Source organism: Dioscorea cayenensis, chromosome 15 (assembly GCF_009730915.1).
Source record: "Dioscorea cayenensis subsp. rotundata cultivar TDr96_F1 chromosome 15, TDr96_F1_v2_PseudoChromosome.rev07_lg8_w22 25.fasta, whole genome shotgun sequence".
NCBI lineage: Eukaryota > Viridiplantae > Streptophyta > Magnoliopsida > Dioscoreales > Dioscoreaceae > Dioscorea > Dioscorea cayenensis.
In genome coordinates this window covers 23,062,774-23,336,936 of record NC_052485.1, presented here as the reverse complement: position 1 = coordinate 23,336,936, position 274,163 = coordinate 23,062,774, and the positions used below count along the sequence as shown (strand labels likewise).

The 274,163-nt window shown below is 34.6% G+C and overlaps 45 protein-coding genes, 2 long non-coding RNA genes and 2 pseudogenes across 62 annotated transcripts; 32 read left to right on the top strand and 17 right to left on the bottom strand.

Annotated features, from left to right (window-relative positions):
* Positions 1 to 220: 220 nt before the first annotated feature.
* LOC120277026 lies at positions 221 to 2,689 on the bottom strand. 2 transcript variants are annotated; one of them, XM_039283771.1, is made up of 4 exons: positions 2,409 to 2,689; positions 2,278 to 2,327; positions 570 to 651; positions 221 to 438 (listed from the first exon to the last, which is right to left on the bottom strand). In XM_039283771.1, the coding sequence occupies exons 1-4, from the start codon at positions 2,644 to 2,646 to the stop codon at positions 392 to 394; spliced, it is 417 nt and encodes a 138-aa protein (XP_039139705.1). In that variant the 5' UTR covers positions 2,647 to 2,689; the 3' UTR covers positions 221 to 391. The 2 variants fall into 2 exon arrangements, with proteins under 2 accessions (XP_039139705.1, XP_039139704.1); XM_039283770.1 differs by having other exon boundaries at positions 2,278 to 2,689.
* Positions 2,690 to 2,985: 296 nt separating this feature from the next.
* LOC120277246 (nuclear pore complex protein NUP133) lies at positions 2,986 to 10,361 on the top strand. The gene is made up of 8 exons (XM_039284004.1): positions 2,986 to 3,309; positions 3,894 to 4,018; positions 4,105 to 5,901; positions 6,468 to 7,189; positions 7,497 to 7,655; positions 7,846 to 8,191; positions 8,792 to 8,859; positions 9,520 to 10,361. Exons 1-8 carry the CDS (start codon positions 3,119 to 3,121, stop codon positions 10,063 to 10,065), a joined length of 3,954 nt encoding a protein of 1,317 aa, XP_039139938.1. The 5' UTR covers positions 2,986 to 3,118; the 3' UTR covers positions 10,066 to 10,361.
* An 816-nt stretch (positions 10,362 to 11,177) lies between these two features.
* On the top strand, positions 11,178 to 12,379 carry LOC120277249. Its single transcript, XM_039284006.1, has one exon. The coding sequence runs from the start codon at positions 11,956 to 11,958 to the stop codon at positions 12,343 to 12,345; it is 390 nt and encodes a 129-aa protein (XP_039139940.1). The 5' UTR covers positions 11,178 to 11,955; the 3' UTR covers positions 12,346 to 12,379.
* Positions 12,380 to 12,446: 67 nt separating this feature from the next.
* On the bottom strand, positions 12,447 to 22,509 carry LOC120277247 (DUF21 domain-containing protein At1g55930, chloroplastic-like). The gene is made up of 14 exons (XM_039284005.1): positions 21,819 to 22,509; positions 21,029 to 21,126; positions 20,811 to 20,904; positions 20,080 to 20,162; positions 19,870 to 19,968; positions 19,535 to 19,616; positions 18,822 to 18,961; positions 18,663 to 18,741; positions 18,461 to 18,524; positions 16,928 to 17,019; positions 16,104 to 16,169; positions 13,944 to 14,060; positions 13,268 to 13,447; positions 12,447 to 12,784 (listed from the first exon to the last, which is right to left on the bottom strand). The coding sequence occupies exons 1-14, from the start codon at positions 22,410 to 22,412 to the stop codon at positions 12,482 to 12,484; spliced, it is 2,091 nt and encodes a 696-aa protein (XP_039139939.1). The 5' UTR covers positions 22,413 to 22,509; the 3' UTR covers positions 12,447 to 12,481.
* A 482-nt stretch (positions 22,510 to 22,991) lies between these two features.
* Positions 22,992 to 27,550, top strand: LOC120277131 (OBERON-like protein). The gene is made up of 3 exons (XM_039283889.1): positions 22,992 to 23,198; positions 23,998 to 25,185; positions 26,666 to 27,550. The coding sequence occupies exons 2-3, from the start codon at positions 24,033 to 24,035 to the stop codon at positions 27,334 to 27,336; spliced, it is 1,824 nt and encodes a 607-aa protein (XP_039139823.1). The 5' UTR covers positions 22,992 to 23,198; positions 23,998 to 24,032; the 3' UTR covers positions 27,337 to 27,550.
* An 845-nt stretch (positions 27,551 to 28,395) lies between these two features.
* On the top strand, positions 28,396 to 29,060 carry LOC120276960 (major pollen allergen Ole e 10-like). The gene is made up of 3 exons (XM_039283704.1): positions 28,396 to 28,584; positions 28,699 to 28,947; positions 29,035 to 29,060. Exons 1-3 carry the CDS (start codon positions 28,515 to 28,517, stop codon positions 29,058 to 29,060), a joined length of 345 nt encoding a protein of 114 aa, XP_039139638.1. The 5' UTR covers positions 28,396 to 28,514.
* A 1,471-nt stretch (positions 29,061 to 30,531) lies between these two features.
* Positions 30,532 to 31,683, top strand: LOC120277839 (major pollen allergen Ole e 10-like). The gene is made up of 3 exons (XM_039284674.1): positions 30,532 to 31,149; positions 31,265 to 31,513; positions 31,604 to 31,683. Exons 1-3 carry the CDS (start codon positions 31,074 to 31,076, stop codon positions 31,681 to 31,683), a joined length of 405 nt encoding a protein of 134 aa, XP_039140608.1. The 5' UTR covers positions 30,532 to 31,073.
* A 3,350-nt stretch (positions 31,684 to 35,033) lies between these two features.
* Positions 35,034 to 44,926, bottom strand: LOC120278225. 2 transcript variants are annotated; one of them, XR_005541573.1, is made up of 6 exons: positions 44,732 to 44,926; positions 43,857 to 44,638; positions 39,266 to 39,397; positions 35,952 to 36,297; positions 35,312 to 35,869; positions 35,034 to 35,226 (listed from the first exon to the last, which is right to left on the bottom strand). XR_005541573.1 is itself a non-coding variant. In XM_039285169.1 (5 exons), the coding sequence occupies exons 2-4, from the start codon at positions 43,898 to 43,900 to the stop codon at positions 35,558 to 35,560; spliced, it is 702 nt and encodes a 233-aa protein (XP_039141103.1). In that variant the 5' UTR covers positions 43,901 to 44,638; positions 44,732 to 44,924; the 3' UTR covers positions 35,034 to 35,226; positions 35,312 to 35,557. The 2 variants fall into 2 exon arrangements, 1 of the variants encoding a protein (XP_039141103.1); XM_039285169.1 differs by lacking the exon at positions 39,266 to 39,397 and having other exon boundaries at positions 44,732 to 44,924.
* A 10,542-nt stretch (positions 44,927 to 55,468) lies between these two features.
* On the bottom strand, positions 55,469 to 58,505 carry LOC120277500. The gene is made up of 4 exons (XR_005541515.1): positions 58,174 to 58,505; positions 57,352 to 57,558; positions 56,421 to 56,697; positions 55,469 to 56,093 (listed from the first exon to the last, which is right to left on the bottom strand). It is a non-coding gene; the product is annotated as an uncharacterized LOC120277500 (long non-coding RNA).
* A 2,160-nt stretch (positions 58,506 to 60,665) lies between these two features.
* On the top strand, positions 60,666 to 61,427 carry LOC120277838 (PLASMODESMATA CALLOSE-BINDING PROTEIN 5-like). Its single transcript, XM_039284673.1, has 4 exons — positions 60,666 to 60,741; positions 60,845 to 61,093; positions 61,178 to 61,253; positions 61,355 to 61,427. Exons 1-4 carry the CDS (start codon positions 60,666 to 60,668, stop codon positions 61,425 to 61,427), a joined length of 474 nt encoding a protein of 157 aa, XP_039140607.1.
* Positions 61,428 to 62,324: 897 nt separating this feature from the next.
* On the bottom strand, positions 62,325 to 63,186 carry LOC120277498 (transmembrane protein 256 homolog). Its single transcript, XM_039284363.1, has 4 exons — positions 63,079 to 63,186; positions 62,899 to 62,969; positions 62,697 to 62,821; positions 62,325 to 62,577 (listed from the first exon to the last, which is right to left on the bottom strand). The coding sequence occupies exons 1-4, from the start codon at positions 63,116 to 63,118 to the stop codon at positions 62,478 to 62,480; spliced, it is 336 nt and encodes a 111-aa protein (XP_039140297.1). The 5' UTR covers positions 63,119 to 63,186; the 3' UTR covers positions 62,325 to 62,477.
* Positions 63,187 to 65,169: 1,983 nt separating this feature from the next.
* Positions 65,170 to 66,342, top strand: LOC120277497 (CASP-like protein 2B1). The gene is made up of 3 exons (XM_039284362.1): positions 65,170 to 65,506; positions 65,593 to 65,725; positions 65,855 to 66,342. The coding sequence occupies exons 1-3, from the start codon at positions 65,283 to 65,285 to the stop codon at positions 66,101 to 66,103; spliced, it is 606 nt and encodes a 201-aa protein (XP_039140296.1). The 5' UTR covers positions 65,170 to 65,282; the 3' UTR covers positions 66,104 to 66,342.
* Positions 66,343 to 67,389: 1,047 nt separating this feature from the next.
* Positions 67,390 to 69,608, top strand: LOC120277499 (stress-associated endoplasmic reticulum protein 2-like). Its single transcript, XM_039284364.1, has 3 exons — positions 67,390 to 67,507; positions 68,636 to 68,792; positions 69,325 to 69,608. The coding sequence occupies exons 1-3, from the start codon at positions 67,505 to 67,507 to the stop codon at positions 69,369 to 69,371; spliced, it is 207 nt and encodes a 68-aa protein (XP_039140298.1). The 5' UTR covers positions 67,390 to 67,504; the 3' UTR covers positions 69,372 to 69,608.
* A 569-nt stretch (positions 69,609 to 70,177) lies between these two features.
* On the top strand, positions 70,178 to 76,640 carry LOC120277496 (probable methionine--tRNA ligase). 2 transcript variants are annotated; one of them, XM_039284361.1, is made up of 17 exons: positions 70,178 to 70,304; positions 70,391 to 70,535; positions 70,888 to 71,041; positions 71,229 to 71,363; positions 71,451 to 71,681; positions 71,843 to 71,986; positions 72,329 to 72,419; positions 73,469 to 73,575; positions 73,677 to 73,791; positions 74,435 to 74,553; positions 74,668 to 74,733; positions 74,825 to 74,953; positions 75,063 to 75,203; positions 75,303 to 75,414; positions 75,567 to 75,799; positions 75,903 to 76,004; positions 76,354 to 76,640. In XM_039284361.1, exons 1-17 carry the CDS (start codon positions 70,184 to 70,186, stop codon positions 76,582 to 76,584), a joined length of 2,376 nt encoding a protein of 791 aa, XP_039140295.1. In that variant the 5' UTR covers positions 70,178 to 70,183; the 3' UTR covers positions 76,585 to 76,640. The 2 variants fall into 2 exon arrangements, with proteins under 2 accessions (XP_039140295.1, XP_039140294.1); XM_039284360.1 differs by having other exon boundaries at positions 71,208 to 71,363.
* Positions 76,641 to 77,709: 1,069 nt separating this feature from the next.
* On the top strand, positions 77,710 to 79,557 carry LOC120276976 (premnaspirodiene oxygenase-like). The gene is made up of 2 exons (XM_039283714.1): positions 77,710 to 78,648; positions 78,769 to 79,557. Exons 1-2 carry the CDS (start codon positions 77,755 to 77,757, stop codon positions 79,393 to 79,395), a joined length of 1,521 nt encoding a protein of 506 aa, XP_039139648.1. The 5' UTR covers positions 77,710 to 77,754; the 3' UTR covers positions 79,396 to 79,557.
* Positions 79,558 to 82,959: 3,402 nt separating this feature from the next.
* LOC120278103 (premnaspirodiene oxygenase-like) lies at positions 82,960 to 84,901 on the top strand. The gene is made up of 2 exons (XM_039285013.1): positions 82,960 to 83,936; positions 84,033 to 84,901. The coding sequence occupies exons 1-2, from the start codon at positions 83,019 to 83,021 to the stop codon at positions 84,654 to 84,656; spliced, it is 1,542 nt and encodes a 513-aa protein (XP_039140947.1). The 5' UTR covers positions 82,960 to 83,018; the 3' UTR covers positions 84,657 to 84,901.
* Positions 84,902 to 87,161: 2,260 nt separating this feature from the next.
* On the top strand, positions 87,162 to 88,917 carry LOC120277426 (premnaspirodiene oxygenase-like). Its single transcript, XM_039284273.1, is given in 4 exon segments — positions 87,162 to 87,623; positions 87,625 to 88,146; positions 88,274 to 88,487; positions 88,490 to 88,917. Coding segments are annotated over 4 exon segments (1,548 nt in total). The 5' UTR covers positions 87,162 to 87,218; the 3' UTR covers positions 88,897 to 88,917.
* A 1,844-nt stretch (positions 88,918 to 90,761) lies between these two features.
* LOC120277427 (transcriptional regulator STERILE APETALA) lies at positions 90,762 to 95,201 on the top strand. The gene is made up of 2 exons (XM_039284274.1): positions 90,762 to 91,040; positions 93,737 to 95,201. The coding sequence occupies exons 1-2, from the start codon at positions 90,813 to 90,815 to the stop codon at positions 94,865 to 94,867; spliced, it is 1,359 nt and encodes a 452-aa protein (XP_039140208.1). The 5' UTR covers positions 90,762 to 90,812; the 3' UTR covers positions 94,868 to 95,201.
* A 780-nt stretch (positions 95,202 to 95,981) lies between these two features.
* Positions 95,982 to 100,882, top strand: LOC120277424. 3 transcript variants are annotated; one of them, XM_039284272.1, is made up of 6 exons: positions 95,982 to 96,606; positions 97,244 to 97,335; positions 97,412 to 97,534; positions 97,609 to 98,406; positions 98,597 to 98,855; positions 100,047 to 100,175. In XM_039284272.1, the coding sequence occupies exons 1-5, from the start codon at positions 96,336 to 96,338 to the stop codon at positions 98,843 to 98,845; spliced, it is 1,533 nt and encodes a 510-aa protein (XP_039140206.1). In that variant the 5' UTR covers positions 95,982 to 96,335; the 3' UTR covers positions 98,846 to 98,855; positions 100,047 to 100,175. The 3 variants fall into 3 exon arrangements, with proteins under 3 accessions (XP_039140206.1, XP_039140205.1, XP_039140204.1); XM_039284271.1 differs by having other exon boundaries at positions 95,985 to 96,606; positions 97,418 to 97,534; positions 98,597 to 98,819; positions 100,047 to 100,882; XM_039284270.1 differs by having other exon boundaries at positions 95,986 to 96,606; positions 98,597 to 98,819; positions 100,047 to 100,882.
* A 110-nt stretch (positions 100,883 to 100,992) lies between these two features.
* Positions 100,993 to 107,672, bottom strand: LOC120277428 (mitochondrial import inner membrane translocase subunit TIM50). Its single transcript, XM_039284275.1, has 10 exons — positions 107,316 to 107,672; positions 106,683 to 106,774; positions 106,335 to 106,371; positions 103,133 to 103,194; positions 102,937 to 103,050; positions 102,271 to 102,375; positions 102,093 to 102,191; positions 101,762 to 101,918; positions 101,569 to 101,671; positions 100,993 to 101,265 (listed from the first exon to the last, which is right to left on the bottom strand). Exons 1-10 carry the CDS (start codon positions 107,605 to 107,607, stop codon positions 101,220 to 101,222), a joined length of 1,107 nt encoding a protein of 368 aa, XP_039140209.1. The 5' UTR covers positions 107,608 to 107,672; the 3' UTR covers positions 100,993 to 101,219.
* Positions 107,673 to 109,089: 1,417 nt separating this feature from the next.
* Positions 109,090 to 111,285, top strand: LOC120276766. Of its 3 annotated transcripts, none has more exons than XM_039283459.1 (4): positions 109,090 to 109,298; positions 110,367 to 110,464; positions 110,606 to 110,797; positions 111,146 to 111,285. In XM_039283459.1, exons 1-4 carry the CDS (start codon positions 109,247 to 109,249, stop codon positions 111,257 to 111,259), a joined length of 456 nt encoding a protein of 151 aa, XP_039139393.1. In that variant the 5' UTR covers positions 109,090 to 109,246; the 3' UTR covers positions 111,260 to 111,285. The 3 variants fall into 3 exon arrangements, with proteins under 3 accessions (XP_039139393.1, XP_039139392.1, XP_039139394.1); XM_039283458.1 differs by having other exon boundaries at positions 109,093 to 109,298; positions 110,594 to 110,797; XM_039283460.1 differs by lacking the exon at positions 111,146 to 111,285 and having other exon boundaries at positions 109,096 to 109,298; positions 110,594 to 111,066.
* Positions 111,102 to 121,238, bottom strand: LOC120277836 (MAP7 domain-containing protein 2-like). The gene is made up of 5 exons (XM_039284672.1): positions 120,629 to 121,238; positions 120,216 to 120,272; positions 111,679 to 111,862; positions 111,518 to 111,587; positions 111,102 to 111,421 (listed from the first exon to the last, which is right to left on the bottom strand). The coding sequence occupies exons 1-5, from the start codon at positions 120,821 to 120,823 to the stop codon at positions 111,277 to 111,279; spliced, it is 651 nt and encodes a 216-aa protein (XP_039140606.1). The 5' UTR covers positions 120,824 to 121,238; the 3' UTR covers positions 111,102 to 111,276.
* LOC120276765 (protein PYRICULARIA ORYZAE RESISTANCE 21-like) lies at positions 113,669 to 115,495 on the top strand. Its single transcript, XM_039283457.1, has 3 exons — positions 113,669 to 113,965; positions 114,377 to 114,458; positions 114,598 to 115,495. Exons 1-3 carry the CDS (start codon positions 113,954 to 113,956, stop codon positions 115,233 to 115,235), a joined length of 732 nt encoding a protein of 243 aa, XP_039139391.1. The 5' UTR covers positions 113,669 to 113,953; the 3' UTR covers positions 115,236 to 115,495.
* Positions 121,239 to 129,605: 8,367 nt separating the features above from the next.
* LOC120276764 (protein PYRICULARIA ORYZAE RESISTANCE 21-like) lies at positions 129,606 to 131,313 on the top strand. Its single transcript, XM_039283456.1, has 3 exons — positions 129,606 to 129,740; positions 130,051 to 130,132; positions 130,268 to 131,313. The coding sequence occupies exons 1-3, from the start codon at positions 129,720 to 129,722 to the stop codon at positions 131,026 to 131,028; spliced, it is 864 nt and encodes a 287-aa protein (XP_039139390.1). The 5' UTR covers positions 129,606 to 129,719; the 3' UTR covers positions 131,029 to 131,313.
* Positions 131,314 to 136,311: 4,998 nt separating this feature from the next.
* Positions 136,312 to 137,484, top strand: LOC120276944 (small cysteine and glycine repeat-containing protein 2-like). Its single transcript, XM_039283685.1, has 2 exons — positions 136,312 to 136,415; positions 136,766 to 137,484. Exons 1-2 carry the CDS (start codon positions 136,341 to 136,343, stop codon positions 137,120 to 137,122), a joined length of 432 nt encoding a protein of 143 aa, XP_039139619.1. The 5' UTR covers positions 136,312 to 136,340; the 3' UTR covers positions 137,123 to 137,484.
* Positions 137,485 to 145,014: 7,530 nt separating this feature from the next.
* LOC120277987 (protein PYRICULARIA ORYZAE RESISTANCE 21-like) lies at positions 145,015 to 146,070 on the top strand. Its single transcript, XM_039284863.1, has 3 exons — positions 145,015 to 145,055; positions 145,180 to 145,261; positions 145,375 to 146,070. The coding sequence occupies exons 1-3, from the start codon at positions 145,035 to 145,037 to the stop codon at positions 145,947 to 145,949; spliced, it is 678 nt and encodes a 225-aa protein (XP_039140797.1). The 5' UTR covers positions 145,015 to 145,034; the 3' UTR covers positions 145,950 to 146,070.
* A 5,612-nt stretch (positions 146,071 to 151,682) lies between these two features.
* Positions 151,683 to 154,457, bottom strand: LOC120277025 (microtubule-associated protein 70-1-like). Of its 3 annotated transcripts, XM_039283767.1 has the most exons (11): positions 154,175 to 154,457; positions 153,973 to 154,058; positions 153,797 to 153,862; positions 153,550 to 153,720; positions 153,291 to 153,461; positions 153,052 to 153,207; positions 152,861 to 152,980; positions 152,703 to 152,774; positions 152,202 to 152,615; positions 152,018 to 152,127; positions 151,683 to 151,912 (listed from the first exon to the last, which is right to left on the bottom strand). In XM_039283767.1, the coding sequence occupies exons 1-11, from the start codon at positions 154,236 to 154,238 to the stop codon at positions 151,843 to 151,845; spliced, it is 1,500 nt and encodes a 499-aa protein (XP_039139701.1). In that variant the 5' UTR covers positions 154,239 to 154,457; the 3' UTR covers positions 151,683 to 151,842. The 3 variants fall into 3 exon arrangements, with proteins under 3 accessions (XP_039139701.1, XP_039139702.1, XP_039139703.1); XM_039283768.1 differs by lacking the exon at positions 153,797 to 153,862; XM_039283769.1 differs by lacking the exons at positions 153,797 to 153,862; positions 153,973 to 154,058 and having other exon boundaries at positions 151,684 to 151,912; positions 154,175 to 154,233.
* A 4,655-nt stretch (positions 154,458 to 159,112) lies between these two features.
* LOC120277406 lies at positions 159,113 to 159,819 on the top strand. The gene has a single exon (XM_039284242.1). The coding sequence runs from the start codon at positions 159,305 to 159,307 to the stop codon at positions 159,647 to 159,649; it is 345 nt and encodes a 114-aa protein (XP_039140176.1). The 5' UTR covers positions 159,113 to 159,304; the 3' UTR covers positions 159,650 to 159,819.
* Positions 159,820 to 159,888: 69 nt separating this feature from the next.
* LOC120277407 lies at positions 159,889 to 164,194 on the top strand (annotated as a pseudogene).
* A 2,549-nt stretch (positions 164,195 to 166,743) lies between these two features.
* LOC120277408 (meiotic recombination protein SPO11-1-like) lies at positions 166,744 to 170,822 on the top strand. The gene is made up of 15 exons (XM_039284243.1): positions 166,744 to 166,789; positions 166,877 to 166,976; positions 167,496 to 167,569; positions 167,726 to 167,827; positions 168,032 to 168,105; positions 168,567 to 168,583; positions 169,352 to 169,421; positions 169,489 to 169,525; positions 169,606 to 169,653; positions 169,752 to 169,810; positions 169,886 to 169,915; positions 170,007 to 170,114; positions 170,316 to 170,436; positions 170,526 to 170,589; positions 170,662 to 170,822. Exons 2-15 carry the CDS (start codon positions 166,891 to 166,893, stop codon positions 170,783 to 170,785), a joined length of 1,014 nt encoding a protein of 337 aa, XP_039140177.1. The 5' UTR covers positions 166,744 to 166,789; positions 166,877 to 166,890; the 3' UTR covers positions 170,786 to 170,822.
* Positions 170,823 to 170,975: 153 nt separating this feature from the next.
* LOC120276794 (two pore potassium channel a-like) lies at positions 170,976 to 173,333 on the bottom strand. Its single transcript, XM_039283497.1, has 3 exons — positions 173,228 to 173,333; positions 171,400 to 172,356; positions 170,976 to 171,305 (listed from the first exon to the last, which is right to left on the bottom strand). The coding sequence occupies exons 2-3, from the start codon at positions 172,299 to 172,301 to the stop codon at positions 171,152 to 171,154; spliced, it is 1,056 nt and encodes a 351-aa protein (XP_039139431.1). The 5' UTR covers positions 172,302 to 172,356; positions 173,228 to 173,333; the 3' UTR covers positions 170,976 to 171,151.
* Positions 173,334 to 176,764: 3,431 nt separating this feature from the next.
* On the bottom strand, positions 176,765 to 177,226 carry LOC120276980. Its single transcript, XM_039283719.1, has one exon. The coding sequence runs from the start codon at positions 177,199 to 177,201 to the stop codon at positions 176,893 to 176,895; it is 309 nt and encodes a 102-aa protein (XP_039139653.1). The 5' UTR covers positions 177,202 to 177,226; the 3' UTR covers positions 176,765 to 176,892.
* Positions 177,227 to 179,995: 2,769 nt separating this feature from the next.
* LOC120277060 (glutamic acid-rich protein-like) lies at positions 179,996 to 187,439 on the top strand. Its single transcript, XM_039283808.1, has 12 exons — positions 179,996 to 180,123; positions 180,755 to 182,154; positions 182,260 to 182,293; positions 183,268 to 183,344; positions 184,443 to 184,502; positions 184,624 to 184,734; positions 184,850 to 184,927; positions 185,070 to 185,156; positions 185,653 to 186,127; positions 186,295 to 186,410; positions 186,835 to 186,865; positions 186,950 to 187,439. The coding sequence occupies exons 2-12, from the start codon at positions 180,781 to 180,783 to the stop codon at positions 187,126 to 187,128; spliced, it is 2,622 nt and encodes an 873-aa protein (XP_039139742.1). The 5' UTR covers positions 179,996 to 180,123; positions 180,755 to 180,780; the 3' UTR covers positions 187,129 to 187,439.
* Positions 187,440 to 188,087: 648 nt separating this feature from the next.
* LOC120277298 (nuclear transcription factor Y subunit B-3-like) lies at positions 188,088 to 189,557 on the top strand. Its single transcript, XM_039284085.1, has one exon. The coding sequence runs from the start codon at positions 188,645 to 188,647 to the stop codon at positions 189,323 to 189,325; it is 681 nt and encodes a 226-aa protein (XP_039140019.1). The 5' UTR covers positions 188,088 to 188,644; the 3' UTR covers positions 189,326 to 189,557.
* Positions 189,558 to 189,942: 385 nt separating this feature from the next.
* LOC120277297 (isoaspartyl peptidase/L-asparaginase 1) lies at positions 189,943 to 193,420 on the bottom strand. 2 transcript variants are annotated; one of them, XM_039284083.1, is made up of 5 exons: positions 193,136 to 193,420; positions 192,183 to 192,416; positions 191,129 to 191,215; positions 190,525 to 190,657; positions 189,943 to 190,452 (listed from the first exon to the last, which is right to left on the bottom strand). In XM_039284083.1, exons 1-5 carry the CDS (start codon positions 193,343 to 193,345, stop codon positions 190,175 to 190,177), a joined length of 942 nt encoding a protein of 313 aa, XP_039140017.1. In that variant the 5' UTR covers positions 193,346 to 193,420; the 3' UTR covers positions 189,943 to 190,174. The 2 variants fall into 2 exon arrangements, with proteins under 2 accessions (XP_039140017.1, XP_039140016.1); XM_039284082.1 differs by having other exon boundaries at positions 190,048 to 190,657; positions 193,136 to 193,419.
* A 2,798-nt stretch (positions 193,421 to 196,218) lies between these two features.
* Positions 196,219 to 198,513, top strand: LOC120277898 (senescence-specific cysteine protease SAG39-like). The gene is made up of 2 exons (XM_039284757.1): positions 196,219 to 196,667; positions 197,713 to 198,513. The coding sequence occupies exons 1-2, from the start codon at positions 196,235 to 196,237 to the stop codon at positions 198,303 to 198,305; spliced, it is 1,026 nt and encodes a 341-aa protein (XP_039140691.1). The 5' UTR covers positions 196,219 to 196,234; the 3' UTR covers positions 198,306 to 198,513.
* A 589-nt stretch (positions 198,514 to 199,102) lies between these two features.
* Positions 199,103 to 202,686, top strand: LOC120277361 (annotated as a pseudogene).
* A 787-nt stretch (positions 202,687 to 203,473) lies between these two features.
* On the top strand, positions 203,474 to 206,410 carry LOC120277360 (ACT domain-containing protein ACR4-like). 3 transcript variants are annotated; one of them, XM_039284172.1, is made up of 8 exons: positions 203,474 to 203,627; positions 204,156 to 204,222; positions 204,336 to 204,381; positions 204,508 to 204,622; positions 204,739 to 204,818; positions 204,903 to 205,496; positions 205,580 to 205,684; positions 205,935 to 206,410. In XM_039284172.1, exons 2-8 carry the CDS (start codon positions 204,158 to 204,160, stop codon positions 206,277 to 206,279), a joined length of 1,350 nt encoding a protein of 449 aa, XP_039140106.1. In that variant the 5' UTR covers positions 203,474 to 203,627; positions 204,156 to 204,157; the 3' UTR covers positions 206,280 to 206,410. The 3 variants fall into 3 exon arrangements, with proteins under 3 accessions (XP_039140106.1, XP_039140103.1, XP_039140105.1); XM_039284169.1 differs by having other exon boundaries at positions 205,869 to 206,410; XM_039284171.1 differs by having other exon boundaries at positions 204,150 to 204,222; positions 205,869 to 206,410.
* Positions 206,411 to 207,249: 839 nt separating this feature from the next.
* On the top strand, positions 207,250 to 211,999 carry LOC120277520. Its single transcript, XM_039284381.1, has 5 exons — positions 207,250 to 207,448; positions 207,742 to 209,884; positions 210,483 to 210,596; positions 210,753 to 210,902; positions 211,581 to 211,999. Exons 2-5 carry the CDS (start codon positions 207,884 to 207,886, stop codon positions 211,722 to 211,724), a joined length of 2,409 nt encoding a protein of 802 aa, XP_039140315.1. The 5' UTR covers positions 207,250 to 207,448; positions 207,742 to 207,883; the 3' UTR covers positions 211,725 to 211,999.
* A 93-nt stretch (positions 212,000 to 212,092) lies between these two features.
* On the bottom strand, positions 212,093 to 218,466 carry LOC120277519 (nucleolar protein 14). Its single transcript, XM_039284380.1, has 14 exons — positions 218,091 to 218,466; positions 217,666 to 217,800; positions 217,335 to 217,500; positions 216,714 to 216,796; positions 216,530 to 216,589; positions 215,651 to 215,857; positions 215,144 to 215,272; positions 214,364 to 214,996; positions 213,974 to 214,166; positions 213,675 to 213,868; positions 213,324 to 213,428; positions 213,060 to 213,199; positions 212,697 to 212,975; positions 212,093 to 212,561 (listed from the first exon to the last, which is right to left on the bottom strand). The coding sequence occupies exons 1-14, from the start codon at positions 218,313 to 218,315 to the stop codon at positions 212,297 to 212,299; spliced, it is 2,814 nt and encodes a 937-aa protein (XP_039140314.1). The 5' UTR covers positions 218,316 to 218,466; the 3' UTR covers positions 212,093 to 212,296.
* Positions 218,467 to 220,832: 2,366 nt separating this feature from the next.
* On the bottom strand, positions 220,833 to 221,874 carry LOC120277364. Its single transcript, XM_039284177.1, has 3 exons — positions 221,500 to 221,874; positions 221,325 to 221,410; positions 220,833 to 221,154 (listed from the first exon to the last, which is right to left on the bottom strand). Exons 1-3 carry the CDS (start codon positions 221,795 to 221,797, stop codon positions 220,858 to 220,860), a joined length of 681 nt encoding a protein of 226 aa, XP_039140111.1. The 5' UTR covers positions 221,798 to 221,874; the 3' UTR covers positions 220,833 to 220,857.
* A 103-nt stretch (positions 221,875 to 221,977) lies between these two features.
* Positions 221,978 to 225,214, bottom strand: LOC120277366 (uncharacterized protein YwbO). 2 transcript variants are annotated; one of them, XM_039284178.1, is made up of 9 exons: positions 225,085 to 225,214; positions 224,570 to 224,727; positions 224,371 to 224,493; positions 224,233 to 224,276; positions 224,017 to 224,142; positions 223,608 to 223,692; positions 223,450 to 223,506; positions 222,828 to 223,355; positions 221,978 to 222,225 (listed from the first exon to the last, which is right to left on the bottom strand). In XM_039284178.1, the coding sequence occupies exons 2-8, from the start codon at positions 224,711 to 224,713 to the stop codon at positions 223,266 to 223,268; spliced, it is 669 nt and encodes a 222-aa protein (XP_039140112.1). In that variant the 5' UTR covers positions 224,714 to 224,727; positions 225,085 to 225,214; the 3' UTR covers positions 221,978 to 222,225; positions 222,828 to 223,265. The 2 variants fall into 2 exon arrangements, with proteins under 2 accessions (XP_039140112.1, XP_039140113.1); XM_039284179.1 differs by having other exon boundaries at positions 224,570 to 224,745; positions 225,085 to 225,198.
* Positions 225,215 to 225,339: 125 nt separating this feature from the next.
* LOC120277362 (ultraviolet-B receptor UVR8) lies at positions 225,340 to 228,965 on the top strand. Of its 3 annotated transcripts, none has more exons than XM_039284173.1 (9): positions 225,340 to 225,479; positions 225,667 to 225,919; positions 226,226 to 226,419; positions 226,520 to 226,567; positions 226,715 to 226,787; positions 227,044 to 227,215; positions 227,817 to 228,248; positions 228,334 to 228,525; positions 228,700 to 228,965. In XM_039284173.1, exons 2-9 carry the CDS (start codon positions 225,676 to 225,678, stop codon positions 228,767 to 228,769), a joined length of 1,425 nt encoding a protein of 474 aa, XP_039140107.1. In that variant the 5' UTR covers positions 225,340 to 225,479; positions 225,667 to 225,675; the 3' UTR covers positions 228,770 to 228,965. The 3 variants fall into 3 exon arrangements, with proteins under 3 accessions (XP_039140107.1, XP_039140109.1, XP_039140108.1); XM_039284175.1 differs by having other exon boundaries at positions 225,351 to 225,479; positions 225,657 to 225,919; XM_039284174.1 differs by having other exon boundaries at positions 225,351 to 225,479; positions 225,642 to 225,919.
* A 124-nt stretch (positions 228,966 to 229,089) lies between these two features.
* Positions 229,090 to 234,522, bottom strand: LOC120277363 (truncated transcription factor CAULIFLOWER A). The gene is made up of 9 exons (XM_039284176.1): positions 234,272 to 234,522; positions 230,400 to 230,478; positions 230,261 to 230,325; positions 230,078 to 230,177; positions 229,956 to 229,997; positions 229,799 to 229,840; positions 229,575 to 229,705; positions 229,403 to 229,494; positions 229,090 to 229,324 (listed from the first exon to the last, which is right to left on the bottom strand). Exons 1-8 carry the CDS (start codon positions 234,454 to 234,456, stop codon positions 229,407 to 229,409), a joined length of 732 nt encoding a protein of 243 aa, XP_039140110.1. The 5' UTR covers positions 234,457 to 234,522; the 3' UTR covers positions 229,090 to 229,324; positions 229,403 to 229,406.
* A 5,267-nt stretch (positions 234,523 to 239,789) lies between these two features.
* LOC120277134 (agamous-like MADS-box protein MADS2) lies at positions 239,790 to 258,142 on the bottom strand. Its single transcript, XM_039283892.1, has 8 exons — positions 257,888 to 258,142; positions 241,396 to 241,471; positions 241,084 to 241,148; positions 240,870 to 240,969; positions 240,705 to 240,746; positions 240,591 to 240,632; positions 240,305 to 240,459; positions 239,790 to 240,227 (listed from the first exon to the last, which is right to left on the bottom strand). Exons 1-8 carry the CDS (start codon positions 258,070 to 258,072, stop codon positions 240,143 to 240,145), a joined length of 750 nt encoding a protein of 249 aa, XP_039139826.1. The 5' UTR covers positions 258,073 to 258,142; the 3' UTR covers positions 239,790 to 240,142.
* Positions 248,674 to 251,965, top strand: LOC120277135. The gene is made up of 2 exons (XR_005541469.1): positions 248,674 to 251,605; positions 251,696 to 251,965. It is a non-coding gene; the product is annotated as an uncharacterized LOC120277135 (long non-coding RNA).
* A 2,727-nt stretch (positions 258,143 to 260,869) lies between the features above and the next one.
* On the top strand, positions 260,870 to 261,885 carry LOC120277054. Its single transcript, XM_039283801.1, has one exon. It carries the CDS (start codon positions 260,946 to 260,948, stop codon positions 261,771 to 261,773), a length of 828 nt encoding a protein of 275 aa, XP_039139735.1. The 5' UTR covers positions 260,870 to 260,945; the 3' UTR covers positions 261,774 to 261,885.
* A 1,662-nt stretch (positions 261,886 to 263,547) lies between these two features.
* Positions 263,548 to 267,556, top strand: LOC120277051 (probable tRNA (guanine(26)-N(2))-dimethyltransferase 1). The gene is made up of 12 exons (XM_039283799.1): positions 263,548 to 263,860; positions 264,393 to 264,677; positions 264,818 to 264,905; positions 265,001 to 265,122; positions 265,484 to 265,623; positions 265,695 to 265,767; positions 265,866 to 265,954; positions 266,095 to 266,200; positions 266,317 to 266,529; positions 266,697 to 266,891; positions 266,977 to 267,054; positions 267,149 to 267,556. Exons 1-12 carry the CDS (start codon positions 263,756 to 263,758, stop codon positions 267,422 to 267,424), a joined length of 1,770 nt encoding a protein of 589 aa, XP_039139733.1. The 5' UTR covers positions 263,548 to 263,755; the 3' UTR covers positions 267,425 to 267,556.
* A 2,433-nt stretch (positions 267,557 to 269,989) lies between these two features.
* LOC120277052 (cytochrome P450 85A1-like) lies at positions 269,990 to 273,004 on the bottom strand. Its single transcript, XM_039283800.1, has 9 exons — positions 272,737 to 273,004; positions 272,304 to 272,625; positions 271,792 to 272,190; positions 271,603 to 271,689; positions 271,388 to 271,466; positions 271,193 to 271,299; positions 270,973 to 271,097; positions 270,372 to 270,844; positions 269,990 to 270,264 (listed from the first exon to the last, which is right to left on the bottom strand). Exons 1-8 carry the CDS (start codon positions 272,937 to 272,939, stop codon positions 270,757 to 270,759), a joined length of 1,410 nt encoding a protein of 469 aa, XP_039139734.1. The 5' UTR covers positions 272,940 to 273,004; the 3' UTR covers positions 269,990 to 270,264; positions 270,372 to 270,756.
* Between the last annotated feature and the right edge of the window lie 1,159 nt (positions 273,005 to 274,163).

Below are 274,163 nucleotides of genomic sequence, written 5' to 3'. Positions count from 1 at the left end.
TACTTGCGCCGTACCCGCCTTATCTCCATCCATCCTCTATATATTGTTAACGCTTTTTTTTATCTCTTTCTTTTTTTTAATAATAAATAAATAAATAAATAAAATAATATATCCATTTGTATTTTTTTTTTATAAATAAAAAGTGGATAAACCATTGATATCCATTTCTTTATTGTTAAAAAAAAATTTTGAAATTATTTATTTGATAAACGAATATACCTCATCTAAAGCTTTCATATTGAATGAGAAATGTTTGCATCCTCCACTCCAGTGAAGAAACAAGAGCAAATTAGGAAACAACTCACAATGTAGTATACATCTACATAAAACACACCCATAACCAAAGGTATTATACAATTTTGAGAAACGGTATGCCACTCAGATGAAGATGTCAACCTGTAAAGAACCTTTTCCATGACTGCCATGGAAGAAAGCCACCTGCAAGTCAAGTAATCACAAGGGTGAACAGAATTCTCTGTGTGTGTGTGTGTGTGTGTGTGTGTCGTTTTTAATAATAAATATAACAATGCAGGGGAGGATTCTGGAACAAGTTGACGTCTGAAACATACCACATCCAGGACATTTGACATAGTAGTTCTCCCTCTGGACTAGCCCTGAGCCACCACAAAGTCCACATTTTCTCTGTGCCACCTATCACAGTGTGCCAACAATGCTCAAGGTATGTACAGGTGCTTAAACAGCTCATATGAAAGCAATAATGACAAATTAATGATATGAAATAGCACTAGCAATGCTTTTATACAGTTTTCTTATTACTTAAAACCAAGTTTTTCATAGACAAAAACTATTATTGAAAGTACAATATGGTGCCAAAAATAGTGCGGACTTCGACCATTATCTGCTCTTAATAAGGACTACAAAACAATATATTATGGTCAGCTAAGCAATAAATACATTGGGTTCATAAGTCCAGGGGTCCACGGACTTAATCAACACATTAGAGTCTACAAGAGAAAAGGATATAATGAGTTAAATGATAACATATTGGATTCCTGAAATCTGGTGCTTTTAAAAGTGATAAACAATAGCAGTTTATGAAAGAAGGCAATTAGGCTGAACAATTTTGATAAGATTATGTCATACTCTTCAACAGCTCCAGGAAGAGTCCTCCAAGATTTTTGATCTTTGTAAGAAAGTCATGTCAGTGATCTGCTAGAGTAAGTGAAAAGAGGCAAATGACGTTCTTATGAAGAGGAAAGAAAGCTAGAAATAGGTTCTCAATAGTTGTTGGATCAAACAAAGAATTTTGGAAGCAGATGATGCATTCAACTTTCTTCATTAAAAAATAAAGCAAAGGTTACAAATTCCAGCCAATGACAGAAGATTTTCTGTCTAAAATATAAAGCCAATGATAGGCCAAATACAAAATGATAAATTCATTTTCATGAAAATGAATAGCCTCCTGACTAGACTCAATGGGAATTGGAATTGGTCATATATATATATATATATATATATGTATGCATATATGTGGGCGCTAGCAAAATTAAATATTTACATAACTATTCATGAATAATGTTGTCATATAATCAGACCAGTCACCGTAATTTCTCATTCCACTACACTCACAAAGATGAACAAGGAGTTTAATAAAAAGCTTTAAATTGCAAGCAATTTACCATATTTGCTAAGAAAATCACTATTTCATTGTGCCATTGCAATTGTTTACCAAATGCTTGTAAAACAGAATTTCAATATGAAGCTATGCAAACGAGCATGAACATAAGATACAACAATGAAAAGCTCAGAGTTCACAGTATATGAGTGTTTTAGGCCATGCTCAGAAGGGAAGAAAAGTTCTAGTGTTCTGCAGAATTTTTCTTTCCCTTCACCGTATTCATAGGCTGTGAAAATGTGGCAAAATCTTTGAGCTTTCAGCAGTTCTCTGCTCCACTTTTTCTTTCTTTACCACTATTAACGCATTAATGCATTGTGGAAAATAGATAAAAAGGACTTCCCAGTTTGTTTCTCATGTTTTATTTTTTCCCTATATACTCATCCCCTGCAGTTTCCTTATCGATCAACGATTCAACAATATAGATTTTACATTTCGCTTTGCTTATTAAATGTCATCTAACTTTCCCTCAAATCAAATGCAGGCTAAATGCATCAATCTATAAAAAAAAATATAAAAAATATAAAAAAATTAAACAGAAAAACTATAGAGAAGCAACAATTGTTGATTAAAATCCCAGAAAAACAAAACTCAGAAATCAAATAAGAAGGTGAAATTTTTAAAGGTAAGTAACTACTCACAATCCGCTTGCTGAACTCGATCGCTGCAACCACGAAAGGCATTACCCCAGCTGAAGAATTTGAAAACTGAGGAGTAAGGAACGAAGAACAACCAAAACTCAATTGAAAAGGCAGAGAAAGGAGTGGAGTGCCTAAAGAGCCGATGGCTATCTGCCAGGTGATCTCCGGTGGAGCTACGAGATCGGCACCTCCATCAACAACACGGATTCTAGTTGTTGGTCGAACACGGGCACACCCATCACTGAGCCTGCTCCCCCTCCATCCCCTCCTATAGCAATCGGGGAATTCAGAGGAACAAGGGTTTGCCCTGATCTGCCATTTGGGAGAACGAGCCGACAGCGGCGAAGGCGAAGGCGAACAAGCTCCCATGCTTCTCTTATGTGCGGTTTTTGGCGCTCAACCGCAGCCTGAGGATAAAAATCGGCAAAAAATTGCCGCAAGGGAGGATAAATATATATATTTTTTAAATAATTAAACATTATTATTTTCATATCTACAGAAAATTTTAAATTTTGTTTCAGAAAAATATTATTGTTTTTTTAAAAAAAAATTATGAAAATAAAAATAGAAAAAAAAAAATTTTAATTAAAATTAACGAATTTTATTAATTAAAAACACTGGTTTTATATTTCTCATTTAAAATGCACAAGTTTTTTATTACTTCAATTTGACGGTGAGGATTTACTCAGATGGTTCCTCGGCTCTAATAAATCCCTTTCATCCTTGTTCTTCCAGTCCCGCGTATTTGAAATAATCTTCTTCTTCTTTTTCGTCTGGTTAGTGCTTGGAGCTCTAAAACCCTAGAAACCTTTTGAGTTCCAAATCCTTCAAAAACGTAGTTATGTTCTCTCCGGCGGTGAAGAGATCCCATCTCGTCTCACAAAAGGATCGGAATCCTGGCCGGAGCTCCCCCGGCTCCCCATCGACGCCGGTAGTTCAGAATGAGAGAATCGTCTCGAGCTCCGCTATCCCTAGTCGGCCAGCAACTGGCACTCCGGCTCCATGGACCTCTCGCTTGTCGGTTCTCGCGAGGTAACATGGCTTAGGATCTGTTCTGGAACTTGTATCAGCTCTGTAATGCTCACTGATATTTTGCTTCTTCTCTATATTTCGCAACTCTGAGCTCAAATCGTTTTTATGAACATGTTTTTCATAGCATTGGTTCTGATTTTTTATATTTATTTGCATCCCTCTCCAATTTTCAAATTCTTGTATGCTAAGGAATCGATGTTAATGATACTGTAGTGTTTTCTTTTTCTTCTACTGTAAATGCTTCCCGGCTTTAGAGGAGATTGTGAGAAGTTCATGCTTCGAAATAATCATGCTTCTTTAGTAAAACCTAAAGAGATAATAATGTAAAGGAATTGCAAATGATGGAATATTTATTTTACTTTATTTATTTTGCTTTTACCTTGTCTTTTGGTAAAACAAAGTCATGATTTACTTTTAGATATGCCTGGATCTTTAATATGTTTGTATGGCAAGTGAAGTGCTCTGCATTTTCAATGTATGGTTCTATATTGTAGCAGCAGGCCTGCTCCTGAACCTTTTAGGCTTTCATTTGTATATAACATCTTTGCGGGCTAATTTATTCATAATTTGAGTTACTTTAATAGGATTCCATCAGGGAATAAAACTCAGAAAAGCGCTGATACTGATCCAATCCAACCTGTGTTTGTCGGGGAGTTTCCCCAAGTTGTTCGGAATGCAGTAGCTGGTCTTCCACAGAGGAGTGTTGCAGGTAATCGGAACATGTATTGATCTGGGCTTTCAGAATTGGTTCCTGATGTTTTTTTTCTGTACCTAGTAACACGAATTCTTTGGCAGGTAAAACACTTCTTTCTGGTGGCATGGATAAGAGGACCTCCCTTTCCTGGGTAATTTGTGGGAATCAACTGTTTTTCTGGAGCTACTTGTCAGCTGCAGTGTCAAAAAAGTGTATCGTTCTTGAGATTCCCTCTTCTGTGCTGGGAAATGCGGATGCTAGCTCAAAGAATAGCCATTGGATGGTTTGTGTTGTTCCTTGGGGCATTGCACAACCAAAGAGCAATAAGGTTTTAGAGCAGTGCAACTCTGCTGGTGTTGTCATGTGTAACCAGAAGACTCGAGCTGTCATATACTGGCCTGATATCTACTCAGAAAATGGCAGAACACCAACTACTAGTTTTGCAACCATGCTTGAATCAAAATCCAGTGATTCACATGATGATCTCATTGGAATTGAATACTCTGTTGAATATGAACGGTTTACCTCATTAATTGTCTCTGAAGTATCAGGTGCTTCTTATGAATGCATTGGAATAGCTTGTCAGTCTAATGGTGACTTGTGGTGTTTTCGTTTTACTCCAACTTCTATTTGTTGTGAAAAAGTTTGTAGAAATATGGTTGATGGTTGCAGTAATCAATCTCAAATGAGCAAAGTGTATGCTAGGTCACTCCTTTGGCGTTTTGAGAGTGGTTCTTTGAAGGGATCTACTAGGGAGTTCTTTTTGCTGACTGATCGTGAGATTCAATGCTGGACGGTTACGCTTACATCGGATATAAATATTAACAGACTCTGGACTCATGAAATTGTGAACAATGATGGTGATTTAGGTATTAAGAAAGACCTAGCAGGACAAAAGCACATCTGGCTATTGGATATGCAGGTGGATGACCGAGGGAAAGAATTTACGATTTTGGTGGCTACACTTTGTAAGGATCGAGTAAGCAGCTCAAACTACACTCAGTATTCTCTTTTGACAATGCAATACAAACCAGGACTGGGTTCATCTGTGGAAAATGATGAGTTAGTCGGTGATAGAGTTCTAGAGAAAAAAGCTCCATTACAAATAGTAATTCCTAAAGCAAGAGTTGAAGATGATGACTTCTTGCTATTTATGAGGCTACGTGTTGGGGGAAAGCCATCTGGTTCTGCCATTATACTTTCTGGGGATGGAACTGCAACTGTGGCCAATTACTGGCGTGGTTCGACACGACTTTATCAATTTGACTTGCCATGGGATGCAGGTAAAGTGTTAGATGCCTCCATTTTCCCTTCCACGGAAGATACTGAGGAAGGGTCCTGGGTTGTGCTGACTGAAAAGGCAGGAGTGTGGGCAATACCTGAGAAGGCTGTTTTGCTTGGTGGGGTTGAACCACCTGAGCGAAGCTTGTCTCGTAAGGGAAGCTCAAATGAAGGGGTTTCTGAAGAGGAGAAAAGAAGCCAAGCATTTGGAGGCAATTTGGTTCCTAGAAGGGCTAGTTCTGAGGCATGGGGTGCTGGTGATAGACAACGGTCAGCATTAACGGGCATTGCCCAGCGAACTGCTCAAGATGAAGAGGCAGAAGCCCTACTAGGTCAGCTGTTTCACAAATTTCTTTTGTCTGGTGAAGTTGAAGGTTCATTTGAAAAACTTGAAAGGAAGGGGGCATTTGAAAAGGAAGGTGAAACTAATGTGTTTGCTCGCATGAGCAAGTCCATTGTTGACACACTGGCCAAGCACTGGACAACAACAAGAGGGGCAGAATTTGTGGCTTCAGCTGTCATCTCATCCTTACTTTTGGACAAGCAGCAGAAGCATCAAAAGTATCTTCAGTTTCTTGCTTTGTCCAAGTGCCACGAGGAACTCTCTTCAAAACAAAGTGAGGATAATATTCTCCCTTTCTATCTTCTAGTATTCATACATAATATACGTCCATTTTCATATCTACAAGGCCTTGATTGCATGTTGCACCCCCTACCCGGTATTGCTTACTGTTTAAATATTCGAATAAAACAATTATTGAATAAAAGCTAAAGAAATAATTAGCGTCTAGTGCAGTTACTCAGTGTGACCAAGTCTATATTTGAAGGGCATTTTCTGAAGAGTTCTCGCTTAACTATTCTGCTTTAAGGTGTTTATATCTACACTTTAATTATATTGTGTGTGTTTAAGCTATTTCATTTGGAGGTGCCATGGTTTAATGATGCAATGGAAGAATTGTAATGTAAGAGTATAGTAGGAGGTGAGAATATCCCTATAGAGAGGAATGGTTTTTATTTGCATGCCTATACTTGATCCTAGTCTCTAAAGCAATGTTATTATTATTATTATTATTTTCAGAGTTGGCAAAATTCTTTTCCTTCACATGAAGATTTAATTTTTACTTTTGTCCATGAATGTATGGTGGAACCTATTTTAAATACGAAATATGATTTTGGCTCTCAGGAAATTGTTTGCTTACTGTCATGGAACATGGTGAAAAGCTGGCTGCTGTCATCCAGCTCAGGGAATTACAAAATTTGCTTAGCCAAGACCGATCAAATGAGTCTGGCTCACCAGCATTGCATGCACGAAATCAAGCAGTTGGATCTCTTTGGAACCTTATTCAATTAGTTGGTGAGAAGGCTCGCAGAAATACCGTTCTTCTAATGGATCGAGAAAATGCTGAAGTATTTTATAGTAAAGTATCAGATGTGGAAGAACTCTTCTCTTGCTTATCACATCACCTTCAGTATGTAGTTGGCAGTGATCAATCTTTTCTAGTTCAGATTCAGCGAGCTTATGAAGTATCAAATGCCATCACAACTTTGATTCAGGCTGCCATGCATTACAGAGATGAGCATCAGACCTGGTACCCTTCTCCTGAGGGTCTAACCCCTTGGAATTGTCATCCAGTGGTACGATCAGGCCTGTGGAGCTTAGCTTCATATATAATGCAACTTTTAAAAGAAGCAGCTGTCATTGATATGTCATCCAAATTAGGGTTATGTTCTCAGTTACAAGGGCTAGCAGATATTTTATTGGATTCCTATACTGGTGCAATCACAGCCAAAATTGAACGTGCTGAAGAACACAGAGGTTTAATTGAGGAATACTGTAGGAGAAGGGATGAAATTCTTGCTACCCTTTATGAACAAACCAAAAGAATTGTGGATGCAAGATATCAGGTCAACTTTTTTGTTGCTTTCTTGGTTTTTCATTTTTGCTTCACTTTTTGTCATTATAGGGCATTCTTTCTTTTAACCATTCTCATGCACCTGCTTCTTACCTATTGGATTTGCAATATCATTGGTTAATTACGATGAGCTTAACGGAGGTAATTAAATGAGTTGGCAATGTATCATGCCACATCTATGACTGTTATTTACTCATTGCATGCACCTAGAAATTGAAAACTAGCTAAACTCCTAAAAGTGAAGGACACAATTTCGTTTATGACACATATTTTGATGGTAAATTGTTGTTGCCTTTCAGGACACAAGTAAGGGTGTTGAAGATGCTGTGCTAAAAGAAGCTATATACAGGGAGGTTTCCTCACCTCTGCTGTCCATTGCTAAGCGTCATGAAGGCTACCAGACGCTATGGCTCATTTGCTATGATCTAAATGATACTGGGCTTCTTCGATCTCTTATGGTGAGAATATCTGCGCAATTACTTGAGAATTTCTTTTTCAGTGAAAGTTCTTTTACGAGTAAATGTCGAGTTTTATGCATGTGATGGCATTATTGACAGTAGTTCACATTTTTTATAAAATGTCTTATGAAGCCTTCTTTCCATTTGTGTTGGTCTTAGCCTTGATTTTCGTATTTGATGCATGATGCAGCATGATAGCATTGGGCCCAAAGGAGGATTCTGCAATTTCGTGTTTAAGCAGCTGATTCAAAGGTGCCAGCATGCTAAATTGTTGAGGCTTGGGGAAGAATTCCAGGAAGAACTCGCTAGTTTTCTGAAGGAACACAAAGATCTATTGTGGCTTCACGAAATATTCTTGAACCAGTTCTCCTCTGCTTCAGAAACTCTTCACATTGTTGCTCTTTCTCCAGATGATGGCTCTATGTTACTGAGTGGAGATGAATCGGGGCCTTCTGGCCCAGCACAGGGCAAAAGGGCTGTTTCTTTGGAAGACAGAAGGCGTCTACTTAATCTCTCAAAAATATCTGCAGTGGCAGGTTAGCAATGCTTAAATAGCTTTCCCATTTCTTGTTACTTGAATATAACAAATTATCACATCTGGTTTACCCTAAATGCCATATTCTACTGTCTTCTTGATTTTGTCACATCCAAAAGCTAGGGGTTTTTTCATGTTTCCTTGCCTCCTTCAGGATTTGCTTTATTGTCAAAAATAATCAATGATAAGATAAACCAATATTATTAAAAGTTGAATGCAGAGGGGAGGGACCAATGAACTGGCTAAATTCTGTTTTACAATTAACCCTCAATGACTAATGCCTTATCATTAATAGAAATTAAAACTCTATCCTGGATGTTAATTTTATGCTATATCAATGTCCTACCACCCTATATCAGCTGTGAAGTATGGCAGGCTTAATGAACTACACTGCAATGTTTGTTGTTAACTGCACATATAAAGCAATGTTGTTTAAGTTGCATAATGAGCGTTCCACTCTTAACTGAGGTATCTACAACAGGGATAGTGAATCAGTTACTTCAACTGCTAGTGAGATGCTCACCTTATTCAGTCATGAAATAGTTTGATTTGTGTTTGGCTTCAGTGTTAGCAGCTAATATACATTTTAATTACTGAATAGGAAAAGCTCCCGGGTTTGAGTTGTCATTGAAGCGTATAGATGCTGATTTGCAGATTCTAAAGCTGCAGGTGACGGTTTATACACCCTTAATTCAATTTCTTTTCATATTTGAGATTCCTCTGTGAATTTTACTTGAAATTCTATTCTAGTTGGCTCATGCTTAGATTCTAAAAAAACTGCAGGTGGTTTGTTTATTATTTTATTATTATTTTTAAAGTTTTGTCTGGGTAGCGGATAAGGAAAATCTACACAATTTGTTGAAAATATGAAAAATCTTTTAAGAACATGCTCATTTGCTGAAATAGCATTTTCCTTGAATTTTTAAAACGTTAAACTCTGTGAAAGGATAAGCTCACCTAGTGCATTATCATCATCATTGCTCACAAGAATGCCATCCTATTTACATAAAGTTATCTATATGCATTAGTTATTTGCAGATGTAATTCTCTTTGTAATGTGTGGCAGAAATAATTTGTGTTCTTGAGTATACATAAATAAATAAGGCATATGCCCTTGCTGTTTGTTGTTGTCATTGATTATGTGCTATATGAGATTTCTTGTTCTTAAACTGCATTAAGCGTGGTTAGATCTGATTTTGAATGATGTGTCATGTGTCATTTGCAATAATACCCTTGAATGTCTGCTCTACTCTAGCAAAATGCTATAATTGATTAAATTTGCTAAAACATGGTTTGTCATCATTTTATAAAATTTCTTCTGTGAGACAGGAAGAGATAATCAAGAACTTAAAAAACAGCGAAGAACACCAAGATGTAAACAGGCCACTTCCTGCCGGAGAACTTGTTGAGTTGTGCTTGAGAGGAAAAACAAAGGAGCTCGCTTTGCTAGCCTTTGGAGTTTTTGCATGGGCAAGCTCTTCCTTCCGGAGCTCCAACAGAGCCCTTCTTGAGGAATGCTGGAGAAATGCTGCTGACCAAGATGATTGGGTAGCTCTCTGCCAAGCATCAACATCAGAAGGCTGGAGTGATGAAGTAACCCTCGAGTATCTCAGAGAAACGATACTCTTCAAGGTTGCACACCTCTGTTACGGACCTGAAGCTGTGACCTACGATGTGGGTTTCGATGAAGTGTTGCCTCTTCAAAAGGACGATGTGGAATTTCCGACCTTGAAGGATCCCGTGTCTTCAGTGGAAGGAATTCTTATGCAGCACAAGGATTTCCCTGATGCTGGTAAACTAATGTTGACTGCTGTCATGATGGGTAAGGCGGGAACCATCGCCATAGCTGAGGAAGACACTGCTATGGATTCCTAATGACACAGGGTTTCTAGTTGTTGTTACATATCACTGATTCAAAATCCAACAGTGTGCATACATGCTTGTCATTTTGTGCTCCGTGAGTATCCCCCAGGTCTCCTTTTTAATTTTGAGATATAAAAATTAGCATGCGGATGTTTGGCCCGTTTTTATGTCATTTGAAAGGATTATTGTTGGGTGGAAATCCTCTGCGGAATCATACAAGAGACGCTGCAATATACAAGTGGTACACATCTTTTTTTCTTTTTTAATTTTTTTTTTTTTTTAAATTTTAAAACAAAGCGTTATAGACATTTACTCAAGCAGCAGCAGCCAGTTGTTGTGGAAATAGAAAATATATTAATAGCAAATTAATATTTTGAATGCATGAGCAACTAGACTTTTTAACGAATTTCTGGCTCCTGTCGTAATTGTAAATTTCACTCTCACCTCAAAGGAAACCATTGAAAATGCAATTTGCGTCTCTTTAGTGAATGACATATCTGCTAAAATTTAGAGCTACTTAGCGATGGCTTGTTGATTGAACTTTAAATATAATTCGATCAATTATGACGTTGAAATCAAGTGTTATTTAATTTAATTTAATTTTTTTTTTTTTTTGAATTGACTTAATTTTTTATGAATCTTTGGTACTCTTAAGAGCTATGAGAAATCAGTATTATTGAGAAATTTCTTGTTATTGAAATGGCTCCTAAGAATACGAGTCTAAGAATCCGCAGGGTAAGAGGTAGGTGACCAGCGCTTTTAAGAGATCTCTTTTATCTTTCACGGAATATAACTCTTTCATACCCGTAATAAAATAAGCTTCCCATTCATGTCTACAGATAGAAATTATAGATTGGTCAATGGAAGGGCGAGGTGGATGGAGATAATAGGACAAGGGATTTGTTGGGCAGGTCAGAGCGGAGGCATGGCTATACTTTGAACTTTGAAGCCAACAACAGTGTCTTAAAGCTATCAAACCGGCATGCTATCCTCCCCAGAATCCCCTCCACGAGCCCCAAGACAAAACAGGATAGAGAATGAGAGAATTAACAAGAGAGAAGGAAGCGTGCAAGACAGCCTCCAAGGCATCACTGGACCCAAGGATCATTCCCTACCCTTTCCTCCATATCAATACTGTGAGAAAAAAGAACCATATCATATTCCTGTATACCTTCACGTCTCTACTAGAGCCCCCCAAAAGAGTGTCAAACAAGAATATAATAAAAAAAGGAATGAAGCATAATAATGGGAACAAGTGCCGTGTGATCATAAGAAGCCAAGACAAAGCTGCGAGATTTTGGAATCGTCTCATTTTTGGTGGCCATGAAAGGTGATGTTCCAACCATCTAATTCCAAATCAAATCAAAGGCCAGCATCTCAAGGCTCGTGAGAACACAAGTAAAACACCAAGAAACAGAAAACATCTCCTTCAAGGCAACCTGCTAAAAGGCAATTGAGGCCAAAGCATGTTATTCTCTCCTGTCAGGCACTTACAAACACTAACGTCCAAGATGTTTTGGACGATGTCTCCAGCCCTTATTCCCCTCCAAAGTCTCTTTGCCCCATGCTCGCATCCACCAACCCAACTGCTTGTGCACCCACAACAGCCTTACTCCCTTGGACTTTCCACAATTCCTCTTGATTCCTACTCTCCTTTTACATCATCCGGAATCAATCAATTGGCACAACAACACATCAGTTAAAATGCAACAAGACATCACCTCTCTCTCTCTCTCTCTCTATATATATATATATATATATATATATTGCTAGATATATAATACCATATATATATATGCGTACTCATACGCAGTCACCCAGACATAAGCACTCCCACACAACACACGTAACAGACTCACATCTCCAACGGCCAAACCCAATTTGTCTCAAAGTTTCATCTTCATGAGGAGGCAAAGCAATGACCCCACAGTCCTGCACTCCTCCATTGCTCTCTTGCAAGAGAGATTCAGAAAACTGCAGAAAGTTAAGGAGATGAGGGAAGAGAGAGAGCTCCTGAGAGTATTCACTGATGCCGAAGCCGAAGCCACCATCCTCGACAACGCTCATTACGAGAGCAAAACATGGTTCATCCACCCTGAGCTCATACGTCCTACCAGATCTCTCCAACCATATCCTTCCACCACCCAGCTTAAGCGCCACAGTGACAGCATGGAGTTGCAGATATTTGATACCTCCCTTTCAATTGCCTTGCAGTCTGATCCGCTGATCAAGCACTCCTCCTCAGCAAGCTGTTTTAATGACACCGAAGTTGATACTACTCTTCACCTGTAAACAAGACTTGATATATGTTTGTTCCCAACCTGCTTTTCCCTTTTAGAACTTGGAGCTTTGTTAGTGCTCTTACTCTTTATTGGATTTTCCTGTAATGTCAGTAAGAAGAAAGGAGAGCATGGATGGTGCACTGTGATTAATGTTTATAGTTACCAACATGATCATCTTCTTTATCATCATCAGGTGAATAGTAGTTGGTATCGTCGAATCTTTTCTGAATTTGCACTTCACGTAAATAGATACTGTCTAGATCCTCCGGGGATGTGATCTCATCCCCATTTCTTTCATTATTCTCGTCGTCCTTGTCCAGCTTCTTCTTCCTTTTCACAACTTTGGTAGAGAACAAACGGCTGATACCTTTGGCCTCCAGTTCCACAGGCTCATTTTCAATTGGCTTAAATCGGACTTTACCCACTTTTCTCTCATTCGCTTCCAGAACCTGCAAAATTAATACAATAGAGGTGATCAGTTTAAAATAAAAATCAATGCAACAGGGCCAACCAAAGAATTGCATACAGTACCAAGAGTACACATTACAATGATCTCAGAATGGATCTCACGAAAATTGGTAAACAAAAATATCAGGCCACTTAACTTGTAACAAAATAAGGAATTTTTTTTTTTTTCCAACTTAAAAATTAGCCTATTTGATTTTAAATAAATGATTTGCTCCACAAAGAATAAATGTAGAGTCTTGATGAAGTCCACAAGCAGAACACAAGCTTACATACAAATATACAAGTGAATCATGCAAATATCTATTGTATTCATTCAACTCTTATTGACATGACCCTTCATAAACTGCATCTATGCAAATTCTGATCCTTACTATACTGAAGAACCAACAAGAAAGCCCTAATAAGACTAAAGGCAAAGAGTATCACAATTATAAAGCAAGCACATCATCTTGATGCAGAGGTACCTCAATCTCAAAAGTTTGATGTGTTTCCTTGTCATCTAGGTGATCAGATTCTGTGCGAGAGTATTCACCATTATCTTCCTGATCATCTTTCTCTAAAACCACCACCAGCTTTGCACCTTCTTCTGGTATATACCCAAATGACTGGCAAATGAAACCTGATACTGTCTCATACTGGTGACCCTAGAACAAACAATGGAAGAATTTCAGAGGAAAAGATCAACTATACCACCAACAATTTCTTGTAGAACATGGGCAAGAACTGTACTCCGAAATCACCAATAGTTGCAGTTTTATTGTTCAGTCCCTTATAAACACAGGCAAAAAAGTGAAGTGCTTGCTAAAAGGATGCACAAAGAAACCAACTTCTTCAAACAGCGTAGATTATGGGAAGAAACACAAAATCTACATGAGAAAGAATTTCGCAGCCAAATTTTGTAATGCAAATCAATACCAAGGGTAAAACTATAAGTCTACATAGCTGGCAAGGAAATAGCCAAAACATTTTTAATAATATGGCAGAGGAATGTGAGATCAGACCTAAATTCTCAGACTTGCTTAGTATCAAATTGGAACCAAAAACAAAATGATTCCAATTGAGATAAGGGCAAATGATCTAATTCAGGAGTTATAAGAATTGGTTTAATCAAATCCACTAGTAGGCTAAAATAATTCTCACCTCTGGTATTTTGACATTCAATTCTTCAGAAAGTTGGTCAATTGATGTATTAGCATCAACATCAAAGGTTCCATCCTCTTGCAGCACAATATATCCAGTTTTCTTCTGAATCTCCTCCTACAAAAAGCATATCTCCACAAATGAGTAGCTAAACACAGAAAACACTAGAAGGTATCTGCTGCTGGAGGCATCACTTCAGGAGTGTGGGATAAGTGTGAAGATTTACTAATATATTAGGAGTAGATAAAGCAAACTCTAAAACTAGCATAAAAATTGAGAGATAAACGAAAGACCATTTTATGATGCAGAAGCGAATGCTCTTGGTATGGATCTACCAGTTTGCCCACCATTTTATGATGGTATCACTCAAACTGAGAGATACACAGAAAACACTAGAAGAGATAGTCGGAAGACCGCTTTGACGATGCGGTCAAGCCCCTGTCATTACCCGCATCATATTTTTCGTTCCAAACAAGATGCGATCATCGCCCGCCCACCTGAGGCTCAGGAGAAGGTCATTTCCGTCACGACACCATGATCGCCAGACATGATCGACTGACGAGCGCTGATAACGCTCAGTGAGCAACTTGAGACCGGAGAGCATCGATGCCCGATAGTCGAAACAGTGCAGCATCGCGATCGCCCAACCATCATGGTTACGACTGGTCGAGATAAAAGCAGTTGCTCCGCATGCAGTTGTCCCAGCTTTGTTCTCACCGGCTCAGCTCGCACACGGTGCAGCATATCATCGCACACAAACGGAGCTTTTGCTAGCAGAGCTGCACACAGCTGTCAGTTACATTGCCACCACTACGATAGCCCTTTTATGGCATGCTTGCAGTGATTGAGTCAAGAGCACGCTGATGTGCGAACAGCCCAGCATAGCGAGCTAGGCCTCGCATCATTCAGCCCAACCGTCGATATTCTTGATCTATCGCATGCCGCAATTAGATCTCTTGCAAGCTCAAATTGCAGCATACGATGTAGTCAAGAATGTCTTGACCGGTTGAAGCTGAATGAGCACGGACGCAAAAAACATTTCGGTATATGTGGACTGTTCATATCCGCACATAGAGCTAACATTGGTCTCTTGACTCCAATCCACCTCTAGAGATGTACCATAAAAAGATATCATGTGGTAAGTAATTAGTAACCTGACTTAGCTGTGATAATTGTGCAAGCTTTTCTGCTCTAGCTAGAAACTCCGTTTGTGTTGCAGTATTATATGTAACACCATATGCCCGGAAACAGAATTCGGTTAGAAAAGGAACAAAACAAACAACTTGCCATGCAGAATTGGCTAACTTTTTATCTCCGGCCAATCTAGCCATGATAGTTAGGCAATCACTTGGTGTCTCAACTCTTCTTACATGTTTCTGACTATCGAACCAACCTTCTTTGAATGCTTCCATTCTCAAAGTTGCCCACTTTATTGATGCGTTACTATCAACTGTCTCGTATTGTTTCTTGGTCAATGCATATACAATAACGATCATAGGTATCGTAACCTTGAAATGATAACTTCCTTTTCCTATAGCCCTCAGTGGGCAAACTGGTAGATCCATACTGTTTGGAACAAGAAAGTATAGATTCTTGGGTAATGAACTAAGGGCATTCGCTTCTGCATCACTAAAACGGTCTTCCATTTATCTCTTCTAGTGTTTTCTATGTACGAAAATTGAGTGATACCATTGGTGCACAAGCTGAGGAAAGTTCAGAAAGCCAAAATGATATTGTGGTACCAGTTCCGGCTCAGAGATAGGAGCAAGCGAGGACAGATCAACCAGAGGCTACTAATGAACAGGCACCAGCTGAAGGGCAGGCACAAAGTAAATTGGTATCTAGATTCATTTAGACATGTAGATGATGAATTTATCCCACATCATGAAGATGGGAGATTGAAGAAGCCAGAAAGGTTGGCACCCCTACCTGATAGCCTAAAGGAATCAACAGATCCCAGTAAACCGATACCTGATGCATTACTGACTAGTAACTTTGTTGAGTTATGGGACTATATTTCCAACATCTTCAAAACACAAGAATTTCAAGTAGGATAAAAATGATTATGAAGCAGGAGATGTATCAGCTATTCCACACCAACATTTTATATATGTTACAGTTTCAGCTGTAACATGAACCAGCTTGTATACAGCACCTCACCTTGGAATCATTCTCATCAAATATTTCACCAACAATTTCTTCTACAACGTCCTCCAAAGTTACAATCTGTTACATCACATTTTTACACTAGTAAGTAAGCCAGAAGTTTGAAAGATCATGATAAAAACAAAAACCATAGGTATAGGTAAGAAAATGAGTAAAATGTCATTATCACACCAAACATGATAAATTCTCTTTACAATGATGATATTCATAAAGATGTTATGATATTGACCCATGCCACCCTAATACCTGGAGTAGAATGATAATCCTATTTCAATAAGATTAAAAGGTCAGCACTAATAGGGAACAAACCAAGTTGGTTCAAAATGTTGCAATAACATGCGACTGCCAAGTGGAATCCATGCGTCCATTCCACATATTATCCCTCAGAAAAGCCCCATCTATTTCTGAAATCAAATAACCAATATGATGAAAAACTACAGGCCAGATATTGCTGAACTAGGGAGAATTTTCTTGCTATTTTGACAATATCAATGGCACATCATGCAAATCAGGGTAACAAAGAGCACAGACAGAACGCAAATCGAATCAATCACACAGGACAAGAAACATGTTCAACTCAAAATGTGTGAAAGAACAGATAACCATCTAAGCATACTAACTAATCAAATGAACAGAAGAATTATGACAAAAATTTCAGGCATAGGTCCCACAGGTGGGGCTGCTTGGTGATTAACCGTAGCATATCAGCAGACACAAAGACCATATAATTGAAACAGAAGTTAATGCAAAGGCAGCAGTTTTCAGCAGCCTGAAATGGTCGCAAATAAAATAAGGAGAATATTATCATGTATACGTACACCAACAGTTCCACCATACTCATTTAGAACCACTGCCATGTGAACCTTCCTAATTCGAAACTCCCTGAGCAAATTCCACACAGACATTGAATCTGCAATTATCTCCAAGGGAATTTACATTTACTTACTGATAACCAAGCAAACCAAAGAAATATATGCTTTCAGAAAATTGCAAGCGATAAATTGACCGTGAATAATCGATTGAAATAGACACACAAGCAAGCTGAACAATTGATAATCATATAGCATGGAAAATAACTACTTCATAAGCAAGGTTATAATTTGTCCCCTTTCTTATTGCTTTGAAGGTTATACAGATAGATAGAAGGATATCAAAAGAAGAGGAAAATTTTTTCAACTTGTAATTTTAGGAGAGTGTGCTCACACACAAACACTCAAAAATAAATAAATAAAAATAAAAATAAAAAAATGTTGAGGTAAGGGAGAAAATCCATCTACAAATTGTAAAATGAGACCTACCAGTAGGAGTCACCCTCCTTTTCCTTTATGATTAGGTTAATTGCAACCCAGAGTCAATCTTGGTTAAGGCAGGCAACCGAGACGTGAAATTGTGCACAGGATTAAAAATATGGAGTTGAGCATTTAAAAATATGAGTTTAAATTGGGCAAAGTTCATGTTGTGCAATTTCAATAGCAGAAAATAGATGTGAGAGCTTGCACAACATTGATGACCAAAAGGTTTTGTTCTGTACCATGAAGTCGACAGTAAACAAACTAAAAAATTGATGGCTCTCCAAGAAAGGTAGAAAATGAATGGAACAAAAAACAAAGGGCTGTTCTCTGGAAAGTCCATGAAATAGGAATGATATGAATGAAATGACGAACATAATAGCAAGTTTAAGGGCAATTAACTCACAATAGTAAGGAAGGATATAAAATGTGGGGGAGATAAATAAAACACTGTAGAATGAGAGCAATACCTGAAGACAAATAAGTGGGAGATTGATGTTATAAAAAAGAAAAGTATATATATAGAGAGAGAGAGAGAGAAAGAAAAATAAAACACTGTAGAATGAGAGCAATACCTGAAGACAAATAAGTGGGAGATTGATGTTATAAAAAAGAAAAGTATATATATATAGAGAGAGAGAGAGAAAGAAAAATAAAACATTGTAGAATGAGAGCAATACCTGAAGACAAATAAATCGGAAATTGATTTTATCAAAAAGGAAAGCAAATATATATATATATATATATATATATATATATGTCAAAAGGCTCAAAAAAGGTCAGGAGAAAAAGATTATCTCCAAGGTTCATGAAACTAAGCAGGTCAAAGATGGCGCAGAAAGCTGTGAAAAGGATTTTATAAATTTTGGGGTATTATATCAGACAATAAATGATTGGTGAAGAAGTTTCATGTAGTCTGCTCCAAAACCACCTCATAACAGTTGTTTGTTGAGTTATGGATTCTATTATTTTACAACGCAAGTTGTAAAATATAAATTCAGACAGTAACCAAAGAAATATTAAGGTTTAATCCTAAATAGTCTCTAAAATAAGCTAAAATACCTGGCACAAAGTAGGTAGGCATGTGTGCAATGTCTCTTACTGTTGATTCTTTTAGCTTCTCAACCTTCAAAAGCAAAAATAGAGTACTCAATCACAATAGTGGAAAGAAATATCTGCAGAAACATTCTCCTGATGATGCAGACAAACCAGATAAATAGGGATATAAATAAATAAATAAGTTTGGTTTTAAGCTGAACCACACCTTTTCAACATATTCTAGCATGTCCATTGCATATGCAATTCCAACAATATTGTCAATCCGTTCTTCAAATACAGGCACCCTGACATCGCAAGCATAAACTTATCAGGGAAGCATTAATATGCAAGAAATTCAGTGAAATAATTTAGTAGTTCACCAAACCTTGAGTATTGATGAGTCTCCCATAACTTTTGGAAATCAATAAGTTTTGCACTGCCATCTATTGCAACTACATCAACAAGGGGTGTCATCACTTCTCTGACATGAGTGTCCTTTATCTCTAGCACGTTTTCAATCATGTCCTGAAAAAGGTTAGAAGAATCAGCAGTAATATTTATCACGTAACCACCAAAAAAATAATCAGGATTACTCCTTCCAATCATCCCATACAAATGAAAATGCTCATATAGAAAAAATAATACATGGGCACCAAACCTTTCAATGACAGACTTAAACAAGTGTACCAGCATGACCACGCTAAAAGATATACCCAAAATTCTTAAATTGAAATTGACCGCTCATCATTTTATTCAGTAAAAAAAATCCTCAACTTTTTCCCCAAAAGAACAGGATGACTCTTCCACATCCCAACCTATCCTGAAGCATACCTCTTGAATAAGAGAGAAACCACACACCTCAAAAAAAATTAAGAAAATTGTATGTAACCATATCTCTAAGTTTCTTCAATCCTGCAAAAAGTTTCGGTAGTTGTAATATGGTCCCAATGACACACACAAAACTGTTATCGTGGAGTTACAGTGTCAACAGAAAGCAAGAATTTGCTCACAGTCAATGTGCAAGTACAGAGTCATTTAAGCTACAATATGTGAACACAACAAATAAAAAAGGTAAATTTTGTATTTAGTGGAAATAACCTGTTCCTCCTCTTCTATTGCACCACTCATCTCAGCACCTCGCAGCATCAACTTCAGTTCATCTTCTGTGACATATGGCTCACTACATTGGCACACAAGGACAAAAAGCATTTTTTATGACAAAAAAAATTGCTTGGAGAAAGGGAAGCAATAAACCCTCATCTAGTAGCAAATATTTGAATACAACTCTTGCTATATTTACTTTCATAAAGAGTTCTATATATGCAAAGTTACATTCAAATAATATTGAAGCAAATCACAAGAACTATTAGAATAAAAATCTTTTGGTGATTACAGCCACATATACTCATTTGAAAAACATGAACAATATTTACCTTCTACCTTTCAGACCTAGCACTTTCAGCATACCCATCGATAAAAAAGTAACAACTCTTCCAACTGGATACAGCACTAAGGAAAGCCATGCAACCGGCCTGACCAAGTCACATAAGATATACAACATTCACAAAACAGATTTTAGGAATTTTTTCACACGTCATCAATGTTGTCAATAAACCATCTAAGGAATGGGGCCATGTTCTTACCTAACAACAAACCTGGCAACATCTGTAGCATTGTGAACAGCCACACTTTTAGGAGTTATTTCTGTGAGTAACAAGATAGCAACCTATAATTGCAAAGATACAGAAACAAATTAGTGCCTCTTCTTATTTCTTCAAAGAGGCATTTAATGGAAGCAAAAAAACAGGTGGCACATTCCCCCTTATGAGCCTTGTTGCTAATTTTCTTAGCTATCCTATAATGCTCTCATTTTACATATGTCATCCACCAATAAAGTTTCAAAGCTGCACTAGCTCAGCTCTTCCACACAGTTTATGCATAATTCTTTATCAGTCTTTTTTTTTTTAACGGAAATAAAGTTCAGCCTGAAGAAACACTTAAGCACAAAATTATGCATTATAAAAGTATAAAAGTTAACCAAAACTTTTGTTGCATTAAATTTATGACCCTATAAGGAAGCTAATCACATGCTTACAGTCAACAGCCTGCTTAGCAGAGAATCCTTGGAGTGATAACTCCATGATTATTATCCTTTAGTCATTCTTACACCATGTTCACATAAACAAACGCATGGGACAAAGACACAAAAAATTAAAAAGTAAAACTTTTGTGCCAATATAGAATTTCAAGAGTCAAAAACAGATATACTACAAGTGAAAGCAGGGCATCACAAAACTTTCCTCCCTATAACGAAAAGTCAAAGATTGCATAGGCACTGGAGCAAATTAGTCAAAGATACTCTGTTGGAACATACAGTCATAACTCCAGTTGCAGCACTAACTCCAGCTTCACCAAAAATTGCAGTTGCGGCCTCTGTCACAAGTGCTGTTGCACCAATATTGACCACACTGCGTACAACTCCCAAATGGACATAATGAGCAAGGTGCAAGCAAGTATAATCATTTGATCAAAACAACTCATCAAAAGAAGGATAATATGCATCTGAAGAAAATATATAAATAAAAGAAATACGTTGTGCCAATCAGAATGGTTGTCAAAAATCGAGTGACATCACTACGAAGCATTCTAAAGACACCATTTTCAGGCTCCTTTTCTGCCAATTCACGGACCTGGTAAAAACAAGGTTGATAAAGGCCATAAGTTGAACAGCATACAGGTAATCCACTTTGGCAAGCACATGATAGTACAATAAAGCCATAAGAAGAGAATTGCCAAAAAGATGAAAATTCCAACACAAGCATTGAAATTACAATGATCCAACAGCTTGCGTAGCTTTAGCAGAAAATTCTACAAGCCAATCAATCAATATTAGACATACAATAAAATTAATCAGATTTCACTCCATGGAAAAGCTATTAATAAAGCACGAAAACTATCATAGTTATCTTCCAGAGCTTAGTTCTAATAATAATAGGTAGTCATCAATGAAGCATGGGTTGAAATTTGACAGGGTTCCAACTTCCAACAATAAGAGAAGAACATTTCAGTAATAGTAAATTAATTGTTATCAAGATTCCCCTCCTCTGCACATAGAACTCCTAGTTTAATACATTGGGGCTGTTAGTAGCACCTTGATGATCCATGAAATATACTTCTAAGTTCTAGCGGAGCATTGTCCAATGATACTATAATATTAACAACAACGAAAAGACAGTGCAGCAAACTTATCCAGGTAAAGGTAAAAAAAATGGATAAATTTCTTCCAAAACAATGCATATATAAGGCTAACAGCGAAACAACCAAATTGAAAAGTTTTAAACATCAGACTGTTATGAAGTAGAAACAAAGAAATTGACAGTACCTTCCAGGGCCACAATGTTGTGATCGAAGTCTCTGCCATTGAGAAGAACGCGGACAGGCCAAGCAGCGCCGCCAAAATCAAACCTTGGTCTCTGAAAACATGAAGTAATTGTACAACTTTCGGCCAGGCCCCAGAAAATGTAGTGCTCCCGGATCCAAACACTCTCAAACCAACGTCCGCGACGCTCTCAGCCGCGAGAACCCTTTGACATCTCGCCACCAGTAGCACGCATGCAATCCCAACAAGAACAAAACCAAGTCCTATCCTCACAGAAACATTAAGAACTCCAATCATCCGCTCCACAGCACTCTCCCTATCACCAGTGAACTCCGAAGAGGCTCGAACTCGCAGTGCGCCATTGGCGCACGGATGGGCAGCGCACTTGTTCGTTAGATACGGCAAAGGCTGTGGTACACTGGGGAAACAATAGATAATCCTTCTTCTTTGATGGAATTCTCTGAAAATGGAAGCGCTGGTGCAGCTGGTGAATCTGGGAACAGAGCATAGCCCCGCCGGAGGTTGTAGAGATAGGACTGTGGGGATTAACGTCCGCATCGGAGGTCGGGAAGACGAAATCGGGATGGAGAGATGCATGAAAATAGAGTTTGGGTGAGAAACCCTAGGATTCGCAAGGAGCCATTCTCGCGGCGTCTCTGAAGCCAGGCAAAAGATAGCGCCAGTCCCTTCCCGGCTGCTGCAATGTTGTTGTTGTTGCGTTATATTTTTTTATTTTTTTATTTTTATTTTTTTCATTTTTTTCAATTTTTTCCATTTTTAAATTTACTCATATATATATATATATATGATATATTCATCACCTATACCCTGGAATATATTATTATTATTATTATTATTATTATGTACGAATCTTACCATGATTATTTCTACACATACAAATCTGTATTTATATTATATCTACACAAGAGTAAACGGCACACGACCAAAGAATTTTTTGACTGAATTAATTTTTATTTATTAAAAAAATTAATTATATGTTAGCTTCAAATTTCAAATGGCATGGTTACATGTAACATCGATTTTTAACTGAAATTATTATCAAAAAAAAAAAAAGGAAAGAAATGGGAAAGCGCGTGCCACCGGCCCTTGCCGGTCATCCAATCGACTACCTAGGAGGACTGAATTAATTAATTATTAATTTACAAAAAGAAAAGGAGAACCCGGAGAGAGAGAGAGAGAGATGACTCGGCATTCATCTTCTTCCCCATTTGGATTCAAAGGATGAGAGATTCAAACCCTAGCCCTTGAATTTTTCGCAGCCCTCCCCCATTTCCATCAATATTGCTCCTTAGAGATCGGTTCGGCTCTTTTGAGAGGCCTGCTGCGAGCTTCGGGCATAATCCCTTCCGGGTTGACCTCCTTGTAAGAGATCTTGTTCTTTGTTTCTCTGTTTTCTACTCCTTGCGCTTTCTAGGGTTGTCTAACTTTCTCATGCTCCGTGAGTTCTTTGATGGTTGTATTTTCACCCTCGATTTCTTGTGAGTTGATTCTTGTGTTTGTCGCCGTTTTCGTCGGTCAACTCCTTTGATTAATTTTGAGATTTAAGCATCAGGTGCAGCATAAAGTTGAGATTTTGGAGAATCTTGAATTTAGTTGAGTTGTTGTCTTTGATTTCCTTGTTGCTTGAAGCGTGCTGATGTTTGTGCTGTTACTCACCGGTTTTTGTTCTTCTCTTCGTTGTCAGTCTAATTTTGGGCTTGGGTTTTCATTTGTTAATTCGTGGGTAATTTCCTTGGTAGATCTGATTCTATTAGCTGAAGATTTTATTTAAAGTTTGAATCTTTTGGAGATTTTTATCAGCCTGTGCTGGGTTATGATGACACAACTGGGGTTTCCTGATTGTAACGTGTAAGTGGTGGATCTATTGACACCTGATTTTTGGTTCATTGTCTTGGTATTTTAGGATTATAAATTGAATAAGGTCAGGGTCTTGGGCTGACTTCTTGCTCTGTTTATTACTTTCAATTGTTCTTTAGTTGAAGTGTGCCAATTGTGTTGACGGTCTTTGTATTGTCTACATGCTTTGTATTGTCCATATTCTCTGTATTGTTAATTTGCCAATCACGTCAATATTAGTCATGACAGTACTTATTTGCTTCAAAGTCCCAGTAGAATTCTCTTCAGAAATCGCAATCAGATAATCCTTTGTTGATGGTGGCAGGTAAAGGGGTTTGAAGTCGGAGACGCCTATCTCAAATGGGCACCTCTTCTGGGGCAAACTTCCATCAGAATCCCTCTTCAAAAATGCTGCCCCCACGCCAGCACAATAGGCCTGCAGGACTACATACCTCCCTATCCCTGGCCTCATCAGATGCTGGAGGTTCACCTGATGTCCAGGAACCTGCTTCTAATTCAGATCATAATCATGATTCTCCCTCTGAAAGTGCCAGCTCACAGGAGACCTGGCCCATTGAGCATAATCAACCTGATGCCATTGTTACTAAGAGTTTAGAGAAGGAAAAGGAAGGAGAAAATGGATTTCCTGAACCTCAGGTCATTCGTAGGGTTTCCAATGCTGACAAGTTATCACTTCGTGAAGTTGCTCGTGAAAGAGTCGAGATTGTTTCTGATAAAATGATGGTTCTTCCCGATGAGCTCCTTGAAGAGCTTAAAACTGAACTAAGGGTGATCCTTGAAGGCACTGGAGGATCTCAGCACAGGGAGGAGTTCTTGCATTTGCAGAAGCTTGTGCAAGGGAGAGGTGATTTGACTGCTAAATCTCTTGTCAGGGCACACCGAGTGCAATTGGAAATTCTTGTTGCTATAAACACAGGAATCCAAGCTTTTCTACACCCAAATATTAGTTTGCCCCAGAATAAGCTCATTGAGGTTTTCTTTTACAAGAGATGTAGGAACATAGCTTGTCAGAGTGCACTTCCTGCTGATGACTGCAGCTGTGAGATATGCACTAATCGAAATGGTTTCTGCAATCTTTGCATGTGTGTAATTTGCAACAAATTCGATTTTGAGGTCAATACATGCCGCTGGATTGGTTGTGATCTGTGTTCCCACTGGACTCACACTGATTGTGCAATACGTGGTGGTCAGATAGGGATGGGATCTTCTTCCAAGAGTGTGGTAGGATCCCCTGAGATGCTTTTCAGATGCCAAGCATGCAATAGGACATCTGAGTTGTTGGGATGGGTTAAAGATGTGTTTCAACACTGTGCTCCTTCATGGGATAGAGAAGCTTTGATGAGAGAACTTGATATAGTCAGTAGGATTTTTCGTGGGAGTGAGGACCCTAGAGGAAGGAAATTGTTTTGGAAGTGTGAAGATCTTGTGGAAAAGATGAAAACTGGAGCTAATGATTCCACAGCTTGCCGAATGTTGCTCATGTTTTTTCAAGGTATGACAACATGCATACGATAAATATGCCCTTTTTATGGCCTATTGCATTGGAAACTGTTGACTTTATTAGCAACCATTTGAAGTGCTTTTAATAGTAGCATATATGTATTGCCATGTGTTATTTTAATGCTGCAAATATACTGTCCATTGCACACATTAAGCTGAACACTATGCTATGAATTTTGTTGACATCCTAAGTGAGCAACCTGTCCATTCATTCAGTCATTGTGTACTGCTTTGCTGGCATATTTTATCCTCATGCTCATTCGAGGTGGTCATTTACATCTTTATTTCGTATATTAATCTGTGATATTATATCTATTGATGCCAAAGTAGTATAATTTATTGTTAATTACTTAGCAGCTAGGCTTTGTCTGCAGTTTGTGCTAAAGGTCTCATGTTCAGTTCGACTACAATGGTATCAGTTTCAATTTTGTGCTGTTTTTCCCTGTTTCAACTCCATATGTGGAAAATTATTATGCTTTTACCCACAGTTTGTTTTTAGAATTAAGTTTGATCTTTCAATGGTTGATATAGATGAACTTCATTTCTTTGTTCAGTTCGATAACTTCAATCAGTGCCGGTTGGAGACATTATACTCACCTCTTTTATCTTATATAAATGAGATGAATAATGGAACTTGAATTGGTCAAAGAATTTTGCAACAACAAAAGCTGCAAATTGTTATTTATTCCCCCATCTACCTGACTAACCTGCTACTATTTGTGGAAGGAATTTGTCAGATGATACTTATATGGGCATGTGTCTGTTATATGGTGATAGTAGAATGATTATATCCGGGCATGTGTGCTGCACGCTTCAGTTATTCAAAAATCTGAATCAATAGACAATAGAAGTATGCTAACATTCTGATCTTGTAACAACTCTTGTTTCCTTGTATGTAATTTGATCAATGCTCTCATTTTATGGATATGCATATAAACATACCTTCCATGCTTTCCTGTCTGAATTTTTTTATTTTCCTTTGCTTTTATTCAGTTATTGCGTATGTGTTCACTGTTCATTAATGACATCCATGGTTATAACTGCTGTGTATGGTCTATGTCTGTATCTCTACTTGTTAGCAAAACCATTGATTGCACATTTCCTGTCATTTTATGTTTGCGTTCTATTTTTGTGAGGATGAGGATAATATATTATTACTGTAGTTTCCATAGCACGTTGATTCTGTATGCATGTTTGGCTGGCAATTGGTCAGAGTTTTGACTGCATATAAACTACTTTTCCATTGGAGTGCCTGATCATTATTTAAGACAAATTTTTTACTCTTGTCACTAGTTGGATCTTTTTCTTGGATTAATCATTTGAACCTTTCATGCTTGTGTCTTTGATTTGATGTTTGCAAAATAAGTATCATGATCATCATTGGTATCTCATTATATGAACACTATCAAACCTCTTTGGTGAGCACACAATAACTATCTTGTTTTTAACCATGGCTTTGTCCTCTGTTTCAGAGCTTGAGATTGACCCGACAAAGAGTTCTGAGAGTGAGGAAGCAGGTAGGCTGATTGCTCCTCAGGAAGCTTGTAATAAAATTGCCGAAGTGGTCCAAGAAGCTGTCAGAAAGATGGAGATGGTTGCGGAGGAGAAAATGCGCATGTTTAAACGAGCTCGTCTAGCTCTTGAAACCTGTGACCGTGAGCTAGAGGACAAGACCAGAGAAGTTTCAGAGCTCAAAATGGAGAGGCAAAGGAAGAAACAGCAGGTTGAGGAGCTGGAGAGTATTGTCAGGCTCAAGCAGGCAGAAGCCGAAATGTTTCAGGTGAAGGCAAATGAGGCCCGGCAGGAGGCAGAGAGGCTTCAGAGTATTGCCCTCGCAAAGTCTGAGAAAGCCGAGCAGGATTATACTAGCCGATATCTGAAACGGCGTTTAGATGAAGCCGAAGCCGAGAAGCAGTACTTGTTTGAGAAGATGAAGCTTCAGGAGAGTCAGCGGGCACCACATGGAAACAGCAGTGTTGGTGCTGTTGGTGGTGGTGGTGGCAACAGTGCTGGGGGCAATGACCCTGCTCAGATGTTCATGCTGAGCAAAATCCAAGAGTTGGTGAAGAATGTGTATAGCCTTCCTCCAAAGTCTGAAGGCCAGCAGTCTACTGATCACCTCTCTCGCGGTCAAGTTCCTTGACGGAATAGAATTATTCTTACCAGTTTAACCATAATTATCCTGGTTGTTATTTCATGGATTGAGTTGAAGATTCTCATGCCATCCTCTGAACTAGTGTGTTATTGTAATATGTTCATATATGTTTAGTGCGTATGTATCTGGTGCTACTAGGAGATTCAGTGATTCACCACCTTGTACCAGTACTCTTCTTTCAATGAATTTTATTTACCGTTAAGTACAAAGTCGCATGGCATGTTGTAAGAGTTATGCACTTATGCTTTCAAGTTCCCGTACTGTATGTAGTAGTGCTGTATTTGGATTTATAATGAGAATTATCCAATTCTTTCGTGGCATGCTGTTGTTTCCTTAAGAAATGGTGGAAAAAGAATTCTCTTTTGCTTAATTCTGAAATGTTAGAAAAATAAATAAATAAAATGTTAATGAACCAATCAAAATTATATATATATATATATATACAATACGATTGCATCTGAATTTAGGAATAAGATCTCTGATTGGGATATCACCAATGAAATGTGAAGGATTAGGCCAGTCCCTGGTTTAAACAAAGAGATAACTCCCATTAATTGTATTTCATTCAATTGTGCCTGCTGGCACATTTAGTAAGGACTTGGTTAAAAATGAAACTGATTTACCCTTTCCAATTCAGTGATACTACTGTTCATTCATTGGCACGAACCTGACTGCCTCTGAATCTTCTTGGCATCTTTAGAGATTCATACATTCAATGAACATAAATCCAAATACTTAATGCCTTACAAAAACAGGAGATTGGTTCTCTATATAAAAGAAGGCAGCATTCCTCTGGGCTACGCCATCACCATCAGTAGTGTCAGTGAGTCCGAGTATCTAGTAAGAGAAGAGACCTAACTTCACAATTTTTCATTCTTTTCAAGTTCAGATATCATGGCCATGCTAGAGTGTGCAGTTCGCTAGTTTTGCATGATTGTGTACATGATGCAAATGCATATGAATGTTTTGTTCTACTTGCAAAACATGCATATATATATATATATATACATCATCATCATCATCTTCTTCTTCTTTCAGAGGGTCAATTTGTTCTGTTATTACCTTTGGATTAATTTTCTTAACAAGCAAATCATCAAACATTAACTCTACTCTCAATGTGATAGACTGCCTAATCAACTGGTCAAGGACAGGAAGAACTCAACAGAATGGCGTGCAGCACCATCATAGGTGTAATGGTCATGGCATTGAGCGTGTTCCATTCCGCAACTTTGGCAGGTAAGACAATATCATCATCATAATCATCTCCTCTTAAGAATGAGACCAGAAGGATAGCATGCATGCATGCATGCATGAAGAAATATTTAAAGCACAACTGGTATACTCTTGCAGATGGGGAATGGTGTGTGGCATCAGAGAACGCAACGGATGGACCTCTACAGGAAGCTTTGGACTGGGTGTGCTCACCGAAAGACGGGGATACAAACTGCCATGCCATTCAAGAAACCGGGCCCTGCTACCTCCCTAATACCGTGAGGGACCATGCTTCCTATGCCTTCAATTCCTACTGGCAGCTCCACAGAGGTGAAGACGGCTCTTGCAACTTCAATGGCCTTGCTAATGAAACTTCAACGGATCCAAGTACATAAGCATCTCTCTCTCTCTCTCAAGTCTCAATCTGTGTCAACTATAGCTACAAGCACAATTACCCTTCTTGCTGTGCTGCAGGCCATGGCAACTGCCATTTCTCATGAAATCCTTCACTACAGCAAGAGTTGCAAAACTGGAACAGGAGAAAAAAGAACAAACTAAACTATGCAGTATACCTTATGCTTGGCTGTTTACTTGCAGAGCCAATGTAACAACCTTGCAGCAATAAAACTGTTGGATTCTGGAATAAGATTGTTCTCCTTTAGAGCAGCATGTGTGCCGATTGTCTATGTTTCCTTCGCTGCAGTGCAATCATCATCTAGTATTGAGATTCCAATCATGTGAATTGACAAAATGATTTTCTTGCATAGCCAATCATACTGTTTGAGGCATTACCTTTGCAAACAAAACAACTTCTGAGGTCTTGTTTCATAGGAGTTATAGAAACCACATTAACTCTGTCAATGTCCTGTCCTAGTTCAACGAGAAGGCTGATAGATAGGGATTCCCATGTCAAAATTATACATATACATACTCTTGACTCTTGAGTCTGTCTTTTGGCCCTTACCTAAGCACAATTTAAATCCATTATATTGCACTGAATACTGAAAGCATATGATCAAACAAAAAATAAATAAATCTGATGTTCCATAAGGTACAACCAACTTCCTCTCCAATCTGCCAGAAGATTTGAGATTATTGAACTTCTAAAGCTAGTCCTTGTTTCTACAGACGCTACCTCTTGATTATAATATTTGCACTATATCCTTAATATGTCCAATTACTGTGAGTATCCAAGATGAAAATAATGATGAATTTGAAAGAAACTTTAATGGAAAAGAAACCATCAATATAAATTAAAAAAAAAAAAACAAATAAAAGCTCCAACTATGTCCACGCATGCATGAAGTTTCGTGGTACCCATCTGCTCCACCCATTCCACATGTTACCGTCACCGAATTAGGTTTCACTCATACAAAAAATGAAGCTTCGTTGAGCATGTCATATTCACCAAAGCAATTCAGATGGAACTGTTGGCCTGTCAGACCAAAAATGTGGCAATTATACGAGGTTGAGCTCATACTTCCACTGTAAGTGACTAATCTAATTGCTAATTTCTCACAGTAATGCGTTGCTAAATGCCAGTGTCTACAAATTAGGAACTGCGATGATATTAGAACAATCAAAACAGCAATGATTTTTAATGAAAAAACAACAGATTTATCCTCAGCATTGAAGAACACAATAGACACAAAGCTGAAGTCATTCAACAACTGACACAAAGAAGGAAGGTTAATGGGTGCCCAAAACCAACAAATAGTTCAGCATTTGGTAAAGTGTTTGATTTAGGATATGCAAAACTATTAACATTTACAACGAGCAACCATGTATGCCATAAAACAGAGTGCATAAGAAATACAGTTGTATATATATATATATATATATAATACCTTAGAGCTGATTGGATTATCAACAATGAAATGTGAAGCATTAGGCCAGTCCCTGGTTTAAGCAAAGAGATAACACCCATTAATTAATTGTATTTCATTCAATTGTGCCTGCTGGTAAATTAATAAAGGATTCGGTTAAAAATGAAACTGATTTACCCTTTCCAATTCGGTAATACTGTTCATTCATTGGCACGGACCTGGCTGCCTCTGAATCTTCTTGACATCTTTAGAGATTCATACATTCAATGAACATAAATCCAAATACTTAATGCCTTAACAAAAACAGGCGACTGGTTCTCTATATAAAAAAGGAAGCCTTCCTCTGGGCTACGCCATCACCATCAATAGCGTCACTGAGTCCGAGTATCTGGTTAGAGAAGAGACCTAACTTCACAATTTTTCATTCTTTTCAACTTCAGATATCATGGCCATGCTAGAGTGTGCAGTTAGCTAGTTTTGCATAATTGTGTACATGATGCAAATGCCTATGAATGTTTTGTTCTGCTTACAAAGCATGTATATGTATCATCATCTTTCATAGTGTCAATTTGTTCCATTATTACCTTTGGATTAATTTGCTTGACAAGCAAATCATCAAACATTAACTCTATTCTTAATGTGATTGACTGCCTATCACCAGGTCAAGGACGGGAAGAACTCAACAGAATGGGGTGCAGCACCATCATCGGAGTAATGGTCATGGCATTGCTCGTGCTCCAGCTCCATTCGACTACTTTGGCAGGTAAGACATCATCATCATCATCATCATCATCATCATCTCTGCTTAAGAATGAAAGCAGAAGAATAGCATGCATGCATGAACAAATATTTAAAGCACAACTGGTATACTCTTGCAGATGGAAAATGGTGTGTGGCATCAGCAAACGCAACGGATGGACCTCTACAAGAAGCTTTGGACTGGGCGTGCTCACCGAACGGCGGGGCTGCAAACTGCAGTGACATTCAAGAAACCGGGACCTGCTACATCCCTAATACCGTGAAAGACCATGCTTCCTATGCCTTCAATTCCTACTGGCAGCTCCACAGAGATGAAGACGATTCTTGCAACTTCAATGGCCTTGCTATTGAAACTTCAACGGATCCAAGTACATAAGCATCTCTCTCTTTCTCTCTCTCTCTCTCAATCTATCTCAATTATAGCTACAACCACAATTACCCTTCTTCCTGTATTGCAGGCCATGACAACTGCCATTTCTCAAGCACAGCAGGAGCTGCAAAACTGGAACAGGAGGAAAAAGAACAAACTGTGAAGTAAACCTTATGCTTGGCTGTTTATTTGCAGAGCCAATGTAACAACCTTGCAGCATTAAAACTTTTGGATTCTGGAATAAGATTATTCTCCTTTAGAGCAGCATGTGTGCCGATTGTCTATGCTCCCTGCACCGCAGTGCAATCATCACTAATATTGAGATTCCAATCATGTGAATTGACAAAATGATTTTCTTGCATAGCCAATCATGACTGTTTGAGGCATTTCCCTGAGCTAACAAAACAACTTCTGAGGTATTGTTTCATAGGAGTAATGAAAACCACATTAACTCTGTCCATGTCCTATCCTAGTTCAACGAGAAGGCTGATAAGGTGGGGATTCCCCGTGTCAAAATTATACATATAAATACTCTTGACTCTTGAGTCTGTCTTTTGCCCCTTTCCTAAGCACAATTTAAATCTATTATATCGCACTGAATACTGAAAGCACATGATCAAACAAAAAATGAAGCTTCGTTAAGCATGTCATATTCAAAGCAATTCAGATGGAACTGTTGGTCTGTCAGGCCAAATATGTGGCAATTATACGAGGTTCACTGTGAGTCACTTGTCTAATTGCTAATTTCTCACAGTAATGCCCTGCTAAATGCCAATGTCCACAAATTAGGAACTGCGATGATATTAGAACAATCAAAACAGCAATGATTTTTAATGAAAAAACAACAGATTTTTTTTTTTTGGGAAAGAGGAGCGGGGCGAACCCACTAAAGACCCAGGGACGTGCACAAGCCTCGGTGGAATAAATGGGGATGGGGCCGCGCTCACGTGGGCGCTGGAACCACCCATACACAACCATTATTCACAACTCCCAGAAATGTGCCCTCAGCCGAGAATCGAACTCTCACCACTCGGTGAGAGCTCTATCGGCGACCCGTGTACCAATAAACCCAAAGGTCGTTGGTAAAAAAACAACAGATTTATCCTCAGTATTGAATTTGAAGAACACAATACACACAAAGACAAAGTCATTCATCAAATGACACAAAGATGAAAGGTCAATGGAGATGCCAAAAACCAACAAATAGTTCAGCATTTAGTAAAATGTGTGATATAGGAAAGGCAAAAGTATTAACATTTACAACGAGCAACCATATTGGGCATAAAACAGAGTACATAAGTACAGTTGTGCTCACACGTCAAAACAGTAGGCTTGCCCAGGCGCCAATGAATGCAAAACCACCAAATGGTGCTAATGTAGAGTACCTCCGGTCCTCAAGAAATGCCACAGCGTAGCACCTGCAAGGAACAACACCAAGTTAGAGCATTTTCTTCATACCAATTCGAGCAGTTTCTGAACAACAATCACAACTATTTTTTTTAAAAAAAAATCTCTTTTTTTTTTTTTTAAAGAACACCTACGTGCCGGAAAATGCTAAAATCCCAGTGGTCAACAAGCCACCGAAGATGTTAGGGTGTTTGGTGATTGGAGCTGCCACCAACGCTGCGGTGTGAACCAAATGGTACAGGATCCATTGATTTTTTTTTTTGCAAAGGAGAGCAGAGAGCTAAAGAAGAAAAAAGAAAAAGGCAAAAACTAGAAACAGAGCTTTAGATGGGAGCACAGGTCATCCAGCCATCGGGGACGATCACGGCCCTGAAGAAAGAGAGAGATTTCAGGATTTGAGCGGCCGAAATTCGCCAGGGCATCCGCCAGAATATTTGAGTCGCGGTCGATGGTTTCCAAAGAAATGCTGGGGAAGTAGTAGCTCAAAAGATGTAGCATCTTCTTGAAGGTTGGCACGAGGCGCCAAGCAACCGATTTGTGAAAAGATTTGGTCATCAGAAAGACTCCAGGGCAGTCACAAAAGAGTCTGGAAGGAGTCCAATTATTCTCAATGCAAAGCTCCAGGGCAAGGTTAATGGCTTCAATTTGATGCTCAGAAGAAGTCCTCTCTCTCTCTCTCTCTCTCTCTCTCTCTATATATATATATATATATATATATATATATATGTGGGACCTTTTGAGGCTTTGCAAGGCTTCTAAGGCCTTGTTTTTTATTGACTTCGCAAAAAGTGTTTTTATTAAGAAGTACTTCGGGAAAAATTGGAGTAAATTAAACGTTTTTCATTAAACGTTTTTTTGTAATTATGAAATTATATATTTCCTAAATATTTATTTTTAATATTTTTTCCCACGAAATTAAAAGAATTTTTAGCTCTTGTGAAACAATTCTTTTTTTTTACTTATTTGGGCCAAATATAAATCAAGGGCGTTCACAGAGTTTTTAATTATACAATATACCCTCATCCAGGGAGAGTGAAATTTATGACCCCAACCATACCCAAATAATTGATGTATTAGTATCTTTAATATTTTCCATTTTATCTCATAATTAAATATTAACTATTTATAAAAAAAAATTACTCAACTTAATATTACCAATTGTCCATTCTCTTAAATATTTTTGTGAAAGTAATAAAAATAAGAATTTACATAATTATATGTATATATATACATAATTTAATGTTTTAAATACCAAGGAGGCAAACAGTAAATATTACATATTTAAAATTTAATTACATAAATAAGTAATTTAAAAAAAAAACGTTATTAAGCGGCAAAACTGTGAAAAACTCACCGTTTTGCATGCATGCACTTGAAAAACGTAAAAAAATTCAATTAGCCAATCTTCTTAGGGGGCGTTTGGTTGCAAGGAATGTAATGGAATGGAGTGGAAAGGTAATGAAAATGAGGAGGATTGGAAAAGGAATGGGAATAAAAACTTTGTTTGGTTGAAAGGATTGGAGAGGTAGTTTATTGGGAATGGGAAAAGTGAAAAGAAAAAAGTGTGATAAAATGACTTTTATGCCCTTTATACAAATGAATTAAAAAAATTATATTTTAAATAAATATTTAAGTATTTATGTAAATTAATTATCGTAAATAAATATTTAATTTTAATATGTCACAAAATTTCCAAATTTTTTGTTAATATCAGTAATTAGCGAGTAATTAATTATAATAAATAGATAATTACCAATTTAAATATATTTTTAAATAAACATATTGTGAACCATAATAATTATTTTTTTAGCCATTCATATTGATTAATGTACAAATTTGTTGTTAATATTATGATAAATAAATAATTAATAGATTTAAATAACTAATTACAATTTGGTTAATGTCCTAAAAAATATTTCCAAAAAGAAATTGGTTAATGAAAACCTCTCTAATTATAACAAACATCAAATTACAACAATCATCATTCAACATGCATTCAACATACAAACATTAAAATATTTATAACCATCCGATCAAATTACAACAAAATCATGCAACATTCATTCAACATACAAACATCTAAATATTCTTAATCATCCAATCAAATTACAACAAACATCATTCATTCAACATGCAAACATCAAAATATTTATAACCATCCGATCAAATTACATAAAACCAAAGAGATTACATACTAGGTGGGGTATAGCCCAACCTTGATAACAACACACGACAAAAACGCAACTTTTTGTTCTCGGGCAACCCAAAAAAAATTTTCATTTGATCATCATCATTAGGCAAAACCTATAAGCAACATAGCATCATTGTCATAAACCGTTTCAAACGAAAAGGAATTGAATAAGAAATGATTAGCGAGCTACAAAAGTACCTGTAGGATGAACATCGCCTCATCATCAGAAAGACCTTCAATTTCAAAAATTACTTGAGGCAGTAAATTTTTTCTTTGGTGAATTTCAGCAAGAACAGTTTCATGAGCCTTCTCACGAGCTTGAAGGGCCACTTCACGAGCTTGAAGGGTCACCTCACGAGCTTCATCACGTTGCACCTCACGTGCTGTGGCTTCAACTAGTGTCTTAAACCCTGGACCAAGAATTTCCACGAAATTTTGAAAATTTTAAGATATTTTATCCATTGATGGATCCACGGGAGATTTTCTTTTTTGACGTCCTCTTGAGGTGCTTGTCTCTGATCCTATAGGCGATGGGGCCGGATTAGGTTCCTCTGTAGCCATGTCAAAATCATTACTCGCCATTTCAAAGAAGCATGTGTCATCATCCAAAGTGATGTTCTCATGTGAATACTGCTCTGCATCATCCCCAATATCCCCTCTTGCACTTCCTTGAGCTCTATCTCTTGCGAAGACTGCAACCAAGTCATTAAAGAAAGGAAAAGCCTTGCCATACATACCACTTGCTTCCTTATGATTCTACATTACATTAGAAATAAGTTAATAATATAGTGTCAAATGTATAGTTCATGTTATAATCACCAATCCAAATTATGTGTACCTTAACATACTCATCATATGCACTTTTTTCACATTCAATAGTGCATCGCTCATAGTTCCAGTTGAAGCCACTTATTTGTAAAATATCGGCAATTGCAGTAGTCTTGCTTCTAAACAATTTTACCCGAGACTCGATGTTGGGAAATGCTTTCAAGGTGCTCGTTGGAATCTTTTCTTTAACCATTTTTTCCAATTGGTTAAGGTAACCATTTCTAAACCCATTCTCCGCCCGCCATAATGTATTTGTAGATAACTCAACTAACGCATCAATAAGGGCTTTGTCTTCTTCCACAGTCCAATAATGCTTGTTTTGTCCCCGACCCCTTGGTTGTGAATCTGACTCCATTCTATATAAAGAAAAAAAAATACATGCAATGGTCAATATTAAACAATAAATTGATTGTGGTAAATGTTAACAAGATAGCATGTCATGTAGACAACATTACACAAAATTTCTATTTCACCTGACAAGATCACACCAAAGACATCAACAATGAGACCACAAAATGATATTCACACCAAATACATTAACAATGAAAAAAAAAAACATACAAGTCATAAAACATAAGTAACATATATATTTGAGTTCACATGGACTCATTAAATATAAAATGATCCTCATTTTCGTTTCACCATCAAGTTGAATGCCAAGTGTTAAACATGTCAACGGCCATGTTATGCCTAAATTGTGTCCACGCGTCCGTTGGTTCAATGGCCGTAATATTTTCTATATCATCTTCTACATTTTCATCTAGGGTTAGATTGTCAACCTCATCTTCGGCAGGTCTTCTGCCATCTCTTGTCTAATAAAGTTATGGAGTAGACAACAAGCATTAATGATGCGTCGTTGGGTGGCGATGTTATAAAAACTTGGGCTTGATAAAATTTTCCAACGGCTCTTTAGAAGACCAAATCCTCTCGATCACATTTCTTGCACTAGCGTGTTTCATGTTGAAAAATTCTTGAGGTGTAAGGGGTTGATGGCCATTGGACCAAGAACTTAAGTGGTAGCGTTGTCCTCGAAAAGGTGCAAGAAAACCAGGGCTGTTTGCGTACCCGACATCCACTAAGTAGTAAAAACCTAGGAAATCGAGAAAATTTATTAGTAAAAGGTTTTTGACCAATTTATTTGTAGGATTTGAGAGCCAATTGAAAAAATAATTCTTTTATTTACCATCTGGAACCCTTAATCCATTAGGCTTGGTTACAGCATCTCTAAGGACCCGGCCATCATGAGCTGATCCTTCCCAACCAGACAAAACATATATAAATTGCATGTCTTGGCTGCAAACAGCGAGGACATTAGTAGTTATTTCAGATTTTCTTGATCTATATCTTGGACGATCAACTTTGGGTACATTTACACGTATATGTGTCCCATCTAATGCACCAAGGCAATTCTTCATTAAGTAAAAAAATAAATTATTAGTTACCGAATATCAATGAGTAGTACAAGACTTAGTTTATTACCTTAAACCACTTCCATCTAAAATCAGTTGAATTCTCTGGTACAGGTTCTGGTTTCTTCAAAAGAACAGAATGACAGAGAATGACTGACTTCAACACAGCATGGAAATGCCGACTAACTGTCTCGCCCGATCGAAGAAAATCAAATTTAATTACTCTATTCTTAACATGGTGAGCAAGAATATTTAGAAACATTGCGACCATTTCGTGGACGGCAATGTTTATCGTGCCTCGTAACCCACCAGTTGTAATTAATAATTGACACAAATTATGAAAACAATGTCGATTCATGCGTAGTTTGTCAATGCACTTAACATCATTTTCAAAAACTATACGGTGCAGGTACTCATGTTGCTTGCGGCGTCTAATAGATGTCGATGAAAACTCATGTTGAATCATTCTTTGTCTTTCATTACGTCGTTTTGCCAAACATGTAGTGATCATGAGTGTCATTACGTACATATAACATATGATCATAACGCAATATAGCCGAAGTTGTTTAAGCTTGGTCATGTTGTCAAAATCTAAAAGTTAACAATAACACATATATTAGTTCTCCACGTCTTAACTAAAAAAATAAAAATAACTTGAAAGAAAATCTAAAATTATTTATAAAAAAAAAAAAAACATGTAGAGAAAACATTAATATTGAAGTAACTTAAGACTATTGCATAATCAATATATAGAAGCACAACAAAAAAATAATTCATGTGGGAATATATATAATTATTATATTTAAAACTTGTAATATATATAAACAGAGGATGATGTTTGCTTAGTCATTAATAGAGAATGATTTGGTGGATCTCTTAAACTCAAATTGGTAGATGATCCTTGTCCTGTTGCCTTACTTTATTCCCAATAAACAGAGCATTTATTAAAAAAAAAAAAAACTAAAAACTAAAAATAAAATCATGCTAGAGTGGTTCCAACACAAAAGCCACAGAGATTGACATACCATAATAAATACAATAGCATGACATTTGTTTGCATTGTATGACTATGTCACTAAAGTTGTATAAATTGAACTCATAAATCATTCCCAGTAACTTGAAATAAAATTAATAATAATAGTTAACATTATCACAATTGATGGTCTTCAAGAACATGGTTGCTTATCATTTCTCTTTCACTAAAAAACCAAGCATTGTAATGTAGACCAAAACATCAGTTTATTGAATGCAATAGGCATGGTTATTGAAGTGGTACAATCTAAAAGTTTTTAAGTTTGAAAATTTATCAGCCAATCCAAGAGATGCATTCAACAAACATTCTTGTGAACAACAAATGGAAAAAGTGGATATTGCTATGCTTTATTTGTATTTTTTTGGGATTAATACAGAGTGAGTAATAGGATTAATACTGCTTAAGATAAACATAGAGTGAGTGTTAGGATTAATACGGGAAAAATTTGAGCATTTTTAAATTGAATAATTCGTAGAGTAATCAGACCAACAAAAAGATGCTAAATGATTACTTGCATCATTTTTCAAAAAAACCTTTATCCAAGACATAAGAGAAAAAAAAGAAAAAAAATAAAAGAAATCCTTCATCGAGAAAAAGTTGAAGATCTTTGTTATCTCCACAAATGGCTCACAATCGGAAAACCATAAAAAGATCCAATACATCAAAGTTTGCACGCCAACACAAAACCAAATTTTGTCCCAAGATCCGGATCAGATGATCAACATTAAAAAAACAAAAACAAAAAAACAACTCAAACAACAAGGTTAAAGATCGGACCAAAAACAATCAAAAAAAGCAGATCTATTGGATCAAAACATAGAAAAAAAGCCGACATCCATTCAAAGCAAAAGAAAGAATCCAGATCTTTAGAGAAAAACCAACCAGTATTTCGTTAAATAGTCGTCGGTCGTTTGCTGCTCACCGTTCACTCAACAGCCTCGATGATTGCGATTTTTCTCCACAACCGCCCCGTCGATCGTGATCTCTCTCCAGCTCCACAACCACTTGAATGATCTAGAGAGAAAGGAGAGAAATATTTGTTCAAGGGCACTATGGTCATTTTGCATGTCAGTAATGAAGAAACCCCCCATTTTTTAGGTCATTGTGAATACCCCATCATAACCCCTTCACTCCTTCCTCAATACTCTCCCACTCCCATTACTCCACATCCAAACAAAGCCTTACCCAATGTAAGGAGTCATTCCCATTCCACTCCTCCAAACCAAACACCCCCTTAAAGCACTCTTTCTTATGACAGTTGGAGTTGTACGTCCAGATCAATGCCACATGCATAGTTAGTACGTATCTAATTGCATATTAGTCCAATCAGAAATATATATAGTATGATACATCTGACGTGAAAGAGTATCAAGACAATGGAGAAGGACTGCAAGACGTACGGACGTGCATGCCGTAATACGTATACATTTTCAAGTGATGACAGATTCATGCATGACTCAGCAGAAGTTTGATCCTCATTGCATCTTTTCGCGCTTTGTTTGATGTTATCATCTTCACAGTTGTTGATTTGTTTGTGAGTCCCTCCATTCTCAATGTGTTTTAGATGTTCATTGAGTTGATGGGGGCCTAATTAACAAAGAATCGAATAATCTACACTGAGGTTTGTTTATAACATCAAAGAATCTACTACAGTCATAATCTAGTTCATGTTTAACTTTCATTTTCACAATATATATATATATATATATGTGTGTGTAGCTCTCAAAGCAAAACCAAAGATATTCATGATAACTTATAGTTCATGTGATATTGATTAATTTGTCTCATCATTTGTTTTACACTGTTCTCTTCTTCTGTTTGGTTTGCTGCAAGTAAGTCTTAAATTAATCTAGGGTTTTCACATGATAAAGATAAACATTAAAAACCAATCCCATTAATCTCCTGTACATATATTTAATTACGCACATATCCTCAACGAATATGAATAATATTATTCATCCTCAAATAATGTTTCAAATAATGTTCCGAATTGTATGTATTCAGAATATTACTTTGAAATACTATTTCAGGATAAACAGCATTACTCCACAAACATAGCAGACTTGCGTACATAAATCACACTAATTCACGTACACACATGAATGCATACCAGGCATCTCCTCATATTCTTTTTTCAATTTTTCAAAATGCCTATAATGAGTTTAGCTGCTTCAAGTAGCTAGGTACGAATGCAAAGTCAAGTAATACCTAAATGTTCAAGACCTCTATGCATTAACTCACCATAAATTTAACTACACTTATCCAAATCATATCATTATTACTTCTATGAAAACTATATTATTCATAGGTCAGTATCTAACAAAACATTAAACGACCGAAGAATCGGGTGCAAAACAGTTGCCATCCAATTACCTTATCTCTCTCTCTCTCTCTCTCTCTCTCTCTCTCTCTCTCTATATATATATATATATATATATATATATATAACCCATCATCTAGAGACGTCCCTAGATTTCAAATTTAGAGATATTCATAGTAGCCATCGGATGAAAATCTGACGGCTCTTATCATTATGAACAGTAAAAACCGCGTTCTACAGTGTTATACAGTGATCATAAACAGTAAAAAGGTATACAGTGTTTATATAATCAATCAACCATCGGATGATGATCCAACGGCTTAGATTTAAAACGTCCCTAGATTTCAAATCTAGGGACTTACTTAGATGATGTTTTTCCATATATATATATATATATATATATATATAAAAGGAATGAGGTTCCCAAAACGGCAAACCCCAACCCCATACTAAAGCCAAAACCAAAGATTAGTTCTTCAGGTGGAAATCGAGAAGCACGCTCTTCTTGGCCGTTCACGAATGGACCCGGCACAGGCACTAGAGGAAGAGCTCGTACATACTCTTCCACCAGTGGCTGATATTGATCTTGAAGGTGACAGTCATGGAAACACAACTCAAGCCCTTCATAGTCCGCCGGTTCTTGATGAAATAGTTCAAGCAATGCCGCAGGAGCTCGTACATACTCTTCCACCAGTGGCTGATATTGATCTTGAAGGTGACGGTCATGGAAACACAACTCAAGCTCTTCATAGTCCGCCGGTTCTTGATGAAATAGTTCAAGCAATACCGCAGGAGCTCGTACATGCTCTTCCACCAGTGACTGATATTGATCTTGAAGGTGACGGTCATGGAAACACAACTCAAGCCCTTCATAGTCCGCCGGTTCTTGATGAAATAGTTCAAGCAATGCCGCAGGAGCTCGTACATACTCTTCCACCAGTGGCTGATATTGATCTTGAAGGTGACGGTCATGGAAACACAACTCAAGCTCTTCGTAGTCCGCCGGTTCTTGATGAAATAGTTCAAGCAATGCTGCAGGAGCTCGTACATACTCTTCCACCAGTGGCTGATATTGATCTTGAAGGTGACGGTCATGGAAACACAACTCAAGCTCTTCATAGTCCGCCGGTTCTTGATGAAATAGTTCAAGCAATACCGCAGGAGCTCGTACATACTCTTCCACCAGTGGCTGATATTGATCTTGAAGGTGACGGTCATGGAAACACAACTCAAGCTCTTCATAGTCCGCCGGTTCTTGATGAAATAGTTCAAGCAATGCCGCAGGAGCTCGTACATGCTCTTCCACCAGTGACTGATATTGATTTTGAAGGTGACGGTCATGGAAACACAACTCAAGCCCTTCATAGTCCACCGGTTCTTGATGAAATAGTTCGAGCAATGCCGCAAGAAGCGCTTATTGGCTCGACCGAAAGAAAAATACTAGTTTACACAATGTTTGTATGCTGTTTCATAGTCTATCATATTAGGCTTTTTAAGTGGGATTGGCAAACTTTTATCGAACTTGGAGCTGAGATATTCAAAGAATTAAAATCTATTATTAAAGCTCAGCGGAAAGGAAAGCTTCTCGAGTTGCTGTTTGACAGGGTCTTCAGGGTGATCGCATGCATCTGCTACTATTGTTTTGTTTATCGGAGACAACAAAGAAATTAATGCAGGTTCATTTACTGTTTTCTTCCCTATTTTTGATTTAATTTTATCACAGTACTAATATTTAGTTTATTTCTCATGAATATTACATTTATTTTTGGACAAATTTTTCTCTAAAATCTTTTTTGTTTAAACTATAGTTTATTCGTCTTTTTTCTTGCCATACTGACAAGTCTCATATATTGATTGTGGTTTCTCTAGGGTGCATCTGTTTGATGGTGCTATGGTGGTCACTTCTTCATACTGAAGAGGTGAAGAGAAAAAAGCTAGTTGTGCCAAATATGACAAGCTACTAAGTATCTACAAGAGTGGTTCATTGTTGCCCATATCTGGGACTTACAGGCTCCCAAACCTTTGATGTCTTTCTACTTCACAATTCTGTGTCTATGCAATCAATTCTTGGTAAACAATTCATTTGAGAGATTAAATATGATATTCTAGCTAATTTCTTGTCAATAAATTTCTTGTCTAGATGATACAATCCAAGGTTATTTGCTGAATTTGCCACATGAATCCTTTGTTATCTGCAAGTTAATTAGATTCTTGTCAATAAATTTTTTGTCTAGATGATACAATCCATTGTTTGCTGAATTTGCCATGAATCCGTTGTTATCTAAAAGTCAATTAGATTCTTACCAATAAATTTCTTATCTACATGATACATCCAGGGTTATCAACTGATCAATTTGCCATGAATCCTTTGTTATCTGAAAGTTAATTAGATCCTTACCAATAAATTGCTTGTCTAGATGATACATCCATGGTTATCAACTGATCAATTTGCCATGAATCCTTTGTTATCTGAAAGTTTATTAGAGTCTATCAATAATAATTCATTAACAATCTTAAATGAAATTGAAGATTCAACACAGAATCTCAAACAACCGCTCATCAGGTAAAATCAAAGGTTGTGAGTCATGATTGGTCAATTGGCTGAGTCCGGATTGGTAAATTGTCAGCATTGCAGGATCCTGGTCTCGAAATGCAGCCCTTCATTTGGCGCATTATCTCCTCCCCATTTTGGGTTTTTCTCATAACAGTTCACAACATTAAGATCATTAACAGCAACAGAAATTACAAAATCAAACCCTTTTGCTTTGACTTTCTTATGGCAAACTGCAGAGCATAAAAGCATGCTGAGAAAAGCAAATCTTAGAGTATCTAATAAGAGAGTAGAGCATAAACGTACTAACTAATTAAGCACTATATCCTGCAAATTAAAATATATATATATCCAGAACAAAATCAATAAATGTTTATATATATTAATTAGGAACTCTAGCTCTCTAACAGTATTTATAAGAAAAATTAATATGCCATACACAACATCTAATATTTAAAACCACTAAAATCAAATCATACAGACTCATTTACAAACTTTCCAGGTTAATTATGAGAAGCTAATTAACTTGTAATCAAAGTCACTAACCCTGATGCTCATGGGAATTATCCAAATAGAATTAGAGCTACAAGAGAAGTACTAACCTTGCATTCAAAGTTAAACATCCCCTGGCAGAAATGTGGCTCATTTATGAACTGCAGAAAATGCAAAAGTAATCAGAAACTAATGGTTGAAACTCTCCATGAATATTAAATTGGCAGTTGAAGACTTATTAAACTAAAAACATACCTGAATCTTCCTAAACACTTATGATTCCTTTGCTCCATTTACAATTCAGATGAGAAAACTAATTAAGCTCATTTGATATCTGAGCCGGGTACAAAAATTTCAGTAATTTAATTGATTATTTAAGAAATTAAACAGTTTGTACATTACATTGTTACATAGATAAACTAATTACTCATGTGTATATCATCACTTGATATAAGACTCTTTCATTTACTATTCTCAAACTTTATGTAGATATGCATGACATATATAACTGAATTAATTCAATGGCATCTCATGACTCAAAGTAAAAAAAAAAAAAATGAATGCAGGTTTAAGTGGAGTGGCAACACTTGACAGAAGAGCAGCATCAAAACTCAAGCTTTCTTAGAACATGTTTTCTTAGATTTCTAATTTTCTCCTCATAGAAATTCCAACAAAATATATAAATATATATATATACACGCACAAAAATTTTTTTTTAATAGAAAAAAAAAAAGGTTTAGTTTTGGATCTCGTTGTTGTTCTTGTGTTGAATGCTCTCCTATGGATCTGGACATCGGCATCACGCCCGGCACTCTCGCACCGTCCCAGTAAATCACTCTGCCTCCTCCTGTCTTGCCGCCTCGATCCTCTCCATCTCATCCGGGCTATCCGGCTGCAAAACAACCCCAACTCTCCTCATCGTATCAATCCATAAATCCATCGTCTTCGTTCTAAATTTTGAAACTTTTGAAGTTATGTGGCTTACCTTGAGATCGGAGGAGAGAGGAGTGATTACACCACCATGGCAAAGCACGGCACGATGACAAGCTGCTCCGGCGGTGGACCTCACGTGGTCGCGTGCGTGTCAATATCAAGGTATAGGGATGAGAATATAATAGGCTGAACCCGTGTATTCCCTTGTTCCAGAACTAGAGAAGTGATGAATTCTAAATGTAAGCATTGTAAAATGAGGATAGGGACAGGGGATTGGAAATAGGAAAAAATAAAAAAAATTAGAGGAGAGATGAATTCTAAATGTAAGCATTGTAAAATGAGGATAGGGATAGGGATAGGGGATTGGAAATGGGAAAAAATAAAAAAAAATTATATATATATATATATATATATATATATATATTTTAATTGATGAAAAAAAAAAAAGGTGAGATTTTAAGTAAAATTATTTTTTGTACTATCTAATATCTTAATTAAATAATATTTTTTTAATTGTTTTTATATAAAACAAATAATTATTAAATAGTTTCAATTTTTATCTCTATAGTATTTGTAAAAAATATTTTTAATTAGATATTTAAATTTCAAAAAATATAATTAAGTCATTTGTACTTAAAATGAAATAAATAAATATTCACGTGAGAAAATTTCAGTAGAATTTTTTTTATTCCCACCCAGATAATTGGGTGAATATTTTTTTATACAATTCTTTTATTTGTAATACATCTCTGTAGAGGCTTATTTGATTTACTAGTTGTTTTATTTTATCATTTATTTAAAATCTACAAAATACACTTACACACACAATTATATCATAAAACTTTTTAAAAAATTCCAACCCTCAAATATTACTCTATTAGGGTCCGTTTGGATCACGGAATAGGAATGGTAATGGTAATGGTAATGGGAAAAGCAATGGTAATGAAAAAGGTGTTTGGTTGAAAAGAATAAATATTGGGAATGGGAAAAGTAGGATAGAGATTATATGTAAAATTACTTTTAATGCCCCCTAATATAAGTAATGATATGTTAATATATAAAATAATTACATATAAATAAATATCTAGTCTCGGTAATTATTATAATTAAATTTTTTATTAATTATTTTATTTAATTAAATCTAAAAGGGAAAAAAATGTCATTTTAATTTAGTTATTATAATATAATAAAAAAATTATTGTTAATTATTATTTTTTTAATTATTATAATATTTAAATGACTCATTTTATGTTAAATATAATTTACTTTAATTATTATAATTAGTTATTTAAATTAATGATTATTATTTAATTAAATCTTAACTATGAGTAAAATTGTCATTTCCTTATTAGTAATTTATTTAATTAAATATATACTAGGTAAAAATATCATTTCACTTTAATTACCATAATGAAATACTTTTATTGACTATTTAATTTAATTAAATCTTTATAGGGGCAAAAATGTCATTTCAATTTAATTATTATAATGTAATATGTATATTAAATAATTATTGTTAATTATTATTTATTTTAATTATTATAATTAGTTATATAAATTAATTATTACTATTTAACTAAATCTTAACTAGGGACAAAAATGTCAATTCACATTCAATAGTATATATTCCCCTCCATTACCTCCAATTTTGGAGGTAATAAAAAGCCTTCACTATATATAATGACATTACCTATAGTACTCATTACCAAGTTAATAGTAATATATCCAAACATGGTTATAAAATCACTATTTATAATTATTCCCATTCTAATAGTTTTCTAACCCCTAATCCAAACGCTCCTTAGTCCATTTCTACATCAGTATTTGTTGAACACTCGAATGACATAGAGCTCTATCCAGTTCCACTATAGGTGCCATGTCCTTACTCTTATAATTTGTTTTCAGTATATAATCAATCTTTCAAATATATGCTCATTTGCATTGTTCTTCCGTTCATTTAGCTCGTATTGTCTAATCCTCCTTTTACTTCTAGAAATTGGTGAAATTAGTAAATCACTTGTCATGACAGTTACACAAGATAATTATGTTTTGTGCTAATTATGTTTTGTGTTCTCTATCAAAAGAAAATACAAAATTATTAATTTTTTAAAATTAAAAAATCATTAAAATTATTATTTAAAAAAATCCAAAGTTCTGGTGGGGATTCCCTTGAACCATTCTGATAACATCTGCCACCTCCAATATGCTGATGATTTTCTTATCTTCACTACTGGAGGACAGGAAGATCTTCATATCATTAAACTTATCCTATATCTTTATGAGGGGTCCTCTGGCTTATCCATCAATTTTTCAAAAAGCTGCCTCTACTCCTCTAACTACGGCTATCAACCTCATCACTCCTCAGCTAGAATCCTAAACTGTACACGTAGCAGTCTCCCAATCACCTACTTAGGAGTACCTCTTTCTAGTCGTAGACCCAAACATATCGATTGGGCGAAACTCATTAACATGGTTCGCTCCAGGCTCACCTCTTGGAAAGCGAATTACCTTTCATTTGGTGGACGCTTAACACTCATTAATTCTGTCCTCTCAACTGTCCATGTTTACTGGATATCAGTTTTCAAGCTCCCCGCTTGGGTGATCAAAGATATTGATAAAATCCGGAGAAATTTCCTTTGGAAAGGCCCCAATCTGGGACCCAAAGGAGTCAGATTGATTGCTTGGAGTAGGATCACTAGACCGCGGGATATGGGAGGCTGGGGAATCCTTAACCTTCAGACCTTCAATAACGCTTTACTTGGAAAGTGGTGGTGGAAATTAACTTGCAATCCTAATAGCAGTTGGGCCAAAATCATCCACGCTAATTATTCCATAAGTGACACTGTTGGAGTGCTCTCTCATACCCCACCCAGAAACAAGTCCTTCTTTTGGGCAGGGGTGACTTCCACATTATCTCCCTTCTGTTCATGCATCACGAAATCCATAAGAAATGGCTCTAACACTTCACTTTGGTCTGATCGTTGGCATGCTGGACTTCGTCTTAAAGATTGCTGGCCCGATCTATTCAATGATTGCACTACTCCATGGATATCCATCAGACAATTCACTCAGTATCTAAACAACCCCGAACTCTTATTTCCTACTTCCACCCCCAACATGTTATCTGCTCTTCTTGAAATTATCCCTGATTGCTCCCAGACTCAAGATGATGTTCACACGTGGACCCTTGACAAAAGTGGCACGTTCACTGTTAAATCCTTTTATAAATTTCTCATTGATGGTGGAACACGCAGCTCACTTTATCCCCTTTTCAGGAAAAATCACTGCCCAAGCAAAATTACTCTCTTCTGTTGGCTTGCTGGGGAGGACAAAATCCTCACTCTCTCAAATCTCTTCAAGAAAGGTTACAATTTCCAAAATTCCACCGACACCTGTGTCCTTTGCCATAATGCATCTGAAAATCTTCAACATCTCTTCATCGACTGTGAATTTTCTAAACGCATCTGGGCACTCTTTTCACAAATTTTAGAAGCAAACTCTCTTCCACAGACAATTCCCTCACTGTGGACCATTTGGATACCATCCTTAGCCCCTCAGCACCGAATCCCCTGGGACCTCACGTCCTGTGCAATCATGTGGAATATCTGGCTTGAAAGAAATACTTGCATCTTTCAATTGACTGCATCTTCGCATCTCAATATTATTCATAAAACTGCTAACATGCTTTTTTCCTGGTTCTCAACAGCAGCCGACAGACATCAACAAAGCCTCAATGAAGCTTCACAATCAATCAAGCACTCACTCAACTTTTTTAGCGCTAGAGCCTCAAATCCTACTGGCGATCACGACCACGACACTGCTCCGGCATAGTTACTTCTACTACATCTCTATTGAGGCCTGAGATGCCAGACGGCGTCTTCCGCCTGATTAGACTTCCCTCTACTTTCTGCCTCTTTGCTTTCTCCTCTGTACTTTGTTCCCCTCACTTCTGGTGAGAGGATTTAGCACTTTGTACTTTTGTTCCCCTTTTAATAAATCAGTGGTTTATCCACTTTTATTCAAAAATAAATAAATAAATAAGTTCCACTTGCAAATTTTCTTCTAATCATATTTACAAGATGTATGGCCCATAGATGTACGTTTGAAAGATGATTCAATATTTATATTCAAATTAGAAGTTCAGCTATTTTCATACCTTGCATAATATATGTCATACATTTCATAAAGCAAATTACGATAATTATTTTTATAAGAAGAATGATAAGTCGCAAACAAAGAGTAAATAAAAGTGTTGTTAATTGTAAATCGCAGATCAAGAATCATAAATAAAACGGAAAAATGATCAATTTTTTCAAAATATTTTTTAAATTTTATTACTATAGGAGCCACAACGAGAGTAAAATTAGGATCATGCATGTATTTAAAAAATTTAATAATAAAATACAATTGATTAATAATCATAAAAATCAAAGTCAAATTTATCATGAATTGTTTCAAAATTATCAATTTTAATTTACGAATATTAAGTAAGAAGAAATCAGTAAATAAATAAAAATATATAGTGGATATGTGTCAAATTCTACAAACGCTCAAACTAACAAAATCTATCCAAACTTATCTAATTTCAATTTAAAAAATTACAATCAAAAACAAATTTAAGCTTGTCATAAGGTAAAGAAATCCTAGTCCTAGTCTTCTACTAGTCTACTAAGACTAGGATTTCAACTAATTAATAAATAGAGCATCTAATATTCCTTACCTCAACTCCAATAGAGTCCAAAAACAAAGAAGAGCGAGCTATTAATCAACAAAAAAATTGAAATAACTTGAGAAGCTAGCATGGATGTTCATAATAATAGTGAGTTGAAAGAATTTATAGAAGTCATGGGCATTGTGGTTGTCTTCATACTCGGTGTCATCATCTTGATTCTCTTCTCAATGGTTGCGCTAGGAATCTTTCTCCTTTTCCGTATGGTGATCATCACTGCCGTTTCCAAGTGGTTTTATGGCAGTGAAGAAGTAACAACAGTTGATGATGTAACTGCAAGCACAAGTAGCAGCAGCAGAAGGCAGCTGAATCTGTTGGAGACCATCACTCATCTTTTCTGGTTCGGTGTTATTTCTTGGACTAGCAATTCATTCATTTGGGCAATCATACCTGAAGAATTCCATCCAAATTTGAAGGCATACAAAAAGGGGGAGTATAGATGGTCTAGATAGACACCTTTTGTCTTCATACATCTGTTGAACAACCCTTCAAAAACTGCTGCTAATTTTGCTGAGACTTTCACTCGCCATGTACTTATCAATATAGGCTTTGACCACTTGTCATCATCTAATCCAAATTATAACTATCCAGGAAACTATGATTCCAGTGTATATTATTTTGAGAAGGCTCTGAGCAAGAGTAGTTTTGCTCGTAAACTTATTGGAAGATATAATTCCATTGATTGGGATAATGGTGGTGTTCCACGGCCACGAACACGGTTCACTGGCCTTGAAAAGAGGATAATGAGGTTTTGCTTTTCACCTGGAGACGATGAGTGGGTAAAGCCTTTTAACAACTGGCTCAAGTGGTATGTTAAGACTATCCATGAAAGGATCTTTCCATCTCAAGAGTATCAATTGTTTGAAGCCACCGTCACGTTCCTCTTAGTTTCTTTATTACATGACCTTCTAGCTCCTTTTCTCAGTTGGTTTGCTCTATTTGGCATCACTTCTGTGTAGGCTTATTACCATAATTTTTATTTGATTTTTCATCATGTATTTTATTAATTTTATTTTTTAATTAAATATGCGTATTTATTTATTTATGCTTAATATATTATGTTTAGATATAGTGATGACGATAATGATAATAACCAACGACGTTTTGATCTATTGGTATAATTAAGTCTTTTTCATAAAATGTTTATGTCATTTCTGAGGAGAAGTCTTCCAATATCAGTTAATGCAAAATGAGAGCGGTAGGTTCAAGTATTAACTCTTCACATGCACACCTTTATCAAAAAAATAAATAAAAATGATAATGATAATAACAATAGTGCATGAGTTTTTGAAATTGGAAAAAAAAATTTGTAAATTCTAACTATATATGAATGAAATTAAGAAATTAGGCCTTTTTGGATTGGTTTAAAAAAAAAATTCAGTTTAATAGAAGGATTTCTAAAAAAAAATACTTTTCAAAATAAGTGAAGTTTTTTTTTTCTGTATATTGTGTTTGGATATGTTAATGCAGAAGTACTTCTATATTTATGAAGTTGTTTAGGTGTGCATTCGTAGGAGGACTTTTTCAGTAACAAATATTAAAATGGGTATTTATTGAATTATTAATAATATCCAATAATTATATATTTATCACACGGGTGCGGGGGCAAGAGCGGACATGAGTGAATGCCTTAAGATCTTGGAGGCAGAGAAGACTAGATGGAGATGCAAAAAAACTTGGAGAGAAACCTTAAAAACCTATGTCATTTCTTTATTTCATAAAGGTAGTTAAATAATTGTAGAACCCTAAACTCCTTCTGAAAAAAAAAAACTATTTTTGCAAAAGCATCATATGATCAGCAGTGTTTTTGTTTTTGTTTTTTTAGTTTCTGGTTCTGCAGAGAAGATAATCCAAATAAGTCTTTTTTTTTACTCGAAGATGTTTAACTTATGAAAAATGCTTCCAGACTTCTCATTATATTCTAAACATTTAACGTTATATTCAAAACATCGAACATTTTTCTTCTTAGTTCTTCTCATCCAAATAATAATTTATTATCACCCATTAAATTTTTTTAACTAAACAAATTTTAAAAGTTTTTTTTTAAGGGAAATTAGGAAAGTTTAAATTTTGAGCAGAAGTTATGGATTTTAAATTACAAACAAGTTATTCCAAAAAAAAAAAATTTTAAATTATAAAGTTATTATTGACTTCTTAAGTGGGAAGCTAAATTTTCCAAAAAAAAATGTATTTGAATAGATTTTTAAATAAATTAAAACACAATTAATTTTAAACTTGCAAAAATGTTTCTCACTTTAAAAATAATAACCATAATAATATATTTTTATGAAATTAAATAGATGTTTAAAAAATAATTTCATATTTTTAAGAAGGCCAAAAATAGGCAATTTTAACGAATATTTTTTTTAAAAAAGAACGGCTAGCTTGACAAGCTTTTGGTTTTTTTTAAGTGATACTTGACACTAGTGCAATAGCTCTTGTCTATAGGGCTATTTTATTCGGAATTTTTTTTTAAAAAAAAAGAGACTATATTAGAGAAAGCTCTTAATTATTTTAAAAATTAATTAGAATGCATATAATTTTTAGATTTTTTTTTAAATGAATAAATCATAACTTTGCTAAAAAAAAATACCAGTAAGAGGAAGATACAAAGTTATACATGAAAAGGAAGAGACAAATAGATGAAAGCAAATAACAATCAATAATGGTGGGGAAAACATATAAATAACAAAAACAATTAAGCAAGAAGAAAGGAACTCGAGCCTTAGCTACTGCTCATGAGGGCGACAGTGACAGTCTTAACATAATTAGTCAATGCTTGAACTATTTGCCTATCAGCCAATAACACCTGCCCACAACCTAAGGAACTCAAGACTTCTCTTGATGGTACTAACTGCTTCAGTTTTTTAGCTTTAGGAATTGTAGAAATTTATAAAAGAAAGATATGGCTAACATTGAAGATGATCGAAATAGACAGGAATAATTTGAACTTAAAAATACTCTCGTTTCACTCCAGTTAGATATTCCAGATAATGACCTTGGTCAAGAGATCTTAAGTCTCCTTGAGCCAAGCCTAGATATTTATAAGTTTCCAAAAATATATAATCCAAAGATCACAAAAGGAGTTAGGAAGTCTCTTGAAATTGAATATGTGCCTAATGCGATTCCATATTTGCCTAGAGGATCAAATTAAAGGAAAGGAAGAGATTCTGAACATACTCTATTGCAGAGAAGCATAGCAAACAAGTAGCCGTCGGCATCCTGTTACATATCTTCTTAGCAAGGTTGCTCATTGTGGGGATCTTATTATCTCAGGCTAGCTAACCAAGTGAAGATATTGATTTTCATCAAAGGATGTTTATTTCCATGTCGTCTATGGGCCTATGCTCGTTGCTAGCCTCAAAAACCGGCACCTGGTACCATACCCCTGAAGAATATTGGTAGGGGATTTTAGAAATTATCCCCTCCCAAATGTAATACCAAATGCAGTTCCAAAGACTTTAAGGCTCATATATCGAATTTTAGCATGAGTAGTGTATCTTGAGAAGACGTATACCTCACTTAGATTTCCATTAACCCCTATGACTGATTGAATAAAAAAATATATATTTTTATAAAACTTGCAACTATAATACATAGGTAACCACAATCATTGATATTATATAAAAACTAAAAAACTAATATTAGTAAAGTGATTTAATATATAACTGAAAATAGCTAGTATGAAGATGGTCGATAAAACAAATATTCAATAAATAAAATCTGGAAAAATACATTGCTACCAACTCATCTTCTGTCTTGGGCTTTCTTGTTTGACTGGATTTCTTACCATAGATCTCTCCCTTTTTTGTTTAACCTTTGGCTAATAAGCAAAAATAAATATTAAAAATTAATAACAAATAATACTCCAACTAATAATTAATATTTATTCATAAATGAGAAAATACACATAGAACAAGGAAAGACTCCTTTATTCATAAATAATACTCCTTTGTTAAAAATATAATTTCTTTTGTACCATATATACTATTAAGGCAAGATTTTGCAAACCATTTTTAAACATCAAGTTTTACTAGGAAAATTAAAATAAAATAAATATGAACTCATAAAGCTTTTTAATTAAAAATTATGGACTTGGTTTTTACTCCGCAGTTTCTTTGCTCTTCCTTGGAGTCTCATCACCTGTGAAATGTGAGACTTCCATGGTTTTAACCCAATTGCAAAATATGATATGCAATTTGAGCTTTATTTGCAGTGTATGAAAAAATTATAATCTAATGTCGATGAAACCAACTCTAAATAGTCCAATAACTAATAACCTCTAACAAAACTAACTCAAATGGCTTGGACTGTTATATAATGAAGTCAAACTAACTTAAACTATGCTAAGCTTGCCTCAAGCAGTTTGAACTGGGTTGAACCAACAACTAATGGTTACGGTGTTATAGCAGAAGGTACAATAAAATTTAACCCGAATTTAAACTCATAAGCGAGCATTCCAATTCTCCTTTCAAGTTTTCAAAATGTAATGCCTACAATGAGTTTAGATACTTTAAGTAGGCACATATGCAAGCTCGAGTAATACCTGAATTTTCAAGACCCATAGGCACAAATTAATTGCACCACAAATTATCTGGCATTTATTTAAATCATATGGTTCTTGCTATATGAAAACTAGATTCATATATAGAGCCACTACATATTAAAAATTTTCAGAAACATTGAGATCGAGTAGTCCTTAATTTATTGCATCCATTCAAAACTCATCTAAATTTCTACATGTTTGCTTGCTGTTCAAACACACTTATTTAACCATGTATAAATATTTTTCTTATGTATATAATGCAATTTTGTGCATGGGAATGTAATTAGAAGAATGATGAACAATTTTCTTGTTTAGCACAGATCTAATTGAGCCTCAAGTCCAAATTATAGGCCAGTCAGAGTCATCAGTAGCTTATAAACCATGATTTTTTTTTATTATTTTTTTTTGGGTAATATACTAATATTTGAAAAAGTTAAATTTTATCCAGTACTATATAGTATATATACCCCCAACCCGAGAAACCTCTTTGATCATCACTCAGTTCTCAGCTGAAACCCAAGAAGCCTCACTAATCGAAACTCAAGAAGCTGTACAACGATGGTGTCTCCCACAGCGCCAGCACAAGAATCCCCACAAACAACGGTTGAATCCACTGCAACACTTGAAGCCCTGACGACAATGGTGGAGTGGAGTCCCCCACAGCGCCGGCACAAGAATCCCCACCATTACCAACGACGGTTGAGCCTCCACCAGGCCCAGGGCCTGTTCTTGGTGACATTGCAGTAGATGCAGCGGTGGGTGGTATTATTGGGAACGCGGTAGCTGAAGAGATAATTCATTGGCACCGCACCAAGAAAAATTATCGTGTTCGTCATCTTCGTAGCATGCCACGCTAAGCTTTTCAAGTGAGAGCGACGATCCTTGATCAAACTAATGGCTGAGTTTTTTTTTTTTTTGAGGGAAAGAGCTCTTAGAGCTATTTTATTAATAAAAAATAAACAGTCTACAAAACAGTCAGAAATACAGAGGAATACAAAACAAAAGAAAAACCAGAAAACAAGAAAGACAGAACAAACCAACCTGACTAAAAAGATACATAATAAGACTTAAAAAACAAAACCTGAAAATCTAAGAGATTTCATAAGCCAATTGGGGAGCTCTCTGCCATGGTGGAAGAGAGACACTAATGGCTGAGTTGTTTAAAGAGTTGAAAGAACTATGTAAAGCAGAGCGAAAAAAAGGAAATTGTTACCACTTCTTTTCGACCGGGTTGCTAGAGCGATAGCTGCTCGCATCCTATACTACTACTGGTTTTTTCAGAGGCGACAGAGCACTTGATTGAATACAGGTTTGGTTAATGGCTTCTTTCCGTTTTCAGATTAAATTTTTTTGTTTAGCATCTAAACAACATCTAACATTTCTCATAATGGCTGTGGCTTTCTCTAGGGAACAATCGGTGCTTGAAGGTGGTGACTTCTGATGATAGTGACAAGATGAATAACTACGAGGTATTTCTTAGATTGATTCATACATAGTTGACCATATCAGGAACATACAAATCTTGAATGTGTTTCTGCTTCAGAACCCTATGTACATATATGCAATCATTTTTGTTAAACCATACAATTGAGACAACAAATACAAACATTGGACAAAACATTTTACATTCTCAACCAATTCCTTATCAGACTGTGTATTCTCTTGTTCAGTAAAAACCATAGAGCATTCATCACTGCTGGTTGTGACTCTTTACAAGTTCTAGCAAGTTCAGGTGCAAGAAAACTGAAAGTTCCAACCACATTAATGATGTGAGGAGCAGAACCATGATCATATAATTTAGATAGGTCCAAAATCACTTAACTTCCCATTCATATCACTGTCAAGCAACACATTGCTGGCCTTAATGTCCCTATGAGTCACAACTTAGTCCCAGTCTTAGTGCAAATACTGGAGACCAGAGGCCACACCCTTGATTATGTGAAATCTCCTATCCCAATTAAGAGTTTGTTTGCCTTCACCGAATAGAAAACTATCAAGGCTCCTGTTTGGCGTGTACTCATAGACTAAGAGTAGTTCTTCATTGGCGTTAAGGAGAGTAATCAAGCCAGTGAGCTTAAGTCCTTATCCACTTTTTCCCTAAGGTGTCTAACCTCTTCCTTGTCCTTTTGCTTTTTGATCCTGCAACGAAGTCATGAATAAAGCCATCAGCTAATAACCCTAGAATTACAATATTGATGCATTTACTTTGAAGTTCTTACAGCAGATTACAAGCAGTAAATAATAAGGTGCAGTAGCAACCATTTTATCTTTCACTAACAAGAAGCTCATGAACTTAAATTCAGTGCAAGGTTTATAAGCCATCTAGATAGATAGGAATGCAAAATGAGGGTCATTAGTTTTATCACTTAAGAATAGGCTTCCTTGTCAGAAAAGCATTGAAGTAAATTATGGTAAACAATTTATCAATAGAGTAAGTTACTGAATTATCTAGGCAGTGAGTCTTACTGATTTGCAGGCCTGAACTACTTCTGCATCTAACCTATTACCCAGGAATGAGCATAATCCATCAAGTTTTTCAGGACTTCAATAGCGTAAGGCAGTGTCTCTAGTTTTGAAAGAAGCTTCCCAGCAACATTGGCCTTCTGATTATCTGATTTTTTTCCCCTTTACTTTCATGCCGTTCGCATCATTGTCATTCAACTCCATTTCTTCAAGTTCAGCTTCATCATTTGTGCCCAGATCATCATCATCATCCACAAGCATCCTTTTTCTTATGTTCTTCCTAAGAATTATGAGTAAAAATTAGACAGGGAATCCAATCATCACGAAGTTTAAGGGCATGTAAATAATGTACCATAGCTATGATTTATTTGACAAAGAAAAATATTGACATCACATCATTATCAATTTGAAAAGTGTTTTCAACAAAACCTCTAACAATTCAAGCCTTTTTTCCTTCTAGTGCTATTTCCTTAAGTTTTTGTCCGGTCAGACAGCCGAACACAAATATCATGCAGCATCTCTTAGACAAGTTTGTCATATGCATCAGGTTGTTACTGCAAGCAAAAATCAATGCATTGAAATGAAATTCACAGTATAGACATAAGATGATTTTAGCCTTTTGATTTTAAAAAACTCGAAAGAAGCTTTAGAGATAAAAATGGAAGAAGATCAACAAGGCACAGTATTAACTTCAAAGAAAGAAAAATGATATTAGCTTCCAAAGGCAGAACACCAGCTGCTAAAAGAAACATTTTGCAGCAGTGATGAAACTTGGAGATGGTTCAGTAAAGGTAGTGGACCACCAGACCTCAATAAGCAATTAAATTTTATCACCAAACATGCACAGAACTCAAAAGAAAAAGCATGCTTTCAATGCACTTACAGCTAAATTCTAAAAGTAAACTGTCTAATACATAGCAATCCCATTTTTTACCTTCTTAAACAATTCCTTATCCACTGTAGTTTTTTATTCTTTGCTAGTTTTCCCTGTGAGGTTCTTGTTTAATAGAGCCTTTAGAGCATTCATCTTACTCAGTTGGGTTAAGGAATGTAATGCTTCTGATTGAGCCAATGACCTGAAGTCCTCATCCAATTTTTCCATAAGGTGTCTATCCACTTCTTTGTCCTTTGCTTTTTGATCCTGCAACAAAGTCATGAATAAATCCATCAAGTAATCAACCCTAGAATGAAAAATATTGATGCTTTTACATTAACAAGAAGCTCATGAACTTGAATGCAAAATGAGCTTCATATTTACTCAAGGTTTATAAATCATATCAATCATGAGCTTCTTATTAAAGTCCTTTTTAATATTTACTCTTTTGAATAATCTCCATCATGACCTGTTTCTTGGTTTTATGGGTCTACATTCAAATAATTACAACATCAAACAACAATTTCACAGACAGAACTTTGAATGGTTGGTAATTGAATAAATGGATAAACAATGAAAATGATTGCTCAAAAACCAAAACATATATACATTCTCATTTCCATTCTGGGAGCTAGTTTCTAATCAGTCATTCATATCACGTGACAGTAAATGTTTTGAGGAGTCTGCAACATCTGTGAAATACATAACAAAATAATACAAGTTCGGAACTGGGTGAGTTATCACTAAGGTGAAGTTCTAATTACTGCCCACATAAAGATGTGCAATGCAAAAATCACCCAATAATTACACACGACACATTGAACAGGCATGGATTATTATCAAATTATAAATGGTAAAACATCCTGTAAAGTTGATTTATACCTGATAATCACTATCAACGATACTTTCCAATAAAATGGTCAACCTACTGTTTGGACTTGTGAATACTGGGCATTCACAACTGGATGCTCGTCATTGAGACATAACCACAAAAAATATTGGACAAGGGACATCAAATTTCAAAATGTCATGTTAGTCAAAAGCTTAGAGGAGTTCAAACAAAAAAGTTGAATCAAACTATATAATGTAAAGCTCGGCAATGGATCACAGGTAATCATAGAGATACTCACTGAAAAGCAGAACATTAGATTTCATACACCAAAATCCAAATAATTTCATGCTTTAGAGAAAACTTCTAGAGTTCAAATTGGTTGAGTGAGAATACAAACTTGAGAGCTATATGTACTCCTCAGCTTCATCCTCATCATCTAGAGAAATATTGTCCTCAAAATCTTCCTTCGCTGTTAACTGACGAAGTTCAATAAAAATGACAATCATTAGGAATCAAACAGTAATGCACGCAGCTAATAAGGAAAGATAAACTTGTAGAATGGCAAGGCTTTGAGATGATGAAAAAGTCCTGAAAGAACTGAATCTAAATAGGCACTTGATACGAAGGGAAAAGGAACCCACCTGCCCTTGGGGTTGCATGCGGAGGATAGCCTTGTCAAACTCTTGAAGTGTGTCATCCTTCTCTCCGATTCTCCTATCAATGAACTTCAACGACTTGCCACTCTATACTCCTTCAATAGTGACTTATTCCTCTATTTTCCAAATACAAGCACAGAAATAGCCAGAATTATCATAAGTTTTAACCTAATATAGATCTAAAAACCCAAAAAGCACCCTTTTTTTCAAGCTCAAACTTGATTAAAATCAAATTTCTAAATTTCTACACAAACACGAAGGTCTTCGTTCTCAATTACTTTAAAATCAAAACAAAAACCAATTAAAAATGAGAAAAATAAAATCCTTAATCTCCATCTCCAAACCAAAACTAAATCTTTAGAGAAAAAAACAAAAACAAAAAGTAGAAAAAAATCAACACGAAGATCAGACCAAAATGGAAAAAATAAGACACCTTGTCAATGGCTTGAGATCGAGGGCGCCCAACGCGGCGTTCCTCACCCTTACATGGCGGCAGCCGGAGGACCATTTACACCCCGCTTCTTTCCCTTCTTCTTGGAGGGGAGCTGAGGGATTGGCTTTGTCACCATCGAATGTTCTCTGAGTCAGAATCCGCAACCAAATCGGAGCCGGAGAAGAAATCACAGCCAGAAAACAACAATTTCAGGGTAGGAAAAGGAGGAGATGGGCCGCCGGCGAGAAGAGGAGGGGTTTGAGCTTTTATATCGACGCGGGAGAATAGGGTTTAGTAGGAGCAGAAACCGGGTCTAAAGAACTAACGGATCTGAATCCACACCCGATAATACAGAGGAAAATCAATTTTGTTAAAAAAAAAAATTTAAATTCATTCAAACTTCAAAATATGAAAATAACCATCTCCATAAAAAATAATAATATTAATAGTAACTCATTTTTTTAAAATTAAAAAATGGGGGTTCTCCCTCTGACCGTAATGGGTAAGGATTGTGACAAATCTACATCTATCAAAAATAATAATAATAGTTAAGTACTAAGATGTTATGCTTTCTAGTCCTGTACTGTATGTAGAAGCGCTGTATTTGGATTTATAATTAGAATTATCCAATCCTTTTGTGGCATGCTGTTGTTTCCTTAGGAAATGGTGGAGAAAGAATTCTGTTTCGGTTAATTCTGAAATGTTAGAAAAATAAATAAATAAAATGTTAATGAACTAATTAAAATTATATATATATACCTAGGAGCTGATTGGATTCTCACCAATGAAATGTGAAGGATTAGACGAGTCCCAGGTTTAAGCAAAGAGATAACTCCCATTAATTAATTGTATTTCATTCAATTGTGCCTGCTGGCACATTTAGTAAGGACTGGGTTAAAAATAAAACTGATTTATCCTTTCCAATTCAGTGATACTACCGTTCATTCATTGGCAGTTTGGCACAAACCTGGTTGCCTGAATCTTCTTGACATCTTTAGAGATTCATACATTCAACGAACATAATCCAAATACTTAATGCCTTTCAAAAACAGGAGACTAGTTCTCTATATAAAAAAGGCAACCTTGCTCTGGGCTACGCCATCACTATCAATAGCGTCAGTGAGTCCAAGTATCTAGTAAGAGAAGAGACCTAACTACACAATTTTTCATTCTTTTCAACTTCAGATATCATGGCCATGCTAGAGTGTGCAGTTAGCTAGTTTTGCATGATTGTGTACATGATGCAAATGCCTATAAATGTTTTGTTCTGCTTGCAAAGCATGTATATGTATCATCATCATTATCATCATCATCATCATATTTCATAGTGTCAATTTGTTCCGTTATTACCTTTGGATTAATTTGCTTGACAAGCAAATCATCAAACATTAACTCTACTCTTAATGTGATAGACTGCCTATCACCAGGTTAAGGACAGGAAGAACTCAACAGAATGGCGTGCAGCACCATCATCGGAGTAATGGTCATGGCATTGCTCGTGCTCCAGCTCCATTCGACTACTTTGGCAGGTAAGACATCATCATCATCATCATCTCCGCTTAAGAATGAAAGCAGAAGGATAGCATGCATGCATGAACAAATATTTAAAGCACAACTGGTATACTCTTGCAGATGAAAAATGGTGTGTGGCATCAGAGAACGCAATGGATGGACCTCCACAAGAAGCTTTGGACTGGGCGTGCTCACCGAATGACGGGGCTGCAAACTGTAGTGACATTCAAGAAACCGGGCCCTGCTACATCCCTAATAATATAAAAGCCCATGCTTCATATGCCTTCAATTCCTACTGGCAGCTCCACAGAGATGAAGACGACTCTTGCAACTTCAATGGCCTTGCTATTCAAACTTCAACGGATCCAAGTACATAAGCATCTCTCTCTTTCTCTCTCTCAATCTATCTCAATTATAACTGCAACCACAATTAGCCTTCTTCCTGTGCTGCAGGCCATGACAACTGCCATTTCTCAAGCACAGCAGGAGCTGCAAAACTGGAACAGGAGGAAAAAGAACAAACAATGTGGTAAAACTTATGCTTGGCTGTTTACTTGCAGAGCCACTGTAACAACCTTGCAGCATTAAAACTTTTGGATTCTGGAATAAGATTGTTCTCCTTTAAAGCAGCATGTGTGCTGATTGTCTATGCTCCCTTTGCCGCAGTGCAATCATCACTAATATTGAGATTCCAATCATGTGAATTGACAAAATGATTTTCTTGCATAGCCAATCATGACTGTTTGAGGCATTTCCCTGAGCTAACAAAACAACTTCTGAGGTATTGTTTCATAGGAGTAATAGAAACCACATTAACTCTGTCCATGTCCTATCCTAGTTCAACGAGAAGGTTGATAAGGTGGGGATTACCGTGTCAAAATTATACATATACATACTCTTGACTCTTGTGTCTGTCTTTTGCCCCTTTCCTAAGCACAATTTAAATCCATTATATCACACTGAATACTGAAAGCACATGATCAAACAAAAAAAAAATCTGACGTTCTATAAGGTACAACCAACTTCCTGTCCAATCTGCCAGAAGATTTGAGATTATTGGACTTCTAAAGCTAGTCTTGTTTCTACCGACGCTACCACTTGGTTATAATATTTGCACTATATCCTTAATATGTCCAATTACTGTGAGTGTCCTAGATGAAAATGATGATGAATTTGAGAGAAACTTAAATGGAAAAGAAACCAGCAATATAAATTTAAATTTGAAAAAAAAAAAACGCTCCAACTATGTCCACTCATGCATGAAGTTTCGCGGTACCCATCTGCTCCACCCATTCCACATGTTACCTTCACCGAATTAGATTTCACTCATACAAAAAATGAAGCTTCGTTGAGCATGTCATATTCAAAGCAATTCAGATGGAACTGTTGGCCTGTCAGACCAAAAATACGAGGTTGAGCTCATACTTCCACTGTGAGTCACTAGTCTAATTGCTAATTTCTCACAGTAATGCGTTGCTAAATGCCAGTGTCTACAAATTAGGAACTGATATTTGAACAATCAAAACAGCAATTATTTTTAATGAAAAAACAACAGATTTATCCTCAGCATTGAAGAATAAGTCATTCAACAACTGACAAAAAGAAGAAAGGCTAATGGGTGCCCAAAACCAACAAATAGTTCAGCATTTAGTAAAATGTGTGATATAGGAATTGCAAAAGTATTAACATTTACAACGAACAACCATATTGGGCATAAAACAGAGTGCATAAGAAGTACAGTTGTGCTCACACATTAGAACAGTAGGCTTGCCCAGGCGCCAATGAATGCAAAACCACCGAATGGTGCTAATGTAGAGTACTTCCGGTCCTCGAGATATGCCACAGTGTAGCACCTGCAAGGAACAACGCCAAGTTAGAGCTACCAATTCAAGCAGTTTCTGAACAACAATCACAACTATTTAAACAAAAAAAAACTCTTTTTTTTTTTTTTTTCTTTTTAAAGAACACGTACGTGCCCGAAAATGCTAAAATCCCAGTGGTCAACAAGCCACCGAAGATGTTAGGGTGTTTGGTGATTGGAGCTGCCACCAACGCTGCGGTGTGAACCAAATGGTACAAGGATGCAGTTTGCCACACCTTCCAATAGATTCACATTAGCACTGATGAAAATAAGGATCAAATCATAGAAAAAGAAGAAACTCTGGATTGCTTACCTCTTTGTAACTAGGGTTTTGTGGTCTGAATAAATGGGCACCAAAAGTCCCCAGACCAAGAGCAGCCATGCCTACAGTGAATCATCACAATCATGACAAACATGATAATTTTGGGAGAAATTATCCAAATTCGAATCATAAACAAAGTGATTAAAGAGTGGAGAGAGGAAGAGGGAGTACCAGAGATTGCAGCGACCTTGTGCCATACCATGGGATCCATTGATGCTCAGAAAAAGTCCTTTCTCTCTCTGGGACCTTGAGACTTCAATACTTTGGAAGTTTCCCAGAATGACGACCTTTTTGGTTCAATCTGAGCCGTCTATCAAGCAGCAACCTTTTTCTTTTTCTTTTTTTATTAATGAAACTTCATAATATCACTCATGGGTTTTTTTTAAGTAAATATCAAAAACGACTTTTTTTTTATGCATGTATATTCTGGCAAATAAAAATGGGGGTTTTTAAACTGAAATCTAAATTTTCTGAAAATAATATATATATATATTGACAAATAGACGACAAGCGCCCCCCATTTAAGGGTAAGTCAGGGACGTCTGGCGTGTGGGGAGGCAGAGCTCAACCCAGACCATCGCGTCCCTCACCTGCGAGGGGACATGGGATTCGATCTCGAGCTCCCTCAAAACGAGCAGCCCTACTGCAGGGACCCAGTCTCGATCGACCCTAGGCCGTTGGTATATATATATATATATATATATATATATATATATATATCTTACCAAATGGGATAAACCAAGTTCAATTAAAAAAATTACAAAAAAAAACTCATCAGTAACAAAAAGTTATAGAAAGCGATGAGTACTAGTAGTTTCTCACCTAGCTTTGTTTGGGAGATCTCAAGTTGTCAATTTGTCAAAAAGAGTTATAAAAAAACACCAAAAAAACTTAAAACCATTCAAAGTTCATAAAAGAGTCTATCAGCAGTTAAAGAAATACAAATAAAAATAATAAAAACAAAATCACTGTGTTTAAAGGAGAATCATTTTTTTTTCATAAAAAGTTCCAATTCATTCAAACTTAAAAAAATGAAAATAATAAACTATAACCATCCTCACTAAAACAAAATAGAATCTCATTTTTTTTTTTAAATTAAAATTGGAGCTCTCTCCGATGATAATGGGTAAGGATTGTGATTCATCTACATTTATTATAAATAAATAAACAATTCTTTAAGATTGAGTGTAGTTAGATATATGAATGAAATTGACTCAATTTCATTTGATATCCTTAAATATTCCCTCCCATTTTCCACCAACAACATGAAAAAGAAATGCTTCTTTGGAAAAATGTATCAATGTCCAGCATTTATTGGGAGTTATTATTCCACACAACACTACAACAGATGTTGTAGATGGAGCAGAAGTTGTTGAATGGGGACCTAAAATCCATATTACAAAATACAAACTAGTGTTACCACGTGGGAAGTGAAAACTGAAAAGAAAAGCTTGCAATGTTCCCAATGTCCGCCACACCCATGTCCTACTTGTTTGGGTTCAGCTTTCCATTGAAAGTGTGTCCTCAAAAGTAGTGCCTTATCATGCAATGCAACAAATTAAAGCTGGATAGAGTTATGGATCAATTCCACCTTTTTTGTGTTGGAAGTTGGAAGATGGAAGAAGTTTTCCATTATCAAAACATGCCACGGCACCAATCCTTATCCTCCCATTCATTTTTAACAGTGTCTTGTGTTTTCTTCTCACTGCACTACAGACTTGCAGATAAAAATCAAAGAGCTCCCACTTCTTGGGAAATTGCCCAAATGAACGTATGCTGTGCTAATATTAATTTCAAACAAGAAAAACAAACTGCATTTTGGTATTTTTAAAAAAAATTAATATATATAATAAGTTGTGTCTCTGACATCAAATACAGTACTGTTAATTATTAATTATACTCTTGTTCTCACACCTTTGGATAGTATGACTCACCTTTGTACCAATAAATTCACACCTCCTCCTCCTCATTTATTTGGAGAGCTTTAGTCAATCTACTTCTCTCTGTCCAAGACTTGAAGCAGAGGCTAATAAACAACCATGCATCTCAATTCACTGGGAGGAATGGCTCAGGAGCCATTTGGACAGAAGCTCTTAAATTCATTTTGAACTTGTGCAGACACCCTTCAATGCATTACCACTTTGAGCAGGGAAGTGGGTGACACCTCACCCCGTCCACAACTTCATTTAAATTCAATGGCATAACATTATAACATCATCTCTTGTGGTCAGAGAACCAATATACATTGGAAAGTGGGAGTAAAGAAAGAGACTGAACAGTGGAAAGACTGTGCCTCTTGCTTTTCACTAGCAATATATAATGCTGATCCATGATGAGTGAGTTCCAAACAATTGAGTTCTTTACCTTTGGACAAGATGAGCTTAGGAGTTGGAGTGAGTCCAGGAAATGTGGCTGTGCATCATGGTGTTGGAAGCTTAAAGTCAATGGATAGGAAGGTGAAGGTAGCTGAGGTGGCCCTCAGGTGTCTCATACTGGTACTAGGAGTGCTTGTGGCTTCTCTTGTTGCCACTGACACCCAAGTAAAGAAGATCTTCTCCATTGAAAAGAAGGCCAAGTTCACTGAAATGAAGGCATTAGTGTAAGTAATAAACAAGCTTTATGTATATATCATGTAACTCCTTAATCAAGATGTCATTACACACTCTCTTTATGGGATTTAATTAGGTTCCTAGTGATAGCCAATGGGATAGCAGCTGGCTACAGTTTGATCCAGGCTATTCGCTGTGTTGTGAGTGCAGTGAAAGGGAGTGTGCTCTTCAGTAAGCCATTAGCTTGGGTTATCTTCTCCTTTGATCAGGTTCATATATATATATATATATATATATATATATCAAATGAGGCTTTTACATGCAAGAGTGGATTTGAAGCAAGTGTAAATGGGGTGGTGTTTTGATCAAGTATATACTTGCTTTGGACTTGCATGCAGGTGCTGGCTTATGTATGCTTGGCTGCAGTGGCGGCGGCGGCACAATCGGCGGTGCTGGGGGAGTTTGGGCAAACAGAGCTGGAGTGGATGAGCATATGCAACATGTATGGCAAGTTCTGCAACCAAGTTGGAGAAGGTATTGTTGTTGCACTTGTGGTGAGTATCAGCATGGTCTCCATTTCTTGTCTCTCTGCCTTCAACTTGTTTCGTTTGTATGGGAAAAACAAAGGCACAGCTGGTGACATTTGATCAGTACTATGTTAAAGAATTGCCTCCATTAATTAAAGAGTTTGAATTGCCACGTACCAAACCATTAACAAGCCATGCTTCTCTCTTCTTGAGTGCCTGTGAATGTTGAGTGATGAGCTTTGTAAATGCTTGTGTGACTGTAATGAATGCAAGTTATGGCTTTGGATGTGTGTAATGTGTGTGTGCTCCGGCCCCTGTTTGTGCTCTGTAAAAGCAAGAAGAGATTTGCTTATGAGTAGCTTTTTGTATAAATTGTTTTTGAAGTGATTGTGGTTATTAAGATACACAATTTCTTGAATGTTGGTGTAGAGTTAATTTTCATATGATAATGTTTGGTTCTATCATCTCCTTATTTTAGTTTTTCCTTATGTCTTTCAATGATTGAGGAGAAATAATGTTTAAGAAAAGAATGCAAAACAACAACAACAATAATAATAAATTTTAAAAAGTTTTACTAATACATCCAATTTCCATGATTAGCCACTTTGTAGAGAAAAATAAATTAAAAAAAAAATACCTTTCCTTTTATATGTGAAATCCATGATTGTTCATACATATCTATAGACTATATATATATATATATATATATATATTACTAAAATAGATAAATGATAATTCATAAAAAGATTATGCTAAGTGAAACATAAGAGGAAAAACAATAGATCTACATACAGAGAGATAAGTAAAATTTTTTTTTAATAAAAAGATAAGTATAAAATTTGAGAAAAATTAAACAAATAAAAACAAACAATAAGCGGATTGATGATATTTGGTGGTCATGGTTGGTGGCGTGAGGGCAATCATAAATAATATTTGAATATTAATTTGGTTTTTAACTTAAAGACTATCATAGTGATCAATAAATTACATGGAAAAAAATTTACTTCTAGATTAAATTTAAAATTAAAATAATATGTATGTTTGACAAATGGGTCATCCATGATAAATTAATATATTAACCAGAGTAAAACTATCGCATGCATTTAAAGGTGAAAAATAAATGGACCAAACGTTATTTACTGTTATTTTGGGGTAAGGACCAAAATCAACATTTAGGTATGCTCAAGGACTATCTACGAACTTTCTTTTATTTTTCATATTTTTTTTCTATACTATATCTTTTAAAACAAGTCCATTTAAAAAGAGACATAGAAAATAACACACATTGGGACTCCTCCTAGCTGGAACCTCGTCATTGGACTTCTTTGTCTAGCTGGCACAAGTTTGACCAATAAAAAGTAGCATGTGACGTCGATAGGTTACATTAACAAGTTCATGCCAGAGGCGCGAAGAAATATATATATTAATTCACAGAACGCGAAGGAACGAGATCGCTTTGTTTTTCTCTACCAACCCTCGAGCTACGACGACCTCGCCGCGCTTCGCTCTCGGGCGTGAAAGATGGTGAGCGCTTTCTTCGCCTCTCGATCTCCATGTTTCCTGCATCAATGCTCTAATTTGCGCTTAATTTTCCCAATTTCTAGTTGGATTTCGTTAGATTGATGTTTTGATGTTGAATTCTATGTGATTCTAGTGTTTTATCTGATTTGGCGATGTGCTTTTCATGAGATCTGTTGCAATGGTACTTGATTGAAGGAAAAAAAGAGATGTGATTCATGGTTTCTCGATTATTTCGTTTTGTAATGATTTTGTTTTTGAAATTTCAATCTCTATATATTGTTTGGATGGGAATATTTATATATATATATATGTGTTTTGAATCAAATCATATGTCTGAATTAGGTATGTGCATGAGAATTCTTATTTGGGGGTCATGACATGGATCTATTATCTTGATTATAGTATTTTTTTTATATTGCATAAGAGATGAACACCATAGATATCTTCTGCCATGTGGTAGTATATGAAGATACTAATCAGATTTGGGGAAGATCCCAATTTAGTCACTTTCTTAAATAAAAAATGGGTTAATTTGTTGAGCCCCAATTTGAGACCATTCATGCTCTCAATGTAGATTTTACAAGGTGGGATCTTTGGGTTTTTTAGGATTCCCTTTAAGACTTCTTTGTCTGTTGTAAATTCACTTAGGAAATTGGATAACACTCCTTGTATTCAACTAATGAATTATCTGTATCTTATTACTTTGATAAAGTTTCTTACTTATAACGGTGAAATTTGTGAATTAACTAATGCTCTGACAGTGGCATTTTAATGAACTAATAATCTAAGTTTAGATGGCTAAATTCCTAGTTCCTAATTCTAGGATGAAATTCGCACAGTTATATGTCCATGTTATACATCAATTAGGCTACCAACCTACGTACATTATACTATCCGAGTCTTGGGTGCTTTGCTTTTATGTTTTTGATTGAAATCATTGGCTAGTAATTGTGACTTGCATGAATGTCAACAAATCATTATTTATGTGCTGGTGTTCAATTTTTAATCTGTGGATTGTTTTTTATTTTATTTATTTGAAACCACCATGATTTCTCAATCAAATTTTCTATTGGTCCTTGATGATGTCCTTTGAATTTGCTTCTTCATGTGATAAATTTACTCTGTGTGCAGACAACTTCAAGACGCCTTGCAGACCGGAAGGTGGCTAAGTTTCAGAAAAACATCACTAAGAGAGGATCAGTCCCTGAGACAGTAGTGAAGAAAGGGAATGATTACCCTGTTGGCCCAATACTTATCGGTTTCTTCATCTTTGTGGTCATCGGATCATGTATGTTCTCCCACTAATCTACTTAGCTGAATTATATATGCTGGTGAAAATTTCATTGTTTAGTTTAGGGGGTCATAACTGAACCCAGTTAAGTATATAATTCCTTGATACATGTTGCATAGCCATGCTTACACGCGTTACTCATCAGTATAGCAGATGCCAATATGCAAAGTTCTCAGATCAGTATGAGTGTATTACATCAATGGCTAACATACACTTTATCACCAACACCTTAGTATCAGTTATCTGTACATTCTCCTCAACTGCATAACATTTCACCAACACCTTGGGGTAAATTAATTATTTGTAGCCTTCATGAGCCACATGTTTTACTGGAGTATATATTTGGTTGGCCCTTCTCGCTGCCTAATAGGTTACATCATGCTTGGAAATGTACAATCTCTTGGTGTGGTGTTCATTTACTTGCCTTGATGACCAGTAACAATTCGTTTTTATCAACAACATTGTGAAAGTTATTTGGCTGAATAATAATATTAATTCATTATCATTTTTTTTTTCACTTGTTTTGCAGCTCTCTTTCAAATTATCAGGACGGCCATGAGTGGTGGGATGGCTTGAAGCACCATGGATGGACACTGCTTTGATGATCTAAAATTGACATTAAAAAAAAAATGTGAAATTACTGTGTAGAAGATCATTTGAGCTGTATGTTGTCATCTTTTTGATACTAAATAACTTTCTTTGAAAAAAAACCATAACCAAATGTGCCTTGAATCAGACCTAACAACCGGTCAGTTGTTGTTTCTTAACTTGAATTCTTTCTTTCTTTTAGTTTGTTTGCTTTGCAATCTCTTCTATCACTTGCCCAGTTCTGGAATAGTTTTTGGGTAACTTTCTGTCTAATTTGATATGGTCCTTGTCGCGAATTAACGAATCACAATTGTTGCCAAGTTGTTGGCCTGATGAGGATCAGGTCAGGTATTGTTCCATGTTTGTTGACATAGAAATATATGCGCTATAAAACTTGAATGGTATCAAGTAGATAATGTTACGGAACAAAAGCACAAGTTCCATTCCCTTATTCCACAGAATTTCAATCCAGGCTCTCATTAAGTAACACTGATTCCACAATGTCTGCTCTCAGGAATCCATCTTTATTTATTTATTTATTTATTTATTTTTATGTTATTTACAAAAAATACATTTTAAAGTTAAATAAACAACTAATTAATCAATAAATGTAATAAAATAAAATAAAATAAAAATGCAATTTTAAAAAAAATCTTGTGAAAAAAATCAAGCAATTGGCGGGAACCGTTCAGCTCCACTAGCATAGCTAAGCATATAGAATCGGAAAGCGTGCTCATCAAGCAAATCCTCTATAAAACCCTGGGACTGAGACACAATGCCTTCGATTTCTCTCGTTGGAGATGGCCGGAGCGCTAATGGAGGACGCGCCCAAGCTGCCAGTCCCTGGGCGGAGGAACATCCTCATCACCAGCGCTCTCCCCTACGTCAACAACGTCCCCCATCTCGGCAACATCATCGGATGTTAGTGTGCTTCACTTCACTTTCTCCGATCCTGGAGCCAGGTTTGATGTGATTGATCCCTGTGTTTTTCTTCGTTTTCTCTGCAGGTGTCCTCAGCGCGGACGTCTTCGCCCGCTTCTGCCGTCTCCGAGGTTACAATGTTATATACATATGTGGCACCGACGAGTATGGTACCGCCACAGAGACCAAGGCCCTCGAGGAGAAGTGCTCTCCTAAAGAGATTTGTGACAAGTTAAGTTGCATCATCTCCTGTTTCAATTCCTCCTCATACTTGTTTATTCTATTCATGTTTTTTAGTGCTTTTCCCCTTTTTTTTTTTTTGAGAATTTAGATTGCAATTTCGCCAGTATACTTTGGAGTTTATTGTTCCTTCTCCTTGTTATTTTATTGATACAAGAAGTGTAATCTGTTTGTTCCCTTTTTTTTTTCTTGGTAAAATTTCTATGAATTGACAACTTCTCTGCTTGTTGTATGCTATCTTTCTTAGTTTCATGAAAAAAGATTGGAATTTGTGATGGCAGCTATGAATAAAAATTTGCGTAGCTTTATTCAGCTGTTAATTTTATGTGTTTTCTATATGAAGATATCATTCAATACACAATGAGGTCTACAAATGGTTTCACATAAGTTTTGATATGTTTGGCCGCACATCCACTCCACAACATACTGAGATATGCCAGGCTATCTTTCAGAGACTATTGGTTAATGATTGCCTCTCTGAGAACACTATGCAACAGGTGCATTAATTCGTTCTCTTTTCTTGATGCAATAGTTTTGGCTTTCTTTTTGTTGTTTCTTCTGTGTCTGTTAAAACTCTGCCTTTTGTTTGAACTTGAATACATTTGGCTTTTGACTGTAAGGCGCCTTTTCTTTTCTTCTAAATCATATTTGATTGGTATTTAGCTATTCTGTGAGATATGCCAGCGCTTCTTAGCTGACCGGCTTGTGGAAGGCAAGTGCCCCACACTGGGCTGCAACTATGAGTCTGCTCGTGGTGATCAATGTGAAAAATGTGGAAAGCTGTTGAACCCCACAGAATTAGTAGATCCTAAGTGCAAGGTAGGTTTATTGAATACCTTCATTGGTTATTTTCATCATAAAACTAGTTAATCTACATCATTTTGTCATTCCTCTTTGTAATTGTAGGTGTGTGGCAGCACTCCACATTTTCGTGACACAAAGCATCTGTTCTTGGAGCTTTCTTTGCTGAGGGAGAGGCTAGAAGAATACATATGTACCATGTCTGATGCTGGATTTTGTAGTCAAAATGCAATTCAAGCTACGCGTGCGTGGCTCAAGGAAGGTTTGAAAGCTCGTTGTATAACGAGGGATCTTAAGTGGGGTGTTCCTGTGCCTCAAGAGAAGTTCAAGGACAAGGTAAAATACCTATTATTTGTTGATCATATAATTGCAATACTTATATCAACTTCTATTGCATTATGTTTGGCACTTTTAAGTGATCACTCAGTACAAAAATTCAAACTCTAGTTCCTCTTTCTCTTTGGAACAATAATCTTGATTAATGCAATTATCCTCAGGTCTTCTATGTGTGGTTTGATGCCCCCATTGGCTATATATCCATTACATCATGTTACACACCTCAATGGGAGAAATGGTGGAAAGATCCTGAAAACGTTGAGTTGTATCAGTTCATGGGCAAGGACAATGTACCATTCCACACAGTAAGAAGAATTGCCACTTATACAAAATCCTCTTTTTCACCTGAATATTGATTTCTAAAATGTTGAGCTGTATCGGTTCACTTTCTGTAAAAGTTTCCCATTTCTCTCAGTAATAAAAATCATCATGTCTTAATCTAGATTATTATTTTTATCATTTATTTTGTTGGGAAAATACCATATAGTTAGCTTGGAAGTTGAAATCCAAAACCCTTCCTGTTTTGGATGTAATTTTTTACTTTCATCCTGACCTGTATTAGTACAGCTTTGCACGAAGGCCTATTGACTAAATATGCCATCAGCTCCATTTGCATTAAACTTTGTTTGTTGGTAATTCATATCCAGGTTATGTTTCCGTCAACCCTTCTTGGAACTGGTGAAAAGTGGACGATGGTGAAGACAATAAGTGCTACAGAGTATCTGAACTATGAATCAGGTATAACTAGCCATTTCTGATAACAGCTTTAGCTTGCTCTAGTCAATGATTTTCTTTTCATGGTCTTCTGAATTTATACATGCTGTCCTTGAAGTGCCAGAGAAGCTCCTAAGGTTCATCAATTCTTAAAATGATCTTATTTTATACTTCTGTTGCAAATCAAGCACTGCTGTTTAGTGTCATTCCGATTGCTTTGTCACGAAAACCCCTATCCCAATCTTTTCTGGGAATTCTTCGTTAGACAAGCTGACCAGCAGCTAATGACAGAAGGAGCCACAATCCTCTTTCTGAACCTTGGATTCATCTTGTAGTGTGTACCATCATAACATTATGACAATAAATAACTGAGAATTGTCCAAACGCAGCTGAAGCATAATGCAAACCAGTCAGTGATATCTATTGCGCCAGTTCTGACTGGGAAAGGAGTACCTTCATATCTTCTCCAATATAATCAGGGTGACATGACTCTATTCCTCTAATATTAGAGGCATGCCTGTGAACCTACATCTGTTTATGTATATATATGTGTGTGCTTGCGCGCATGTATTTCTGTTTCTCAAGTTTTTCTTTCTCATCTATAAACTCAGTGTACCTTATTCCGTTGCAAAAAGTGCTCTAAGAACTATGTTAATATCTGTAGTTAATTCTTAATTTTATATGCTTTTTTTCATAAGATTTTATTTGTAATATTGTGTTGGTGTTGAATCCACTTTTCCTATGCTTCCTGATTAATCAGGCATTGTTTGTCTTCTTTTTGTGCCTCTTTGTTAATTCCGAAATTCTCTAGTTTCCTTTGTGGCCAATGTCTGCCTATGTTTCCTGTTCAGTCTGGCAATTGTCTATATCCTGCACATCTTTGTTCAGAAATCTCTAGTTTGCTTTGCAATCATTGTTAATCTATGGGAAGTATTTCTCGATTAAATTTGGCTCTGCTGATTGTCAGCCTGTAAACATTTCTTTTTGTATTTAGCTTAATTCTTCAGCTGTTCTATTTTGATTGTGAATGAATTTGTGAATGTTTTTTGAATACATCTGAGTTTGTTTTGCAGGGAAGTTTTCCAAAAGTAAAGGCATTGGAATATTTGGCAATGATGTGAAGGATACTAACATACCTGCTGAAGTATGGAGGTACTACTTGCTTACCAATAGACCTGAGGTAATACTTAATGAGCTATGACTTGCTGTAGCATCTTAGCCCATCTCTTGCTTTGTCTCAGCACATCAAGCTCAACTCTAATACGTTCTTCTGCCGGCTAGGTATCGGACACTTTGTTCACGTGGACAGACTTGCAGTCTAAACTAAACAATGAGTTGTTAAATAACTTGGGGAATTTTACCAATCGTGTGTTGACTTTCATTGCCAAACCAACAGGTTCGTTCTGCTTGTAATTGTATATACAATTTATTTTCTTCAATTTCTCGGAACAATATTGTAGAACATTGCTTGCCTTGGAAAAAAGCCTCTTGAAGGAGCTACATGTGTGTTTCATTTGACTGCTTTAATCTTTAATCTGATGAACGTTTCGGTGACTGCCTTCAACTAAGTAACTCCTTGTCTGCTGTTATATATTAATGATATTAATTTAAAACTTCTTTACCTCCCTGTGTGCTACTTTCAACATCTCTTCATGCATGCTTGAACTGGATATGACTGATGGTGACCTGCTAAAAAATTGTGCAGCTTCAGCAAACTAATCTCTATATACTCAAAGGGTTTGTATATTTTGCCAACATGCAGTTTTGATTTGGAAAATAACAATTTCTCTATTCTGTCTTCTTATAGTTCCTGCACGCACAGACAGACACAGACAAAATAGAGAAATTATGCAGTTTTGATTCATGCAGGCATCATGTGCAAAATTGGAGACACTAAGTAAGACGAGAAAAACACACACACGGACACAGTATACTAGATGGATATTTTAGTATTGGCGCTTCTTAAGAATTGCATAATGTTGTGGCTGCTGTTAAATCTTTCTATGCAACATTAAGTGGTTAGTCATCTTCTCTGTCAGGATTGGGATATAATTCCATCATTCCTGATGCATCAGATCCAGAATCACATTTGCTAACAAAACCTTTTGCTGTGAAAGTCAGTAAATTTGTCGAACAATATGTTGAGGCCATGGAAAAGGTATCAAATTCCATATTTAACCCGTGGTTTCTTCACTTTGACTAAGAAACCCTTTTCAGTTATGTGTTGCTTGTTTATTATGGAGAATGTTTCTCATGTCGTGTTAATCAACAGGTTAAACTAAAATTAGGCCTCAAAATTGCTATGAGCCTTTCTGATGAAGGAAATGCATACTTGCAAGTAAGATTTTTAGAAATTATTTGTATACATTCTCCCATTAGTGATTGTATATATTGTTGCATTACTGTTGTGATATTCTTGATATGCACAGGAAAGTGAATTCTGGAAGCTTTTCAAGACAGATTTAGTTTCATGCTCGATAGTGATGAGGACCTCAGTTGGAGTAGTTTATCTTCTAGCATCTATTATGGAACCTTTTATGCCATCTTTTTCTACTGAAGTAGGCCATTGACACGTTTATATTTTCTATTTCTTTCTCCATTGTGAGTTGTTAATTGACTCCCATTTTCACCTCTTGGTTACCTCAAGTGTTCTTTGTTGCCTGCAAGATTTTGAAGCAACTCAATTTAGAGCCTGGAAGTTATCTCTCTTTCAATGCTGTGGAAGGCAATGTTGACTGGGCAAGACCTTGGGATTTTTTACCTTCTGGTCACAGAATCGGGAAACCTGAGCCCCTGTTTAGGGAGCTGGTATGCCCACTTTTTTTTCTCAATTGTCTTCATACTTGTGTGTTATTTGCATTCTTAAAGCACTATTGTATTTATCTATTGCTTTTGGATTTCATGTAGAAAGATGAAGTTGTGGAATATCTGAGGGAGAAATTTGCCGGAAGGCAAGCTGCTAGAGGTGATACTGACGGCAATGACATCATTGATCAACTTAAAAGCACAAGAGTTTCAGGTAGATATATATTATCCATTTTCCTGCCACCTGGGCTATCGCTCAGTCATTAAATGAAGAATTAGAAACTAGAAGTTTAGCAAAAAATTGAGTTTCAGATTTCCGAAAGTTGCCAAATGAGCTACGTTTAGATATTGTTCATCATTGAGCAGGAAATGAAGAGAAACAGCAGGAGACTCCTGCACACAATAATGATACAAAACCAAAAGCCCATGATACTGATATGTTCATCTCCAGACTTGATTTTCGAGTGGGTATTATTAAGAAAGTATGGGAACATCCCAATGCAGATTCTCTTTATGTGGAAGAGATTGATGTGGGTGAAGAGTCTAGTAGGACAGCAGTCAGTGGTCTCGTTAACCACGTGCCTATGGAGCAAATGCAGGTATGGCTATCATCTTATTTTGGTGTGTTTTTTTTAACACGAGTCTAACAATATAGTTCATATTCCTTGTTTTCTCGCTCTGGTTGTTGTTATTGCATCCCAGGATCGAAAAGTATGTGTGCTCTGTAATTTGAAGCCAGTGAACAAGCGGGGTATAAAATCACATGCGATGGTTTTGGCTGCATTCAATTATGATCACAGCAAGGTAAGTCCTTCCACAAAATTCTCCTTCTTGTATGATGAATGATTAAAGTGGTTCAACCCATCGGAGAAGAGCTGAGTATTAATTAGTCCAATGGAGCCATTGTCTAACTAATATCTTGCAGCCCTTATTTAGTGTTTCATATTTAAAATATGTCTTCTTTGAGAATAATCCCTATTGATAACACAAGCAAGACTTATATTTTGCTCATATTACTTTCATTTCTTGCAAACTAAAGTGAAAAGGCCACTCTGTACGTAGATTACATCTTCCGCCTGTGGTGAACAACATTACCCTTTTAAATAAAAGTCATGCATTTGCAATGCTTATATATTTTGTGGAGTAAATTCAGGTGGAATTGGTGGATCCTCCGGCGTTGGCTGTAGTTGGGGAGCGAGTGACCTTCCCAGGGTTCTCTGGCAAACCAGACACTGTAATAAATCCAAAGAGCAAGCTCTGGGAGAAGGTGCAAACATATCTGCACACGAATTCAGACCTTGTCGCTTGTTACAATACTGTTCCTTTCACAACATCCGCTGGAGTTTGCAAGGTTTCCTCAATACTAAATGGTGATATCATGTAGAGTACGTACTTGAGTGAAACTCAATTAACACAAGTAATTAGCCTGCGTTGTTTTAATTGTCTATAGTACTGTTGCTATGTTTATGGTTTTCTATTTGACAGACTTGGCTGTCATTGATGTGTGCACGTAGATGTATATACTTTGTTTGTTGCTATTAAAATGATGTGTTTATCTTTTGGGAAGAAGTTAATTTATTTAGTATTTGGTAAGAAAAGGCCACAGTATCTGCTAGACATCTGGAGTATGAATTGGTAAAAATTAAATTGGTGAAGTGTATCTGGAATGGTTCTATTTTTGTTCCGCCTTTATCTCGGTAATGACTTTTCTATAACCGTTCTATTTGTTTGCCTTTTAAGAAAGATGTGATTTGTCTGTCCACTTTTATAATGTTTGTATATATATATATATTTGGAATGATTGGCTGCATTATATACTGCTGACTGACTGTTAGGATTAAAACGCAAAAAGGATAATAAGATTCCAAGATGAGTATATGGAAACCAATCAATAAAGCTAAAATTAGATAAGAACAAAGAAATATTGACACAATGATTAGCCTACGTTCATGAGCGGAAGCGAGCAGTAAAATTCCACTAAAACAAATAAAGAAGGATTACACAAATACACTCAAAAATAATCTGACAACTCCATACCCAAATACACCCAATTACACTCTTCTATACCAAGAGAACGGTATATGAAACTTTATGCCTTAACACTCAAAAGGAATGTATATGGTGGAAATTTTTTATTTATCCACCATATGCTTGCTCCTAAAGAAACAACCAACTATGTAGCTCTTTCTCAAAAACAACTGCTAAGATTTAGTCTTGATCATCACGTTTAATCTAAAGGCTAAAAATGGTACTTGGCAATCAAGAAAAATCAAAAATGTCAATATTGAATCTTTTGTTTCCAAGCCACCTAGAATATTCTCGGAATTCAAGGCACCAAATTAAGACAGACAAAACAAACATAGATGCTTGTTTGTATGTTGTTTGCAAACAGATATACAAGGAATCACGGAAGCTGAGCCGTCCACTGATTCCTGCATATGAGGTCAATACAGATGAGTTGAATACAGATATATATATATATATATATATATATAGCAGAAGGTAAGGCAATGCTTATAGTATAACATTCATAAACATAAAAACTAGTTGAAGAATGGAAGTGATGTTGTTCTATTTACTTCTCTTCAGCTTCTCACTCTTGTTCCTGATCTTATTCAATCTCAGGAGCAGGATTAATAAGAACAAGTACTACTCAGGAGGAGCTAGACTACCACCAGGGCCATGGCGACTGCCCATCGTCGGAAGCATGCACCACCTCATTGGTTCACTGCCACACCGGCGGCTGACTGAGCTGGCCAAAAGACATGGGCCGCTGATGTACCTCAAGCTCGGCGAGGTCTCCACCATCGTCGTTTCCTCCCGTGAGGTTGCCAGCGAGATGATGAAGACGCATGACCTCTGCTTCTCTGACAGACCCATTTCACCCTCCGTGGAGATACTCTCTTACAGTGGCAAAGATCTCGTCTTTTCTCGCTACGGTGAGTACTGGCGGCAACTCCGGAAGCTATCCGTGGTGGAGCTGTTGAGCCAGAAACGAGTTCAGTCTTTCAGGTCCATCAGAGAAGAAGAGGTGTACAAGCTAATACAATCCATTCACTCACATAGTTCTTCATCTTTGGTGAACATCTCAGAGAAGCTCTACTTGTTAACCAACGATGTGACGACGAGGGCAATGATTGGTAACCGGTGCAAGGACCAGAAGATATTTTTAAATACGTTGGACGAAGCGATAGAAGCCTCAGCCGGGTTTAATCTGGCTGATTTGTATCCATCTTTGAATTGGCTGACTAGCATCACTGGCATGACTCGCAGGCTGAAAAGAAATCAATGCAAGCTCCATGAGCTTTTTCTGAGCATCGTCCGTGATCACATGGAGAACAAGAAGGAGGATGAGGAGGAGGATTTACTTGATGTTCTTCTGAGGATCAGGGATGATGGCAGTCTTGATATACCAATCAGCATAGACGGCATTAAAGGAGTTATCTTTGTATGGTTTAATTTAGTTTTTTACTATAATTTTTAGCGTGTGTGTGTGCGTGTGTGTCGTTAATCTTGTTAATTATATATTGAGTTTAATTATTGACTGTACTTACTTGCTGTGCTGCAGAACTTGTTCGGAGCAGGGTCTGAAACATCATCGAACACCATGGAATGGACCATGTCAGAGCTGATGAAAAACCCGGAGGTGATGAACAAGGTGCAGGCTGAGGTGCGTGAGCATCTCAAAGGGAAAACTAAAGTGACAGAAGAGGACATAAGTGGTCTGCAGTACTTGAAACTAGTGATCAAAGAGACACTGAGAATGCATGCTCCAGTGCCGTTACTGATTCCCAGAGAATGCAGAGAGAACTGTGAGCTCATGGGTTACCAAGTGCCTGCCGGAACGAATGTGTTGGTGAACGCTTGGTCAATTGGTAGAAATCCAGAGTACTGGGATGAACCACTTGTGTTCAAGCCTGAGAGGTTTGAAGGTAGTTCTATTAGTTTCAATGGGTCTTGTTTTGAGTTCATACCTTTTGGTGCTGGGAGGAGGATGTGTCCTGGAATTTCCTTTGGGGTGGCCAACATGGAGTTGGCACTGGCATTGCTTCTCTATCACTTTGATTGGAAGCTTCCCAGTGGAGTTGAGCCTCAAGATTTGGATATGACTGAATGTTTTGGTATCACTGCCCGGAGGAAATCCCACCTCTTGCTGTGGGCCATTCCTCGTATTCCTTGTCCATCAACCAATTAAAGCTTCGTTTGGTTCACGGGGCATATGAAAGGGAATGGCTCGATTTGGTTCACGGCATTAAAAAAAAGGGAATGAGAATGACATGAGTAATAGAAAATTGGAATGAGGATAAAAAGCAAAATTAATATTTTATTAGAGGAAATGAAAATTGAATGAAAATTGAATGGAAAAAAAATATTTAAGTAAAATTATTTTTGTGCATGTAATAAAATGATTTTGAATAAAATGGTGAATTATGTTTGATGATAATTAAATTTATTTATTTAATAATACTTGTTACCTACCATTGTATCATGAAAGGTATATAAAAATATTATTATAATGTTGGTGAAGAAAAATACGGGTGTGATAACATGTATGAGTTTTTCTACTTTGATAATATGTAGTCTTTGTTTAAATATTTATGAAAAACATTTTGTATATATTTTCATTGAGGAAATTTTTTTGATATGATACCCAACTATAGTGAATTATCAGTTTGAGGTCGAAACTTTGATTTGTATCAAAATGGTGACCTATCTTTAATTATGTTTCACCGATTGGGTACCCGGATAATTCCGGTCGTATTTGAATGATGTGCCAGTTCGGAAATATGAGTCAGCATAAAAAAATAAGTGGTGCTTGCCACGTCAGCAACCCAGGTCACATTTTTCTCTCTCTCTCTCTCTCTCAAGCTCTTTAATTAGTCAACTATATGCGAGTCTTGGTCCAAATGCGCAAGCTTGGCGTAGTCAACCTGTTCAGCCACCACCATACCGAGTCTTGGTCCTCCGTCCGTCTTCAATCTCAGCAAGAACATCACTTTTAGAGTAGCTTTGGGTTGTAGTCCCATTCATGAAGAGCAAGACAAGTTTCTCTCTCTCTCTCTCTCTCTCTCTCTCTCTCACATAAGCTCTTTAATTAATAATGGTGACCAACACTCATTTACTTGAAACTGAATTTTTTTGACATTAAGAGCATGGGGGAGATGATGACGTTGGTGAAGAGGCTAGAGCCATGGAAGGCTATTCATAGGACGTCAAGAGATGTAAACCAAGTGAAGAAAATGTTAGAGATGATGTAGTTGGGTGGTGTTGGTGGAGGAGGAGCTCTCGGATGTCAGGGGATCAAAAGGGAAGGAGGAGAAGGTTTTGAGAAAGCTATAGAGAGAGAGAGAGAGAGAGAGAGAGATAACCTGGGTTGCTGATGTGGCAAGCACCATTTATTTTTTTATGCTGACTCATATTTTCGAACTGCCACATCATTCAAATATGACCGGAATTACCTGGGTACCTAATCGGTGAAACATAATTAAAGATAGGTCACCATTTTGATACAAATTAAAGTTTGGACCCCAAACTGATAATTCACCATAGTTGGGTACCTTATCAAAAAATTTACCCATTTTCATTGTTATGAAAGAGTTTGGATTAAGAGATTTCAGTCTTGATTTTTATTTTATTTACTCGAACAGGTACATGCTCTATTGTTTTAATGTTTTGATTTTCTTTAAGATTATAAATATTTATGGTTGTATATATTAGATATTCATAAAAAATAAAATAAAACTATGTTGTAGGAACTAGGAAGGTAAGAGTTGGTATTCCGTTCTTATCCCAAAAGTCCAACCTAAAGTTGGATGTTTGAATTCATGCCATGTACAGATTTCTCAAAAAAATCATAATATATATATATATATTATTTGACAATAATTGAAGGATCTGAAGCTGAAATGGTTATTATATATTTACATACCCTTATTAATATACAGCTCCTGATGCAATGGAAAAAGGATTAGAATTAGGATAAGGATTATTAATTATCTGGGAGAATAATTAAGGCTAAATAATGAAAGGGTAAATAACTAATTGATCATTATTGCCCTTATTAGTACATATCAATCAATAAATAATTTTAAATCGATATATTCAAATTATTCATTTAAGTTTCAAAATCTAAATTTTGAGGGAATAGCTACATAAACATGATGCAACGTTGATTCCTCCAGACAGCTCAGATAGATCTGTGACTCAAGATGGGTGTTTTTACCGACCCAATTATTATTATTATTATTTTTTCTTCTTAGTTTTTTTTAATTTTTTTTTTTTTTGGACTGAGTGCATCACCGCTGATGAGGCCTCACCTGTTTTATTTTTTTTTATTTTGGTGTTTATTTTTTTAATTAATTTCATCATGTACGTTTCTTTGTTAATAAAATAATAATTTATTTATTTTTATAATAATAATTATAATAATAATAATTTAAGAATTTGTTTGATTGATGCAACCGCTATCAGATTACTGCACATTGATGACATTATTTTGACAAGGTGCCACAAGAAGCAATGGGAAGTGACAAAGACAGTAAAATTAAAAAAAAAAAAAATATTCCCTTAAAATTTGAGAAAGAGACAAAAAAATCGAAGAGAAGTGACACTAGACCTATTGACTATTGAGTTTGATATTTGTGCTTGTCCTTGTATTTAAAAATAAATATAAAAATTGTGAAAAGAAGAGATGGCCATTATATCGTACACTAATTGCTTTTATAAATTATAAAATAAGGTTTAATTTATTATCACGTGATCCATTAATTTAAAAAACGCCCCATACATCATAGATGCTATATATGTCTAAACTCTTCGTTGTTAATGTTGTGTGGAATATAAATTCATTAGGCCGTAGGAGGTCAGTGAAACGAACAAGTTGATAATAATAAATTAACTATGCTTAAAAATACTAAAAAGAGTCACTATTTGGTTGGTTTTTGATAGTGATTTTTTGACCTAGTCTTAATTGAAAGCGTCATCAATTAAAAATTTATTATTAAAAAAATAAAACAATATGATGTATTAGTCTTTGAGATTCTGTAGTCAAATCCCACAGCAAGTTTGCTTTGCAGACATTAAGGCATAACCGGCTATAATATCTGTATTTGTATTTATTATCTCAACTGTAATTTTTTTCATCCGATACGTAAGTGCTTGTTATTTAATGTGTATATATATATATATATATATATATTTTTGCAAGAATTTATTATTTTTATTTTAACAAAAGGTATTTCTCCCATCCTCTGCTATAGTTTTTTTTTTTTGGGTAAAAACTACCGGAGTAACTAAATATTATTAAAAAATAAAAATAAGGTTCACAGTACCGATCCAAAAGAAAAACAAGAAACAGAACAAGAACACAAGAAACACCCAACAAAAGAGAAAGAAAAAAGACAAAAATTAAAATACAACAAGAAAGCAAAAACTTAAGAAAAGCCAGCTTGAATAATCAATAATCCTCTGCTATAGTTTGATTCTTCTCTTTCATATATATATATATATATAAAATGTGTCTCAGAGAACATAGTAGAAAAGTAAGCATTCAAGAGTCAAGACACGTGAACATATATAATTAATATAAAGAAAAGAAAAAATGAAATTGATTGGGTTGAAGCAAGAGCATCAAGAAGAAATTTTTTTTTAAAAAAAAAATCCAAGACATGCACCGTGGTGGGATTCCAACCATTCATGTCCTTATCTCAAAAACAAAATAGATAAGAAAAATTTAAATTATAAATACTCAAAAGCAGGCCATGGGTTAATATAAGTCTCTCCATCATCCCTCCCCATCACAGCTTGATTTCTTAAAAAATGGGACTTATTACCATAGATCTTTACTTCTACTCCTCCCTCTTCATCATCTCCATCATCCTGTTGATCAAACAAATCACCAAAAGTTCTCAAAAGAGTAGCACAATAACAAGTTGCAAACTGCCACCAGGACCATGGCAACTTCCCATTATAGGTAGCTTACACCACCTACTCAGTGTCAATGGTGGCTCTTTACCACACCACAAGCTCGCCCAGTTAGCAAAAGAACATGGACCACTGATGTACCTCAAACTCGGCCAATTCTCAACCATTGTTGTGTCCTCACGTGAGGTTGCCAAAGAGATATTTAAGACCCATGATGTTTGTGTTTCTGATAGGCCTTCAATTGCCTCCGCGGACGCTGTCACTTATGGTGCCAAAGAAGTCATCTTTGGACGCTACGGTGATAATTGGAGACAACTCAAGAAGATATGTGTGCTGGAGTTGTTGAGCCAGAAACGAGTCCAGTCATTCAAATCTATAAGAGAAAATGAAGTATTCAACCTCATGCTCACCGTTCAAAACCACTACTCATCCTCGTCGCCGGTGAACATCACTGAAGAACTTTATTCACTGGCAAACAACGTGATCACTAGGGCCGTGATTGGTGACCGGTGCAAGAACCAGAAGAGATTTTTGGAGGTGGTGGAGGAGGTGGTTGAGTTAGTAACTGGGTTTGATCTGGCTGACCTTTTCCCATCTTTAACATGGTTAACTTGGCTGGCTGGAAACACTCGCAAGATTAAAAAGAATCAACGAGAGTTGGACGAGTTTCTTGATGCCATCCTGCGAGACCATGAGGATGAGAGACACACAGAGACTGATAAGGATTTAGTAGATGTTCTTTTGAGAATCAAGGATGAAGATGGTGATCTTCACTCTCCCCTCACTAGAGAAGGCATCAAAGCTGTCATGTTTGTAAGTAATTAATTTCCAACTTATCTAGTTGCTCTACTTATATCATATATATATATATATATATATGTGTATGGATATTGATTGATGATAATTTAGGACATACTTGCGGCTGGGAGTGACACATCATGGAACGTGATGGAGTGGGTGATGTCGGAGCTGATGAAGAACCCGGAGGTGATGAAGAAGGTGCAGTTAGAGTTGAGGGAGGTGCTACAAGGGAAAACAAAGGTGAATGAAGAAGACTTAAGTGGTCTTAAATACTTGAAACTGGTCATCAAAGAGACTCTGAGAATGCACCCACCTTTGACACTGTTGCTTCCCAGAGAATGCAGAGAAGCGTTTGAGATTATGGGATACCATATTCCGGTAGGAACCAGGGTGTTAGTGAATGCATGGGCTCTTGCTAGAGATCCAGAGTACTGGGATGAGCCTCTTGTGTTCAAGCCTGAGAGGTTTGAAGGGAGCGGCATTAATTACAATGGGCATTGTTTTGAGTACATACCATTTGGGGCTGGGAGGAGGATGTGTCCTGGGATGGCGTTTGGGTTGGCTACCATAGAGTTTGCATTGGCTCAGTTGCTCTACCACTTTGATTGGAAGCTTCCCAATGGATTGCAGCCTCAGGACCTGGACATGTGCGAGTCCTTTGGAGTGACTGCTCGTAGGACGTCCAGTCTACTCTTGCAGCCCATTCCACGTATACCCTGTTCATCAATCTAATATGATATTGCCTGTATATATATACAGGCATACATACATACGTACATACATAGTACTTGAACTTGGTGTGCCAATAATCAATGCTTGGATAATTAATTAGTTTGCAATTGCATGATGTGTCCCTATATATACATATATAAATAAAAGTCTTGAGGAACTTGTAAGTTTTGGCTAACTCATGTATGTATATTTAGACTTGTTAAAAGAGTTCAGAAACAGGGCGAGTCTCAGAACAGAGGATTGAATAACCCTCAAGATTTTTCTGATATCTCTCAAGTGTAAAACCAGTGGCATGAAGATACTCCGACTAATTAATTACTCGAATCGTTTGGCAAACAAAACCATACTGTATTTTCTCATGCTTATTATTATATAACTAGGTGATCATGAATGCAAATATCATTGTCAAACTTGCATGTTTAAGACTGTTCTTCTCCCCTTTTTTTTTTTTTCCTGATAGCTGCTGCAATATTGTCAATACTGTGGCTGAATAATTTGGTTCGTATTGCATCACAGCTGTAAAAATTTAATTTTTGAATACATAATGTTGGAAATGTCTCCAATATTGAAAATTGTCTTGCTGCTATATTAGTTCAAAAGATTGACCCAGGCATGATGTTGGTATTGAATTTCAATATCAATCAAAGCAAGAAAGCAATTAAAATGTCAAATGGCACCCCACATCATCATCTCAATTATTCTATGACGCCTCCTAATTAAATTCTCAAAGATGAACCTTTTATTTATCGATTTGCCTGTTGTTGATCATAAGTAAACTTAAGTATATGAGTTTCCCTTGGAGGTCCTCTGATAACTCTGTTTCACGCCTAATGTTTGAGATGTAAATGAATATATACTTTTAAGTATACATATGACTAATTCTTATCACCTCAACTTTTTTCTCACAAGATTGCCTCTGCAAAGCTTGGAAGATGGTATTCCGGCCCGGAAAGCAAATATTAGACTTAAAAAAGTGTTATAGATTAGCTGCAATTGGTTTCCAAATAAGTATATTAGACTTAAAAAGAGATAGTTAAGAGACATGTGAAATATAAACTTGGGTGCAAAATACCAGCAAAGGTTAGTGTGCTGTTTTCTCTTCTTAAATATCCTTCCCTTTCTCACATAAAGTATGGATAAAATCAATAGATGAAAATATCCTTCCCTTTCTCACATAAAGTATGGATAAAATCAATAGATGAAAATATCCTTCCCTTTCTCACATAAAGTATGGATAAAATCAATAGATGAAAAAAGAGATTCCTAAGAAAGGGAAGGGTTTTTAAAAAAAAATAATAATAAAGTGGATAAACTAGAATCAGAGAAAGTTAAAAACAAAAGAAGAGAGGAGAAAAGTATTATTTTGGTGGGAAAATCAGACATTCATAAATATAATGATGATGGTGAATTATTTAAATAAACATATTTTATTGGTGTTGGTTTATATGCGTTACCGTTTATAAATGACTTTGTTATGCCAAAGTGTCAATAACCTAATAGCACTGACTCATTTTAAAAAATAGTAATGAGTGCAATTTAAATTCTGCTAGAAACAATAATAATGAAGAGTTTATCATTGTGGATCAGGTTTATAATCCAGAATTTATATAAGTGGTTAGATAAAATAAATGATCAATTCTCAATGTGTGCAAGTGTGTTTGAAATTTGTATATTATTAGTTGAATATCAACATCGAAAAAATATTTGGAGGATTTCAATGATACGTTACTCATAGTTGGGGTCTTTTGTATCCACATATTGATGGTGTGTATGAACTCGTCTAGTTGGTTTTAATCAAGAGCAATCCCTAAATATTATTAGTCATGTTGTTTTTTTTTTAAATATTAATGATATATATATATATATGAAAAGATAGATAAATCACGTCTATTAAATTTAATAAAACTATACAGTAGCATATATATATTTATATGACCAAACATATGTATGGTTATATACATACATATATGTACATACATATGTATATTTATATATACATATGTATAAATGTATGTATATATTAGTATATATACGAGTATATATATATATATGTATATATGCATATATATACATACATGTATATGAGTATATATTTGTAAACATATTATGTATAGATATATGTATATGTGTGTATATATATATATGTATATTTGTAGAGGTGTATATATATGTATAAATATATATGTAAATATCTATGTATGTTTATATATATAAGTATATATATAAGTATATATGTGTCTATGTATATATTTATGTATTTATATATGCATATATATATATATATATATCACCTAAAGATTTTTAATTTTTCAGATTTGGCCTTACACCCAATTTAAATAGATCCGTGGGAGTAATTTATTTCATCTTAATATTTAAAATCTTTCACAACAAATAAAAAAATTTTGAGTGTGGTATCTCAAGTTTGAAACAGACACTACCGAAAACATTTGTGGTTAAGCATCGTCATAGACCATGTTCAATATATATATTTGATAAAATCTTGAATCTTATCTTCATCATTAATCCTTCATCCCTGTCTACAAAACTTGCAAAAAAAAAAAAATGTTAACATATTTATACATGGAATTTGTATTCCAAGCTCTTTTTAGTCTGCTGATCCTCCTCATCCTCCTCTTCAAGCTGACAAGAAGTGGATTCAAAGCCAAAGAGCCAAAAAGCAGGCTTCCTCCAGGACCATGGGAACTCCCCATCATAGGAAGCCTTCACCACTTGATCATAGCCTCCTCATTATCATCACTCCCTCACCGTATTTTTAGAGACTTAGCCAAAAAGCATGGGCCATTCATGCACATGAAGCTCGGCCATGTCTCCACAGTCATAGTCTCTTCTCCTCAAGTGGCCGAGGAGTTCATGAAGGCACATGATCTCAACTTCTGTTCCAGGCCTAAGATAATTGCTACCAGGATCTTAGCTTATGGTCATCAGGACATGATCTTTGCTTCCTATATATGGTGAGTTCTGGAGACAACTCAGAAGGATTTGCATCTTGGAGCTGTTTAGTCCTAGGAAAGTCCAGTCATTTCAATCCATCAGGCAAGAAGAAGCTCTCAATCTCATCAGCACCATCAAAACAAGGATGTCCTCAGTGGTGAACCTCAGTGAGCTGTTGTTCTCTCTGGGCAATGACATAATAGCCAGAACTGTTATGGGAACAAAGTGCAAAGATCAAGCTGGTTTGTTGGATGCATTGGATGAAACTGTTGAAGCATCAGCAGCTATTAATCTGGCTGATTTTTATCCATCTTCACGCTTGCTGAACTTGTTCTGCTGGACCAGATTCAAGCTTGAATTTTGCTTGCGAAAAACTGATAGGATATTCCAAGGCATCCTACAAGAGCACAGAGAGAGAAGGATGGCTGGGAAACAGAGTAGGACAAGGGATGATTTTGTTGATGTTCTTTTGAGGATCCAAGAAGATGGCACTCTGCCTTTCACCCTCACAGATGAATGCAACAAATCTGTCATCTTTGTAAGTCCACAGTCACTTGAACACTAATATTGTAAGACTTGAATATGTATATGTATGTATGTATGTATGTATGTAGCTCAAGAGATGATTTTCATTTTTCACCATGTGTTGACATGAATTACAACAGGACATGTTTGCAGCTGGGAGCGAGACTTCAGCAAACACGCTTGAATGGGCAATGACAGAGCTGATGAGGAATCCATTGGTGATGAAGAAAGCTCAAGCAGGAGTCAGGGAGGTTCTCAGACAAAGGAAGGACATCACGGAGGAAGAAGAAGAAGGGATATTGACAGAGATGAAGTACTTGAAGATGGTCATCAAGGAGACATTAAGGATGCATCCCCCAGCCCATTACTGCTCCCAAGAGAGTGTCAGGAGACATGTGAAGTACTTGGGTACAAGATACCTGCAAAGGCAAGGGTGCTGGTGAACGTATGGGCCATGGGAAGGGACCCAAAGTACTGGGATGAAGCGGAGGAATTTAAACCAGAGAGGTTTGATGGTAATCCAGTTGATTTTAAGGGAGCTAACTTTGAGTTTCTTCCCTTTGGAGCTGGTAGGAGGATGTGCCCAGGCATCAATTTTGGGCTTGCAACTGTGGAACTAGTGTTGTCTCTTCTGCTGTATAATTTTGATTGGAAGCTGCCACCCGGGATTAAGCCCTGTAATCTTGACATGACTGAGACCTTAGGAATAACTTCCAAAAGGAGGACTGACTTGTTCCTGTTATGTGCTTTGCCTCACACATAATTATTATATATCTCCGCATGTTTTGAATTATTACTATGGTTTTAATGGTTGTAAGAATAAAATTTATAATAATGAAAACCATGAAATATTGACTTCTCTCACTCTTTAACAGAGGATTTCATGCACGTACTTCTTTGCAGCTTTTAAAAATTAAATTAAGCAGTAAAAATCAGTTTTCACATCATTTTAATTAATTACTCTGCTGTGACTCTACAAGTTACTGTGTCGTTGAAATTAAACCAACCAACACAAGGCGGTGAAATCCGAGCTTGTTGAAGCCAAACGCTAACTGGCAATTGGGAAGCATTAAGTGTTAAGTGTCTTTTGAGGAGTAAAATATACAGCGGTTAGTAACAACGTGTTTGAATTGAATTGGGATGAGCCAGTGGTTTATACAAGAGCTGGGGCCAGAATCCAGATCAATTGATGATGACGAACAAACAGTAGCATACTATTAACATGAGCTTATAAGAGCACATATGAAGTAAAAAACAAGAGGACTGTGTCAGCAATAGCATGCAACAGCAATGCATGCAGCTCTTCAGAACTGGTCACAAAACTGAACTGATAGCAACCACTCGGGTTCTAATTGTTCTGAATCCGTTCCCCTCTGTCCTCCCCTCTTAAATTCTCTCTCTCTCTTGAAGATGCTCTTTTGTACCTTCCTCTTCTTGACCTGGCAGCAAGCAACCAGATCCATATTGCCACTTTTCTAGCTCTTCAATGTTTACCGGGCTGTAAAACTGAAAGGTAGAGAGAGTTATATGGTTAATAAACAACAAAGAATGGGAAGAATTGGAAGAATGGGAACAAGAGAAGAAGAGGGAATTGAAAGGGGGGCCATATGCTGCCATGCAGGTAAAGTTTGATTTTTCTTGGAGTATCTGAAAGAAGTCTTTTTATCGTTTTTGTAAGTTGATGATCCATCAACATCGGATCGGTGGCCCCCCCCCCACACTGCTGTAAATCCCACGCTTTATGAAACACCAAGTCAGAGACTGGCCGCAATTGAACACCGGCGCCCATTTCTTGCACGGCCATGCATGCATGTCCAGACAAACCCCAACCCCTCATCCTCCGCTCACTGCTTCTGCAATTTGCCATGCGTTCATTCCATGCCATCACCCCACACCTCCACCTATTTTCAAAAGTAAGCCCATCCAATAAAATTAAGATGTAGTACAAATTAACCATTAATGGCTTAACTACTACCTCCCACACACACACACTCATCATATATATACCTATCTAAACAAATAAATTATACAAGTGAGACACAATAGCAATAACAATAATAATAATAATAATAATGGCAATCTTTTTCAATTTCTTTATGAATGTAGATATATTTATCTATATATGTATTGTATGATTTGATATGATATGATAAGAAAGGACGAGGATAGGCGAGCCTACGACGAAAAAGTACCAATTCTCTCTACTCCACATGAATAGCGGGATGGTTGAGCTCCGTTCTGGTCAGCGTTTCCTTCTGAACCACCAGCCTGGACACTGCACTGGAGAAGACCCTAACCTAACCACTAACCATCACCCTTCTCCTCTCTCTCTCTCTCTCTCTCTCTCACACACACACACACTCTCTATAATATATATATATATATATAGATTGTATTACAGATCGTGACACCATTCTTGGAATAATGGAAAGCTATGAAATTATTAATTAAAAATACCAAATAAAAGAAAGTTATTTATTAAGCCATTGCCCAAAAGTAGAGCATTGAAAAACAATATTATATTTTATAAATCTACATATACGTGTCTACATGTACAAGTGTGTGTGTGTATATATAACGCCCATTCCTCTACTTTTGCTTCTCTCTCTCTCTCTCTTTCTGTGTGTGTTCACTGTTCATTGTCTTTCTCTGGCGATCGAGAGAGAGAGAGAGGGAGTGATGTCGAACACCTCGTCGTCTTCTTCTGAAGGTGGAGGGGACGAAGGCAGCGGTCCTTCAAGTCCTGCTCCACGGCGCAACGGTGAGCCTTCATCATCTCGGCGCCGCTCAGCTGAAGCTGTGTGGCCGGAGCACTTCGTCGAAGCTGTGGCTATACGTGTCGCCTCCGACGCTGCTGCATCCGCTGGCCGGCTTGCGGCCGCTCCCGCTCTTGCTTCCTTCTTTCAGGTATATTCCCTCTCCGTTTCACTTCATGTTGCTTCATTTCTAATTTTCCCTTAATTTTTCAGCAAAATCATATGTGGATGAAACCCTAGCTGATGATAATTCATTTTTAGTAATTTTAGCGTTAAATTTTCTATTTTAACTCTCAAACACCAAGCTTTTTGGTGTTCATAGATAAGTATCTAGTTAGGGTTTCTTCTGCACAGAAGTTTCTTTATTCCTTTTTGCTGCTCATCATCTTGAACCAATTCAAAGACCAAAACTATAATAAACTATGAAAGTGTCTTCTCTTTCTCTCTCTCTCTCGTTCGTTCTCTGTAGATCCATCCATCAATCCATGTCTCCAAGTGATTCTTTCTCATCCATCCGTGGGTGATTCTACCTTTTTCTTTTTTGTTTCTTTGACCACCAACCTTTGCTCTTGTTCGTTCAGTCACCATCGCCACTTTTACGTTAGAACTAAAGAAACAAACAAAAAGGAAGCAGGAAAAGAGTGTTTGCATTATTCTCTTCTCCTTCTGCCTCTTTTGGGGTACCAACCCCAAGAAGACGTCTATATCTTATATCAAAGATTTGCCTTCTTTTGCACTTTGGTTCTTTCACTGCCTCTTCTCTTATCCATTCTAGCTTTTCACTATTCCATATATATATATAATTTTTTTTTCTATCATTAGTATTTATATTTCTATATATAAATAACACGAGGTGTTTTAGATGATATATATATATATAAAAATATATTAGGTATATATAGTATGATCAATGAGTGTGGTGTTAGTGGAGCATCTCGGAAATGCAAGTGTGGGAAAAGAAGCAACAAGACCAGCGCTTTTCGTTGCATGGGGTGGGGGTGAACAAACACTTGCGCTTCTCCCGACGACTTGGTTCGGCCCCCCTCCCCCCTTCCTCTCACCCTTTCCAAGTCTCGGTCTCTGTCGATCTGGTCTCTGGTTGGCTCGTCGCTGCTTTGAAAACTACCACCATTATGGTTTAACTTCATTGCCTAGGTTTTGTTTTCCACTTTACGTAGGACAAGACAAAATTAGCAGATTAATAATATATAAGTTAAAAAAAAGTTTCTATTTTCCACTAATCAAAATAATATTATACACACACATATATATATATATAGAAGTATACATATTTTATTTAACAATGAAACGATTGACAAGGACGTGTAGCTTGTACGTCCGTACACCACCCGGAGGGTTTTTTTTTAAAAAAATAATCTTTGTAAGACCACTGTTGTGTATTGTATTATCGAGATCTTATTGTCCTATCTTTGAAGAGATATCAATCAAATCAAACGTCGATGTTCTCTGCTTTGATGTGGCTTCTCCCCCTTATCCATGCAACAGCATACTTTCATGCTCTGTGTGTCCATTTGCTTTTTCATGTTCACGTGAGTGCTAATTTTGGCTTTGGGGGCCGGGTTAGTATATTGCAGAGCCCCCTATATACGTAGGTGTACGGAACACTTGGTAGATAGATGGGTCGTAGGTGGCGGCGAAAAGGATGTCCCGGGTACAGAGTGTTAAGTGCTGTGGTCGTCTCGTCTCCAAAAGGAGTGGCTCTTTTAATTAAAGTGCTTCAATTTTCCTTTTTCTTTTATAGTGAATTTATTATGGAGTTATTTGAACACACCAAGAGAAGTGATCACGTGCTTGGTTTCCGGATTCATGGCTTCACGTGGGTCGGCTCTATACCGGGCTACGCTGTTGCATGGGAAGACTGAAGAGAAATGAAGCTTTTTTCAATCTTTGCTTTTATTTTCATCCTTTTAGCTTTTACTAGGAGGGATTCATTGTTGTGGCACACAGTTAAAAAAGATGATTTGCCAGTGCTAGCTACAGCACCGTCCAATGGATTTGGTTTGTTGCTTGATGTTTACTCCCATTATTTATGGTCCATATTGGTGGCGGAATTATTATTTTTGTTTTGTCATATGCATCAATTAAGACAAACACAAAGGAGAACTGCGCATGGCTATATAGAAAATCTTGTCATATCTTTCCTGTCAAAGATTGAGAGGGGAACTAAAAACTTCTTTCCCCCTTCTTCTTAAAGTTAACACGTTAACACATGACAATAATAATATTCATCACTTTTATAATTAAAATAAAAGTTTGTATTTTAGTACTCCGTATTTAGTTTAGAACTTCTATACTCTTATTGATATAATTCATTATAGTTCTTCACTTGATTTTAAATGGCATTTATGAGCATCAATAATTGTAATAATGAGCGTTGACGGCTAATAACTATGGAAACCCTGTGCCCGGATCTTTTTCTCAGACCATATATATTAGACAAGGTGTGTTAATGTCTGACAACTCTTTACCATTCTTGTTTTTGCATGAATGTACATTGTTAACAAATTCTGGCTAGATCTATAAATTGCTCAGTCCTTATAATGTTAGTACGCTAGATTTAAGATGTTGTAGACACCTGAGATTTTTATCCGGTCGGTGCATGAATGATTGATTATACATATTTCATTATACAAATTGATAACATATAACGGCATGATATTTGTCTTATTATTATCCAACAACTGTCCAATTTGAAAAAAAAAAAATATATAGTATTTGTTAGATAGTAACAAATGAGAAGAAAAAAAAAACTGTGTAAATGTATGTACCGTTAGTTTCAGACCTGTGGATTGACCCAAATTTATCACATTTCGAATTGGATTGCAGGTATGTTCCACGTGGAGAGCAGTTTCCCGCTCGGAGCTACTATGGCGGGAAGTCAGTCATTTGGTCTTCAACCGCCACCGGCCACTCCGTCCATCCTGGCGTGAAGAGTTCGTGCGCCTCCACCGCACAGCTCGCAACTTCCGGCTCCGCCGCAACGCACACCACCACGTCCTTCCTCCATCCAGCGAGCACTGCACCCGCCTCGCGGTATCCGACGATCGTTTGGCCGCCGGCTTTCTGGATGGTTCTGTTGCCCTCTTTGATCTCCCGACATGCCAACTCCTAATCACGTATCCCCCTAACCTCACCCGTGAGCGTCTCGGCCGTTTCTCACAATCCATCTCCGGTGTAATCCTCCTCTTGGACCGCCTCGTTTTCGCTTCTCAAGATGGCGACGTCCATGTAGCCGACGCACTGGACCCACCTTCCTGGCCAGCCCGCCGCTCCCACGTCGGAAGTCTCATGGAGGACGGCACTCTCGTCGACTTCTCAGGGGACAATATACGGTGGGTGGGCCTTTACGCCGGCGTGCCCGGCCGATCGTTTCGTATCTGGAACAGTGAAAATGAGCATGTTTTGTTCGTTGGTGGGTCATTGACTGATCCTGACTCAGTCGCCGGCTGGCACCTGTTGACGGACTTGGCCGGTCCGAGCTTAGGCCGTGCTCGGGTCGGTCAACCAGGCACAGTAATGGTGGCTTGCACCGGCTCAAGACTGCAAGCAATTGATGATACTGGAGACGTGCTAAATGAGGTTGGGTTTGGACGTGAGGCAGTTGTTGACTGTGTGGATGCATGCGAAGGGAGTGTACTAGTGGTTGACGTGAGGGGTACCGCACGTGTGCGGCAGGCGCACACGTTGGAAGAGTTGTGTAGGTTCAACACAGTGCGGAGGCGTGATGCTTCCCTACCTGGCGCGGTTACTGGCTGCATGAACTGGGGTTACGTACTGTTGTGCTTTGGCGATGGTGTTATTAGAGTTTGGGATGCTGCCACCGGTGAGTTCTTGTATAGATTCCGTGAGAGGATTGGAGAGGCCGGCGTTGTCGTTGCCAGTTACCGGCATGTTGCGGCCTGGTCTCGTGGCACTGGGTTACACCTCTGGGATTTTGGAGATGATCTTTTTGATTGACTTGACTGGGTATGATCGAACCAAGTTCTTTATATATTTTTATCGCTCCAGTCTGCAGATCATATGACTCGGTATTGAACCACAAAGCATTAATTGGAGGTTGTTTTTTTTTTTGGTATGCTTCTTTGTTTGTTTATTTTTGGGTATTGGTAATGCTTTGTTAGAGTTCCCATGCAATTTGACCGATGGTGGCGGGAATGGTGGGTACAGATCTTATTATTAAGTCATTAGTAGTTTATTAATCCTGTTTAATTACTGAGAGAGCAAGAAGTCTTGGTCTGTGTTGTTTATTATCTATTGTTATGATTGGAGGAGATATTAGAGCATTGATCAAACTGAGGAAATTAATGTGGGGATGGACTGCGTCTATCTGTTCATTTATAAGATTAAATTTAAGCTTCAATCATGTAAAATATTCAAACGGGCGGCGGACATTTGACTTTAAACGATAGCTCAAGTTGCCAGACCTCAGGGTCAGTGACTTCTTTTCAGTTCAGTCATATAAAACTAAACCATGAATTCAATTCTTATCCAGAGTAACCAACTTGTGGCTGCTTGATCGTTAACAGTATTATATATATATATATATATATATGTCTAATACTGTTATATTAAAATATTCTGTAACTGTATTTTTCCGTAATCGATGTTACTTTCAATATAAGATTGCCTAATAGACTATCTTAGCTAAATTTTGATGAATATATTGGTTAGTTTTTAAATATGTATTTATATATATATATTGATAAAGTTTATATATAAATAATCAATGTTTATAACTGTGTTATATACACTTACACATTGGTAGGTAAGAAGCAACGATTGGACTAGTTTTTAAAAATGTGTGTGTATATATATACAACATCAAAAGCATATTAATTTATCTTCTTCCCACTAATTAATTATTAATTAATGACGGTTGGGAATTTTGTCTCAATAAACCTTACTACACGTTATTTATTTATTTATTTATTTTGTGATAAAGTTTCTACACATTGTTATTTCAAATAATAAGAAAATTTCAAAAAAAACCCCTCAAGATGATATGACTATGACTAATATAGGAGGAGTGCGCTTCCCACCCGTTTGATGTCCTCACTGGCACGTGTGCTCTTGGTGAGTGGCTCGTGCTTCTCTCTCTCTCTCTCTCTCTCTTCTTAGAAACCCCACAAAGTCTCTTGTGCTGAAGCTGCCGTTCGCTCTCTCTGAATGTGCGACCAGAGAAAGAGAGAGAGAGAGAGAGAGAGAGATGGATGGAGACCCCCTCGTCTATGCCCATCTGATCCTCCTTCTCTCTTCTAGGTTTTCTCAAACCCTAATCTCGCTCATTCTCATCTAGGTTTTTCGGCCTTTCTCCAAAACCCCTTCATCCTGTTTCTCCTTCTCTTCGGCACGATCTCAAGGCTTCCTTCCCGATGATGTCGGGATTTTGTTAGGGTTTTGGTTTAGGGTTTGGGTTTTGGGCACTATGATGCTGAAGGAGAAGGCCCATGACTTTGTGGAGTGGAGGGAGGAGTTCGTCTCTCGGGAACGTGGCAGCCGCGTTGTCCAGTACTATCTTGAGGATTCCTCCGGAGGGTCTCATCTCGCTGTCGTTGGCACCGAGAGGAGCCTCCGCCACATGTTCTATGCGATCGCGGAGGAGTTTTGTCATGAGTATGGTGCCGACTCTTGTCTTAGGTGGAGATCCAAGAGGGAGGTCGTTGATTGGCTTTCCTCGTTCATCTCTCCTCGCCAAGGTGACTCCTTGCTATTCTTTGCTGAACCTTTATCTGGCTCTTGTTTTTTCTTTGCTTTATATCTTGAATTTGTCTGATGGATTCTCTTATTGTTTGTTTGGTTTGGTCACTTGTCTGTTTGTTAGTTTGCCCTTTGACATACATAGCCACTACGGCTGCAATTCTTGGAAAGAACAACATGCCAGTGTTTTATTACACCAGGACAAGAAGCTAGATTTGGTTATGTTGGTGAATTTAATGTATGGAATTATAAATTCAAGTCTCAGATTGCATTGCAATTGTTCAACGCAAATGAAGTAGTGATTTTGCAGACTGATGCAGAGGCCTTGGTTATCTCCATTGCGATCAACCTAGACCGATTTTAGTAGTAGTTGGATTTTTTTTTTTTTTTCGAGAATTTACTTGTGAAACTGTGCTTAAACTCTTTACCATAATTGCTTTCTCCCTACACCACAAAGTATTTGAGCAAATTCTGATAAAAAATCTTGTGTTTTTTTTTTTTTACCAATTTTGTTTGTTCTTTTATGTTAGGTTGCAAAGGTGGTGGTTGGTATTGTGGGTTTTGATTTTTCTGTTTTACCTTCGCCTATATTTGATTGGGGATATGTACTGAGTTGCCTAAACATTGTCATGACAGGATCACAGAAAAATGATTCATTACCTAAAACAGGTGCTGATATTACCGCAGATAAAGTCACTAGTCCTGGAACCTGTCCGCGCAAACCATTAGTAAGCACTTCTAGGTAAAATCCTGATATTATAATTTAATATTTATTTTTGATCATTCCTTTACAATGTGTCTTAGGATCAGCCAGGAAGGAACCTGAGAAGTCACAAGTCAGACATCACATGGACTGGTGATTCCTGGACTTGTGGCAAGCTACTTCGACACTACAAAGCATTCTGTCGCAATGGAACTATGATAACTGTAAGCAGCTTGCTTTCCGTGCACATTCGTTAGTATTTTAAGTAATGCTAAAAGTTGGTTTCTTTAATTGGCAGACTCATTCTTTTGTTCTTGTCATGTCGGAGGGGGAGAGCCGCTATCTTGCTTATTTAGATGACATGTATGAAGATAAGAAAGGGCAGAAAAAGGTTAAAGTTAGATGGTTTCATCAGAATCAGGAATTTGCCTGTGCAATACCGCCACCAACTCCTCATCCCAGAGAAGTCTTCATAACCCCATATTTTCAGGTCATCAGTGCTGAATGTGTGGATGACCTCGCCACTGTTTTAACTCCTGATCACTTTGAGAAATGTTTGGCTGCTCTTCCTTATGATTCTTCATCCGGAATACATCTGTGCTTTCGGCAATACTCCAAAAACAAATTCAAGTCTTTTGATCTAAGCTCTTTGAGTGGGTATTATGATCAGGCAGTTCTATTATGCTTAAATATTTGTACGGTGTCTTGTGAGGATGAGGATGAGATTGGTCATAGGAACTCTATGAAAAATTGCAAGCCCAGGAAAATAAGGATTGTCAAAGGAAATAAACAGTTTTTTACTGGTCCCTTGGGTGTGAGAGTATCAAGCCGTGCAAGTCACATAGCATCATGCAAGTCCCCCTATCAGAATATGAGGTTTGGTTTACATGCTATGGGGTCTCTGTCAACTAGGTTTAGAAACCCCCTTCATTGCCTTAATCTGCCATATAAGGTTGACCAAAAGGTAGAGATGCTTTGCCAAGACAGTGGCATCAGAGGTTGTTGGTTTAGGTGTACAGTTTTACGGTTATCTGAGAAGCGGCTGAAGGTTCAATATGATGATGTGATGGATGAAGATGGATGTGGGAATTTGGAGGTACAATTCTCTACTTTTTCTTCATTATTGCTGGTGTATAGCAGATGCTGTAGATTGTTTAATATCAACTTTTTTGGCTACTTATATTGGGGTCATTTCTTCTTAGTCATGTTGGTTGCAATCTTCTATTTATGAAAAGTATGATTTTCTGTGTTGGTCAATATCTTTTCCTTCCATGATTTATGTGCAGGAATGGGTTCCTGCATTAAAAGCTGCAGCTCCTGATAAACTAGGAATGAGATGCTCAGGCAGACTTACAATTCGACCCTGTCAGCCATGTAACTCTTTGCCTGATGATCGTCCTTTGCAAATCGGAGCTCCTGTTGATGCGTGGTGGAATGATGGCTGGTGGGAAGGAGTAATAATTGGAGTAGAAAGCCCGCTAGATGATAGTATACAAGTTTATTTCCCAGGTTCATACCTTCTCTTTTCATTGTGATGTTGCTCTGGTTAGTCATCAAGTCATCTTCTCTTCTCCTTAGGCCTTTCTTTTCTTTTTTTAAATTTTTTTTAACGCCTTTTGCATGAGATGATATATATAATAGTCTGCTGGTGGCTTTTATTAAGTTCCCGAGTAAAGCATCATTGTAGTGTCCAGACAAAGCAATATATGACAGGACTGCTTAACATAATTTGTTTATGTTAAAAGTTCAAGTAACATGCTTGTTCCATTGTGCAATAGGGGATCATCATTTTGAGCAATTGAATGCTTAATAGCTTGTTGTTAGCACCCCGTAAACCATTCCATTATGCACAAGTGAATTTTTATTGAGTAAATGATTCGTGAATCACTTGTGAATAGTATATATTTTTACCCTGACAACTAGATATGTACGATATTGATCTAGTTGATTGCCACATTTAAAACATCTGATAATGAGGATTGTTCTATTTGGATATCATTTAAATAAGCTGATTATTATCGAAAGACGTGATATTAAATTTGTACCATTGCAAGCTTTTATGTTTAAGTTTCATGTGCGAACCCATTTTAATTCTCAACCATAACTGAATTGCTAGGCTAAGATAATATGTAGGTTGAGATCGGAAGGTTCATTTCTGTTGAAATTTTAATATATATATATATATATATTGACAGTTTGGTTTATTGTCTGTATTTGTGATTAAAAAGGAATGAAAAATAATATTTAGGTTGAGATTGGAAGGTTCATTTCTGTTGAAAGTTATATATATATATATATATATAGATATATTGGCAGTTTGGTTTATTGTCTGTATTTGTGATTAATAAGGAATGAAAAATAATATTTAGGTTGAGATCGAAAGGTTCATTTCTGTTGAAAGTTATATATATATGTATATATATAGATATAAATATATTGACAGTTTGGTTTATTGTCTGTATTTGTAATTAAAAAGGAATGAAAAATAATATTTAGGTTGAGATCGTAAGGTTCATTTTTGTTGAAATTTAAAAATATATATATATAAATTGACAGTTTGGTTTATTGTCTGTATTTGTGTTTAAAAAGGAATGAAAACATATTTAGTCATTATGCGGTACTGGTTATGCTGTAGTTTGTTGCTCTTAACATTTTTGAGGAGAAATATGCATTTGTAGTTCAGGAATGGTACGTAGACTTGATACTATTTACACTACTGAATCTTGTGTAATCCAGGTGAAGATGTATTCTTAACATGCACAAGGAAATGCCTCAGAATATCCATGGACTGGATGGTGGACCGGTGGGTTGATATAGATGCCAAGCCTGATGTCTTATCTGCCATATCTTCATTCAGCCCAGGGCCGAAGCTATCACCATGTTCTACCTTCTCCAAGGTTGCTGAGTCTGGTAGTTCAGTAATGTCAGATCGTGATACCGCCCCCATCAAAGCCAATGCAACCGATGAAGACAAGAAAATAACAGCTAGCTTGGGAAACATGGCTGATGAGTTAATAGGCAACATGAACATGGCAAATCCTGGGAAGCGACTGAAGCTTACAGATGATGATGGTGGGGGAGAGGGTGATGTTCATTGAGGGATTGGTGATTGAAGCTGTGTTAATGCATATGCTCCAACTTCATGTTACTGTACATATACTGGAGGATAAAGAGGAGGCTGGGTAAAGGGATCATGGGTCAATTGATTTCCAATCTCAGGTTGATATTGATTAGCTGGAGATGGCTGCTGTGTCTCTACTGTATACAGTCAGTTGTGTTTTTACCCACTCTTATAGAGATGTGGCTCTCTTAGCGTAGCAATGCAATTAGCTACCACGTGGATGAGATCCAAATCAGGATCATGGGAAGTAGAATTGTTTAGTTTGTAATATTATTATGGTGGTGGTTGTTATCTGCAACAGCTATCAGTCATTCTACTCTCTCAGTTGTATTACTGTTTTCTTGTTTTCTTATAGGGAGTCTTGTTGAAGTGCATGTAGTGTTTGTTGTCTTCCAAGTTAAATGCAAGGGCAGCACACAACTGAACAAGAATGTTGTTCATGTGTTTGTCACTCATTTGTGCTCCATTTATATTTTTGCCAAGTAAATATCACTGTGCCATTATGCAGCGAGTCATGTAAGTTATGAGAATCACAAAAGGCAAGAGAGATGCACTATCTGATAATCATACCAAACTAATTTCTTTTTTAATGACAAAAATTTGTTGATACAGTTCATTTGCTACGCATAGCGGTTATAACTCTCACAAAAAGATATTCAAAAGGCACCGATCCTCATTTTAGTTGATGACAAGTTCAACTCGTATTAAACATAAATTATCAAATTACTTAAAAAAAAAAAAAAACAGAGAGAAGACATAAGCATGCATGCGGTTGTAGAAGCTGATCTTTATCGACGCCAGAAACGGCCATGTTGCTTCTGCTCTTGCATCCTCCTGTCAAAACAATGGCCTTTTAGTTAATTTAGTTTGCCATGGTTAGAAAAATAAATAAATAACCCATAGATCAATAAAAAAATTATAAACAAGCCTAATAGAAGATGCAACTTAACCAAGGTCTTTATCAACCTCTTCCTCCTGTAATACTACTACCTTGGCTGGCATTGTAAGACTATTGAATGTACAAAATCCAAACTACTATACAATATAAGGTTGAAAATAAAACCATTTGATATCAATCACGTTTATGTCCATTCTAATGCCCAAATGCACATATAGAAGAAATGAAAAAAAAACTACCTCTGGTGTTCCTTAGATCGTTCAATAAATTCGCTGGGGATGTCATGCCCTTGATAAGATGCAAGTACAGTTCTAATGTCAGCAGGTCTGTGGAGAGCCACATCTGTAGCCAAAGATTTGTAGTTGTGGGTTACACTCATGAGGTACACACAAATTAACAAAAATTAATCCAACTGCTTCAGAAGTTACTCACATTCAAGAAATGGTATAAGATCCAAAAGAGCAGTGTCATCATTTTCAAGTTTCCATGGTTTACAAGGTACACAGTTCTCTTGTTGAAGGCTTGACTCTAGTGCGTGTCCACTCACATAAAGAATTCGTGCAGGATCTCTGTTCAGCTTGGAGAGGTCCTGAAACAGCATTTATTGAGAACATGCTAGGTTAGAATAATTTCCAATGACAAAAAGCAAAATGAAATAATGTTGGATTTTAAAGCGCTTATATCACTAACAAATTAATATGTTGTTAACAAATTAATATGTTGTTAAGTAGCATAAGAAAACTATAAAAAATATTAGCAATACCCGAAAATGCTTTCCATCTTGATATTTTGTAGCAGCTCTTGATAGCCTATATCGAATACAGCCCTTCTGATCAAGCCTCTCAATAACAGGGTCGACATACTGACAAAATAAAAACCATTTGCAAGTTGAAAGTAAAGAACAATCACAATACAAGTAAAATGCAATATAATTGTATTACCATACTGAGCTGATCAGAATAGACAACTATTTCATAAAATTTAGCAAGATGCTCCAAGAAAGCATCAACTCCAGGCCTTTTGAATGTCCTCCAGCCTCTGTCACGCTTTGAACAAAATGATCCACACATCAGTGCTATTGAATAATTGATTTCAATAGAAGGCATAAAACATAGGAATTATAATAGTTCATCATAGTTGCTACCACTGTTATAAGAATGCAACTTCTATATCGAATAACTAGAATGAGTACAAAATTTTTGTTTGATTGTCATAATTATATTTCAAACTAGAGCACCAAATAAATGAAACTTCCCAACAGCTATTGACTGGAAAAGAAATGAGGATGTGATCACACTGGCAATTTGTGCAAAAACCTTTCACAAGTAAGTTCTTTGGACAAGAGATAATACATATTTATATCAAAGCAAGTTCCATCCAAAATCTTCAGAGTTCTTCAAATGCCAGTCAGGTGAAAATACATTCTACATATTCATTCAGCAATTAGAGTTGAAATGTTCACTATAGGATGACTGCAGGGAAGGCAGAATCACTGACACATCTTCACTAGTGAAGCATAGCTTCAATATAAGCAAGTTAGCTTAAATCTAAAAGATATAGCATGGTAAATAGAAAGCCCCTCATCTGGTAAGGGAAAGAATAGTTACCTTCCAGTCAGAATATACAAGAGTCTCATTGAGATCTAAAACTAGAGTGAAGACGTGCTGTTCTTGAGGATGCAAATCAGGAAGAAGCTTCTCTGATGACGGTTCTACGAATCCCTACAATGAGAGAATAAAATGATAACAAAATGTTTTATAATTAAATTTTGCACAAATAATCACCAACTATTACGCCACAAACCTTAAGTCGGTCATCGATTCCTCTCCTAATATCTAAGTATATCTCAATACACTTTGTAGGAACTGCATGACAGAAAATAATGTTCAAAAATAAAATATAAAAACTAAAAATACATCACATCAACTGCTATTAAAGAATTATTACAAAATATGAGGGCTATAAGTTGCAATAAAAAGACTGTACGGATCTGGACAAAAATAATGCAAAAGGGCTACTGTGGACAAGAGTTTGCCATCACTTCTTTAGACAATTCTTTATCTACAATGAAATCCATGTTTCCTAGATATCATTATGGTTTGCAGGAATTTAATCTGTATATGGTTGCACAAGTTATTATATAGATTTGTGTGTATTAAAAGGTATATATATATATATATATATATTCAACACGAAAAAGCAGTGAGCAGATTGAAATTCTGAAAAAGGGATCAAATATGAAGAAATGTGAGTTGAGTAGGACATTAAACAAAGCAATTAACAGCACATAATACAAAAGATACAATTCATAACCTTCTTAGATTTTATTTGGTGACAACCTAGATCATAGATGTGTTCTTGCTGATTGATAATCATAAGAAATATCCAGCGGTAAGATAGAATGACTATTCCCCACCACAGATCCCAAGCAGGCCAAACTTGGAAAGAAATAATTCCCTTAGCAAATAATCCCTTTCAAGCAGTGTTCTAAGAAGACAAATGTGTGAAGTCCGCGTTCACAGGCATCTTTAGCCAAGCTCACTCCACAACAACAACCCATTAGTCACAAGTGTTTAGAATTAGCTACATGAATAATTCCTTTCCACGTTGCTCTATCAAGGGCCAAAATACTAGATAAACTTTGCTCAAACATATCATTTTGTAAAGTTTCTACCAAACACTTTTTAAGTGTCCCTCGTCCTCTTGTACGGTCCTCCACCTGAAGAGCTTCTACCTTAATTATGGGAACATCTACTGGTTGTCTAAGGAGATGTCCAAACTACCTTAATTGATTCTCTTTTAACTTATCAATAATAATGCAACACCTAATCTATTTCTAATAAATATATCCGTTACCTGATTCTTCCTAGTAATGCTTGCCATCTATCTCAACATTCTTATCTCAACCACACCTATTTTTCAAGTAATTTGTTTTTTTACCCACCCGACATTATGACCGTACAATATAACTCACATAATAACCATTCAACAAACCTTCCTTCTCAATCTAAAAGATATTTTACAATCACACAAAACTCAAAAAAACCCCTTCCATTTTACCTAACTTACCTTAATCCTATTGGTGACATCTTATATAAGTTCGCCGTCATCTTCGATTATAAAACCTAGTACCGAGACTTTTATTTCTACCAATCTCAGTAACATTTACCTCACTTCTCCCTCATTTTTACATGCCTTATTACTAAAATTATATTTTAAATACTCCATTTTTACCATACTCAACTTGAAACCCTTAGCTTCTAAAATATTTTTCCACATCTCCAATTTTAAGTTGGCATCTTCTCTACTTTCATTAACTAAGACCAGACATTAATAAAAAAGCATACACTAAGGGATCTAATCTTGAATATACTTAGTCAATTTATCCACAACTAAAGCAAAAAGGTAAGTAATTAATATTGGAACTTGACATAAACCAATAGTAATAAGGCATTCTCCAATATCTCCCCCTTACAGTTTTAATACTAGTGACAAAACCCTCATACATATTTTTTATTGGATCCATTTACCTAGTAATAACCTCTTTTCTAAAATCCACCAAAGGACCTTCCTACATAACTTGTCATATGTTCTTTACGAGATTAATAAAGATCATGTCTAAATCTTTCTTCCCATCCCTATACTTCTCCATCAACAGTCTTAATATATAAATTGCTTCTAGAGTTGACCTTCTAGGCATAAAACCAAATTAATTTATATAAAAAAAATTGTTTCATGTCTCAACTTTTGCTCAATTATTCTCTACCAAAGCTTTATAGTACGACTCATGAATTTAATTCCACGATAGCTATCATAACACTAAATGTCACCCCAAAAAAACAAAATAGTTTTCCTTCAGATGAAGGTCAAATTTTATACAAAATCTTTCCTGACTCACAATAATCTTAGCGAAAAAGATCTTATTTTTCACACAAGCATGATTTGTTTGTCAAGTATGTCCGAGTTAATGAATTATATTCTACTGTATGGTGCTCAAAACTGATATGCTGTAAGTACAGGTTTGACCCAACCTTTTCTAACTGATATATTCTATCTACAGATTCTAAAGGATCAATTGTTCTCCTACCTCAAACAAATGCAGTCTTGATTAATGCCCTATATTTATCTCATTTCCCAGCTGCATCTCGCAAAGCATTGCTCTCATTTCCAAAGGAGGCTAAAAAAAAGAAGCAGGCCAACACCCTGACCTTCTCCTATAAAAGTTTCTCGTAGGTTTTCAAGGAAAGTTAAATGCTGCACCAACTTAAGTGGGTATATGATGGGCAATAAGGGTTTGTGGCTTTAAGCTGAAGGCCAGTTGAACAATAGATTAAATTTATTAAAACTTATAACCAGAAGATCCATGTACCATAAAAGAGGATAGAATATGATACACACAAGTTACAGATCATGCCAACAAGCCCAAGTTCTAAATCTATACAAGTGCAAGTAAAGAATACGATTTCCAATGAAAAAAAAATAAGCTAAAATGAGAGGCTTGGGCCCCCAGTAGAAGATGATGGCATGTCTAAAAGATGATTATTAACATTCTGTAATTGAGAAATGCACCTGTAACTCTATTTGTTTGTTCAGTTTGGGAATAAATTTTCTTTTCAATAGTGACAATAGTAAGAACCAGACTCACAAGTGCTATAATTGCAGTGAAGCAAATATTATAGGTTTATCTTTCTTAAGCACTACACTTTACAAGTTCCCATGGTATCTTTCTTAAATTAAAACCATTGTAAATTTTTTATACCTGATTTTTAATAACAACAAAAACAAAGTCAATCTCGCGAAAATAACAAAATTTGGTTCTGCATATTCAACGCTTCAAGCACCTCAGCATAACAATAGCACTTTAATGACAAATAAATATATGTTTGTGGCAATTAATGAAGAACATTTAGTAGGATGCAAAAAATTTGTAGGTCATTCAAAAATAAATAAATAAATAATTTTAAAAAATAATAGAAACAAAAGAAAGTCAAGAGACAAGCTTCACCCTTCAAAGCTGATGAGTAAGCCAAAGCCTGGAACTTCTGCATAAAATAATAATCATGAGATTCTGATCCACTACGAGTGCAATGTTTAAACAAGAAATGAATAGTTGAATGCTAGAAAATGATGTAAATCAATATTTCCAAAGACAATAAATAGTACAGTTGACACATTAGTGCATCAGCTAAAATCATAAAGTTTGAAATTCACAAAAATATAGCTTTAAAATTAGTTAATAATTTATCAATAAATACTAAATACTTGAGAACATGATATGAGCATTCTATCAGATCTACAGTTCTTACTAAACCAAATAATTTCAAAACGGAGAACCTAAAATCATCATACTTACTTGAAGACTAGAAGCATCATCTAGCATAGAATTTTTTGAAGATAATGCCCGCAAAGCTCTCATCTTTTGGTCCACTTCATCTATTGAATGCGCTGCACATTAAAAATCCTTAGGCACATTAGCAGAGAAAGCATCAACAATAAAAGGTCATTGTTATGGAAGTTCAGAAACAACAACACTCAATAAACAAACTTATGGTAAACTCAGATAACACACAGTACGGCTCAAAGGGACGCGGTTGCTAATTCTTCCCCAATTGTCAGAAACACTAGGAGACAATTTTACCTTCCATAAAATTCAAGAAATAACCCTTCTACTAGCAATGCAGTTACTCAACTTTTCTTTAATTTTGAAGCAAACATAAAAGATCATAAAAATCAAGAAATCATTCAATCACTCACAACCCTAAACGTTCAAGAACCAGAAGAGAACATGATCAAAACCCAAATATTTTTACCCCCTTCTTGACAAGGGTTTCTTGGGGTCAAGAATCCACAACAACAATAAAAAAAAATCCAATTGAACACATATAAGCTTAAAACTCCACAATAATATATAATAAGATAAAAAAAAATTAAATTTATATTTGCTTGCTCTGAGAGAGAGAGAGAGAGAGAAGAGAGAGGGATGGACCATAGGTTGCATAGCCGACGGCACCAACGGCGCCGGTAAGGGCGGCAAGTGCACCAAACTTGAAGAGGCTCCAAGATCGCCTGGCAGGGGCTGTGGCTGTGGCAGGGGAGGTGGAGGTGGGAGGGGAGGCGGAGGGAGGCGGCGGGGGTGTCTGGTCGTTGAGCAAGGGCTCCAATGGAGGTTTGGCAGACACCGTGGCGACGGTGCAGAAAGGCCTGGTGATCTTGTTAGCGGCGACGATGGAAGAGAGATAGGGGAAGAAGTGTCGAGATCGGAGGAGGATTCGGGCCATGGCGTCTTCGAGGGTTTTGGAGGTCGAAACCCAAAACAAAGTTGGGGTTTTTAATTATTCCAACAAGAGACGATGATGTGTTAATTAATAACTATGAATGATGATGTTTATTTCTCATTGGGATTTTTTACTTATTGCCCCTTCCACTCTTAATTTTATTCAGACTTGATTACTTCCGGTATTAGTCCTATTTTAAATAAAAGAATAATCTCTCACTTTTTTTTTTTTGTTATTTATATATCCACAGATTTATTTTTTTTCGCTGTTACACTTGCACATGGGCTGGTAAAATATTAAAGACCTAAACAATAAAATTTATTATTATTATTATTATTAATATTTTGACTTAAACCTATTAAATAAGTAATGTTGAGAGTTTTTTTTTTTTTTTAATGAACATTAATATAATTGAATAAAATTTACATTTAAGTTTGAAGTTATAATTAAGAGACAACAATTTAAATTTAATAAACCTAAGAAAATATCACCCGTATAAATATGTATTTTTATATAGTTGGGTTATATTTATTTAATCCCTGTAACCTTTTCAATTGTGCTATCTCATATCTCTGGTTTATATTACATTAATATACTGTTTTTTACACTAGATAAGATAATAGATTGTTGCTCACCAACTGAGCCTGTAAATGACTGCAACTTTTGATAAAGTACATCATTTAAGTTCAGTTCTCTAATATTACTGTAATAATGAAAGAACTCTAAAAATGCTACAGAAATGAAGAATTTTACTACACAACTCTCTAGAATAAGTACATTAAAAAAACCAAATGGTCCCTGGAATCCTGTGCGTTGTTGATAAATAAAGCAGGCACTCATGATCATTAGGAGCATCCATACCTCATTTTTAATATTTTTCCAACCTATACTTTTATAGGCAATTTGTCTAGTATAGCCATCCATGTAATGACCAAGTGCTTCTGCTTAGCACTTCAATGGTTGCATGCGCATGAGTTTGATACGGTGAAAGTTAAATCCGACTCACAAATTCCAATATTTGGTATTTGTCAATGAACACTTTCCAAGAGTTTACTATTGAAAATTTTAATTGATGACTGTTTAATCCCATGGAGTCATTTAAAGACGTAAAATTTTCATTTGAGAGATGACTTACAAATTGAGTGGTTTATTTCTCAGTAAAAACCACCGGTTTTAACATATACTGTCAGGAGGAGTGGTTCACTATCTCTCCTTAATTTCTTTTAAATATTATGCATGCAAATTTGCTCTAATAAAATACATTTTTTAAGTTTATAAAAAAAAAATTATTTATCCATCTATCTCTCTCTTTTATAAAAAATATATATATATATATATATAGATAATGCCAGACTTGTTTGGATTTAAACACAGCATCCTTCATCGTTTGAGTTCCTGAAATAAATACATAAATTCCAGCTTACTATTTATTATATTGTGTAGGTTGAAAAAATCCTTGTAAATTTTTTGATTTGAGAGGGTTATTTCCGTCATTTGAACTCCTCCCCGTCCAAAAGGCCACTGCTTTTTTGCTTCCAGCGAACAGAGACTCCTTGTGTTCTTCGATTCATGGTTATTGATTCCTCCAACCGGGCATCAACGCTCCGGTGCCTGCTCAAATCCATGTTCTTCGGCGCGCTTCATGGATCCCTCTCTGAGTGAATACGATCCATCAGTCGAAGAGCATGAGTGGGGTAGATCTCTCTTTCCCTTTCTGTTTTCTGGTCTTGATGTTTGTTTTTTGTTTTTTGTTTTTTTTTTTCTTTTCTGGTGAATTTTTATTTATATTCCTGACTTGAGATCCATGATTTATTTGGTTCTGATGATGAAAGTTGCGATCTTTTTCTTTATAGTATATGATCTAATGTATGCTTGGAGGTGAGGTGATCAAGTTTTGTCTTTATGAATCTGATTGTTGTTGATTTGATCTATTAATGCCAAAGCTTGTAAATTGTTTTGATGTTCTTGTTTCAATTCGAAATCAAGTTGCTATCCATGTTGTTCTGTTTTGAGATGATGATGATGATGTTGATGTATCTCCTGCTTTGATTGTTATTGTTGAATTCCTTCCTTCCTTTCAATTGATATTATTTGTGGATAGAGTAGAAAATCAAAAGTATTTTTATGATGTCTTATATCAATGATAGTGGATGTGGAATGATGAACATTGCATGGGAAAGCAATATATGATGGTAGATGCTTGTAATCATTAACCAATGAATACAATAACATCACTGATATCACCAGTTGAAGTTTCTTTGATTTCAATAGTCCATACCATTTGTAGTTGATGGACAGTGAAAATATGTTTTGAAGCTGAGAGTATTGATGATAAGGTCGGCGATGCATTAGGATGTGCAAATCAATATGTGACTACTAAAGCAATCTTACTATGGTGGTCATGTAATGACTTAATTGATATGAGAACCAAAAGTGAATTGCTAGTTTAAAAACAAAAATTTCTAGGAAATGGTTTCTGTCAGACTAGCAAGCTCCCATTTTTTTGTATAGTTTTGTTGCAGCTAAAGATAGGAATAAATTTTGTAATATTATGTTGATTATAGAATGATTAAGCAAGTCTTGCATTAATCACAATACATCACTAAACTTGTCGTTTATGAGATATGGTGTATGTTGCTTTATGGTTTTGAATTAAGCTTACATGTTAATGACACTAAATCACGGAATGCGCCATTTTCATTTTGTTTTATGTTTAAACGTGGAATGCATCATTCGTTTTTGTTTTATGTTTAATGTTTCAGACAGTGATGATTTTGTGATTCCAAATCTGTCCGTTGGAGAGCCTGACCTTGTTAGTCAAAATGCTCCTGAAGTATCAGATCCTCAAACTCCATCCAAGGTAAGTATTGAAGATGTGTCTCTTGTTAATTCTCAAAGCCTTCACTAAAGACTGTTGTGTGTAATAAAGACATAGCATTTTTGCTTCATATAAATCAGTTTCCTGTGTAATAAGAGATGATGTGTATAGGTTTGCAAGCAGGTTATCAAACGGGAAGAGAAGATATATTTGGGACCTCATGGTGCGCCGCCTTCTCAAACCAAGCAACAGGAGCCGATTGCTGGTGGCCATAAGCAGAGGTTCAAGCAAAAGCTGAAGGAAGCCGATAGGAGGTTTGGTGGTACAGGGCGCGAGAACAAGGTAGAGAGCTTACGGGAGCTTGTTGGAAGCAAGGTAAGCAACACCAACATGTGGAAGGGCTCTCATCGTGATTGGTTGGATCCTCATTGCCATGAGTCTGAGTTTGATAAGCATACCCATTGACAATCCCAGTCTCCCATACTTGGAAGGCATAGCAGTGAATTGCTATAACTGTAAGGAGATGCATAATCATCATCTGTCATCCCTACGACAAAGAAATCTGGATATTAGTTTTTGTTGGTGTTGGATTATATCCATCTTTGGTGAACTTCTTAATCAATCAATATATGGTATCTTAGTCACATTGGTGATTGTGGTCTGATCATATTAGAATTCATTGAAATTGAAATGATACTTCACCATTTTACTTTGTCATTGCAGAGCACATCACAACAAGAACAGATGACAAAGAGATGCTCAAGTATGGCATCTGTTACAATTGTGGTAAGATGTACAGAGAATTTAAAGAAAGCAGATCTATATATCCAACAGTGATTTTCTGGGGTCCTTCTTCACCTGACAGGCACCTTGATCCAGCCATTAGCAAAAGCTATTGCAAGGATGACAAAAGGAGTTGACATGCCAAAAATGATGATGTATGGCAATGGTGTATTCATGGGGTTCTCTCCTTCCCTCTCCCCTGCTGTTTGCCAGTACCTACATAATTAAACAACATTATCCATCCATCTCTTATTTCATTGCAGGTGTATATATATATATATATATATATTGCATATAAAAGCTTATGCTTACTGTTCTGGTTCTTCTTCTCTAGTGATGAACTTCTTCTTTTGGCCACTCTTGACTTCTCCTTCACCTCCACCTACATAATATAAGAATTACAATTAACCATATATATATATATATATATATATAAAAGATAAGAACTGATTTAATTTGTAGCATCTTCTTGCCTAGTTTTGCTTGAACTTTGGCTGGTTTGTTGTGAACTTTTGGCAAGAAATGGTGGGATGAGTAAAAGAAAGGAGAAAGTTTAGATGTGAAGTTTGTAGCACCACCACCAACAATGGAGGTGGGAAGGTGGAGTGATGCCTTAGCCACCATCTTACCTGTTTGTGAGAGGGAGTCTATTATCCATCACACATCTCATATCTTATACTTAAGAGTTTTGGATAGAGGACTCCTCTTCTTTTGGCCCCACTTCATGAATTCTCTCTGGTTCAGCAGCATTGGTTGGACTAGAACAAAACAGGAATTAAAAGATAAGGTCTCACCATGTTTGTAAGATAAATTTTAATAATTGCTGTTATATAAAAAATGAGTAAATTTTTAATATTTTAAGTACACACACTACAACATTTGATGAGTGATTCAGAAGCAACTAATGCAATCAGTATATTGTTGAAATATGTGAACAAGATAAGTAATAAAAATAAATAAAGTCTTTATTTGAGAGCATCATGTCTTTTAATTTGTTGAAACCAAATATTCTAAACAAGCCAATAAACAAGTGGGCAATAAGGAGGTACATAGGCTTGGTTTGGCAAGAGATTTTGGTCAGACACTTGCATCAATGTTCTCTTGCTTTGCAATCTATAATACCATTATAATCAGCTATTTTGTCTAAAGTCTGGACCATTCTTATTAATGTCTCATCAAAATAGAAGTACTGATTGTTACTTGTGTTTATGGCAAACAAAGATACAAAATTAGGTGGTGTGGTTCCACAAATAAAATGTTTATCAAATGTTCCCATAGCATCTTCAAACACTGCTTGAATAGCTATATATTTTTTTACCATTGACAATGAATAGAAGCAAATGAATTATCTTTTTCTATTACTACTTTTCTGTACAAACTAAAGTGCTTGTCTTTTAAGCTTTTATTAATACAAAAGCATGGCAATTAAAAGTGTTCACATAGAACAAATAAGCTAAAAGTTTCATGAAAGAGAGATCATTAAACAAAGCAACTAGATTAGGTACCCTTTCCTCCACCACTTGATATTGAAATGTAGAAAAAAGATTCCCTTCAAATATTTTGGTCATCATCTATCTTACAGCAGCTTTCTCTAATGTCATCAGTTTGTTTAGCATGAAAACCACACATCCTTGTCTACTTTCTCTCTCATATAACTCCATGATATATATATATATATATATATATATATCACAAAAAATGCATGACTTTGTAGCTTTAATTAGAATATTAATTTAGATATAATAAAATATTTCTTAATTTTATTTTACTATGAGTTAAGAAAGTTAAAAAGTGAAAAGAGAATTAATTAAGAAGTAATCAGTTTAGCAGTAAAGTAAAAGGTCATGATCAGCATGTCCTTTTAAACGAACTTGAAAAGGAAATTAATTTCTAATCTTGAAAAATCCCTTCATTCTTTGCCGACAATTCAGTAAAAAGTTTTATAATAAAGCTTTTCGATTCCTTTTCTTGTTTTTTCAAACTGATTAGATAATAGTCATCATGTGTATACAAAATGGACGTACACCTTCATTAATTAATTCCTCAAATATATATAAATATAGATATAAAGAAACTTAACCATGTTCACAATGAGTAAACTAGAAGAATGATACTGTTGACTTGTTCTCTAGCTCACTCACTCCCTCCCTATCTTTTTTAAACTAATAAATATAACTTTAACTACTTAAAGTAAAATGATAATAGAATAAAAATTAAAGTTGGTGGAGGAGGTTGAAGCTTGGAGAAGAATAAATGTAAAGTTACATATAAATATAAATATATATATATATATATATATATATATATTTAGATAGATGTAGTTTTGGTACTTAATTATGTACTCATTTTTATTCTTTGGGGGTTAATGCATATGCATTATATGCACTCTCTCTTAGTCATTTCCTTGACATTGTTGGGTGGGAGATGAAGATGAAGGGCATGCCCATGCATTGGTGACTCAGCCAGCTGCTGAAGCTGCATCCGTCTGGCTAGTTAATTAAGTGACGTGAACGATTAATTCACTTGGACCACTTGTCATCATCTTATTGGCTGAATGTGACCAAATGCTTCAATAATAAGGGGTGAGAGAAACAGAGAGAGAAGTGTCCTCCTTCCATTTTTCCCCCTCTTTTCCTCTCAACCATCTTTCATCTCCTTTAGTACTTGGATCTCACCATCCTCCTCCTAGCTCCTCCTCTTTCATTTCACAACAAAGAACAAGATCAAGATCAAGAACAAGAAGAAGAAATGTCAGTGAAGGTAAGATGATTAAATATTAAATCTTCTCAATTCTTATTTGCAAGTTAATTCTTTAATACATATATTCAAATCTAAGTATGCTGGTCTGTTGAATTATATACAAATATATTCTCTTGCATTTTCTTTCTTTTATTTGTTGAACACTAACTAATATATATATATATATATATATATATATATAGATCTTTTATTCTTTCATCTTTTCATATATACATATATATATATATATATATATATATATATATAGATCAATAGATAGATCTTTTATTCCTTGGTCTTTTTTGACAAGTAGAAAAATTTATTGTCATTTTCATTAATCCCAAACGCACACTAGCTGCATGTGTGTGGCCTCCGTTCGTCCACTGATCCAAAAGCAAGTTAATTGAATCCAGCCATTCAACTTTTCCACAGTTCTCCACATTGATACTCAAAGTGGATCTCAGTTGCTGCCAGTGCAACAGAAAGATCAAAAAACTCTTATGCAAGATTCAAGGTATACATATACATATACATATACATATACATATACATAAACACACACAATTAACATACACAAATATTTCTTTTATTTAAAAAAAAAATCATTTACTTATTATATATCTATCTTTGGTGCATGGATGATGGATGTTGAGACCGGGAGAACATCAGATTGATAGCTTATGATGACAAGAACAACACAGTGACCATTTCCGGCCCTTTTGATCCTCACTACCTCAAAAGAAAGCTCTACTGCAAAGCTTGCAAAATCATCAAAGACATCCAAATCCCTCCTCCTCCTCCTCCTCCTCCTGAAAAAAAACCCGACCCACCACCACCTGAGAAAAAACCCGACCCACCTGCTGAAAAAAAACCCGACCCACCACCCGAGAAAAAACCGGATCCGCCACCAGAGAAAAAACCCGATCCACCACCCGAGAAAAAACCCGACCCACCCCCAGAGAAAAAACCCGACCCACCACCGGAGAAAAAACCCGAGAAAAAACCCGAACCACCCAAGTCTGTGTGGCCACCGGGACCGGTTTGCTGCAATCAACCATGCTACGTGGGAATGTTCGGAGGCTTGAAGTGTGCCTCGTGTGGCATGGTGTACACCTGGACCAATCAAGGCCCGCCACCTGTCATGGTATATAATCAGCCACCGGTCCCACGTCCTTACTATTACGATGGCTATAGCTATGGCTATGGTCATGGCTGCGCCTGTGGTTGTGGCCAACCTAAGACCTGCCAGTTCATCTGCGAAGATAACTCATCCCAATGCACTATCATGTGATCAATCCTACGGCTCTTGTTCCATCTCTTTCTATTAAATAAAGCTCGGTACCGTGTATTTCACAGCATATATAAATATATGTATGTGTCTAAAGATAAAGAATGAATCGTATAATTTGGATTTTGTATGTGTTTTCTATTTGAATAGATGCCTCATGCTAAGTTGATTAAGAAGCTAGCTAGGATTGGGACTTGTTACCAAATTGTGAGCTGGTTTAATTGACCCATGATTATTTAATGTGGCTCCACCACCTTGTCTCATCTGTTGTGATTCCCTTTATATTCATAGTAATAAAAACAAAAGAAGCTTGAAACATAGATTAATTTTATAATCAGAAGAAAATATAAGAACATTAAGGATGGCATAAAAAATAAAGTTAGGACTTGACAATGGATTGTTCTCTCTCTCTCTCTCTTCCAATTGAGTTTGTACAAGTTTTTCAAATTCTAGAACATGCGTGTGTATATATATATATATATAAATATCTTCCTCATCAGTGAATGAAGTTTGTAGTTTTTGTAATGATATATATATATAGTTATAGAGGATATTTCAAATCAAAAACTTAAATTCTACGAAGGACATGATAGTAATCATGTTAACTTTTTGGGCGGCTGCATGCTCTTTATGCTGTTGTTAATTTTCTTGGATGTTCATCATCTTAATTACTTCTTTCTGATTCTTTGGGCTTTGTTGCTTATTAACTGGAATATTATATTTAATAATCTAGAAATTAAAGAACATAACTTTTAGTTCCGAAAATTTGAGCTGATATTCAAGCAGAATATTATAATTAGTTTCACCATTACAAAGAAGGGGATTCCTCAAGATCATATATTAATCTTATACTTGAATTTCCTGATGATTATTTATGCCCTATATCCACTTTTCCTTGTAGTTTCTTGCTAGAGAGAAAACATATATATACACTAAATTTTCATCATCTAACCTTTCAGTTTAAATATATAAAGTCTAGGTAAGGTTCTAATATTTTCAAACTTCTTCACTTTAACTAGATGTGGCCGAAGATGCTGCTGATGATATATACTTAAGGATGAAGTTGTTAAATTAGTGGTTTAACTATCAACTTTTTCAAAAGAGGAAAAAAAAATGAAGTTGGCAAGGTTAGAGAAGTAATTGAGCATTCATGAGTTTCTTGCACTTTGGAATCTATTTCTTCAGAACATGGGAAAAAATCACAGAATCCTTCTTTGTTGAGATAGACTCCACAAGTGATACTCTTTTGGCATCATTTTTCTTTTCAAGATGGTCCTTGTCATCTTAAGGATATATTGTTTTATTTTTTCCTTTCTGCAACTTTTTTTTGTTGCATGTGATCTCAGAACTATATCAAAGAATATATGTTAACAAATTCCATATGGCATTGATCATAAATTAAAGCATGAATTGAATTAATTTAATGGATTTGATCAGTACTTGTCCAAGCACCTTGATCAATTCATAGATCTTTGATTTCACATCTACAATGTAGTCCTTCTCAAACAAGAGTACTTTCAAACTTCTTAAATGCTTTAAAATTAAGCCTCGGACCACAAACATCAACTTAAATTAACACAACAAGTGGAGTTGTGGATCTGATCAAGTGGATTGGTTCATGCCAAAGCTCTTTTTTGAGTGCTAGCCAGCCAGCCAGCAAGCAAGCTTCACATGACTATTAATCGGTTATCAAGTGTTGGAATGCCTTTGATTACGTTCCTCCCAAATATCTAAAACTATGACGGAGATCTCTCACACAAGCCTTAACTTTAAACATAAAGTTTCATTTGTGAAATGAGAATAGAATAGGAATGTGGAATATCAATAAGAGTGTAGGAATAAGAATAAGAATGCAAACTGTATAGTGTTTGATTAATAGAATATTTTATTGAGAATTAAAAAAAAATCGAAGGATGAAATCTATTAAACAAAATTATTTTTTTTATTACCAGCACCAGTTTTGAGTCCCATGGCAGATCGGGCTTTCTACAGTAGAGTGTTCGACTGAGCTGCAAAGTGAGGCACGATTCGGTAGTGGAGCGGGCCTCCCATGTCTGTCGTCCTGGTTCCCAGACTGTCGCCTTTCTCAAAAATTATATCTTTAATCCACATAAATATAATAAGATATATTTAATGATAAACATTTTTTATTTATAGAATATTTGAATATTATTATTTAAACTAATTATTATAATTAAATATTCAAAGTAAATATGTCATTTTAATTATTATTAGTTTTAATTATTTTAATTAATATTTTTAATTTAATTAAATATTCATCAAAGGCAAAATTTTCATTTCACTTTAATTATTATAATTATACATATTAAACAATTTAAAGATTTACCAGGCAAACCGGCAAAAGTATTATTTCAAAAGTAAATATTATTCATTTCTCACCAAGTAGTGTCGTTTTCCTCAATTTTGGACAGAATAAACACTTTTCTTGAATACCACTATTTATTTTTTACATACTTTATTCTTATTCGCATAGTTCTGCATCTATACATGGATATAGATCATTGTTGAAAATAATTCTTATTAATTCCATCAATATCCATTACATTTATCTAAATATACCCAAAGCTTATTAATTTATTCTTCATATCAAGCAACCTCATTGAAGTAAAAATAACTTCTCTATCTCTAAACAAAGAAAAAAAATTATTTTGGTTGAATTTACAACTCAAAATATTACTTTTCATCTTGAAATATAATAAATATTTTGAAGGATTGTTTTTACAAAGACAATAAACGGCGTTAAAGATATGAATATGTATGGAAATGAATTAGTTACAATAGTTTAACGAACTCTTAAACTATGCACGAGTTGAAATGTGAGACAATAAAAATCTATCATATGCGTCACAAGATAATATGTCAAGGACCATAATCCAACAATAATAAATTTCATTGATATGAAATTTTAGAATAATAAAGAATACGCTCCCTCTGGAAGTGGTGTTTTTTAAAGAATTTTACACCCACCATCTTTTACTTCGAATAAGAACCTTGAATCTCCATTAATTTTTATATATTATGATCACCAAAGCATACGTACATCTATCCCTCATTAATTAATTAACTCTATGGTTTCTAGCACCATTGTCAGGGTACCACATGCTCATCTCTTCCTCCTAGCTTTGTTATGAGTCCAAAAACGCCAAACTTGGTGTTGAATAATGTGAAACTACAATTCACAAGGGATCTAGAAAAGAGACAATCAAAATGCAAAATAACTACAAAATAATTAATAGAGTATTTATTTTGGACCAAATAATTGCATCAATCTATAATGCTAATATCACCAATTAACAATTACAGATCGATTATTGTCTCACCAAAATAGCAAGACTTATTGTTACTAGCATTTATGACAAGCATGGTTATGACATTAGTGGTGTGGTTGTTCAATAAAGATATTTATCAAAGCTTCCTTGGCGGCTTCAACAACTTGTATAGCTAGACATTTATTTATAAATTTTACCATTGAGAATGAATAGAATTAAATTTATTATCTTTCACTTTCTCTCTCTCTTTTCCTAATCGAATTAAAGTGCTTATCATTTAAGATTTTATTAATACAAAACATGGCTAAAAGTGTTCACAAAGAACAAATAATTAGGTAGTAGTTTTTTGAAAGAAAATAATTAAACAAAGCAGTGTGATCTCCATCACTTGAAATTGAAGCAAAGAGAAAAGTTTCTCTTCAATTCTCGTCATCATCTTACATCTATCTGTGACGTCATGCATCATTGTCTTTAGCTTGAAAACCACACATCCATGATAACATGCATATTTTTCACCACACTTACTTTTTGCCTTTCCCCTTTCTATCTAATAACTATATGATCACAATTAATAGTGCATGAGGTAACATAAAGCTTTGCAACATTTTTATTAAGGTAAACTTAACAATATCTTACTTCTATTTTACAATGTGTTATAGTAATAAATTTAAAAGGTTAAAAAGAAGTGACATTAGCGTATTATCTACTTTAATCCCAACACAAAAAATAAAAAAGTGGCATTGAAAAGTAAAAAGTTGGCAACCAGCAGCCCCTCTTTAATGAACTTTTAAAAGAAAACTCTTCCTAAACCTTGAAAAGTCTTTCCTTGTTACTTCTTAGACGACAATTTAATTAATAGTTTAATGACCTTTGCTTTCTTTTCTTGCATTTAACAACTTATTAGATAGATCATCAGTATGCAAATGCACTTGTAACTTCAATAGCAATTCATTTTTCATTGTTATTAAACTAGAAGAATACTGTTGACTTGCACGCTCTCTCTCTCTCTCTCTCTCTTTAAACTAGCTAGCTAATAGAATGAAGAGGTGGTGGAGGAGATGGAAGCTAGAATAAGGATGAATATAATGTAACATATATGTATATATGTATATATATGTATATATATATGGTGTTGGTGTTTATGTACTTATTTTTAATCTTTGGGGTTGATGCTCTCTTAAGTTTTGTTTGATATTGTTGGGCGGGAGTTGAAGGGCATACTATATATTTAACTGACCTTGACGTACTATACTCTAGGTAATCTATTGAACTATATATCCCACTGGCTGAACGTACATCTTACTGAAAGCTTCAATAATAAGGGGACCGAAGGTGTGACATCGACAAGTGTCCTTCCTTTATCTTTCCTCTCCTTTTTCCTTTATATATACCTTCTCATCATCTCATCTTCTTCATAAGAACAAGATCAACAAGAAGAAGAAGAAGAAGACATGGCAGAGAAAGGGAAGGTAAGTGATTAATTAATTAAATCTTCTCAATTCTTCATATTTGCAACTTCTTAATTAAATTTTTATTGGATATTAATTAATTCCTCTCTTGCCTTAATTTTCTTCCTGTCTTATTTGGTGACTACTAATCTTTATATATATTGATCTTTTATTCCTTCCATATTTAATTTTTGAAAATTAGAAGTTGTTATTTTTCATTCCCATTGCATTAACTACGTACGTACAATATTCAACCTCTCTCCACAGTTCTCGACGTTGATACTCGAAGTTGATCTCAGTTGCTGCCAGTGCAACAGAAAGATCAAAAAACTCTTATGCAAGATCCAAGGTATATATATACATATACATATACATCATCAGAATTCAAAATTGTTTTTTTTTTATTTGAAGTTTTACTTAATATTTTTCATGCAATTGCATGCATAAATGAATCTTGAGACCGAGAAAACATCCGGCAGATCAGTTATGATGAGAAGAAGAACAAGGTTACAATCTCTGGTCCCTTTGATCCTCGCTGTCTCCAAAGAACACTCTACTGTAAAGCTTGCAAAATTATCAAAAATATCCACATCCCACCTCCTCCTCCTCCTCCTCCTCCTCCACCACCACCACCACCACCACCACCACCACCTCCTCCTCCTCCTCCTCCTCCTCCACCACCACCACCACCACCACCACCTCCTCCTCCACCACCACCACCACCACCTCCCCCCTCCTCCTCCTCCTCCTCCTCATCAGCCCGAACAGAAGTGTTTGTGCCCGCCGGCCAGACCGGATTGCTGCACTCGGCCATGCTACGTGGAGATGTATGGAGGGATGAAGTGTGCATCATGTGGGATGGTGTACACGTGGACCAAACACTGCCCGCCAACTGTCATTGTCTGTAATCAACCCTTTGTTCCACCACCTCACTATGGCTGTGGCTGTGGCTGTGGCTGTGGCTGTGGCTGTGGGCGTGGCCGTGGCCATGGCCGTGGCTGTGGTTGTGGTTGTGGCTGTGGCTGTGGAGAGCCTGAGACCTTCCACTATGACTACGAGGAAAACACATCCGAATGCACCATCATGTGATCAATCTGACGGCTCTTATTCCATCTCTTCATCTGTATTAATTGTGTAACTTTGTGTTAGTGCATTTGAAAGCATCTATTTTATTTTATTATATATATACGCATGAAGACAAAGAATGAAGCACTCAGGCACTAGTAATTAGGATTTACTAGTAATTAATTAGGATTTTGTACGTGTTTTCTATTTAAATAAATGCCTCATGCCATTTGATTTTTTTTTTTATGCTTTTTTTTTTTAAATAAACATTGATAAAAAAGATCAAAGATGAAAAATATAATCTTGACTTGACAATGGAGACTTCTCTAATTGATTTTGTAGAAGCCGTATTATGCTTCATAGTTCTGCAAATTCCAGCAAAGTTATAGGTCAAACATACATTTAAAATATATATATTTTAGTAAAATAGATAAATCATAATTTTATTGTAAAAAAGTATGACACTTAAAATATTCTGCGAATGATATAAAGATAATCAAATCACCTTTTGAGTTTTTGCTTTTGCTTTTTTTCTTTGTTTTTTTTATTAAAAAATATTAAAAAAAAAAAAGGCTATACAGTGTTTTCGATTAAAACTGAAATTAAACAATTACAAAGATAAACCTTAATCCATAACTCTAAGGGATAATTAAATACTAAAAACAATCTCATCAGACGGACCAACTTGAAGGTACTAATTAAACATTTCATTAACCATATGATCAGGTCCATTCCTCTAAAAGCAGAAATAAGTCGATCGGGTGAATTTCTGTCATGTTTTGCAAGTGTATCAGTCATTAATTGTGTTGCAGTCTCATGGTAGATCGTCTCCTCAATAAACTCATAAGGTGTTTGAGAGCAAGAATCCTCTCAGCAGTGTCCAAGCACTATCATGGTTTCTCTGATTAAGTATTTATCAAATTTCATTACAGTAACTAATTTAAAACAAACTAAATATTGAAATTCATGTTATGAGCCCATCTTAATGTCTAGTCATCGCTTTTGTTGCTCTACTTGATATGGATATCTGTTCATGACATATGGCCGGGTGATCAAGATCAAGATGGGTCTCTTGATCGAGCCCATGCATGTTGATCGGATTCAGCACGTCTACTCCTCAACTTAATGCATGGCTCTCTATAATAGCCATATATATATATATATATATATATATATATATATATATATATATATATATATATATATATACTGATTAATTGGGTAGATCTTTAATTTTGACACCTGATCATCTGTATTCATTTGCAATAATTATTTGTCTTAAAAATCCCTAAGCGATATTTTTTTTAAGCGCGCCTGACGTCCAAAAGCGCGCCCGCCTGAGCATTTATCTATATAATCTTACATTTATTATTTTTTTTATAATTGTTGCTAATTAATGGAAGGTGGTTCGATGAACTTATTTTTTTTATTAAAGTGGATAAACCACTGATTTATTGAAAACAAATAAAAACAATCAAACAAATAGACGAAGAAAAAAAATTACAAAAGAGCAAAAAAAAAAAAAATTCGATGAACGTATTGTGTCCGATATGTATACTTCATACATTTTTTTATATAAAAATGAATAAATTATTCACATTAAATAAAAAAATGTGGGTGTTTATGTATGTAATTTGTTTTCAATAATTATTAAAAATTTGATATTAATATATTTAATTAAATAAGTGTTTTTCATTGAAATCTGAAACTCGATCATTAACATAATATTTTTTATGTTCAACTCAACTTCATTTTCTAAAAAGATTGTGTTATTATTGGAAAAATGCTCATGATTTTTAAAAGCAATTTTGTTCTGATTTTTAAATTAGCATTTCACTTTTCCACTTAGATTAAACCTTTAGATATTATGGTGCAATATATAGCAGGTTTGCAAGCACTCTAACCCTAATACATAATGGGGTGGGCTTGTAGTTGAGTCTGTCTCAAGGACATCGACTACAAGAAAATATCGAAAAATTCACTCTCATTATTTATTTATTTATTTAGTCAAACTAGATAAGAAGGTCAAACATCATAAATTTTATGGGTTAAGAGAGTTAATTTTCTTATTTTTCTTTTATTAAATTTTTGATTTTTTTTAATTTTTTATTTTATTATAAAATAAAGAAGTTTTGTTAAGAGGTGTGCATATGTGTGAAGTTAATATAAAAAACATCTATGTTATTATTTTACATGAGCTGAGATTGAAATTTGTCCATTCCAATGTTTTTTAAACTAATTTTGAGCTCCATATGTGTTTATCTTGTTATTATATATCTCTGCCTTTGAGGCCACCTTATATTGAGTGGTAGAACCTAATTTTTATGATAACTCGAGTTCACTAGTCCAATTGTATATTGTGCCAACCTAATTAAGCACGTGTGATGTGGGTCGGCAAAGCATGGCCTATATTGAACCGTTGCAAGTTGTGTCTGATGGCATCATGCAGGGCCGGAAAGGCCCATTAGGCTTTTTTTTTATCTTCTGTTTTTTGAATATATATATATATACACACACACACAAATTCCCATTCTTTTTTCAAAAACAAATTCCCATTCTAACATCTATAAAATGGCTGTTCTTTTAGGTGTTTATGTCTTTCGGATAAAATGACATTTTGCTTTGAATAAATGATGATTTATCTATTTTAATAAAATAAATGAATAAAATGATATTTTAGCCCTCTCTAATAACTATGACAGCTAGATAGTTATTTTAAGGATTGTAAATTTTGAAAAAATATATGAACTCTCCTCACGAATTTTGTCGCACCAATCTAAAATCTTTCAATTTTTTCGAGTTCAGGCTCCAAATTTCAAGCTTTTAAGTTCTTCAAAACATCAAAATATCTTGATTAAAAATTATGATATTTTTTTATTTATTTGATTTTTAATGTGAAAATATAGTTATTGATTTTTTTTATTTAAAGTGAATAGACCGTAAATATATTAAAAATTAAGAGATCATTTTTTTGTTTTTGTTTTTGAAAAGGTGGATAAACCACTTGCATTAAATAAAAGATTTGAATACAGAACATCCACTAGACGTGGATAAAGATAGGAAACAACAAGGAAAACAACAAAAGATAAACCGGCAAACAGATACTCCCACCGGTTGGAGCGCAGAGCAGACGGAGAACCACTAGCTGTGCATCTGCAACAGGTCCTCTCTTCTGAAAAAATTCGGACACCCAGGGGAAACAAAAAACTCCTCCGATGTGGAATCAAAGCATGCCAAAATAAAGTTGAGGATAACCAAGTGAACATTCAGCCCACACTTTCCTTTTATAATTATGATCATCAAAACAACATGGGGACCAACCTCCGGGTGGCCCAACCAGCCATCCGAGTCCAAAGGTGTAATACTCGAACGCGTGGATAATCGTTGAAAAAAATATATTCGAGTATTACTACGATTGCGGTAGAATTTTTCTACGAGTAATCTTGTTGAGAAACCCCAAGTGGATGAATAAGGACTTAAGTGTAAAAAGTTTTTTTAAAAGATTTTTGGGTTAAAGAGTAATAGAAAAAAAGAATTGATATGAAATGCTTGTGAAAACTAAGGACTGAAAGGTAAGTTGAAGGGATCATTTGGAAATATTGTGTTATAATCCAAGGACCATTGGATAATTTGAAAAGGACCTTTTTGAGAATATTATTTTTATAATCCAGGGACCATTTGTGAGTTTTTTTCAGGGACTGGTTTGTAAGAAGTTAAGTTTTTGAGGGACTAAAAAGTGAATTTCGGCTGAAGAGTTAATTGAGAAAAAAATCTAGACTTTTGATGATTGTTCATCTTCTTCTCCACCATTTTCTACTGATGAACCCGAGAGTTAAAAAAGAAAAAGAGTGAGAGATTTGGAGAAAATTGGAAGAGATAAAAGCTTTCGGTATTTGGAGAGAAGAATGGATGAAGTATTATTTGGTAAAGTATTTTGATGATTTATTTGTTGGTATACTTGAATGTATGTGTGTGTATTTTTGGATTGAGAAATGTAATTTTTTTCTTGAGAAAGAAGAAGGATTTATGATGAAAAAAATGATGAGTTATTGTTAATAAGAGTTGTTGCTTCAATTTTGGTTGGAAAAAAAACACTCAGTATTTGAGTTGGAATTTGCTTGAAATGGAGGTGAGTTTGCTGGGATTCTATGTAGTATTACCTGTAGCACCGAGATTAGGGTTTGGTTTGATTAATTAAGTTGATAATTATGATGATTAGGAGGTTAATGATAATGGTTAGATTGAAATGGGTTGAGTTAGTCCAATTGATTTGATTAGATCAAACCAAGTTGGATTGAATTGATTGAGTTGAATTGATTTGGTTGAGTTGAGTTGATTTGGTTGAGTTGGGCTTGATCAAATCAAGTTGAGATAGGGTTGGGTTTGGTTCAGTTGATTTTTGGGTTAAGGGTTTTTGGACTGAACCAAGTTGGTTCAATGGATTTTTGAATAAGAATTGAGTTGGTTCAAGCTGGTTCGAGTGAAATTAAGTTTGGTTCGATGCAATTAAGGTTGGTTCGGGATTGATTCACGAGTGTTTAGCTCTGGTCGAGTTTGTTTAAATACAAGCCGAAAAGGCAATTGGACTATGCAAGGTCGGGTTTTTAACCGATTGGAGTGAGTGGGACCGATAGAGTCTATTATTGTTTCTGTATTTTCTTTTTGAGTTTAAATATGTTATTTATTTTTTTATTATATTATTACATTAGGGTGTTGTTCGATCTTGAGAGGAGTTCCGGATCTAGGAAGGAACCCAAGGACACCAGGGTGAGTTGGTAGTGGCTATTATTTTTTTAATATTAATTATTATTATTATTTTGAAATAATTGTTTAATAACTAGTATTTTGGAAATAATTATTTAAGTATTTCATTTTATCATGTTTAATTTGCGTATAAGGTTAAAAATATATGTATATTTACTTGCAGTTGATGTTCCCGACAATCGTATTGATACATCGGTTTCAGTATAATTATACGTGATTTGTGAATAGTGAAAAATACATGTATATGTGATTTAATTATTCAATTCATGTATTTATTTTTTTGATGGTTATATATGCTTTGATTTGGAATGATTTGTGAAATCATGTGAGCGTTTTTAAAAATGTTTTTACCGACAATATTTGTGGAATTGGTTTTCATTCCCGGAATAGGAATGGTATCGTGGATCCGGATTTTCTTGGTTTTTATGCATTGTTATACTTTTGACATTGGCTTTTGTGGAAATGATGTTTATTTTTCGTGATGTGAATGCTTGTCCTGGATAAGGATCCTATGATGTGATTTATCTGATTGTTTTATTCATTTGTATTTACATGTTGGTTTTGGATGGTGACCGGGCTAAGGCCCGACTCTGCGATAGTGGGTCCCCACGGGCCGGCCCTTTAGAGGTGGCGTGGTGGACACGAGTGTTGATTTGTCCAGATCAGGTGGGAGCGTAGAGCCCTGATTGGATTATACATCGGGATCCTAGAGTCACCACATGGGACCGATGGGCCAACGTCAGGTGCGAAGACTTGGCGGCTCCCAACCTAGTCGCGACGGCTAAGTGGGGGAGAGTTTTTCCAGTCATGGAATTGAGAATGGATTTTTTTATATTACTTGTTATTTTTGGGTTGTGATGAGGCGAGCCCATTGCCGCTCTTAGGGAGGCGGTCTCTCACAACAATTTGGATTTTCTTAGAAAATTGATTTGATATTGATTTGTGATGAATTTATGTTTTTGTGATGAGGGCGAAGCCCATTGTCGCTCTTAGGAGGCGGTCTCTCACAACAATTTGGATTTTCTTAGAAAATTGATTTGATATTGATTTGTGATGAATTTATGTTTCAAAAAGTTCTTTAAAAAAATGTATTTTTGCTAGAATTACGGTATTTTTGGAAAAAGTTGGAAAAATTATTTGAGAGGTTGGTATTTATATATTTTATATATACTGTATTTGAATATTTGAAATTATTAAGCCACTACCGACCAACCCGAATGTCTTGTATAGCTGCAGGGAGCAAGACCCTAGATTGCACTGTTCAAGTTTAGAGCTAGTCGGGAGTTAAGTCCAAGACTGCAGTGGGTCCCATACTTTTTCTTTTATATTTGTTGGTATCGTGATCTTAGTAGCGGTTGTACTCCACAAATTTGAGTTATTATATTTGTTGTATTTATGTATTTGAATCCTGCAGTTGGTGTAAAGTTATAAATTGTAATTTGTAACTCTGATTTGGTTTCTGAGAGGTGTCAGGTTTCCAGTTAAAAAGGAATTTTTAACTGATGGGTGCCACATTTACCTCGGTAGAAGGGGTGGGTGTGACAAAAGGCCCAATCAAAAGAACCAACACCCCACCCATTTCACTTATCAGAGAAGGCTCAACCAAGACCAAATTGACGAAAACTTCAACAACAACCCAGCCCAGCATTAAACCCGGCCCAAACCCGACTAAAAAAGGAAAGCCCCTCCACTCCATCTCCACGTGTTGGACCCCCAAATTTTCAAATTCAAAAACCTTAACCAAATAAAGGATGCCACCCGTCACTTGCTTCTGGACGCATCTAAGCTTCGAGATCCGTGTGAGCTCCTCCTCCCAATGCACGGAGTGACTTCTCTCGGGGAACCGCGCCCACATCCGACCAGCAGTCCTACCAGCGCAACCACCCTCTCCGGCCATCACCACCTGAGCAACGCTCGATTGGAGACGCACCTCTCCATCACCGTTGAGGCATGGCGCCACCGTCACCGATCGCTCACAAGTCATCACTGGACCGCCCTTGTGGGAGCGAAGCTCAACCCAGGTATTGCCGACCATCTCGTGGGAGCCACTCTCCAACGCTGCCCACGTCCCAGTGGATTGGACCAATGGCCAAGAAGCATCCTTACTGGTTTCAGACAACCGATCCTCTGCCCACCTGGTAGAGAGACACCGGTTATCAGAGTAACCGCACTGGAACATAGACAATCACGTTTTATAAAAATATATAAAATTTATGATCATTTATGTGGCATGTTGTAGAAAATCATCACATCCATATTGTCAATCACGTTTCACACCAATCTAAAATCTCTCAATTTCTTCAAATTAAAGCTCGAAATTTTAAGCTTTCAAGTTCTTCAAAACATCAAAATATCTTGATTTCCGAACATCATTTTATTTTTTATAAAACACATAAAATTTACGATCATTTATGCGGCAGTAGAAAATTATCACATCAAAATGAATGAGCTTTACATTCGGAATTATGCGTTGAGAGCGCCGGTGATCCCTCAAAATGAATTCCCTACTTGGGAAAACCTGCGCATTGCCATCATGTCATGTCCCAACTCCATTAAGGATGTTAAACGTTGGACCCTCGCTGCCAATGGTATTTTTTCAGTGAGAACCTTCTATAACTTTTTAAATGACGGGGGTTTGCGTTGTCGATGGACGGCAACTGTTCTGAAGGGTCCCTACCCAAAGAAAATTAACCTTTTCAATTGGTTAGCTTGGGACAATAAGATTCTGACTCTTGAGAATTTGGCCCTATGTCGCTGCAATCTTCTTCAGATCACCACTTGCGTTATGTGTCACGCGGGGACTGAGAATGTTGAATATCTCCTCCTATATTGCCCCTTCGCTGCGCGCATCTAGCATTACTTTGGGCAGCTCCTTGGAGACTGTGACCCCCCAAGGTCCCTCAAAGACCTTTGGGGAGACTGGAGGCATAGGTTGCCCAAAACCCCTATCCCCGTAAGGGATATGCTTGTTAGAGCTATCAATTGGAATATTTGGCTTGAAAGAAATGCACGCATTTTCAATTTCAATTGTCTCTCGACTGACTCTATTGTTGTTAAGATTGATAGTATGATTATCTTTTGGTATAATGCAGCTCCAGATTCCAAGAAGGCAAAACTCGACGACCCTTTGGCTAAAATCAAGAGGAGTTTGGATTTCATGATTGCCAGAGACTCGGTGCTTGGAGCCCCATCATCACGCCCACTTTCCCCGGGCGGCGAGGAGTAGTGTCTTTGTTACCTTGCTTCCTAAAGGATCCATGATCCTTTAGCTTTTCTCCTTTTTTTTCTTTTTTCTTTTTTTTCCTTTTTCTTTCTTCTTGTGTCGGGCTTTGGGACTATTTCTCACTTCTTGTAGATGTTTTGTTGTTCTTGGTTTTTTTTTTTTATCTCTTTCTTTTTTTCAATGCATGTGGTTTATTCACTTTGTTAAAAATAAAAAAAAAATAAAAAATGGTCACATTTAGTTAGCAATGTCAATCATAATTTCGTTTTAGAATTTTTTAGAATTTTTTTTTTGTCTCCGTGAAGAAATTAATGCATCATAAAACCATTATTCACTCAAACTTTCTTCAGTACCATCATCACAATCCACCTACCATGTCAATTAATTGTTTTATTTCCTTGATTGCCTTTAAAATCAAAATTCTCTACGGCACTTGGAAAAGACTGTGTGAGAGAAAGTTAAAGAGAGACAGCACCTTGTCGGTGGACAGTAACAAGAACAGTAGCAACAGGTTGTACTTTTTTTTATATCAAATACTGTGATAAATTTGGCACATGTCTACTTTGTTGTGCCAATTTTCTTGTTATACTGTTCATTTGTCCATCCTCTCAATTTTTTTCCTTTATATATACCATCTCATCTTCTCATCTTCTTTACACACAAAAACAAGATTAAGATCAAGGAGGAAGAAGAAGACATGGCACAGAAGGCAGAGAAGGTAGAGAAGATGATCAGCTGGGATTAATTAATTTGTCTCAAAATATAATTCCTCTCTTGCCTTTTTCTTTTTGTTTTGTTTTGTGAGTACTAACTAAAGCGCATATATATATATATATATATATATATATATATATATATTGATTTATTATTCCTTCCACCGTTTTTGAAAACTAGAAATTATAATCGTTTTAATTCGGGAATTTATACACACACAAGTCATCACATGTGTTGTTGTCCATTATTATTAATACTTCCAGCTTTGATCCGAAAGCTAAGTTCATAATCACATTCAACTTCTCCACATGCAGATCTCCACGTTAATACTCGAAGTGGATCTCTGTTGCTGCAAGTGCCACAGAAAGATTAAAAAAATCTTGTGCGAGCTCAAAGGTATATTACTTATAATTAATTACATACATTATCAGAATTAATTAGAAAGATTGTTTTTTTTTTTAATAATTTTTACTTGATAATTAATTATTTTTCATCATGCATGTATATGATTAATGAATGAATGCTGATCAGACCAAGAGAACATCAAGGATATCAATTTTGATGTGATGAATAACAAGGTGACAATCTCTGGTCCTTTTGATCCTGACACCCTCACAAGAACCCTTTACTGCAAAGCTTGCAAAATTATCAAAAATATCACCACCCCACCTCCTCCAACTCCCAAACCAACTCCCAAACCAGATCCCAAACCCACTAAGCCTGAGTTGCCGCCCGGACCACCTTGCTGCGCAAAACCAACCTTCGAGTGGTTGTATGGAGTGCTAAAGTGCGGTTCGTGTGGGATGGTGTACGCGTGGACCAATCAATGCCAACCACCTAGTGACAAAAAATGCCACCCAACTCCGGACAATAAACTATGCCTCCCCGGACCGGGTTGCTGCAAGGGGATGAAGTGTAGTTCATCCTGCTCTACATGTGGCAGTGGGACCAATTATCAATGCTTGCCACCACCTGCTACTAAGAAAACTGATGATAAACCCAAGAAATCTGATGATGATCATCATAAGAAGAAGGAGGAGAAGGATACGAAACCGGTACTCGATCCCAGCTGCAAGCCTGTTTGCCGGCCGGAACCGGTTTGCTGCCCTCGACCATGCTACGTGGGGATGTATGGAGGGACCATGTGTGCATCTTGTGGGATGAAGTGCCCCTGGATCAATCATCCAGTCTCAGTTCCACAACCTCACCATGTCTATGGCGGTGGTTATGGCGAGCCTAAGCCCTGCTACTTCATCTGCGAAGATAGCACACCTCTATGCTCCATCATGTGATCGACCCATCCTGCTCTTATATATATATATATATATATATATATATTGCATCTTTTCCTCTTGGCTTGTGAGTGTGCTGCTACTGTACCTTTTAAAAGGTTAGATATTTTACTTTATTTATATTTTGCTTTGTTTCTTTAAAAGCCTTATTATTCATCCACTCGGAGTCGAACGTTCGAGGCTTTTATTGGATCATTTATTCTGTTAGCGTCTGTTCACTTATTCTGTCACGTTTTGTTTGTAATTGTTTCTTTTTATTTTTAAATAAACTGTGATTATTATCTATTTGAATATTATATATATATATATATAGTTTTAATTAGGATTGGCATTAGTTTTACCAAATTGTGAGCTAGTTTCATTAAATCACCCGTGGCTTTGGACTTTGATCAATTTTAGATTCTTTATCATTAATTTTAACTCTTCAATTTAAAAAAAATAAATAATAATTTTTAGATCTTAAAATAAATGTTTTGGAGATATCCAATAATTATATAAATTAAGATTTTAATTTTTTTTATTAAAAATTTAGTGTTTAAAAAATAAAAAATTGAGGAGATGATTCTGATTATAAAAACCTCATTTTTTTAGGTGGATGTTTACTCTCATTAAAACAAGAAAAATATAGAAGCTCACACTAGACTATTGGGAAATAGGAGAAAATACAAAACCACTAAATGTGTGGTACAACAACAACAAAACACCCACACAAGAGGAAGAAGCAAAAAATCTTAATTTTCACACAGAGTTGAATGGTAACGCAAAAGACTCTGAAAAGAACAATGGGTCTTAGCAATTAAAGATAAATCAATGCTTGCTTTTATGGTTTTTTTTTTCCTGTTATTTTGTGATATCTTAGTTCTTTATAATAGTGATGCTTATATTGTATGGTATATTTTTGTTTTTTCTTATCTTTTCTTGTGGTCTCTGTAATATTTTTTTTTTATAGTTTTTTTTAATATATGTGGTTTATTTATTTTTATAAAAAAATAATGATAAAATAAATAAAATAATTTTAATAATATTAAATAATCTTAAATAACTTTTTAAAATTCTTATTTATTTATCTATTCTCTTTAATAATTTTTTAAAAAAACAGTGCACTTCTTTTCACAAGACTAACGTTCATCTTTTATTATAAATAAAAAGTTTTTAAACTTATTTATATTGTTCCCTTTTTTTTTTTTCTTTATTCTTAAGTTTTTACTTATAAATTTAAATTATATCATTTATCCTAAATGATATATATCTCATAAAGACTCAAAAGAAGTTGAAATAAAAAATAATTTTTATTAAATAAAACAAAGCCCCAATTTTAAAATTTGGTTTTAGTATATGAAGATAATTTAGGAATAAAATGGTAATTAAGGTTTTATGCTTGTTTCCTATTTAAATAGAGGCCCCATGCTATATTTGATTGTACTAGGATTGGGACTTGTCACCAAATTGTGAGCTGGTTTAATTGACCCATGATGCTTGATGTGACTTTTTATTTGTATCTACTCTGCGATTCGTTTACACTTCTTAAAAGCAAAAACATTGATAAATATTATAATCAGATAAAGATAAGAAAAAACATTAAAGATAATCATGAGTTGACACTGTAGTACTACCATGTTCTAATTGTTTTGTTAGAAGCTGCTAATTGTTTTGTTGAAACTGCATTATGCTTCACTGTTCTGGCAACTCCAGACAAAGTCATACATACATGCAGAGAGTTGAAAGGGATTTTCAAACCAAACACTTGCATTCTATGAACGATGTCAAGATAATCATGATGCCTTGTTAAACGACAGCTCTTTTTGATGTTGTTTTCATGGATGTTTTTCAACTTAATTATTTCTCCTTTAGTCTTTTCTGTTAAGCTAAAAAATATAGTACATGGTATATATGTATATATATTTCCTTTTAATAAGCTACTTTAAAGAAATCATTTGTGGAGCAAAGTTAAAAGTATACCACAGCTTATAACTAAAAAATATCAATCGGAAAAAGATGCCTTCTTCGTTAAAAAAATGGAGATAAAGCATGTTACCCATGTGTTTAAATAAAAAACTCACTCGTATTAATAGTTAGTAGCGTTAATTTTGACTTTAAAGACATGTGCGTTAATGATTGATAGCCATTATTTTTTATTTTAAAGCAAATCTTGTGTGTGATTAAAGCCACCCAAGTGTGTCTAGTTGTCATGTGTTCAAATAAAAATAAAAAACTCACTCATTGGATGGTTGGTAGCCGTTAATTTTGACTTTGAAGGCATATTAATGATTGATAACCATTATTTTTTTTATTTTGAAACTAATCTTGTGTGTAATTAAAGCCACTCAAGTGTGTCTAGTTGCCAATGCGCTCAAATAAAAGTAAAAAAACTCACTTAGTTAACAGTTGGTAACCATTAATTTTGACCTTAAAGACATGTTAATGGTTGGTAACCATTATTCTTGATTTTGAAGCCAATCTTATGTGTAATTAGAACCAGCCATGTATTATTTTTATATAAAATTTTTACCTATAAAACAAAAGGTTTTTTGAATGATGAAGTGTGTCTACGTTTATAAGTGTTCTTATGAACAAATAAACGAGAAATCAGGAGAGAGTGAGTGTGATAGTTTTTGAGTAAATTTATTGTAAAATCGTTTGAGTATTTAATTTTTAGAGGTGTGATGCACTAAAGAGAGAGCGTGTGAATTATAATTTTGTACTTTTAAACAATTATTTGAAGTGGGTACTGCAGCGATAGCAGGAAACATGACGTATTCCATTTAAAGGTGAAATTATATAAATTTTGGTATTTTTTTCTTTACTCTACTCTTTTATTTTATTTTATATCCTTTTTGTTAAGTGAAATTTAGGTCACACAACCCTAAACATTTCTATCACCATTAATTTTATGAAAATATAAATCTAATTGCTGATTCAATTTTATATGCTCATGAATAATCAACCATCAACACTCTGTAAAACTCGATGGCCAAATTCAAAGAACACAAACTAATTAATCACCAAATCCAAACAACATCCAACAAGAAGAACTGTAGAAGAAGGTGTCAATTTGCTCATGTATAAGCCAATCAAACAAACAAAAATAAAAAGATCAGAATTATATGCTCGCCAGAGCAAAATAAAGATGGCCTAATCTGTGAAATTGCAAAGAACTGTAGAAGAATTATATTTGTATATACATATATTGTCAAATAATATTTCTGTATGATGCTTCAAACCAAAAGAATTTCTGTATTTTTTTTTTTGGTCTATGAAATAATATTTTGATAAGATAAAAGGAAATAAGGCACCATACAATAAAAGGTACCAAAGGAACCATGCTTTTTATTGAGATGTGCGTACACTTGAAAATTTGGCTAAATGTTAAAAATAAAAAACAAGAAGTCAATAACTAAAAGATCTAGTTTTGATATGGAATAGAAATGAAAGAAAATAATAAGTTAAAATTAAAAACTATTTAGAAATGAATAAATGATGATTTCATAATTAAATTTTTTCTTAAAAAATTATAACATTAGCATTTATTTTTCATAGTTTTTAAATAAAACATAATGTTCTTGATACTTCATTTTTCCATATAATCGAATTTTTTGGAGTCAAAATTTTTACAATCCAATATCTAATGTAATCCATAATGTCAGTGAGGGTTCAATATTTTGAAAAAGAGTGAGGGTTCAATGTTAACAAGAAATTTAGATTTTGGTCATTCAAACAATTCTTTTATTTTTGAATTATCTTCAATTGATACAAAATTTTCAATTCGCACAGGATGCTTAAATAGTGTGGAAATAGTACTAAAGTACTTGGCATATAATAAACAGTACTGTACACCGGGACCAGAAATAGACTCCATTACTTAATATTAAAATATAGAAATAGAAAAGAGTCTCTTCAATTCACGTCATCAAGTTACATATTGTCTCTGATGTCATTAGTATACGTCTTTAAATCTTTAATAATTAGCATGAACATGACACACGCATCAAGAACATGACACATGCATCAATAATATATATATATATATATAAAAATAAATAAACCACATTCATTAAACATGCATCAATAATTCACTTTGTTTTTTACCACCCTCATTTTTTTCTATTTCTCTGTAAAAACTCCATGATCAAAGTTATCAAGATAAACTTAATTAACACTATCTTTATTTTATTTTATTATAAATTAAAAACCTAAAAGAGAGAAGAAAAAAAAATGTATCTCAATGATAGAGTACAGTTCTCTTCAACAAAATTGGAAAAAAAAAGAAATTTTGTTAAAAATCTAATAACCCATAGTATTGGTTCATGTAAAATTAAGATAAATATAAAACAGTTAAAAAAATCTAAATTCAATCTTTGATAGACACAAACATGGTAAAACACCTTTGATTATAAATGTGAATTTTCTATTTAAACGTATATCCTCCAATGAGAATGTATGAGTTAAATAATCAATTCTCAATTTATATATATATACCTCTAACTTATTGCTTGCATTAACTTTTAAATCTTTAAAAGCTAGTCTTTCATTCTTATCCTATAATTTAGGAGGAAAAAATTTAATAAGCATTTGGCATCATCTGCTTGTATTTTACAACTAATTAAAAACATTCGCCATTCATATATAAAAGCACACGTGCCTTCTGTACTAATCATCAAGAGCATGCCAATAAAGAATATTTGTAAGTAATTATAATTATGAATAGCGAACTAGAAGAATATTTATATCTCCCTTGGTGGCGGTCATATGGGTCATCACAGCCAGACGAGCATTTTATTTTTTTCCCTCTAAAATTATATAATATGAAGGTTTATTAGTTTGATGTAATATTTATAATTTTATTAGTGTGTATGTTGAAAATTTTCATTGCCGCATATAACACTTAGTGAAGTTATTAAGTTCTTGGGAGTTAATGAGCTACGGTTCTTCGTTCTAATATTACATAACATGGGTTTTATTAACTTATATGATTTTTATAAATCTTCTGAGTATGCAAGTTGAGAATTTTCATAATGTAGGGATTTCATTATTGTTTTATGTAACTCTTGGTAGAGTTAATAAGTTTTTAAGATTGGTAAACTATCATAACTAGTATAGTACCCTTAAGATGAGTATAGCAAAAAACCAAATACTCAACCAAGAGTACTTCTATGTAATTTATGGCTGTCCCTTAACACATCCTTGAGATGAGGTCACGTGGGACATATTGTAAAAATAAATAAATAAATAAATAAATAATATTTATATATATATAAAAAAAATAAAATAAGAAGCGTGTTTTTTTTGCCCTTCTCCTCTCCATTTTCCTTTATATGCACCATCGCATCATCACATCTTCTTCACAAGAACAAGATCAAGAAGAGCAAAACATGGCAGAGAAAGAGAAGGTGAGCGATTAACTAAGTTCATATTTGCAAGTTCATATATTTTTATTGAAAGCTAATTCCTTTCTTGCCTTTTGCCACAACTAAAGTAAATACACACACACACACACACACAAATTTATTTAAGAAAATTAAACTAAATTTTTGTTAAATTTGTTTTGACAAATACTCATATGAGATGTTTGTTGATCATTTTACAACCTTCAACGGTTCATGTTTTTTTTTTCTTCTTGAAACTAGCTAGAAATAATCATTATATTTTCATTAATTGCCAAATTACATACTACACAAAATAAATGTCGCTTCATTTGTTTTGGTCTGAATTAATTAATTCTTCCTCTGATCCCCCAAAGCCTGCAAGTACTGCATTAACTCCGAAGAAGCCCACCAAGCCTGAGTTGCCTCCGGTACCGGATTGCTGCGCTCAACCATCCTACCAGTGGTTGTGTGCTAGCAAGAAGTGTGCATCGTGCGGGACGGTGACCATGTTGACCATGCAATATTGCCTGCCACCTTCTCCGCCACCACTTCCTGGCCATGCTTGTTGCTCTGGCTGTGCCCAGTTGAGGATCTGTCAATCTCACTGTGGTTGTGGTTGTGGTTGTGGTTGTGGCCAGACTAAACCTTGCCAACGTCGCTGTGGTGGTGGTTGTGCTCAATCTAAGCCTTGCCGATCTTCCTGTGGTTGTGGCCAGTACCATAAAACTTAACCTCACTGCATGCATGTTGCTAGCTGTGGTTATTGTGATGGGGACTCCAAAACAACTCTCTACTTTATCTAAATAAGTTGAGGATAACCCATAAATCCTATATATGGATCATGATGTGACCAACCAGATTGCTCTTATTCCATGTCTTCCTCAGTGTGCTATCATGCATTTGAGTTCATATGTTTTATTTTATTTTGTTGTTTTTTTTTATGCTTTGCATCTGTTGTTGGTGGAGTACACGATCCAGTACTTATCCCGTTTATTCTGCTAGCCGCAGTCTTGATTGGTCTTGTTAATTTGATTATGCTTTGAATGTTTTGTAATTGTGTCTTTCTATTAAATATAATTGTGATTTAATGTGATTTAACTATTTCAATTAAAAAAAAAAAAAGTAATATACATATAGATATATATTATATTTTCATGAAGATAAAGAATGAACTCAATGAAGCTTTCATTTGGATTTTGTACGGTATTTCCTATTTAAATAGATGCCTCATGTTTTTTGATTTAATAAGCCAAGATTGACACCGATTTTACTAAACTGTAAGTTGGTTTAATCAATTGACCCCTGATGTCTTGATGTGGCATTAATTTTGTATTCATTTTTGGAGTTCATTAATGCTCATTAAAAAAAAATTTTAAAAAAAAAATTGAAACTTTAATGAATTTTATACTCAGAGGATGATACAAAAACATTAAAGATGAAATATACAATCATGAGTTGACAATTAATTACTCTCTTCAAATTCCAGACAAGTCATATATGCTTTATTGTTCTGCAAATTCCAGACAAGTCATACATACATACATACATACATAGAGTTAAAAGGGATTTTTCCAAATCAAACACTTAAATTCTATGATTCAAATTATATATATATATATATATATATATGTGAACATGAGGTCAGTTGATATAATTATACTATGCAGATGCTTCTTTGAAAGATTAATGCACTGACAAGAAAGTCTAAAGAAGCAGAAATAGTTAAGTTGAAAAACATTCAAGAAAACAACAACAAAAAAAGCAACCTTACAAAAAAGCTAATTACATTATTATCTTGACATCATTCATAGAATTAAAGTGTTTGATTTGAAAAATTCCTTTTAACTCTATGCATGTATGTATGATTTGTCTTAAATTTATAGAATAGTGAAGCAAAATGCAATTTCAACAAAACAATTAGCAGCTTCTAACAGAACAATTAGAAGAGAGTTTACTAGATTGTCAAATCATGATTGTATTTTTCATCATTAATGTTTGTCTTGTTTTCATCTAATTATAAAATTTGTCAATGTTTTTATTTTTATTTTTAATGAGTGTAAATGAATTACAAAAGTAGATACAAATGAAAAGTCACATCAAGGCATGACGGTCCAATTAAACCAGCTCACAAAATTTGGTAACTAGTCCCAATCCTAACTCAATCAAACATAGCATAAAAGTTAATACAGTGCATAAAAAAAAACACAATCATTTTATTCCAACAAAATATCTTAATTAATCAATAACGTCAACCATATGTCCATATGAGTTATATATATGTATATATATATACATATATATATATTAATTTTAAAGGGTTTATTTTTTTTAATGGGGTTTCAACTTCTTCAATCCGATTAAGTTAACGCTCTTAACGAGTATTTAAAAGCTCATAGTCAAGAATAAAATTATATAAATATGTGTGGCTGACTTGACTAAAAACTAAAAAGAAATATAGGAATATTAAAAAAATAATAATAATAACTTGGGTTATGGTTTCTGAGAGAGGCTGATACGTATCAGTAGTTGTTACTTCAAAGCCGCCACAAAGGATCTCAAAATAAACACAACACAACTAACCCAGTCGAATAATTAATGACTTCCAAAAAGTAGACGACGCATTTGTAATTGGCCTGCCAGTACCAGAAGTGATAATAAAAGTAGAAATGTTGTCACTAGAACTGACCACACAAAATGGGGTGATATATATATGCATAGTCATTCCAGGTCCACCCATGTTGGAGAAAATTGTTGTAAAATTGATTTTAAAATTGATAGAACCTAAAATGGATGAAACACCGGATAGATGAGGACCACAAACACTGTTCTTCATATTGGACAAGATTTTATACTTGTTTTCTTATTTAAATAGAGGCCTTATGCTATATTTTAGTATCTCCCTATTTTTCTAAGTAAATCAAAATTCGTATCTTTTAAGTTTTTATATATTAATGCAAACCATGATCTAAAAGGGTTGACAAACAACAAATAAACTAAAAGTTTCTAAAAAAATCATTAAACAAATTAAGCAAAATTAATTATAATTTTTCCATTTCACTAATCACTTGATATATATATATATATACATACATAAATGTAGGCAAAACCACATGTCCCGAAAAATTCGAATCCACCTTCTCAACAAAACACAAATTTCTTAATTATATAAAAGATGTAACGTAAACATCAAACCAAATAGTCATTGATCCATGACCTAATGTTCAAATCTAATGTTAGAATATCGACAAGACTCCTTTCAAATTTGTCGGTGGCTTTTTTCTAAAATTAAAAATTCAATAGAGTCATGCTGTTTGTCATTTGGTTGATAGAGGTATAATATGATCTGAGCAGTCCTAAGATGGCCAATATCATGTGGTCACGATTAACCGAGTTCAATACATTCCCCTATCATGCAAATGCATGTATGCCAACCTAAACACGTGGGTCAGCAAGCCATGCCATGGCTTGTGTTGCCCCATGATGCCGACCTAAACACTCAATAAGCATAAAAGTACTCCAACCTAACATGCATTTTGTTTTTTCAACGGAGCCATACTGAGCTAACAACCTAATTAATTAAGTTTAGTAGTGCGTCCTCTTGCATTTAGATCTTTGAATGATTTAATTTTTTTTTTTTTAAAGAATATTTTTCTTACTTTCATGGAAATTAACAACTTCAATATATTTTTTTAAATTAAAAGCATAAGAGGATGATCATCATTTAATATATATAAAGCTACCATAATATGTGATTTTCTAACTCCATCAATATATATTTACAATAGTATCAAAATCTTATTTTTGATATAGAAAATAGAGCACCATTTGATTTGATTTACAGGTGTTGATTGAACAAAGTTTCTTTTAAGTTGTGCATTTGCTTGAAAATTTGGTTGAATGTAAAAAATAACCTACATTGTCATATTTATTTTATATTTTGGGTTTTCTTTTGAAGAACACATATTACAATCATTATTCTCTCAAAAACTTCCCTCATTACCATCATCACAACCCCCTGCCTATCGTACCAATTCATTGTCATATTTCTTTCTTTCCCCATAAAACTGACGTTATGTTTCTTTACTGTATTTATGACATGTGTTGTCATTTTTGTCACCATTACTTCTTTTCTTTAATCACTCACACAAACACTTCTGTAATTAAGATAGGGTCTGGAACCTAGTAGGTCTTATTTGGGTTGACTTTTCAAAAAAATATTTTTTTTTAAAAAAAAATATAGTAGAAGTGTTTTTCCAGAGTAAGTTAATAGAGGTATAATATGATCTGAGCAGTCCTAAGATGGCCAAAATCATGTGGTCCCGATTAACCGAGTTCAATACATTCCCCTATCATGCAAATGCATGTATGCCAACCTAAACACGTGGGTCAGCAAGCCATGCCATGGCTTGTGTTGCCCCATGATGCCGACCTAAACACTCAATAAGCATAAAAGTACTCCAACCTAACATGCATTTTGTTTTTTCAACGGAGCCATACTGAGCTAACAACCTAATTAATTAGGTTTAGTAGTGCGTCCTCTTGCATTTAGATCTTTGAATGATTTAATTTTTTTTTTTTAAAGAATATTTTTCTTACTTTCATGGAAATTAACAACTTCAATATATTTTTTAAAATTAAAAGCATAAGAGGATGATCATCATTTAATATATATAAAGCTACCATAATATGTGATTTTCTAACTCCATCAATATATATTTACAATAGTATCAAAATCTTATTTTTGATATAGAAAATAGAGCACCATTTGATTTGATTTACAGGTGTTGATTGAACAAAGTTTCTTTTAAGTTGTGCATTTGCTTGAAAATTTGGTTGAATGTAAAAAATAACCTACATTGTCATATTTATTTTATATTTTGGGTTTTCTTTTGAAGAACACATATTACAATCATTATTCTCTCAAAAACTTTCCTCATTACCATCATCACAACCCCCTGCCTATCGTACCAATTCATTGTCATATTTCTTTCTTTCCCCATAAAACTGACGTTATGTTTCTTTACTGTATTTATGACATGTGTTGTCATTTTTGTCACCATTACTTCTTTTCTTTAATCACTCACACAAACACTTCTGTAATTATTGCAAGCCTAGCTTTGTCCCTTGTCTAGATAGGGTCTGGAACCTAGTAGGTCTTATTTGGGTTGACTTTTCAAAAAAATATTTTTTTTAAAAAAAAAAATATAGTAGAAGTGTTTTTCCAGAGTAAGTTAAGCACTTTTTATATTTTGTGTTTGTGAGCAATTTCTGAAAAAAAAAAACTATTTTTTAGCTTATTTTTACAGCTTATGCTTTTGCAGAAAAGTCAATACAAACAATTTTTTTTTTAACCTAGAAGTGCTTAACTTATAAAAAAGCACTTCTTGGTTTTCCAAAAGCTGATCCAAACAAGCTCATAAAGGTTCAGGTTTCAATTTTTAAACGGTTACAGTTTTACCAGTTCCGATTCAGTTTTTTATGATTCGGTTCCACAGTTTCGGTTCAAAATGACTATGTCTAGGTGGAAAAGAGGTCCATGTGCATATATATATACATGGGTAAATTTCACTGTGATCGAGTTTAACAAGCTCAATTTAATTAGTCCTGCATCTCCCAAGTGAAGAAAAAGGGTTTTTTTCACAATAGTTTTTTTTTTAATTGTTAATTTGGTGAAGATATTTTAGGTAGGGTTATTTTGATAATTAAAAAAAAAAAGTTATGATGGAAAGGAGAAAATGATGCATATAATAACAATCACCTACGAGGACCACCCACAATCCTAGAAGACTGGTTTATTAAAGTGGGGTTGGCCACTTATGCACATGGACTTTTCCTTATTTAAGTGCTATGGGACTAAATCGAATTTTCAACTAATGCATGAATAAAAAAATTCATTCCCAGTCCTATCATTGAATTATGTGATTAAGAAACTCTTATTGATATATGGAGAAATCTTGTGCAGTGGATGGGATTTTACAGTGCAATTTTGTTTTGTTTCACTATATTGGACATGTACTCAATTTGGACTTTCATATACAAGATATACAAGTACTCCAACTAACTTTTATGGCAGTGATGAGTTTAGAATCTTTAGATACTGAATATTTTTTTTTCTTTTCATATAATATATATATATATATATATATAGACATATGTTTAGGCACTTAAATCCTGTTTATGCATGGTTGATTAGGTCTTTAAATTATAGAAGTATTATTTATTCACTATTTTTTGAATTCTAGTTTGGGTTTTTTTAAAAAGAAATCGTACCTTTTAAAATTGGATAGTAAGAAAAATTTATTATTATGGAGTTATGGTTCCAGATATATAATCTTGAGTGCATGTGGCAAATAATCTTTTATTACCTTGTGTATTAATCAGATTCATGTAGTGAATTTTTAAAGGCCTTTAAGTCATCATAATTAATGCAGTATTTATTTGTCTTTTTTGAGTCTATTTATGGTCTTTGTAAAATCATGGAAATAAAAATAGTTAAACCAAGTAAATTGATTAAGCCTTTCTTTTTTTCTTTCTTTTTTTCTCTCCATGACTTGATATTTAGATAAAGAAAAGATTCTCTTCAATTCTCGTCACCATGCATGCATGGTTACATATGTACTGTGATGTGATTAGTGTCGTCATCATAAATTAAAAACCACACTTTCATGATATAAATTCACTTGTTTTCATCACCCTCATTATATCTTAGTATCATGAGTTAATGAAGTTAAAAGTGAAGAAGAAGCGGATTTAAATACTAATTAATTAATTCGTCTGGAAATTAAGTAAAAGCTTAAATATTAGCATCATCATATCCTCTTCAAAGAACTTGAAAAGGAAATTGTTCCTAAATTAATCTTAAAAACTCTTTCCTTTTTATCTGACAATTTACTAAAAAATTTAATAATTAAGCTTTTGACTTCCTTTACTTACAATATTTTACAACTGATTAATTAGATTTGTTTGTCATGTGTACACAATTGCACATGTACTTTCAATAGTAATTCATCCAGGGCAAGGAAGCAAATAGAGATTTTTCACAACTATATATTATAATTACCTATAGTAAAATAGAAGAATAATATAGCTAGTATTTTTTAAATTAACTAGTAGAATATGATAAAGCTGGTGGAGAAGATATATGCAATTAAGCTAGAAGGATGATCATATAACTAGAAATTTGTCAAAAGCGAGGGCTGGCGAGGGCGGGCCCTGCCGCTCCACAAAAACCCGCCATTTTAGGCGGGCGGGAGCCGGCTCGCCAAATGGCGAGTCGGAAAAAAATGCCAACCCGACCCGACCCGTTTTGGGTTATGGGTTGGGCCGGGCCCGCCAAAAATCAAAAATAATTAATTTATTTTTATTTTTTTATAAATGTTATAATATATGAAACATTGAAAACATTCATTATAAATTCATAAAAAAACTAAATTAAAAAAATTAAAACATGCAATAATTAACAAAATAAAAAAACATCCATTATAATATTCAAAACCTAACAAAAATCAACAATAATTACAAAATCTCTAAATAAAAAAACACTATTATAAATTTAAAATCAACAAAAAATTTTTTTAAAAAAACAACAACAAACCACAAGATAAAACATCTATTACTAATTATAACATTCATCCATTACTAATCAACAAAAATTTAACAAAAATTAACAAAAGACAAAAATAAAAAAACATCCATTACTGATCGTAATATTCATCAAAATCAATGAGTTATTAAAATGTTTTTATTATTCCATATTTCTTTTTAAAAATATAATTAAATGCATATTAAAACTTCATTAAAAATTATTTATTTAATTTTTTTAATTTAAATCCTTATAATATGTCATTATATATATATATATATATATATTATATAAACTATATTATATATATATTAGAGACGGGCCGCGGGCTGACCCGCCCCAACCCCTGAGCCCGCCCCGCCCAACCCGCGGCCCGCGGGTTGGTCCCGTTTAGACCCGCCTCCGTGCCTATAAAACTACTAACCCAACCCGCCCATTTTTATTGGCGGGCGGGGCTGGCCATGGCCCGAATCGATACTTCTACATATAACGTAATATATATATATATATATATATATATATATATATATATGTATGTATGTATGTATGTATGTATGCATACAGTTTTAGTGTTTCCGTATTTAATTAATAATATTTGGGGAATATAATTGTTATCATGTAAATATTTTGTTACTATATATGTATATAATTGGGGGAATATTTTGTATATTATTAGGAGAAGATTAGGTAGTTTTCTAGTTTAGTGGTAACCATTTAATGGTAGCCTTAAAGAGTTGTGTCTATATATCTTGTATCCTTTTAATTGAAAGATGTGAAATCTTTCTTAATTTCCAAAATTTGTGTTTTATTCAATAATTATTGTCGCTATCTTACATAATTTTTGTTTGATAATGTTGGGTGGGAGATGAAGGGCATGCTAGCTGTTAATTAAATATTTAACAGACATGAACTTGGACAGGTAATTAATTAATATTGTCTTAAAGAAGCGAGAGAAGTGTCCATTTATCCATCTTGTCCTTTTCCTTTATATATACCATCTCATCATCTCATCTCCTTCACACAAGAATATTATATATCAAGAAGAAGAAGAAGAAGAAGGCATGGCAAAGAAGGCAGAGAAGGTGAGTGATTAATTAAATTATACACAAGCACATGTCATCATCATGTGTGTTGGTGATCCTGCATTCTTCCTCTGATTCCAAAGCCAAGTATTTCATATATATTAACTCCGTACAATATATACAGATCTCCACGTTAATACTCGAAGTGGATCTCTGTTGCTGCAAGTGCCACAGAAAGATCAAAAAAATCTTGTGCAAGCTCAAAGGTATATTACTTAATTACATACATCATCAGAAATTAAGAAAAAAAAAAAATTAAAATAATTTTTACTTGATAATAATTTTTCATCATGTATATAAATGAATGAACGTTGATTAGACCAAGAGAACATCAAGGAGATCAATTTTGACGTGAAGAATAACAAGGTGATAATCTCTGGTCCTTTTGATCCTCACACCCTCACAAGAACCCTCTACTTCAAAGCTTGCAAAATTATCAAAAAAATCACCACTCCTCCTCCAGATCCAAATCCAACTCCAACTCCACTTCCAACTCCCAAACCCACCAAGCCTGAGTTGCCACCCGGACCACCTTGCTGCGCTAAACCAACCTACCAGTGGTTGTATGGAAAGCTCAAATGCGCATCTTGTGGGATGGTGTACACGTGGACCAATAAATGCCTGCCACCTCCTGCCGATCCCTGCAAGCATCAGTGCCCGTCCGAAGTACCGGCCGTTTGTTGCCCTCAACCAAGTTACGTGGGGATGTGTGGAGGGACAATGTGTACATCTTGTGGCCCCCAGACCAATCAAGACCCGCCAACTGTCACAGTCTCTAATCAAGTCTGTGTTCCTCAATCTAACCATGCCTATGGCTGTGCTTGTGGTTGTGGCCAACTTAAGCCCTGCCACTTTATCTACGATGATAACACACCTTCATGCACCATCATGTGACATGCAGATCCCTGCACGTACTGCTAGCTTATATTCTCTTATATATGTTTTTATTTATTATATTTTGCTACATTTTAAAAAAATATATATCCTGTCATGCAGTACTGTTCGTAACTTCTTTAAAAATGGTGATGGACATACAATGGGCCCTTCAGGAATCGGTCATTTCATCTATGATCCTTAATTTTTCCCACCAGGATTAAACGAGGAAAAAAATTCATGATATTTATAGTGCAGGGAGGACCAAAAACAAAAACAAAACTCCTTCCCATGTGATGTGGGATACCAAACTCTAATAAAAATTAAATTTATTAATTTTAACCCTTATGGTATATATATATATATGAAACAAAAACAACAAATACTATATACACCAAGATATGCGTATGGGGTGAAAATTATTCATTTAATTTGTGCACTTTTAATTAGCTAAGGTCGAGTGGTTTAGCCTGTTTAGGCTATGAGCTAGCCTACATCCACAATCATTAATTCTTTTACTATTATTATTATTTCTAACAAGTTTTGAATTTTAAATTTTTTATTTTCTCAATCTAATAATTTTAAAATCTTTAAATTTTGGAGATCTACAAAAATTATTCATTATAAGAAATTGATTATTTTTAAAATTTAAAGCTTAATTAATGTTATATAATTTTAAATAAATTTTAAAAACTCTTATTTATTTCTCTATTCTAACTAATAGTTTACTTCAAAAACAGTGTTTTTTACAAGACTAATGTTTTATTTTTTTAATAATAAATAAAAAGTTTTAAAATTTATTTATATTGTTCCTTTTTTGTCTTTATTCTCAAGTTTTTTATTTCAATTTTAAAATCTATATTTTTATCATCTTACACAGACATTTTGTTAAAAATAAATTTAAATAGAAATTATTATTTATAAAATTTATTAGAGACCTAATTTTGAATTTTACTTATACTTATACCAATATATTTTGAATTTAGCTTTTACTTATTCCAGTATATAAGAATAAATCAGTAATTAGGATTTTCTGTGGCTCTCCTAGGTTTTCATCATTCAGGATCCCCGGGGAAGAGGGATTCTGTGATCGAATGTCATTGGACAGAACCTTCCAAATCAATTAGAAAAAAGTGTTAAAGGTGCAAAAAAGCATCTTTCTGTGGGGAAACCTAAGCAAAGCCACGAGCCACCATGATAATTGATTGAGCTAGGATTGGCATTGGTTACCAAATTGTGAGTTGGTTTAATGGATCCATCATGCCTTGATGTGACTTTATATTCATATCTATTTGTTTTTTTCTTTATTTTGTTTGACCGCACGTGACACTTAGCCGAGTTAATAGGTTTCTGGGGGGTTAATAAGCCACCGTCCTTCCTTCTAAAATTGCATAACATAGAGATTTATTGGTTTTGGAATGATTTCTCCAAATATTTTTGAGCATGCATGTTGAGGATTTTCATTAGTGGTGTAAAGCGAGCTAAAGTCTTTACGTGAGCTACTCGAGATCGACTTTCGGTCGATACTCGAGTCGATTCGATTTTCCATGAGCCGAGCCGAGCTCGAGCTGCTCGTTTATGTTGTTGAGTCGAGTTCGAGCCCAAACATACTCATTTCGTGAGGGCTGCAAGTCCCTAAACAAACATATATATATATATATATATATATATATATATATATATAATATTAAATTATTTATATATTAATTACAAAAATATATAATTATATAACTATATTAAATTACTTATATTATATATATATATATATATATATATATATATGTTATCCGAACTCGAGCTTAAACGAGCCGAGCTCGAGCTTCTTGAGATTTTCAGCAAGCCGAGCTCGAGCACAAAAAAAAATGGCTCGAACGAGCTCGAGCCTGGTGATATTCTGCTCGGCTCGGCTCGTTTACATCCCTAACTTTCATAACATAGGGGTTTCATTATTGTCTTATGTGACTCGTGGCCGAGTTAATAAGTTTTTAGGGGATTAATAAACCATCATAATTAGTACAGTACCCTTAAGATGAGTATAGAAAAACACTCAGCCAGGAGTAATATGTGACTTCTAGCTGAGTATTTATCTGTCCCTTGACACACTATTAAGATGAGAGCACCTGAGGCATGGTATAAAAAAATAAAAATAAAAATTTTTTTAGAAGAAAAGGGTAGAAGCCTGCTTATTTGTCCTTCCTCTCCATTTTCCTTTAGATGTACAATCTCATCTTCTTCACAAAGACAAGATCAAGAAGAGGAAGACATGGCAGAGAAAGAGAAGGTGAGCGATTAACTTAGTTCATATATTTTTATTGAAATTAATTCCTTTCTTGCCTTTTTGTCTTTACTACAACTAAAGTATATATACTAATTTATTTATTTCTCTATTCTAACTAATAGTTTACTTCAAAAACAGTGTTTTTTACAAGACTAATGTTTTATTTTTTTAATAATAAATAAAAAGTTTTAAAATTTATTTATATTGTTCCTTTTTTGTCTTTATTCTCAAGTTTTTTATTTCAATTTTAAAATATATATTTTTATCATCTTACACAGACATTTTGTTAATAATTAATTTAAATAGAAATTATTATTTATAAAATTTATTAGAGACCTAATTTTGAATTTTACTTATACTTATACCAATATATTTTGAATTTAGCTTTTACTTATTCCAGTATATAAGAATAAATCAGTAATTAGGATTTTCTGTGGCTCTCCTAGGTTTTCATCATCCAGGATCCCCGGGGAAGAGGGATTCTGTGATCGAATGTCATTGGACAGAACCTTCCAAATCAATTAGAAAAAAGTGTTAAAGGTGCAAAAAAGCATCTTTCTGTGGGGAAACCTAAGCAAAGCCACGAGCCGCCATGATAATTGATTGAGCTAGGATTGGCATTGGTTACCAAATTGTGAGTTGGTTTAATGGATCCATCATGCCTTGATGTGACTTTATATTCATATCTATTTGTTTTTTTCTTTATTTTGTTTGACCGCACGTGACACTTAGCCGAGTTAATAGGTTTCTGGGGGGTTAATAAGCCACCGTCCTTCCTTCTAAAATTGCATAACATAGAGATTTATTGGTTTGGAATGATTTCTCCAAATATTTTGAGCATGCATGTTGAGGACTTTCATTAGTGGTGTAAACGAGCCAAGCTACTCGTGAGCTACTCGAGATTAGCTCGGTCAGTACTCGAATTCGATTCGATTTTCCATGAGCCGAGCCGAGCTCGAGCTGCTCGTTTATGTTGTTGAGTCGAGTTCGAGCCCAAACATACTCAGCTCGTGAGGCTCGCAAGCCTAAACAAACATATATATATATATATATAATATTAAATTATTTATATATTAATTACAAAAATATATAATTATATAACTATATTAAATTACTTATATTATATATATATATATATATATATGTTATCCGAACTCGAGCTTAAACGAGCCGAGCTCGAGCTTCTTGAGATTTTCAGCGAGCCGAGCTCGAGCACAAAAAAAAATGGCTCGAACGAGCTCGAGCCTGGTGATATTCTGCTCGGCTCGGCTCGTTTACATCCCTAACTTTCATAACATAGGGGTTTCATTATTGTCTTATGTGACTCGTGGCCGAGTTAATAAGTTTTTAGGGGATTAATAAACCATCATAATTAGTACAGTACCCTTAAGATGAGTATAGAAGAAAAAAAAAACTCAGCCAGGAGTAATATGTGACTTTTAGCTGAGTATTTATCTGTCCCTTGACACACTATTAAGATGAGAGCACCTGAGGCATGGTATAAAAAAATAAAAATAAATATTTTTTTAGAAGAAAAGGGAAGAAGCATGCTTATTTGTCCTTCCTCTCCATTTTCCTTTAGATGTACAATCTCATCTTCTTCACAAAGACAAGATCAAGAAGAGGAAGACATGGCAGAGAAAGAGAAGGTGAGCGATTAACTTAGTTCATATATTTTTATTGAAATTAATTCCTTTCTTGCCTTTTGTCTTTACTACAACTAAAGTATATATACTAATTTATTTAAGAAAATTAAACTAAATTTTACTTAAATTTGTTTACTTTTACATATATGTTAATTTTATACCTTCATTTTTTTCTTCTTGAAACTAGCTAGAAATAGTCATTATATTTTCATTATCAATTTTGTTTTTTGTTTTTTAATAAAAGTGGTTCCACACATTACCAAATTACATACTACACAAAATAAATGTCGCTTCATTTGTTTTGGTCTGAATTAATTCTTCCTTTGATCCCCAAAGCCTGCAAGTACTGCATTAACTCCGATGAAGCCCACCAAAGCCCGAGTTGCCGCTGGGACCGGATTGCTGCGCTCAATCGTCCTACCGGTGGTTGTGTGCAAGTATGAAGTGTGCATCGTGCAAGACGGTGACCATGTTGTTGTAAAATGTAGGATCGAATAGAGCAATACAATAGCAAAATAATTGAAAAGAAATGCTGAAAAATAAAGAACACAAAGATGTTACGTGGAAAAACCCCTAAATAAATATGGTAAAAACCACGGGCAAAGATGGAAGAATTTACTAAGTGGGAAAATTCCAGGAGTTACAACTCTCTCTAATAACAAGGAGAAAACCAGAACTCTCTCTTATACTAGGAGATTGGACTAACTCTCAAAATATTTTTTCCACACTTCCTCACTTTTCTTCTTTCCTCTTTTTTTTCTTTAATTTTTCTTACTCTCACTCTCACTCTCACTTTGATTGTATGTAAGAATGAGAAGTAATCTTCTCTATTTATAGAGAGGAACCAACCCACAAATTTACCCAAAACCAAGGTTGCATGTTGATGGTTTAATAAGCCATTAGTTTAGGGTAATTAGTTTGGGCCAAAGGTTTGGAGGAGATGGTTTGATGAGGAAATGGTTTTGGGCTAATGGATTATGATCCATTGGTTAGTGCCAACACATGTGGACCAAACAATATTACCTGCCACCTTCGTGGCCACCACTTCATTATCATGAAGATAAAATAATAAAGCTTTAATTAGGATATGTACCAGATATGCATAGGTTGAGAATTAATCATTCAACTTATACACAATTAATTAGCTCAGACGAAAGATTTAAACTACAAATCCGCACTCACAATCGGTGATCCTTTAGCATTATTACTTTCAATAACTTTTGAATTTGAAACTTTTTGATTTTCTCAATCACAACCCGCATCTTTAAATATTTTTAATATAATTTTTAAATTTTTAAATTTTTGGAGATCTCCAAAAATTATTTATTATGATAAATTAATTATTTTTAAAATATAAAGCTTAATTAATGTTATATAATTTTAAATAATTTTTAAAAACTCTTATTTATTTCTCTATTCTATCTAATAGTTTACTTCAAAAACAGTGGTTTTATACAAGACTAACGTTTTATTTTTTTAATAATAAATAAAAAGTTTTTAAATTTATTTATATTGTTTCTTTTTTTTTGTCTTTATTCTTAAGTTTTTTTATTGCAAATTTAAAATATATATTTTTATCATCTCATATATACATTTGTTAAAAATAAATTTAAATAAAAATTAGTTTTTATAAAATAAATTAGAGGCCTAATTTTGAATTTTGCTTTTACTTATACCAAGATATCTTGAATTTGGCTTTTACTTATACAAGATATAAGAATAAATCAGTAATTAGGATTTTTTACTTGTTTCCTATTTAAATAGAGACCACATGTTGTATTTGATTTAGGATTGGAACTGGTTACCAAATTGTGAGGTGGTTTAATTGATCCATCATGCCTTGATATATATGACTTTTCATTTGTATCTACTTATGTAATTCATTTACAATCATTAAAAATAAAGAAAAAACATTGATAAATTTTATAATCAGATGAAGACAAGAAAAACATAAAGATGAAAAATACGATCATGAGTTGACAATGTAGTACTACTCTCTTCTAATGGTTTTGTTAGAAGCTGCTAATTGTTTTGTGGAAACTGCATTTTGCTTCACTGTTCTGCAAATTCCAGACAAGTCATACATACATGCATAGAGTAAAAAGGAATTTTTCAAATCAAACACTTAAATTCTATGAATGATGTCAAGATAATCATGTAATTACCTTTTTGTAAGACTGCTCTTTTTGCTGTTGTTTTCATGGATGTTTTTCAATTTAATTATTTCTGCATCTTTAGTCATTCTTGTTAGTGCATCAATCTTTCTAAGAAGCATCTGCAAAGTATAATTATATCAACTGACCTCATGTTCAAAAAGTTAAAAAGAAATGGTATGTCTTTGATTAGTACCTTGATCTCATCTTCTTTAGCAATCAACACTCCATCTTTCTCTTCCTGTGATTTTCTCAGTTTGATAATCTCTTTCTGTAGTCTGTCATAAAGGAAACCTGAAACCATATCCTCATGATCATCACATTCATCTTTACAATTTCTGGCAGACATTTCTGCTTGTTCCGAAAAAATCTCATCAACTTTCTCACAATTATCATCAGAGACTTTGCTACTTGGGACCAAATTTTTTCTACTATTGGTGACAGTTTTTGGTGTATTCACTTTCTTCATAATTCTGTTGCTGCCAACATCTTTTGTGACCCTGTTTGCATTAAGAGCAGGCCTTGGCTGATCGGACAATGGCCGTCTTTTTGGTCCACTTTGTTTCTTCAGGCATTCCTCTAATGTCTTCAATCTCAATCTGAATTTATCCTGAAATGCATTATGCTTCCATGTTTAATTTCAGATATCATAAATTGAGCCATTTTTTTTTTTTGAAGTCAGTAGAACATGTCTCACTTTCAGCTGAGCATCTGCCTTGGCTGTTCTTTCTGATACAACTAGTTTATCTCGCAACCTATTAATCTCCCCCTGAATTGCAATATGGTTTGCATGTTTATTAATTTCAGAATTCATATCAAGTCCAAAGAAAAAAAATTGTTGAAATTTCATTATACCTGCAAGTATTTCCTTTCATCCAACAATTGTTTCACAGGCATGACATTTTCATTTCCATCCATTCGGTTTGCTGTTTTTTTAACTTTTGCTAGCTCTCTCTCAACCTCCTTTTTCTCTTCCTACATCCAAATAATTCTAGCAATCCATCAACATAAACATTATATGTAATAATCTAGATAAAGAGCCTTACATTTAGTTCGGAAATTTTGCGCTGATATTCAAGCAGAGCATTATTAGTTTCGCCATTAGATAGAAGTGATTCCTCGAGTTCATGAACAGTTTGAACAAGCTTTTCAACCTCTACAACCTTCTGACAGTTAGTTCTATCTAAAAGTTTATTTTCCTCCTGTGACATGATAAGAAATTCATTCAAGTAGGTAATGAGTTCATTCATTTTACTCTTTAATTAAGCAAAGTCTCAGAATTTGCCTGTAAGATGTCTATTTGTCTCTTCAACTCGAAGTTCTGATTCTGGGCATTTTCGACAACCAATGCTCGTTCCAAAGCACTGCAAAGAATTTTCTCCGCTTCAATTAGCGCCATGTCTTTCGACTTTGTAATGCTTTCGAGAGCCTTGTTATCCTCTTTGAGCAGAGAAATCTATAATGCAAAACATAAAGATATTAGTGAAAAATTGATTGATTAAAACTAATGACAATGAATTGTTTCATCTGTAATTAATTTATACCTCATTTTTATACATTTTGATTTTGGACTCAAGAGGTGCAACAAGAGATTCAACTGAAACTGAAGTTTCATCCTTTTGAACAGCATGAACTCTTCTCAGTGCTGCTTCAGCAGCAAACTGCGCAGTCATTGATTCCTTCTTCTCTTTGCTCAACTTCTTAATTTCTACATTCTACAGTTATAGTTTAATACCATAATTAATCCTCATTAAAAAACTAATGAGAATCAAAGAATAGTTTAGGCAACACCTTATCTTCTAATTGCTTCTCAGTTGCTCTAAGCTTCTCATCCAGTTTCATTAACTCATTGCTCAACTTAAAGAAAGTAACAATACATGTTTGATAAAAATCAGCAACACAAAATTGGAAACTTTATTTGGTTTAGATTATTTTGTGAGCTTGGAAACATCAACTTAATGAATTACCTCTACAACAGCTTTATCTTTCATTAATTCAGTCATTTTTAATGCCTTAATTTCATTGTTAGCATGTTCAAGTTCCCTCTCCTTATCTGCAAACCATGTTAATAATAAACAGAGAGTTTAATAAAGAGAGAAAAAATCAAAACCATACAAACATTTTTAAGAAAAAAAAAAAGTGATCAATAATAAGAAGAATGGAGTGCACCTTTGATCCTGTTCTCCAATCTATGAAGTTCAACCATGATTGGGTCTGGAGAACTAGGAAACATCTTCTTCTTCCCCTGCTCTACAACTTCATAGGCAATGATAGCCTAGCATCAAAATGAGTAAGGTTTGCAGGAGGAGTCAAGATATGGTTTCAAAGAGAAAACCACATTCCAACACTGATTTGACTTAAAAAGAAATCTTCAAAGTGAGTCTTCCTTGTTGTGGAATTAAGAAAAATCAAATACAGACTCATCTTAGCTGTTCTGTCTTCATATTTTAGTTCATCAGTGATTACTGATGCTAATTAAGTGACATATGGAGCTTAATTCTAGTAAAATTCATCCAGATTGAGCCAAATGAAGAGTGCAAGTACAAGAAGCATTCTCTGAATAGTAAATGTTGATTAATTGATGTTGGTTGTGGAATAGTGCACTGTTGATAAGAGGAGGAATTGCTGTGAGATGGTGAAAGGGGGAACATCAGCAGTGACAAGAGAGCTATATTGGTTGTTTCTTTGCAGACATTTTCAGAGCTTTGTTGGTTGGTAGATGTTGTGCACTTTAATTGATCTAATCATTTCATAAGTTTCTTACTATTTGCAGTAAAAAGTTATAAAGTTAACCAGGCCAGGTAGTTTTATATTCCTGCCTGCATTAGAGCATTGGTTTGTATGTGTGATTACACTTGCATGTGATGTAAAGTCATGCAGCAACAAACAGAGATATAAAGAAGAGCATGGTTTGCTGAACAAAGAAGCAACTTGGATTTCAATCAATCAATTAAAAACCTTGTCTCTTAAACCTTATAAAGTATGTATTTATCATGGTGCTTTCAAGCAGTGGAACTTATCAAAATGTACACACAGATCCTCTGAAAGCCTAAATTTTAAAAGAATTCAAGTGAGGAGATTTTGTAATTACAATCAAACATATTTTGATTTTCTACCCACAAAAATCTGTTTTAATCGTAAACTTAATCAATAACATTTGAGACTTGGCTCAATAGAACAATTACAGTTATTTGTATTTCATGTTTTACGTGCATATATTTGATCACAATCCTTGTATCATTCCTTCATTTCAAGAATTTTTTTTCTTTTAAAAAAAAAGGGGCTAAAATATTGAAAAGTTATTTTTGTATGATTTTAATTATTTTGTTTTATTTTTTTTTTCTCACCACAAACGGGCTAAAATAGTTGTTTCCAAATTCCTAATCAAGCCTAGAGTTGTGTTGCACTCTGATAGAACCGACCATGTTTTACGGAACAAGGGAGTTTTTTCGGTTTCCGAACCTTTATTTATGCTTTATATTCTTTATGTTTTTATTTTTCATAGTGTAGACTTTTATTTTAATGAAATCTTTTTAATGTGTATAGAAGTTGAAACACTTTCCAAGTCCTTTATATGTTTAATATATATATAATATTTAAAAAAAATTGGATAAACCATGAATTCATTGAAGCAACAAAAAATTACAGAGGTGTAACACAACAAAAAGAAAGAAAAACACCAATGAAGAGTTACCAAACAACACAAACAGACAAAAGAGACCCAAACCACAAACAAAAGAGGTGGTAGTAACAGAGGGAAGAGAGCTCAGAAGCTAGAATCGGCAACAAGAGATGGGTTCGTATTCACACTTGCTCAGGCAGGCGGCTCAAGAGAAACGTAATTCCTGCACCCTAAAAAGGCCAGGCTCCGCTTGATCGAATGAAGAGGTTCCTCAAGATGCAAACTTGCAGGGACTGCAGAAATTCGAGGGATGAGCAAATGATCAATTTTACAAGTAATAGTAGAGACATCATGAAAACACAAATGTAAAAAGATGATTTTATGCTCTACCAAAAATACTCCAGCAAATAGCCCTAATTAGGAGATTTTCCAGGGGTTTCGGGTGCAAGATCCCTAACGTAACTCAGGGGGGCATCCTGGAAAAGAGAGGGCAATTTACTAGGAGGTGGGGAGTCCCTTCCTCAGCTGCATTACATAGGACACAAGTGCAAGTGGAGATGGGTTGCACTGATGTTTCGCTAAGTTTTCCAGAGTGGGGATTTTGTTATGTAGGGCAAGCCAGCAAAACGCTTTCACTTTTAAGTGGATATGGACCTTTCCAAAGGGGCTTACCCCAGGTACATCATAGACCAATATCATTGAGGAAAGAGTAAAAAGATTTAACAGAAACCCCCAGATTAGACCATCGCCAATATTTAGCGTTAGAACCTTGGAATAAGACTAAGGAAGATCTCAAAGGGAGGAGCTCAGGAAAACAAGGATCCGGATCAGAAAGAGCAAAGTCCACGACTATGCTGAGCGAGTTCCCCCATCGTGCAAATAGGTTGGGCAACTTGTTTTTGAATGTTGAGCCATCGATCCAGTTGTCTAGCCATAGCAAGGTATTCTTATCATCTTTAATTGAGACCTCAACACTAGTTATAAAGACGGCTCTACAACTTAAGAGACCTTTCTAGAATAAGAATTTTCTCCTAGGAGTGTTGTGAGGGAGTGAGATGGGATTACCAGAGGCTACATAATTAGAGGTGAAGATGTCGGACCAAATATAGCTTTCTGAAGTGGTAATCTTCCATCACCTTTTGCCAGTAAAGCCAGGTTGAAGTCAGACAGATTAAGGATTCCCTAACCACCGTGATCCTTAGATTTGCAAATATGGGACCAGTTCAATTCAAAAACCTACATCCAGTAGGAAGGGATGAAGATAAGGACCGAGTTGACCAGAACGATATATCCCCTAAAAGATAGATATCTAGCTTTCCACCTTGCCATGCGGTTGATAATTAAGAGGGTGAGCTTTAACCATTATTGCTTGTTGGGGTGCCCACCAGAGAACGGGACATCAAGATAGGTCACCGGGAAGGGATTGGAGGAATAGTTCAACATTAAGACATCAACAGAAGGAGTGATGCTTCGGGAGGTTGAATACAAGCAGTTTATCCTAAAGTTGATTGCCAGACCATAAAGTCCTTTAAAGAGAACTAGAACAAAACTGACTTAAAAAAATGCTTAATTATTTTTTTTTTAATTTATTTTCAGAGAGCAGAGAAACAAAAATTATTTATTCCAAATATTGCACCAATTTTTTTCTAAAAAAAACATCACATATATTAAGAATATATATATTATAAATGCAAAGATAGTAATAAGAATAGAGAGCCAGAGTATTTACCAAAAACCCAAAACCCTGAAGAATTAATTTCTTCTTCTTTCTTCTATTATTTCTCTATATTCTTTCTCTTTTCTTTCTCTTCTCTATATCACAAAGAATACAAATGAGGGGGTATTTATAGGGTTACAAGAGTTGAATGAACGGCTAGGATCGATTCGATCCGACGGTCCAAAATACCCCGGTTGGTGGAATAGTAACAGTACCGGCGGCTGCTACAGTTTGCGGCTGCTACAGTAATATCTAGAAGTTGCTACGGCAGTGCCGGCTGCTACAGTGAAATTGCTACAGTAGACATCCATTAAAATATTTGTTTATAACAACATATATTTAATGCTAGCAACCCATACTTCAAATTTATATAAAATAATATATTCTCTCTGTTCACATACTAAAAAATTTAGTTGTTTCATTAAAAAAAAACTATCTTCTCAAAATTATTTTGTTGTTAGAAAATGACGGGATTAAAAACAAAATTGAATTTGTTACAAATAGAAAAGGAATGGAGGGAGTATGATCCAAACTATTGAATGGAGGGTGAGATGACCGTCTGATCATGATCCAATGGTTAGAATGAAATGTTAAGTCAGGTTTGTACGATGAGTTAAAGAAGATTAGTGGCCGACAGAGTCAGCATTCCTCCCCAAAAATTCTCTTCTGGCATCACTGACTTACACAGTCACATAAAACATTCAACACCATACCATTTATTGCCCTTCCAAAATCCCATTATTATTAATATTATCATCATCATAATTTAATTAATAATAAAGAAAAAACCAGGATATATAATAGACAGCATGTCATTTCATTAAACTTTAATTAAAGTGTTAGAGACCTTAAAAATAAACACTTCATGTGTACACTCAATCATTAAGCCATTGACATTTCTGGTATCATTTTATATAAGTGCTTAATGACTCATTATTTTCATCACTACAAAGTGATCATTCACCCCCAAACTCATTTTTATTTCATTCCTTCAAAACGATATAATTTCATATTATTATTAAAATAATTATTTTTATTTTTATTTAAAAAATTAAAATAGTTGTCTAGATCGCCTCCACTTGGAGAAGACTTAGTATCTTATTTATTTCCCAAATCAGATCAAAATTTGATTTGTTATTTTTTTATATATGTAAATAAATTGTCGTATTAGTCATAGTACTTTATTTATTTCTCAGATCAGATCAAAGTTTGATTTTGTCATATTTTATATATATAAACAAATTATCATATTAGTCATAATATTTTATTTATTTTCCAAATTAGATCGAAGTTCGATTTTGTCGTTTTTTATATACGTAAACAAATTATCGTATTAGTCAAAGTATTTTATTTATTTCTCAAATCAGATCGAAGTTCGAATTTGTCGTTTTTTATATAAGTAGACAAATTATCGCATTATACAATGATAAAAAATAAATAATATTTATAAAAATTTTACTATAATAAATGACTTTAATTTTTAATACAACTTAATCTTTTCATAAAAATTAAATCTATCTATATATATTGGTAAAATATATCTAAATCATGTGTGTGAAGTTACTACTTTAATAAATCAACAAGACGGTAATAAACTTAAATTTTTTTTAAAGATAATTATTTAAAAATTTATTTTTTAATAAAAAATATTAAATAATAAAAAAAAATAAAAAATAAAAATAAAAATAAAAAAAGAAAAAGGGTATAATTGGAAGAAAAGGTTAAAAAAAAACAGAAATCAAAGAAGATGCCCCTTGTTTCCTCTGGCATCCCAAGACAAAATAAAAAAAAAACATCACCTTTTTCCCCATTCGCCAGAGAAAGAAGAATCTCCTTCTCTTTCACTCACTCCACACTCTCTCTGAGAGAGAGAGCCTGAGAAAACCCTCCCCAAAATCCATCAATCAATCGCTTTCCCCAATCAAAAGCCCTAATCTTTCTCTTTCTCTTTGTCTTTCCAATGGCGATCCAGGAGAGGCTGCTCCAGTTCAAGCTCCACATCATCATCGCCGCCATCTCCGCCGTCGCCCTCTTCTCACTCCTCCGCCATGGCCCTAGCTTCTCCACCGTCCTCAGCTTCTTCTGGCCGTTGCTTCTATCCACCGGCTTCTTCCTTGCTGCCGTCGCCCTTCTCCTCCGCATCTCCCCTCCGCCTTCTGACGACGCCGTTCCCTCCCCTGGCGAGGATCTCATCGACTATGTCTCCTCCGGCCTCCCGGAACCTCACTGCAGCGTCGAAGACGAACTCGCCGGAGACGAAGAAGAAGAAGAGGAACAGAAGGGAGACCACAAGAAGTCGCAGTAAGATGTTCCGCTGGTGCAGGTTAAGACCCCCCTCTGATAATTGTTGTACTTCTGTCTCTGTGAGTGACTCTTGGGAGGGGTAAAATTGTACATTTTTGTACTGTTTTAAGGCTTTTTTTTTTGGGGAAAATAAATTTAGTAGCATTTCAGAAATTATATTTGAGAGCTTTATTTCGTTGGACTTTTAACTTTATTTAGAATAATAATAATAGTGATGATAATAACTGCTCGAGATTACCATAATGCCCATCCGAGGGGGTTTTTTCCATAGTATGGAAAATTTGAGGGGTTATTTGTAAATAATCCCCTGGCGTTAAAAAAAAAAAAATTTAAATTCCGCGCGTTTGTTCTTCGTTTGGGTGAGCGAGAGGAATGGAAGGGAGAGCTTTGCGATCGGAATCCGGTGATGTTCTTGCGAAAATTAGAGGTAGATCTCGTGAGATTCATCTTCAGCTTCGGTTTTCTATGGTTTGGATCTGTGATTTCGGTGATATTCTTTCAGGCTTCGTTCGATTGATGTTGAAGGGCCTACGCAATGGTCGACTCCCTTCTGTTGCCCTATATCGGTTCAAAACCTACTGTTCTGATCTCTCTGGAGACTGGTTAATAATCTCTCTGCTTATCTTTTTTTGGTTTCTTTTGATCAATCCTAGTAGTTTGATTTGTGTATGAACTTAAAGTAAGGGGCTTTGTTTAATCTACTGCTGGTTTTGACGATGATTTTGTAAATATTTGAAGGTTTTTATGAAATAATCTCTCATTAAGAAGAATATGTTGACGTTTTGATTGCTTTGTGTTTTTCTCAACTTTCTTTTGTTGTTAATAGCATTGATAAAAATTCTGAAGAATCTTATCTGCTTTTTGAGAATGTATACAAGCCATGTGTTTTCTTGGGAAATTCTTCATTTTCTATACCTAGAGTTTTTCAGTATGTTTAGCTTCAAACAATTTTATTGTGTTGTTTAGCCATTTGAAAGTTCATAAATCACATGATGGATATGTTTGTATAAAGAAACGCATGATTCCTTCTTATTAGCGTTTTTCTTGAGAACATATATATGTCTTCATTAATTTCTGTCAGTCATGTGTAACCACTGTTGGGTGCAGTTCTTGCAGCTCTGACTTGCCCTGTGGCAAGGATATTGTCTCACTTGAAAGTAAAAGCCATGCATACAGGATTGGTCAGTCATATTTTAACATTTCTTGTATCCCTTCTTTGACTTGAATCAGATCTATTATTCTGCTGCAAAGTAATTTGAGATAGTTCCGTTATAGTCTAGTGTGCAAAATTGTTCTCCATGCTTCAATTTTATTTAATTGGAGGCTGCTTTCTTCAGATATCATGCTCAGAGTGTTATTGATCATTCAACAACTTTTGCAAGAAAACAAGCACTCATCCAAGAGAGACATTTACTACATGGAACCATCTGTCTTTCAAGGTAATCAGGATATGATTTCAGTCTCTCTTTTTTATCCAAGGAACTTGCTCTAAGATATTTTCTCCGGCAATTAGATATGTTCATCAGGATTCTAAATGCTTCATTGTTATAAATTTCATTATTGAGTAATTTGGAATTCAATTATCCTTGACAAATATCTCTTTCATGCCTCCCTTACTTCTGCTGCAGACCAAGGAAATGTTGACAGGGCAATTAATGGCATATGCATCCTTTTGGAATGCAGCCGCCATCACCTGAATGTGGTGTGTCATGCTGTCAACTCATAATTGTTATATTATTGTAAGCTTCACTGTCGGATGAACAAAGGCCCATAACTATCAGTTTCACTAACCCCCTTGATTATAATTTTGCATTTTTCTTCATTAGAAATCAATCCTCAAACTGAAAAATAAAGAATAATTGAGTTTGTTTCAACCACTGAAATTACTGTTCTTTCTGGGTTTTGTGATTGCTTTTCAGAATTTTTTTCTACACAAGAATCAGAATTAATTAATATCTTTGTTGAAACTAATTATCAGTCAATTTCACTTGATTTGAAAGTTAAGCATTAAACAATGCCACCTCCCCCACTTTATGCACACTGAAAGAAAAAAGCTGATTATGTTTCATGCTCTTATACTAGTATTAAAATTATTCGACATGAAACTACTTTCACTGAAATTATGTTAAAATCCCTCCATCTGCAGGTGCCGCTGGGGAAAGGGTATGTCCTCGGTTATTCACTAGATGAAATTATGGGAACATAGAAGATATCCTACTATTGTTTAGTTGTATGGCTTCTATATTGCATTGTTGATTGATATTTTGCTTAGTGAAAGCAAGTCCAATTCTGCATGTTGATACAAATAATAGTTATAACAAATTAAGTGAAATCACCTTCCTGGATTATTCATTCTCATTCTTTTTCCTATTTTTTGGAGGCTATCAATAATCTATGATTGTACTCTAGGACTATTTTGGGGAATGGGAGTGTACAGTTTCTGAAACTAGGTCTAAAGAATAAAGCCTTATTTGTTCTTTTGTAGTAGTGGCATGAAAAAAGTTGAAGGGTGGTGATTTTCATCCAAATTTCCAAGCTATGTACCTTATGTAGTCGATGTTTTGTGTATATTCAACTATGAACAGTGTCCAGATTAATCATGACTCTTTGTGCCAACTATGAACAGTGAGATATTGAATAATACTCTTTACAGTAACTTCTAGTTTCTTCAGTTCATTTATGGCTGTGTCCTTCTTTGGAAGTGAAAAAATTTAGAAATAACATTGGTGATCGATCTCTTATGAAGCGTTCAATTTCAAACTTATGGTTTATGCATTTCAGTTTTCTCTTTTTCTCAAGAAAGTTCCATTATTACAAAAACATACACATTTGTTTACTTTAAGTCTTAAAATATCCAAAAGGTTAATTATTTGAGGCATTTCATATATTCTCCTAGACTGGTCATGGGCTGGTTGAGATTCAGTGAGGCGAGAAGAAAAGTGAACTGCATAAAGAATCCCAATAGTGTAGGTATCTTTTTGACACTGAACTTATATTTTATTGCTCAAAACATCAAAGAAGAATTGTTTGGCAGGCATATCCTGTACCAATAAGCATTGAGGAAATAGAAGGTATTGTAATACAAGCATCTATCCAGTAGTACTTTTGTTTGTCTTTCGGATATGAACATTTACTTTATTTGCTTCTACAGATATTGTCAGTGTTGCCCAATACATACTTGTTGTAGAAAAGGAAACAGGTGAAGCCTAATATGTTGAACTCATCATCTCACTCAGCTATATAACTGCTTCTAAATCTAACTATCAAATTTCTTTTATTGCAGTTTTTCAGCGATTAGCAAATGATAAATTTTGTGAGAGAAATCGTTGCATTGTCATTACTGTAAGCAATTGCATGGTTTAAATTCAACGAATTGACTCCTAGAATATGAATAATTCCTTATCTAACTTTCTCTAGGGAAGAGGATATCCGGATGCTCCTACAAGAAGGAATGACCAGACGTTTCTTGTTAATCTCGTTTGATTTACATCGGCTGGTTTGGTTTAATATATCTAGAAAATGATACTTCCAGGTTTCTGCTCCATCTTGTGGAACACCTGCATTTGCCCGTTTTCTGTTTGGTAGATGCTGATCCTTATGGTTTTGACATCCTGACAATATATAGGTTTGGTTCAATGGTAAGCTGATACTGTTTTAGCTTCCTATGTAAAATAATTCTAAACTAAACTTTTCCATCATCTGTCAAATTCCTGATATGTTTTCATAAATTGAGTTTTGATATTCAGTATCGTGGCACACGTGTGATGGGACATTTGATCTTTTGTGTAAAAATGTGGCATATAATTATTTGATATGACAAAATACTGAATATGGTTACATTTGTTGCAGCAAATGGCATATGAAGCTAAGTTACTTTGAGTGCCTGGGATACACTGGCTAGGAGTTTTTCCCTCTGACTATGACAAATTTCATCTTTCAAACCGTTGTCTTCTTAATTTAACAGCTAAAGGTATAGCGCTTAACATTATTCTGCTTTTCAATTAAAGATGTATCAATTCCATTAATTTCACATTGTTCATCCATTGCATTGCATTTCAGATAGGCAGAAAGCTGAATCTATACTAACCAGATGCTATTTGCACAAGGAAACACCGAAATGGAGGTCTGGGTTCCATCTTTATGTTCTATTCTTTTCCCTTTATTTATTTTCTAATTATGATAAATTATGGGTTAGGTTGGAGTTGGAGATCATGCTGGAAAAGGGTGTGAAATTTGAGATTGAAGCTCTGTCTGCTTCTTCACTCTCCTTCTTGTCCACCTATATACCACAAAAGATTCATGAAGGTCTTTATATATAACTATTCATATCCCTTTTACCATTCTCTCATTGCATATGTAAAACAAACAATTTTTTTTTTCTTCAATATTTTTTGTTTTGTTTTGTTTTGTTTTGTTTTAAAACTGATAATAGGAATGAGTGATATTAGCTCAAGCCCCTTTTGCAGCACAGGAATATGTTACTAGTCTGTTATTAATGCATCTTTAAGTCTATATTCACCCAGTGTATATATATTTACTCTTCAGCTACAAACTTCAAGTGATAAGAGAAATTAGTTTCATTGTCTCCGCTAGCTTTCTATCTATATGCACAAAATCACAACACCTTAGTTACATCAAATAGTTAGCTAAAAGAATGCACATTATTCACTCGTGTCGATGCCGAGTTTCCTCATGGATAACCAGCCCGACTGATCGACATCAAGATCCTCGATCATGACTGCTATGTCGTCTTAGTTGATCTTCCCCAACTCTGAGCTTATATATGATGAACTCAGCTGCTCTGGAGAGAAAGTGTAGAACAACAGAAGTTTATATATATATATATATATATATATATTGTTTCAAATAAATAAATAAATAAATATATATATATATACTGAAATTAGAATCAAATTTAAAAATAAAAAAATATCTTTGCTGAATTATGCTTAAAATTTATTCAAACAAACTATTCAATTTATTTAGAAAAAAAATTAAATTGTTTGAAAATTAGAATATATAAATAATTTTAAAATGTGCCATAGCTATTACTAAAAGATCATAAGAACATTGATTTGTTAGTGGAGTCTAGCCCAGCTCAAACTAGTACTTTACTAAAAGATCACAGGAACATTGATTTGCCAGTGGAGTCTAGCCTAGCCCAAACCAATATTTTAAAAAATGAGAGAAAATAAAAATTTAAAATTAAAAAACAAATCCATCCAAGCTCCGAGTCCCTTTCTCAATGCATTGCACGGAAGTGAGACTGTGAAGTGTTCAGTTGTGTGATTTTGAGTGATGAGAATACAATTACAAGAGATAGGGATTGTCAAGCCCTTCAATTCCTCATCATCACTTTATACAATGTGAGAATTTCCTTTGCCCTATTGCTTTTCCCCATTGCATTTTAGTGGACATTTCCTTTATGACATAATAACGAATTTTTATATGAAATAATGATTTTTTTTTTTTATTTTTTTTTTACTCAGTTGTTAATACTTCGTTTTTTAATAAATAAATAATAAATGATACTTTATTAAAAATAACGATTTTTTTTACTCAGTTGTAATTACTTCGTTTTTAAATAAATAAATAAATAAATGATATTTAATTAAAAATAGAGAAAATCATATAAAGATAGATGCAAAGCAGCTAGTTTAAGAAAAAAATACAAATAGACTTATTTAATAAAAAAATAATAATGAAAACTTGATCATATTATAAACAAAGAATTCTACAAAGTAGTGATTCCAAAAAGAGCTAACCAACTAATAAAAGGAGCCAAAAGGTCATGTAAGCAGCAAAAGAAGAGAAATTTGGCGTTGCCTCTCACTATTCGATAATCTTGAGATGGAAAGATTCTTTGATGGATGACAATAGTGTACCAATCAAACCAATTGTTAACGGGTTGTACCCACTCCTGATATTTGAACGGGAAGAATTGGGTAAATATCTTTCTGTCAAGGGTACTTAATAGGGGCGGTGGCGGTGGTTGTGGGACACCATCAATATTATCCCACTCAATGGAATTATATCTCTCAACAAGTTGTCTAGCAAAACAGCTTTTAGACAAAATTTTCTCAAAAATAGACACACGGTAATCATGGCAGCCTGGATAATTATAAACATCATTACGATCAGATGATGATGACAAGTACTGGGTGAAGCCTAGATTGTAAAGAATACGGCGAGTGAAAGTCTCAGCAAAATCAGGAGCAGTTGTTGATGGGTTATTCAATGAATATTCGAAGATATAAAATGTTTTTCCATTCCATGGATCATCCCATCTATATTGAAATTCTATGGGTATGATTGCACTGACGAAAAAACGTCCTGTTATTGTAATGACGCGGATCCAGAATAGATGAGTGAAGATCTCCACAAGATTCAACCTCCTCCTCCTCCCACTGTTGTTGCTGCTTACAATGCTAATATTTATGTCTTCGTTTATGTCTTCATCAGTACTACTGCGGCCCCCAAAAAAGTACTTATAAATGGCGGTGCTAATCAGAGTAAACGATAGGACCAAGATGTCAACAGTGATGAAGAGGAAGAAAAAGAAAGGGATTGTGATGACGACTGCAAAAGCCACAAAAAACACAATCTCTAACGCAATCTCTTTCAACTCCATGTTTACTGCCTCTAATTAATATTGATTAAACTTGAATCTATTATCCCACTCAATCTGGCTGATATATATATATATATATTTCTTAATGGTGAAGTTTATGATAAGCTCAAATTTATCCATTTCAAATAATAAAAAAAATTTAATAAATTCAAATATGCTAAATTTGATTATTATTATTATACTTATTTAATATATTATTGGATAAGATAAAATTTTTTAAATTTTTTAAATGTCCATAAATAGAATTTGTTTGACAATTATAATATATATATATACCCTGCACTGCAGTGTTATCCACCTCTTCTAATCTAACATTAATTAAAAATTAAAGCCATTAATTAATGAATTTGAATTTGAGACAACTGATTGGTGATAATTTTTTATTTTTACTGGGATTAAAAATTTTGAAATTCCGCGCGCGTTTGTTCGTCGTTTGGGTGAATGAGATGAGAGGAATGGCGAGGAGAGCTTTGCGATCGGAATCCGGTGATGTTCTTGCGAAAATTAGAGGTCCTAAATCTCATGAGATTCATCTTCAGCTTCGATTTTCTCTTCTTTGGATCTGTGATGATCTCATTCTATGTGAAATTCTTGCAGGCTTCGTTCGATTGATGTTGGAGGGACTACGCAATGATCGACTCCCTTCTGTTGCCCTAGATCGGTTCAAAACCTACTGTTCTGATCCCTCTGGAGACTGGTTAATAATCTCTCTGCTTATCTTTTTTTTTTTTTGGTTTCTTTTGATCAATCTTAGTAGTTTGATTTGTGTATGATCTCCTGCTGGTTTTTGCGATGATTTTGTAAATATTTGAAGGTTTTTATGAAGCAATTTATCATTAAGAGGAATATGTTGAAATTTTGATTGCTCAGTGTTTTTCTCTTCTTTGTTTTCCTGTTATTAATTAAAACAAAGCTGAGAAATGTATTAGCTAGCTCATTGATGAAATTTTTGAAGAATCCTATGTGCTTTTTGAGAATGTATGCAAGCCATGTGTTTTCTTGGGAAATTCTTCATTTTCTATACCTAGAGTTTTTCAGTATGTTTAGCTTCAAACAATTTTATTGTGTTGTTTAGCCATTTGAAAGTTCATAAATCACATGATGGATATGTTTGTATAAAGAAGCGCATGATTCCTTCTTATTAGCGCTTTTCTTGAGAACATATATATGTCTTCATTAATTTCTGTCAGTCATGTGTAACCTCTGTTGGGTGCAGTTCTTGCAGCTCTGACTTGCCCTGTGGCAAGGATATTGTCTCACTTGAAAGTAAAAGCCATGCATACAGGATTGGTCAGTCATATTTTAACATTTCTTGTATCCCTTCTTTGACTTGAATCAGATCTACTATTCTGCTGCAAAGTAATTTGAGATAGTTCCGTTATAGTCTAGTGTGCAAAATTGTTCTCCATGCTTCAATTTTATTTAATTGGAGGCTGCTTTCTTCAGATATCATGCTCAGAGTGTTATTGATCATTCAACAACTTTTGCAAGAAAACAAGCACGCATCCAAGAGAGACATTTATTACATGGAACCATCTGTCTTTCAAGGTAATCAGGATATGTTCATCAGGACATTTACTACAAAGTTTCTGTTTTTCATCCAAGAAACTTGCTCAAAGATATTTTCTCCGGCAATTAGATATGTTCATCAGGATTCTAAATGCTTCATTGTTATAAATTTCATTACAGAGTCATTTGGAATTCAATTATCCTTGACAAATATACTTCTTTCATGCCTCCCTTCTGCTGCAGACCAAGGAAATGTTGATAGGGCAATTAATGACATTTGCATCCTTTTCGAATGCAGCCGCCATCATCTGAATGTGGTGTGTCATGCTGTCAACTCATAATTTTTATATTATTGTAAGCTTCATTATCGGATGAACAAAGACCAATTACTACCAGTTTCAGACTGCACACTAACCCCCTTGATTTTAACTTGGATTTTTCTTCATTCAAGATCAATCCTCCATCTGAAAAATAAAAGAATAATTGAATTTGTTTCAACCAATGAAATTACTGTTCTTTCTGATTGTCGTGATTGCATGAACAAGTTTTCAGGATTTTCTTCTATACAAGAATCAGAATTAACTAATCTCTTTGTTGAAACTAACTATCAGTCGATTTCACTTGATTTGAAATTTTAGCATCAAACTATGACACCTCTCGCCATTTTATGCACCTGAAAGAAAAAAGCTGATTATGTTTAATGCGCTTATATAGTTTTAAAACTATTGTACATGAAACTACTTTCACTGAAATCATGTTAAAATCCCTATATTTGCAGGTGCCTATGGGAAAAGGGTATGTCCTCGGTTTCTCACTAGATGAAATTATGGCAATGTAGCAGATATCCTACTATTGTTTGGCTGTATGGCTTCTATATTACATTGTTGATTGATATTTTGTTTAGTGAAACAAGTCCAATTCTGCATGTTGATACAAATAATAGTCATAACCAACTAGGTGAAATCAGCTTTCTGGATTATTCATCCTCATTCTTTTTCCTATTTTTTGGAGCCTATCGATAATCTATGATTGTACTCTAGGGCTCTATTTTGGGAATGGGACTGTACAGTGTCTGAAACTAGGTCTAAAGAATGAAACCTTATTTGTTCTTTTGTAGTAGTGGCATGAAAAAAGTTGAAGGGAAGTGATTTTCATCCAAAATTCAAAACTGTGTACCTTACGTATTCAATGTTTTGTGTATATTCAACTATGAACAGTGTCTTGCAGATTGATCAAGACATCTTGTGCCAACTATGAACAGTGAGATATTGAATAAAACTTTTTACAGTAACCTCTAGTTTCTTCAGTTCATTTATGGCTGTGTTTTATTCCCGCTCATAAGTTCTTTTCTTCATCAAAAGGAAGGTTATATTAGCCGTGTCCTTCTTTGGAAGTGAAAGAATTTGGAAATAACATTGGTGATTGATCTCTTATGAAGCGTTCAATTTCAAACTTATTTATGGCTTAAGCATTTCATTTTTCTGTTTATCTGAAGAAAGTTTTATTCTTATAAAAACATACACGTTTGTTTTTTTAAGTGATGCATTTCATATATTCTCCTAGACTGGTCATGGGCTGGTTGAGATTCAGTGAGGCGAGAAGACAAGTGAACTGCATAAAGAATCCCAACAATGTACTTATCTTTTTACATTTAACTTATTTTTCATTGCTGAAAACATTAAAGAAGAATTGTTTGGCAGGCATATCCTGTACCAATAAGCATTGAGGAAGTAGAAGGTATTCAATTACAAGTATCTTTCCAGTAATACTTTTGTCTGGCTTTTGGATATGAACATTTACTTTGTTTGCTTCTACAGATATTGTCAGTGTCGCCCAATACATACTTGTTGTAGAAAAGGAAACAGGTAGAACTTAATCTATGGAACTCATCATCTCACTTTCTCAGCTGTATAACTGCCTTAGTCTGCCTCTAAATCTAACTACCAAATATCTTTTATTGCAGTTTTTCAGCGACTAGCAAATGATAAGTTTTGTGAAAGAAATCGTTGCATTGTCATTACAGTAAGCAAATGCATGGTTTAAGTTTAACGAATCGACTCCCAGAATTTGAATAATTCCTTATCTCACTTTCTCTAGGGAAGAGGATATCCGGATGCTCCTACAAGAAGGAATGACCAGACCTTTCTTGTTAATCTCGTTTGACTTACATCTGTTGCAGTGTTGGTTTGGTTTAATATATCTAGAAAATAATACTTCCAGGTTTCTGCTCCATCTTGTGGAACACCTGCATTTGCCCGTTTACTGTTTGGTAGATGCTGATCCTTATGGTTTTGACATCCTGACAATATATAGGTTTGGTTCAATGGTAAGCTGATACTATTTTAGCTTCCTATGTAAAATAATTCTAAACTAAACTTTTCCATCATCTGTCAATTTCCTGATAAAGTGAATATTGACATTAAGTATCAAGTCACATGTGTCGATGGGACATTGACTTCTTGTGTAAAAATGTGGCATATAGTTATGTGATAGGACAAAATACTAAATATGGTTACATTTGTTGCAGCAAATGGCATATGATGCTAAGTTACTGCGAGTGCCAGGGATGCACTGGCTAGGAGTTTTTCCCTCTGACTATGACAAATTTCGTCTTTCAAACCGATGTCTTCTTAATTTGACAGCTAAAGGTATAGCACTTAACATTATTCTGCTTTTCAAGTTAAGACGTATGAATTTCATTAATTTCACATTGTTCATCCATTGCATTGCATTTCAGATAAGCAGAAAGCTGAATCTATACTAACCAGATGCTATTTGCACAAGGAAACACCGAAATGGAGGTCAAGTTCCATCTTTGTGTTATATTCTTTACCCTTTTGTTTATTTTCTAAATGTGATAAATTATGGGTTAGGTTGGAGTTGGAGATCATGCTGGAAAAGGGAGTGAAATTTGAGATTGAAGCACTGTCTGCTTCTTCACTCTCCTTCTTGTCCACCTATATACCACAAAAGATTCATGAAGGTCTTTATATATAACTATTCATATCCCTTTACCATTCTCTCATTGCATATGTAAAACACACAAATTTTTTCCTTCTCTTTTGTTTTGCTTTGTTTAAAACTGATATATGAATGAGTAGTATTAGCTCAAACCCGTTTTGCAGCACAGGATTATGTTACTAGTCTGTTATTAATGGGTTTTTAAGTTTATATTCACCCAGTGTTTATATTCACTCCTCAGCTAGGAAAATTCTCATTAGCAAACTTCAAGTGAAAAGAGAAATAAGTATTCTTGTCTCTGCCAGCTCTCTATCTATGTGCACAAAATCACAACACCTTAGTTACATCAAATAGTTAGCAAAAATAATGCACATTATTCACCCGTGTCGATGCCGAGTTTCCTCATGGATAACCTTGAGCATTGATCAGATCAGTTGCTGATATTTTGCCCGACTGATCGACATCAAGATCCTCGAACTCCTCCATCACGACCGCTATGTCTTCTTGGCTGATCTTCCCCAACTCTTTGAGCTTATATATGATGAACTCAGCTGCTCTGAAGAGAAAATGAAGAACAACAGAAACCATAAATATCCAAAGAATTAAAATCCGATGCAAGTTATAGAGCACTTGATTGGGAATTTGCTTACCCGAGAGCGCCATCCTCATCGAGGTCAGCTGCTGCAAGATCTACAAATGTCATCCTCCGGGTGAGTACCCACTTCGCAAGCAACTTCTGTCGTTGCTCTGTTCTTAGTTCCGCGAGGTAGAGAAAAAATTGAGCCACAAATATAGTACTAGTCAGTATCCAGAACACGGCAAAGATTCGACCGCCTTCAGTTGAGAAGCTTTTGTCTCCGTAACCCAGAGTTGTAATCGTCGAACAAACACAATAGAAAGAATCCACAAGACTTAATCCTTCAATCTTCAACAAGAACAGAGTCCCAATAGTTATGAGAACCAGGAGAGACAAGGTAGTCATTATGAACTTGTACTTTGACCTGTTAATCTCAATCTCTCTAAGCATATGCGCCTCACCGACCTTGTTACTGTGGTTCACTGCTTTGACAAGCAAAATCTCTTGCTTTTCGACAATGTAATCAGCAGCTTGACTGATAAAGAGGGCGACAATTGCCATGCCGGTGAAGACAAACACACAAGCTAAAAGTTTTGCGGCGACACTATCGGGAACGAGATCACCATAGCCGACTGTGGTCATTGTGACGACGCAGAAATATAATGCATCAAGGACTCCATTTGTTTTGTCTCCCTTGATTTGATTCCTCACAATGTAGAAACAAGTGACGCCGGCTCCTAGATAGAGAACTAAGAAAAGCGCTACTTGCTTAAAGCTCGGTCGGAGTTTACTTAATATGAAGTTGGAGCCGGGAAACAAGTTGTTATCCTTGTGAGGCTCTACACCAAGGTCTAATGAAGGGATGGTTCGACAACGGCGAAACCTTCTTTTTTTGCTATCAGAGTGATTTTGTGCATGATATGAAGGATCTAATAGCCCTGACAGCAACGACCGCGTTGCAGAATTATCACCCATGCTTTATAATTATACACTCAGATTTGAATGGAAAAAAAAACTTGTCCCAAACAACCTGCATTTTCATAAAATTTCAATTGAGTCAAGAGTATTTGATTGTCATCAAACACACAATCAAGTTATTACATGATAAGAATACATCAAGGAATTTGCCATCATTTGATAATTAACAGAAATTAAGCACTCCCAAACCTTTGGATATTCATGACAATAAACACATGCATGCATGTTTCTAAACCAACTTGTTTTTCATTGTCCAAACACAGACACCAACAAGTGCTTAAAATTAAATTCACAAGTTGTGACATAGATCTCATGCAAGAATGCAAATGTTTCAGAAATGAAAACAAGACGATATAGGAAGAACAAAACCAAAAGATGAAAACCATTCCTGTGCTCAAATTAGAAAGGAAAAAAGTACTAGGGAGTAGAGATTAAGAATTCAAGATAAAAAAAATTAGAATCTTCAGAAGAAATCTTAAGTATTTATGTACTCAAATTCAAGTTTGAGTCTCTCTGTTTTAGTAAATTTGTGGTTTATCCACCTTATTTAAAAAAAAAAAAAAATCAATTTTGAGTGTGGATCATAATTAACACCAAAAGTATCCACATAATAAGAAAAATCATGTTGCCTAATTACATTCACTTGAAAGAACAAAACACACACACAATTTTTTCCTCACCAAATTAAAAAAAAAAGCATAAAAATAAAAAGGGACAAGATCACCATGAACACAAAAATAGAAAACATTAATTAATTAAAAATAAATAAATAAACAAACAAGAGAACTCCAGATGAAGAAGATCTCAGAATGTACAACATCATTCATTATGAGAAAAATTAAAGGGAAAAAAAAAAGAGAAGAAAAGGATTGAAGAACAAACAAACCCATTACTGAAAATGGAAAGTTGAAGAAAAATCTCACCTTGGGTTAGAATTGATGCTCTCTCTTGGAAGAACGATGGCGTTTGGTTTGGTTTTCCAGCCTTCTGACTTTGGAGGACAACTCTTCAGGATGACACCTCGCCCTGTTTTCTTATGTTTATTTACCTTAAAACCCCTGCCACTTCTCAACTTCTCCAATCAACCCCTTCATAAGTTCATATATATTAATAGGAAAAAAATCATCTAGATAAGTCCCTAGATTTTCAAATCTAAGGACATTTTAAATCTAAGTCGTTGGATCATCATCCAATGATTGATTGTCTATATAGACATTGTACATCTTTTTACTGTGTTATAATCACTGTATAACACTGTAGAACGCGGTTTGTACTGTTCACAATGATAAGAACTGTCAGATTACCATCCGATGGCTATTATGGACATCTCTAGATTTGAAATCTAAGGACGTCCCTAGATGATGGATCCTCATATTAATATATATATATATATATATATATATATATATATATATATATATATATATATATATATATATATATATAATCTGTGGACACTTATAGAACCTCCACATATAAATAGTATATAAATCATCGATGGACATTGGTAGAATGGTCACATATAAACAGTATCAACAACAACACAAGTGGATTGTATTTGGCTTTAACAATATATAGTTTTACTATAATGAAAATCATTAAATTTAAATCTAACGATCATAATAATTATAAATGACGTGCTCTTATGAATATATATATTAACAATATAGACACTCAATATAATTTATACTATTTATTTCGGGGATTTGAACTTCGGATCTAACGTGAGTCTTCTGTATCTTAATATTGTGCTATACCAATTCTACCGTCCTTTCATTACTTTAATGATTAATTTTTAACTCATTAATTATATTTTTTTAATTTTAAAATAAATCCGAGTGGTTTTTCTGTTTAATGTATTCTCTTTTTGTAATATATCTGAATTGCTACTGTTAATGATTAAGTTTAATTTGTATATTTGTAGATGTTTTTTAGTTTAATATAATTGTAATTTATCTATTTTATGAAAAATAAAATAAAATTTTAAAAATGGGAAACAATAAAGGAGAATTAATGCCTAAATTAGACGGTCTGTTCTGCAAGTTGTGTTGGTCATTTATTAGAATTGAAATATAAACTTTATTTTTATGTGAGTATTTTATCTCGTGATGTGTGTCACAAATAAAATAAGGATTTTAAATTTGTATCATTAAATAAAAATATTTTATAGTTTCAGATGATAATTTTATCTTGTTGCTCATCAGCGTGTTGTGTGACACCACATGCATATTGATGGTCAATTGATGAAAAATTTTATTTACAAAAATGATGAAATAAAACATTAAATTTATGGGTCAAATTAAAAATATCTGCCTTGAAAAAAATCTCTCAATATTTGATTGAATATAAACTAATAAAATTACTTATATATATATATTCGCAAACAAGGCAAAGTTATTTTTCAAGTTTTATTTTTAAATTATTTATAAAAACTTATATAGAAAAAATGAAATAATTTTTTTATGACAAATACCACAAAGACTGCACATGCTCCCTCGCTCTGTGGTATAAAATTTAAGTTGCAAGCATGCACTTGCAAACGGAATCATTACCATCACTGTATCTAACAAGACTTGAACTCTGTTTTTTAAAATTTTAGTATTAATATCTTTTATAGCGAGACCAATATTATTAGACTATAAATTTTTACATTTTTTATGTATATTTTTACAAAAGATATCTTCTCTATATAAAGACTTTTATTATATGTCCCACAATAAAAAAAAAAAACTCTATACACCACTTATAGGAATAACAGATCTTACCATCAAATCTTCATAGATTTAAAAATAACCCACAAAAAAACTAGATAATATTATGCATAGAGTGGCATGCCATAAAAAGTAAAGCACCTCAAGTGAAACTAGCAAGACTTAATTAACACATTAATCTCAGCCAAACTTTAAACAAATGTTTTCTTTATAAATTAATCCCAAGAAAAAAAGGAAGTTATTTACTTACATATAGGTCAAGTGTAAAACTAGTCACTCGCTTTCCCATTGTTTGTAGACTCACTCACTTGTAACTTAATAATGGAATTATATGCACAAATTAAAGTTTATAGTTATTAGTAGTTTACAAGCTTATTAATTATGTCATTGTCCTTATGTATAGGGTTGGTGTTGAATATTTATTTTTCCTAGTTAATCAATGTTTATGGAGTCAACTAACTCTTTATTTATTTGCATCGAATCTCTTATGAAGAGTGTTTGGGTTTTTTTCAAAAAAAAAAAAAAATTGAATTAACTTATGTACGGTGAGCCCACTGTATAGTAAAGTAATAATTCAACATTTATGTATCTAGCATGTGGTTTGTCCATATTTTGATTAAAAAAAATATTTACATGGTTAAACAAATTTGAAGTCATATTATAATAAAGTTCAAATAATTATATAATTTTTTAAAAAAATTTATTGATTGATATTTGATAATCATAGTAATTTAATTTTTGAAAAGAAACATTTCTACCCTCATTTATTCCCCCCAACCAAAAGCAGCCATAATAATTAATTCTTCATTAATTTTATTTTGTATCTCATGGCACATCACTTTGAAAATCATACAAATATAACAATCTCTTTTTTGAATATATATAAACAAATAAATTTAATGATACTTTGACCTGCAAGTTGTTGGAATTCATAGATTTTCTGCATGAAAATCAAGTACCTTAAGAATTCGGCTATTGTTGCAGTAGGAGTTTTTTTTTTTTTTATTTGTTGAAAAAGATGGATACCATAATTAATTAACATGAAAAATGAGATACATAGCTGACTAAGCAAATTAAGACTTCTTCAAAGTTTCACTCTAGCTAGCTAATTCTTCATTCCTTCTGTTTCTTCTTCTCCTACTTCTTCATAATTCTTTAATTAGCAAACCATTACAAGTTGCAAGGCTTCTCTTCATCCTCTCCCTCATAAACTTCTCAAACCTTCTACTCAGCTCATCTGTGTCCATATATACATCAGTTCCAACTCAACAACATCATCCATGTAATATATATATATATATATGTATGTGTGTCTTCATCTTCATCATTAACAATCAACTCCAAAGGCTCAACTCAGTATACTAGCCACTGATCTTCTTGATCATTTCTGCATGGTCTTCTTGAGATAAAACTGTTTGCAAGAAAACCAACCAAAACTTGATCCTCTGACATGCAAGGAGCACAAGGCTAATGTTAGAGAAGAGCAACATGGACTTTTTACTCATAATTAATTAATTAACCACTTGTTTAACAACTTGTACTTGTAATTCAATTAAAGTTTTTCTGTCTTCATGTACCAAAAATAACATCAACCTTGCTCTATATATATATTAGTCTTTTTCTCTTTATAATAACAGTTTAGTGATTCAATATATACGAGTATAAGTAGACTATAGTCAACAAAACCAAAATTTATTTCATTTTAAACATTAACCATAACCACACACACACACACACACACACATAATATATATATATATCATGAACATCATCACCACTCTCACTCTCTTATAAGAAATACATGCATAGACATATAATTAAGACTTACATAGATATCTCATATGCATGTTAATGGGGGAGTAGTAGTAATTATGTATCTAGAGTTGGCTAGGCCACAAGAAGGTCCCCATAGCATAGTTTCTCTTCTCCTCCATAGAACCATAAAAGGACAAACCATACTCCTTCAACAACAAGTCCACCTTCCACTCCTCCATCTTCATGTAATCCTCCTTCTTGTACCTTGGATAGTGCAATGGCATCTGAAACCCTGATGAGCATTTCTCTCCTCCATCTTTAGTACTCATTTTCACACTCTCTATCTTCACTTCTCCTGTACTGCTGTCATCTGTTTGGCCTACTATTTGAGTCACTACTGCTCTTATGAACCAGTTCAGACCCATTGCCATTTTTTTTTTTTCTAGTTTAACATTAGAGCTTCAAGTTGGTATTTATAGTGAAGAGTTTGCATTGCTTTATGATTTCTTTGTTTTTAATGGCAATAAGTGATTGGATGAATGATGCATGAGTTTGCAAGTAATTGTGGTTTTGATTGAAAGAAAAAGAATAGATTAGTTGTATGTCACTTTAATTGTTTTAAATGCAAAACTTATCATGGTCAAGCTTTGTGGTTCATTTCATGGCTTGCGTACAAGACATGGTGGTGGCTCTAATTAAGAAGGTAATGGTGATGTACAACTGGGATTCAATCATTGATCTTATTATATATTATTTTCTATTTACTTATTTTCTTTACTTTATTAATTTATTGTTCCAGATTAGTCTAGTGATCATTTTGGTAACGAAGTACATTAAATTTTTGTTGGAAAAAAAAATCATGGTTGTTGGGTGTATTTTGCACATTTGATAATCTATTATTCATAAAAACAAAAATAAAATAAATAGAGTATTAATTTCTTTCTCAAATGTGTCAAAAGTATCATATCAGTTGCTTTCTTGTTTGATGTAATGTATTGTACTAATTTGATCTTATCTTACCTTTTTTTTTCTCTCCAAATGAATAATAAATTTTAAGTGATTTATATTACTACAGAAATGAAAAACTTTAATTTATATTCAGATGATTAAATTAACTGTACAGTCGGTAAATATTGAATTGTTAAAAGTTGCATACATTTGATAAACCGTTTTAGAAAACAAAAAGTATCATTTCTCTTGCTTTTATTGTTTTCAATCGATTGTGTGGCTTTTTTTTTAATATTAACTTCAGCTTTTTTATTTTTCTTAAAACTACACCCATGATGAAAATATATGTACATGCACCCCCATCTAGCCATATAAACAAAAACTCAAAAAATCGGCTCAAATGCATATTCATTTATTTATTTTATTATTTTTAATAAAAATAAATAAATCACAACTTTATTAAAAAATGAAACGGAAACAGAAAATATAGAGCAAAATAACAATTGAAAATAAAAGAAACAACAACCACCAGGTTAGAGAACTATCACTAGAAGCAATAAACTTCTAACAACAAAATAAACTAAGAAACCAAAAGAAACATTAACACAAAAGAACAAAAAACACAGTTGAGAAGACAAAGTACAACATGATGAGACAAAGGTCTTCATCTGTTGCCAGAGAACAGGAGGTGAATTACTCCTGAGGCGGTGATTCCGAGGTGTTGTTATGCTCAGTCGGACATGTACCTAGAAAAACAAGAGCGCGCTTGAGTTTTTGAATAGAGTCTGAGGGAAAAGTGTTGAAACTGTGGGTCCTTAATTGTAGAAAACCATGCGAGAACCATATAAATAATTTTAGCATATTTAATTTCATCGCATGGAGCCCTACAATGTTTAATAAAATCAATATTAAACATTCTATTAGTCGTTATCAATGCCTTAGTTTTAATAAATAATTATATTAATAATATCTATTTCAATTAATATTAGTTAAACCAAAACACGCTAATTAGATAAAAACAATTCCAAAAACTTCCTTTATTTGTTTATTCATTTATTTTGGAGAAGGATGAGGAATATAGGCTAACACATATGAGATCCATTGGATCCAGCCCATTGGGTCAAAACTCAAAAGAGCTTCTTCTAAATTGTTTTGCCAAGCCCAATAAAAGTTTTTTTTTTTTTTAAATATCACCTTGTAAAAGTCTGAAATTTACTCATAGGTGTTTTCTTCTTTCTCATGTATACTTTTGAATTTAGAGATTTTTACGTGTGTTTATAACTTTATATATATATATATATATATATATATGCGCATGCTCTCTTCCGGTTCTAGTAGTTAACAATAAATTATTATATAAAAAAAATAATTTATGAAAAAAATTAAGATAATTTCAATATCATTATTTTTTTAATAATATATTTGAGACTATAAATATATTTTTATTAATAATTTTAACTCGAATTATTAAAAGGGATAAATACATGTGTGGGTTATCTAGTTGCTTATAAAGTATTAAAGATCAAATATCTAAACATGTAGTTATATCTTTTTCTTTTGAATTTTTTTTTTATTTGTTTAGACTACCAAGATAGGCAAGAATATCTAATTTTTAAATTTTTATAATAAATGATCATCTTTATACAATTAAATAATATTATTTCAAAACATGACTTATAAAGAGATAAAATCGAATGATGTTGACATTCAAATTCTAAAAGATATAGAGAATTCAAAATGGTAAAACTTAATTTTGGAAATTGTTTAAACTCATTAAAACCAGTTTAACAAATTCAATGTTACCAATAAATACTTAATTTACATTATTTACTGACTTAATAAGAATATAATTAACCATTAATGCTTTACATCTTAAGCACAAAATTAAGAATTATCCATTCAATGAACCAAATGTTAATTCAATATTTTTAAATTTTCCTACCATAAATTTCAATTTTCAGTTATTATTAATTAAATTTTTAGTTCTAATTTTATCCTAAAATTTAAATTATAAAAATATGTATTTACTGAGATAATCAGGACAAAAGGTCAACATCAAAGTGGAGAATCTGGGTGATGAAATCCTAGCCGTCAAATATGGATCCAGATGCTGGATCTCCACCGGGGACCACGTGGCGTTTAGATCAGATCTCGATGATCTGGATATAGAATTTTGACCGTCCGATCGGGAATCGGATTCAAACGGATGTAAAAGCACAAAACCCGATTGGATAACGGGTTTGGAGTCCAGGCTATAAATCCGCTTCTTTTGGCCTTTGAGGAGGGAAAAGAAAGCTCCAATTTTTTATTCCCCCCTTCTTTCTCTCTCGCTCTCGCGCTCGTTGCTGCTCTCGAGTGGCTTCGAAATCCCTTCGATTCGACTACTGCGACCTTTGATTCGTGTTGTAAGTTGATATCTATGTGTTTTTCCTTTCAATTGTATGTATTTTTGTGTATTTTTTGTGATTATCTTGTCTAATTTGATGGGTTTTAGGAGATTTAGGTTATGTTGGTGTTGCTAGGGTTTCGAAGTTTCTGCTGTAATATATGGTTTTTTTCTTTGTGTGTTTATGCATTTATGCATTTTTTTTTTATAGTGTTCTTGTGTTTGCTTTTGAGATTTATTTGTGTTTTCTTTTTGTTTTTTGTTAACTGCTTTCTTCTCGATTGAAATCACTTGTTTTGCTGTGCTTCTTAGATTGTGCATGGATTTTAGGGTTTTGGTACGCTTTTGTTCCTTTCGAAGGGCTGTGTTTTTGGCTGTTTTTTGCTTGTTGGACTTGCTGGAATAGAAGTCAATGTTTGGGTTGTACGGTAGGTTTTATTGTGGGGGTTTTGGTTTCAAAGTTTGGGATTGTGTGCTTCTGTTCAGGGTTTTAATTTTATGCTTTATAATGCTTTTCTGTGATTGGTATGACTTGTAAAAAGTTTTCTCTGCATTGATTTTGATGTGTTTCAAGGTTATTTGTTTAGCTGCTTCTAGGTTTACAGATTATGTTAATTGTTGCAAGCTTTTAATTTGGACTTGAATCTTAGAATACCTAGCGGTGGAAACTGCTGGAATGGCTGAAACCGAGATAGCATCTGAAGAGGAGACAGCGCCTATGGCCAATGGTTCTGGCCCTCCTGATGACAAAGCTAAGGTGGTCGTTACTGAGAAGAAGGATTTAGAAGACAATTGTGTGAAGGCAACAGAAAATACAGAACCAGCTGGTGATGACAAGAAGTTAGATGATGTGGTTAAGGTTGATGCCAAGGATGTGAAGATCACTGATGCTGAGGGTGAGCAGAAAGCTGACTCTGAGGATGCAAAAGGTGCAAGCACTGAGGATCCACCAGCCACCATGTCCAAGGATGCAAATCCCGTTGTGGTTGAAGGGGTGAAAGTTAGTGAGGCTAAAGATAGAAAGGCCACTGAAGATGTGTCCGTAAACGCCGAGGATGCAAAAATTACTCAGTCTGAGGATAAAAAAATCACTCCACCGCAGTCTGGGGATGCTGAAATCTCCAAGCCTGAGGATACGCAACCCACCGAGGGTGAGGATTTGAAAACCACAGAGGCTGAAGATTCAAAAATCTCAGAGTCTGAGGGCACCAAGGTCACTGAGGTTGAAGATGTGAAAATCACGAAGGCAGATGATAGCAAAGCAACTGAGTCCGAGAAAGTGAAGACCATTGAGACTGAGGACGGCCAAATTACTGAGTCAGAGAATCTGAAGACCACTGAGGAGGTTGTGGAAAGCAAAAAGGTTGTGGATGTCGAAATTATAGAGACCAAAGAAGCAAAAGCCACACAAACTGAAGTTGTGAATACTGCTGAAGCAACGGTTGTGGAAACCTCAGAAGTCAAGGAAGCAATATCTAGTAAGACAGATGGTCTGGGTATATCAGAGCAGGAGGTTGTTATTAAAACAACAGAGGGTGAGGATGTAAAAATGGCTGAAAATGAGGATGTGAAAGATGTAGTGGATGTGAAGATGACTGAGGCAGAGAATGTCAAGGATGAGGAGGATGTTAAGATGGCTGAGGCTGAGGATGTTAAAGCTGAGGTGGATGTTAAGATGGCTGAAACTGAGGGTGAGAAAGATGAGGAGGTAGGTAAAAGCAGAGTGAATGACGAGGAAGGGTCAGGAACAAAAGAAGATAAAGGGTCAGAAATGAAGGAAGAGAAACCTGTGAAGGAAAAAGAGGATGAACATTCTAATGAGAATGAGGATAAGGGGGGGAAAAGTTTGAAGAGAAAGAGATCAAGGAGCCGGAGGCCCAGCTTGGAAGGTGAAGGGAAGGAGAAGAAAGCTGGTGGGGCCAAGGCTGAGGACAGTTTCAGCACTCCTGTAGTCTCTTCTGCTGATCGTCCAGTGCGTGAGAGAAAAACTGTTGAGAGATTGGTGGAGGTCATTGAGAAAGAACCATCCAGGGAATTTCTAATTGGGAAGGTACTATATTGTATCAGTTAATTTCTTATGAGCCTTTTTGTTTTTGCTGGTGCGTTGAAGGCATAATTATTTTATTTATTTATTTATTTTTGCTTTGCTCTGCAGGGCCGTGGGACTGCTTTAAAGGATATTCCAAATGGTATGGCCTTTGGTTTTAGTGGTTCAATATGCATTAAGATTTTAAGTGTCTTTTTGGTTTTGAGTGTGTAATTATCTTTTTGCGAAGGCATCTGCTTTCAACCTTTTAGTTTATCTGCTAAACTCACATCATTATTGAGCTAATATTTTGATTTTCAACACAAGCATATTGCTTCACTTTTATTGTTAGTATAAACATAAAATAATTATGGTTGGTCCAGGCGTTTTCTATGTAAATTTGTTATTGGCATGTGATGTATTTTCGTCCTCTCTGCATTGGTTGTTGATATGTTTTTTGATACTCATGCATGTCTTTTAATTTCTACCATGGTTTTAAAATCTGCCTTTAGCTTGACGTTGTTTTGTGTGTGTGTGTGTGTTTCTTTTTTTGGTCAAAGTTGAATCAGAATCAACCTTTTACTGATTAAATACCTGATCTCAAATGATGCTATGATTTGAATGGCTGAAAAAAACTGAAAGAGTCCATTTGTTGTGCAATGCAATTGAAACCAAAATTTAAGTCCATGATTTTCAGGTGTGGAAAAATTTTAGAACCAATTAGAGTACTTTACCGCTTTTTATCAGTATTCTCATTATTTGGTGGTTGGTAGTGTATACAACTCTACACTTAAAACTCTTTTAGAACTGCTCACATAGATTTCTTGTTGCTTCAGCCATATTTATGAACCTCAATGTTGAAGATTTGCTTGCTGATTTTAAGGCCACGGAGTTGTTTGATAGTCTTTTTGTTGCAATATACTTATGTGTTTTGTAAAAATTTACTTGTAATATCGTTGTTCACTGAATCTGTAATTCTTACCAGACTTCAGCATTTTGTGATGCTCTCCTTTAAGATATTCATTCATTGAGTTGTGTTGTGTTTTGATCCATCTTGATTTCTTTAGATACTTTTATCAGGCTCCATTACTTCATCAATTTGTTTAAGCTGAACTAATTTTTAGTGCGTTCTTGCAGTGGCACACAGATTATCAAGGAAGAAACCTGCTGACCTTAAATTTCTCCATCAGACTCTTTTTGGGAGAAGGGGAAAGGTTGGTCAGAAAATATGTCTGCTAGTTTTACTTGGCTGAAGTTTACTAATACATGATTCTATATTTCCGGATAATTGATGCTTTCGCCAGAAAAAAGTTTGGTGTTAGTTTGAATAGTCAAGGACTTCATATGTTATGCTTGCAGTTGTCTTGATAGGAATAGAGTAATAATTTCTCATTCTGAAGATGCTGATGTAATTGAGGATAAAGTGGATCGCTGAAAGTTGTCGTCCTTTGCTGTTTTGATCTGTTGGACATTAGCACCTATATTTTCTTCTTGTGTGGCTCTCTGACTGGATTTGTTTCTGAAACTTGTAAGGTTTACTTTTGTTTTAGCCGATTTAGATGTGTACTTGTATTTGTATATACAAGTCAATAACATAAAGTTATTTTATCAAAGAGATGTTGTGGTTTAAATTCTATGGAAGGAGTTGCTCTGTTCTCTCTAAATGCTTCTTTAGGTTTTAAATATTTACCTCCAGTCGGAGAAAAAGCTGTTTGTTGGCCAGTGCTATGTTTAGATTTAATGAGTCTCATGTACATTATCTCAAAATGCACACAAATAGGAGATTTGCGAGTTATTTATGTGATGACCCGTTTGTTGTTTTTTGCAGTTGAGTCCTCTTTGGTCCATAAAACTTCTCTCCTTTTTTGCTTTAAAAGCCAAGCCTCTTTAATTATTTATTTATTTATTTATTTTCACATTGCAAATTTGACCCCAACCTATTGTGATTGATTAGAATGGACCCTTAGCTTTTTTGTGTTCACTGAGAATGATAAATATCAATTATAGTGCTGTGATACTGGTGGAGTTCCATATAGTCATCTTGTTTCATCTCTTTTTCTTATGTAGATATTCCTATCATTTGTTTAATATTTTTAATCTTTCATGTGTCTGTCAATTGGTTGCTGAAGTCATTATCTTTTGTTCTTTCTTCTGTAAATAGCTTGCCTTAGTGCAGGGGCTTTTTGATTATTATTTTCTTCTTCCAGTTTTCTTTTCAAGTGTCATTGATACTGATCTTTTGTGACACTTGAATTGTGTGTACTATGTTGGGAGTGCCTTATGATTGATTGTTTATTCATTTGGCTTTGCAGGCTGTCAATTTTAAGAGCCATCTCCTCCAATTTTCTGGATTTGTGTGGCATGAGAATGAGGTAAGTCATGCAATGGTTTTGCATAGTTAAATTTAATGATCATCTTGGATAAGTTGCATCCTGATATATTTTATTCTGCATGTATGATTGCCCTGATATGAAGATATATTTTCACTTTCAGGAAAAGCAAAGAGCCAAGATAAAGGAGAAGCTTGACAAATGTGTAAAGGATACATTATTGGATCTATGTGATTTATTTGATATTCCTATTTCGAAAGCTACCATTCGGAAGGTTTGTAGGTCTTACTAGATTCATAATAGAATCCGTAATGGATGGGAACTGCATGAGGCTTCCTGGAGCATATTTTATAATGGCTGTCCTCATTGCTGTGATGGTATTCTTGCAGGAAGACCTTGTGGTGAAGCTGTTAGATTTCATGGCAGCTCCTCATGCTACAACTAATGCCTTATCTTTGGACGAGCAGGTTTGTTCACATAGTGAATATCTTATATTGATACAATTTTCGTTAGAATGGTTTAACTTGAGCTCCTTTGGGCAGATTTATCAGTAAAATGTGAGGCCATAGATTGTGTTTCTAAATTTGTTGTCATGTTCTTCTATTGTAGCAATCAAGATCTGGCAAGCGCAAGAGAACTTCTAAAGGAAGTGCATCAAAGAGTACAGAAGTTACACCTACAGATCACTCTAGAAAGGTATAGGATCTATATTATTTCAATTGTTTTTTTTTCATCCATCAGAATAATGGCTGCTGTCCTCAAACCTTATCTTCCCAATGATTCTACATCCTTTCTTGGTGGGGGAGTTCTCCAGTCATCTAGTCATCTTGGTTTTAAAGCATATATATATATATATTTGTGTCAAAACTGCCTTAGTGTCTATGATGCATTCTGAAGAGTTTTGTATTAGTAGGTTGCATGAACATGTTCGTTCTTTTTTATTATTATTACTCATTTAATTATGAGCAATTATTTTGAATGGTAGGTTGGAGATGTTTTTGCTTGACATTTAATTTATCTATCCTAGGATAGATGTATGTATGAAGCTCCATCAGGCTGTGTTATATATCTGTTCATTATGAGTAGTTGCCATAAGTTGAACTGTTCTTTTCCATGTTCAATGTTATTCTTTTCTAAAAGTTATTGTTGGATTATTGTTGCTAAAAATATTCATGTGTCTACTTCCTTGCAGAAACGATCTAAGAGCGGGAGTGCAACAAAATTTAGAGGAAAGGCTACGGAAGAAACAGAAGATGAAGATGAGGATAATGAAGGTGAAGATAGTGAGAATGGTTTCCCTGATGAGGAAGAAGAACATAATCATTCCGAGAATGAGGGAAAAGAAATTGAATCTGAAGGAGATGAAGAAGAAGGCAACGATCATGATGATGATGGTGATAATGACTCAGGTAAAGACATGGCGAGCATGAAGAAGTGTTCAAACAAAGGAGGCTCTGCTGCATCAGAAAAGTCTAAGACGCAGACACCCTCCAACAAGATCTCACTTCCAACATCCCCAAAGACCACTACCAAAACACCCCCATCTAAAAGGTCCAAGTCTGAAGAGAACAAAGGTGCTGGTGCTAAGGTCTTTGCTAGAAAGAAGAAAAATGCTGACACACCTAAGAAGCCAACTCCAAAATCAGCTCCAAAGGAAAAATCTTCAGGTACACATGATTTACTAATACTATTTAATCTCAACCAAATGATCACAAGTAATTTCTTGGATGTATCTACTGTTATTTGTAGTAATTTTCTAAAGTTTCTGAAAGTTACAATTTCCTAATTGATGTAATCAAAATTTTGATCTGAAACTTGTGGTGTCTCTTCATAGGTAAAAAGGCAGCTAAAACAAAGCAGCAACCAGAAGAGGTGAAAGAAATAGGCCCCAGCGAGAAGGAAATAAGAGAAAGCATATGTGAAATTTTGAAAGAAGTTGATTTCAACACGGTATGTTTAACCAGTACTCATCTGTGATCCACAATGCTTGTTTTATGTGATAAAATATGCCATACAATTATTTTTGACTGTGTTTCAAATTCTCATTGTCGTCACCTTGATAACAATACTAAAAATCAATGTCATGGGTCATCTGCAGGGTTCTTGTGTTTAAATGCTATTGATGGTATATTCATGCATTAGTATCTCAATCTAGATAGTGCTCATAATTATTTATGGCTCTTAATTCAGGCAGTTGAGGAACTTTTAAGAAAAATAAAAGAGAAGTGTTTATGCACACAACTGTCTGTGTTTGTGCAGCTATAAAAGAGAAGAAATTGAGGCCTTGACATCTCAACTGTTTTGTTTTACATTTATTATGAATTTATGATATGTTTCTGAACTCTCACCAGTTCCGCCTTGTCACATTTTGCAGGCAACATTCACCGACATTCTTAAGCAACTTGGTATGTCTTAACAAACCTAGGACTGCAGCTGTAAGTATCTTATTAGTTTCAGATGTAATTTTCTCATGTTGTGGGTTTCTTCAGGTGCCCATTACAACACGGATTTGACCTCAATGAAGAAATCAATCAAATTAATGATTCAAGAAGAGTTGTCCAAGTTAGCGGACGAGGCTGAAGAAGATGACGATGAGGATGATGAAGATGACGATGATGAGGATGAAACTCCGGAGCCCAAGCCGAAGCGCAAAGCCGTGAAGGCTTAATCGCGTGTTTATTATGTTTATGTTACCTCTCTTTCAGGTGTTTTAGAATTAAGTTATGCTCAGGTCTATATTACCTGGGAACAGGCACTCTTTTCTTTCCATCATTGTATCTATAACATAGAGTTTTAGGCCACCGTGTACACAATTCTTCTGATCCATAGATATAATTTAGGACTCTCTCTCTCTCTCTCTGTGCTTATGGTCTTGCAAACTCTGTTTGCCATAAAAATGCAAAGGCTATATCTTTGTTCTCAGCACGTTGGTTTTAGTTTTTTGGGCTTTCAATTCAACAAACTTAAATGTTATTAATATTTGTTGGTCCCTTGAGTTTTTTTATTCTGCTATGCATTGAGCTTAAGTCTTATTTTTGTTATATATATATATATATATATTGTAATTTGTGTGAATAAAATTTGTTTTTTTACTTATTTTTTTAACTGTAATCTCATGCTTTTGAAAATATTTTAATATTTGTTAATGATTATTTTATTTATGTAAATTTTCATTGTCTAGTTCTAGATTTATACAAGGAAAGAATATGATAAAATTTATATCACAAATAAAAAAAATCAACCGAGAACAAATTAATGGTAGACCAAGACTTCATTTCAGATTTCGAAGTGGCATGAAAACGAGTCTTGAAGATTTTTATTATTATTACTTCAATGATACGTAATATATAAACTTTTTTTTTTTCTTTATAAGTTTTAATATTATGATTTAAAAAAAAACAAAAATGAATAAATAAACAGAGTTAGACAGCACAGGCTGCCACTCCGCACGCCACCAAGGCCTTCACCGACCACCTTGGACCCTCACCAACGGATAAGATTATTGCCACGTGGATCTCATCAAGCATCCCTGTATTCCCACGTGTCCCATGCTTATCGATAAACTAACGGTTCTCATGTATCCACGTGGACTTCCCGATTCGATATTAGGACCAAGATCCAACGGATCCTGCCATCTCTCTTTCCCTCTTCTTCTTCTTCTTCTCGTCTTGCTTCGCTCTCCCTGTCCGAGCTTCTCCTCCGCTCTTCTTGCACTAGTGTTTCATTTCTAGGGATTCCTCGATTCGACCACTAATTCTTCTCTCCAATCAAAGAAAATTTAATTCCTTTTTGTTTCTTCTTGTCTGATTCTGGATTGTTGGGAGTTGAAGATGAGAAAAAAGGAAGCCTAGTTCTTGCTTTCTTTGATTCTATATTCACTTAAATCTCCCACTTTTTTTTTTCCTTCAATTCGAGTGATGTGGGAATCCGAGGGGCTTGTCGACGCACCATCGGTTCCCAGCATTGAAGCTCTGGTTTTTCATGCTTGTTTTCCATTCGAAACCACTAGATATACACAAAAGATCGGTTTTTTCTCTTTCCTTTGAAAATTTCGATCTTAAAAGTTGTTTTGGATCGATAGTTCTCACTTTCAGAGGTTTAAATCTCTCCTCGTATTCTTCAAAACCTTGGATTGATTTCCTTCTTCTTTTGTGTATAAAGCTTCGATCTTTGGTTTGGGATTGATGGCGGATTCGGACAACGAGTCTGGAGGGACGAACGCTGTAGGAAACAGCGAGTTCTCATCGCCGAGAGAGCAGGACAGGTTCCTGCCAATCGCCAACGTGAGCAGAATTATGAAGAAGGCCTTGCCGGCGAACGCCAAGATCTCCAAAGACGCCAAGGAGACGGTCCAGGAATGCGTCTCAGAGTTCATAAGCTTCATCACCGGCGAGGCCTCTGACAAGTGCCAGCGCGAGAAGCGCAAGACCATCAATGGCGATGACCTCCTCTGGGCAATGACCACACTTGGTTTTGAAGAGTACGTGGAGCCTCTCAAGGTTTATCTTCAAAAGTTCAGAGAGATGGAAGGTGAGAAGGGAACTCCTTCTTCACAGTCTCAGCAAAAGGATGGTTCTAGTACTACTAGTGGTGGTGGTGGTGGGAATGGTAGTGGCTCAGTGACAGTGAGCATGGGAAACAATGTAGCTTCTTATGGTGGTGCTGGTGGTATGTATGGTGGTGCTGGTGGTGGGATGATGATGATGGGTCATCAAATGTATGGTTCTTCACCATCTTCTTCATCTTCATATCAGCATCACCAATTGGGTTTGGGTGGAAAGAACTCCATTGCTGGTGGTGGTGGTGGTGGTGGTGCTGGGAATTCAGGTTCTTCAGGTGGTATTGGAAGGCAAGGCAGAGTATAGTATACATAAAGTGTGTTACAGTGTTAGTGTGAAGTTATTCAGAGATTTGGTGTTGTTTTATGAATGAATGAATGAATGTGTTATAATATAATAGACTTTGTTCTACATAGAAGGAATTAGTTTGATATAGAGAGGACATTGGAATCTTGGGATGGATGATGTGTAACATAGTGTAGACTGTAGAGGTTGTATTGATTAAGGAATATATGAATGAATGATGTTTTGATTTATCTGTAAATGAGTGTGGAGTGTAGAGGACTGTGGATATCTGTTATGCATGTGAATGTTCAGTGTTGTTTTTGATTGCTCTTTTTGTAAAAAAAATTGGTTTAAAAATGCAATGAATCTTGGACAGCAATGAGATGTTTTGTCCTGCAAATGAGTGGTCTCTTTAACTGCTCCTTTGTCTGCTGGGCAGGGGCAGACATTTATAAGTCAAATTGCCACAACCACTAATGCAAGTGGGATCTTTAATACTGTCTTTGCTGTCAGATGGGAAGGATATATAATGGTCAATCCAAAATAATGGACTTCCATACTAAAATACCATCCATTTCTGCATTACTTGTACCCATTTATTGCCACAAAAACAAAAGTAACAATTCACTCCAAAAAGATGCATGAAATTCAACTCATCATCATTAGAAATAAAGCAGAAGAAATAGGGGGCCTGATGTTCCACTTTTCAAGTGGGGAGAGTTGGCACAATAACTTTGCAGGAATCTGCATGAATGATTTCACATATAAATGGTCATGATCATGCTTAACAATTCAAGAGCCTTTATTTAATTCAGAGTTTAGGAAGAGTTGAATGGAGAACAATAACTTAGTTTTGGATTGGTGAATTCATCAACTTTTCGAGTTGTCGATGAAATTATGCTCCACTTCAGTGTCCCATATTCCAACCTCTGAGTAACCGTCTTCGGTCGCGCAAGCCCTGAACATACCCGTAGTGTTATAAGGCATAGCTACTTCTCCGTTGGCAGAAACAGCAACTAGACCGGCATTGCCCTTCGGAACACTGTCGATTACATAGGTTGCAGCCTCTTTTAGTGAAAGTCCTTTGTATTCCATCACAGCAGCGACATCTCGGGCAACAGTAGCTCGGATGATGAATTCGCCTTTGCCTGTGGCAGAGACGGCACAGAGGTGATTAGCATATGTTCCTGCTCCTACCACTGGAGTATCGCCGATCCTACCCGCCATTTTGTTCACTAGTCCACCGGTAGATGTTGCTGCAGCTAAGTTTCCAGCACCATCCACAGCTACACACCCGACCGTCCCGATTTGACTGTCACCGTTAACGGCTGATATTGGTTGAGTGTAGTCAATCTGCAAGATGCATTTCCATGAGCAATTAGTTTAATAAGTGGAATTTATTAATGTGGCATAATACATGAAGTTTAGCCAGCCACCATTCTATTTTCATAAGCACGCGGAAAATTGTTTGACAAAACCAGTGATCAATATAGATTCCTGTCTGATATTTTAGAACTTGTATTTTGAACAAAGGAAAGCCATCGTTATACGTCATAAACAATACGGCCAACCAATCTAAACGGAAGTTACTTATTTAAAGCGGAAATTAAGTGACACAGAAAATGGATTTAGTTTAGTTGATTAATTGAAACATAGTGGTTGAAATGATGATGAAGATTATGATTAGTCCTCATTGGCTATTGAACTAATGGAAATCAACGTTGAGGAGAAGCATGACAAACCAATTCAAAGGCAATTATGTGCATGAGAATGTTATGCAACAAACCGATTAAACCAGGAAGATATTATGACTTTGCTGTGTACCTGCACACGATTGGCTCCCTTTGCTTGTTTTAGCCTTTCAACATTTTCTTGAGTAATGAAATGACTTGTCTCTGCAACTTCAACACCCTATACATCATAAGTTCAATCAAAAGGATGGAGAAAAAAATATGAAAGATCAAACAAAAAGAAAATGTTTATAGATTCAGGTTAAATGAATAATTGAAATTAGGATAACATGATTGAGAATGCCACTCAAAATACTATTTTATGCAAACAGACTGAGATTCCATGACTGATTTGACAGTATGATGCACTCCAACAATTTATCAAGAAACCATTTCATTAATGTTCATAGCAACAACAGAGTCCATAATTTCTTGCCAAACATGTAAGCATTTGCATAAGAAGTGTGGCTCATGCAACTTTTCTTTTTTCTTTTTTTCTCTTTTTTGTTTGTGTGTGTGTGTGTGTGAGTGTGTGTCAGACATAAGATATCAGTTTGTTTATAAGAATTTAAATGCGTGTTGACCATATCGCCAATTGTTAAAATTTTGTTGTTGTGTTCAAGAGATTGATAAGAGTCAAAATTGCATGAAGCAATAAAAAAATGTTAATTTTAAGCATTTATTCCTGATGGACATCTTGCTTATGGAGTTTCTATCTTTAACAAAATCAACAAATCCCAAGAATCATAAAATAGAGGACTGATATTTGAAGAGATATTTAAGTAGCGCATTACAATTCTACTAGCAAAGATTTTCAAATTTTGTTTCGGAATGACAAAAGAATCTTTACATAAAAGGGAGAGGCATATGAATTTGCAGATCAGTAGATGTTCTAAAGCAAGATTCAGGTTGGCCTCAGACACAATTCATTATAGCTCTGGCAATTACATATTTCTTTTTTCATTTACCTTTTCATGTATCACACACAAAGTTCTTCTTTATGCTAACAATATCACAAATCTCAACTTATTGCCCAAGGTCACAAGGCAAGGCTATATATTGCATTAATACTAACAGAGTCTTTTTCAGCAGACATTTTTCAACATTGAAAGTAATATTGCTAGAGAAAAGAACCTAATAGCACATACCTGCTCCCTAGCAAATGCCTCAGCACCATCAAATCCTAGATATATATGCGGAGTCTTCTCCATGATCACTCGCGCAAGAGATATCGGATTCACTACAGTAGAGACACCCGAAACAGCACCACAGTTTTTCGTAATACCATCCATGATACATGCTTCCATCTCTACTGTACCTTTGGTTGTCAAAACAGAACCTTTACCAGCATTGAAATGCGGACAATTTTCCAGCTCACGGACCTGTTAAAACATACTTTAGTTATTGGAAGCAGCTGCAGCTCAAGCTCAAGTGTTTACAACCTTTCATCAGTTATTTATCTACCGTGGGAGTAAACAGAGCATGAGAACTATAGCACAATATTCTTCTTTTGCAGGAAAGCTTGAACTTTTCCTATTCTTCTTGTGCATTATATGTTGAGGAAAGAGCATACATGCAAGTTGAAGCATATAGAACCAAAGTAAATATCAGACATGTTTCATGAAAGGCCTGAAGATTCTGGGCATACATATTCCGACGAGAAGCACTAAGTATGGTTAGAGAAACTATATCATGCTTAAAAATATGATTGAATAGAATTCCACAAGGACGAGTACTCTCACCAATACTTCAACCTCTCTAATTTTCTAATAACTAAACTATATATATACTTTTAGGACCACTCTTTATCACTTCATTCACTCAAAATGCTTTGAATAAACAAGATTATCCTTTTTAATACTATACTGTTACCTTGAGTAAAAACTTCACACCAACTGTTTAGAGGATAAATGTTAGAACCACCACCACAAAAAAAAAAGGTTTTGTTATACTTGCCCTAATTTATATACCCAGCACTAGATCAAAATGGAGAAAAACAACACAATGCAAAACACATAGGAAAATCAGCAAACCAACATCTTGAATAGCCAAAGATCAAAACTTTCAATGTAGAAGGTTGATGAGGAGGAGCTTTGATTACCACAAGCTCAACAACATCAAGTGGCGCCTGGTTGGCTTTGAGCGCTGCAACACCAAGGCTCAGGCAACGTCCAAGTGTGGCCTCTCTTGGCGCCCTCCGCTCTTCAGCGAGCGTTACCGGGATGTCCCCTGCTCCTCCGTGCAGCGCTATCGCCCATCCCATCTCTCTCTCTTCCTCACTGAGGCAATCCGTCAAACACCTACAGGGCATGCATTAAAGAACAGAGCTTTGTAGTTGTTGCCATTGTCATGGTAAATGCCAAATGGTTGGTGAATCCAAACAAACGTTTATTATTTGTTTATTTATTCATTTATTTATATTATCTTATTTATTTATTTATTTATTTATTTTTCCAAAACAGAACTTGGAACTTGGAAGGCACATAATATACATACATATTTATATATATATATATATACACACAATTATTTACATAAATAAAGAAAAAAAATCAAATATTTATTATAATTTTTTTTGGAGAAAAAATTAACTTCATTGATTAATAGCCATAACATCATCATCAAGTAAAACCTTACTAAATATAGAAGACAGCTGTGCCAATGTATGATTAATTCTGTTGGACTGTCTTCTAATATATTTTTAGAGAAAAAGATGAATATTGCATTAACGAAGATTTGCATTTTGTATTAAGCACTCTCAAGGCAGAGATATCTATTTGATTTTGCAAAATATTACCAACCACAACTTGGGCATCCATCTCTAGCACAACATTTGAATAATTGCCTTATTTCAATCAACTTAAAACTTTTTTCAATGTAACAGTTTCTATTTCGGTTGGGGAGAACAAACCATTGAAATTAGCGTAAATGGTATTATAGTAAGCAGTGGATGGTATTGTAGTATTATTATTATTTGGTTCATGACCTATTTACATTATTATTATTTTTTAAATATTCACATGATAAATTTTTATTACCTTATATAGCACATAAAAAATATTTAAATTAATAAATTTTTAAAATTGATAATTTACTATAACTAGTGTATTATTGTACATGTATACAAATTCATAAATGGAGTGTTTCATGTTTGTCGCCTATCCTAAAATACATACAAATGTATATATATATATATATATATATACTTGTTGCGCATCTTGAGCATCAATCAGTATTAGTCAATGGTCATATAGTGCAATTATTTTATTGTTTAAAAAATTCGATTGCTTCTCGAACAACTAAAGATAAGATAATAAACATGTGATTTTATTTTATTTTATTTTTTAAATTTATTTTTATATTAATATAAAATTTGGTATATATTTTATAAAATCATATCCTATTATGCATATCGCACACACCTTTATTTGCTGATAAATCTTAGTTTTTTTCTTTTCTTTTTTTTTTAAATCATATATAAATTGTCTAATTTTTTTTATTATAAATAGCGAGAAAAATCAAAAGATTTATAGTAGATAACAACATAATGAATTTATGATATTTATACAAATCTTTGTCAACAAAAATAATTGTTATATACAAATGAATGCGTGCATGAGTGGATGACTAAAATTTTTAATTTCAAGAAAAATAAATGAAAATGTAATCTTTAAAATTAATTTTCATTTATAAACAAGTATTATAGTTGGAGAGAATTTTTTAAGATTTAAAAAGAAAAGAAAATATTCATTTATATAAAGCGAAATTTAATATAAAAACTAACTTAATTTAATGCAATTTATTAGACGTAAAATTTTGGTTCATGAAGTTCCTCTAATCCCTTTTATTTATTAATTAATTTATTTATTTCTATAAAAGAATCAAGCAACTTCACGGCATTTAAATACTTGTCTTTTTGTCTTTCAAGCTTCAAATGAAAGTAACATATATCTGTGTTTGACAAGACAACGAATAACAATAAGTTCTTCAATTTGTGACGCCATTAACATTGTTGATCGTGATTTATGATTCAAGAATTTATATGAAGAATCTTGACTCTTTTTTTTTTTGGATTACGTACCTTCAGTTTTTTATACCAATTTTTTTTTTATGAAAACAATAAATGCTGATAATCAAAGACAAATAAGTATAAAAGTGTAAAAATTACGGTAACTTATAAACTCTAATATGTGATTTTAGAAGGCAAAGAAAGTGTTTTTCATATATATCTCCCCACAAGGAACTCTATATATGCATTAATAGCTGATGGGCTCATACTCGAGACTCCTTAATTGCAAGGCACAATGAGTATTTCTGGGCTATGCCCCGGTTACCTTTGTATAATAATTTTATTTTTGTTTAAGTGTTAATATTGTTTCAAAATATCATCAAAGTTTATCTATGTTTTTTTTTTTTTGAAATAGTTTATCTATGTTTTTAGTCTTATTGCTAGTTGAAAATAATCTTTATGGTTATTATATAGTATAAGGTTTGAGTTTAAAAATATTTTAATTATCTATGTAAACATACATATATACGAGTGTGAGATCTAACATACAAAATATTCTGCTTATTATAATATGTGAGTTTATTGATAAATGCTCATCTTTGTAAATTGTAAAAAAAAATGACAGTATATTATTTATTTTGATTACTAAACAATATATATAAATATGTTCATTTTACTCCCAAAACTATAGAAATATATTTATTTTGGTGTTTTATAATATTTTAATTATATTGAATTAAAACACAATCTATTAGATGAATAAACTGTTATGTTACCAATAATAATAATAATAATAATACACATTTTGACACTACTGGAGGATTAAAGTGGTAAGTTGTTTAGTTTAGTACGTAAAACTAATTAGATTCCACCACAAATATTTTTTTTAAAATTCCTTTTTATTTCTTGAAAGTATCAAACAGAATCTCATGATTAATAGAGAAAGTCATGCATGCACACCTGAAAAAGAGTTTGAAAATTTAACAATTAATTCAGTTAATTAATCAAACATTAGTCAAAAGCGCTCCACACCTTCAATCATGCAACAATATTGAGTGAAAAACTCATACTCTTTCTCAAACTCTACACACACACACACACACACACACACACACACACACACACATATATATATATACCTCACAAACATCCTATATTAACTAAATATTAGAAATTCAAGTAGTATTAATTATGGCAAACTTTTTGTTAGTTTTGTTAATCTTTGGTTTCATAATTTCTCATGTTGTTTCAATTAGAAGTTTGAATAGAGATGTTATAGAAATGAAGGAAGAGCATGAGAAGTGGATGGTTAAACATGGGAGAGTGTATAAAGATGAAGATGAGAAGGAGCACCGCATGGAGATTTTCAAGAACAACCTTAAACTTATTGGATTATTTAATGCAGGTGATCATAAGTTTAAGCTTGGAGTTAATCAGTTTGCTGATCTCACTAATGAAGAGTTTAAAACCATTTACAATGGTTTCAAACCTTCATTGAAGAAGATTAAAGAGGTTGCCATGGAGTCATCTAGCTTTAGGTATGAGAATGTTTCTGCCACTCCGGTGAGCTTGGATTGGAGGATGAAAGGTGCTGTCACGGCTGTTAAAGATCAAAGACAGTGTGGTAAGCATATATATATATATATATATATATATATATACACATACATACATAAGGTATATTTCTTTTTAGATATATACTTAGAATCTCATATTAATTAAGTTAATAATCATTAATATAATTATATATGCTTAATTACAACATCATTCATAAAAAAAATCCTAAATATTAAAATATCCATACCAATATAATATATGTATTTCCTTTCTTTCATGTTAAACTTTCAAGTTGTATATACATATATGAGAACTCGTTCTCTAATCAAACCTAGGGACAACCCATATTAGATTTGCATCAAACGGCCATTGTCTTCAACAAATATAATTATGTTAATGATTATTAACTCAATTAATATATATAGGATTATTTAAAAAATTAATATAATTAGTTCTAATACTACTATGTGTAGTCAAATATCTAATCTAAAAACTTAAGCCCGGAGAAGATGTATATATATATATATATTTATTATATTTCATCTATTAATAATTATATTACTTACATGTATTATGTGGGTTAATTAGGCTATATATTTTGGCCATGGGCTTTTTACCGTAGTATCTTAAAATATGTATGTTAGCACCACTTCCTTAGAGGAGGGATACTACTGTGTATATATATAGGTAATTTATCATTTAGGATATCTTTAGAGGAGCAGTTATTGATGCAGTTCTCTTCTTCTTTGAAATCAGAATTTTCTTTTATGATGAAAGGACCTACATAGTAGTTATAAGATCATAATTTTTTAGCTACTATATATATAGACATCTCTAGATTTCAAATCTACTGATACTCATAGAGAATGAGCCCTTATATATATATACATATACACACACTATCATGTGTTTTGGCAACGCGAAGAAGTTATCTTACATACCTCAAATCCTCAACGATATTTATGAAGAGTAGAATCCTCAACTTTTTATGTTAAAGTTAATCTCACTTAATACTATTAACCAAATATTATATTTTCTATTCTTAACAGTATCATTTTAACCTTTGAGATTGAGTTCATTTAACAAAAAAAAAAAAACAAACACACATGCAGGATGTTGTTGGGCATTCTCAGCAGTGGCAGCAATGGAGGGGATAACCAAACTCAGCACCGGAAAACTAATATCACTATCAGAACAAGAACTAGTAGATTGTGACACTAGTGGTGAAGACCAAGGTTGTAATGGAGGATTCATGGATAATGCCTTTGAGTTCATCATCAAGAACAAAGGTCTCACCACTGAACTTAACTACCCTTACAAAGGAACTGATGGTAACTGCGACACCAAAAAATCAGCAATCCATGCAGCCTCCATCACTGGTTTTGAAGATGTGCCTTCAAACAATGAAGCTGCACTTTTGAAAGCAGTAACTAACCAACCTGTTTCAGTTGCAATTGATTCTAGTGGTTATGCTTTTCAATTCTATTCTGATGGAGTGTTCACTGGTTATTGTGGAACTGATCTTGATCATGGTGTTACTGCTGTTGGATATGGTATGACAAGTGATGGTACCAAGTATTGGTTGGTTAAGAACTCATGGGGATCTTCATGGGGTGAGAAAGGGTATATAAGAATGGAGAGAGATGTTGATGATGAACATGGGCTTTGTGGCATTGCTATGCAAGCTTCTTATCCAATTGCTTAAAAACCATATATATGGTCCTTTATATGCATGTATTTGATTAGTTATGTTTATATATATGTTTATGTGTGTGTGTGTGTATATCTCTTCTTAATGTTTTTCTAATGTAATTAAATAGAATCCTTAGCAATAAGGTGTGTGTTTTTATATAAGTTCTCGTATGTAAATTTGTGCATGTTAATTATTTATCAAATGTAATTATATCTCAAATCAAAATGTAATTATATTTTAGGTGATTTATTTTTTTAAAAAAATTATTATTCGCATGATCAATATCATTTGGCCCGTGAGAAATTAAAAATATTATAAAAAATAACTTTTTAGTAAAATCAATAAATTATATATGTTTATCAAAAAAACTGTATAAAATTTAGGAGCAAAATAATAATCATAAAAAAACACTACAAATAATATATATATATCAGTAACAGATAATAAAAATATATAAAAAAAAATCATCAACATCATGAATCTCCTCTTTGTCATCTTTTTCACATTAATTTTTTTTAAATAAGCTATAAATATTTTATGTAAGCAATAAAATTTTAATTGAAAGTTTTTTAAATTATCCAAAAAAATAGTAATAAGATGTAAAAGTTATTATCTACTTTTTAATTAATATATAATCTCTTTATCCGAGTACTAGTTCTGATTATTCAAACACGCTGCCATTGCTACCGGCTTTAATCGCAGCCGTCGATCATGTCCGAAATCTACAGTAGTGTGTCCATCTCAGCCGTTCATTAGTGAAGGTTCGCGAATCTCCCACTCTTCCTATATATATATTGATCGATGCGCGTGTTCGTCTTGAAGTTCTCCTTCGATTTCCTCGTCTGGTTTCGAGATTGATAGAGCTAAGAATTTTCTCTAAGATCTTTGATGGGTAAGTGCTTGTTTTTGATCCGATTGTTTGCATTTTGGTAATTTGTTCATCAGTTATTACTCCATGGATTTTTAGCTTAAGATTCATTGGATTTGTGTTTTTAGGGGGTTTCTCGATGTGATTCGAGTTATTTATTTGTATAAATGAAATTTAGTAGTTGTTATTGAGTTCTGATTGCCTTTAATTGCTTGAAAGGAAGCACTTTGCATGTATCCTGATGTTCTGTTGATTCTCTAATGCTATTTGTTTCAGTTTGTTTAGTTGCTATTTTGATGCTTATGAATTATGTGAATATCTTTGTTGATTTTCTTTTGTGTTCTTGGTTTTTTTTTTTATCTGATTAATTTCTCTTTGTTTCGGATTGATTATTAGGAAATGTTTGTTCATTTATTTTAAAGTTGGTTCAACTTGAGTAATGCTTTTGATTTTACACTTTGTGGTGCACATTATAGTTATGTTTTGGGAAGTGCTGATGAATATGGAAAACTTATTGAGTATGAACCCACAAGGCTTACAAAACCTTTTTTTTTTTTTTCATTCATGGTTAAGCTCACATTGAGAAAGACACTCCAACTTAAAACCCTAACTCTAACCCTAACCCTAACCCTAACCAAGAGATAATCACACATGCAAATCACATTCCTAAATTAAAAAAAAAAAAATTGAAAAAAAATGGAATTTTTATATTTCCAACTTGTAATTTCACAACCAGACATTTGCATTGAATTATTTGTGATGTTTTTGATGTTGTTGATTTGAATTTCATTTCCTGTTTCTTTTAAGCTGATTTTCTTGTGCTTTTGGCCTGCTAAGTGACAAAAGAAAAGGATTTTGTTGTTTGTTGGTGTATCATTGGAGAAAGTTTCAATTTTAGTTTTTTTTAGTTTAAATTATTGGCTTTTGTTCCTTGAAATGCTGCAGTTGGATTCATTCGAAACTTTATGAATTATGAATATCTGTTGGTTGTAATTTTGCTTCTTTGTTTTTCCCTTGTGCTTGCTAGTGATGTTGTGCTGATTGTGTTATTGTTTATAAATCTCTGCTTTTATTGTTTTGGTTGCAGATATGAATATCTCTTGGGACAATGATGATGATTATATGAAATTTATTCAGAGGATGAACCCTCCAAGGTTTGTCTCTTGTTTTCATTCAACTGTTGATCTCAATTTCCTTTAAAATTTAATGCTAATTGTTGAGAAATCTAAAAGTTCTCCATTTGTCTTTTGACATTTCCTTAGGGTTGTTATTGACAATGAAGCAAATCAGAACGCAACGGTAGTTAAGGTTAGTTTCCTCTAGTTGTGCTTGGATTTTCTGGTGATAGATATATTTAAATTCCATCTTCTATAGTTATTATATATTGATGATTTTCATATTGAAAAGTTTGTATTATTGGATAATAGGTTGATGGTACACATAAGTACGGAATTCTTTTAGGAGTAGTTCAGGCCCTCACAGATCTGAATCTTATAATTATGAAAGCCTACATATCATCAGATGGGGAGTGGTTCATGGATGGTAATTATGCAAAAAGAATTTGCTTTCTTTAATTATCTGTTTGTTAAATTTGGTTTTGGTTTCTAGTTTGGAACAAACGTATAAGTCGAAGATGTTTATTGAATGTTGATAGTTTTCAATGTGACCGGTCGAGATGGAAAGAAGAGATGGAAAGAAGCTTAGGAATTCGATTACAATAAATGGTATTGGTGATTACATACGGAAGGTAGAATCTGAATGATTTATGTTCTTTTTATCTGAATTCTGCTTTATTTTGTCCTCCTTGTCATTTTGTTTGTGGTTTAACAGTCATTGGGAGCAGACTCTTGTTTTGTGCCAACATGGCGGCGATCTATGGATGCTGTGCTTTCAACTGACTACACCTCAATTGAGTTAACAGGGACCGACCGACCAGGATTGCTCTCTGAATTGAGTGCAGTGCTTACTGACTTGAAATGCAATATTGTGAATGCTGAGGTATGGACGCATAATACCCGAGCTGCTGCAGTGATACATGTGACAGATGAATCAGCTGGCTCTGCCATTACGGATCCTGAAAAGATTTCTAAAATAAAGGAGCTACTTTACACTGTGCTGATGGCTAGTAACAAGGTCCACGGAGCAAAGGTAGCAGTCTCTGGGGAGATCACACACATAGAACGACGACTCCACCAGACCCAGTGTGACTGTTATCAATTGCTGTCATAAGGGCTATTCTGTTGTTACTGTTAGATGCAAGGATAGGCCAAAGCTCTTCTTTGACATAGTTTGCACATTGACGGATTTGAAATATGTTGTTTTCCATGGGACTGTATATGCAGAGAGTCCTGAAGCTTGTCTGGTAGGTATTGTAAATTTCAGCCGGTAATGACAGTTTTCATGCCTTATTCTTATGTACTCTTCTTTCTTATATTCCTATAGGAGCTCTACATTAGGCATGTAGATGGATACCCTATCTTGGTTGATGCGGAGAGGCACCAAGTAATCCAGTTTGTTAAAGCAGCATTTGAGAGGAGAGTATCTGAGGTATTACTAACCGAGCCGGCTGTTATCTTTTTCCATTCATTCATTCATACAACTTATTTGCTGATGTAAATCACTGAGGCATGATGAATTTGTTATCCTTAGAGATAGTTTCTTCCGCTTGTTTACCGCTCTCATTCATTCTGCATTGGAAAGGTTAAATCTATATTTGGTATTTATCATAGTGTACACATTTGGGACAAATGTCATGAGGAAGTACATTGTTTCATCTTCTATATATTTGACGAATGCTATCAGGGTTTGAAGCTGGAGCTATGCACATGTGATAGGGTTAGTTTATTAACCGATATCACCAGAATTTTTCGCGAGAACAGCTTGACTATCACAAGGGCGGAAATATCCACCAGAGCTGGCAAAGCCATCGACACCTTTTCTGTTCGTGATGCCACAGGGAATCCAGTTGATGCGAAGACCATGGATTTCATTTGTCAATCGATAGGCCGGACGATTCTCTGAGTTAAACATTACTCCGAGTACCCCACCCCCTCTCTACCGCAAGATCCGCCAGTGACTGCCTACCGTGAGACACTTGCACAGTTGCACTGCCTGAAGTTCATCCTCGGCCATTTATTAGAACCATCTCATGGAATTCTGTGGTTAACTGTCTCTATAGTCCTCCTTCACTGTAAGTTTACATAATGCAAAATCAGTCTCCTGAAGCTACTGAAATTGAGCATTGCCCAGGCAGAGTTTTTATCTGTACACAGAGAGGCTTTTAGAGCTCAACTTCTGCAGCTATCCAGTTAAGATTTCCTATTTGCTTGATCAAAAATTTTCAGCGAAGAAAAAGAAAATTTGTAATCTCGTGGATTTCTGTCACTTACTTGTGTGTGCTAAAGTAAGCTTTTTATTCATTAATTTTTTCTGAACAATGGCTATTGGTTATGTATGTATGTATTTATACAAGTCAAACCTATGCAAGATTTCCTTTCCAAAATTTTTTTTTCTTCTCATTCATAGTGTATTTGTCTTGATTGAGGCATAAATACAATATGTGGGATGGTTTGTTCACATTTACTGATATATATACATGCATATTTTTTTTTTATAAATATATATTTGTAATGATGTAATTTCTTTCATTAATTAGTATATTTTTTCTTGTATAGGACGGTTTATATAACCCTCATCGAAAAATAAATAATACATTGCAAAAGATTATATACTCCTTCTAGAAAATCTTGACGTTGTTCAAATAAATTATTTTTTATTAAAGTAGATAAACTACTGATTTATTAAAAACAAACAAAAACAACCAAATAAACATGAAAAAAAATTACAAAGAAAAAAAAAACATAAAACAAGGAGGGCTTCACTAGGGGTGAGGCACCCCTACAGCAAAACAAAAATGGGCCTTTTAATAAATAATTAAACTACCTTGAATTATGATTATAAAAAAGCTTACCTTTTAATAAATATAACATATTATTTAATAACAATATTTTCTAATATATATAGTACGTCTAATAACAATAAGATATATATACACTAATATCACCTTTTTTATGACTCCATATTCAATTTAATAATTTGTCCATATATTTAATAAATGGAAATTTGTCATATTTTATATATTTCAAATTTTTGTTATTTATTTTTTAATTTATTTATATTTTATTCGCATTCCTAATTTAAAAAAAAAAATTCCCAATTTGGAATTTTGACAACCAGACGTTTGCATTAAAACATTTTGGAAGTTATCAAATTGCACAGCACTGAAAAGCCGTTTTTCTCCAACAAGAAAGAAAAAAAAAATGGTCTTTTTTTTGTTCGACCCTTCCATTACTGTGGATAGGAAAGAGTGGGAATCTCCCTGGCTTTGTGGGGCTTGGGATCTTCTCATCTTTTCCACTCTTCTCTACAGTCTTCTTCTTGTTTTCTCTGATTCCAATCAGCAAATGGTAAGAAATCATTCCCTTTATGAGTTTCTGATGGACTTTCTGATGCTTTTGATCTTTGGTGACTTGAAGTTTATTGTTCTGTTTATTTCCCGCTGATTTTCTTGTGTGTTTTGGCCTGCTGAGTGATAAAAAGAAAGGATTTTGTTGTTTGTTGATGTATCATTGGAAAAAGTTTCAGTTTTGATATTGTTTTTGAGTTCAAGTTTTTGGCTTTTGTTCCTGCAGTTTGATTCATTTAATACTTTATGAATATCTTTGTGTTGTAATTTTGCTTCCTTTGTTGTTCCCTTGTGCTTGCTAGTGATGTTGAGTTGACTGTGTTCTTGTTTATAAATTCCTGCTTTTATTTGAGATTGTTTTTGAGTTTAAATTTCTAGCTTTTTTTCCTTGAAATGATGCAACTTGATTCATTTGAATATCTTTAGGTTGTAATTTTGTTTCCTTTGTTTTTCCCTTGTGTTTGGTAGTGATGTTGTGTTGATTGTGTTATTGTTAATCAATCTCTGCTTTTATTGTTTTTGGTTGCAGATATGAGTACTTCTTGGGACAGTGATGATGAATATATGAAATTTATTCAGAGGATGAACCCTCCAAGGTTTGTCTCTTGTTTTCATTCAATTGTTCATCCCAAATAAATTCCTCTAAAATTTAATGCTAAATTGATGAGAAATCTAAGAGTTCTTTATTTGTCTTTTGGTGTTTCCTTAGGGTTGTCATTGACAATGAAGCAAGTCAGAATGCAACAGTAGTTAAGGTTAGTTTCCACTAGTTCTGCTGGGGTTTTTTGGTGCAAGAGATATATTTAGATTTCATTTTCTATAGTTATACGTATTGATGATTTTCATATTGAAAAAATTGTGTTATTTTCTGGGGATAATAGGTTGACAGTGCAAATAAATATGGAATACTTTTGGAAGTAGTTCAGGTCCTCACAGACCTGAATCTTATCATCAAGAAAGCCTACATATCATCAGATGGGAAGTGGTTCATGGATGGTAACAATGCAAAAAGAATTTGCTTTCTTTCTTTCTTTATCTGTTTTTTAAATTTGGTTTTGATTTCTAGTTTGGAACAAATTTATAAGATGAAGATGTTTATTGAATGTTGATAGTATTCAATGTGACCGATCGAGATGGAAAGAAGCTTAGGGATGCAATTACAATAAATGGGATTGGTGATTACATACGGAAGGTAGAATATGAATGATTTCTGTTCTTTTTATCTGAATTCTGCTTACTTTTGTCTTCCTTGTCATTTTGTTTGTGGTTTTAACAGTCATTGGGAGCAGACTCTTGTTTTGTGCCAACACGGAGGCGGTCAGTGGATGTTGCGCTTTCAACTGACCACACCTCAATTGAATTAACAGGGACCGATCGACCAGGCTTGCTCTCTGAAGTGAGTGCAGTGCTTAATGACTTGAAATGCAATGTTGTGAATGCCGAAGTATGGACGCATAATACCCGAGCTGCTGCAGTGATGCATGTGACAGACGATTTAACTGGCTCTGCCATTACTGATCCTGAAAGGCTTTCTAAAATCAAGGAGCTCCTTTGCAATGTGCTAATGGGGAGTAACAAGGTCCAAGGAGCAAAGATGGTAGTCTCTGGGGAGGTCACACACACAGAACGACGACTCCACCAGATGATGTTAGCTGATCGAGACTACAAAAGGTCAGATAAGGATCTTTTCGATGTGAATGTCAGACCCAGTGTGACTGTTGCCAATTGCTATGATAAGGACTATTCTGTGGTTATCGTTAAATGCAAGGACAGGCCAAAGCTTCTCTTTGACATAGTTTGCACTTTGACAGATATGAAGTATGTTGTTTTCCATGGGAATGTAGATGCCGAGAGTCCTGAAGCTTATCAGGTATTGTAAATTTCATCTGATTTTGATAAAAGTGTTTTCTTGCCTTAAATTCTTATGTACATTTTCTTCTTTTGTTCCTGAAGGAGTTCTTCATTAGGCATGTAGATGGATCCCCTGTCAACTCTGAAGCCGAGAGGCAGCGAGTAATCCAGTGTCTCGAAGCAGCAATTGAGAGAAGAGTATCTGAGGTACTACTCACCGTGCCGTCTTTTGTATCTTTTTCCATTCACACATTCATTAATTCTGTGATCAAACTTATTTACTGACATAAATTACTGAAGCACAATGAATTTGTTGTTTTCGTGGATGGTTTTTTCTGCTTTTTTTTTTACTGGTCTCATTCATTCTTTCAATATTTATCATAATGTACAGATATGGCACAAAGTTGCTGAGGAAGTAAATTGTTTCATCTTCTGGTTATTTACCAAATGCTTTCAGGGTTTGAAGCTGGAGCTGTGCACAGGTGATAGGGTCGGTTTATTAACCGATGTCACCCGAATCTTTCGCGAGAACAGCTTGACTGTCACAAGAGCAGAAGTTTCCACCAGAGGTGGCAAAGCCATCAACACATTTTATGTTCGTGATGCCGCCGGCAATCCAGTTGATGCAAAGATAATTCATTCTATTCGTCAAGTCATCGGCCAAACCATTCTTCAAGTAAAAGGTTACTCCGAGCATCCGACCTCCTCTCCTCCACAAGAATCTCCTATACGATTTCTCTTCGCCGGACTTTTCAAATCAAGATCTCTCTGTAATTTCACATCAGTTCTGTCTAGTTCTTAAGCATATGCAATCAGTCTTGTGTACACATTTATATACATTTTCCCTTCCTGTAAATCTCATCACATGTACATGAACCTTTGCCTTGTAGATGAATAACATCTTCTGTTGTTAAAAAACATCTTATGTTGCTCTGGTTGAAAAGAAACACACTGCATCTTTTCTTCAAAATTTGCATGCTTTAATCATTGTTGAAATCATTCATATGTTTATCCTTTGGATGTCGGCAAATCTTAATTTCAAAGGGCAAAAGTTGAAAGAAACAATTAATTTAGTCAAACTTAGCCACGAGGTTCTATGGTCCCGTACACATATTGGAAGTGATTCTCTCAAGAGATGTCTTCTGATTCCGACATTACTTAACTATCGGTCTTGTAACTAGATGTCATTTCCGGAGTTAATCGCTTTTTATTTTTTTTTAAATGTCACTTAGTAAGCACTTCAGTATTTTTATTATTTTTTCTCTCCATATCTAGTGGGTCCTTTATTTGTTTTTCTTCTTGTTGTATTTTTTAAAACTCTTTTATTTTATTGTATTAATGCTTAATTCATTCTATAAATAAAAATAAATAAGAACTAAGTAATGATGTATAGATAAAAATATGATACTCACTTATCTCATGATACAATGAGTAACAATTTAATATAGGGACTAATCTAATATAGTACGGATGAAAAAAGTGATATTTAATGCATCCAATAATTATAGAGAATATATTTGTACATTTTATTCTTTCTCATAAAAGTAATAAATTTTATTTCACTAAAATCAATCCATTATTTTATAAATTTATATATAATTTTTTAATTTAGAAAAAAAAGGTATGAAAATATAAATTTGATAAGGTACTAATCACAGAGAGGTCAAAGAAAGGAAAGGAACGGTTATTAAACGAGACTAATTCCAACTTTTGGTTTTCCAATAAAAATGTGCAAAATTTTAAAGAAACCGTAAAAAGGGACCCGAAAAAGAAACCCGAAGACCGCGCTTTCATAAAATTCACACCCACACGCGGGCTCTCGTTGTACGGATCTCTCCCTCCCTTTCAAATTCCCCCAAAATGTGCGAACCCTAGAGTTCTCGATCACTCTCCGACGTCGACCTCGATTCGAATCTCTCTTGTCTTTTGGATTGAAGAAGCCTTTGATTCGATTCTCAATTTCTCAGCCAGGTCCGTTTCCGTCTATTTTTCTATCTCCGGTTCGATGTGTTTATTTCGAATTTTATACCTGATTTTTATCCCCCAAATTTTGATCTTTTTCGCTGTCTTTGATCTTGTTTTTGGTTTTGGCTCGGCTGAAGCTAATTTGATCGTTGCCGTGGTTTGTTTTGTGGATTTATTTTGATCTTTTTCGTTATTATTAGATGCAATTAGGTTGATGAAACCCTAACTCTTGAATATTCTCATCTTTGGTGATGGATTTGTTTAAATGTTGGTTTTGTTTATTTTGGTCAGAAATTCAGTGTTTTTCAGAGTCATACGCTGGGATTAGAGTGTTTTGCTGATGTGAAACGGGAGAAAAGTTGGATTTTGCATGTATTTTGGCGTTCTGATTGTCGTTTTGCAATTAGTGGATGGAATTCGCTGCAGAGGAAGTGTGATAGGATGTCAAGGGGTCAATCATCACAGCCGAGGCCTCGGCCGATGAGGAGGGGCCTTGAGAGGTGCCAAAACAAGGGGAGTTCTGATAATGGAGAAGTTATAGATGTTGAAAAGATTGATGTTGTTGTTATTGATGATACAGAGAGTTCTTACTATAGGACTAGAGGTAAAAACAAAATTCCTAGTTTCGTTATTAGTATTGATGATGAAGAGGAAGTGGATGCCGAGCGAAATCCTGGTGGAGTCGGTTGTTCAGCTGCAGTTGAGGGTTCGGACAGTGATGGTGATTGTGTTGTGTTTGTTAAAGAGGAGACTGTGCCGTTGAATTCGAGGATGAAAAATGTGATCTTCCCTGAATGTGGTTCATCGAGAAACCGCTTTGGTTTGTATACCCCATCAGAGGATGGGTCATCAGAAAATGGCTCTTCGGAAATAGAACTGTCTGAGAGTGAGAGTTCTGATGCTGAGAGCTCTGATTGTGAGATTATGGATGGTTCTTCTGGTGGTATTCGTGAACTGTGGGAAAAAGCTTCACTTAGGAAGAAAATTGCAGAGATGAGTAGGTATGAGCCTGAGGATCGTGTCAGTGCCTCTGGTTCAAATACTGATCCTGAATCCCTTTCGCCTGAGACAACTCAGGACAAGGCTGAGGTGCGGGATTGCTTTAATGAGTCACATTCAAAGAATTCTGAACAAGTACCTGTTCAGTGTAGAGAATCCTGCAGTGTAAGGGAGGGTCCCTGTCCTGGTAAGGATACTGCCACCAAGCTTAGTGAAGATTCACGTACTGCTAGAGGGAAATATAGTGTTGTAGATTCGTATCCTGATGCTGGAATGCATTGTGATGATCCTATCTATAACCATATGGATGAGCAGGTCTCTGAAAAGAGAGTTAATTTACCTGGTGAAAATGCATTCAATTATAAGGGAGATGCTACTGAAGATGTAGAAGTACCCCAGAGAACACCTGCATGCGATGATAAATTGCAAACTGATGTACGTGCTGGGAATGACCAATTTACATTCCCGGATAAGGGAGAACAAATTCCAGTGGAAAATGCATTTTTACCATCAGAGCTACCTAATGAATACATTTCTCAAGATAGAAACGGACCTTCTCCTGCAAATTCATCATCACCTGACCCTCAACCACGAAATATGAAGGATATTTTTTCTGGGGTTACTGGTCCTGAGAACAAGGGCAAATTGACTCCAGAACCTTCCTTAAATTCCAAAGATCAGCGCCGTGCAGATGTTGATTATGGGACTTATCCTCAAGAGACAAATGATTTTTTTCCTGGAAAAAGATCACTGCATGATCCTCAACCTTCCTCTACAAATGAGGATTTCTCTGAGGTTACTGGTTTTGGGGGGAAAAATAAAGCCTCAAAACCTTTCAGCGACCCCCAAACTCAGCAAGTAGATGTTAATGATGAACCTGTTTCACGAGAGAGTGATACGCCTTGTGAAAAAATATCATCATCTGACCCCCAACCTTCTTGTAAGAATGAGGTTTTTCCTGAGTTTGTTGCGTTTAAGGGTGAGGAAAAGGCCGTTCCACCTTCATGCTATCCTGAAGCTCAACATGCTAATGTTAATTATGATCCTAATGTAGACAGTGGTAAACCTTGTGCTGAAAAAATATCAGTATTCCACCCTCGACCTTGCTATGTGAATCAAGTTTTCTCTGAGGTTGCTGGTTTTGATGATGATGAGCAACTTGCTGTCAAACCTTCCTGCAACTCCAGAGCTCAGCATGCAAATGTTGGTTGCGAAGATATCCTTCAGGAGAAAGCATACTCAACTCATGAAGAACTATCTGCAAAGAAAAGTATGGATTGCAGTTCTCAAGCAGAAAATACAAAAGTGGGGTGTATAGTAACCAAAGAATCTGAGGCTGAAAATGAGGTGATCGGTGATCGGGAAAAGCACAAGGAGTCTGATGAGTACAAACGCGCTCAAGAGGAAGAATGGGCATCCAGGCAGAGAGAGCTGCAGCTTCAGGTTTGGTAGTTAGTTTTAAAAATAGTAGCTAATATTTTCATGGCTGCATTATGATTGAGTTGGTTATTTAAGAAAGCTCTTCTAGTAATCACAAGTTTTTTTTCTTGCTTCCTTTAAAGCAGTTTTTTACTTCTTTATTTGTCTAGGTTAAAATTATTTTCAATATTTTAAAATATTTTAATGTTAACTGTCTCTATGTACTGCCTTGTGCACACTTAACAGTAGGGCAGAGATGCACTTAAATATTGAAATATACAAGTGTGTGCATTGTTTTCTTTTACTTTTATTATTTGTTTGCTTATACTTGAATTTTATACTTACGTAAATTATGAAGAGTATAGAATTAGTGAGCAACTAAAGCCTGTCAGAGGTAAGAATGACCAGAAAAGACTTGGAAATGATTATCGCAAGATATCATTTTCAATTGGATGAATGCCTTCTAACTGCCCTAAAGTTATGACTGCACTAAAAAATATCACTATCAACAGCTGCGTCCTTGCTTTTGACCACCACTTTGGATTGTTATTTCTTTTCTATTAATCTGGAGTATATAATTATGTTTGTGATGATAACTGATCAAATATTTATAATGGTGCAGTCTGAGGAAGCACTGCGAATGCGGAAGAGAAGAAGGATTGAGGCCTTACGTTTGATAGACATGGAGAGGAGGCAAAAGCAACGGCTGGAAGAAATGAGGGAATCACAGAAAAAGGTATTCTGTTGTGCCTTTTGCAAGTATATTCCAATATTTTATTCTCAATACTTCATTTGTATACTTCCATCTTACCTGACCTTTTTCATCATACTTTCACTGCCTTATTCATGTGAGCTGTGGTTCTCTTTTCTAACTTTTGCCTTTAAATCTCAGGTTGAGGAAACAATAAATTTGAAAGAACAGTATCGTGCTGAAGTAAGGAAGGAGCTTGAGCAAATGGAAACTAGATATAGAGACTTGGCTTCACTCCTGCGTGGATTAGGCATCCATGTCAGAGGGGGTCAGTTTCCATTGCCTCATGAGGTCAGTTGCAGATATCCAGAACAGTTCCGCAACTCTTTTTTATTCTAATCTAATTGAACACTTGAAAAATATATTTCAAGCATGAAAAACAAACTTAAGTAGTGCTTCTCAATACCTGCTCTATGTCAATCTTTACATGCACGTTAGATGATTATAAGCTGATGTTTGCAAGTGTTGGCACCTAAAGGTGCATCATATTGAACAAATTCGATTATGTTTAACTGTTAGGGTAAATAGCCTAAATGATCCTCTACTTTTTCATGTGTTTTTATTTCAGTCACCTAGCTTTAAAAAGTAATGATTTTGGTCCTTTATCTTTAGTTTTTGTTACGATTTAGTCACCCGATCATACACTGATAACGGCGATCGCGTGTGACATACTTCATGACATATCTTTGCTCAAAGCTGGCATTTGACCTGGTATATGCCACATATAATCACTGTTAACAGCGTACGCTCGAGTTACCAAATCGTAACAAAATCTAAAGATAAAAGACCAAATCGTAACTTTTTAAAGCTGAGTGACCCAGATGAAAACACACGAAAAATAGATGACCATTTAGGTTGTTAACCCTAACTGTTATAATTTATTGTATTGAAGGAGCTTGTAAACAACTTCAAAGAGATGTATAGATGTTAATATCTACTTCCCTCATTATTTTGTTATACTTTTGACAGGTACACTCTGCCTACAAACAAGCCTTATTGAGATACCATCCAGACCGGGCTTCAAGAACAGATCTACGTGGACAGGTTGAAGCAGAGGAGACGTTCAAACTGATTTCACGCTGTAAAGAGAAATTGCTGCCAATTTCATACTGAAATTCCTTAATTGTTTTCCTGTCATCACCAACCATATGTGTAGTTTCTTGATCAATGAAGATTTTGTAAATTTCTGCATGATTTCAGTTACCATGGGCTTGAGACATATACAAATCACGAGTACATCATGTATTCTTGTAGCTTTGAGGCTCTTGTATCTGCTGTCTAGTATTTAATTAAGGATCAACTCTGTAGCCTTTCTATTGTGACTCTAGCTTCTTTTTCTTTATTATTACCTTTGAATTAAGCCATAATGCAAATGCTGCAGTTATATACTTTTTTTTCATCATCTTTAATTCCAGTTTATTTCTTCTCCTCTGATTTTATTTCTTCAAGTATAGAACATACATCTCTACTATATTCCGAAATAAGCGATGAATTCCTCACATTAATAACTCAAAATAACAAAATATACAAAATACAAGCACAAGAAAGCTGGAACTTGCACAATCATAATGCGTTCATTTTCTTCTTTTCCTCCCTTTTCCGAGTTGCCCGGATTTAAATGCTTGCTCCAGTTCTAGGAGAAAAGCCATGGAAAAGCCGGAACTTGCCTAGTCATGATGTGTTGTTCATCTTCTTCTTTTCCTGCCTTTTCCGAGTTGCCCTGATTTAAATGCATGCTCTTGTTCTTGGAGAAAAGCCATTGCCTTCCCATACTTCTCTGTTCTTTCTTCTTCCTCCCTCATTCTATCCTTTTGTTTAACTTGGAATAAGTAGTGATTATCTTTACGCAACTCACGCATTGCGCCTTTCTTTTCGCTCTTCAACCGTTTCTTCATCTTTTTCATCTCTGCTCTTTCTCGATCAGGGTCATAATCCCTACCCTTTACAAAGCTGTGCAACAACAAGCACATTCCAACAATGATTAGTAAAATCTTTGTCATAAGTGCAGGAATGTAAATCAAACAGACCAAATTTGCATATAGGAAGGGGAAAAAAAAAATGGAAATCACAAGCACATTCTCTTACTCTTCCTCGAATTTTGGATTTAAGAGTTTGATAGGCTCTGGTTTCTGTTTTCGCATCTGCAATGGTTGCCTCAGTTTCTGGTGTTCATCAGTTTTCTTCTTTATGAATTCGACAATATCTTCCAAATTGTTTCGTAACAATTGTGGAATGTTGTCATTCTGCAGAACTGCAAGTAATAAACCAGAAATTGGAGAAAATATTTCTGTAAATGAACTTAATCCTTCGTATATGCTGATGAATCCTTTTAATATTTCAGCCATGAATGCAAGAACAGAGGCCCTGCATATATAATCAGGAAGTTAAACCTAATCGGCAACATTTAATAGAACCGGTTGCACAATCCTCAGCCGGGCACAGACTAACCTGAAGTCATCAGATGAAAAATATGTGGACTCTGCTTCCATGTTCATGACCTCAAAAAAATCAAGAGCGTGCACCTCAGACTCTTGGCTGCAGATTCGCAGCCAAGGTTTAGTTGTTTTTAGCTCTATAGTATGATACATCTGACATGAAATAATTCCAAATTATCTTAGCATTAGTGCAAAACAACTTACTACACAATAGATACCTTTCAACAGCTATGTATGGTATCAAAGCTCACAAAGCAAAATAAAAGGAGAGTAATACCTGCGAAAGATTCTTCCGTCCAGGCTTTAAATCTATGGCAGATATCAGTAGAACTTGCAGAAAGTTCAGGGCCTCAGGACAGAACTTGTGAGATTGTTTACAAACCTACAAAGAGTAATAGCTTGATTACACATTTGATTCACATCACTAATTCTAGAAATCAAGTTAGATGTCTGCACTCTTGGTGGATAATTATATGTCTAGAGGCAATAACGAAACGTATTATTAAAGCAGGGAATCCAATTCCTAGATTTTATACTAAAAGGGAAAGTTAGAAGAAATGAGGCTTGAAGCATTGTCAGCTAGATAACCAATTAGAGATAATAAAGATAATGCAGAGAATTCACTTACATTTAGCATCATAGAACACAAGAATGACCCAACAACAATGTCTTGACCAGAAACTATGGAGCAGCGCATCAGATATTCACACATCAAAAGAGCGGCGGGCGTCATGACTGCATGACGGAAGTCAGAGCATGGAAATACCAATGACCACAATCTCAACAGCAACAAGGTCTTCAAAGATGGCCAGCTGCTCTTATCTGCAAGAAAATTATAACATGTCATCACTAAAAAAAAATATAGAGAATCAGGGTCTGTTCACCAATTACACTAATGCAGTGCAATGCTACGTCTCACTGTCAAACCTTGAAGCTTGATATCTGTACAAAATCTAGTTCGTATGTGTGACAGACGTTCTCGCGCACAAATAGCAGCATAAAATGGGGTTTCTCCACTCATCTCCATCAATGGTCTCACAAGAGAATTTATCCTCCCAATATTTAATGGCTTTCGAGATGCTAAAGTTGCAAAATACTGCAATAGGACACCATAAAATCCCTGCCAAATCAAGTAACTTGTTAAGCAATAATTGAACTAGAATCAGTTGAACTTAAAATAACAACCATTGTCCAATATTCTCAATGATGTATCACAACTAACCTCCAGAACATAGTAAGGAACTTTTAATAGTACAACTAAGAATATGAACAGAAAAATATCAGAAACATTTATATCAATGTTAATGGCACGCTTACTTGCATTTTCCAACGGTTTTCAGCAGTGAGTTTTATTGAATTGCAGGCTCGAATTCGATTAATTGCCTCAACTACTTCTGCATCTGACCTATTATCCAGCAATGAGCATAATTCCACCAAGTTTTTTGGGACTTCAATAACGTAAGGAAGTGTCTCTTGTTTTGAAAGAAGCCTCCTAGCAACATCCGCCTTCTGATTATCTGAATTCATTTTCCTGACTTTCATGCCCTTTGCATCATTGTCATTCAACTCCTTTTCTTCAAGTTCAGCTTCATCATTTGTGCCCAGAGCATCATCGTCACTTTGCTCCCAATCTTTCACAGAGGGAATGGCATCAGATTCATTGCCACTACTGTCATCTTCATCACTATCTGCTCCTTGATCATCTTCCTCACTATCTGAACCCTCTGAAGTGACATCTTTATCTTTATCACCTGCTGCATCTTCTCTTTCATAAATGTCATCAACCCACCCCTTTTTATTTGCTGTTTCCGCACCCACAGAAAATGAATCTCCAAGATCATCGCCAGATAAGGTTTTGCGCTTCTTTATATCTGGCAGTTCATCATTATCACTACCCTCGCTGCCCTCATCAGAGTCATCAGCCGCAAGCATCCTATTCTTACGCTCCTCCTAAGGATTATAAAGAAAATTAGGCAACACATCCAATTATCACGAAGTTTGAGGGTGTGTAAATATGTACCATAGCTATGATTTATTTGATAAAGAAAAATATTGACATCACATCATTATCAATTTGAAAAGTGTTTTTAAGAGAACCTCTAACAATTCAAGCCTTTCTTTTTCTTCTAGTGCTATTTCCTCAGGAGTTTTTGTCCGGTCAGACGGCCGAGCACGAATATCATGCAGCATCTCTTTGACGAGTTTGTCATATGCATCAGGTTGTTCCTGCAAGCAAGAATCTATGTGTTGAAATGAAATTTCACAGCATATATAAGAGAATTTTAGCCTTCTGATTTTAAAAACTGGAAAGAAGCTTTAGAAATAAAAATGGAAGAAGATGAACAAGGCATAGTTATTAACTTCAAAGAAAGAAAAATGATATTGGCTTGAAAATCCAGAACGTCAGCTGCTAAAAGAAACATTTTGCGGTAGTGATAAAACTTGGAGATGGTTCAGTTTGGTTGTGAACCACCAGACCTCAATAAGCAATTAAAGTTCATCACCAAACAAGGACAGAACTCAAAAGAAAAAGCACGCTTTCAATCCACTTACAGCTAAATTCTAAAACTAAACTGTTTAATATATAGCAATCTCATTTTTTACCTTCTTAAACAATTCCTTATCCACTGTAGTTTTTTCTTCTTTGCTAGTTTTCCCTGTGGGGTTCTTGTTCAATAGAGCCTTTAGAGCATTCATCTTAGTTGGTTGAGTTAAGGAACGTAACGCTTCTGATTGAGCCAATGACCTGAAGTCCTCATCCAATTTTTCCATTAGGTGTCTATCCTCTTCTTTGTCCTTCGCTTTTTGTTCCTGCAACAAAGTCATGAATAAAGCCATCAGGTAATCAACCCTAGAATAAAAAATATTGATGAATTTACATTAACAGTTAGCATATGGGATTGAAGTTCTTACATCAGACTACAAGCAGTGATAATAAAGAGTGGTAGCAATCATTTTCTCTCACTAATAAGAAGCTCATGAACTTGAATTCAACACAAGGTTTATAAACCATCTAGATAGATAGGAATGCAAAATGAAGATCATATAAAGGAGAAACAAAGTTATATCACTGAAGAGAAGTTTCCTCATCAGAAGAGCATTGAACCAAATTATAGTAAACAATTTATCAATGAAGTAAGCCACTAATGCAGAAAAATACATCTTGTGAGACATCATATATAAAGTCAAATAAATAACCTTGGCAGCTACCTATGATTGAAATTCACGCTTCTATTTTGGCATTCAACATGTCCTAAATAGCTTTTCTTCTGAATACCTCTCAAATACATGGATGTATCATTATCAGAGTTACTAAACCAATAGCAAGGGTATAAATGTTAAATTTGAATCTTTCCCAAAGAGAATATGGAATCAGCAGATGTAGAATCGTAGATAACATGTAGAGAATATAACAACAGCAACAGATGCAATTTACATAAAGTTACAGGAATTACACAGTTAACTCTATGAATGAGACATTACCTTGAAAAATTTACTCTTTTGAATAATCTCCATCATCACTTGTTTCTTGGTTTTATGGGTCTACATACAGATAATTACAACATCAGACAGCAATATTACTGATGGAACTTTGAATGGTTGGTAATTGAATCGAATAAATGGATAAACAATGAAAATGATTGCTCAAAAACCAAAACATATATACATTCTCATTTCCATCCTGGGAGCTAGTTTCCAATGAGTCATTCATATCATGTGACGGAAAATGTTTTGAGGAGTCTGCGACATCTGCGAAATACATAACAAAATAATACAAGTTAGGAACTGGGTGAATTATCACCAAGGTGAGGTTCAAACTATTGGCCACATAAAAATGTGAGATGCAAAAACACCAAATAATTACACACGACACATTGAACAAGTATGGATAATTATCAAATTATAAATGGTAAAATATCCTGTAAAGTTGATTTATATCTGATAATCACAATTAACAACACATTCCACTCAAATAATCAACCTATTGTTCAGAATTGTGAATATTGGGTATTTACAAATGAATGCTCTTTATTGAGGCATAACCACAAAAACACATTTGGCAAGGGACATCAAATTTCAAAATGCCATGTTCGCCAAAAGTTAAGAGGAGTTCAAACAAAATCGTTGAATCAAACTATGTAAAGCAAAGCACAGCAAATGGATCACAGGTAACCATAGAGATACTCAGAGAAAAGCAAAACACCAGATATCATGCACCAAAATTGAAAGAATTTCATGCTCTAGAGAAAACTTCTAGAGCTCAAATTGTTTAAGAGAGAATACATACTCGAGAGCCGTATGTACTCCTCAGCTTCATCCTCATCATCTAAAGAAACATTGTCCTCAAAATCATCTTTTGCTGAAAGTGAATGTGATTGATTAAAGGCGGAATCATCATCATCATCTTCTTCTTCATCAGGCAAATTGAACTTGCTTGATCTTTTCAACTTTAACTAAGGAAGTACAACCAAAATGACAATCATAAGGAATCAAACAGTAATGCATGTAGCTAATAAGGAGATATAAACTTATGGAAAGGCGAGGCTTTGAGATGATGAAAAAGTCCTGAAAGGACTGCATCTAAATAGGCACTTAATGCAAAGGGAAAAGGAACCCACCTGCCGCTGGCGTTGCATACGGAGGATAGCCTTGTCAAAGTCTTGAAGTGTGTCATCCTTCTCTCCAATTCTCCTATCAATGAACTTTGATGACTTGCCACTCTCTTCATACTCCTTCAACAGTGACTTATTCCTCTATTTTCCACATACAAAGCACAGAATAGCCGTAATTATTACAAATGTTAACTTAATATCGAGCTAAAAACCCAAAACCACCCATTTTATTCCAGTTCAAACTTGATTAAAATCAAAATCTCTACATAAAAACGAAGGCCTTTTTCCTCAAGTGCTTTAAAATCAAAACAAAAACCAATTAAAACTGATAAAAAAAAAAAAAATCCTTGATCTCCGTCTCTAAAACAAAACCAAAGCTTTTAAAAAAAACAAATTTAACACAATCAGTCCATAAAGGAAAAAGGAAACACCTTCTCAATAGCTTGTGATCGAGCACGCCCGACGCGGCGTTCCTCACCCTTACCGCGCCTGCCAATAATACTGAATTTGCTGCGAGACCAGATAGTCTCAAATGGATTTGGTTTTGAAGCTTTCGAGGACTTCATGGCGGCAACCGCAGGACCATTTACACCCCGCTTCTTTCCTTTCTTCTTGGACGGAGCTGAGGGCTTAGATTTGTCTCTCGCTTTCGCCATTGAAGGTTCTCCGCCTCAGAATAAGCGATCAAATCGGATCTGGAGAAGAAATCACAGCAATAGAACACCAATTTCACGATAGAGAAGAAGAGGAGATGACCGGCGAGAGGAGGAGGAGGAGGCCGCCGGCGAGAAGAGGCGGGGTTTGAGGTTTATAGGGACGAGAGAGAATAGGGTTTAGGACGAGAAACCGGATCTAGAGAACTAACGGGTCTGGATCCGCATCCGATAACAAATAGTTTTTTTTTATCTATAAATTAAATTCACAGAAAAAATATAAACTTCTATTAATTTTATAGCTCAAACTTGGCCTCAAAAATTAATTCTAGAGATTATTATTATATATTTCAGAAATAATTTTTTCTATTTTATCCACAAAATCAAAAGAATTTTTAATTCTTATTAAGTAATAGTCGTATTGCTAATTGTGTATATATATCTTTAAAAGAAAATCTCATTTCATCTGGTAATTAACCATTACCTCACTAAAAAGTCATTTGACTAGTGAAAAATAATTATTTTTTACTCAACTTAATATTCTTAATTATCTGTTTCTCTTAAATATTTTTATGAGGATAATATATATACATAAATTTATATTTAAAAAATGTAAATTTATTTTAAAATACATAAGACATAAAATTTAAATAATAAACCTATAATATATATATACGCACACACAATATTAAATGCATAGAATTTGTATAATTAAAATGTGCAAAAGCTATTGCATTTATTTTCTATTCCTATGAACCTAAACTATGTATTTATATGATTTTTCTTTTATTTTAAAGAAAAGATACACAACGAATAAATTAAAAGAAAATTCAAAGCAATTGCAAAAATACCAAATTTAACCACAAACGGTGAGGTGAGGAATAAAACAAGAATATCATTTAATTTTTTAAATACCTTAGACATAAAAACATGCTTTATTTTATAATAATCAAATATAATTATGAAAAAAAAAAACATAGTATGGACTGTTCTACACTAACACAGCCAAGACAAAAGTGAATATAGGGATGGCAATTTTCAGGTTGATTTTACCTTGCCCAGCCCCGTCCTGCCTCGCCCGTCCCCTATAATATAGGGGGTAAATGAATTTTTTTTAAATTTTAATAAATTTTTTATCAACTTGTTTTTATAAATATATATATTTTATATGAAATTTTATTTTAAAAATTTTAGTTGTTTATTTATAATTAAAAGCGAAACGGACCAGGGACGGGTTGTTTATGAAAAAAAAGAATGGGGCAGGGCAGGGAATGAAGAAAAAAAAGAGCGAGACAAAATAAAAAGCAGACTATGCTTCAGGCGGGACATGCCTGCTCCTCCCTTGTCTCGCCCTACCCCATTATCATCCCTAAGTAAATTTCTAATGAAAAATGAAAATTATAAAAAAAACACACACACACACAAATCTAAATCAAACCGAGAAAAAAACCCTGGCACTTAACTACTACCAAGTTCAGGGACGGAACCAGGCCTTAATGGTAGAGGGGGCTGAAGCCTAAAGGCAAAATAAAAAATAAAAAGTAAAAAAATAATCTAACAAAATAATTATTTTAAATAAAGAATAATGTACTAATATAACCAAAATTTGAATACACATATTAAAAATATATAAAGTATAATTTAAAATTTTGGTATTACCGATAGAAAATATATGAGATTTTCAATAATTCAACAAATAAGAATACATCTCAAGTTTGTATTTTTTTTTAAATATGGTAAAATTGATCATCCTCACTACAAACAACCAAACTGTTGTTTATAAAAAAACTTTTGTTGTTTCACTCTAAACGATATATAGTGACATTATAATATATATGTATATATATTAGGTCTCATGATCAATTCAAACTTTTTTTAAATTACTAAAAATTTGTATATAAGATTTATTTTTATTAAAATTTTTGAAATAATAGTAATTTTTTAAATTTAAAAAAATAAAAATGTGAAAAAAATGCAAAATTTATATATAAGATTTATTTTTATTAAAATTTTGAAATAATAGTAATTTTTAAATTAAAAAATAAAATGTGAAAAAAATGCACTATGTGGGATTTGAACTAGGGCGGATCAAAAGACCCAAAACCTTATGGACAAACCCACTAACCACTCAAGCACACCCATACTCCACACTTTTATATGTCCAAATATTGTATTTTACATGAAATTAAATATAGAAAAATCGAAAATCACCAAATCTTATATTGTTTAAAAAGTATTTTCTCCGGCACTGAGGGGGGGCTTCAGCCCCTGCTAGCCCCCCCTTGGTTCCGCCCCTGACCAAGTTCAAAGTTGAAAATTCAACTATCTTCTCATGCATGGTTGAAGAGTAAGGATAAAAGAAACATGTGATGAAAAAAATACCCGCATGAATTGATTCCTCGCTAATTATCCTTTAATTTACAATATAATTTCATCATCATTTACAAACATTACAACTAAACAAAATAATCTCACCTCCAACAACACCACCACAAATTCACACAAATCCACAGATTATTGTTTTAAATTTTTTTCTGAGAAAAATTCAAGCCAAAAGCCAGAAGTCCTTATGGCGCCTGGTGGTTATCAAATAACCACCACCTCTTTTGCTCTTCTTCCTCACTGCCAATGTCATACAACTTGCATTCTGAATAACATACTCCACAACACTACCACTACCTCCTCCGGCCACCCGTCCTCCGGCCCACATCATCAGTAACCGCCACGTAACCGATCGCTTCTTCTGCCCAAGAACCAAAAGTGACACTCCCTGCTTCTTTGCCTCCTCGACAATCGTCGGTCCCCGCTCTTTTCCTTCTACTAAACACAGCTCAACATGCACCTGTTATCATCACATTGCATCAGATAAAAAGAAAAAAAGTTTCAGACCAATGTTGTGGTCTCACACTCACATTGTGTTCTTTTCTACTTTTTACAAACACTACTTGAATTATCCAATTGTGGTACCACTTCAAAGATCAAACAAAATCATAAATCATAATTGTGTTATACCTCAGGTCTCTTTGATTGGCAAATGTTTTTCATAGCACAAAAAGGATTGTAAATCTTTGGGTTTATATCTTTCTGAGATTGATCACCTGCAGAAGAAAAGGAAAACAACAACAATCAAGAATCAAGAATTGAACATTTGAGCCAAACATGATTTTTTTTTTTTCAGAAATCTCACCATGCTTAGATGGTTTTGCAACATCAAAGAGAACAACAGTGTCATTGTTCTGAACTGCATGAGTGAGAGCCCATAGCAAAGCAGTCTTGGCCTCCTGGCTAGAGTCCACAACTATCATAATCCTCCTACCAATTGCCATTGTTGATTGCTTCTCATCATGGCCTGAGTCTGCATTGCTTGAAGATTCATGCTCGGTGAGTGATATCGGCTTTGTTTCGACCGGCGGAGACCGAACACGCACCCGAGTGGCAACTCGGTTAAGGCAAAAGCTTGGTAGCCTTGGGCTTGTTCTCCCCATAACATTCAACAGAGTAGAAGAACAAAGAACAAAGAGCAAAGAACAAAGAACAAGAACAAGAACAAGAAAAGGAGTGCAACTATGTATGGTCTGAGCTTCCTTCTTTAAGCTTGTTGATATGTTGTTCCTTTGATGTTGTTTTCAATCTCTACTTTTCTTCTTCTCCTTCTTCTTCTTTCCTTTTTTCTTCTTTTTGTTTTTATAAGTGGGCTCCATTCTCAACGTGCTAGGCATGAAGGTGTTGGGCCACCTTCTTAGCATTTCCACCACCTTTTCATAATGAACACCATGAATAAAATGCAGGAATCTTACTGTAAAACTTGTCATTCTGACATTTCATGCATGGTTATCTCATAAACCAACATTGGATGCTGATCTCGTCTTCATGATTTTCACCACAAAAGCTTGATCAATGTATTTGGTACAATCTCAAAAAAAGAAGAAGAACAAATTGGAATCAATTGAACAAACAAAAAAGCAGGAAAAAAAAAAATAATAATAAGAGGGAATTTGGCCGTCTAACCATTAAAATACCATAATCTTTATCTAAGTCACATGTGGCAATGTCCCCAATATCATTGTGTTTTTTATACAGTAATAACATTGAATTGATCATCATCATCAGTATCACTATGCAACTCACATCATTCCTGATCTTAATAATCTTTCCAAGGATCCACAATGTTAAAGATATGAATTGTTTGCCTACCTACCAAACAACAACCATCTGTTACCAAATAAATGATGAACAATAAACAAAATTAATGGAAAAATGGTCAATTAAAAAGGACATTGTTTTACTTTCTGATAATGAGTGTCCTAGTGTCGGCATGTTGTCACTATTTTTCTACAATTCCTCATGCAATCAATCTTATGATGAAAACAGCCTTGAAACCACACACTCATTCTTTTGGAACTGTCAACAATATTATCACACTTTGATCATGCTTTTTTCTGATAATTCACAAAATATTCAGAAAGTTTTCAGTAATTCAACATAAAAACAGATAGCTAACATTAAAACACTCACCGACAAGGAATTTGATTTCAAAGACATGAAAGTACCACATCTGGCCAAAAAGCAGACACTGCTTCTTCGAAGGTATCAATACAAAGACAAGTTGGACACTTCTCTGTCATAAAAAAGTATCAAGTCTGTTATTTGGTTAAGTGATTTCAGTGATATATTACACAACAACAGCTACTTGATCACTGAAAAGGATAAAAGATTTCTGAATGTTTTCGCATGGATTCACAATCAGAACATTATTTCTTTCTCCCAACTAAATTGAAAGGAACTGCAGTATTGATGAATAATCATCTTACAGAAATAGGTATACATACATACATACATAAAAGTTGAGAATATATCAAGCATTATAGTCTCAATTTCTAGTTTCTATAGATGTGATAATGTTATTCAGCACATGAATGAACAGAGAAAACAGAGAAGGGCTCTGGCTAACTATCAGGAGGAGCTTTCCTTTCCAGCAACTTGAAATGCCTTCAAGAACGTCTCTGGTGGTTGGCCACCGCTCAGCTTGTACTTTCCATTTATCTAACAAAAAAATGAGCAAGTTCATAAATTAGATCAAGTAATATATAAATGGTAAATTAAGTTCATCAGCAGTTGATCTCACATAACCTCTTACCACAAAATGAGGGACGCCTGAAATGTTTGCTGAATACTTCTCAACTTCTTGGTTGACCTATGGCAAGTCCAAGAAAAAACAAAAAATGACTGACTTGAGTTATCGGTGAGAAGAATACAAGAAGATGATAAAGATATATGAAGATCACAATATATAACCTCCTCAAGTCCATTATTTGGATCTCCAAGCAGTTCAGCTGCTCCTTCCACACCAACTTTTGCAGCAGCATCCAGAAGCACTTGACTGCATTAAATAGAATCCATTCATCAATTCTTTATCTGATATAACAAATTGTCTTGTCATATGATGATATCGAATACTGTAGATTCAATGTTTCTGTCATCCAATAATTCAATTGACAGGCAATGCAGTTGTGAAAGTTCAGAGCAATACAATCTATTCTACATAAAGCCACCATAACTTTCTAACTAAAGCCTGACAAGTTACATCCTAGAACAGGTCCCAGCAATCCATTGGTAAATGTAATGGATCTTATATTTTCAGAGAATGCAATCTTTATATGTGATTGCAGGTAATCAAGCACAATTTATGGCTTCATATTCTTACCTGTCTCCAATGTATTTTCCCTCACAGAAGTAATTGAAGAACAGCTCGCTTACAAGAGCATTTTGTTTGTCATAGCCTTGATGACCAGCAAATGTGATAAGTCGATGACTGTCCAGTGTGTTTCCTCTGTGTTGTTTGTAACATTAGCATCAAAGATCAAACTCATGTCAATTTATGTACACAAAATGATGAAAAGGTAACATGCCAGAAACTTACGTTAGCCCAGACATATCGTATTCAAGCCCAAGACCACGAAAAATCTGCAAGAGTATAACTTTCACAATAAGAACATAAAGTACTACAAGAATACCAGGTTGCAAAGCCAAGGCAGAAGTTTCAGCACAATTAAACGACCTCGCTCATTCTAGACAATATTTGTGCACATTGGCGAGCCCCGAACTTTTGCTCATAAAATTCCGACTTTTTAATGCCTTCTTTTGGTGCAGAAGGATTAAGGAAAAAAGGGTGCCATCGTACCTGTCAATTAGACGATACGCAAAATCAACCAAAGGATTACACTAACTACTCAACATGAAAGTAGAAGATGGAGAACCTCAAAATCAAATTGTTCCTTCATTTGTTCCATAGCTTTCTCAAGGTTCTTCTTGCCCACAAAACACCATGGGCAGACAGTGTCGGAACTCACATCGATTTTAATAAGCTTCTTCACAGAATTATCAAGTGCTGAATTTGCCATGAATCTTATGTGATCTGAAAGTTAATTAAAGTCTATCAACAATAATTAATTTCTCATCTTTTGCTACACCAAAAACAAATATTACAAACTCCCAACAAAAAATTCATCAAAACTTAAAGAATGAATTCACAGAGACACCCTAAAACTAGAAGATTCAATACAGACTATCAAACTACTGCTCATCAGGCACAATCAAAGGTTGCATATCAAGTCACAGTAAAACCCTAAAACTATCTCTGTCTTCGTCAAATTTACAGCTTTCCATCAAATTGCTCTCTAAAAATCTAAATCCAATCAAAATCCTCCAACAAAAAAAATGAAAAAATCAAATACAAACAGAAAATTTTAGCTTCAGTGATGAGAAAACAAACCTCAGAACCAGAGAAAAAAAAAAGGGGGGATTTTTAAGTTTCCTTGATGAATGCCCAAACACGTTGCTTTAGGTTTAGGTATGTACGCGGGTGGTGGTTGGAACTTGGAAAAACCATTGTTGGTGCATTTTTAGCCATATAGTGCTCCTGAGGAACAATGACACCAACTGCAATTCCGACAAGAATTGGGGGTAAATTCGTAATTTAGGTTGCCATAATCGTCTTCAAAGAGAGAGAAACCACACGTCGTGGCGTTGGCATCCCACGTTCAAAGGAACCCAAAATTCTCGGATCAATCGGTCTCACATACGTCCATTTCCACAAATTTCCAAAAAGAAACAAGATTCTCGGATTCCATCCGCTAGTTTTTCTCCTCGTTGTTCGATCCTCTGTTGGTGAGAACCTTTCATTTGTTTAATGCCCTAAAATCCAGCTTTTTTTTAACCCTAAATGTTTTCTTGTGTTTTCACATGAGATTGACCTGAAAAAACTGTTTTTTTTTCGGTGAAATTGATCTTTTTTCTGTTATAAAGTTATGATTTTTATGTGTTTTTGAGGGATTTTCTTTTGAGGTTATTGAAGCGCGGGAGAATGGAAGTCGATAGGATTCTGCGGGAGTTTGAAGCAGTGAATCTCCCGACGAAGAGTGCGATATATGTATGGGGGTACAACCAGAGGGGCCAGACAGCGAGGAAGGGCAGTGAGTTCCATCTGAGGATCCCGAAGCGCCTCTCGCCTGAGCTTTTCAAGTATTCCGGCGCGCGGTGGCTTGACATCGCTTGCGGCCGCGAGCACACTGCCGCGGTGGCCTCTGATGGCTCGCTCTTCACTTGGGGTTCGTCTTTCTCGTCATTGGATTCTGGAATTTATTCACTGTGTGCTTTGATTGAGATAAAGTTCATTTCTTGCTTTTTGATTTGAGTTAAGAAAATTAGAGGGATTAGCCAATGATGGATATTTCTCTTTGATTTTCTTCAATTATAATCCAATTGTTTTGATATCTCTATAATTACAAACATGCTATGCATGATTATGATAACAGGGCATTTGTATTTAGCATTTCCTTTTCTTGTTAGATTCCTGTTATTCTAAGTGATTTCAATTGAAGATCATTAGTTAGTTTTTTTTTTCATGGAAATAGGTTCGAATGATTTTGGTCAGCTAGGAGATGGGACTGAGGAGAGTAGAGAACAACCCAAAAAGGTCAAGTTCCTGCAGACTGAATTTGTGAAATCTGTATCTTGTGGAGCACATTGTACTGCTGCCATTGCCGAACCACGGGAAAATGATGGTACAGTATCTACAAGTAGGCTTTGGGTTTGGGGACAAAATCAGGTATCAACTATTTCTCTCTCATTTTGTGTATCATATATATGTGATATGCTTTGTCGTTTGGGACACAAATTGCTCATTCTCTTGTTTATTTCTCTTTCAGGGATCAAATTATCCACGTCTATATTGGGGTGCGTTTAGTCCGAACACGGTATGGAAAATTATTGTGGTCAATTGTTAAATTCATATCCAAATTATGAAAGTGCACATGGAGTAATCTATTAGTAAATTAAGGATGTGGGAATTGTCTTATTGGTTTCAATTGTATTGACATATGATGCTATCATCCTTGGCGTAGGTCATACGACAAGTGTCTTGTGGATCAGTTCATGTAGTGGCTCTATCTGAGGATGGCCTACTGCAAGCATGGGGTAATATTTTCAGGATATACCTAGGACTGTAATTTATATTGGCAAGTATAGCTGTTCTGTTCTTATATATCAAATTTAAGTAATATTGTTTGAACTTCAATCTGTCTGTTTTAAAGAGACAACCGTGCTGTGAGGAAAGAAGCTATAAACTGAAACGCCGTTCCCTTGTCTATTATCTTCACAAAACATCACGCAGACCTTTCTAAATTCTAAAACTAGTTATTTACTAGATTTGTATGACTTTCTTACAAACCAGGGTATAATGAGTATGGTCAACTCGGGAGAGGTTTTACTTGTGAAGGACTTCAAGGAGCCCGTGTTTTGAGTGCATATGCAAAATTCCTTGATGAAGCCCCTGAGCTTGTGAAGATCGAACAAGTGTCATGCGGAGAGTACCACACAGCGGCAATATCTGAAAATGGCCAGGTGTAAGTCATCTGAAAGGATGTTGATTTTGGAGTTAAAGTCCTGCTGTTACAGATGTGAGATCAGCCTGTCCTTCAGTGTATTATTTATTCCCAATGCTGAAGTGCTTTTTTATGCTGAACAAATTGTGTGGGGTTTGCACCATTGTTTTTAGCCTTCATCCCTAGGATATTTTCCTCACTTATTTGGTTATTAGATCAATGCAGGTCATCCCTCCTTTTCACCCTCTTCATCTCAATTTTATGTGGCCTTGTTTTCTTTTCCATTTCTTACCATGTTGTGGGAGATTCATCTTGTTCATTTTTTGCCATGTCATACACTTACATAGGCTCTTCTTTAGTTAGTCCAAAAGATTTGCTCTTTGTTTAACCTCAAGGCCCCTCCTTCATGCAATTTTTTTTCTTAACTATCGAGTAATCATTCACTATAATTTCCTCAAGCCCTTTTGTAAAGTCTCATTACCAGATAATAACTTTAGTGTCTCCGATATCTTTGAAATTGTAGTTAGATTCTTGGGGTTCTTATATTTTTCCGGCATTTATTGTAGGTGGCCAGAACAATGTCTAACTATATATATTTTCAATCTGCTGTTGAAATTTCCAGGTACACCTGGGGCCTTGGAAGTATGGGACAGCTCGGACATTGCTCCCTTCAATCTGGGAACAAAGAGCTTTTGCCAAGGCGTGTTGTTGCTCTTGATGGTATTGTGATTAAAGATATCGCCTGTGGGGGTATTCATACTTGTGCTTTAACTGCCAAAGGCTCACTTTATGCTTGGGGTGGAGGACAAGTTGGACAGTTGGGGGTCGGTCCCCATAACTGTTTATTTTCTTGTGATGTAAATGACTCTGACATGTTTCTCCGCAATATACCTGTCATGGTCATACCGTCTGAAGTGCGACTTGTAACATGTGGGCATTCACACACTCTTATCACCATGAGAGACGGGCGAATCTTTGGATGGGGTTACAATAGCTATGGCCAGGCGACTAATGAGAAATCTACATATGCATGGTATCCTTCACCTGTTGACTGGTAACCAACCATTCAGAAGCTTTAGAACTTTTCTTATTCAATGTTAAGCTTAGAAGCACTAATATGATGTAATTATCCAATCTAGGTGTGTTGGAGAAGTGAAGCGATTGGCAGCCGGAGGTGGTCATTCGGCAGTATTAACTGATGCATGTTCTTTGAAAGACCTGTGTGAGTTTCGGCTTGCGGAGAATGTGAATTTGTGTAATTCGTATCTTATCGAGGAGGTGGCTTCTCGTACTGGTGCCGATGCTTTGGCACGCCTTTGTGGAAGGTTGAGGTATGTTATTTTTAATTATTGTTGGTCACCATACTCATAGCAATTGATGATACTATATTATTATCATGTGTGTTCTTCCCCTGTTCTGGTTTAAGAATCACCATACTCTAATTTACTCTTGTTTTTTTCCCATAATTTCTTCTGACATTCTCACATTGGTTGTGGTTTCTCTAGGGTGCATCTGCTTGAAGGTGGTGACGTCGATCTCGAAGAGAAAAAAGCTGATTGCAAGAAGGATTACTAGCTGCTAAGCATTCCATTTAAATATTGTGCAGATTGGTTCATTGTGTTGCCCATTTCTGGGACTTATTGGCTCCCAAAATTTGGATGTATTTCTCCTTTCACTGTTAGTACTTGCAGTCATTGTCAAACCAGATGGTTGAGACAGTTGAGATAACACATACAAAACACTTCATGGAACATGTCTGAATTTAATCTTGTACTGTGTTTTGGAGATATTATATCTAGTTTAATTAAATAGGAAATATATATATATATATATATAAAAGAAAATAAACTAAAATATTATTCAATCACCAGCTTTTTTTGGTTAAACAATGGTAGTAAAGAAAAAATAACAGAGTAAACAGAATATTAAGAGGATAATTAACTTAGTTCACACAAGTTAAATGCACACATCTTTTCTACTTCCACCATTGTCATCAAGTTAAGGCAGACAAATGAGAGCCATTCATGGCGGTTACATTATATGCATCAATAACATCAAAAGTTGTTCTTTTTTGGTTTGTCTCCATTGCCATCAAACCTTCCTCTAGTTTATCTTCTTCATGACAGATAACTAGAAAAACAGTAAGAATTACCCATGCAATGCACGGCATGAACTTTGTATCTTGCCATAAATTTATACTTTGCTTACTTGTTCAAGGTCGAAGCATCCACGGCAACAAGCTACTGCCGATCCGATTCTGCGCTCCATCCTCGTCTTCGCTTCCTCTCCCTTGATAATCTCTGCATTAAAACAAATTGTTTTATCAATGGTTGAAGTTTTATCAACAGATTTGATCCTTAAATTGATGAATGGAGCATACCCAATGTTAACAGTGGGAAGAGGGTCTATAATGAGGAAAGAAGGTGAGGAGGAGGAGGTTGTCTGAGTTTGGCTTGGCTGTTCCCATTGTGCTTGCTGAGCAATAGCCATTGCTCTCTCCTTCTCGGTGATCTTTAATCAGAAAACAAATAATTCTCATCAGATGTTTTTCTTTCATGCAAGTGTCAGTGTTGTTAATTTATGAAGCAAATTCATTCTCTTTACCTCCTTCTCAAGAAGTCTGTTTTGGTCTTGCAATTCCTTCTCCTACATCCAACATCATTGTTGATCAGATTACAAATTTTTAATATTTTTTTTATCCATTAACATTGGTGATAAATCTTCAACACATGAGTTGCAGCATTGCACCATTGCAACTTACCTTCTTCTCAAGATCGGAAATTGAATTCAAGAGAACCTGTGTCTGCATTAGAAACAATATCTAATTGAAGCTTCAGTTCATCTAAACAATTCAAGAAAAAAACATAAGGTAGAATGATTTACTTTTCGGGATCTAATATGCTTCAAGGAATTCTCAAGTTGTTGTTCTAGATGTTGTAATTCTTTCAGATTCAAAGTGTCTAATTGTTCTCCCATAAGATGCCTAAAAACATCATTAAAAAAAAAAAAATTTAACATCGACATATCATCATCATATGCAATGCAAGAAAACCTTATTCAGATTACCTTTGGCTTTTCTGCAAGGCCTCTATCTTAGCTTTCATCTTACCATATTCAAGGCACCAATCGCCCTACATTGCAATCAGACACCAGTGTAAGTTGAATTTATTATTATGTTCTGATAAACTAATACCAAGTGATATACCTGATTTTCAGGTTCTGTCATGGTGAGAGCCCTTTCTGCATATGAATATCGTTCATAACGTTCCAGGATTTTCTCCATGCTGTGGAAATTATTCAAAGGTTGACATCATGTCTTACACATTTATATGAAATATTTGCAAAACTGAGGATAAACAAAGGTTTGTTTTAAACATCAAAGAATCTACTAGTCATATTCTAGTTCATGTTTAACTTTGATTTTAGCAAAATGTAGCTCTCAAAGCATACCAAACATATTCATGATAACTTGTAGTTCATGTGATATTGATTTTTCTCACTAGTTTTACACTTCTCTTTTTCTGTTTTGTTTGCTGCAAATAAGTCTTAAATCTAAGGTTTTCACATTAGAAAGATAAATACCAAAAAAAGCAAAACCTAATCCCATTCTCCTGTACATATACGCACACATCCTTCTATGTCAAAGGCCCGGGTGTATGTTTTGTGGTACCAATTGGGAGAGTGTAAATTAATCAAAAGACTTGATTTGCCATTCATTCATTGATACTTAATACATTCAAAAGGGTTTACAACTCCCAACACATGTAACAAAAAAAACACACACACAAACATCCTCATACGAATTATTTCGTTCTTTTTTATTGGTCGTGGTTAATCGAATCTCACATATCAAAAAACTTAGTTATTTTACAAAATCTTATAAAAAATTAGTGACCATTTTAAAATTACCCTTAATTTATATTTTCACATTTCTCTCATATTTCATTCCAGCGGTGTTGGAGAGTTGGATAAAGTATTAAGAGTAATAAATGCTTCTTGATGTTAGAAAATGACAGATAAAAAGAAACATAAATTTGTGGCAGATAAAAAGAAATGGAGAGAGTAGTACTCATACTATTTTATTGTATTAAGGTACGGACTTCCAACCTCTCATATCAGACCATACACACATGTGCTTATTGTTTTACCATACTACAAATTAACCATGCTCATATAAGCTATATGATAGCCTCCATGCACTAAGCTTCATACCTATCACACAGATGCTTCATATCCTACTTCAATCATACCACAACATGTTTAATTAGTACATACTGGGAATAATACCTAGTTGGATAAAATCTCTTTTCTTTCTTTATAATGGAGAAAACTCTCCTTTTAATCACAAGAAAAGCAACTGTTAAACATGGAAAATTATTGCTCTGGTTTAAGAACATAAATATTACTGAATGATCTGTTGTGTGCATGTATATATATATATGTACATGCAAAGATTAAGTTCATCCTGACATCAAGATAGTTTATGTTGCTTTCTTTATATGGAGAAGTTCTCGGTCACTTCTATAATGAATGGAAACTCCCTTTTCTAGCACAAGAAAAGCAAAGCACAATGTTAAACATGCGAACTTATGACTCTAATTTAATGCCATATAGATTTCTGAATAATGTGTTCTATATATATCGCAATGCTTAAAGAATTTTTTTTAAAAAAAAAAACAACTAGATTTTTATTGATCACTCACTTTTTGGATCACAAGAAAAACAAAACGCCGAGTTAACAATGCAAAATTATAATTCCAATATAAAACCATAAACATTTCTAAATCATCTATTGTGGGTGTGCAAACCACAAAATTTCTAAGAACAAACATGCATATTATATTGATTACAAGATCTTAAATCCAGAAAGTTCATGTCTCTTGTTTTCTTAGCAAGCTCATCAATAGTGAAGATGAAACTCTTTAAATTAATGCTTTTGTTAAAATGTATATTTTGGTTAATGTTTGTGGTGTGTTATGTTGAAATAATGGGCTCTTTGTTTTTGGGAAGAGGAGCGGGGTGAACCCACTAGAGACCCAGGGACGTGCACAAGCCTCGGTGGAACAAGTGGAGACAAGGCCGCGCTCACGTGGGCGCTGGAACCACCGGTACACAACTACTATTCACAACTCTCAGAAATGTGCCCTCAGTCAAGAATCGAACTCTCACCACTCGGTGAGAGCTCTATCGGCGACCCGTGTATCAATAGACCCGAAGGTTGTTGGTAATAATGGGCTCTTGGTTAGTACAAGTTATGGGACTACTCCAAAAGTATTTAGATGGTCTTTTAATGTAATGTTGGATATGGCCCACATGGGGCCCATTCAGGGTTTGATATTTATGTAACAAAAACAATGAATGATGTATGAGAAAATGAAATGAAAATAGAATTCTCATCTTCTCCTTTCTCTTCCACCACCACCAACACAAACCCTAAAAAATCAAATCTAACCAATCTTCGTTAAACAAAGGCCAACAGAAACATTATAGGCTTACAGACTCTAAGCATACTATTCATACGCAATGAAAATTATAGATAGAGTTCTTTATTAAAATTTTTCAACCAAACAAGGAAACAACTTTAATCTAGGAACTTGAGTCATGTCTTCTGGTTTTTGTAAATTCTATATGGCCTTCATAGAATATGAATGTTTATCCCGCCCAAAAAAAACCATAAATTTGAGTTCTCAAAACATTGTTAAGTCAGAAACTATTCTCCTTTGCATACAGAGACACTGAAGAAAGCAAAATTCAATCTGGTTTTCTTTTTTTTTCGAAATTTAGTTGTTGAATGTACAAATTACACAGAGGGGAGGAACAATTAGATAGATGTATGAAGAAAACTAATTAAGTGACCTCAAGGAAAAGACTAGCATATATTATGAAAAATATAAGTATAGGCGAATCCATGAACTGTAGACACAAAGAGATGAAAATCAACTATTGTCCTTTGAGTACAACTCCTGTTTATCTAGCTAGCCATAACAAAAATAAAAATTTCAGTTCTTAAAACAGTGTTATTTAAGGCAGAAAATATTCTCCTTCGAATACAGAGACATTGAAGAAAGCAAAAGTTTATCTGGTTTGCTTTTTTTCTGAAATTTAGTTGTTGAATGTACAATCATACAGGAAGGAAACATTAGATAGATGTGTAAATCTAAGAGGTTTCAAGGATAGGACTAGCAAAGGCTGCAAATTTATAAGTACCGCAAATATATATAAGTGCGGAGAACGATGAACTGTAGAAACAAAGAGGTGAAATTTACAAATAGGAACGTACAAATAGATACAGAAAATGGTATATTAACACATGAAAAGAAAAGGGAACAGCAGGAGCACTAGTAACCAGCACTAACCAGTGACAACCCTGAATGGGCACTTTATGGTACTCTCATAATGCAAAACTAAAAACATAAACAAAACGAAACTCTAGCTAGCACGAAGCCGGTCAAAAAGAGACAAAAGATTACTATTTTTTCTCTAAATAAATAAAATAAAAAGAAAATCCACAGAGATTAACATGAGAAAAGCTTGAAAAATAAATAGAAATAGAAATAGAAATAGTATAACTCAAAAAGGCCGAAATCAAACGCTTGTGATGATGCATTCTCAAAAAGAAGTAACTGATAACTGATTGATCATCACGTCGTGTGAATCTTTCATGTTTCTCATGAACAACTTTTAGAGCCATCAAAGATCATATCAATATCCGCTCTCCCTTAATCAAGAATATCTCCGAATGAAAGTGAAATTTTAGCAAGAAATTAACACAGTTAGGGCAAAACAACAAAAACGCATGCAATCCAAGATGAAATCTTCACAAGAAATTACTACACAAACGATACAACACCAACCCTAAGCTCAACAAATGAAACTACACCACAAGAAATCAAGAAAAGATTCAAACTTTAGCAACGAAACACAACCCCATCACCACCAAGATTAACATCCAACCCTCTCATCCTTCTTCAATATTCATCTCCCAATAATCCTAAAACATACAAAATCCAAAAAAAGCCTACACCTTTCTAAACAAAAACTTAAAAATAAAAATATAAATATAAGAAAAATACATACCAAGAGTCAGTGGCATACTGATACAACTTTCCTTTGGTGGAGAAGACGATGAGCGCCACCTCCGCATCACAAAGTACTGAGATTTCGTTCGCCTTCTTCAGCAATCCATTCCTTCTCTTTGAGAACGTCACCTGCCTATTGATCTTGTTCTCTATCCTCTTCAGCTGCACTCTTCCTCTTCCCATCCTCTCTCTCCTTCTCTCTCTCTCTCTCTATAGATTTATATATATATATATACTTCTCCTTTGAGAGATGGATGGCAAGCAAGCAAGCAAGCAAGCAAGCAAAGAGAGAGAGAGAGAGAGAGAGATGAAGAGAAGGACGAGGTTAAGTATAATTAGGCAGTGAAGAAGGGTGGCCAAGTTGTCGAAATATGATTGGATGAGAAGAAGTGCAGGGGCAGCCGTTACTATCGCATCAATAGAAGACCGTACACTTTACCCCTCTCCCTTTGATTTTTATTTTTATTTTTTTAAAAAAATTCTTTGGCCTTTATTTTATTTTATTTTATTTTAATTTTTTTATTCTTTATAAATATCTTGGTTTATTTTTGGTTTTATTATTATTTTTTTCATGTATATGTTACTTCCTTTGTTTTTTTTATTTATGTTATTATTTAGCATCAAGAAGTATTTATTATTATTTTTTCTAAAATTACTCTTAATGCTCTATTCAATTTTATTTTTGGAATTAAATATGAGAGTGAAATATTATTATTTTTTGCTTTATAAATATCTTGGTTTATTTTTTGTTTTTTTATTTTATTTTATTTTATTTTTGCATGGCTGTCACAAATCTATGTTTTTTTTTACTTGTCATTTTCTAACATTAAGAAGCATTTATTATTTTTCTCTATTCAATTCTTTTCCTGGAATTAAATATGAGTGAAAAATGTGAATATATAAATTAGAATCAATTTTGGAAAGATAACTATATTTTTTATAAAATTTTGTGAAATAACTAAGTTTCTTGATACGTGAAATTCGGTTAAACACAACAGGTAAAAAGAAACCGGGGAGTAGTATTTTGTACAATAAATATGGATAAGGTATGGATCTATGGTAAAAGAAAAAAAAAATTATGTGTTTATTGAAGCAGTTTTTTTTAATATATTGTACACATTGATTAAGTGAAATTATTCCGGTTAAGATATATATAGAGTAGAATGGATAAATAATATATGCTGGTAATAATAAAACTTTTGACACTTTATTCTTGTGGATGATGAGAGATTGAGAAATTTTTGTTTGTGCTCCTAGATTTTATTTTATTTTAAAATTATAATAATAACTTTGTAGCGTGATTAATAGTTAAAAAAAATATTAAATTAGACATAATTTAAAAATGTGATTTTTGTCATTCACGAGATTAGGAAATGTGAATTATTAGCATATGAGGTATTAATAATACGACAATTTTAGATCATGCATCGATGATATTTAAAACAATATTAATAATTTATTAAAGACTTTGAATCAATTATTAAATTTATTGAAAATGACTGATGTCTAAAATTCAACAAAAACACAACAAAATTCAAGGTCGAAATAAAAAAAAAACTCAACCCATTACCCAAAATAGTACACTAATTTTTTTTAAAAAATAAACACCTCCTCAAGATATTATACTCAATTTTCAAAATAAATAAATAAATAAATAAATAGAAATTTATTGCCCCACCTACCTATTTTTAGCAGTTTTATAACACGTGTATTTGTTTCTCTCTTTTAATGTTTCTAGAGAGAGAAAAGGTTTCATTGGTTTCCGAAAACAGACATCATTCCCATGATTCCATGCTCTTGTCCATAGTCACTAAAGTTGGCCAAACTGGGAAACATCTAAAACTCTTCTCTCTCTCCAATGGACCAATGAATACACCCTTTTAGTTTCATTTATTCACACCCCTCTCCCTATGTATATATATATATATATATATATATATATATATGAGTGTAAGTATCCGATGAATGTTCGAAGATTTTATCTCTACAAACGTTGATTTTCTATCGTTGGAACAAAATTCAATGGTGATTACAATATTTTAAATAAATAGTAATATTATTTTATAAATAGTAAAAAAAATGAGATGAACAGTATTTTAATTTAAGTCAGTCAATTATTTTCAATATAGTACTTCAACAAATCAGAGTTGTTGATCCTGATTTTTACTAAAGACACGGGAGATTTACTCGTTTGTTTTCTCTTTATCTCTCTCTTGTATGACTAGTGCTCTGATCTATGTATATCTGTCTTTTGTATAACTACAGCTCTGATCTACATATGTTTAGAGACGTCTGCAATATATTTATTGTCTATGTATATATTATTAATATATACAGTACTTCAACAAATCAGAGTTGTTGATTCTGATTTTTACTAGAGACACGGGAGATTTACCTATTTGTTTTTTCTTTATCTCTCTCTTGTATGACTAGTGCTTTGATCTATGTATATTTGTCTTTTGTATGACTACTGTTCCGATCTACATATGTTTAGGGACGTCTGCAATATATTTAATGTCTATGTATATATTATTAATATATATATTATTATATGATATATTTTTTCTGGAGGGCAAAACAAAGCAGTGCATCTTGTCGGAATGCATCTTTCTCTTTCTCTAAATATCACTCAACTCAGCCACCAAACTCTAATCCATTTCTTTTCCTGTCTTTTCTTTGGATACTTTTTTATTATTTTGTCGACACTATATCATCCAGAATTATTCAAAATATAAATATAAACTGAATATATTATCCAGATTTCATATATTGGCGAGAAAATTTTCATCTAATTAATATATATATATATATATACATATGAATATTATTCATAGAATAATATGATAGTGGGATGTCCGGAGGCCTTGATATGACCTAGTTGATAACATCAATCTCATTATGAATCGGTTCTATTTTTGTGGTACAGCTGTCATTTGTGAATGTTCATGAATTCTCTCGAAGAACTAATCAATTAGCTCTAATATCATTAAAGGTTTTTTTAAATGACTTTATATCATATGAAATTTTTCGGTGAAAAACTTATATTGTTGACCGACTATTTGTTTGAAAATTTTTAATTATAATTATATACTTATTTATTTAACTATTCATTAATTTTTTTTTTAAATAGAATTGTTTTTTTTTACTAGTTTCTCAATATATATATATTATATGTTTGAATTATTTAATATACAGCAAAAGTAGATTCCAAACCTCTTTTGATTTACAAATAATGAGGTCACAATAAAACCAATACCATGATGCTATTTCATTGGTCTCATATCTTTTTCATAGCTTTATCATAAGTTTAAAAATTACAATATGTAAATATAACACCATATAAAATCATATAACAGTAAACAACATAAACCAAGTTGAAATTAATATAAATATTTTATTCTTCAGTGATAAGACCATATATGCACCACTAAAATTTTTTTATCCTTTTAATAAATAAGATCATAGTTAAGAGTATGAACTTTGAACACAACAACAACAACATGAGTAGTCTAAATCCAACATTGTGGTCCATTACTTTTTGATGCCATGACAAACATCTTTCATTGGTCTTCATTTTATATATATAAACAAAAACAAATTAACCTTTGTAAAAATGTAAAGATTATGTCATAATTCAAAGAACTACAAATGACATCAATTGTCCTTTTTATTTGACATTAACAATGTGTGTGTGTGTGTGTGTGTGAGAAAGAGAGAGAGAAAAAGAGGGATGGATGGTTACATGTGCACCACTCACTTGTGTATATCTATCTCTATCTTTATCTCTGCCAACCAACCAACCATGTATTTTATATGACATTTGATTGATGTAAATCAATAATTCAGTGACCAATAATGCATCTCATTGTCCATGCAGACTACTACCCTGGATAATGCTTATTATACATAGATGTAAAACTTATGAGATTAAGTTTAATAACTAGTTTGGTGAAATAAAGAGACACAAATAAATAAATAAATAAATAAGAAGAAAATTATTCATAGATAGATTTATATTCATATTTGAAATTCTAACAATTTATTTCAAGATGTATGTAATAACTAATAAATGAGTGGCTAAAAACATATTTAGACTAATGGAATTATGGACCGAGATTAATTTTCTACGTTCACACGGAATGAGAACGCATGAAATATTTAAAAAATCAATACATGTTTATGACATATGATTTATCTATTATAGAGTAAAACAAAAAAAACAATAAATAAATGAATGTACCAGCACAATGGTTAAGTACTAAGTTATTTAGTTTCAATACAAAGTTGTTGAGAGTTCAACTCCTCAAAAATAATGGTGACTTTATGTATTCAGTAAACAAAATATTAATTATAATAATTATAAAGCATGGGTGGGGGTTATGAATGAATAAGTCAATCCCAAGACTTTGGAGACAGTGAGTGCTAGCCTAAACCACATGCATTTAGTGGACAAAAGTTAACTTCCGAAATAGCATTGACTAGTCATCAAATCAATTGAAGGAATACCATCTTCTTTGTCTTTCTTCAAACGTTTTAAATGAGAACAAAAGCACACACAGTGATATACATTTGACTTTTGGGTCCCATTCCGTATAACTTCTAAACTAAAAACACCAACACTCTTTATGATTGTCAAAGGAACATTAAACTAATTTTATATGAATTATAAAAAAAAAAAACATGAGAAAAGAACACATTATGATGATAATAACAATTTAATCAAAATAATAATTAACATTTTCTTCATTAAAAGTCATTGAATAATTCTTTAAAATGAGAACATTGAACCACTTTCATGCTTTTAGTGCACCAAAAGATACATATGATTATCTTTGAGTTGAAGAGCTTGAAATGTAAAATAAATTAAAAAAAAAATTTTTAAACCACACTAAATTTTTTATTGCACAATTAAAAAAAAAAAATACTAGGACAACCACGAGATAGCCTATTAAAAGTCACCATGAATAGTGGAAGAATGGTACAAGGTCGTTTTTTTGTGTCATATTAATGTACACATTACTATGTAATAATGTGCAAATATATTGCAGATATATAGTATTGATATTGTTCATCCACTGTTTATTGGGTCCACTATTGGAGAAGCCGTATTCTTCACTTCTCTAAAATTACAAGACAGGGGAATTTATTATTACGGGGTTATGATCATTAATATATAATTTTGTGCGCACATGACAAGCCCTAATTACCCCGTGTATTAGCATACCCCACGTGGTAAATTCCTATAGGCACTGTAACTGGTACACCACCGTACTTGTCTGTTTTTTTCACACCCTATTGTGGGCGGTGCTTGTCGCCATTTGTAAAAAAAAAAAACGTAGTAAGTTTTTTCTTTCTGGGAAGAATAATTTTGCTTGGTTTAATCACTACATCCATGAACATGATTGACAACATTTGATAAACATCAATAAGGCATCCCATGTGGATAAGTTATTCATAAGTGCATCTTTGTCAAATACCACATCAATATAAACAACGAAAGTAATAGACAAAGGGACTAAAACGAGAGAAATCATTTCATCGAAGGACCAAAACAAACAATTAGCCCTGGTCTATAAGAAACTAAGGATGATGCAACAACAACAACAACAACAACAACAACAACAAGGATAAACATAACTAATACATGCATTTAATATACAATTGATGCTGTATGCTACATTATACATGTGCAGTTCTATGACAAGATTATGCTGTAAACCTGTAGGCTGTAGCTACAAGACTTGTTAGGGCCCTGGCTTATTATTGTCATTTAGAAATTAAAAAAGAAAAGAAAAAGAAAAGAAAAGAAAAGTAAAAGTAAAAGATTGCATCTTTCATGGCAAACCTGAAAATTTCTCAAGGTTATAATTCAACCAAGCCACCCATTTAAGTAGCCATTGACATTTTGGGTTGCATTTGGAGCATTCAGTTGGTCTGTACTTGCAGGATTAAACCTGGAAATGTAAAATTAAGAGTGGTTTCATGATGTATTAAAGAGAGGACACAGAAAGAGTAACAGAAATATATATACCCAATTTGCAGAGAAAAATCACTAGACAATAGTTGAAAGAATTCATGTGAATGAACTTCATGTTGATTGTTAGGGGCATTGGTGGTATCATGAACGGTGTAAAAACCATTTTCCAATGGAGGATGTAGAGGAATTCCTGGAGTAAATTCTTCAAGCTGCATTCAATTAAAAAAAAATATATAATGCAGGATTTTTAAGACATTTTAGTCCAAAATCCATATCTTATATGTTTCGGCAGAGTTAATATCAATGAGATCGAAAAGATGAACTTCAAGTATCAAGATACCTTTTTTATGATGGATTTGTTGGTATCTTGTAACATTTTCTCCTGCATATGCATGAACATTCATTCTTGTTTACTACGTTGAAAAGACAATGAAATTAAGATCAAGTTGCTTACCTTTCTTTTCAATTCACACAACTGATCTAGCATTAACTGGGTCTGCAAAAAAATAAAGTTGGAAATTCAAGTCATTGTCATCAACATCTTGTCCCAATATCATGAAATTTAAAGTTCAAATGGGATGATCAGAAGGAAAAGTTGAACTCAGTTTCAATCAATTACCATTGTTGATCTGATGTGTTTCAGGGACGAATCTACTTGCTTCTCAAGTTGATCGATTTCGTTCAGATTTAGTGCATCCAACTCCTCACCAAGGAGATTTCTAGTATTGCAACAAATAATAGATAATAATTCTGCAAAAATGTAGAGCACAGAAACCCGGCAAAAACAAAGGAAAAAGAAATTTAACAATTCATAAATAAATTAAAAGGTGTACCTCTGTGAACGTTGAAGAGCCTCAACTCTTGCTTTCATGTTTAGATACTCTTGATAACTGGATTGCTACAGAGTGGACAAATCACAAACCAGAAACCATAAGAATGAGTTTAAAACCATGCATGAATACAAGTATCACAATATCTCAGAGCATCTAATTTAGATTATGAACAAGTAGATAAGCTTTGAACACAAGAATGATATTTTTCAGGCAGATTTAAAATTTGTTATATGAAATGAAGGCTTGTTGTATCCACTGACAGTAATTCCCCTATGTATATAAAAATTCATATTAAGCTAACCAAAACATTACCACATTATTTGGCTGAATGGCAACATTTGATGCGCCGTAATTGCACTTTCGATACTGCTCAAGAGTCTTGAGCATGCTACAATGAAACAAAAAAAAGGCAAATCAGAATAGTAGAAAACCCTGAGAAAGATGAAAGCACACAGACATAAGCATATCATCCAAAAGAGTCTTCAAACGGCTAACTACAGTAACCAGGCATTAAATGCAAAGTCAGTTTAATAAATCCTTCTCGTCAATTCTTTCTCTACATTCGATTGGGACACCCACCGAGTATCCCAAATTCTTCTTACAAACAAATAATGATCACAAATAGCAAGCAGGACTATTAATATAAGCAATTCATTAAAGACCGTAGAAGGCAGACAACAAGATGGAAAACCCTCAATGCGAAAGAAAAACGGGAGACAATCATCCAACAATCATCTAGTATAATAATAATTGAATCATAATTTCTTTAAAACGTTAGAAGATCACAAACATTTATTAAAGTAATGAATTCCTAGATTACATAATATTTTTTACACAAAAAGAAAAGTAGGAAGAGATTCCAAAGGAACACTATTAAAAACTCAGCCTTAGTAAACACCTTCTTTTGAACTCTTGTGATGTGGCAGGCACTTGATAATAATCTGTCAATTCCACAGCAGAACTAGACTCCCACAGACAGCCATGCAGCAACAAATCACAAAACCAAATACCAAAGCAAGGGAGAAATTGTCGAAACCAAGCAAAATTTCATGGGAAGCCCTTTCAAAGCAAAGGAAAAAACCACAATACAAGCCAATTGTATATTTTGTATGAAAAATAAGCCAACACAAATATTCTCACTAAGTAACTTTTGGGAGCTTATGATTTAGCAAATTGGAGCCAAAGGCAAAAAGGAATATTATTGCTTTGAGCAATAACAAAAACACCTCATTGAAAACCCATCTTGCTATAGGCTTATCTTCAAGTAGTATTTCAAGAACTAAGGAGAACTCTAGTTTAACTTCTTTTCTTTTCTTTTTTTTTTTAAGTTTTCAAAATCTTTCAAATGTCAAGAAAACACCCCTTGGGCTGTTTTTTTTAAGCCTCTCGCAAATATTAGGCTTTGCTCCCATTTTTTTCACTCACATCCCGAAGAAAGATATGGCTAAAACCTTTTAGATTCCCAATTTTTGGGGCTAAACACTCTCGTGTTAGTGCTCGTGGTGTCATTACTCCCCAAAACATGCCTGTGTTTGAGGCTATGGCCATGATAATCAAATTACTGGGAGCACCACAAGCTGGACCAAGCCGTGCAAACAATATCATAAACAGTAACTTGTGAACAAATATCAATTTCTTAAGAGCACCACGAGCAACACCACGCCCCGTGATGAGGTATAACCACATCTTTAGTGATGTCACCACGCCCATGTGCTTCACCAGAGATTTACCTGAGAGCACCACGGGCATCACCAAGCTCATGATGAGGCATAACCACGCTAATGGTGAGGTCTCTACATCAATGTTTTATATATTCATTATCGAAGCCACATATAATAGGTTGGATATAGAGACACATTGCCCAACATCTTTTTTTTTTTTTCAATTTCTTTCCCATCTTTTTCTGTCTTTTTCTTTTACAAAAATCCTTTGGACCTTCCATCACCCTTTTATATATGGGTTTAAGTGAGGGAAGCCACTTAACCCTATGGACCACATATAAGGAGGGACCACAAGTTATTTTGGTTCAAGCCTAACAAATATCCCTTTATCTACTCATTTGGCATTCCAGGGACTAGGGAAAATAGCTAGTTCCTTCATCCGACCCAACTCCTAAAAATGCTCATGTTTGTCTTTCAACACGAGTTAGTCCTCATATCCAAGATGTTCTTATTTGTATGGACTTTAGCTAGCTTTAGAGTTTGTCTTCCAAGACATCTATTATCTAATGAATCATGATAACTTATATCAATATGCTTGCTACTTAAATAAAAACTTAATTTCTAGCTCAAATGGATTGGACTTTGAGGCTCACGACAAATAGCATAGTTTTCTTACTTCAGCCCATTTTTTCAATAATCTTTTTATCAATAATGTCTCTTTATATGCTTCGGTAATGGCCATGTACTCCACTTCTATTGTAAGCAATTCAACACATTTTTTGTAATTTTGATTGCTTGGATACACCTCCCTTGGCAAAAGGTGAACAAAAATCTTGATGTTGACTTCCTTATTTCAAGATCTCTGGCAATATCTTCATCCATATATCATTATAATACATGCTCATCACTTCCAAAACATATATGCACTTAAGAAGTGCCTTTGGGAAAAAGAAATATCCACTTCACTATTTGTAAATGCTCCTTGCTTGGATTAAAAGAAAATGACTATAAACTACCCAGTGTTGTCTGATTGAAGGTTATGCAGTGTAACTGAAGATGGAGTTGAAGCTTAGTGTGGTTATTCTGTTGATGTATCAATGTGATTACTGAAGTTTGGTTTGAAATATTGTTTTGTTCGTTGCTGGAGTGAATGAGAGGATGAAAATTAATCAAGGGCTAGGATAGCATCATCTAAAGCATTTGTTTAAGTTCGAGGCGTTGGAGAGATATCATAATGGTTAAGTTAAGGGTAATTTTGTCTTTTCAATATTTGTTTCTTTTATGTTAGTTATATATATGTTTGTAAGAGAGGACTAAATGGATAAGAAAAACTCTGATGAATGTTCTAGTTCTTTTATGCTTACTGTTTGTGTTTTCTCTGAGTGTGTTTTCTCAACTTGTATCAGATTGATTACTGAACTTTCTGGTTTTAGCATTCTCTGTGTTTCAACAGTGGTATCAGAGCCTTTCAGAGGGTGTTTGCTACTTGTTTGTAAGGATTTGTGAAGGTGTCTGAGTAGTTGGAGTGTTTTGTGAGGTGTGTAAAGCAAGACAAGAAGAAGTATGGCAACTAGCTCTTCATCAACTCCTGAGATAGTGCAAACATCTGTGCCTATGTTCAGAGGAGAAGCATATGATCAATGGAGTGCAAGAATGAAGATTTTGTTTAGAAGTCAAAACTTATGGAAGATTGTAGAAGGAGTTTTGCAAGAAGGTACAGAAGCACAGAAATTGGAAAGCCAAAAAGATGATGCTAAAGCTCTCTATTTGATTCATCAGGCAGTGGATGAATCAATTTTTGACAGAATTGTAAGATTTACTACTTCTAAAGAGGCTTGGGAACATATACAAGGTGAATATCATGGTTCTACAAAGCTAGTTTCTGTCAGGAGGCAAACTTTAAGGTGAAAGTTTGAATTGTTGCAGATGAGAGAAGATGAGACAATTCAACAATATATTACAAGGGTTATAGCTTTAGTAAATCAAATTAAAGGTTTGGGACTTGATTTGGAAGACAAAGATGTAGTGTCCAAGGTGATGAGGAGTTTGACATTAAAGTATGATCATATCATTACTTCTATTGAAGAAGCTAGAGATCTTGACAAGTTATCTCTGGCTGAATTGAGTGGCAGTCTGCAAGCTTATGAAGCAAGATTGAATAGATTTGTAGATCAATCTACAGACAAGGCCCTATATATTAAAGGAGAGGCATCAAGTAGTAGGACTTCTCAAGAAAGTGAAGTTTGGTACAGAGGAGGATTTGCAAGAGGTAGAGGCCGAACTTTCAGAGGTAGAGGAAGAGGGGTTGTTGATTATGGAAGAGGCAATTTTGATGGCTCCAGAGGTTCTCGCTGTGATTATGGAAGAGGCAATTTTGATGGCTCCAGAGGTTATGTTTCGGGATGATCAAAGGCGCTTTCAGGGAACAACAGATGATGGAAGAGGTGGTCAAAAGGCGTTTTATAGAGTTCCAATTAGGGCAAAGAGGTGGAAGAAATTATCAAAGTGTTCAAGTAGTTTTAATTGTGGGAAATATGGACATATAAAGGCATATTGTTGGTCTTTAAATAGATCTCAAGATCAAAATATACACAATGAAGAAGATCAAGCACCAAGTGAATTTGGAAGTATGTTTATGGTACAGGATGGTGAGATAAAGAATGATCAAGACAATTCTGTAATTTGGTTGTTAGATAGTGGGTGCTCACATCATATGACAGGCAAGAAGAGTTTATTCACATAGCTTGATGAGTCTTTGTCACATGTGGTAAAATTGGGAGATGATAAGGAGATGAAAGTTAATGGGAAAGGTGCGATGTGCAAAGAAACTCTTCGTAGTGGAGCATTGAAATTAATTCATGATGTATATTATGTGCCACAATTAGCACATAATTTATTGAGTATTAGGGCGCTGGATGACAATGGATATATAATTCAATTTGGGAACAAAAGAATGTCGTATCGAAATGCAAAAAACTGGTGAGTGTTTATCGAATGTGAGAGAAATACCAAGAATCTATATCCCGTGGAATTTTTCTCAAATTGAAGTTGCAAACGTAGATGCCAAAGAAGATGAAGTATCTTTTGCTTTTGGCATCACAGCATTTGGTCATCTAAATCTTGGGGTTCTGCACTCTTAGCGGCAGGAAATGGTTATTGGTCTACCAAGTTTGAAGCAGCTTTTAAGCATTGTGAAGCCCGTGGTTTTTGGGAAAATGGCAAGAATATCTTTTTAACACAAGAAGATCTTGGAGAGCACAACATAAATTACATCTTGTTCATGCTCGATGTTTGTGGCCCAATGCGTAATGAGTCTTATGGTGGAAGTAGATATGTTGTATTATTCATTGATGATTTCTCACGCATGGTGTGGGCTTACATGATGAAGAATAAGCATGAAGTGTTTACATATTTTAAACAATTTTTTTGGCTTTGGTTGAAAGACAGATCCAATTGTAAACCGAAAGTCCTCGAAGACGTAGATGGGGGAATTTCTATCAAAGGAGTTCGATAATTTTTGTCTGACAACTGGTATTAAACATGAGTTAACTGCACCTTATTCACCTCAATAGAATGGAGTGGCTGAGAGGAAGAATAGAACACTAATTGAGAAGGCTAGGAGTATGATGAAAGCCAGGAATTTGCCATTGAGATTCTAGGTCGAGGCAGGCAAACAAAGAGCTTATCTATCCAACATTTCTCCCACACATGTGATTCCAAAGAAAAGACACCTCATGAAGTGTGGTTTGGGGTTAAACCGAAGTGCATCATTTAAAAAGTGTTTGGTTGTGTGGCTTATACTGATTAGTTTTGCACGAAATTGCAAAAACTAGATGATAGAGCAATCGAAAGGTATTTTTTTATTGGATATTGTTTAAATGCCAAAAGCTTATCCACTTTTTATTCCAAGTACAAGTAAAAAGTGATAATAAGAGTGAGGATGTATATGGTCAAGATGACAGTTAGCGTGTGGGTAGTAAATGAAGATGTGGCAACTCAAGTGGTGTTCGTAAATTCAGAAGGCCGTAATTCAAAGCATCTATTGAAGAAGCGGATGGTGTACAACCTCACTATATCTCTTTATTGAAAATGCGATAATATGCCAAGACGGGATCATGATGGAAGTACTTCTTCAATAGGTTTACGGGCTATTCAAGAAAGAGATGCAAGTGTAGATGAATCTCCAATTCAAAGAGTAAGGTCATTAAGAGACATATATGAAAGTTGCAGTTTTGCTTTGAATGTGTCTGATCCGACAACTTATGAAGAAGCAGAGATCTCAAAACATTGGCAGAAGGCAATGGTTGATGAAATTGATTCAATTAAGAGGAATGGAACATGGCAATTAGTTGAACAACCACCTGGAAAGAAAGTGATTGGAGTTAAATGGATTTATAAAACTAAATACAAGGCTAATGGAGCTCTTGATAAATACAAAGCAAGGTTGGTTGCTAAAGGCTATGTGCAAGAATATGGAATTGATTATGAAGAAGTTTTTTCTCCCGTCACAAGATTAGATACAGTGAGAATGTTTTATCTATTGCTGCATATAGACAATGGCCAGTTTTCCAATTGGATGTAAAATCTGCTTTTCTTAATGGAAATATTGCAGAAGAAGTTTATGTTTCCCAGCCAAGGGGATTTGAAATTCCAGACAAAGAGAAGATGGTGTATAAATTGATCAAAGCCTTGTATGGTTTAAAACAAGCTCCGAGAGCGTGGTACGAAAAATTAGATTCTTGGTTTCAATCACAGAATTTTCAGAGGAGTCAGACAGAACACACCTAATATAAAAAGATTGAAACCAATGGTGGAATCTTGCTTGTATGTGTTTATGTAGATGATTTGATTTATATGGGATCATCTCTGAAGATTGTTGAACAATTCAAGTAGGAGATGGAAAATATGTTTGAAATGAATGATTTGGGGCTCATGAAGTATTTTTTGGGGTTTGAAATCAAGCAAGATGTGTATGGTATTCATTTATCTCAAAAGAAATATGCAGAAGAGTTATTAAAGGTATACAAGATGCGAGGATGTAAAGCAGTCGTCCTTTAAGTGCAAGTACAAAACAACAGTTATTTGAGCAATCTGAAGAAGCAAATGCAACATATTACAGATGTTTGATTGGTAAATTTCTTTACTTAACTCACTCAAGACCTGATTTAATGTTTGTTGTAAGCTTGTTGTCAAGATTTATGGCTTGTCCTACTAAAATTCAGTTCTAGCATGCTAGAAATGTTCTCGACATATGTTGCGGTGGACTTTGGATTTTTGGCATTCAAAGATTATAGAAGTTCAAAAATTTGTTTTTAGAGGGGTTTTCATGACGACTGGTGTGTGGTGATTTGAGAGATAGAAAAAGTACTTTCGATTTGTTTTTAATTTGGGTTCGGGCAGAGATGTTGGGCATCAAAGAAGCAAGATGTAGTAGCTCTATCCAGACAGATGGGTTTAATATATAGCTTTGTGTGGAGCTTGTTGTCATGGTGTTTGGATGAAGAAAATTTTGAGATGTATTTTGGTATTCAAGTTGAAGATGCTTTTCCTATATTGTGTGATAACAAATCTCAGTATCTCAATTCACAAAAATCCTCGCTCTTCATGGTAGATCTAAACACATTGATGTGAAGTTTCATTACATCGCAGGAATTAGTCAATAACAAATTGGTGAGTTTACATTATTGCACTCGCTGATCAACAAGTCTGATGTGTTTACCAAATGTATAAGTGTTCAATGCTTCTACAAATTCGTAGAATGTTTAGGCTTTGTAGCCTTCAATCAAGGGGAAGTTTGTTGTCTGATTGAAGGTTATGCAGGTAACTCAAGATGGAGTTGAAGCTTAGTGTGGTTATTCTGTTGATGTATCAATGTGATTATTGAAGTTTGGTTTGAAATATTGTTTTGTTCGTTGCTAGAGTGAATGAGAGGATGAAAATTAATCAAGGGCTAGGATAGCATCATCTAAAGCATTTGTTTAAGTTCGAGGCGTTGGAGAGATATCATAATGGTTAAGTTAAGGATAATTTTGTCTTTTCAATATTTGTTTCTTTTCTGTTAGTTATATATATGTTTGTAAGAGAGGACTGAATGGATAAGAAAAACTCTGATGAATGTTCTAGTTCTTTTATGCTTACTGTTTGTGTTTTCTCTGAGTGTGTTTTCTCAACTTGTATCAGATTGATTACTGAACTTTCTGGTTTTAGCATTCTCTGTGTTTCAACACCTAGCAGCATATGTCATATCCAAATCTTATGCAAAGCGTAGGATACATCAAACTTCAGACTGCTAATGTGCATTAAGCATACTACACTTCTTTCTTTTCATTCTCATTTGAGTTGTTTTGTTTTGATTAAAAATTACTTCCAAATAGAGCATTCACTAGTTTTCATTATTTATATTGAAGGGATGAAGTGCTTTCACAATATATTTCCTTTAATAACCATAGCTCCGTAGCTCTCTTTTCATTCCTTATAGACACACATTATCTTGCTATGCAAATCCTAAGTCCTTCATAGCAAGATCTACTAGAAACATTCTCTATTTTAGCAATCTCGATAGTGTCCTACTTGACAATCAACATGTCATCCACATAAAGCAACATCATATCTCTTGATGAACATATAATGGTCCGAAGATGGTTACATATACCCATAACACTCCACTAGTTAGTTTAACTTCTTGTACTATTGCCTTGTAGCTTGTTTAAGGCCATACAAACTCTTCCTTAACTTGCAAACATATGTTCAATACTCTTGACTTTAAACCCTTTTAATTACTCTTTCTAGATTGTTTCTTCAATGTCATAATGTAGAAATGCAATCTTATGTCAAAAGCTCAGCCTCCAAGTCCAATGAGATCCCAAATAAGATCTTCAAGTACTAGTACTCCCAAATGAGATCTGATATTGTTTACCTTGCAAACAATCACAAGGACTAAGTAATGAACCTTTCATCTTAGGAAGCAAATTCTTCTTTCAAACTTCCAACCCTTTCGCACTCATGGCCAAGCAGTCAGTGCCACAAGTCAATAGTAGAATCCTATCTCCTCTTATCTCTTTATCCTTGTCTCCCAAAATTTAACTTCTATGCTCAATTTTGCTCTTCATCATAGTATGATTTCTGGTTATAATCATCTTCTCAAGTATACATAATTTGAATCATCTCATGTTCGCTGGTGATCTTGTGCTCATTTCTCAAGCCTCTAGGAAAACTTCTAGATACATTAATCTTTGCCATGCTATTTATGGGAACATTACTGGGCAAGTCTCAAATGCTTCTAAATCAGCTATTTACCTTCCTTGTTGGTTTAATAAGAAATTTGCTAAGAGTATCTGTTCCATCCTTAAGTTCCCGGCTGCCTCTTTCCCTCTTAACTATCTTGGAGTCTTAATTTCCCTAAGAGATTGGCTAAGGCTGTTTTTGATTCCATGACTGTGAAAATCAGCCATCGTTACTCTAGATGGAAACACTCCAACTTTTCTTCTGCAGCTCTTATTAACTCTTCTCTGTTATCTATTCCTACTTATTATTTATTTGTCTATCCTATCTATGATTCTGTTCTCCATGAAATCAATAGAATTGTTAGGAGATTCTTTTGGGTGTAAAAGTGGCAATGGAAATAGCATCCATGTTGTTGCTTGGGATGATCTTATTGTTTCTAAATCTGAAGGGGGTCTTGCAATCAGAAACCTTCTTCTTGATAAGCATTCTCTTATGGCCAAAAATATTTTTAAATACATTAACTGTGATGACTATATTTGGGTTGATATTTTATATGTTAAGTATGGTGTGCTTAACTTCTGGAGGGATTCTATTCCTACTAGTTGCTCTTGGTTCTTCAGGGGCTTGTGTCACTCTATTTTTAAATTAAAACACTTTTTGAGGATTAATACTGTGAACCCAAATCAAACTTCTTTTTTTGTATCACCCTTGGTGCTCTGAGATTCCACTTGCGCTAAATCCCACTTTTCTTAATATAAGTTTGGACTTAGAGTCGCTTAATATTCTTGAACTCATTCTCAATTGCACTTGGGATTTACATAAATTTGGTTTGTTGTTTGGTAATAACTTGGATTGCTTCATTCCTAGACTTGGAAACATTGATCCTACTGTTTCTAATCATTGGATTTGGTTCCCTAAGTCTCATAATTGCAGGCTTGATGTCACAGTTTATCAATATTTGAATCAGAATCCTTGTTGGTCTGATAATTGAATGGGTTGGAAAAAATTTGGGATTTAAAGGTGGCCCCTCAGGTTAAACATTTTATGTGGCTCACATTTAAAGGGAGAATTGCTACATCTGATTATCTTTATTCGATCAATTTGGGTCCTCGATGTTTTTGTGCCTTGTGTGGTCTTGAGCCTGAATCGATTAAACAATAGTTGGCCTCTTGTTGTAAAGCCTAAGCAGTTTGGAATCAGATTAGCCTTAAGATTGGTATCCCTCTTACTTTTCAAGATGGTTTCAGTTCTAGCAATTGGCTCATCACTGGCAGCTTTTCGCTTTACATTAAATCTACTATTGTTGCAACAGCTTGGTTTATTTGGAAGAATCGATGTGATAAAATTTGCAAGAATATCAATGCTACTTGCCAAGTTATAGCTTGCAGGACTTTGGCTCATGTTTTGGAATTCTCTTGTGTCCCTGCGGAGCAATTTGGCAAGGGATTAATACTTACCAATTTCTCCTCTGCTAATGGCCCATTCTTTTTCATCTCTAGCTTCTAGAATGCTACAACTGAGGTAGGTGGAGCATGTTTCTCTTGTTCTAGCTCTAATTATTCAATTTCCATGGCAGGTTCCTGCCCTGCACACGCGGAGACTGATGCTGAATCCTGATATTTGCTGAATCATATCAGGTTTCTGGCGCTCAACCTTGCTCTTCAAGCTACTGTGAAAGTTGGTCTTCATATCAGTCACATGTTCGTTAATAATCCTGATATTTGCAGAATCCTTACTTTGAATCATCCATCGAGTAGCAAACGTTTAAACTCCTGGATCCCAAGTATCAACCAACTATTCACCATGGCGGGCTGTCCTGCAATGCATATTATTCCTAAGACTTGGGCCTCTCCTACTTTCAAGTTAGTTCTTCATATTGTTAACCTTCATGTCCTTACCTTGTTCTTTTAAGATCGTGATCTTCCTCATTGGATTATGAAGTGTTTTATGAATTCTGGATTTGTTTTTTTAAGGATCTTCTTTTCTTTTTGGTTTTATCCTTGTATTTGGGTTGTGTTTCTGTTTGTATTCCTCTCTTTAATTCAATAAATTAGCTCTCGAGCTCATTTCCTCAATATATATATATATATATATGTATATATATAGAAGAAACCTCAAAAGTAGCATTCATTTCATCCTTGACTAGGTAGCTAGCCTTCATTTAGTAAAGATTACTACAACTTTTACCTCTTGCCACAACAAGTGATTCGTTAGCAATCTCCTATACGTCTTTTGGAAAGTATTATTAAAACTTCTCATTATCAAGCATACTAGTAAATATCAAATTCAATGTTAGATAAAAAATGTGACTCACATCTTTGAAAACCAATCTGTGACCCACACTTATCATCACAATGCGCACATCTTCTTTGCCAACAATATTGGATGTATTATTATTGCCTATTGTCATTACCACCATGTCCTTTAACTAATGTATTAAGAGCAAGAATCGACTATCCAATTTACATCACAAGTGATGCTATGGAACCCGTTTCATGAGAGAAAAGATATCTAAACAATTATCTTTATCAATCATATTAATATCTTATACTCCTGGGTCCATTTGCCCTTTCTCCTTTTTCCTTTTTCTTTTATTCATTTTTGAACATTCTACACTCTTTCAAGTGGCCACTTGCACTTCAAGTCTTTCCTAGACTTGGATCTTCTTCCACCATTTTCATTTTGTTGAAGCCTCTAATCTTTTAACCTTCCTCTCTTTTTATTGTAAGCTAAATCTTGGGTGATGTGTTGAATTATTGGATGACGACTTTCTTTTAACATCCTCATTGAACAAGCTTCTTGTGACTTGACTACTTACTAACTTTCCTTGAATGAATAATTGTTATTAGGAAACAACAAGAATTTCCCAACTATCTAATAAAGGACTTGGCAACAAAATGGCTTGTAACTCATCTTCCAAGCCCATCTACATTGGTGCTAGATGATTCACAATGCTTCGGATTTCATTCGACTGTTTCCCAACTGTGCTGCTCTCCTTGTGCTTCAAGTTCACAAGATTCCATATGAGAAACACTTTATTCTCGGCAATATTTTTTATACAAATCATGTAGTTTCTTCCACAAAATCTTCCCATTAGCCTAATTAGATATATGATAAAACATAATATCATCAAGCCATTGTATAATGCATGCAGTAGTTTTCTGGTTTTCTTTCTTCTAATCTTCATTGGACTTGTTTTCTAGCTTTTCTCCATCATTTGGCCTGTGAAGGTTTCTAGAATATAAGAGATCTTCCATCTTCACTTTCCATAATCGCCAACTGTTCCTATTCAAGCTAATAATACTCATGTTAATATTGTCCATCTAGCTACACACAAGGGAATAAAACATTGCCAACTTAGTTCTGATACCACTCTGACGGGGACATATGTCTTGTATCGCAAATACTTCTTTTATGAAAGCAACACCAATAACAAGTAAAACCACTAATACATGCAATTCATCAACCATATATATGGTAGGCATACAAAATCAAGAATAACCTCTTAGTGTGAAGGGAAAACTATGTGACAAATATCCAACAATCTTTCACCATAATAATAATAATAATAATAATAATAATAATAATAATAATAATAATAATAATAATAATAATAATAGGGTTGCAACTTCTCTAACACATTGAAAGAAACGCATACATCCATAAAAGTATGACACACTCTCATGATATACAATATCTTATCACAAATGATAGAGCCGAAAGAATAGAGAAGAAATTATCAAAGGAGCGTCTTTAAAAGCTCAACCTTGGCTACATTTTCTCTTAAATAAAAGGATTAAAAAAACCAAAAAGCTCTCCCTTTTCTTTCTTCTTGAGAACCTTTTAAGGTCTATTTATATCTCTTTCCATCTTCTACCACCTTGAAGTAATTCTTTTATCTCCTTTGTATATGAGAGGTTTAGTGAGTGAGATGAGTCACCCGCTTAACATGTGGGCCACACATAAGGAGGGTACCCAAGTTGACTTGGTTCATGCCCAATGACATGGAATCTAATAGCCTAGTACTCGAGATTAAGTGTTACATAGCAATGAGATATATCTAAAATCATTGATCATAAATAGAAATATTGCATGTTTTGTTGAAGTAATGCTTTAGCCTATGATATTTCACTATGCCTATGAAAACATGTCAAGCACCTAATGACATGGAGTCTAATAGACTAGTACTCAAGATTAAGTGTTACTTAGCAATGAGATATATCTAAAATCATTGATCATAAATAGAAATATTGCATATTTTGTTGAAGTAATGCTTTAACCTATGATATTTCACTAAGCCTATGAAAACGTGTCAAGCACCTACTAACATGGAGTCTAATAGACTAGTACTCAAGATTAAGTGTTACATAGCAATGAGATATATCTAAAATCATTGATTATAAATAGAAATATTGCATGTTTTGTTGAATTAAAGCTTTAACCTATGATATTTCACTAGGTTTATGAAAATGTGTTTAGCACCTAACATACATGCTATGGCATTGATATTTGCAATGAGCATGTACGTATCATATTAAGGACTATCTATCAAGGAGACTTGTAAGGAAAGAAAGAATAAGGACAAGATATATAAGACAAATTAATCAACTTCTTCATCTTCATTATCCTTTTCCCCTTATTTGTTTATCCTTCTCTTGCAATATTTGCAAATCAATGAAGTGATGCTTGGAAATAAATAAAAAGGGATTGGATTAATTCAGAAATCCAGATTTAAACACCCCTTAATTCTTATGGTTTTTTAACATAGGAGAAGAATAAAGGAAAGATCTTTTGAAGTGCAATTAGAAGAAGGATTGGATTAAAGATGTTTGTTATTAATATTTGATATTTTAATCTTTCATAGGACATGAATTATATGCACAAAAGGAAATATTATTATAATCAGAATTATAATCGTGATTATAGTTAATATATATATGCGCACATTAAGAAAATAAAGTAAAGAAAACACAAAATGAGGTTGAGGTGCATATTAATAATTTTTACTTTGCCCTTTAATCTATAATAAATTACTCCTAAGATAGATGAGGGTGGTTTAATTTGGATTAAAATATTTTATTTCTCATATTAATTGTTAGAATAAATAGGTGGTAACAACACAATATATTAAAATAAAATGAGAAAAACAAAAGAAGAAGACATCAAATTACGTGGTTATGTTTTTTGATGCCTACATCCACAAAAGAAGGAGGAGGAATATTCACTATAGAAATTGTAGTTTTACAAATAAAATTTTCACTCAATGCCTTTCAATTAAAAACTCTAAAACACATATTCATCCAAGAAGCACTCTTGATGTTTTTGTAGTGATCTTAACATGGCCAAACTTGTGCCTGGATTGTTCCAGCCATTAAGTTAGCTACTCATGGTATCAATTTACATGTTTTAACCCTTTTCCACCATGATCGTGACCTTCCTAGATGGATCATGCAAAATCTTAGTGGCTTCGGTTTTATCTTTTAGACTTTGTTGTCGTTATTCCTTATTAGTATTCTGAATTTATAGGCAAATGAAACAACTAATCACATGGATGTCAAAAGTTGTGGCTTCATGCATATCAAAAATGGATTCTTCATACAAGTTAAAACATATTTGTTTAAAAATTAAGGGCTAACCTAGGATTTAGACATGGGAATTTATCAACAATATGTGTAAAATTCAAGGCATATTTTACATACTTAACATTAATGATAAAGGATTTTGGGGTGTATGGCAAAATTATGTGAAATAAGAAAGAAAAAAAAATCCTTCATCCGTGCATCCCTTTAGAGCTTAAATCCTCTAATTCTTTTAATAGTGTACTACAAGCCAATGTTAAATAATTAAATGTTTCGCCTCATGATCAGTTTGAAGAAGTAAAAATAATTGTAGCACAAATCAAGTTAAACGTCCAAAGAAATTGACTAAGAAAACATACTATAAGAATGAAATTATTTAGCTTCATGCAGATGAACCATACATAGTAGTTGGCTATATGTTATAATCTGTAAAAAAGACTTTTCATCTATGATACATGAAGATTTATTTTATATGTGTAGCAAGTACCATTATGTTCATCAGTAGATGAAAGACATGAAAAATTTTTATAAAAAAATTTCACCTATTCAAAGTATACTTTTATATTTATCTGTATGGCATTACCACCCATAGCAAATATTATTCCAACAAAGTATACCTTATTCCATAAGATGTAGCTAATCATTCTGGCATCTAAAGTGTGCAATCCAGTAAGCAGCTAACATGCAAGAGTAAAGATTGTGTGTTGAACATGCTTCAATTCTAATAATTCTAGTAGATTCTTGCTTTAGCTAAGTAAGGCTTCCGTATCTCATAATGGAGAATCTATAAGTCCTATAATTAAATTTGTTGAATAGTAGGGTTTGTGCTAACTTGATTCTTCAAATCCAACCTGGATGTAATTTAGATTTAAAATGTAGTTTTGTTTACAATATACTTCATTAACTAGCCACTTCATATATATGTTATGCAATAATGAAAAGGAAAATGCTACACATGAAGTTGACAAGAATTAATTTTAATCTGCTCAGACTATTGTCTGAGTAGTCCATTGTCATTGTTAATATGTTGAGTCCTTTTGTCGTGATCTTAGTTTTAGTTAATTTGACCGTTATCTAGTATGGCCATAATCCGTGGCTTATCAAATCTTGCCATTTCATATTTTATTGTGGTTTTCTAATGTGTATCTCTTCTAATCATGTAAAACAAAGTCAATATATATAAAATCTACAACCATGAACTAATTAAGAACGGAGCAAACAAACGAGAAGTTATAATTTATGAGTGTAAAGTTATATTGCCTCTAACAAAAACCATCATTGAGCAATTTACATGTTAAAAATTAAAGCACTCATTTATGTTCATGTTTTCAAACCCATCTTTGATTTTAACACCTTGAACATGACCAAGAAAATAAGAAAACTAGAAGAACACTTGTTAATATGTGTGAGCATGTTGAGGTTAAGCCAGTAAGATAGTAAGATAGCCTAACATTTGTCTCACCCTAAAGTACACACTGTGCATATAGAGTATGAGTGAAACATAGGTTTTCATAACAATGGGTCAGAAGAAATGACAAAAGCACGGGTAGTACTAGCATCTAACACATGATCAAGTGTCCATCAACTTGCAGTATTACCAGCTATGAAGAATAAAAACAAAGAAGGAACACAAGATTATATGGGATAAAACAAAAAAGAGGAGCAAAAGTAAAACCTAGGCAGCTTTTGTAAAGCAAAATAAAATCAAGCCTTCAGGTTTAGAAACTATTCTTCTCTTCAAACTCTGAAAAAAAATGATCAATCTTTAAAACAAAGAGCCCATTCAACTTTCCTAGGATTATACCATTCATAAGAAACAATATTCCGAAAGTACAAACCTAACAACCTGTAGCTCAAAAAAGAAAATTCCGAAAAAAAGAAAGAGGAAACAAAAGACTCATCATAAAGCTCAATCACTGAATAAGAATTAACAAATCTATATACACAATATAGAGAGAGAAAAAAAGATATGAAAGGCTAAACAAGTTTACATTTTTTGAGAAACTTTTCTTCTTCCCCAAAAACACTCAATTAAAACTTTTAATCTTAAAAAAATCAAACCTTTCAACAACCAGTCAAATCAGCTTCACTACAATCAAACAATCCAAAAGAAACAACACTAAGCAAGCCCTCCTACAAAGATCCCTAAAGTACAACCCTAACAAACCCTAGTTCCAAAAAATCCATAAAACAGTATACTCAACGAAACACAACCCATTAATCCTGCATACAATTAGAAGCAATAACACCCAAAACCGACTCTTCATGAAACTCAATCAAAACAACAGAACCAACAAATCCACATATCATAGAAAGAGAGAGAGAGAGAGTGAGGAAAACCTCGAGGGATTAGAGAACTCATAAAGCTTGCCCCTATTGGAGAAGATGATTAGAGCTACCTCAGCATCACATAGGACTGAAAGCTCATGAGCTTTCTTTAGCAAACCATTGCGGCGCTTGGCGAAGGTCACTTGTCTATTGATCTTGTTCTCAATCCTCTTCAGCTCCACCTTTCCTCTCCCCATCTCTCTCAATCTCTCTCACCAACTCCTTTCCCCTTCTTCTTCTCCTTTGAATCCTTCTCCTTCTTCTTCTTCTTTGGATCAAAGAGAAGAAAAAGGTGAGAAATTTGAGTAGTGACAAAGAGAAAGAGAGCATTGGAAAGGTAAACCTTAAACCATCCGACAGCTAAGCTATTCTTTCGCATATATATTAATTGCCCCTGCTTTTTGACTTAATTACGGTTTTAGGTTGTTGACGCGGCGCGTTGATTATTCTTTCTGGTTATCCATTGGCTGAGAGGACATCTGGTGGGACCCACAGTTATTTATTGGAATGCTGACACGTATTTATTTTTATGAAATTCGTGTGGGGACCACCACAGACATCAAATATCTGCACGCATCTCAAAGTGAAGGTTGTTGGAGTTTAATAATATTATTTAAAATTATTAATGTATAGTGTGAGAAGACTCTTAATTCCAAATTTAAAAGTCAATGATTTCTTTATTGAAAGAAATGATATTTCCACTTGATTTTAATAAAACAGTAACCTTTTAATATAATTAATTGTGTATCTAGTAGTATCTATGATACGGATGGCAAAAATATATATTATAAAAATTCTCAAATTGGGGGAGATTCCAATGGGATGCTTAAAAAAATCAGAGGGACAACCACCCTTTCATAAATTGGTTGATTATTTATTTTCTTTTTAATTTAAAAGTTGAGGATTATTACAATCATGTGTATAGTTTGTTCATATTATTTTAAAAAAAAAATTAGATGAATTAATAAATAATTTTATTTTATAATAAAATTTGAAAATTAATTCAAATAATTTAATTGAAAAAAAAAAAAAAAATTATTTATCAGCAAAGTTGGCTCACATAAAAAAAACTCAAGTCTTTTACAAATGATTTTGAGTTTATATTTTTTATGTATATATATTACAAAAAAAATTTATTAAAATAGGTTTTTTTATATAACTCTCAGTAATTTATCCTAATGTAATTCAAAACCCATTGATTATATGAACTCAACTCGAGCTTTTTGTTGCCTTATGAGTTTTAAATTGTTTATTTATTTGAAATTATCTTTGAATTATTCTCCCTAATTTTGATCCAATCTAAAACATGCATTTTTTTTGTGGTTGTGACTAAAATTGTACCAAAAAGTTGAGAACGAAGTGTGTGGATGGGCATTAAGCAATTGTGCAAATTAATAAATAATTTAATAAATAAATAAATAAAATGAGAGGAGCCTACATTAGAGATTAGACAACCAACACTGGTATTATGTTGACAGGAACCTATTATCAAGAAAGGCAAGGGGACCCAACCATGAATACATCCAATCTGCTTATTGGCACAAGATGTGCAAACCATAAGATATCATGGACCATAATATTCTATTGCCCCTGTTTTTTAGCTTATAAAAATTTATTACGGTAACGGTCATTTGATCTATTGACACCTGGGACTTCTGTGTACGAGTGAGATCATGAATTTAAGTACTCCTGACTGTCACAAGGTGAGAGTGAGTGGTATAAGTAAGAACCCGTATATACCTCTGACATATTATTTGTCTAGGTTTATAAAAAAAAATATAAATAAAGATGTATTATACCTAATAAACCATATTTCTAATCGAATGCACATGAAATTTAAGCAAAATTTATTATAAATGTATATATATAAAGAGAGGACTAGTTCTCTTAGAATGTTCGTAAGATACATTATTTTGAAAATGTAGTTGTATATCGTTTCAAATTTGAATTTTTATATATGGAAAAAAAACACATCTTTTTATAAGATTTTTTGACTTTACACCGAATTGATTTTACATGGAATTGATTTAAAACATTTGGCTGTTAAAACAAAAATAGGTGGAAGACAAAATTAAAAATAAATAATAAGAAGCAAGAGATTGGCAGACTCTATGAAGTTGATGGAGGGGAACAAAGCAACCTCACAATAGCTCTCACTGTCATGAGAAACAAGATGAATACAAAGAGCGAAGGGTACCACCTTTAGAATGAATGGAGGTGAGCTAAAGCCTAAAGGGAATACAAGGACTTAAATAATAAATACAAGAGACCTTGTTAAGAGAAAGCTACACATTCATGTCTATCATGTCCCAACCCAAAGCTTGCCTTGGATTTATCTCTCTCATATCCATTCATTATCTTCACCTTTTCTCTTTTATCTCTTTTATATCTGTCACTATTTTTCATGTCTTCACTATCAACACTTACAACTCACTTACTAAAAGAGATTGTTTTCATTACTTTCATACAAATATCTTCATTTTCAACTCAACTTTTCAATTAATGGCATTTCAAGTAGATGACCATTGGGTGGTCATCTCCTGAAAACTTTGTTTTACTTTTTGATGAATTGTATTGAGTCTTCCATATCATATGTACTTTCTTTCTTTCTTTCTCTCTAATTGAATCCATGTTGCAAGAAATACATTGTATCTATACTTGTTTGTCCTTTTTCTTCTAATATATTTAGATAATTGTTCTTTTTAAAAATAAAAAAAATCAACTTCACATTCAAATAGTTAATTTTTTTTTTATTGATCAGTAAAGATGTCCATGGATCTAAAAGTAAAAATACAAAAAAACAAAAAGAGATTTGTTTTGTAAGGTGAACACTCAATAGAAGGAATTAATCTCTCAACCTTTTATTTGGCAAGAAAAAGAGTTATTATCAATCTAATATAAATTTAAAAACAAAAAGAGGTTCATAATTGAATTTTTTACAGTTTTTATTGTGAAACTATGCAAAAGGATAAGAAACTCTTGTTCTCCTCCACAAGCTTAATTATCTCACATTCTAATCCAACTTAGAGCTATAAAAAGTGTGGCAGAGTACTAACACACAAACCAGTCCATGCAAACACTCCAAACAAATCACATGCCTTCAACTATGTCCACCACCACCACCACAACCTTCTCTAATAACTCCGGCCACCGCCGCATGGGCTCGAGCGAGCTCGACGTCTTTGAAGCTTCCCGTTACTTTTCCGGTGACATGGATAGCCTTCCTTTAGGCTTTGGCTCATGGAGTACCAGTACAAAGAAGAAGAATTACAACATCAACAAGAAGAAGAGCTTGGAATTAATCCCAACACAACATCAACAACAAGAAGAAGCATTGCTCATTGATCATGAGAAGCAAAACAAGTTAGAGAAGAAGAGAGCATCATCATGCAAGTCTCTAAACTCTCCTACTGCTAAACTTGCAAATTATCTCAACTCATTCCTTCTCCAAAGGTCCTCAAAAAAGAAATCCATCAATTCCAAGTCCAACAACAAAAGCATGCAATCACTTAAAAAAGTTGATGATCATGATCATGATCATCATCTTAATCACCATGAAAGCATTAGCTTTAGAAGTTACAGTGACTGCAATAAGTCATACTCAAGCTGTGTTTTTGGAACACCAATTAGTCAAGCACAAGCTGCAGGAGGAATAGGAGAGAGGAGGACAACAAGGACCATTTCCAACCACTGCATTGAAAGGAGGATTAATGGTGAATATTATATAATGAAGAAGGTTGGAGATGAAGTAGAGGTTGAGGATGATGGGGAGAGTGATTCAAGCTCTGATTTGTTTGAGTTGAGGAACATGGAAGACATTGGAGATGGTCCCAATGACCTCCCTGTTTATGGGACCACTTCTTTTGAGGTTGCCATTGCTAGTGCTGTTCTTCTCTAAGATCATTATTGTAATTTGTAAACTATTTATTATTTTTTGTCCTTTTCTTGATTTTATTGTATGAATTTCATGTTCAATATTTGGTATTATATGTATGTTTGTGTTTATGGAAGTTTTATATTATTTTTAAAATATTAATATATGGTCTTTAAATTAAAAAAATAAGGAAATTTTTAAAAAAAAAAATAAAAAAACCTTAAACTCTGGAGAGACTATGCTCAACATATATCATTTAAGGTAGAATGCTCAATTAATATATTTATTTATGTAGTGCCATTTATGATAAATGATATTAATTTTATGATGCTGATTATTTTTTCAGTACCATCATTTTCACCTATGTAATTCATAGTTTTTTTTAATCACTTATTGTTGGTGAATTCAAGACATCTTCTGTTTTAATATTATTATTTTTTTTTAATTTATCTTCTTTAATTAATTATATGTTGTCTTCTAAAAAAAAATAAAAATGATAAGCCACATTCATTCAACCAGGAACCTAGAAATACAACTGACAACAACATTAGAGGACAACTAGACAACTAACACTTCAAAATAGTTCACTAATAATGAAAAGTGAAAATTGGTGAATAAAGGAAAGAATAAATAAAGTAATAAGGGAGGCAATGGAAACATGAAAACATTTAAATCTGAATGGTGTTCTAAGAATTCCAAGCTGTGATTAATTGTAATAGCTAAATCTTCTAGTCTTGTTTTTTTTTTTTTATACACTAGTTGAAATTGTCTGAGTATAAATAATTGTTCTCTTTCTTACTATATTTTATTCTTTATTTAATTAAATCATGATTTATCTATTTTATTATAAAATTAATTTAAAAAATAAAATAAAATATTAAAAATGTTGAGATTTTTTTTCCATGAATATCTTCTACGCGTAGCCATTCGGATGTATTACCTATCTAACTATTAATAACAATTAATTGGAGAAGTTAGAATGTGAAATCTAGAAATACATGCTTTCATGTTTGACAAAATGCTTAAGGTATGTTAGGGACTTACAATCTTATATATATGCGGAGTCACTCATTTAATATATTTGTGCTCTTACTCTGCATGAATTGAGATTTGAATATGTATCCTTTGTAGGACACGAACACTCTAAAAACTTTATGCCAAGAGATCAAGCGGTTGTTGACATATATATATATATATATATATATATTGATAAAAGCGACAAATGCCATCAAAGAGACATGTAAGTATAGAGATGTATTACTTTTAGTGGTTTAACAACTCTCTAAAATTTTATCATGTGGGATAGACTAACGCGTGAGACAATAAGACTTACCACATGCATCTAAGATGATATATCAAGTAAAATAGTCTCCCAACAATAAATTCTCTTGTTGTGCAATCCATGAGAAGTAAAGAATACAATTCCTCTCATAAAAACTCACACCATGATCCAATAATGCATCTTCGGTACTAGAAACCCAGTTAATTGTATATTAACAGTACTACTATAGTGCATGAGCGAGTGGCTTCAGCCCGTGTTTATTCATGCACTATTAAGAGCTTTACTATTGCACTAAGCAAGTGTCAGCTACAAATATAAATTTAATCGATAAAGCTTTTTCCAATCAAACCCACAAATATTAATATATATATATATATATATTTTCAAAAAAGAAAAAATTTAGGAGACCCGGAGCAACAATGACATTTATTTCAGCGTTAAGCAAATATAGGCGTTGGGTTGATCTCAGCCGTTGATTCTAATTAATCGGATTCGAATAGCGTTTGTGAGGATCCGACCCTTTAATGGCGTTGAAAGCTAGGGTTTAAGGGAGGGCTGAGAGGGAGAGCAGCCCCCAAATTGAGCAAAGAAAAGCATGATTTTGCACACAAATTTAGGATTTTTGATCCAATTTTAGTTTATTGGGAGCTAAAGGTTCATCAAAATTGTTTCTTTTCCGATTTAAAAACTTTTTTTTTTTCTGTCTATCTATCGATTGGTAGCCATGGGAGAGGCCGAGGATAAGCTCAAGGGGTATACTGTGATCAAGGAAGGGGAAGCTGAGATTCTCATGCATTCCAGTAACGCTGTGTTCTATAACAAGGCTCAGGTGATGGATTTTTTGTTATTTGGTTTATCTTCGCTTCTTTTTTTTGCACTATTTGGTTAATTCTTTGGATGATTGGATAAATTTTTTTTGTGTTTTTGTTAAAGGTTTGATCTTTTCATCTTTGTGTTGAATTGAATTGATATTGATTTGGACTTATTTCCATTTCCATGCTACCAAAATCTTCTTCTGCTGTTTTTTTTTTTAAATTTTTGTGGTACTTCTCTGATGGGTTTTGCTAAAAGTTATGTGTTTTTGTTTATTTCATTGGTTTTTCATTGCTACTTTTGCAAGCTTAAGAGTTGCGTGTTCTCTTGGCGTTGATAAGTTTGTCCAAACTTTTGTCAAGTTTAATCTCTCTGTCTTCGCTATTGGTACTCAAATAGTGTGATATTAAATTTGGAATTCATGCTTACTGCTGATCTAGTGTTGAATCTTGCTCAAACGTTTGAATCTTATGTTTTTAACTTCACCTTTGATGAACTTTAGCAGCTGTCTTCTTGACTTACAAAAATCTGGTAAATTTGTAATCTAGGTCAACAATAGGGATATGTCCATTGCTGTTTTAAGGACCTTTATTTCAAAGCGCAAAGAAGAACATGCAGCATCACTGAACAAAAAGGTGAAATCTGTATCAAAGGAGCATGAGAGCACGCCTTCAGAATCTGCAGAGGAGGAGACAAGCAATGCTGGAGATGGGAAACAGAACGGCGAGCACCATGCACATTGTATGGATGAACCTGAAGGCACTTCAAAAGAAACAGTGCAGGTGTCATCTTGGAAACGGCATGAAGAACTCAAGGCACCTAAAGTTCTTGAGGTTCATAGTACATACTTGTATTTCCTATTGCATTCTTTTTATTTTTGTATTTTTTCTATTTGAAAAATGTAATTCCTGTATAAAAAGAATATGTTAATTTCTTATTTTCCTAAAATCATTGAAACTCCACTATTGTGAAGGCCTTGGCAGCTTCTGGACTTCGAGCTCTCCGATATGCACGTGAAATAGATGGCATTGGTCAAGTTGTGGCTTTGGACAATGACAAAGGTAAACATTGTTTCTTTATACCATACAGGGTTGTTATAAGTTTACGACAGCACTTTAGATTGAACTTTGAACTATATCCCGTATCCTTTGAACAGTGTCTATTGAGGCTTGTAGTAAGAATATTCAATTCAATGGCTCTATTGCTTGCTCGAAGGTGGAAGCTCATCTTGCTGATGCCAGACTCTATATGCTTAGTCACCAAAAGGAATTTGATGCGGTAGCATTCTAGCCTTAATACACATTATTTTCATAATCTTTAGAATTCTCAAGCCCTGCCAATAATCTACAAAGCATTTTTGAAATATGAATAAGCCTTGGATTTGTTTGCTATGGTGATATATATATATATATATATATTATGGATTCATCAATCATCCCAATTGACATATCATTATCTATTGTTTCATTAGCTTGACACCAGTTAGATTTACTGGTTGGTCAAGCTTGGACAGCAGAAATTATTCATGTTTAAACTCATTTGCACCCTTAAATTATATTATATTTTTTGAAGCATTTGAGTATCAAATCATTTTAGAACATGACATGATCTAGCGGTTGATGATTATGATATCTTTCAGGTTGATCTAGATCCTTATGGATCACCCTCTGTCTTTTTGGACTCAGCAGTGCAGTCTGTTGCTGATGGAGGCCTATTAATGTGCACAGCTACTGATATGGCAGTTCTTTGTGGGGGCAATGGAGAGGTCTGCTATTCAAAGTAAGTATTTTTGACTTTGCGAGAGTTTGTTAATGCTGGCTTGTGTGTCACTGACTTCTTGTGCAACATAGGTACGGTTCTTACCCTTTGAAGGGAAAATATTGCCATGAGATGGCTCTTAGAATCCTACTTGCCTGCATTGAGGTGATTCCTTTTCCAATTGAAGATGACCACTTGAGTTTAGTCAGGTTTTTTTTCCTTTTTTAGTGTTAATGCTTTGTTCTTGTTCCCTTCAAATGCAGAGCCATGCAAACCGTTACAAGCGCTACATTGTTCCCATCCTTTCTGTACAGATGGATTTCTATATCCGTGTTTTTGTTCGCATTTACACGTAAGCTAGCTTCATTTGATTGTACATTTGCTTCTAATCACTGTTTGGGAAAACTTGGAACAAAAGTTGGATACCAGGTTCTCAAATAGCTATTTCACACTCTATGCACTTCACTGAGTAAAGAGAGAATTCATATGCAGCTCTGCAAGTGCGATGAAGAACACACCTCTTAAACTCTCCTATGTGTACCAGTGTGTTGGTTGCGATTCATTTCATCTACAGAGTGTTGGAAGGACTGTGACTAAGGTAATATTTTTGTTAGGTTTTGTTCTTATTTTTTCAACTTTGACATTCTCAGTGGTGTTGGAAATTCATTTCACATTCTTAATTGCTTGTTTGCTTCCGATCTATGATACTATAAGAATAACAGCCTGAAATATGCACCGGGGTTTGGTCCAATTGTTCCACAAGAATGCAGTGATTGTGGAAAGAAATTTAATATGGGCGGGCCTATATGGTCTGCACCTATCCATGACCAAGAATGGGTATCATCTATCTTAGCAAATGTTAAAGCTTCAAAGGAAAGATATCCTGCTTATGAAAGGATTTCTGCTGTTCTCACAACAATTTCAGAGGTATTAAGTTTACCATTGTATGTTTTATACCATCAGTTTATTGTTTGTTGCATGTACCATTTGAAATTAGTGAATGAAAACTACTGGGTTGCTTATTCTTCAGACATTTCTAAAATGCATATATGTGGGTTGATAATGCTTTCCGATTATGATATTATGATATGCAGGAGCTTCCCGATGTCCCGCTTTTTGTCAGTCTGCATAACTTATGTGCCACTCTCAAATGTACCTCGCCTTCTGCAGTTATATTTAGATCTGCTGTGATTAATGCTGGGTACCGTATTTCAAGCAGCCATGTTAATCCACTAGGTCTGAAAACCGATGCTCCTATGGATGCCATTTGGGACATCATGCGATGCTGGGTATTCCACAATCACTCTGAATTGAAGTTTAGCTGGTTTCTGATGTCAAGTCATATAAATGTTTATCATTTCTGATATCATCCAGGTAAAGAATCACCCGGTGAAAGCACAACCTCCAGATCAATCTGGGACTGTTATCCTTTCGAGAGAACCAAGTTTGCAAGTATGTCATTTTCTTCATTTTTTACATTGGCCTCCAACTTTTTGTTCCTCATTTGGCAAAAGCCAATATTTCTGATGTTGTTGTTACTTCACAGGCAAATTTTGCTCGCGCGGTTGCTTCTCTCAGCAAAGCGCAAGCAAAGAAGGTAGCGAGGTTCCTTCCGAATCCTGAGAGGCATTGGGGCCCGAAAGTGAAGGCCGGGAGGCAGATCAAGAGCAAGCATGCTTCTTTGTTAGGCCCTGAGCAACTCAACGAACATCTAAAACACATCGAGAACAGAGGGACTGATGAGCAAATCAACAATGATGAAGATGAACAAAAAGCAAAGCGCCCAAAGCTCAGTGAGGATGAAACTACGGCCATGTCATGAATTCTGTTGTCAATTGAAAATGTGTTATGTATGCCATGCACTTCTTGCAGTGCTTCTCCATTTTGTCTTTATAGGCTTTCAATTGTGTATCAGAACTTCCATTTTGAGAATTTGCTAATTTATTTTTTTTCATTTGGGTAAAATTTACCGAAGAAAGAGATAATTTTTGGGGTTGTTAATAGACTGTAATTAACTTTCTGGTCACATAAGATTCATGGCAAATCCTGTGAAGAAGCTTATGACATGAGTTACGACACTGTCATTCTCTTTACACAAAAGATCTAATATCAATAAATCAAGAGGTCATTGACTATTATCATTATTATTGTCATTATATTAGATATAATTATTCTAAACATAATATATTACACATAAATAAATATATATGTTGATATATCATTATTATTGTCATTATATTAGATATAATTATTCTAAACATAATATATTACACATAAATAAATATATATGTTGATATAATTAAAACAAAAATGATTGTAATAAGCCTACATAGAAGTGATGCCAAACAGAGCAAACCAACTGAGAAAAGGAGCCAGAAGGTCATGTAAGGTCATGTAACAAAGAAACTAAGAGGAACGTGACGGTGGCTTCAAACAATTGGTACTCTTGAGATGGAAAAATTCTTTTATGGAGAGCTTTCTCAAAATAATATACACTGGAATCATAGTTACCTGGATAGTTATAATTTGGATTAGATGATGACAAGTGGTCAAAGCCTATATTGACAAGAACACGGCGAGTGAAAGTCTCAGCAAAATCAGCAGCAGTTTTTGAAGGGTTGTTCAACAGATGTATGAAGACAAAAGGTGTCTTTCTAGACCATCTATACTCCCCCTTTTTGTATGCCTTAAAATTTGGATGGAATTCTTCAGGTATGATTGCTCAAATGAATGAATTGCCAGTTCAAGAAATAACACTGAACCAGAAAAGATGAGTGATGGTCTCCAACAGATTCAGCTGCCTTCTGCTGCTGCTACTTGTGCTTGTTACATCATCAACTGTTGTTGTTTCTTCACTGCCATAAAACCACTTGGAAACAGCAGTGATGATCACCTCCAGTGCAACCATTGAGAAGAGAATCAAGATGTTGACACTGAATATGAAGACAACCACAATGCCCATGACTTCCACAAATTCTTTCAACTCATTATTATTACTATTATTATGAACATCCATTGTTAGCTTCTCAAGTTATTTCAATTTTGCTGTTGATTAATTAGTAAGGAATAGATGCTCCATTTATGAGTGGAAACTTTAGTCTTAGTAGACTAGTAGAAGACTAGGACTAGCATTTCTTTACCTTATGATAAGCTTAAATTTGTTTTTGATTGTAATTTTTTAAATTGAAATTAGATAAGTTTGGATAGATTTTTGTTAGTTTGGGTGTTTGTAGAATTTGACACATATCCACTTATATATGTTTATTTATTTACTGATTTCTTCTTGCTTAAGATGCGTAAATTAAAATTTTGATGAATTTGAGTTTCAAAGTAAAGACATACTGCTTTTCAAAGGATTTCTGCTGTTCTTAATACAATTTCAGAGGTATTAATTTTGCCACTTTATGTTTTATGCCATCATTTTACTGTTGCTTGTACCATTTATAATTAGTTAATGAGAACGACTGGGCTGTTCATTCTTCAGACATTTCAAGGAATTTAATAGATGCTCTATTTATTATTTGGTACATCATGCGATGCTGGTTTTGTTGCAATCACTCTGAATTGAAGTTGAGCTGGTTTCTGTTGTGGAGTCATATAAATGTTTATCAATTCTGATATAAACCCAGGTAAAGAATCATCCAGTAAAGGCACAACCTCCAGATCAATCTGGGACTGTTATCATTTCTAGAGAACCACTTCTGCAACTATGCCATTTTCTGCATTGTCCTCCAATTTTTGTATTACCCATTTGGCAAAAGTTAATAATTTTGATGCCTTTGTTACTTCACAGGCAAATTAGCAAGGTTCCTTCCCAATCCGGAAAAGCATTAAGCTCTGAAAGTGAAGGCCGGGAGGCAGATAAACCTTTGTTGGGCTCTGAGCAACTCAATGAACATCTAAAACATGTGGTAGAGAACGGTGGGTCTGATGCGCAAAATATACTGACCAAGTGGTCTATTGGTAGTCGGGTCTCTAACTCTTCACAAATGGTGAGATTTTAAATTACAGATGATGATAAATTTATATAAGTGTGAATAATGATTGTATGTGAGTGATTCCAGTGGCCATGTATTACATGGACCCTACTTTACTTCCACCGAGGTTTATGCACATCCAGCCTTTCTTATAACTCATCTTGGTAAAAAAATAAAATATAAAAAAACACGAATCGCGAAATGGTCAGTGAGAATGAGACTACTGCCTAATCATGAATCATGATCCATTGAAAATGTATTATGTATGCCGTGCACGTCAGTGCTGCTCCATTCTGTCTTCATAGGCTTTCAATATATATATATATATATATATATATATTTTATAAAATAGGCTTTCAATTGTGTATCAGAACATATATTTTGAGAATTTTCACACAAGAAGTTTTGAATTTGTTCATAAGTGACCAATATCAATGAAATAATATTTGGTATGAAACCAATTCATCAACAAAACATAGTGCTTTCTCTACATTTTACTTATGTGTTAGTTACTAACAAGAAGATCGACTCACTGTACATGACTAGGGAGTCTTGTCAGTAATCAAAAACAAGAACTATTTCATTAACTGGGAGCCCAGTTTGTAATGAAAAGCTCATATTCTCAACCCATTTAGTGCCTGACTCTTGCATTTTAACCATGTGGTTTCCTCCAACATCTTCCCATCTGTAACAAGAACACAGAAAAGCTGTATAAGAACATGTACAGATTGATTATTTAATTGATTACTGAAATGAATTTGCTGCAAATTGTGTTCATATAAGAATATGTACCTGTATCAAGTTCTCCTCCTCCCATTAATAAACCAATAGGCAATGGCTCTAAAAATCCTATCAAAAAGCAGAGCCAAGAGTTTCCTTTTTCAATCTCTCTCAGCTCCTTGACCGTTTTGAAATCGGCTGTTACCTCATGAACGGATCAACTCTTCTGGCAAAGTTGACTTCATTTCTGATAATATTATTACCAGTGTTATCACTAGCATTACCAGCTCCTTGATTTTCATGTATGAACTTTTGAGTTGTTCATTAATGGCCAGCATCAATGAAATAATATGTGAGACAAACTAATTCATACATAGTGCCTTTTCTACATTTTAATCATGGGTTAGTAACTAGGAAGGAGAAGTATTCCATTCTGTGTACATGAGTTGGAAACTTGTCAGTAATCAAAAACTCTTATTCTGAGCCCATTGGGTGCTTCCACTCTTGGAAATTTCACTATGTGGTTTCCTCCAACGTCTTCCCATCTACAAAAATCACACACAAAAGGTGTATTAAGAATCTCATGTACAGATTGGTTTTTTAATTGATTAATTAATGACTTTACTGCAAATTTTGTGTTCATATATATATATATATATATATATATATGCACCTGTATCTAGTAACAAAGTAATGCAGAAATGTTGCAATTTCTGCAATTCCCAACTCTTTTCCTGGGCAAAGTCTGCTGCCTCCCCCAAACAGAAGAAAATATGGATGAGAATCCAGGTTCTTATCCTGCATTTGTCAACATTTGGTCAATTTCTCAGTTTTGTTTTACCTGACAGTAAATTATTTTATAAAAAAAACAATGATATAAAGTGAAAACCAACCAGCCATCGCCATGGATTGAATGTTGCTGGTTCAGGATACAAATATTGATCATAGTTTATCTCTCTTGTGTACACATAAATTCTCCAACCCTTTGGAATCAGAAATCCTGTTCATAAGAATTTACTGACTGTTTAGCTAATGGTTGTGGATTATTCTTCATTGAAATCACACAAAATCTCTTGTCAACTACTCACCTTTCATTTCCATGTCATGAGTTGTCTTTCTTAAAACTCCATTGACAACTGCAGCAACTCTCAGAGTTTCAAGAATAACCTGAAAACAGAACAAATAACACTAGCATGTCAATTCATGCTTTTTCTTTTCTTTCCCTTTTTTTTCATGCAAAAAGTTCATGCCTTTTCTTTTCTTTCCTTTTTTTTTCATGCAAAAATAGTTTAAATTCACTCACAGCTCTAGTGAATCTCATAGACTTGTAGTCATTCCAACCAATCCCTTCTTCAGATGCCTTCCCATTTCTGATACCAAAATGTTCTTTCTGAAATTACAAACAAAGAAACAATGAATTAGTACTGACTAAGTAGTGAAGTGTTTAATACTTAATAGCTGCTGCTGCTGCTGTTGTTGTTGTTGTTCTTACCCTGAGCTCTTCAAGAGCTTTAGGATGATCAAGGAGATACTTAACAGCCATCATCGACGTCGTAGAGACCGTCTCATAGCCCGAATAAACAAGAGCAATAATCAAATCAATAATCTGATCATCACTAAGCATTGATCTTGTGCTACCATCATTTTTCAGCAAGCAATCAAGCATATCATTCTGTGAACAATTTGATTCCCTTCTCTGCTGAATAAGATCTCTCAACATTCCCACAGCTTTTTTTCTTGCCTGAAGACCTCGTCGATAATTAGTTCCGGGGAGATTTATAGGCAAAGACAGTGTCCCAACAACAAGCTTGAATATCTCTATCTTCAAAGATTCAGCAAATGAACCAGTTTCAATGCTTGCAATTTGTTTCAGAGCTGACAACAATGCCATCTACACAACAACACAATAATAAGTTAATAACAACAACAAAATCCATCAGCAAAAAACCAACACTGAATTAAAACAAAGAAACAAAGAAAGAAAAGAAAGCTAAGAAAATAAACCTCTTTTGTTTTCTGTTGAATGTCAATGATTTTGTTAGACCAGTCAGTGAGATGAGATCTCATGAACTGATCAATCTTGTGAAGCAAATGGTCTCTAATCATGGGAGGATTGATAAGGCCAAGCATGGCACCTCTCATGGTTTTGTGAAGAGGGCCATCAACAGCAGCAATGTTACATTTACCAAGAATATCAAGCATAGATTGTGGGTACCCAGGAACAAGTCCTTTCCCTTCATTCATAAGTATAAATCTATTCAACTCTGGATCCATAGACACCACTGTAGGACACCCCAATATATGAGACTTGAACAAACTTCCATACCTTCAAAACAGTAAGCAGAAAAAAACAAAAAACATCATACACATGTTGTTGATAATGAAGAAGAAGAAAATGAAGATGATGATGATGATGAAGATGAAGAAGATGATAAACCTGGCTCTCTGATTCTTTAAAAAGTTAGGACCTTGTTTAAGAAACTCAGTGGTTTCTCCAAAGAGTGGCCAACCCATAGTTCCAGGAGGTAGACCTTTCTTCCTGTACCTTAACTCATTCCATCTCAACACAGCACTGGAAATCACTAGGAAACTAAAAACAAGGCCAAGAATAAGAAGAAGAACTCCTCCAAAAACCACCATGACTGAATTCCAAAGCTCTACTTCTTCTTCTTCTTCTTCTTCTTCTTCTTCTTCTTGTGAGCTAGAGAAGTGTGTTTGCTTGGCTATATATAGGCAACATCCACAAAGCAAACTAAGTTCCAAGATGGTATTTAAGTATATCAAATATTCTATATTTATTGCTGAAATACAATTCATTTATATATATATATAATATATATATATATATAGAACCAGTAAATTAGGGATGTCCAAAGTAATTATCGGATTAATCCGTTATAAACATCACCGAAAACACATTCTATAGTATTAATAACATTATGAACAGTAAAAAATATTTATTACTTATATAAACAAATAACTGTTAGATAATGATCCAACGATTTTAAATTTTATATTCCTAAAGAATAATAATCTAGAGATTTATTTAAATTATCTTTATATATATATATTCAGTATATCAAGAGAATTTATACTCACAATTCATATTAATTATTGAAAAATATTTTTAATATTTCAAAATATTCATTTTAATTTAATAAAATAAATCAATACCACGGTGATCAAATAATTAAAGTATTTAACTTCTATTTTACCAATTAAGAACTTGATTTATTTTTAAATTATGGTAAAGTCTAAATATTTAAATAAAATAATTGATGTAATTTGTTCATTTTATTAAAAATTATAATAAAATAAAATCTTAATTTAATTAAAATACATAAAACAAAGGGGAAAAAATATATTAAAAAAAAAATAGAGGAGGTTCTCAACTCCCAAGACATAATAACTTTGACCAATGAGGATGCATGCATATTAGTCAAAGGAAGTTTGCGCGATAGAATAAAAGATGAAATGAGAGTTTTATTTACTATTTATTTATTTATTATGTGATAAGGATTTATTGAAACCTTAGATTCTTCAATAATGAGTTTGGGGGCCATTGAGGTTAGCAATCAAAGTCACATGGTCTCCACCCAATTGAAATCAAAGAAGGCCAAAATTAAATAAACAAATAAATAAATGAAAATAAATAAATAAATAAAAAAGGTTATGCATAGCAGCATAGTACTATCAATACCAGCACCAACAAGGAATATAATACAGGCCCCTTCACATGCCTGTCAGATAGATCTGCTTATCCCATTATATATATATATTTATCCACTATCTATTTTTAACATCATAAATTATCCATATACATCTATTTAGCATGGTTTTTTTTTTAAAAAAAAATATATATAT

Bases quoted from the DNA above. Each gene is read 5' to 3' on its own strand.
- LOC120277026 (XM_039283770.1), bottom strand. From the start codon at position 2,646: ATGGGAGCTTGTTCGCCTTCGCCTTCGCCGCTGTCGGCTCGTTCTCCC. The intron at 652-2,277 runs GTGAGTAGTTAC...ACACTGTGATAG, and splicing joins TCGAGTTCAGCAAGCGGATT to GTGGCACAGAGAAAATGTGG. The intron at 439-569 runs GTATGTTTCAGA...CTTGACTTGCAG, and splicing joins TGTCAAATGTCCTGGATGTG to GTGGCTTTCTTCCATGGCAG.
- LOC120277246 (XM_039284004.1), top strand. From the start codon at position 3,119: ATGTTCTCTCCGGCGGTGAAGAGATCCCATCTCGTCTCACAAAAGGAT. The intron at 7,656-7,845 runs GTGAGAATATCT...TGCATGATGCAG, and splicing joins GGCTTCTTCGATCTCTTATG to CATGATAGCATTGGGCCCAA. The intron at 8,860-9,519 runs GTGACGGTTTAT...TCTGTGAGACAG, and splicing joins TGCAGATTCTAAAGCTGCAG to GAAGAGATAATCAAGAACTT.
- LOC120277249 (XM_039284006.1), top strand. From the start codon at position 11,956: ATGAGGAGGCAAAGCAATGACCCCACAGTCCTGCACTCCTCCATTGCT.
- LOC120277247 (XM_039284005.1), bottom strand. From the start codon at position 22,412: ATGCATCTCTCCATCCCGATTTCGTCTTCCCGACCTCCGATGCGGACG. The intron at 16,170-16,927 runs GTACGTATACAT...GTGATGTAACAG, and splicing joins AGTATGGTGGAACTGTTGGT to ATTGTAACTTTGGAGGACGT. The intron at 12,785-13,267 runs GTACCTCTGCAT...TTAATTTTGCAG, and splicing joins ATCAAACTTTTGAGATTGAG to GTTCTGGAAGCGAATGAGAG.
- LOC120277131 (XM_039283889.1), top strand. From the start codon at position 24,033: ATGGGCACCTCTTCTGGGGCAAACTTCCATCAGAATCCCTCTTCAAAA. The intron at 25,186-26,665 runs GTATGACAACAT...CCTCTGTTTCAG, and splicing joins GTTGCTCATGTTTTTTCAAG to AGCTTGAGATTGACCCGACA.
- LOC120276960 (XM_039283704.1), top strand. From the start codon at position 28,515: ATGGCGTGCAGCACCATCATAGGTGTAATGGTCATGGCATTGAGCGTG. The intron at 28,585-28,698 runs GTAAGACAATAT...ATACTCTTGCAG, and splicing joins CCATTCCGCAACTTTGGCAG to ATGGGGAATGGTGTGTGGCA. The intron at 28,948-29,034 runs GTACATAAGCAT...GCTGTGCTGCAG, and splicing joins TGAAACTTCAACGGATCCAA to GCCATGGCAACTGCCATTTC.
- LOC120277839 (XM_039284674.1), top strand. From the start codon at position 31,074: ATGGGGTGCAGCACCATCATCGGAGTAATGGTCATGGCATTGCTCGTG. The intron at 31,150-31,264 runs GTAAGACATCAT...ATACTCTTGCAG, and splicing joins CCATTCGACTACTTTGGCAG to ATGGAAAATGGTGTGTGGCA. The intron at 31,514-31,603 runs GTACATAAGCAT...CCTGTATTGCAG, and splicing joins TGAAACTTCAACGGATCCAA to GCCATGACAACTGCCATTTC.
- LOC120278225 (XM_039285169.1), bottom strand. From the start codon at position 43,900: ATGAGCCACATTTCTGCCAGGGGATGTTTAACTTTGAATGCAAG. The intron at 36,298-43,856 runs GTTAGTACTTCT...TTCTTTATATAG, and splicing joins TGTTTAACTTTGAATGCAAG to AATGGAGTCAGATTCACAAC. The intron at 35,870-35,951 runs GTACACATAATT...AATGTAATGTAG, and splicing joins CATATGATGAGTATGTTAAG to AATCATAAGGAAGCAAGTGG.
- LOC120277838 (XM_039284673.1), top strand. From the start codon at position 60,666: ATGGCGTGCAGCACCATCATCGGAGTAATGGTCATGGCATTGCTCGTG. The intron at 60,742-60,844 runs GTAAGACATCAT...ATACTCTTGCAG, and splicing joins CCATTCGACTACTTTGGCAG to ATGAAAAATGGTGTGTGGCA. The intron at 61,254-61,354 runs GTAAAACTTATG...CCTTTAAAGCAG, and splicing joins GAAAAAGAACAAACAATGTG to CATGTGTGCTGATTGTCTAT.
- LOC120277498 (XM_039284363.1), bottom strand. From the start codon at position 63,118: ATGGATCCCATGGTATGGCACAAGGTCGCTGCAATCTCTG. The intron at 62,970-63,078 runs GTACTCCCTCTT...GATTCACTGTAG, and splicing joins CAAGGTCGCTGCAATCTCTG to GCATGGCTGCTCTTGGTCTG. The intron at 62,578-62,696 runs GTACGTGTTCTT...TGTTCCTTGCAG, and splicing joins ATTTTAGCATTTTCGGGCAC to GTGCTACACTGTGGCATATC.
- LOC120277497 (XM_039284362.1), top strand. From the start codon at position 65,283: ATGAGCTTAGGAGTTGGAGTGAGTCCAGGAAATGTGGCTGTGCATCAT. The intron at 65,507-65,592 runs GTAAGTAATAAA...GGATTTAATTAG, and splicing joins ACTGAAATGAAGGCATTAGT to GTTCCTAGTGATAGCCAATG. The intron at 65,726-65,854 runs GTTCATATATAT...ACTTGCATGCAG, and splicing joins TTATCTTCTCCTTTGATCAG to GTGCTGGCTTATGTATGCTT.
- LOC120277499 (XM_039284364.1), top strand. The intron at 68,793-69,324 runs GTATGTTCTCCC...CTTGTTTTGCAG, and splicing joins CTTTGTGGTCATCGGATCAT to CTCTCTTTCAAATTATCAGG.
- LOC120277496 (XM_039284360.1), top strand. From the start codon at position 70,184: ATGGCCGGAGCGCTAATGGAGGACGCGCCCAAGCTGCCAGTCCCTGGG. The intron at 71,987-72,328 runs GTAAGAAGAATT...ATTCATATCCAG, and splicing joins ACAATGTACCATTCCACACA to GTTATGTTTCCGTCAACCCT. The intron at 76,005-76,353 runs GTAAGTCCTTCC...GAGTAAATTCAG, and splicing joins TCAATTATGATCACAGCAAG to GTGGAATTGGTGGATCCTCC.
- LOC120276976 (XM_039283714.1), top strand. From the start codon at position 77,755: ATGGAAGTGATGTTGTTCTATTTACTTCTCTTCAGCTTCTCACTCTTG. The intron at 78,649-78,768 runs GTATGGTTTAAT...GCTGTGCTGCAG, and splicing joins GCATTAAAGGAGTTATCTTT to AACTTGTTCGGAGCAGGGTC.
- LOC120278103 (XM_039285013.1), top strand. From the start codon at position 83,019: ATGGGACTTATTACCATAGATCTTTACTTCTACTCCTCCCTCTTCATC. The intron at 83,937-84,032 runs GTAAGTAATTAA...ATGATAATTTAG, and splicing joins GCATCAAAGCTGTCATGTTT to GACATACTTGCGGCTGGGAG.
- LOC120277427 (XM_039284274.1), top strand. From the start codon at position 90,813: ATGTCGAACACCTCGTCGTCTTCTTCTGAAGGTGGAGGGGACGAAGGC. The intron at 91,041-93,736 runs GTATATTCCCTC...ATTGGATTGCAG, and splicing joins CTCTTGCTTCCTTCTTTCAG to GTATGTTCCACGTGGAGAGC.
- LOC120277424 (XM_039284270.1), top strand. From the start codon at position 96,336: ATGATGCTGAAGGAGAAGGCCCATGACTTTGTGGAGTGGAGGGAGGAG. The intron at 96,607-97,243 runs GTGACTCCTTGC...TTGTCATGACAG, and splicing joins GTTCATCTCTCCTCGCCAAG to GATCACAGAAAAATGATTCA. The intron at 97,535-97,608 runs GTAAGCAGCTTG...TTTAATTGGCAG, and splicing joins GCAATGGAACTATGATAACT to ACTCATTCTTTTGTTCTTGT.
- LOC120277428 (XM_039284275.1), bottom strand. From the start codon at position 107,607: ATGGCCCGAATCCTCCTCCGATCTCGACACTTCTTCCCCTATCTCTCT. The intron at 106,775-107,315 runs GTCCATCCCTCT...TTTAATGTGCAG, and splicing joins CGTCGGCTATGCAACCTATG to CGCATTCAATAGATGAAGTG. The intron at 102,376-102,936 runs GTAACTATTCTT...TTTTGTTCAAAG, and splicing joins TTGTATATTCTGACTGGAAG to CGTGACAGAGGCTGGAGGAC.
- LOC120276766 (XM_039283458.1), top strand. From the start codon at position 109,247: ATGGATCCCTCTCTGAGTGAATACGATCCATCAGTCGAAGAGCATGAG. The intron at 109,299-110,366 runs GTAGATCTCTCT...TTAATGTTTCAG, and splicing joins AGTCGAAGAGCATGAGTGGG to ACAGTGATGATTTTGTGATT. The intron at 110,465-110,593 runs GTAAGTATTGAA...TGATGTGTATAG, and splicing joins ATCCTCAAACTCCATCCAAG to GTTTGCAAGCAGGTTATCAA.
- LOC120276765 (XM_039283457.1), top strand. The intron at 114,459-114,597 runs GTATACATATAC...ATGGATGTTGAG, and splicing joins ACTCTTATGCAAGATTCAAG to ACCGGGAGAACATCAGATTG.
- LOC120277836 (XM_039284672.1), bottom strand. From the start codon at position 120,823: ATGATGCACACTTCATCCCTCCATACATCTCCACGTAGCATGGCCGAG. The intron at 120,273-120,628 runs GGAGGAGGTGGT...TTGCACTGGCAG, and splicing joins GTGGAGGAGGAGGAGGAGGA to CAACTGAGATCAACTTCGAG. The intron at 111,863-120,215 runs GTACGTACGTAG...TGAGATGTGTGA, and splicing joins GTGGAGAGAGGTTGAATATT to TGGATAATAGACTCCCTCTC.
- LOC120276764 (XM_039283456.1), top strand. From the start codon at position 129,720: ATGGCACAGAAGGCAGAGAAG. The intron at 129,741-130,050 runs GTAGAGAAGATG...CTCCACATGCAG, and splicing joins TGGCACAGAAGGCAGAGAAG to ATCTCCACGTTAATACTCGA. The intron at 130,133-130,267 runs GTATATTACTTA...AATGCTGATCAG, and splicing joins AATCTTGTGCGAGCTCAAAG to ACCAAGAGAACATCAAGGAT.
- LOC120276944 (XM_039283685.1), top strand. From the start codon at position 136,341: ATGCACCATCGCATCATCACATCTTCTTCACAAGAACAAGATCAAGAA. The intron at 136,416-136,765 runs GTGAGCGATTAA...GATCCCCCAAAG, and splicing joins ACATGGCAGAGAAAGAGAAG to CCTGCAAGTACTGCATTAAC.
- LOC120277987 (XM_039284863.1), top strand. From the start codon at position 145,035: ATGGCAAAGAAGGCAGAGAAG. The intron at 145,056-145,179 runs GTGAGTGATTAA...CAATATATACAG, and splicing joins TGGCAAAGAAGGCAGAGAAG to ATCTCCACGTTAATACTCGA. The intron at 145,262-145,374 runs GTATATTACTTA...AACGTTGATTAG, and splicing joins AATCTTGTGCAAGCTCAAAG to ACCAAGAGAACATCAAGGAG.
- LOC120277025 (XM_039283767.1), bottom strand. From the start codon at position 154,238: ATGTTTCCTAGTTCTCCAGACCCAATCATGGTTGAACTTCATAGATTG. The intron at 153,863-153,972 runs GTAATTCATTAA...ACTTTCTTTAAG, and splicing joins AAGATAAAGCTGTTGTAGAG to TTGAGCAATGAGTTAATGAA. The intron at 152,775-152,860 runs GTATAATGAAAT...ATTGCAATTCAG, and splicing joins ATGAAAGGAAATACTTGCAG to GGGGAGATTAATAGGTTGCG.
- LOC120277406 (XM_039284242.1), top strand. From the start codon at position 159,305: ATGGCGATCCAGGAGAGGCTGCTCCAGTTCAAGCTCCACATCATCATC.
- LOC120277408 (XM_039284243.1), top strand. From the start codon at position 166,891: ATGTTGGAGGGACTACGCAATGATCGACTCCCTTCTGTTGCCCTAGAT. The intron at 167,570-167,725 runs GTCAGTCATATT...TGCTTTCTTCAG, and splicing joins AAGCCATGCATACAGGATTG to ATATCATGCTCAGAGTGTTA. The intron at 169,916-170,006 runs AGGAATGACCAG...AATAATACTTCC, and splicing joins ATCCGGATGCTCCTACAAGA to AGGTTTCTGCTCCATCTTGT.
- LOC120276794 (XM_039283497.1), bottom strand. From the start codon at position 172,301: ATGGGTGATAATTCTGCAACGCGGTCGTTGCTGTCAGGGCTATTAGAT. The intron at 171,306-171,399 runs GTAAGCAAATTC...TTTTCTCTTCAG, and splicing joins GATGAGGATGGCGCTCTCGG to AGCAGCTGAGTTCATCATAT.
- LOC120276980 (XM_039283719.1), bottom strand. From the start codon at position 177,201: ATGGCAATGGGTCTGAACTGGTTCATAAGAGCAGTAGTGACTCAAATA.
- LOC120277060 (XM_039283808.1), top strand. From the start codon at position 180,781: ATGGCTGAAACCGAGATAGCATCTGAAGAGGAGACAGCGCCTATGGCC. The intron at 182,294-183,267 runs GTATGGCCTTTG...GCGTTCTTGCAG, and splicing joins TTTAAAGGATATTCCAAATG to TGGCACACAGATTATCAAGG. The intron at 185,157-185,652 runs GTATAGGATCTA...ACTTCCTTGCAG, and splicing joins CTACAGATCACTCTAGAAAG to AAACGATCTAAGAGCGGGAG.
- LOC120277298 (XM_039284085.1), top strand. From the start codon at position 188,645: ATGGCGGATTCGGACAACGAGTCTGGAGGGACGAACGCTGTAGGAAAC.
- LOC120277297 (XM_039284082.1), bottom strand. From the start codon at position 193,345: ATGCCCTGTAGGTGTTTGACGGATTGCCTCAGTGAGGAAGAGAGAGAG. The intron at 192,417-193,135 runs GTAATCAAAGCT...ATGTTTTAACAG, and splicing joins TTGATGTTGTTGAGCTTGTG to GTCCGTGAGCTGGAAAATTG. The intron at 191,216-192,182 runs GTATGTGCTATT...TATGATGTATAG, and splicing joins AGGCATTTGCTAGGGAGCAG to GGTGTTGAAGTTGCAGAGAC.
- LOC120277898 (XM_039284757.1), top strand. From the start codon at position 196,235: ATGGCAAACTTTTTGTTAGTTTTGTTAATCTTTGGTTTCATAATTTCT. The intron at 196,668-197,712 runs GTAAGCATATAT...ACACACATGCAG, and splicing joins TAAAGATCAAAGACAGTGTG to GATGTTGTTGGGCATTCTCA.
- LOC120277360 (XM_039284169.1), top strand. From the start codon at position 204,158: ATGAGTACTTCTTGGGACAGTGATGATGAATATATGAAATTTATTCAG. The intron at 204,819-204,902 runs GTAGAATATGAA...TGGTTTTAACAG, and splicing joins TTGGTGATTACATACGGAAG to TCATTGGGAGCAGACTCTTG. The intron at 205,685-205,868 runs GTACTACTCACC...CATAATGTACAG, and splicing joins TTGAGAGAAGAGTATCTGAG to ATATGGCACAAAGTTGCTGA.
- LOC120277520 (XM_039284381.1), top strand. From the start codon at position 207,884: ATGTCAAGGGGTCAATCATCACAGCCGAGGCCTCGGCCGATGAGGAGG. The intron at 209,885-210,482 runs GTTTGGTAGTTA...ATAATGGTGCAG, and splicing joins AGAGAGAGCTGCAGCTTCAG to TCTGAGGAAGCACTGCGAAT. The intron at 210,597-210,752 runs GTATTCTGTTGT...TTTAAATCTCAG, and splicing joins TGAGGGAATCACAGAAAAAG to GTTGAGGAAACAATAAATTT.
- LOC120277519 (XM_039284380.1), bottom strand. From the start codon at position 218,315: ATGGCGAAAGCGAGAGACAAATCTAAGCCCTCAGCTCCGTCCAAGAAG. The intron at 215,273-215,650 runs GTAAAAAATGAG...TCTTGCTTGCAG, and splicing joins ATAAGGAATTGTTTAAGAAG to GAACAACCTGATGCATATGA. The intron at 212,976-213,059 runs GTTAGTCTGTGC...TTATATATGCAG, and splicing joins TTTTCATCTGATGACTTCAG to GGCCTCTGTTCTTGCATTCA.
- LOC120277364 (XM_039284177.1), bottom strand. From the start codon at position 221,797: ATGGGGAGAACAAGCCCAAGGCTACCAAGCTTTTGCCTTAACCGAGTT. The intron at 221,411-221,499 runs GTGAGATTTCTG...TTTCTTCTGCAG, and splicing joins TGCAAAACCATCTAAGCATG to GTGATCAATCTCAGAAAGAT. The intron at 221,155-221,324 runs GTATAACACAAT...TGATGATAACAG, and splicing joins GCCAATCAAAGAGACCTGAG to GTGCATGTTGAGCTGTGTTT.
- LOC120277366 (XM_039284178.1), bottom strand. From the start codon at position 224,713: ATGGCAAATTCAGCACTTGATAATTCTGTGAAGAAGCTTATTAAAATC. The intron at 224,277-224,370 runs GTCGTTTAATTG...ATACTCTTGCAG, and splicing joins TATTGTCTAGAATGAGCGAG to ATTTTTCGTGGTCTTGGGCT. The intron at 224,143-224,232 runs GTAAGTTTCTGG...CAAACAACACAG, and splicing joins TACGATATGTCTGGGCTAAC to AGGAAACACACTGGACAGTC.
- LOC120277362 (XM_039284173.1), top strand. From the start codon at position 225,676: ATGGAAGTCGATAGGATTCTGCGGGAGTTTGAAGCAGTGAATCTCCCG. The intron at 226,568-226,714 runs GTATGGAAAATT...TCCTTGGCGTAG, and splicing joins GTGCGTTTAGTCCGAACACG to GTCATACGACAAGTGTCTTG. The intron at 228,526-228,699 runs GTATGTTATTTT...TGGTTTCTCTAG, and splicing joins CGCCTTTGTGGAAGGTTGAG to GGTGCATCTGCTTGAAGGTG.
- LOC120277363 (XM_039284176.1), bottom strand. From the start codon at position 234,456: ATGGGAAGAGGAAGAGTGCAGCTGAAGAGGATAGAGAACAAGATCAAT. The intron at 230,479-234,271 runs GTATGTATTTTT...TAATTTCCACAG, and splicing joins CAGTATGCCACTGACTCTTG to CATGGAGAAAATCCTGGAAC. The intron at 230,326-230,399 runs GTATATCACTTG...ATTGCAATGTAG, and splicing joins TGACAGAACCTGAAAATCAG to GGCGATTGGTGCCTTGAATA.
- LOC120277134 (XM_039283892.1), bottom strand. From the start codon at position 258,072: ATGGGGAGAGGAAAGGTGGAGCTGAAGAGGATTGAGAACAAGATCAAT. The intron at 241,149-241,395 runs GTAATGTTTTGG...TCCACTCTGTAG, and splicing joins CCATTCAGCCAAATAATGTG to CAATCCAGTTATCAAGAGTA. The intron at 240,970-241,083 runs GTACACCTTTTA...TTGCAATACTAG, and splicing joins GCTCTTCAACGTTCACAGAG to AAATCTCCTTGGTGAGGAGT.
- LOC120277054 (XM_039283801.1), top strand. From the start codon at position 260,946: ATGCAAACACTCCAAACAAATCACATGCCTTCAACTATGTCCACCACC.
- LOC120277051 (XM_039283799.1), top strand. From the start codon at position 263,756: ATGGGAGAGGCCGAGGATAAGCTCAAGGGGTATACTGTGATCAAGGAA. The intron at 265,123-265,483 runs GTAGCATTCTAG...GATATCTTTCAG, and splicing joins ACCAAAAGGAATTTGATGCG to GTTGATCTAGATCCTTATGG. The intron at 266,201-266,316 runs GTAATATTTTTG...TGATACTATAAG, and splicing joins TTGGAAGGACTGTGACTAAG to AATAACAGCCTGAAATATGC.
- LOC120277052 (XM_039283800.1), bottom strand. From the start codon at position 272,939: ATGGTGGTTTTTGGAGGAGTTCTTCTTCTTATTCTTGGCCTTGTTTTT. The intron at 271,300-271,387 runs GTGAGTAGTTGA...TCTTATGAACAG, and splicing joins TCATGACATGGAAATGAAAG to GATTTCTGATTCCAAAGGGT. The intron at 270,845-270,972 runs GTGCATATATAT...TGATTTTTGTAG, and splicing joins TACTTTGTTACTAGATACAG to ATGGGAAGACGTTGGAGGAA.